General features: G+C 41.3%; 5 protein-coding genes and 1 long non-coding RNA gene across 13 annotated transcripts; 4 read left to right on the top strand and 2 right to left on the bottom strand.

Annotated features, from left to right (window-relative positions):
- Window positions 1-293: 293 nt before the first annotated feature.
- On the bottom strand, window positions 294-10,634 carry LOC124253395. Of its 5 annotated transcripts, none has more exons than XM_046687145.1 (2): window positions 10,305-10,634; window positions 294-3,121 (listed from the first exon to the last, which is right to left on the bottom strand). In XM_046687145.1, exon 2 carries the CDS (start codon window positions 3,119-3,121, stop codon window positions 2,114-2,116), a length of 1,008 nt encoding a protein of 335 aa, XP_046543101.1. In that variant the 5' UTR covers window positions 10,305-10,634; the 3' UTR covers window positions 294-2,113. The 5 variants fall into 5 exon arrangements, with proteins under 5 accessions (XP_046543101.1, XP_046543104.1, XP_046543102.1 ...); XM_046687148.1 differs by lacking the exon at window positions 10,305-10,634 and adding an exon at window positions 10,101-10,119; XM_046687146.1 differs by lacking the exon at window positions 10,305-10,634 and adding an exon at window positions 8,622-8,778.
- A 9,795-nt stretch (window positions 10,635-20,429) lies between these two features.
- Window positions 20,430-57,998, top strand: LOC124253414 (ADAMTS-like protein 5). Its single transcript, XM_046687171.1, has 10 exons — window positions 20,430-20,610; window positions 40,163-40,402; window positions 42,207-42,309; window positions 45,356-45,480; window positions 46,154-46,283; window positions 49,309-49,392; window positions 51,192-51,355; window positions 52,194-52,638; window positions 53,401-53,463; window positions 56,448-57,998. Exons 1-10 carry the CDS (start codon window positions 20,560-20,562, stop codon window positions 56,768-56,770), a joined length of 1,728 nt encoding a protein of 575 aa, XP_046543127.1. The 5' UTR covers window positions 20,430-20,559; the 3' UTR covers window positions 56,771-57,998.
- Window positions 57,999-58,668: 670 nt separating this feature from the next.
- On the top strand, window positions 58,669-134,352 carry LOC124253335. Of its 2 annotated transcripts, XM_046687087.1 has the most exons (12): window positions 58,669-58,753; window positions 77,179-77,228; window positions 94,933-95,136; window positions 116,034-116,201; window positions 121,156-121,320; window positions 123,951-124,069; window positions 125,089-125,270; window positions 127,940-128,093; window positions 129,403-129,459; window positions 129,929-131,450; window positions 132,954-133,045; window positions 134,115-134,352. In XM_046687087.1, exons 2-12 carry the CDS (start codon window positions 77,200-77,202, stop codon window positions 134,231-134,233), a joined length of 2,811 nt encoding a protein of 936 aa, XP_046543043.1. In that variant the 5' UTR covers window positions 58,669-58,753; window positions 77,179-77,199; the 3' UTR covers window positions 134,234-134,352. The 2 variants fall into 2 exon arrangements, with proteins under 2 accessions (XP_046543043.1, XP_046543042.1); XM_046687086.1 differs by lacking the exons at window positions 58,669-58,753; window positions 77,179-77,228 and having other exon boundaries at window positions 94,386-95,136.
- Window positions 134,353-135,367: 1,015 nt separating this feature from the next.
- On the top strand, window positions 135,368-137,177 carry LOC124253337. Its single transcript, XR_006892186.1, has 2 exons — window positions 135,368-136,801; window positions 136,973-137,177. It is a non-coding gene; the product is annotated as an uncharacterized LOC124253337 (long non-coding RNA).
- Window positions 137,178-147,837: 10,660 nt separating this feature from the next.
- Window positions 147,838-170,398, bottom strand: LOC124253336 (serine incorporator 5-like). Of its 3 annotated transcripts, none has more exons than XM_046687090.1 (13): window positions 170,320-170,398; window positions 164,114-164,281; window positions 159,270-159,448; window positions 158,672-158,748; window positions 158,454-158,547; window positions 156,993-157,042; window positions 156,565-156,735; window positions 156,254-156,349; window positions 154,006-154,222; window positions 153,374-153,428; window positions 152,367-152,403; window positions 151,449-151,587; window positions 147,838-149,673 (listed from the first exon to the last, which is right to left on the bottom strand). In XM_046687090.1, exons 2-13 carry the CDS (start codon window positions 164,195-164,197, stop codon window positions 149,172-149,174), a joined length of 1,701 nt encoding a protein of 566 aa, XP_046543046.1. In that variant the 5' UTR covers window positions 164,198-164,281; window positions 170,320-170,398; the 3' UTR covers window positions 147,838-149,171. The 3 variants fall into 3 exon arrangements, with proteins under 3 accessions (XP_046543046.1, XP_046543045.1, XP_046543044.1); XM_046687089.1 differs by lacking the exon at window positions 170,320-170,398 and adding an exon at window positions 169,995-170,120; XM_046687088.1 differs by lacking the exon at window positions 170,320-170,398 and adding an exon at window positions 169,081-169,247.
- A 2,599-nt stretch (window positions 170,399-172,997) lies between these two features.
- Window positions 172,998-202,891, top strand: LOC124253332 (osteoclast-stimulating factor 1-like). Its single transcript, XM_046687083.1, has 8 exons — window positions 172,998-173,106; window positions 182,523-182,569; window positions 184,039-184,153; window positions 185,314-185,405; window positions 185,545-185,605; window positions 199,343-199,480; window positions 200,493-200,582; window positions 202,387-202,891. Exons 1-8 carry the CDS (start codon window positions 173,055-173,057, stop codon window positions 202,443-202,445), a joined length of 654 nt encoding a protein of 217 aa, XP_046543039.1. The 5' UTR covers window positions 172,998-173,054; the 3' UTR covers window positions 202,446-202,891.
- The last annotated feature ends 1,788 nt before the right edge of the window (window positions 202,892-204,679 follow it).

Below are 204,679 nucleotides of genomic sequence, written 5' to 3'. Positions count from 1 at the left end.
AGACTAGTTGTTAGTCTAGGGGAGGGAGAGATGGATGACTTGCGATACCAATGCTGGTGGCGCCAGGCATTCGTGGCTATAGAGGTCAATTGGGTTCGTTCATGTACAAACCAGGTGAAAGCAGGTCGTCACGACAACACATGCGGCGGGATCACGTCTAGTGAGATCTAGATACATTCATAGTACCTCAGTTTTGTGCCTCTCCATGTGGAAAATCGTAGCATATTTCTGAATTATAATTAGTCATACCCTCACTGACCTTACGTACACACACAAAAAAAAAAACAAAGATGTATAGTTGCTCTTTTATTTCAAAAAGAAAAATCTTAACCGGCTGGAATTAATGTGCAGCTCGATAAGCAAAGCATCTGTTCAATAAAAAAAACACGTAATGATTGTGCACTTTAACACAACATGTGGATATCTACAACGTAGGATTGTCAGTCCAACGGTGACATACATCTCTTATCTGGACTAGAATACACATCACAAGATAAATATCCATTTCTGACATGTTACATTGTATAGGTGTGCCCTTATGAAAGTGTCCATTACAAAGGTTCGAAACATTTGACACCATCATAGAAGCCAGTCTAACTTGATCAAATCATTGCTAGAGGCATATAATGGCGTTTTATTTCTTCTAATCTAGCGAGACGAGTTATTTGATTTGACAGATTGAGTACGATATGACCTAGGATCTAGAGCAAACCTACTGGCGGTTTACTGCTGCAAGGTATGCTTATATATATACAGTATTTACATTCCTGACAGTGACGGATGACTCTCCTGTGTAGTTCAATGCACGCAGTTGGCTTCTGCAGCACCAGTTAGACGGCTAGGACAGGCGACTGTCATTTTCCAGCGATTAACATTCTTGCGAAAATATCCCCGCATCAGGCATCAGTTATTCCGGCAAAGCGGCGTAACTGATGTGATGCTAATAACGAGCTGGCGAAAAATGTTCTTACCCTCATGAATAGAAGATATCATAGCCATTTAACCATATGTACTTTCATCATGCAAAATATACTCAAGTCCACTCAAGTATCTCTTCCCATCGGTCGTGTTGGTGTATTACGTTGTATACAACCATGGGAATGATATGTTTGTTTTCTATACTTTTGATTTTCCCGGAGAGACATTTTATTCCGATCTAGTCAGTGCACCAAAGTCACAGAAGCTATAATCAACCTGCTCGGTATCCAAAACGGTTAAACTCGTCTACACTATAGATCTATCAACTATAATACATGTTTCTTTATCTATGCTAATGTTATCAATACACTTCCCCTATGTGATGTACTTCTACACCATCGTGTACAATAATGCTTCTATGACTGACACCCACAGACCTCTGAAAACACAGAGTGTATATTCTAACATCTACCAACAGACTGACTAGATCATAAAAAGGTATATACTGATCTCAGAGCACGAAGGAGGGAAAAGGAAGAGCCGGCCTCTAACTAGAACTATGTGTGTCAAAGGTAAACAAAGGATCACAGGGGCCTTCTTTAGTATGTTGGCCAGTAAGTACTGAAAGACACATCAGTGAGAATTTGCAATAAATGGTCAAGGTTGAATATGTTTTGTGAAATGAAAAGGATGAAATATATTGAATGATATATAGAGAGATAACTGTCTTACATAGACCGTGTCAACATGTACAAAGCAAACACTGGGCAAAATCAGTTCTTGGTCGCTCCATTTCTTCAAAAGAAAAAATAATGTTTAGAAATGTGTACTAGATGAGGAATATCACATGAGCTACTCCCACCTGTGAGAACAAGTGATTGATGGAGGGGAAACGACGTAATGTTAAGCGACATTGAGCAAAGCAGCAACACCTATCCCCAGCTTTAGAAAAGCAGGGCTTCATGCAGTTTGAAATGTCAAGCGTTCTGTCTTGTTATGAAAACAGTGTGACGAAAACGCCCCCATTACAATGTCCTTGTTGTTGGGGGTGGCACTCTGTAAGTGTGTAATGTTCAAATCACTCAATGTTCACAGCAGTGAGAACCAGCTGAAGTCCTATGACCATCAGTTGGTGGACACATGGCGGGTAGTTGTTATTGTACTATCTCGACCTGTGTCGCCATCTTACACCTCTTCACCTGTACCGCAGCAACATGGTATCCTGTTGAGACATATCCGTGGGTTGGTCGTCGGAGACGTCGTCATCTTCATCCACCGCACCGGTTGGCCGACAGATGATGGCGGACTTGATGTCGGTGAACCACAACCAGATGAAGGGGAACACAAGCGCTTTGGCAGCCCTCAGCCACACTGACACCTTGAGTGCCTGGAAGAAGTCGAGGCAGTAGGGCTGGTCGCAGGCCGTTGTGTACCTGAGGAGGCTGATAACGAAGTAGGGTACCTCTGGGAAGATGGTCATGAAGCACACAAGCACAACCACTTTGATTGACTCTCCTTTGAATGATATAGGCTTATCTCGGCAGTCATACATCGATTCCTTGGGTGGTTTCTTCTTCTTGTTCGTGCTGCACAGGCCGGACAGCGTTGCTAGAACGAACAGTGGGATTGAAGGGAGCACAAAGCAAACGACATGGGCGCAGACGATGTTCCAGAGGTTAACCTCCTGCACACAGCCCATCTCTGGGTCTCCCATCTCGAAGGACTTAAAGAACAAAGGAACAGCAAGGATGACACCAATAACCCACGGCGCTATCATCAGCACAACAGCAACAACAATCCTCAGCCACTTAGTCGTGATTGGCTTTTGCATGATGAACAGGAACCGGTCTATGACCAGTGCAATGGCGGTCAGGACGGACAGTGCAGGCTGTAGGTAGTCATTCAGGGCTCTCACTGTCATTCGTAGAATACATTCATCCTCCGAGCTGTCCAGAATGAGGTGGATGACGGTTGGCATGATAAACCCACCCATCATGAGGTTAACCAAGCAGATGTTGACAATCAGGAGGTTCTTGAGCTGTATGCGAAGTGTCCGCTTGGCAAGGATGAGGACGATGAAGAACAGATGACTGCTGATAATCAGCATGGCTAGAGTGAGCCACACGATGTATGTGGCGTGCCATGTTGTCAGACTGCCGGTCTTCTTGTCGGCAATAGCCCGCTCTAGTTCACGCCACTGCATCTGGAACACAACACAAGAAACACTGAACACAATATTCATTAAAAACTCGAAAGTATTCACTTTATAAATTATGTTTACTTTACAACTGACTGACTGAATTTGGTTTTACGCCGCTTTAAGCAATATTCCAGCAACATCACGGCGGGGGACACCAGAAATGGGCTTCACAAATTGTACCCATGTGGGGGTTCGAACCCGGGTCTTGGGCGTGACGAGCAAACGCTTTAACCACTAGGCTACCCCACCGCCCTTTACTTTACAACAAAACCCTATAAGAACTTTCGTTAGATACCTGTTTTGTAATATGTCTATTAACCACATAATAAACTAACTGCCTCCCCCACTCCTCTCTCTCAATGCCTAGAGCAAAGGAAAGGTAACAACAAGCCCCATATATTAACGTATTTTATATTATTGGGACCGGAGATCGAACAACCTCACTCCGGGCAGACACTCTATCCAGTAGACCACGCAACGTCATAAACGAGCGCGCAAATTGCTATTCTATTCGACATCACAATGCTCGCGTTGATAACTAAGTATGGTCAAACTCCATCAAAATGTTAATGAGGAAAGAAACAATGTATGACCCATGACGTGCTAGGAACAGCGTGGACAACCAGTACAAAGCCCCTCGCGTGTTTAGATAACGTACATGCCACGTTGTTATTGTACCAATTTACTGGCGTTTATGTGGAACATGACCACTCACGTCAACCATACACTCTATCGTATATTGGTAAACACTACTCTGGACGGGACCTATATGACACTGGACAAATATAGTATCTTAAAGCTCTGTTCAATAATACCACCACATAAACCATATGGAATCAAGACTGGACCTCAGAGTGTCTATTTCAGAGTTGAAACAGGAATCTGCATTTGTCAACGTGAGTGAAATAAATATAGTATAGTAACATATTCTGTAATATAAACACACCGTCATCTGTAAATATGAGCACATAAAGCAGTCTTGACGTGTGTATATATATATTTAAATCAAGTGTACTTGCTGTCGTACTTACACAACGTGACGTGGTAAACGTTTCGTCACTTAGTTATCAATCATGTTAATTCCTCCAACAACGACTTCACTGTCTTTCACACACACGTAAAAGAAATTTAGATCCTATTAGAGACATACTCAGCAAACTTAGAGGAACTATAGTTCCAACCTCACCAAACAATGACAACGAAACAATGGGAAAGGTACCAGTAAACCTCTACAGTTAACTGGACTGGAACTGAGACAAGCGAACACATTCAGTCACAAAACTTCCACAAAATAACATTTCGCAAGTCAGCATATGTGGTCATATCACACTTGAAAAAACAACAGAAAACATGTGCGAGGTGCATCTCGCGCATCTTACCTGCGCCATCTTTGAAATAATTACTTCAGAAAGAGGCTAAATGTCCAGTGACCTTGTGAACCTGAGAATGAGTACCTTGCCTTTGTTCTCCACCCGGCCCTAGCCGGACCCGATATCAATCAGGGATACTGGACCTATCCGCAAACACGTCTCAGCACCCCAGGCACGAGAACGCGAATGACATAACCCAGCCTAGCAGTGCAATGAGGAAATCTAAACAATTCTTTGTGTAACCTGTACCCTGTGGTCATTACGTAATAACCAAATAGGAAGTTAAAGTTTAGGGCCTGTCGCGAAGTCAGCGCGGAGGTGGCAGACGCTTAGTACACGGCAAGGCTGTGGTCAGACTGCGGTCAGCTGTGATGGATAGTGAGCGTTCTGCCCTCGGGTCATCCACGAACACGCCCAACCCCCACCGTTAGTCAGAAAAAGTCGCCATTACCCTCTTATATGTAAATTACCAACCTTTATAGGGGCAGGTAATCAACAGAGAAGCGCCCCTATCGTGCTTTTGGCCACTGTGGATAAACCGCCAGAGGCTTACTGGGAAGCAAGCTACCTTGGTGGGTTAAGTCCTGAACGAGACAGATAAACTAAGACTATACAGGTTACGGTAACCTAATAAACATACCATTAGTTTAAAAGATAACACTGACACTACCCAAACAAGGATGTGAGAATAAAAACAATGTCACGTGAAGTGACCACATACGTCACTCTGTCCTGTTTCTATGTAGTCAGGGCGCTAGTTGTAAGATACGCCTTGTGCGACTGCAGTCTACTGCCATGGCACATACAGCATGTTGAAAGAGATTAGTTGGAAAAACTAAGTACTGTTTTACGCCGCAATAGCGCTTTCCAGGGTATATCATGACACCCTTTCAATAAGCGAATCTGGACCGGACAATCCAATGATTTCTTTTTCGGGGGACGATAACGCTCAAGTACCCACGTCACCGACCACCTGTTCCAAAATAGTCACCTCTTTCACGTCAAGCTATAACTAAAGTATAAGTGCCATATTCTACCCCGAGTCAAAGTGGGTCTATTTATAGTACATAAAACATAGCTGTATAATTACTAAGAGGCATTACAAAATCCATATTATGCACGATTAATATCTATATATCAACACGACTAGGGTTCCCCTCTCAAGAGCATATACCATATGACGTTATATTTATATCAACCATAACAGTGACATGAGTTCGACCGATCGCCAAGAATGTGTCAAACGTAGGAGACTGTTTGAGGAAATTGTTTTGAAAGGACTGACGGTTAAATGGCGACACATGGTATCGTTTTGGTGACAATCTTTCAAAATACAATGATGTAACGCTTCCATATCTCAGCTGATCCAACCAGCTCCTCACACACGCATGGTAACAAGTCTGTCTACAAGAGAAAGTAACAACAGTAATGAGTCAAGGTTTTACTACTTTGAATGATAGCTTCACAGACCATGGATTTATTCAACCTGACCATGCAGTTTATAAACGCAAAGACGGAATATGTAAACTATTCGTGCCATGTCATATGTAATGATGCATGACGAACCATTGGATGTACACAGCTACCACATACTTGGTGTGTTTATCAGTGTACTTCCTTGCTTCAGTGAGGGAATCAGTGTACTTCCTTACTTCAGTGAGGGAATCAGTGTACTTCCTTACTTCAGTGAGGGAATCAGTGTACTTCCTTACTTCAGTGAGGGAATCAGTGTACTTCCTTACTTCAGTGAGGGAATCAGTGTACTTCCTTACTTCAGTGAGGGAATCAGTGTACTTCCTTACTTCAGTGAGGGAATCAGTGTACTTCCTTACTTCAGTGAGGGAATCAGTGTACTTCCTTACTTCAGTGAGGAATCAGTGTACTTCCTTGCTTCAGTGAGGGAATCAGTGTACTTCCTTGCTTCAGTGAGGGAATCAGTGTACTTCCTTGCTTCAGTGAGGGAATCAGTGTGACTTTCCTTGCTTCAGTGAGGGAATCAGTGTACTTCCTTACTTCAGTGAGGGAATCAGTGTACTTCCTTGCTTCAGTGAGGGAATCAGTGTACTTCCTTGCTTCAGTGAGGGAATCAGTGTACTTCCTTACTTCAGTGAGGGAATCAGTGTACTTCCTTACTTCAGTGAGGGAATCAGTGTACTTCCTTACTTCAGTGAGGGAATCAGTGTACTTCCTTACTTCAGTGAGGGAATCAGTGTACTTCCTTACTTCAGTGAGGGAATCAGTATACTTCCTTACTTCAGTGAGGGAAGTCAGTGTACTTCCTTACTTCAGTGAGGGAATCAGTGTACTTCCTTACTTCAGAATCAGTGTACTTCCTTGCTTCAGTGAGGGATTCAGTGTACTTCCTTACTTCAGTGAGGGAATCAGTGTACTTCCTTACTTCAGTGAGGGAATCAGTGTACTTCCTTACTTCAGTGAGGGAATTCAGTGTACTTCCTTGCTTCAGTGAGGGAATCAGTGTACTTCCTTACTTCAGTGAGGGAATCAGTGTATTTCCTTACTTCAGTGAGGGAATCAGTTTACTTCCTTACTTCAGTGAGGGAATCAGTATACTTCCTTACTTCAGTGAGGGAATCAGTGTACTTCCTTACTTCAGTGAGGGAATCAGTGTACTTCCTTACATCAGTGAGGGAATCAGTGTACTTCCTTACATCAGTGAGGGAATCAGTGTATTTCCTTACTTCAGTGAGGGAATCAGTGTATTTCCTTACTTCAGTGAGGGAATCAGTGTATTTCCTTACTTCAGTGAGGGAATCAGTGTATTTCCTTACTTCAGTGAGGGAATCAGTGTACTTCCTTACTTCAGTGAGGGAATCAGTGTACTTCCTACTTCAGTGAGGGAATCAGTGTACTTCCTTACTTCTGACATACATCTTTCAACTTTCACGTGCTTGTACAACTGTTTTGCACACAAAACGCCCCTCCGTCTGATGCAACCTCGTGCACTATTGACGTCAGTTATCACTGACTGGTTGATGTGGACGTCCACTCACTCACACGTTAATGTTCACCTATCTTATACCATCGTGCATTTGTTATCGGCGCATTATGAAACGCTTTCTGTCCACAATGTGTGGCAGAGATCAACATTTTGGTCCATTTGTTGAACCACGGCAAGTTAAATATAGAACGTCAGAGCAAAAGAATACTGAGATTTTACTCTCCAGCGAAACACAAGCGTTGTGTGTGAATACTCAGTGATACTTTAGACAGCTGTCACGTAAATGTCTGTCGCGAGGAAACCTGTAAGTCTCACCTACTTCAGTCAGTCTCCTAGATTGTGGGAGGCAACATTCGACTATCACCACCGCCAGAATGCTTGGTTTACTGACCAACCATGCAGAACTAGGTACTCTCCCTCTTTCACAAGGTAACAGGTCAAGCACTGCTGCACGACTCCGTATGATTGCCCATTCAGGCGGAGATGCTTTGAACTACAATTACCCTAACAAGCATTTATAACCATCTTGAATTTTATTACAGCCTTTACAGACTTGCAAGGCACAAAAGTGTTGTTCTAGTTTAAATTTCACACAAACAAGGTGTTAATGTAGAAAATATCATTTTTGCGTTTGAATGTAGTAAATAAATTGGTACGTATAGTCACCACCTGTGGACATCGTCATGACAGGCGGATAAAAGCGACTGCAGTGAGGAATGCACAAACACAGGAAATAATGACCTGTGTCCCCTATGTGAAACTGTCTGTCCTAGTTCTGTTGGTAATATTTGTTGTAAGCGGCGCAGCTAACCCTCAATCACCGCCCAGTACTAATGTAAACAAACTGTTTCTGTCAAGCAAACTGCCTTGTCGCTTTCAACACTGGCCACATTCCATTATCGATACCTCAAAATCTGCAGAATAAACCCCACAATCATTACCTTATTGTTTTGTAATCGATTCTGTTATGAGTCCTCCGAGTTCACATTTGAATATTTTATCGCGCTTTTGTATTGTGGTGTGTTTGTTTCGTTGCGGGATGAAACGTGTGCTCGACGAGAAGTAGGGGGACTGCTGTCTGATCTGTTCCAGCCTGAACTAGACAAACACAGCTGAGTATTGACTTCAATTCACACATTGAAGAATATGACAACAGCGTTGCGTTAATACTTACCTTTATGTCTACTGGACAAAAGAGGAGTCAATAACTCCCGTTATTGATTCTTGATGTCGAATAATGAATCACAATGAAGTTTAAACATGACGCGCCACGTCCGTCGTACAGTGAGGTGTTCTTCGGCTCACCTTCAATTTTGCTGCTGACAAAACAAGCGATCTACGGCGGTGTCAGTCTGACATCACAAACCGATGATTGCTACGTTTACCTGGGCGCTGAGGAGGGTCAGGTAGGTGGTTGTCAGGTAAGGGGTATTACTGATTATTACCGTTAGAAGCAACACGCAATCCATATATATCTCGCAGTCACCCGAGACACACGATAAGCTTTACTTATAGCTTAAGGTGCTTTCAGGCAACATAGTTACTATTGATACACATCACGCTGTAATCTGCTGCGTGCTAATGTTTAACGGCCTAAACCGAGTTATAGAACAACTGAACCCAGGGTAGAGGTGAGGTGAAATTGGGTTTTACGTCGTGCTTGAGAATATTTCGCTCACATGACGACGTGCATGCGTGTGTATGTGGATGTGCGGCTGCTTGTACTAGCCCAGAATTAAGCTGGTTTTATAGTGCTAGCCCACTGAGATACCATGCCACAGTGAAGCATGAATATCCCACTCAGACACATTCTACTGACTCCGAGTCGACCAGTCCTTGTTGTACCCATTAATGCCGAGCACCAGGCAGGGACCAACAAGTACCATATTTTAACGTCTTTTGGTATGACGCGGTCGGGGATCAAACCCGCGACCTTCCGCTCTCCGGGCGTACGCTCTAACCACTACACCACGGAGGCGGTCCCAACCCAGGGTAGAAAGGTGAACATACAACATGGAGTCCGTTCTCACAGTGAAGACTATCACAAACACCAATAAACTAAATAATAGGAAGAAACAACAGAAACTAATTTACTGCAATTATGAACAGTAAATACCGACTAATAATGAGGGTTGTTATAAGTGGTATAGCAGATGTATACTGACAGTGATCATGAGGTTTTGAGTTGGGCCAGCTTGGTAGACAATATACGACATGAATATTCTTGACAAATCAGGATAAAAATAATTGTACTTTTATAGGTCTTTACGTGACCTAGCTCACTCCGTGTTGCAGTGACATTGGATGCAGACGTGCCCATCTGACAATCCCATATATTTAAAGTCATGGAAGTCGCTTTAACATTGGATAGTGTTAACGACCTGCAACCGTCTCGTGTTAACTTCCACACCATTTGTCAGTTTAACATTTTTACTCAGTCGACAATGTTATCATGGTGTATTGAATATATAGACCTACGCCCAAAATACAATCCATCTATCAATCTACAGATATTACTATCAAAATATACACTTTTGTCCAATTGTATAAAAGCATAGATCTACGGGTACATACCATACCAGTCTAGTGTACGTACATTTATACTGATGGACTTTGAGACCAGTAGTTGATCCTTGTAATATTATTAACTCACCTTGGCGAGGGTTCAAAACATACAGCTCCGCCATCTTGCTTCTGATAACGCAAGGGGTACAGATAAGTTTCTAAAACTTATTCAAACCTTACTAAAAGCGCAGTGAACGTGGATAAACTAGACTGAAGAAGTGTTTGGATTATTGTCTCTGATGATATGTGAATCTTTGACCGTTTTAGTGAAGGTAACACGAACACAACTTACCGTCACAGGCGGGTGAGAGAGAGTCGTGTGTCAGTCAATTTGTCGTCTGCTTGCCTCGTGACGTCACGGTCGCGCGGACCTCCCGTCAGATAATAGCCTCTCTTTGTTTTACAAATCAATGCGGATCGTGGCTGGAGAGTCGAAGATTCTTGCACGTTATAATGCCCATTGGTAACTCAACGTGTCAACACAGCGATTCGAGGCTTGCGGTTAGAGGCATATATCTCGGACAGGTAAACTCCCCAAGGTGAGGCCGAGGGCAGTCCAAGCTCCTCACAGCGTGTGTGTGTCCTGTATCGCTGCTGCGTGTTGACACACACGGGAATGTACATCTGTGACCTCTGTACCTGCAGCATGTACCCAGACTGGTGAGTGGGTGATACCTGCGAGTGAGTTGCGTATGCCACATGTACGTGCTGCGTTTGAATTTCCTGTAAATAGTTTCATCTGGTAAATAAAATGTGCGTCAATTATAAGAAATGAGACATGTTTTGAATTTTTTTCTGTTAGTGAAGTAACAAAGTATGTTTTTTTTTAATCGATGCTATTATTGGGTGGGAAGTTGTTGATATGGTCAGAGATAGCTGGTTCACTGGATGATTGACTGGGCTGTGCCCTGTGATTCTGATGATGTTTCAACTACATAGGATCGTCCACCTACGTGAGATCTCCATAGTTTCAGTCAGTTTTATTAACAACGACTTGGGTTCTAAGGGTTTGGTGTTGCTTCTGTCGTTGGCTGTTAATGGCATGTGGAGGTGGAGTTAGGTGTCAGTGATGGCTTGTTCTTGAGGAGGAGGAAGATGTAGCTTTTCCCAGGAGAGGGAGGGCAATGCGAAAGGGCGCTGGTTCTGGTAGGTGACCATAGATCTAGAGTGGAGTGGAGTGTAGAGGATATGATTCTTCTCGATTTTTGCCTGGTAAATATCTAGATGTTGAAGACTCAAGAAGCACGAGTGGATACAGGGTCATGTTCTATCACCATTGTATCAATATATAAGTAGAATGGAGATATAATACCCTGGTTTATGGAGGATGCAGAGCTACGACACATACGTGTAAAGCAACATATTAGATAACCCTTGTCAAAGATATATCACCCTGAAATATGACCCTGTATTCTGACGAGTGTTTGAGGTGTGAGGGTCGAGGTCTCGTAAGGGGGCAATAGACTTTATGTCGTAACATACATGAAAGGTACGCAACTACGGCACAAGACATGGCGTCGTGGAAGATAAAACGATTACCTGTACCTATGTGTTCCTTTATGTGTCCTTTATGAACGCAGCCAGGAAGACGTTCTGTATTGTTAGAATTTGTATCAACATGAATGTGTCCACGTGAGTTTATCAGTGTTTTCCTTACAGTGACATAAGCCGATGACTGAGCGTTAAAAAGAGGAATATTACGATGAAGAAAAAAATAGGGTACAGCATATAGATACAACACAAGTGTCGTGGAATATTTAGGAGACGGTTCTCTTTCTCGATATTTTCATTGGCTACACTGACAATATTGTTTTGAAGGAACTGAATGTTTCCTGGGAAAGATCGGTATTCGCAAAAGTGTAGGTACATACATGCATACCGTACATACATACATGCATACAAAGATATATATATATGTATGTATGCATATATATATATATATATATATATATATATATATATATAATAATACATAATATATATATATATATATATATAGGGCTCTTTTCTACAGGTTATGAGGTTTCTTATTTACGGTTATCGGGCCGTTAAGGTGGTGTCCAGGATGTTTTGCGAGATAATAAGCTCAGTTCTCGTACTTACATCCTAAACGTGATAAAGAACCCTCCAAATTACTACTCTGTTTGGGATTTAAGCACATCCCTGAGCGATATTATATTTGCTGAGATTCTAAACATTTTTTACAATGGAGTATAAGTTCCCACCAACTGAACGCAGTTCCAAGTAGTGCAACTAGTACCATGCCCAGCAACTCCAGGTCACTGTGTTCCCCGTGGGCCCCGGGATAGAGTGTATCCACTATACGTTACTAATGTTGAGCGGCTGCTAACGGAGGGACTGGTATATGCAAATTGCTCATGCGTCGTGGATCATTATATCAATCCTTGCTCTACACTCGATAATGTACAGTCTGTCATATCATTTTGAAACAGACGCTGCACCGAGAGCACGGAGAACGATGCGCTCGTATAATATACTTTATTATCCATATGGTGAAACATAACCAGTGTCATATATATCATATGTGCACATGTGCACTTATCACATTTGCCTAGCAACCAGTGTTTCTCTATTTCGTCGTCTTTGACGTCACTTAAACAATTGAACGTGACGTCAATAAACAGGGCAGTCACACTTGTTTACCGTATTTTACTGCACAAATGTTCATGGATAAAATGGATAATAAAGAAATTATTACACTCGCTCTCGCTCGGGCAATACAAAATTTCACACTCGTTTCGTATAAGTCGCATGACACACTTGCTCGTGTAATAATCTCTAATTATGTCACCTGGTCACGTGGTGCGAAACAACCGAAGCAAAGCAGCTCGAACATCCACACTGGCTTCAGCAGTTCAAGGCGACGTTATCGTATATGTATGTATGTATGTATGTATGTATGTATGTATGTATGTATGTATGTATGTATGTATGTATGTATGTATGTATGTATGTATGTATGTATGTATGTATGTATGTATGTATGTATGTATGTATGTATGTATGTGTGTGTGTATGTATGTGTGTATGTATGTATGTATGTATGTATGTATATGTATGTATGTATGTATGTGTGCGTGCGTGCGTGCGTGCGTGCGTGCGTATGTATGTATGTGTGTGTATGAATGTATGTATGTATGTATGTATGTATGTATGTATGTATGCGTGCGTGCGTGCGTGCGTGCGTGCGTGCGTATGTATGTATGTACCTATACTTTTGCGAATACAGATTTTTCCCAGGAAACATTCATATCCTTCAAAACAATATTGTCAGTATCAAATAAATAACCATAATTACTGTTTGGATGGCATGAAGACAGGCCCTTTCGTACTTAGTTTCTCGGATAAAAATCTCGTGAAAGTGTTTTATAACTGATAATGCAAAGCAAAGGGTAAACAAACTACATATTTCCAAACCAGTGCAGAGAGCAGTGTTTGGAGAGCGTCTTACCCCGGAGTGGGCGCCGTGCTGGTCCGCAAGCCATCTCAATTGCTTGGCTTTAGATACAATTGCCGGATTGTTCATCTTAAAACACAGCTATAAAATACATGCCCCTGCTCATATAGACGTACGTGTTCTATCTCGCTATGAGATTACGAGAGGAGCGGAACAAAGGTTGCTTATGATGCTATATGAGTGAGTGAGTGCCGCTAGATGAGTGAGTGAGTGAATCATACTTCCATGTTGCAGCTTTATGCTTCCCATGAAATAACGATTATATTGAGGTACACGTGTCAAATACTCTCGTATTTGTACCTCACGGTTTCTTTCAATACCCCACCCCAACCCACTCCACCACCCCCATCCACACACATACACACAACCCCTTCCACCCACACACTCCCCTACGCATTGTAAGGTTGGGGGCATGTGCATCATACATTTCACACATGAATTGTACCCTTTTTGCAGACTATATGAGATTACAGAAAATGTTCCAGCATATTATATATAATGGATACACCAGGAATATATATATATATATACTACCCATCAAAAGTTTAGACTCACTAGTGTAAATGTAGCCACTTACTTTAGTCAACTGTTCTAAACTAGATTTTGCAAAATATTCCTTAATGTTTAAAGGTACTGCCTAAACATGAACTGATGTATTGTAAATCAAATTCGTAACGTCGAAATGATTATTATCATGAGTTCAATAAATGATGAAACTCTGTGAAAATTGGCGAATTCTTAACAAAGCTTTACACCAAAACACAGCAGCTAACATGCACGATATTTGCACATGCATTTCAGACATTTTATGCATGATCCTCGTGCAGTTCATCTGCATAAGGTTTGCAGTTAGTTCCCCCAAGTTTGTGGAGAAATTCATCTTCGATGTAACCACATATATATACATAACATATAGTGAGTGCTTTAAGTGAGTCTAAACTTTTGATGGGTAGTATATAAACCACCATTCAGGTTCCAAGTCGTGGGCGTGCACACTGAAGGATATCTGGATTCCTTCATATCACAAAAAGTTATCTTTCAAATAGCAATGTATTTATTTGCACCATATAGGACTTATTAAACATGTTTAACAGCGAAACTCCATCAGACTGGACGCCATCAGCCCCCAACGTAATTAAGATCAGATCTTTAACTCGCCAAGATCTAACAAACCCTTCACGAGGGGTCATGTCAGGTGAACCCTTTAATTACCTAATTAGCGTCGAATCTATCTAAAGTCGGCGGTACGCTTTTGGAAGATCACATCTGACTTCTGTGTCTCAAAACGCCGTGTTGTGGACATTTTGTATCCGATCGTCTCACTCTCGTCTTACAATTAACGACGTGAGAATGTTTATAAATTTTACCACACCAAACATTAGTAAACCTGTTTCTACTGTCAGCATTTTAGGCAAACGTTTCGGTTTTACCTCTATTGGATGATTTGTCAGATACAGGGATCAAACTGGATCAAAACATATGATGATCAAATGCATCGTGCAGCTCTGTAACTACTTGCAGTATGTGCAATATGCTGGACTCACGGAGGGGTTGAGGAAAGTAAACAGAATTTGTTTTCCAAACTAATTGAAAACTGAGACATGGGTCTGTCCTTAAATTTGAGTAAGTTTATTTATACTCACGGAACTCATTCCCAAACCAGTCTAAGACACTGTGCTGAATTTGCAACTACGTGAACCGAAATGTAAATTTGTGCCGATAGAAGCAAATTTTATTGATTTTCAAAGAATCAATTTCGATGACGGCCTGTTTTATGCGATTGTTAAACATTTTAAAGTTAAGTTTCAAATTAAACTATGCATTCCAAATATAACCTTGTAGTGGTACTCTTTGTTTGCAAAGTTCAAAGTTATACACATTGCTTACATTTAACATCGTATGTGAATCCGTTCAAATCCACAAATGGTTCCACTGTGGAACAACATTAATAATAATCCCAGTCCATGAATGTAGACTGTGATGGTTGAGTCAGACTTCGGCAACATGGCGTTGATGGTGGCACTGACGGCTGCATGTAACTCAAGCGGACGCAGAAGAGCGGAGACGTCATGGACGTCAGCTTGACTCTATGGTAATTGAGAGGTGTTATGTGTGACGGTAACACCCACGACACACCAGCACATGGAGCTAATTGCTGTTTATTGGCTGATAACTACTAACGAGGTGCCGTGGAACGCCCAACTTTACACCCTGCTCCTTGAGACGCACACGTCGATGCTATTCCGATTACCTTGAAGCTTTGCCATCAACGCCAAACGCTGAAGTGTTTCTGTGTCACCCAACCTGCCTGGTAACCCCACCATGACATGTATACGTGATAATGTATATGCGGTATACGTGATAATGTATATGCAGTGAGATGGGGACTATACATGTCGCTAATGACAGTGTTTGAAATAAGCCAAAAATCGAGCCTGACATCAGGGTTGGTAACTTCAAAATGTTACCAGCCCAAAATTGAACATCTAAAAAATTTACCAGACCATCGGGCTGGCTAGCTGTAAAGTTAGACCGTCCATCAGAATTTTAGCCCGTCTTGGGCGGTCGGACGGGCCTTTATTTCATACACTGCCAATGATGCACTTCAAAATGCATATTCAAATTGTCGTTATATTTGACAATGCGAGTTAATACTTAATACTTACTGTTAAATTCTTTTAAGTGTCCCTGAGGTTAAAGTTGAGTTTATGCTTCATGCTGCGTCAGTGTATAGGTAGGCTTTACTGCATCTCAAGCCACGTGTCATACGTTCACTGAATTGTCAGGCCCAGACATGATTTATACAGATAAAACTTGACTAATGCAGAGTGGCGGTTGGCAACAGTTTGTTGGCTCGGTCATCCTTTTGGAACTATACAGCGGAACACCGTTCATACTACAGTTGTTTCAAACAAAACCGTATCAACTCCTTCCTTTTACTTTCTTTACAAACAACAGAAAGCACAAAAAATGTTATATATACATCCATTCATTTGTCTTAATCCCGATACTCCCCAGGAAATGACTGTAGCTTTGCCTCCTTACCCTGATGTGGTGCGGCTCAAATAAAGAATAACATACAATTAGACATACAGAATGACATAATAACTTATCAAATATAACACATGGAGTCCGAAGGGTGCAGTGAGATCCATGTTTGACAGATCAGTATACAGTACTAGGATGAATGGTTAACAGATCAGTATACAGTACTGAGATCCATGTTTAACAGATCAGTATACAATACTGGGATCCATGTTTAACAGATCAGTATACATACTGGGATCAATGTTTAACAGATCAGCATACAGTACTGAGATCCATGTTTAACAGATCAGCATACAGTACTGAGATCCATGTTTAACAGATCAGTATACAGTACTGAGATCCATGTTTAACAGATCAGTATACAGTACTGAGATCCATGTTTAACAGATCAGTATACAGTACTCGGATCCATGTTTAACAGATCAGTATACAATACTGGGATCCATGTTTAACAGATCAGTATACAGTACTGAGATCCATGTTTAACAGATCAGTATACAGTACTGGGATCCATGTTTAACAGATCAGTATACAGTACTGGGATCCACGTTTAACAGATCAGTATACAGTACTGGGATCCATGTTTAACAGATCAGTATACAGTACTCGGATCCATGTTTAACAGATCAGTATACAGTACTGGGATTCCAGATGCAAATAGGCTCCTGGTTACTGGTTGTAGACATGAAAATAGGCTCCTGGTTACTGGTTGTAGAGATGAAAATAGGCTCCTGGTTACGGGTTGTAGTGATGAAAATCGGCTCCTGGTTACTTGCTGTAGAGATGAAATAGGCTCCTGGTTACTGGTTGTAGAGATGAAAATAGGCTTCTGGTTACTGGTTGTACAGATGGAAATAGGCTCCTAGGTTACAGGTTGTAAAGATGCAAATAGGCTCCTGGTTACGGGTTGTAGAGAGTGAAATAGGCTCCTGGTTACAGGTTGTAGAGATGAAAATAGGCTCCTGGTTAGTGGTTGTAGAGATGAAAATAGGCTCCTGGTTACAGGTTGTAGAGATGAAAATAGGCTCCTGGTTACTGGTTGTAGAGATGAAAATAGGCTCCTGGTTACTGGTCGTAGAGAGTGAAATAGGCCCCTGGTTACTGGTTGTAGAGATGAAAATAGGCTCCTGGTTACTGGTTGTAGAGATGAAAATATGTTCCTGGCTAAGGGTTGTAGAGATGAAAATGGGCTCCTGGTTACAGGTTGTAGAGATGAAAATATGTTCCTGGCTAAGGGTTGTAGAGATGAAAATAGGCTCCTGGTTACTGGTTGTAGAGATGCAAATAGGCTCCTGGTTAGTGGTTGTAGAGATGAAATAGGCTCCTGGTTACAGGTTGTAGAGATGAAAATATGCTCCTGGTTACAGGTTGTAGAGATGCATATAGGCTCCTGGTTACGGGTTGTAGAGATGCAAATAGGCTCCTGGTTACAGGTTGTAGAGATGAAAATAGGCTCCTGGTTAGTGGTTGTAGAGATGAAAATAGGCTCCTGGTTACTGGTTCTAGAGATGAAAATAGGCTCCTGGTTACTGGTCGTAGAGAGTGAAATAGGCCCCTGGTTACTGGTTGTAGAGATGAAAATAGGCTCCTGGTTACAGGTTGTAGAGATGAAAATATGTTCCTGGCTAAGGGTTGTAGAGATGAAAATAGGCTCCTGGTTACGGGTTGTAGAGATGCAAATAGGCTCCTGGTTACGGGTTGTAGAGATGCAAATAGGCCCCTGGTTACTGGCTGTAGAGATGAAAATAGACTCCTGGTTATGGGTTGATGAGATGAAAATAGGCTCCTGGTTACTGGCTGTAGAGATGAAGATAGGCTCCTGGTTACTGGTTGTAGAGATGAAGATAGGCTCCTGGTTAGTGGTTGTAGAGATGCAAAATAGCTTTCCGGTTAACGGTTTTATATATAAACCCCAAGAGACTGCACGTTATGCAGTCGAAACATCTGAGCGGGTTTTAGAGATGAGAATAGCCAGCTGGTATTATTCATGTGACAATACCCTGATGGTAATGGATATGCCATCAACTGGGTGGTTGTCTTGTATAGACATGACAATACCCTGATGGTTATAGATATGACAATACACTGCTTATTGTTGATATGACAATACCCTGCTGGTTATAGATGTGACAATTCACTTCTGGTTGTGGACATGACAATACCCTGCTGGTTGTGGATATGACAATACACTGCTGGTTTTGGATATGACAATACACTGCTGGTTGTGGATATGACAATACACTGCTGGTTTTGGATATGACAATACCCTATTGGTTATAGATGTGACAATACACATCTGGTTGTGGATATGACAATACCCTATTGGTTATAGATGTGACAATACACATCTGGTTGTGGATATGACAATACCCTGCTGGTTGTGGATATGACAATACCCTGCTGGTTGTGGATATGAGTATGCACTTCTGGTTGTGGACATGGCAATACCCTGCTGGTTGTGGATATGATAATACACTGTTGGTTGTGGAGATGACAATACACTGCTGATTGTGGATATGTCAATACTCTGGTGAAATAAATATGACAATACACTGCTGGTTATAGATATGACAAAATCCTCCTGGTTATAGATATGACAATACACTGCCGGTTATAGATATGACAACACCCTGCTGATTGTGGATATGACAATACCCTGCTGGTTATAGATATGACAACATCCTACTGGTTATGGATATGACTAGTGCCTTCGTGTCATGAGGGGAAATGAGTGCATGAGTGAGTGAGGTTAGCTTTATGCCGCTTTTAGCAATATTCCAGCGATATCACGGCGGGGGATACCAGAAATGGGCTTCACACATTATACCCATGTGGGGAATCGAACCCGGGTCTTCGGTGTGACGAGCGAACCGACATAATATTATGGAAGGTTAATATCCCGCGCTTATGGACGCTCGAACAGAACCATAAGCAGCTTTCTTTAAATCTAGAATTTAACGCCACTGATCATGATCTGAACATGCTTTCAATCCTCCGTGTCGTTCTTAGTGAAAAACATTCGTTGAGATCACAGGGAAAACGAATCGTCTAATGGATGCTCTCTGCAGATCATATACACGTTTATCCACAAACACTTCTGTACTTAATAGTCAGCCAAGCGTTGGGACTTCACTGGAACCTGTCTATAACGCATGAAATAACATCGATAGCAAACACTTCCTTAACTCGCTGCACGTTCGGTTGGACAACCACACTCCCGGTTAACGCCAGGAAACCTGCGAGAGTGACGTAGCGGGGATTCGCCTCAGTCCGACTGGGGTAAGACTGGGAGAAGCTTGGTGTTTTATACTAACTGTCTTTTCCCCTTTACCTGTATAATAGTTCCGAGATGCATACATCTTTAAACTATCATTTTTTTAAATGGAAGTCTGTTCCCGATTTGAAAATAGGATCAGCAAGAGGTTATTCTTGCCCTAAATGTGTTAGCAAGGACACATGAAATAACGTCACCATCAAGTGTCCGGGGTAATTGTATAGAGCCGCAACATTTGTGATACTTTGTGTGGAAACCCCCCATTCAAATATAACTTCACAGCTGTAAATCTCATGATTTCATTTCTCGCCAAAAACATGTTCTTTGGATGACGCATGTTGTTATCATAATACTCGTTATCCTTGAATTAAGGAAGGCGACATGAGCTGCGCTGTGATCCAGTGCAATCAGTCTAAGTTCGATTCCCCAATGGGTTGTAAGTAAAGTGATAACATTAAGATCAATGAATCAACACATGCGAACTAAACACAATGTGTGTTACAATGAGTACGCCGCTAGTTCACAATACTGCAGAAAGCGCCGCTTGACTGTCGTGAGCACAGGGCAGCCACGAACACGTGAACATATCGCCAAAACGCAACCCATGTGAAGGATAACCCACGATGCGTGTTTTGCTGTTCTTGAGGTAGCATGGCCAAGTATATCTAAATTACCGACACTTCCAGCCTGTCTACTTCTACCCAGGACGGAGTGGATGTACGGATACGGAACATTCCCCAGCTAACCATGATTCAATTTTGCCAATTGTTTTTGGCCGTGGGACTCGTGTTGATGCAGGTAAGTTGCAATTTTTCCTACGCTTCTATGCTATGTTTGTATTAGGATGAGAACAAATCGTCGTTGTCGTGTTTGGCGCACGTCTCATAATAAAGTTTGTTGTCCTTGGAAAATAGACACACTTGTCAATAACATTAGGTAATATTCCTTTAAAAAAACATTTACTGAATTCCAAACAATCATTGTGAACTAAATATCCTAAAAAAAACAATGGATAAAGTATTCTCGATTTTGCACACATGGCATTGTACATGAATGTTTCAACTAAACATTTGCACATTTGACCGAAGTATTGTTAGACTGAAACTTATTTTAAACTTATGCTTAACTGTAACATTCTAAATTTTAGTATTTATACTTTTCAAGGTCATCGTATCAGAATTGTACGTGTGCACTACTACGTGGGACACAATTTTTGTCATCCTTTTCATAGTCCTAAATCAGACACTAAAATCTACCTACTCACAGAGGCTTACTTATTTTGCCTTTTTTCGTGTCTTTGGTGTGGAAATATAACACGTTAACTCCGCAGTTGTATCCGTTAACATGTGCCAAATTATGTGTTGGTATAATCCAATATATACAGGACATACTATAAGGAGTCTTTGGTCATGTCGAGAAGGATTTTGAACGGTTGAACAGTACCAGCAGAAAACTTCTCATATTGATATCAAGGGTGTGACTCTGAGGGTGTGGGTTCGAATCCCGGATGGGACTCAACCCAAAACAAGGTACTAGAATCTGTACTTTACTGAGAAAGTGTAATCCCAAATATAACATATGTTAGATATCAATAGTGCAGTTGTTAATGAAATACGGGAAATATTTGGTTTCTGAGGAACATTCTGAGGTATTGTTCCGTATGTGTGTCACTTTTGTCCTTTCTTAAAACACTAAAGTATGTGGACGTTCAGGACACACCGGAGCTATATGCTTTATATTCAGTATGGTCTGCTAATGATTCTGATTAAGAATATCTGTAAGCGCATGTAGCCAGTATTGTTTGGATCGGGTCATATGGAAACAATTACCTTCTCCAACTTCTCAGTGCAAAACCTCATAACGAGAAGATTGAAAGACAACGATAACTTTTACGTACGGGAACTATTGGTAAAACTTTGGAGGCAAATATATCTTTTACCACGGCAAGTCTCATTTTCCTAAGTCCGCAAGTCTGGTGGGTCTTGTCCTGGTAGCAATGCCATTTATCACGCTCTAGATTAGACAGGTGGTGAAATCTTGTAACCCATGAACCCCTTCTGATGAGGAAAACTCATTGTAACGGTACAGACCAGATGTGTTAGCGAATCCTCTGATTGCACCGTGGGATGGTGTAACTTCACCTCACAGGGTAATGGACGAATGGTAAACCCGCTAACAGATGGGTAATGCCACTGGACCCTGCTATGGAGCTTTCGCTAGATAATTAGCGCTAACATTACATAGCAGGAATATTTGAAAGGGAAACTATATAATTCTTCTTGCACTCGATGCCCATTTGTTTAACTGCCGTCGGTGAGACGATGAATATATTAATTCCAACATTTCAACAAGACGCCAGATGCACAGTCCCAGTCAAGGAAATGGGAATTTTCATTTTCATAATACGCTGGTTTGAACACAGGTATAGATTGACATTAAAAGTTAGTATTATTACATATTTCAGGTTATTTCAATATGTTCATGTAACAAACAGCCAGGGGTTACTGCTCTACTCATCACAAAGGCAGTGAAACTTTAGAAAAAGTATTAAGAGCGGCTTAAACTTCTACTCACTCTCGCACACCCAACAAAATGCTTTCATGAACGCGTGTGTTTAATGTAACACATTTTCCATTTTGCCATGCCTTTACATTCCTTTCAAAATCTTGCGCATAGTTAAAAAAGTAAACAATTGAAGTCAACATAAAGAGGGGTACAAATCACACACGCTATTGACATCTTCGCTGCTGGAACACTTGCTCCTGTTGTTATTTTATGCTTGCCCAGTTCCGATTTCCTGGATGGAAATGGTATTAATAAATTCCACGTTTAATAGCTACAGTTTAGTACGCCCGAAATCCTCTTTTCTTGGAATGATTGAAGGTCCCGCTAGGGGCGCTGACAGAGCATGCTAGTATCGTCACGACTAATTACAGGGATATTGGCCATCCCAGGACCGAGACTGGGTAAATGATAGGGCACCCAGTAATTACTCAGTTCACGTTGCTGGGAGATGCACAAAGATGTATCTATCCAGTGCCCGACAAAGACGGAGTGTACATCAGTCAGCCAGTCATGATTATACCTTCAGGAATAGGAAAACGGCCCTTAAAACTAAATTGTAGATGTTATGGTGGACTCGGTGACCTTGCTTAATCAAGGAGATAATTTGTGTTTTCAGCAACTCACTTAAGGTTCACACTGTTTATTCACATATAATTAACGTAATTGCAACGGATGTTGCGGCTTCTGTTCCTTATTACGTATAATAGATACATGGAAATCCGACCGACCAGTTGACTCGTTGTCAATCATGCGCGCACAATTTAGCCTTGTAGTGCATATTCCTGCGATAAGAGGAAGCCCCTAAAATAGCGGAGCCTGGTATGTGATGGACGCTATATCTGTTATCCGTCGTCAGTCAAAGTTTTCCTTCGGCTATTTTTTTTCTACCATAAAAGAATGTGTTCTTTTATACCGTCTTGCGTCTATTGACACATTTTCCGGAGATGATCTTAGAAATGGCCTTCAAATATTTACTTTGTACGTCGTTTGGGCCCAGGGGTGAAAGGATCCTTTGTTCTTTGAGACTGATTTTAGCGCATACCTCATAACGGAAAAACAAGAAGGGGTTTTCTTTGTATTTAGGAACGGATTCTAGAGTTGAAACAGAAGAGTGTAATATGAGCCCCTGGGGTATCGAAAGGTTATCGCTATTCACACCACAAACACTGCACCTTTTTTCTGCCTCCGTTTCTTAAAAACACGCTGAAAAAGCCACACATACTGGTGGTTTTACAGCGAGTTGTGTTTTTGATAAGCTTGGTATAGAAAACACATTTGTAAATATTGATTCCTTATGGGGAATCGCTTAGACTCGTTGCGAACAAGGACATTCGATAAATTTGTAACATTTGAGCATATGGCCATTGTCTGCAAGAAGGTTCTCACACGTCTAGCCCGTGCGGGGGTGGGGTTTTGTCATACCACCACGGTCGGGGAGATGGTTATCATACAACCCACGGTGTGTATGGCAGATTTGTTCTTTTGTTTTGACACCTGGTTGTTTATGAAAACCTTAGCTCGTAAATTTAAGAGTGTTCTTACCGTGATTGCTTCCATTCGAAGTTAACTTTTGACTTAAATGGAGTTTGGAGGGTTGAGTATAATTTGAACGGCTGAGTGGTAGTTGAAGAGTTGAGTGTTCGTTGAACGGTGGAATGGTATTTGAACGGTTAGTGGTAGTTGAAAGGCGGAGTGGTAAAAGATTGAGTGCTAAATGAACTGTTGAGTGGGTATTTGAACGGATGAGTGGTATTTGAAGGGTGCAATGGTATTTGAACGGTTGAGTGGTAGTTGAAAGGCGGAGTGGTATTTGAAAGATTGAGTGCTAAATGAACTGTTGAGTGGGTATTTGAACGGATGAGTGGTATTTGAAGGGTTGAGTGAAAGCTGAAGGGTTGGGTGCTGCATGAACGGTTGGGTGCTAGATGAACGGTTGAGTGCTAGTTGAACGGTTTGGTGCTAGATGAACGGTTGAGTGGGAGTTGAACGGTTGAGTGGTATTTCAAGGGTTGAGTGGTATTTGAACGGTTGATTGGTATATTTCAACGTTATTCAACCTTCCATGCACAAAAAATTGTATTAGCGGGTTGTAAATGTCAAATATTCCAAAAATATTATTTGAATGAACTTTACTCAGACAACTGCTTTCAATTGAATCAGGAAGGTCAATACCCACAACCCGCTGTAGACCAAATATACCATGACTTCTTTGAGTGGTATTTAGAAGTTGAAGTCAGATAGACCAAGTATATATGGATGACAACTTCTTTTATTCTCGAGCACGACGTTTCGATACAGGTTCTTGTATCGTTTTCAAGTAAGAAACTAAGAAACTAAGAAATTTCTTACTTGAAAACTAAACAAGAACCTGTATGGAAACGTCGTGCTCGAGAATAAAAGAAGTTGTCATCCATATATACTTGTTCCATCAAATATACCATGGGTTATTGTAGACAGACAATAACTAAATATATCAGGCGTGCACACATATAAAGAATATGTACAGAAACTTTCAAAAATGAAATATGGGAGAAGGCGGAAAAGTCACATTGCCAACATTTACGTGAATATCAAAATGCTTTCTCCGATAGAGTACAAGAAAACATTGTCGATAATATATATTCACGTTAACGGATATTTACGTTAATTTCTAAAAAACAAAAGAATTAAAATCTGGCCATTTATCAACAGGATCTTGTGTTATGTTATATTCCACGTTGGCACAACCCGGTGACAGCTCTGACTGGTCGTGCGGTTTATACCCGGACTGTCGACAACAAGAAATAATCCGTCCAAATTACTTGTCGACAGTCCGGGGAAAGGGAGGTGATGTTCTACATGAGTGACTTCACTCCCAGTGTTCTCGAGATTAACAAACATAGTGTGATATATAGTAGACAATATATTTATTTAGTCAATGAAACAACATGTATGTATCATATGTCACACAATATTACATATTTGTATATATAGTATATATATACTTGTGTGTCTGTTTTATATAAATAAGTGATTTCTGCAGGTGTATAAGTAATAAATATATGAAAGATGAGTCCAGTTATTTCTTCTTGCCAAAACTCCTTTACATCTGCACTAAAGTAATCTGAATGTTCAGCCAAGATGAAGCAACTCTGACACATGGTCTGTGTAGTTCAAGTCAGTAAGTCTGTCGGCAAGAAGGTCGGCCTTCAAGGATCGAATCCTAGCGTCGATGATTCGGTAGCGACGTCTACGGACGGGATCTCTCTGTTGTCCTTGGATCTGCTGAATATTTACTTCAGTAGATGACTGTTCTTTTTGTAGCATTCGCACAACCTCAAATACATTCGGATGTGTCTTCATGGCATACTTCTTGATTTTGTTGTGACAACCTTCCAAATTATTGTTAGTTCTGTGTCCATCATTTTCAAAATGATTCCAATTGGCAGAGTCCATGGACCTTCTACCCAGGTGGTAGTAACGTAATCCATCAGCTGTGTCGCCTTTTCACCTAGTGGTGCATCAAGCCAGACATCTTCAACCTTATCCAGTGGCATAGTCTGTCGTACAGACCCTGAAGTAAATATATCCAAGAAAGCCCACGCAAGTCAAGAAAATGTGGCAAGTCTAGATTTCCTCAGCTTCTGAAAATGAAGAAAGTCCCAGGGCTCCTTTTCATTATATTATATTTTTTTTACTATGAACTTTTTTCAGTAAAATATGTTCATTTCAGAGACTAGTTGTTAGTCTACCAGTGGCACTAAAGGTAGAGCTGCAGTTCTGTTTGGCAAGAGTCCATATATCAGGGGTAGCATGTGTCCCTGGTATATGGTATTCAGCATGGATCGAGTAGATTTGGTCAAACAGTCGAGGTGAAGACGAGAATGTACCATCTGCAAAGATCACATCTGCTGCAGCTCTATATTCTTGCTGGTGAAGAAGAGCAAAATGTTGCCATCATCTAGTAGGTGAAGAAAGTCATCTCCTGCTTCAGTCGTTGTCCACTCATTCTCTAGATTGATGTCTGCAAGGGTCTGTGGGAGCTTAGGGACGGTTTTATGTCTTTGTCGATACATGCTGGTTCTCATGGAGTCAAAGACAGGAGTGTTGGAGAAGGGCGTCCGGAGCAGCTGCTGGATTCTTTCTCAAGTTGCTGACTTCTTCATGGTAGATCTGGGGGATAGGCGTAGTGTTGTCAGTCTTTGCACAATGATGTTCAGTCAGCCCTAACATGTACGCAACAATGGCCATGTCTGGCTGCTCGCCTAGTTCCGTCTTTTATCGACATTGTGGTCCAGACCAGACAGCATAAAAAGGTAGTTTTGTAAAGTAGTGTATCAGTTTGCCGCTCCTCTGCCTCTACCAAGTGTGCTTTATGCTCCCATGGTCATCGTCAAACGAACAGGTGGACGTGACAGAGTGATAGACCACATTCTGCCAGTGCCCGCCGATCTTTACGCCACGACTTTTATTACTTTATGGGAAAAGGTATGTTTTACGACGGCCATACCCTTCAGATTGCTCTGAACCAGTGTTCTGTCGGTTAACCAAGGCGCAGCCTGCTGGTTCCTCAGCTTATAAGTAACATTGGCGCCCTCAGACAACATGAATCCCCGTTTTCAAAATATTTTTTGGGAATAGTTATATAAAGACTGGGACAATACTTTTTTCAGTTGTGCTAGGCCCCGGAAACCTTTTTATATTCCCTGTTGGTATATTATCAATATTGCGTGGTGGTTAAAGCGTTGGCTCGTCACGCCGAAGACCCGGGTTCGAATCCCCACATGGGTACAATGTGTGAAGCCCATTTCTGGTGTCCCCCGTCGTTGTGTTGCTGGAATATTGCTAAAAGCGGCGTAAAACCAAACTCAGTCAGTCAGTCAGTCAGTTTTATCATTATTGTTATTATACATGTATATTCCGCAAATTATCCAGATACCAGCATTTGCTTAGTTTTGGTGTTGGGGAGCGCATGAAGGTTTGAACACCCACCTTACATACCGGGTACCCATTCCCTGCTTTGTGAACAGAGGCACATTTAAACGAAGGAACTTGTCCAGGCTGACACCACAAGTCCGACACTCGTGTTTCGGGTGTATGTCGGGTGTTCGTATTTCTACCGTCTGAAGAGTGTCTTCTGTACGGTACACAGGGTGAATGTACTGTACACCGGGGTTGTGAAATCACTGTGAAGACCAGGGCCCTTATTCTCGGAACGTTCGTAACCCTAAGAATTCGTAACTTTGATCGTAGCCAATATGTTAAGAATGGGCTTAAGAAGTTCGTAGGGCGACGAACGTTTCGAGAATGGATAGCCTGTACTTATTGTTGGTCTTCAGGGTATGTAACAACCCGATCTCTGGCGGGATACCATCTCAGCACCTGGCTCTTGCTGGTCTGATGTTTCAGAACGCTTGCAAACAATGTTTGGACTGTTCCAATAACACTAAGGACATTGTTCATGTCATTCACATGAAACGCCATTGGCAACTGAATTATGTTATTGATAGTATACTACTTCAGAATTTGCAATGAAATCTGAGAAATATTTTTACTCACTTGCGGTTGCACAACCATCGTCTCCTGTAAAATTTATTGTTTTATGTCTAGGTCACCAGTAAAATTCCATTTAGAAAACACCTGCCTCATCAACTGGAAAGGGGGGAATCGATCAGAATATCCATGTATCACAGAGAAAATGCAAGGATACTGACTTACTTTGTTGTAGAACGGATGAACGGCCTTGAGGAGATTGAACTACAAAGGGTCTTAAATTGCTTCATACCCTTTAATTAAACATCGCAAATATTAGTAAACATGACGTTATAGGTAAATGTATGTCATAGATGCTGATTAAGTTGTACCAACTGAGCTTATCCCCATTCTGGCCAAGTGGGCTGACCTACTCACATCAACGGTGTAACTGAGTTTATGCCCACTCTGTCCAGGTGAGGCGACCATCTCCCACCAACGGTGTGACATATTGTGTAGACTATCAGCTAATCAACGTTCGTCATGGGGTCAAGTCTAAAGTCGATGTCCTGACGTTGATGGAGGTGGCTTGTAACACCAACATTGTCTGTTGGTTCCTTTTATAGTTCTGATGTTTCCAGTAGCACACTCTATGGACGCACACTCCTGGGATGATCCAGTAGATATGTAGCCCGAGCAGTATCATAAACGTATCTGGGATTCCAAATATGTCAGCCATTACACCGATGTAAGACTAATATATACTCTCCCAAAAACGAAACGCATATAGGAATTTCAACTGTTTTTTTATGTTTATTTTGAAACATCTTGTAGGCTTTATGAGTCAATGAAATATAGCGAAATTGCACACTGGGAATGCAGACTTATCCGTCTTTGGCACCAACTCGAGGAAAGTCAGTTTGAGTGTCACATGGAGACGTGTGGTGGCACTGAAGTCAATACCTCGTGTGACTACCGTGGGCATCCAGAACGGCATCGCTCCCCACAAGTTTCTATATTTAGTTTGCATGGATGTTGTAAGCACAGCGGATGAACGACCATGTTCTGTTGAAAGACACGTGGACATGACTTAATGTTGTTGAAAGTTCTTCATGTATCTCCGCTGGTGATTTATACAATACAGAACTCATTCCTGTGCCATTGTCGTTCTCATTGTCTCTCGTGAATATGTTGCCATCTCTAACAGCTGAGTGGAAACATATTTACGCTTTATGAGAAAAGGGAAGCTTGTTTAAAATGCTACTGTTACAACTTGGTGTACAGAAAGGGAATTCCACTGTACACAGTGCTACCTGCCCGTGGTACTATCATGATAACATTCTGGGATGCGGGAGGAAAACCCGAATTGATATAGGTCTGAGACGTTTACTACTTTGGCGAAACCCATGATGACGGACATGGTGTTGGCAAACCTGGCTACAAAATTAGGGCAAATCAAAGATTCGAAACCACGATCCTTAACACGCCCAAGGGAGGTAACTGCACACAGCTATCTGCCTCGCCTTAGACGACGTGGCCTTTCTTGAATCACTTCAAGGTGAACATAATAATTGCTTTCTATTTCTGCTCACTATTCATTGTCTATGATTAATGGAACTAATCGGAAATTTAATAAATGTCCTCTAACCTATACAAGATCCCTCCTCGAATACTGGAGGAAAACATGACATTGCCTATTTTTGTTAATATTAACTAATTTTATGTGTATAATATGTGTGAGTTAATCTTGGAGATAATTAAATAGCAGTGGGAACTTTGTCTGTTTTGAAATGATTGCACATGTGCTGTAGATAGCATCTACTGGGGGCACCTGTCGACGCATGTGCCTGTTGCTGTTTAATGGTAACTTAACTTCAAGCAATAAAGGCGAAGAAACTCAAACATTTGCCGACTGTCGTTATTTACGTCAGTGCAGGGATAAAGCAGCATTGACAGAAATAGACGCCAAGTAGGTACTGTCCAGATTGGAAGTAATGTAAGTAGATATGCTGATTTTGATTAATAAATTCTCTGTGTGACACCGTTATGGCTGTCTACAGTTGCTACATCTCTTCATACGCGGCTACAGGATGATTAACGGGTACTCCAATTGTTCGTTCTGGATGTACTAGGTAGATTGTCTCTCGAACACTGGAGAAATGGCAAAATATAATATTTTACATCGAGAAGGTGCGTGCGCGTGCGCGCGCGCCGCCTGTGTATTCACGAGTCTAAACCGTACAGTTGATCCTGCTTCAGCAGATACTTTTAGTATCATGTGGAGAGTTTCACGCTTTTATTTTATGTTCAAAACCAAATATCGTAAACAATTCAATTAATATTTTTCAGACGTCATCAGAAAAAGCGAAAAACGGGTTTTGAGCTGTTCTTAGAAATATTTCAAGATTTATTGCAACCTGGCTTATATTAGCCTAGAAAATTGCTCATAATTGTCTAGCTTATGGTTTATGCCAGCGTGGTTCTGCACGTGTAGTTGATGTAAAACCGCCTGCACGTGCCTCTCCATATCTGCGGGACACAGCCGTGACTAACGACAGAGTCTGGCATCCCAGAACGTTGCATTCAATTAGATGCTTTCCTCATTGTATTCAATTAATATTTTTCAGACGTCATCAGAAAAAAGCGAAAAACGGGTTTTGAGCTGTTCTTAGAAATATTTCAAGATTTATTGCAACCTGGTTTATATAAGCCTAGAAAATTGCTCATAATTGTCTAGCCTATGGTTTATGCCAGCGTGGTTCTGCACGTGTAGTTGATGTAAAACCGCCTGCACGTGCATCTCCATATCTGCGGGGTACAGCCGTGACTAACGACAGAGTCTGGCATCCCAGAACGTTGCATTCAATTAGATGCTTCCCTCATTGTATGCAGAAGAAACTGTTGGAAGTTACCTTATGTTATGATATAACGGTATGATGACATAATCTATATTATTTTTTACACAATGTTTATTTCCCTGCCCCATGTTTCAAATGTTAACTTTACATAAATCGCTGAAATGAAATCAACGCTTTCATCTGGCGTGGTGGAATGGATTTCTCAGACCTCATTTAAATGTGATATGTGTTGATAGGACACACGGTGTTATTGATTATCCTGTAGTCAGACTCCCCACCCCAATCCCCCCACCCCGCAATTGTTCATCCGGGTCATCTTGAAATGCTGCACATGTTAGATGATGTGCCATCATAGCAGGGCAGTGTAGCGCAATGTGTTTAGTGTTACACGGTATTAGATTTGACGGGGAAATGATTGGAAAGTGGGGGCGCTACGATAATGGAATGATTAGCTTAGTTTTGTAGCCGACAAAGAAAAAAGTTATCATGTAGTAATTTGTGTGTGGTTAGTACTATCGGGAAGTTTGTTCCTGTGCAGCTGGTGACAGGTTTATGTCCGAAGGTACATTAATGTTGATCTGTACGCCTATCTCTGCGCGGCACACAACACGTGGATATCTGAATGGAGGTATTCCCACAGGGTAAAAAACAACTACTTCGGTATTAAAACGAAAAACGTGATATGATCGCCATGTCGCTGGTGATCATGTTCAAGAAGGAAAAGATAACTGCTTTGACTTGCCTAGAGCTGAGTATGATATGCGCTGACGTGGCTAGAGTCGAGTATCATATGCACTAACGTGGTTGGAGCCGAACATTACATGCACTGACAATGTTAGAGCCGAACATCTTGTTCACTGACATGCTTAGAGCCGAACATCACATGCACTGGAATGGTTAGAGCCAAACATCACATGCACAGAAATGGTTAGAGCCGAACATCTAGTGCACTTACAAGTTTAGAGCCGAACATCACATGATCAGTGATGATTACAGCCGAACATCACATGCACGGAAATGGTTAGAGCCGAACATCTTGTGCACTGACATGCGTAGAGCCGAACATCACATGATCAGTGATGATTAGAGCCGAACATCACATGCACGGAAATAGTTAGAGCCAGACTTTTTGTGCACTGACATGCGCAGAGCCGAACATCACATGCTCAGTAATGATTAGAGCCGAACATAACATGATCAGTGATGATTAGAGCCGAACATCACATGCACTGGAATGGTTAGAGCCGAACATCACATTCACTGAAATGCGGACTTGCACTAGAGGTGAGCACCGCATGTACACGTCAGCTAATTTGAATATCACACTGAAAGTATGGACATGGAGGTCAGCGTCCTCTTCTTGTGAAATAAGGTAGGCTGGTACTGTGTGACCAGCTAATATCATACAACAATCAGGGAAACACGTGTACAGATCTAGTAACATGTACTCACATATCACTGACATATACATTGAAATAAATAAGGAAGTGCCATTCGTTTATAATCACATGTAGTTTATTTGTAGTTGAACTATTTAGTGATCTAACAAAATGCTCAGATAAAGCTTCTGTATATGGACTTAGTTCAAGGAACACCATTCTAAACAACAGCCAGTGGGTATTTTGTCAACGGTACAGGGGCAGATACAGCTCTTTGAGAAGGGGTGGGTGGGGGGTGCACACTATTGAGAAAAGGAGGGGTGCACACTTCATTTTCACCCGTGTTTCAGTGGTCATGTAATAAACTTTCAGGGCAAGGGGGTGGGGTGGGGGTGCGCACCCCTACACCCCCCTCTGGATCCGCCTATGCGGTATTCAGGAATTGATTAACTACGAGGCACGCGTTTAAAAACATAATATTAAGAGCTTCCTGATTGTCAGGTTTGGGTGTATATGACCCATACGAACGATACTAAGGACACTGAATACACTAGACATGCTTTTGGAATGTTTTCAAAAGAACTCCGTCCCTGTATTAGATTGGCGGCACCACCAGCTACATGTAATTGGATGTTCATCAGATGCAGATGTTGCCCGGATGTATAAACACGCAAGTGCCGTTGCACGTGACCTCAGGTCAGGTCATGACCTCAGTGATCTCACCGGTAGCACATGTCAGGTGACAGGTGCGTGGCAAAGGTTCCTTCATATTGGTCCGTGTTTCCCTGTGAATACAGGTGACAAGAGCCCTGGCTACAAGTAAACTTGTAGAACCGATTTATTAAATCCCCTTTGACACTGAGATATTAATGTTTTATCTGTTTCCAAACCAATGTTCATAAGAACGAATTTCTTGTTGATGTATTAAATTAACTGCATATTTCAATCAGGGCGTTCACCGTCTTCTAATGACATCCAATTTACTGAAGTTGACGAGGTGAAATGTCTGCCGTCTCAGTGACAGTTTCAACGATATTTCGCCATAATATTCCCTCGATAAGCATGTTTCAAAAACTATATGGCCGCTGTGTATGTTAGATATTACGACTAATTATACCCCGTCATATCTGTTATCAGTGATGTTGTCGCTAGGTTGTGATACCCTTGCTTTTAGCACCCCCGTGTTCATAAGTCCTCCTACATCAACAAGCTGCAGCAATAACTGTGTCGACTTCCTTCTCCATCACTTAACACGTACTATATATACATCTGTATCACTTATCGTGACACACCAACACGCAAGATATGCACACACGCCGATCTGTGTAAAACGTTCTTTCAGAAAATAAATTCCGATAAAATCACTATCGTATTGCTTCAGACTGCCGACAAACTGTCGTGAGTCTCAACACCGAACGCCGGCTTAGGCCGTCTTTTTAAACATGCACCTTTATCGTGGAGTGTGCCTAGTTTTGAATTATCTGGGTGTTCCCCTGCCAACATTCATGTTACTGTCAGTTGTGCATGTCGAATAGGTAACAGATAGCCAAGTGGCTGGTGTTGATTCAGACCTGGCTTCATGGAGTGACTGCTCGTCTGGATAATGTTACACTGCAACATCTCACATTTTGTACGTAAATACCAGGTAAACAGGAAGGACCATTAGCTGTACATACTAGCGTTATTCTTCAGACGACTCAATATACCACACCTATCAGATACGGGCTAAAATTGTAGTTCACGGTGTCGGTGTTAGCGTGGAAAGGAATGTTGGTCGCATACAATGTTTGCTTATATTAAGAGGTGTGTGGGTGCGTGCGTGCGCGTGCGTGTGTCCGTACGTCTTATGTCCGTTTGTCACATATTTCTTTCGAATCGTAATGTTACATAAATGTGTATCCTAAGATGGACACGTGAGACGTTTAAAATATGTGATTAGTTTTAAATAAAAGCGACAAAACAAAATTCTTTGTCATAAATACACACCACAAAATCGTGTCAAAATCAGGAATGACAGAGCGCACAATTGTTTCCACTCAACACATATGCTATACAAAAACTTTAAAAGCATTTTGAAAATTTTCTGTAAGAATCATATTGCACTCCTTAAAATCTTTGTAGAATAAGCATTCTCATTCGTACATGAAATGTTGTGAAACGTAGATACCAAAAGCTAAAGCAGCCAGAATATCGCTCAATAGAAACAGAAGGTTGACGTCATTCCTCCAGTCATACAGTCTTTTCAAAAGTCAGTGTTGCCACCCCGAGTAGATCTGAATATGAAACAGATGAGGCGTTTTGACTTGTTTGTGTCAGTTCTTGTTGGAAATTGACTATTTTATCATTGATTACCGATCTTAATGTTAAAGGTTGTTTTAATGTTCTTGGTCAAGTTCATATGCACAGAGAAACAGATCAGCAAGGATGGTAGCGCAGTTGAGTATTCGGATTTCGTGTTTCTTGTCTAAATGTCTTAAAATGCACAAGGATTAGAAGAAGTCCAGCATATCCCGTACAGTTTTCGCAGTAAGCTTCGGATGGCATTGCCTGCATTTCCGAAAAACTGCCACGAGCCTTCCAAGGTACATCTGTAACTATCTCACTGTGTTGCAGGCTGTTTAGAGTAATTCCCATAGATCATGGAATGAAATGATCATTTTGTGTGGAATTGTGCTGCATAGTGTTGGAAACCAATTCTCTTGACAGAACAGTTCTCTTATGAATTGGAAAAGTTAGACAAATCTCTTTTTTTAGCATCCCAAAAAAGTATTACGTCCACATAAATTCATTTTTTGTTTCATAACTTTCTGTGAATATACAGACAATGCTTATTTCATCGTATCGAGGATTATGGATAATCTTTGCGAGAGAGATTTGCTGGTACATTTCTTGAACCCATCAATATGTCTTTAACAACACTGAAGCACCCCTGATTATACAGAGAACAAGTTAGGAGCAGTATGGTGAGTTTTGGCAGACACAAGTTGAAAACCTTACATCGCTGCCAAGTCCACGTTCTGCAACACGTTCCTTGAAACTGAAATATAAACTTGCATGAGGTGGTGTTCGAAGAAAAAGAGTGAAACTGTTGGGGTTTCCTGAAATTTGAAATACTGTCAAACATTTTGAGAATCTGGTATTTGTGTATATATAACTTAAGTTTAGACAGAGACCATACCGGTATATGGCTCTGGCTTAGGGCATCAGTTACCAATTCCAGTGTGCGTAAATTTCACATTCAGGAACATGCTTTCTGTTTCTGAATAAGTAGAACAGTTTCTGGTTTGTCCAAACTGTTTACAGCACCATAAAGAACTATACTTTGAAGTCGATACTGTTTGCACGTTATATTTGTACACCCACGCATCAGCAAACTTTGCTACAGGCCTTTGATTTCTGTCAGCGACTGAGATTATAATCCAGCTATCACTTTCTGCAGCCCCAATGGTTCTCTAAGGAGAGAACATATCATCCACATAATCAACATTATCATTTAGCCTTCGGCCTTCTTTGTTACCATGACTAGAGCGTCGTCTATGGGGTATCTTAATCTCGGAACTGACTCGAAATATTTATGTAACTCTTGATAACATATTTCCACTCCGTATTTCTGTATAAGGTTTTACGTAGAAACGCTAAACAGGATAAACAGTGCACGTGTCTCTAGAATAGTGTACAGTACTCGTGTGTCCAGATTAGGGTTCAATCCACATGTGTTCAGATTAGGGTTCAGTACACGTGTGTCCAGATTAGGGTTCAGTACACGTGTGTCAGATTAGGGTTCACTACACGTGTGTCCAGATTAGGGTTCAGTACACGTTCAGATTAGGGTTCAGTACACGTGTGTTCAGATTAGGTTCAGTACACGTCAGGGTTCACACGTGTGTTCAGATTAGGGTTCAGTACACGTGTGTTCAGATTAGGGTTCAGTACACGTGTGTTCAGATTAGGGTTCAGTACACGTGTGTCCAGATTAGGGTTCAGTACACGTGTGTCCAGATTAGGGTTCAGTACACGTGTGTCCAGATTAGGGTTCAGTACACGTGTGTCCAGATTAGGGTTCAGTACACGTGTGTCCAGATTAGGGTTCAATAACACGTGTGTCCAGATTAGGGTTCAATACACGTGTGTTCAGATTAGGTTCAGTACACGTGTGTTCAGATTAGGGTTCAGTACACGTGTGTCAGATTAGGGTTCATAGTAACAGATTAGGTCACGTGTGTTCAGATTAGGGTTCAATCCACGTGTGTTCAGATTAGGGTTCAGTACACGTGTGTTCAGATTAGAGTTCAATCCACGTGTGTCCAGATAAAGCTCTCACCATGACTGTGCAGTTACACATGTTCCATGCAATATAAGTAAGTATATATGGCAGTTGGGTGCGTTGATTTAAAGCTATTTTGACCAGTGTGTTGAGTTATATGAAGATGTGTAGGTTCCAGATGTTGACCATATTGGCGAAACCCAAGATCGCAGGTATGGTACATACAAACCTAATGACGTAATCAGGGCGATGTTCGAACACACTATCATACGTTTTTGAAGGGACGCAACAAATACTGGCGGATTAGGACCAGCGCCATCGATGTACTTTGGAGGATCCTGAAGAAGAAAGTAACAGGGCGTAAAGTCGTAAATAACACCGACAAAAGGAAATACGAAATCTATGTTAAAAGCTGAGTCAACTGTTGGGTTCCTCTTCTATCAGTGTTCACTTGGGGCGGTGGGGTAGCCTAATGGTTAAAGCGTTGGCTCGTCACGCCGAAGACCCGGGTTCGAATCCCCACATGGTTACAATGTGTGAAGCCCATTTCTGGTGTCCCCCGCCGTGATGTTGCTGGAATATTGCTAAAAGCGGCGTAAAACCAAACTCAGTCAGTCAGTCAGTCAGTGTTCACTTAGATGCATGTGTGAGGATGCCATCAAATCGTTATAACACTTGGATGATAATTCAGTTCAAAAGAACTGTTCTAAGAAAACATTTTAAACATTCATTTTATTCCATTGGCTCAAAATCAGGTTTAAACCGGACATGAACTTACTCGCCTCAATGCCTTATCTCCTTCCTGTAACATCAAATCTGATACCACAAGAGTGACATCCGTTATAGCGTGCAATATGGCGTCAGTTTGGTAACCGACACTCACGATATATCGCACGCTCTGACAACAGATGATGTGTTAGTATTGCACCACGTCTTTCACATACTTTATGAGAAGGTATTGTCAGTCGAATTTCATGTATCTCCTGAAGACTGGCCAATAAACTACATCTTCTCACGACAAACTACCATGTATCGTGTGTGGCACTGCCTAACGCCATCCTCAGTTGACGTGGAAATGATAGTGTAGGAACTCATAGGGTTATCTGTTATAGGGCAACGGCGTCACACAGGCCAGTGCTTGAACTCTTCTTGGGTATTACCGTAACATTCATAGCAGTTATCTTAAAGCTAAAAACAGTAACTAGAATAGTGAATGTGTCTCCTGTGGAGAAAAACGTATTGTGTGATATAGGATTCTATACATACTCTGAAATATGTCTTGCCGGAGCATGCAGGCAGATAAGGTTCTGCAAGAGGGCATGCTGGGGGTTTGGTCGTGCGTCTTCTGTACAATATTTTCAGGGCTTATGGAGAAGTAATATCTCATTTCTGATAAAAATGAATGCATTAATAGAGGGAAAGTATGTGTCCTAGCATATGTTTGATATTATTGTGATTTGTTAGGTCTTATATCAGTAATATGAAACTGGGAAGCAAATAAACGCCGATTAAGCCATCTTAACTACACACATCCAAGTCTGAGCCCATGGCAATTGAAGTCTACAATATAGCATTGCTACTTATACATATTTAATCTAGATGGTCAGTGAGATATGTTAGCTGGTGCTGATGTTCGTGTTGTGTTTGGTCGACCCGTCGCTCCTCAGGCACCACTCCTCAGATACCACTGGATCAGACTCGTGAAGGTCCAGGTTAGAATAAACCTTTATGATCAGTAACCCATGCCTGTCGTAAGAGGCGACTAACGGGGGTTCAGCAATCCATGTGGTCAGGCTCGCAGGGCGACTTCGGTTCGCTGACTTGGTTGACACATGTCATCGGTTCCCAATTACGTAGGTCGATGCTCATGGTGTTGATCACTGTATTGTCTAGTCCAGACTAGATTATTTACAGACCGCCGCTATATAGCTGGAATATTGCTGAGTGCGGCGTAAAACTATACTCACTCACTCCTGTTAAATCAAGGTATAACTCGAATCTTCTATATGTCAGAATTCATAGACCGCTTTATCACCAATACTCTGCCATTTTTATACAAAATGTCAAGAAATGTGTTTCGTGTGTAGGTCATGGTTGGGCCCAACGTGTGTGTTCCGCTTTTTGCGATACTCTATATTTTGGCCTTGACCTGACCTTTGCACTTTTTGCCATTACCCGGACAGTTTTGTTAGTAATATAATTTTTATCTGGGCACTTAGTTGACCTGTGCACTTTGGTCATGCTCGTGCATTAACTCTGACACTGTCAGTATATTCTCCTCTGTAAGCACTGGATCATTAAGGCTGCCACCTCCCGTCAAATGTCCACCTTTATTTCTTCACGAGGTTTGAATCTGACTTTCACAATAGCTATTACGTGGCTACGTTATACAATATAACTGAGTATTTGTTTAGTTTCTGTGGGATTTGATATGTGTTTCGCAAAATCCTTTACATCGTGACCTTTTCTACCATGCTTTTTTCTGTCGCGGCTCATACGTGTCTGACATTGCCAGACTGAAGGAGCTGTTCCTTCTCATGATCTCAAACGTTTTAAAATTGTCAGATTTAATGATAGATTACCTCCGTATTTATGTAGCACATGTTTTAATATCTACGCTGACTCTAACATTTTATAATGTGGCTATTATCGTTGACATTCTGAACTAATCCCAATATAGCGAAGTGAACTACAGTGCCTTGGTAATATTCGTCAGTTATATCCCTCGAATTGGACGTTGTTTCCTTTCAATCGCCTCATAACTCTGAACTGCCAAACATTTACTTATGCTCTAGCATCCAGAATGCACGAGTTATAACGCCTGAAATGACGTAATAGTAATAGTTACCATTGTTACGATTCACCCTCAGTGTGAATCTGTGAACAGACTCCTGACACGGTAAAGGGACACAGCTCTAATGACAGTGTATTGTAGTAACCTGTCAACGTATATTCACATACACTATTTACTTCACCAAATGATGTTTTCCACATGCTTGCTACAAAAGACTTGCAGACAAATTACATTTTAGGGAACAGAAAAAAATAAGACATTTCTCCGTTTTTTATTAATTAGAGAATGTTTTGGCTGATGGAGCAGATTATGTCAGGATTGTTATATGTGTAAATACCCAGGATACCAGACAAGACGCAGCACAGAAGCTCTCTAAACAGTGCCACAATAAAAGACGGTTGTCGTGACATGACGAGGCATGCTTGGCGTATGTTCGGGCTGATAAACGTTATGTAATACACTGAGTGAGTGCCTGTGTACACATATAAGTAATTTTCACTGCTTTGTAATGTTGTTTTACCTACTTCTCAATATTGTGACAGTATTCCCACCAAAAGGTGATGATTTGCTTTTGCCGCCAGATGGCGGTGTCATTAACACCATGCTTAGAAATGTTGCGCATGAGAGAGTAAACCTGCCTTGAACACTGTTTCAACCACAATGATTTGCCTAAAGTGGAAGGAAAGTCATTATTTAGATAATTATGTAGAATACAGCCTCTTTGGTCAAGTCACGAGCAAAGGACAGAAAAAGACAGTTCTAATCCACGAATCTAATCGGAACCTGGCTTAATCAAGGGACGTAACTCCGCTAGCTTCTGACTTGTGCGCCTTAGTCTGTCGAGGATCCGTTTGTCATGTATTCGAACAGGGGATTTGGAGACTTCATTCTACCTTGTTCTTGATTATATTGCATCCATTACCTTAAATAGTTTCTGACATTGTGAAGCTGTCACACCTTCATATATTCTTCAATAAGGCGTTAAACCCAACTCACTCACTCACTTACTCAGTTACATGTTTTCTCTCATTTGCTACAGGCACGAGGTAAGAAGCTGAGTGGCGGTGACCTACCCCCGATCCCCAACGTCCAACCCCGACCCCTGCCCCCGGCCATCTGGGGTCACTGGACGAATTATGGCCCCTGCTCCAGGACATGTGGCCGGGGGGTGAAGATGAGGACACGTGATTGTCTTCAGTGGACGGGTGAACGTTACACCGAGACGCACCTCACCGCTTGTGTCGGCAACAACATCGACTACAGGCTCTGTGAACTTGGGGTAAGACGTATAGACAATTCGATGCCAGACATCATAATTCGTGTAAGCTGATATATAACAAGTCATTATGATTATATTTGCTTCTTATATTTGATGTATATCTATTAGCAGCTGCTGAGAATATATAGATCTCAAGCAGTTGCCACTTAGCGAGATTTCGCGAGATTTCCGGTTCAAAATTACTTCATTGCAGACTGTACATACAGGAATCAAATTAACAACGTTGTTCTCGTAAAGAATTGGTTTCATTATACAGTACAGTTACATTGCTGTTAATCTGACGTACATAAGAAAATAAACACCTGGTGCCTTTCAGTTATTTACAAATAAATAGCGTTGTGTACATGCGGTTAAAATACAATTTCGATGTCGTAGACGATTCGGTCGATGTTGACGGATGTATGACATGTCCCGAAATGGTCGATCTCATCACTGTTTTGTCCTGATATGCCGAGCCAACGATGTTGATGATGATGACGCCACTGTGAACGTCCGTTTATGAAGATAGAGAATATTCAGTTGATGGTCATCTTGCGTGGACACATTCGGTCTTCCAGTTACGGCACGCGTCTCATTACTCTGATGATGGTCTGCCTTGTTCTGGTAATGTGGCTTATCAAAGCCCCCATCTGCGACATTCCAATGGCTCGTCCTCGCTCCGCTGCTGATTAAATCGGCATTTTGACCTGTGACCAATCCCAGTCGACAGTGTATTATATTATGTTCAACAAGATCCCGATTTTCATGATAACCTACGGACAACACTGTAAAGGATAGACTGCAGGTAGACAATGATTGGGCCTTATAGGTCACAGGCAAAACACTTTTCAACATACATACATTGCTTAATGGGATAATATTCCCAAACTACCAGGTGTGTACTTTGTTTTGTACGTCAGTTTATTACCTCTTCTCAAGGTCCATAAGGCCACATAAAAATATGCTTGTTTATCATCACTTTTTAAAAAGAAATATGGGGCGGGCGGATTTTATTTTTACATTTGGTTTTACTTCATGCCCCAACCCCTTGATTTCTGTGGAAATTTACACCCTTAATTTGTTAGATAAAAATCAAAACTTAGAAGTGTGAACAATTCATGCACATTTTGAGAGTCAAAGTTGCATTTTCTCTAGTGTAAAAAAATTAAAATCGGGTAGAATTGTGGGGTCGGGCGGTAATGAGAAACAAGACTATTTTTATATATGGCCTAATAAGTATAGTCCGTTTGGGTTCAAATGAGAACGACAAATGATTAAATAACTCGATAATTGGGATAAGTGCACAAAACATGAATAAGACACATGGCCCTGAAACCTCCGTGACAAACGGATGATGGAACAGCGCCTGACGAGCTGGGGTCATCTCACCTGGCTGTGCTGAGTTGCACCTGAATGTGTGCTGGTACTATTCCACCAGCCGTTTGTCACCCCTCGGTATGAGCGTGAAAATAGCACAATGTTACATGATGGTATCCCGCGATCGATCATAAAACGTCAGATTTCAGATCCTGTTGGGTACGGAGATTTCAGTACCATGTGTCTTATTTATGTTTTGTGCACTTATCCCAATTTCAAACTATTTAATCACTCATCGTTCTCATTTGAACCCAATCGGACTATAGATCTCATTACATTAGGGTTATTGCAAACATCTGATATCTGGAATATCTTCTGAGAAAGAAACTCATTAGAATTTTAGCTGAAGGTAAGTTTCATATGATAGTTCACTCGATGTAGAATTTTGTTTCAATCATACACATGCATGGCCTAGATACAGACACACCTGTGTGTGAATGTGTTACAGAAGTGTCCCCGCGATGAAGACTTCCGGGCCTACCAGTGTCGCGTCCTCAGCAAGACCCGCCATGTGGCAGGCCGCACCCATCAGTGGATACCGTACGATGGAGGTACCGCTCGTTACTATTTGTCTCTCTTACACAGAACTACGTGACCATGTATGTGTCAGCTGTCAGCTTCGCATGTATAATAATTCATCATTATTAACGATTACAATTATTGTGAAATGTTTGTCGAGACATTAAGTGAGCAAGTGAGTGAGTTTAGTTTTACGCCGCACTCAGCAATATTCCAGCTATATAGCGGCGGTCTGTAAATAATCTAGTCTGGACCAGACAATCCAGTGATCAACAGCATCAGCATCGATCTGCGCAATTGGGAACCGATGACATGTGTCAAACAAGTCAGCAAGTCTGACCACCCGATCCCGTTAGTCGCCTCTTACGACATGCATGGGTTACTGAAGGCTCGAGACATTAAGAGACAACAGAGACGATGTTGCTTCCATGAGACACAAGTACTGTCAAGATGGATGGTACACAAATATCGTGAAGATTCATGGAATAATTTCCTCAAATACATAATTCCCATGGCGAATCCAGGCAGACATGCCCTCGGTGCCCCATTCTTATGGAACACAGACAAAGGGGGATCTGCTGGCTGCAATGTTTACCGCGCTGATTTACTGCCATTTTACCGACATAGACCGATGCTCATGTTATCAACCACTATTACTGACTGCGGCGTAATCCAACCTTCTCTCGGTCGATATCCATGCACCTCGGGTACCCTGGATCAGATGGAAAGTTGAAGTTACTCTACTCACAGTCGCTTGTAAATGTCAGTAAATGATTATAGAGAAAGCGCCAATGCATATAGCATGTACAGTAGCGTTATTGCATTGTAGTTATGTAAACGTGGCTGCCTTGCATTGCCCTGTCAGTATGGGGCATGTAGAAGGAGGCAGCCCACAGGCAACAGGCATAGCACACATGCTGGTGAGATACCTTGTAGATCTGAGTGGCTTGCTAGATACAGATGTTGACATAGTACGACGACAGAAGCATACCGAGATTACATTATCTGTAATCTCAATCACTGTATGTGTACTTTCTGTGTAATATAATTGGAAGTAATTAGCGACATTTTCCTCAGAGTAATTAGAATTCCGCTTGGCCTTGGCCTTCTACCATGTACGTTTCTAAACGATAATGTTGCCTGCCACGTTGTCGTTAAAGTCGCACACTGTAAGACTTGTGTCTGCCAGGTTGTCGTTAAAGTCGCACACTGTGGACTTGTGTATGCCATGTTGTCGTTAAAGTCGCACACTGTGAGACTTGTGTATGCCATGTTGTCGTTAAAGTCGCACACTGTGAGACTTGTGTATGCCATGTTGTCGTTAAAGTCGCACACTGTGAGACTTGTGTATGCCAGGTTGTCGTTAAAGTCGCACACTGTGACTTGTGTATGCAAAGCCACTGTGAGACTCTTGTATGCTCAGGTGTTGTCGTTAAAGTTGCACACTGTGTATGTATGCCATCGTTGTCGTTAAAGTCGCACACTGTGAGACTTGTGTATGCCATGTTGTCGTTAAAGTCGCACACTGTGAGACTTGTGTATGCCATGTTGTCGTTAAAGTCGCACACACTTGTGTATGTTTGTCGTTATCGCCAAAAGTCGCACACTGTGAGACTTGTGTATGCCACACTGTGTTGTCGTTAAAGTCGCACACTGTGAGACTTGTGTATGCCATGTTGTCGTTAAAGTCGCACACTGTGAGACTTGTGTATGCCAGGTTGTCGTTAAAGTCGCACACTGTGAGACTTGTGTATGCCATGTTGTCGTTAAAGTCGCACACTGTGAGACTTGTGTATGCCATGTTGTCGTTAAAGTCGCACACTGTGAGACTTGTGTATGCCATGTTGTCGTTAAAGTCGCACACTGTGAGACTTGTGTATGCCAGGTTGTCGTTAAAGTCGCACACTGTGAGACTTGTGTATGCCATGTTGTCGTTAAAGTCGCACACTGTGAGACTTGTGTATGCCATGTTGTCGTTAAAGTCGCACACTGTGAGACTTATGCCATCGTTAAAGTCGCACACTGTGAGACTTGTGTATGCCAGGTTGTCGTTAAAGTCGCACACTGTGAGACTTGTGTATGCCATGTTGTCGTTAAAGTCGCACACTGTGAGACTTGTGTATGCCATGTTGTCGTTAAAGTCGCACACTGTGAGACGTTTGTCGGCCATGTTGTCGTTAAAGTCGCACACTGTGAGACTTGTGTATGCCATGTTGTCGTTAAAGTCGCACACTGTGAGACTTGTGTATGCCATGTTGTCGTTAAAGTCGCACACTGTGAGACGTTTGTCGGCCATGTTGTCGTTAAAGAGTCAGGCTATTGGACTTTCCAGAGGAAGGAGTATTACATGTATTGTCAACACAATCCTCGAGTATCCCAATGGCGTAGATTGATGCTCATAATGCAGATCGCCTTCATTTAGTTGGAGTATTGCTGTGTGCAACAACAAACAAACAAATATACAATCACACAAACACGATAACTCGCTGGTAAATGAGTCGTCATACAGGGCTATGTTAGTGTTTGTGTTTTATAAGACCGAGCTCGGGATTAATATTAACGTCAAGCTATGTGACGTTGAATATAGTCGAGTCCAGATAAACCGATGATTGATATTATAAGCTTCGGCGTATCATGGGGGCGGTGGTGTAGCCCAGTGGTTAAAGCGTTGGCTCGTCACGCCGAAGACCCGGGTTCGATTCCCCACATGGGTACAATTTGTGAAGCCCATTTCTGGTGTCCCCCGCCGTGATGTTGCTGGAATATTGCTAAAAGCGGCGTAAAACCAAATTCAGTCAGTCGGCGTATCATGACCAGGAACCTAACCCGACAACCCATAACACTTCCTCTTGAGATCAGTGTCCGGAATCCCAACTGTGTAGTTATGTTAATGTAATTTGATACCTCAGTTTGACCAATCAGAATCCTGTATCACCTAACATACAAGAGCCATGACAATCCGCCGGGAACAGCAGTGCAGTGGTGATGGAGATCCTTTGTATTTCCTCAGTTATTTCAGACATGCCGGTGAAGCAAGGCGTCCGTCAATGAGTAGTGTCACTACCCCTCCTGTTGCAGGTAAACCATGCGAGCTCAGCTGTAAAGCAGTGGGTCGCTCGTACTATTACACTTTCGGCACTGTTCAGGACGGGACCATGTGCCTCAACAGCAACAATCACGTGTGTGTCCACGGCCAGTGCAAGGTACACTACCATATTCCCCGGGGATGAAACATATCGCTGCACATATTTCCGATATTCTCACAGTTAGCACACATCGCTTGTCAGTTATTCTTGGCGTTTGATTGGCTGATTGTGAACCCTGTCTTTCACAAAACAGCTTTCTCCACATCTATTCGTTCATATTTCGCTCTCAGTAGAACCGTTTTCGCTTACTCTGGGAATGCAATCAAAGGAAAACAAACTGAAGTGATTCAAATTTTTTAATTATTTATCAAATGTTGAAATAGTTTACTGGGCTATCTTATGTCAAGTGTACAAATGCTGCTGATTATGTAGTTCGTTAAATGGACGTGTACGCTGTCAATTCACATGGTTTCAGATAATCTACGGGAAATAGTCGTCCAAATAGTCCCGTACAAAGATTCGATTTATTTATGAATTTCAGCATCAATTTTAAGCAATATTTTCCAGGTGTTTGTGAAGTACCACATACCTGACTTCATTAAATGTCGAGAAACATGATATACATTATCCACACAATATTCTATATTCCATATTTTCACACAACATTAAAAAAATGCATTTAAATTAAACGAAACGTAGAACACAGATCCAATGTTAACAAAAATCGACCAGTGCTGTACCCTGAGGATACCCTGTATAGTTATGTTACATCATTTTCTATGTATGTCAGTTGATTGGCTGCGACGATCACGTGGGCGGCGGAACCCGGATGGACATGTGTGGTGTGTGCAACGGAAAGAATGACACGTGCTCCTTCATCAAGTCTTCATACAGGACTGAGCTGCCTTCAGGGAGGGGAAGTAAGATATTCAGATACATCAATCAACTCTAATACAGTTGTTTTAAAATTAAGATTCTAAAAAGACTCTTAATATATTATAACTATATTTACCTTTCTTTGCATGTGTTTGTGATGGTATTCACTTGTGGAACAGGATCCGCCGACATTTTCCGCGAGCGCCTGGTATCTTCACTATTTGAACACGGGCTTATGACATGGTCGGAATTTACAGTGTTTTTTTCTTGTGATTATCTTTTTTTGTCACTTTTAATTTGAATATTCTCCACAGAATCTAAGATGTGTAGGATGATATTTCGGTCTAATAACCGTCATGCCACATACCAAATGTGTTATCGTCTGGAGTCACAATTACATTCTCTGTAAAGGTTTAAAATGGTTTGCATTATTATATCAAGGAGTCTTCAAAAAGATATTTAATGGACACCAAGATTCCATCGTCGTATCAGATGTACAACATTCTTTAACTGTTTTGTTTATTCTTCAAACAGAACACGATTAATCTTTTTCCCACAAGACTTCAGTCTAAAGAGAAAAAATAACTGGTTGTATACATTCATCAAAGACGGATCTCCTATACATATTAATGTAGTGTGGTATCGTTTTATGTCAGTTATTCCAACAAACAATGGCGTGCTTTGTGAAATGGAACTAGGAAAGTCCACTGACATACTACAGTGTTCCAGCTATACGGTTATCGGTGTGTAAATGTATTTGGCGAGATAACCTCTAGACGGAGGGGCTAAAGGTCAGGTCAGCCGGTCCTGTAAATCCTGAAAATCAGTTAAATCACGAGGGAAAGTTATGGTTTCGTCTTGGTAACAGTGGAAACAAGTTGGTCGTGGAGATAAGGTGGATATTGTTCATGGCAATTTGAAATTGGTGTCGTAGTGTACGAGACCCGACCCGAGCGATGCCCTGATTAATCGACGGACCTTAAGTAGAGCTTGACAAACATCTCAATCTGTTTTCATTAGCTGAATATCTGTTAAGTTTGACACATATTTTCATGTCCCATTAGTCATACTTTCACGACGATAGGGTTGACTTATGGATTAGCACTTGTGTGATACTACCATCAGTACCGAAACATCATATGGAAAAAGAAACTTAATCTCTGGAAATCCAGGTCATGCCGGTCTTTGCTGATACCACAGCTTCGAAAATGCATCCTATACATATCAGGAATTCATTGTATCATCCTATTTCGACCACCGACCCATGATGTTAAATAGGAAAATATCGATAAAAAGGATGATACACATATCAGAGCATATCATTGATGGAGGGTTACGGCCGTTATATGTACTTCAATATACACATACGAATGCCTATGGTATACACTATTGCATGCCATCATAGACTGACACCCTAGGGTTAGACTGGCGAGAAACACGACTCCAGAGGGGTAGACTGGCGAGAAACACGACACCCCAGAGACGGACACGTGAGAAACACGGCACCCCAGAGACGGACACTTGAGAAACACCACACTTTAGGGGTAGACTGGTGAGAAACGTGACACCCGAGGGGTAGACTGGCGAGAAACACGACACCCAAGGGAAATACACCAGATACACTTGGTATTCTAGGTGTAGTTCGCGAAAAACATGATATTGTAGGTGCAGTTGGGGAGAAACATGATATCCTGGATGCAGTTCGCGAGAAACATGATATCCAAGGTGCAGTTCGCGAGAAATATTATATCCTAGGTGCACTTCGCGAGAAAAATGATATCCAAAGTGCAGTTGGGAAGAAACATGATATTCTAGATGCAGTTCGCGAGAAATATGATATCCTAGGCGCAGTTCGCGAGAAACATGATATCCAAGGTGCAATTCGCGAGAAATATTATATACTAGGTGCAGTTTCGCGAGAAACATGATATTCTAGGTGCAGTTGGCGAGAAATATGATACCCTAGGCGCAGTTCGCGAGAAACATGATATTCAAGGTGCAGTTCGCGAGAAATATTATATCCAAGGTGCAGTTGGCGAGAAACATGATATTCTAGGTGCAGTTGGCGAGAAATATGATATCCTAGGCGCAGTTCGCGAGAAACATGATATCCTAGGTGCAGATGGGGAGAAACATGATATCCAAGGTGCACTTCGCGAGAAATATGATATCCAAGGTGCAGTTGGGGAAAAACATGATATCCAAGGTGCAGATGGGGAAAAACATGATATCCAAGGTGCAGTTCGCGAGAAATATGATATCCAAGGTGCAGATGGGGAGAAACATGATATCCAAGGTGCAGATGGGGAGGAACATGATATCCAAGGTGCAGTTCGCGAGAAATATGATATCCAAGGTGCAGTTGGGGAAAAACATGATATCCAAGGTGCAGATGGGGAAAAACATGATATCCAAGGTGCAGTTCGCGAGAAACATGATATCCAAGGTGCAGATGGGGATAAACATGATATACAAGGTGCACTTCGCGAGAAATATGATATCCAAGGTGCAGTTGGGGAAAAACATGCTATCCAAGGTGCAGTTCGCGAGAAATATGATATCCAAGGTGCAGATGGGGAGAAACATGATATCCAAGGTGCAGTTCGCGAGAAACATGATATCCAAGGTGCAGATGGGGAGAAACATGATATCCAAGGTGCACTTCGCGAGAAACATGATATCCAAGGTGCAGTTCGCGAGAAATATTATATCCTAGGTGAAGATGGGGAGAAACATGATATCCAAGGTGCAGTTCGCGAGAAACATGATATCCAAGGTGCAGATGGGGAGAAACATGATATCCAAGGTGCAGTTCGCGAGAAACATGATATCCAAGGTGCACTTCGCGAGAAATATGATATCCAAGGTGCAGTTGGGGAAAAACATGCTATCCAAGGTGCAGTTCGCGAGAAATATTATATCCTAGGTGCAGTTCGCGAAAAGCATGGTGTCCTAGGTGTAGTCCAAATAAACATGATATCCCACGTGACAGGTTCCTTCACCAAATGGGAGGGGCACTGTTTCAATATTGATGAAGACAACCCACTGTATACGGGTTCTTTGTTGCAGAGCACCGGGGTTATAACGAGGTTGTCACCATCCCGAGGGGATCGACCCACTTCAGCGTGAAAGAGTCCAGTCGGAACCACCTAGGTAGCGTAGCTCTTGTGTCCTGTTGTATGTGTACGGTGGACCAGTTGTCATCTACAGTAGCCCTTGTGTCCTGTTGTAATGTGTACGGTGGACCAGTTGCCATCTCCAGCAGCCCCTGTGTCCTGTTGTATGTGTACGGTGGACCTGTTGCCATCTCCAGCAGCCCCTGTGTCCTGTTGTATGTGTACGGTGGACCTGTTGCGATCTCCAGCAGCCCTTGTGTCCTGTTGTGTACGGTGGACCAGTTGCCATCTACAGTATGTCCTGTACGGTGGACCAGTTGTCATCTACAGCAGCCCTTGTGTCCTGTTGTATGTGTACGGTGGACCTGTTGCCATCTACAGTAGCCCTTGTGTCCTGTTGTATGTGTACGGTGGACCAGTTGCCATCTACAGCAGCCCCTGTGTCCTGTTGTATGTGTACGGTGGACCAGTTGCCATCTACAGCAGCCCTTGTGTCCTGTTGTATGTGTACGGTGGACCAGTTGCCATCTACAGTAGCCCCTGTGTCCTGTTGTATGTGTACGGTGGACCAGTTGCCATCTACAGTAGCCCTTGTGTCCTGTTGTATGTGTACGGTGGACCAGTTGTCATCTACAGCAGCCCTTGTGTCCTGTTGTATGTGTACGGTGGATCTCCAGTAGCCCTTGTGTCCTGTTGTACGGTGGACAGTCCATCTACAGCAGCCCTTGTGTCCTGTTGTATGTGTACGGTGGACCTGTTGCCATCTACAGTAGCCCTTGTGTCCTGTTGTATGTGTACGGTGGACCTGTTGCCATCTACAGTAGCCCTTGTGTCCTGTTGTATGTGTACGGTGGACCAGTTGCCATCTAACCAGTTGCCATCTACAGTAGCCCTTGTGTCCTGTTGTATGTGTACGGTGGACCAGTTGCCATCTACAGTAGCCCTTGTGTCCTGTTGTATGTGTACGGTGGACCAGTTGCCATCTACAGTAGCCCTTGTGTCGTGTTGTATGTGTACGGTGGACCTGTTGCCATCTACAGCAGCCCCTGTGTCCTGTTGTATGTGTACGGTGGACCACACCTTACAACTTACAGCATGTAACAGATGTGTCATAAATGCTTTCCACCCATAGCACGTATTTCCTCACTGTGCTGGTTTCTGGAACAAAATGTCCAATAGTGCACTCTACAGTGTTCCCCTGTTAAAAATAAGTACGGTTTGCTGTCGCTTTAAACAATATGTCTGCCATTATGTACACTTGGTGTGCACATTGTTTAAAGTCCCATATATGTGAACCTCCCGACTTCGTTCAGAATCAAGACGAACCCACGATCACTGCTGCGCTTAAGACAACAGGACAACCCATGCCCTTCAACCTGCATTTTAATACCATTCTTGAACATGTTGACAGCATCTTATTTCCTTGACCTGACTTGGCAACTCATCTGTAATATCCTGCTGTATGATGGGCCAATCCATTTCATGAACAGCAGATGTAACTGTTGTGTTACAAAGAGTGTGTTTAGTTTGGTGGTAACAAACACAGTACAGTTTCACAGTTAACTGCGGCGCCTTTGACGACTAGATGAAAATCGTCACTGTGGATGAGGGCCCTTGACTTTCCATTTGCTGTGGACTATTCGTTGCCCCAGTGTGACAGACACACGCATGTGAACGCCGCTAAGGAACTAACGTCTTTGATAGGGTTCAGAGAAACTGGCTGCATACCATAGGGATGAGTTGGCTGAACTGACTTTAAATGTCAACATGGTTCCATTGATCGTGTGTCTATGTATGTGACCAGATCACTGCTATTGTTCTTCTCATGTATTGCAGCGCTTATGAATGCCAACAAGGACTTCGTCCTGAACGGCCAGTACACCATCGCGAACCCCGGCATCTACTCTATTGGTGGCACAGTGGTAACCTACGACCGGGTCAACAGCGGCTACGAGGCTCTGCAAGGCGACGGACCCACATCCGAGGATTTACATGTTATGGTGAATATATTTATGTCCAATAATTAGTTTGTGTTTTAGAATCTCAAAATGATTCCAGAGGGTGCTTGACATTTAATACGTGTACTTTGATGAGACCAAAGAGTACAGTAAGGTCCTGTAGAATCAGACCCGGGTTAGAATTGATCTTCAGTAACCCATGCTTGTCGTAAGAGGCGACTAATGGGATCGGATGATCAGGCTCGCTGACTTGGTTGAAACATGTCATCGTATCCCAATTGCGTAGATCGATGCTCATGCTGTTGTTACTGGATTGTCTGGTCCAGACTCGATTATCTACAGACAGCCGCCATATAGCTGGAATATGGCTGAGTGCGGCGTAAAACTAGACTCACTCACTCCTGTAAAATCAAGGTATAACTGGAAAACCAGTTGATGGGGGTGATAAGGGGCGCAACTCTGCACAGCAAGTTGAACTCGTTTTCGGAGACAACCATATCACCTAGATTTCGAAGTTGGTATTGTAGTATTTATGCTTGTGTAGTACGTTTTCAGGTTTTAAAAAAGAAAAAGCTTGATAATTTATACCTGATATGTTTGAACCTGTATTGAATGTCTCTTACCATCGAAACTATTTCCTGACTTTTTTCGTAAACTAGTCTCTAATGCATTATGTCTTCAAGAATAGCGTGCGAATATGGCGAATCTAGGATTCGAACCTTGATTATAGGTTTCTGGAACGCTCAAGGGACGCAACTCTACATAGCCTTAGACGACGGTGCCACCCGATTACCCTCATTAAAGCATGCATATATTCGATACCTATAAGCTCAAATACATGGTACCAACGTTCATCACCTGTGTAAATATTTTCCTCCAGCTAATGTACAGAGAGAAGAACCGAGGGGTAAACTACGAGTTCTGGGTGCCTGGGATACCATCTCTGGAACTCCTTAACATGACGTACATGAGATTCGACAACGCCATCCCCGTGGACGCGGTGACCCACGTGGAAACAACGACGACGCGCTTCACCGTCCCGCCAAATCCCACGAGGAAGACCACGTTGTCAGATAATCAGATCTGGGATATTGTCATGTCGGAGATCGACTACGACGGGAAGGTGACGAAGCAATACGACATCACCAACGGCGGCAGGGTCACGACACAACAGCACAGCGACAGACTTAAGGGAACACGTGGTAAATCTAAGACGTTGTATAAACGGAAGAACGCTACCAAAGACAAGGTGAAGCAGGATCGGCTGAGAAGGAAGAAGTTGAAGAAGAAGAGTAAGAAGAAGAAGAGAAAGTTTCTAAGCAAAAGTGAGTGTTGTCTGGAGACAATCCCTGAGGTGAAGGTTAACCTTCAAGACAATTACACTCACATTGTGAGTGAGTGAGTTTAGTTTTACACCGCTTTTAGCAATATTCCAGCAATATTATGGCGGGGAATAGCAGATATGGGCTTGTGCCCATGTGGGGAATCGAACCCGGGTCTTCGGTGTGACGTCGCTTTAACCACTAGGCTACCCCACCGCCCTATTCACAGTGTGTGTGTGTGCGTGCGTGCGTGCGTGCGTGCGTGCGTGCGTGCGTGCGTGCGTGTGTGTGTGTGTGTGTGTCTGTCTGTCTGTCTGTCTGTCTGTCCGTCCGGTCTAATGTTGAATCATCATGGTGGTCTATCCCGTGCTACGTAACAACGCCGCTAAATGACGTCAGTTACGTTCCAACAAAACATCACCAAATATTGATTAGCTGTCGCGGCGAATCCCACGTGGTGGGACGTACTAATTCTACTGGCAATAACCTTCTTGGTAGTTACAAAAGAATTTCTGTACTTTGATTCACGGGGGTGCGAGCTATTAATGAAACTAGGGAACGTTCAGAATTTATGGCTAGGGGGGTGATGATGATTTTCACGAAGAAGCATGTACAATGTGAATGTGTATTTACAGCAGTGAAGGGATCGTCGGGCCTGTTATCACCCACATTATACAATCAGGCGGTTGCTGATCACTTAGTCTTCCCTGGTACATGGTAGTGCCAGACCACTGTAACTTGTTATTTATTCTTTCCCCAACATAGGTCAATGTCCAGCCTGCAAAAGAATGAAGAATCGGAGAAAACAGTTCTGTGCTAGTGATTTCGGTAAGTGTGGTAGTAGCTTTGGAGCTGACGGAGTGACTGATTTTATGTGAATCAAATTGCCTATGATCTGTGAAAACATTCACTTACCTGGTGATCAAGATTGTGTTGTAAGGGACCGTTCATAATTTATGGCTAGGGGTGGGGTGGGGGGTGGTGGTGGTGATGGTTTTTATGGAGAAGCATGTACAATGTGAATGCCCCCTAAAATTTATGTACAAAGTAAGTGACCCCTGCATGACATGTACAAAATCAATGACCCCTTCCCCCTTTCCATATTTCTAAAGCATAATTGTTATGTACAAAATTGCTGACACCCCTAGAAACATATGTACAAATTGCTGACCCCCTAACTCCCCAGAATAAAATGGGTGACCCCCTTAAATCATCATCACACGCAACACACACACCACCCACCACCCCCTCTAGCCATAAATTATGAACGGTCCCTAAGTGAGGGTGTTTAGGGACGCGTTTTCGCTTTGATTGCAATATCAACCGAAGCACTCGTAAAATCTACACTACCGCTAAGTGTTGTTTTAAACCATTTTGTTCTGCAGAAAATAATAGGAAGGCTTTTGTGTTCGATACTGGCGCCCAGTACAATGTTTTCGAGGCCACATATTCGCTTCGTCAGTCAGTGAGAACAAAGAAAACAGTTGATGCAAACAATTCATTATAGGTTTCAAGTCATTATATCCTACGTGCCAGTGTTTGACAGGAAGAGATATCATACTTTCCAAATGTTTTTTCAATGATGAATTATGTGCAGTTTGTAAGTAAGAATTGACTTTAGTATGATATTAGCACAAATGAGTTAGTACAAGTGTTTCATTCACAAATGCCTCTTCATAAAAATAATGACCAGCATCAAACAATTGATAATTTACACTCTCGAGTCTCTTTGTTGAATAGCGCCAGCGTAGTAAAAATGACTCTCCCTCACAAAGAACGCTAGAACGTTCTTGTAGGTTCAAATAAGTAACAACATATTTTTAAACTAGGATTGTTAATGGATCCCCTTCCAGTAAACGAAAATAGAAATACGTTGATATACATCAAAGAGTCGCCGGGTACATCGATTAAACAAAATGGCACTTATTCAATATCATTTACATTTCAGTAAACGAGGTACAATGTTAAAAAACGATTTCCGCATGTATTTGTCACTTGTGTTTGCTTTGTTTACCATGTCGACGAATATGGATTTGTTTGACACTGTCGCTGATGCGATGTTACAGCACACCACTAGTGATATAAGGAATATGAATTTACAAAAGAAAACATGATACGAAAAATGTCATCTGTTTAAACGGTGTTTTCCTGGCTTTGTGGATGATCAACAGTGGGGTGCAGTTGATCAGGACGTTGTACAGTGAGGTGTAGTTGATACGGATTGTACAGTGAGGTGTAGTTGATACGGATTGTACAGTGAGGTGTAGTTGATACGGATTGTACAGTGAGGTGTAGTTGATACGGATTGTACAGTGAGGTACGTTGTACAGTGAGGTGTAGTTGATACGGATTGTACAGTGAGGTGTAGTTGATACGGATTGTACAGTGAGGTGTAGTTGATACGGATTGTACAGTGAGGTGTAGTTGATACGGATTGTACAGTGAGGTGTAGTTGATACGGATTGTACAGTGAGGTGTAGTTGATACGGATTGTACAGTGAGGTGTAGTTGATACGGACGTTGTACAGTGAGGTGTAGTTGATGACGACGTTGTACAGTGAGGTATAGTTGATACGGACGTTGTACAGTGATTGTAGTTGATGACGGACGTTGTACAGTGATTATATTGTACATGATGAGGACGTGACAGTGATTACGTTGTACAGTGAGGTGTAGTTGATACGGATTGTACGTGAGGTGTAGTTGATACGGACGTTGTACAGTGAGGTGTAGTTGATACGGATTGTACAGTGAGGTGTAGTTGATACGGATTGTACAGTGAGGTGTAGTTGATACGGATTGTACAGTGAGGTGTAGTTGATACGGATTGTACAGTGAGGTGAAGTTGATACGGATTGTACAGTGAGGTGTAGTTGATACGGATTGTACAGTGAGGTGTAGTTGATACGGATTGTACAGTGAGATGTAGTTGATACGGACGTCGTTCAGTGAGGAAGAGTTGATGAGGACGTTGTACTGTAAGGTGTAGTTGATGAGGACGTTGTACAGTGATTATAATTGATGACAACGTTGTACAGTGATTATAGTTGATGAGGATGTTGTACAGTGATTATAGTTGATGAGGACGTTGTACTGTGAGGTGTAGTTGATGAGGACGTTGTACTGTGAGGTGTAGTTGATGAGGACGTTCTACAGTGAGGTGTAGTTGATGAGTACGATACACTGAATTATGTGCACTGATGAAGACATGTCTGCCTACACTTTCTCTAAACACTTAAAGCTGCCGGTTTCGTGGGTAAACCGTGTTCAAAGTGTGACGAAAGTGTTGGAATTTGAATATTCGTAGTGTTCCGTAGTCTTTCTTGTAAAATCCCGAGTCGCCTGATCCAGACTCAACTGCGCCTGCAGTCTTAATTTGAAGCTGCCCGCTGTCGAAAAACGGCATTGATTTGAAGTTGTAACCCTCAAGTTTTCAGTTTTAAAGAGTTCCACAGAAACTACCTCATCTTCAATGTTTGTATGTGAGAATGAAATATGGCAGCTATCTGAACCATTACTGTATGTTTCTCGATTTTACAATATAAAGAAATGTTCCTGAAAGCATAACTATTTTTATTGTGAAAGAAGACAGACTAACATACTGTTAGCCGTTAAAGCCGCTTACTTTATTTTTACATCAAGCAACGGTTTACCTGATCCCGAAACAATTATTTAATGGTTGTCCTCATATACCTTAGTGCGGCGTAAAACAGCATTTAGACATTCAAGCAGTTATCTGTGGATGTCATTTTTCACCCAGTATCACCGAATGATTCGACTGAAATGCAATGACTTCTTGATTGTTGTTTCAGTGTCCAAAGCACGAGTGAACGGTCTTGAAGTGTTCGGGAACGCTACCCGTTACGACATCAGCATCATGTACACCTACAGGAACATCGTCCCTCTCCTCCACAGAGAGTACATCTGGGTGTACAACATCTGCAAGTGTCCGCGCCTGCGCATAGGGAGAGAGTACATCCTGATGGGGATGATGGAAAAACACGGTCAGCGGGAGATCCGATTGTCAATCTCCCCCGACAGTTACGTCAGGAAGTTTTCATTAAAACAAGACCTCAGAATGGAGAAATTAAAACGGAAAAGATCAAAATGTAAAATAAAGAAAAAAGCATTTTAGGTAGTCTTTATTGTTTTAGATATATGAATACATTTTGTTGGCGACATTTATTGACACATTGACCATTAAATGGCATTTCTAACATATCACGATATATGTTTAATGTTTCCGTCACAATCAGTGGAAATACGTCAGCAGGTCGCCCAAGGCAACGCAACTCGCCGTGAAGAGTTATGCCCCCTTGCTGCTTCACACCGATAGTCTTGGTTCTAATATCACGATCAGTGTGGCTCAGTGGTGTCTGTGACACACCTTTTTAGCTGTGCAGAGTTGCGTTCCCTTGAGCGTGCCACAAAATTATGATCGGGGTTCGAATCCGGGTTTGTTTCTTGGTTGGTAAATACCGTTCACGTGGGTTTCACTGAAGAGGTAAAAATAAAAGATCTGCATCACCTCGGGCTTTCTTCCCACATCACACCGTGACATGGCAGGAATTATCATTCAGGCTGTAACGATTACCATCATTAACTGGCACTGCGATATATAGCGATATCACAAGATAACTAAAAACGCCCCTAAACACAGGGTGATCTTAAACTTCTTGTAAGAAATGTATGGGGACATGTATCAATGTGAGTACATTCACTGCGATACTCTGACAGTGTTCGGAAACCAGTTGCTGTTCTACGCCAGTTCCATTGCTTTGATGAACGTGATATGACACAAGTGTCGACTGTGGTATCGGATCACGGCCCATTGTGATACAACACAACGGGTGTCGTTACAGCCATAGCCAATCGGTTATTAGCTGAAACGCCGTGATACAAACTGAAATACCTTTCAAAGTGGTGTGAAACTCCGAAGCTTTAATGCTATAATTTGTTCATTGCTGTGTCTGTTTTCAAATTTCGCACACAATCCCCTTACCACGTAAAATATTCTCATAACCAGTGGCATCTCGATAACTCGAACTCTTCTTGATTGATTTATCGCTGGTGAAACGTCTTGATTCCGACACGATCCCTGTTACCATAACGATTTGATATCAGCGCTTCGCTTTCCTTGAACCAGGTGAAGGGATGTTTGATGCTTCCAGGTGTTCGAGTTGACGAGGTATATACAAATAATGATATTACACCGTTTTCGTCGAGATGCTCTCACACAACCGAGATAAGAGGAATTGAACATGTCGAGTATCCATCATTATTTATTGTTATACATTTTGTGTACTGATTTGTGTTTTATAGAATTGTGTTTCATTTATAAATATTAAAAGAATTTATTATAACTGTTTTATATCATTATTTGGTTATCTATATCCCCACTAACAGGAATCTGAAGAGTCATTTTGCTACTTAAAAATATTATATATAAAATCTGGAATTGTCAGCAGCGGTATTGTCTGGAAATAGCAGTGCCCGCTATGACGGATGTAGCATCATATTGTGACATTGTGAAGCATTGTATTCTGACAGCTAGGTGGGATTACAAACACCCAGGATAGAGCCGTGAGGAATTGACCAGGACATCTAGTGTTTCTAATTCATTACCTGTCAACATGGTAAGTAGTCTGTACGCCAGGACATATGATCAGCGGTGCTTCTCTTTGTGTGTGAAAGCTGATGGTTCCACCACGTCCTCTGTGAAATGAGGGCTGTTCCGGAAGAACACATCACTGACACGTCATATACGTTTGTGAATGTCCATATTCATCTAACCCGATACACCGAAAAGTGTTTTGATTGTAACTTACAAGTTACTGACATGTCCTTGCAGTCAAACTAACACACATATCCTTTACAGTATTGTCATCACACATGCTTTTTTTTCGCCAACACTATAAAACACAGTCGACTGAGTTAATTAATTGTTAACCTGTTAAAGGCGCACATCAAAATGCCAAGATTATCAGCAGCAGAGCGAGAACGATCCAGATCGTTAGGCTGAGACTGTTATGTCACTTCACTTTTCTATCTGCCGAGGTGACATTTCTAACAAGAGGCGTTGCGTCGGGATTCTACTTCACAAATCCGTTGATTTCAGGTGGGTAGATCAGTTGAAGGAATTGTCTACGTGTTTCGCCAGTTTTGAATATGTCGGATCGTCGACATACATGAAACTTAGATCAAATTCTCTTGTTTTGATGTTGCCAATCCAAGCAGACATTCTGATTCAAACAACCAAGTATATGTATCAAATCAATTTTCTTCTACTGAACCTGTTCTAGAAATCGAGGCCAGTGGAATCGCCTTGTTTAATATTTAGATCTTAGCATTAGGGTTCAGGGTGACTATAACAATACCACAATGCAGTATAACAGAAATCATAGAGTGATTCGGAGACACAGGCTCATGATAGAGCCATGATTGTACAAACGACTCTGCTTTTAGCGGGGATTTCCTATCAATATACAGACGGTTTTGTCGTTTTAATTCTGAATCATCTTCCCAATACTCAACATTGAACGTGTGGGAACTTCCAGTCTCTGGTGTCTGCACATATACCTTGGAGATACAATCGAGCACGATCTTACTACGAAATTGATTTTGAAAAGCGCCATGCGACTCTTGTTCAAAGCTTGCTTGAACAAGGTTACAACATCCATGGCTTAGTAAGGCTTTAAAAAGTTTGATGTGAAGGACATTCGCAAATTTGACGCATTAGTGACGGCAATGATGTGTCCTGAAAACTCCACTTTTATTTCTGACAGACTGTCCAAGATTTTTCTTATAATTAACTATTTGCCCTTGCTGTGTCTCTGACAACGGCACCTACCGGCCAGTATAAACTCACTGTTTCGCTTTAAGTCGAGATTTTTTGCGAAATAAAAATGGTTGTTCACATTCAACTACACAATTCATCATTAAAGGTCACATGCAACGTAAAACACAACTTTACAGATTCTGATACCTTTCGGTATGGACTTACAGCAGCAAATTATCAAAAATGCAAATTCAACTTATATAGTTGAAAAATAACGCGATGAAAAAAACCACGAAATCGGAGATTCACTAAATTCACCCCAGCTGGGGTGAAAAGTGGTTTCAACAGCTGTGCATGCGCAGTGAATAGGTTCGAGCAGCTTGGAAGTGACATTTCAAGACGGAAAACCTTCTATTTGTTTATGATGTATTGTAATTACTCATGAATGTCGATTCATGTTACTTGATATACATTTAATCTGTGACATTTGTCAAAATCCCTAACTTGAAACTCGAACTCCTTACACGAAACATTTCAGTCCCAGGATGCTATACATTATCTGCACGTGATAGCCATAACACCAGACACAATGCAAACACACCAAAGGCATTTGTTAATGATGCATAGAAAATGTCCAAACGCACTTAGACACGTGAGACGTTGAGATTGTATCGCGTAATGGGCTTCAGACAGTAAATGGAACATGAATAATGGTTCTATGCATTATGTGCAGTACCGATATCGGGATTTTGTAAATGAAAAAAAACTATTTTCCGGCCATAAAACAACAGTGGGACTGAAGTATATGTCGTTTATGAAATATTGAGTAGTAGTATATTATAGTGTAGTGTAGTATACCCCTGAAGTATATGGTGTTTATGAGAAGATACAGCGTGCATTCTCGTGTAGTACACCCTGAAGTATATGGTGTTTATGAGAAGATACAGCGTACATTCTCGTGTAGTACACCCCTGAAATATATGGTGTTTATGAGAAGATACAGCGTACATTCTCGTGTAGTATACCCCTGAAATATATGGTGTTTATGAGAAGATACAGCGTACATTCTCGTGTAGTATATCCCTGAAGTATATGGTGTTTATGAGAAGATACAGCGTACATTCTCGTGTAGTATACCCCTGAAGTATATGGTGTTTATGAGAAGATACAGCGTACATTCTCGTGTAGTATACCCCTGAAGTATATGGTGTTTATGAGAAGATACAGCGTACATTCTCGTGTAGTATACCACCCGGACAAAAGCCACCTGGACAAATGCCACCCGGACAAAAGCCACCCGGATAAATGCCACCCGGACAAATGTCACCTAGGACAAAAAATGCCACCCAAATAAATATAAAAAACACCAACACAATATCATGTTTCCCAGATGTATTTGCATGATAATTTGTTTTCATTTACACACTTTCATTATTGCTTTCATTCTCATCTTTTTTTTTCATTAACAATTTTATTAATATTGCTTTCATACTCCTTTCTGCGATGAAACCTATTCAACTTGGTTGTGCATATTGGAAGTGAAATGAGGAGGTTTGGTCCAGATTTCGCTTCCCCGGGCCATAACCAGTTTGTTAGTTATTTGCTTTATTTAACGTCGCACGCACAGCTAAGATATTTCTGCGACGGGGTAGTACACTTATTAAGAAATGAGGGGGAACAAAAAATAGAATTCTTTACACACGTACTGGGGAGGGGGGGCAGCCATTTTGTACATAAAATTATGTTAAAAATTATGCTTAGAAAATATGGGAAGGGGAGGGGTGTCATTGATTTTGTACATGACATGCAGGGGGGCACTTATTTTGTACATAAATTTTAGGGGGAGTCATTCACATTGTACATGCTTCTCTATCAAAATCATCATCAACCCCACACAGACACACACGCGCACGCACGCACGCACGCACACACACACACACACACACACACACACACACACACATACACCAGCTATAAATTATGAACGGTCCCTTACAACGTTATTCCGTGGACTCTCATTTACGTTGTCACAATGTTGTGGCCTTACGTTGTCATTCGTCATTTTCACGTCGCCACAAGGTAGAGTTATTTGATGCTAACGCATTTTACGTTGTCTTAACGTTCTATTTAAAGTTAAGGGTTGTACAGTTTTCCCAGTAGTCAACAGTACATAAGAAACAAAGCAGAAATCCACTTCGATGTTTATTCGTCAATTTTCCTGTTGTTTTGGTCGTGTGTTTTCTGAAGCTCTAGCTGAACAGTAAAGAAAGAGTCTCAAAGTGAAAAGATGTACAGAATACTCTATCGTGACAAGTTATAAGAAACGTTTTTTAATAAAAGTTGGAGGAGCCCATAGTATGACGTTTCCTCAACGTAAATATGCAACGTTGTTATTACGTTGTGACACAACGTTATAAAATGACGTAATACTAACGTTGTGACAACGTTGTGTCATGACGTTACCAATCTGCAACCTTCCCACAACGTTGCGTGTTACTTAGGCTTGTCACTGATGTTATTCCTGAGGACGTCAAGCTCTTCTCATACAGTTGGTCATTATGACAAGTTGTCCCGAACCCTTGAAGATAGAAACAGAACGATATATATGCTGTATGTCTCCCGTTGTTCAAAGAATGAAGTCCTTATATTAGGTTTGATGTAGAGCTTTGGAATCCAGGTCAAAAGAAGAATGGTCATTTTTTCAAGTTAAGAGTGACGCCTAAAGTTGATAGAAATAATGCATCGTGTTAGCGTATACTATCAAGTTTCATTTCAATAATTGATGCAGTTATGCATTCAGATTACATTCATCACACGTCCTTTCTTCTTATCAGTTGATTTACGAATTATTCTCAAAAACCGTGACCGCTGGTAGGAGAGCAATTTATACAACATATGTTAGATATTGCTGAATGACAAACATACCGTCCGATGACCGTTTCTCTTTCTTATTCAATTTCTCTATTTTGATAGAAAGTCTTATTCTTGAAACAAAGCCACACACTGTTTGGAGTACCAATATACGAACGAACATTTGGGGATCTTTGAGCCATTATCACCTGTGTTCTTTACGTGTATATCGTTCTCGGATGTAATTGAAAATATCAAGGTGGAATTATGCTAAACAGTGCCACGCACGACATCATACAGACATATTTCACGGCAGGGCATGGCCAAATGTCGATTATCAGCAACCCTTGTGTTGCATTTTTCAGATTGGTTATTTGTTTAGCACGAGCAAGGGCTCCATATAAATAGAAGCGACAAACCCCTTTCCACATTCCTAAGAAATAGTTGTGACTATATCACGAGCAGATGTTTTTTTCAGCAATTGTACAATTGTATGATGTTGTTTGTGAACAAGTCTAGTCTGGACCAGACAATCCAGTGATTGTTACCGTGCGATACGATGACAGAGCATGTGTTCATGAATCATTATGAAGTAGTGATGATACCAGGTGTTCGCGAAAAGGTGAGCGTATCCTGCCCCACCGGTGGCACCCTTAAACATAAGTCTAGTCATCCCCTTTCACCTGATGAAGGAGTAAGATATACTCCGAAGCGTTGTGTTCTTCATAATAAAGAAGTTGACATCCATTAAAACTCTCTTCCTTATGTCTAGTCAATTGTTCACCTGAAATAATTCGGGAACGTATGGTACAATTCAAAATAGGGAATTGCATCGGACATCATTTTTGTCACTGATGCATCAGATTTCGAAATGTCCTCCACATGACTACCTTAAAACTTTTTGAAAGCTATAAAGAGGCCTGGAATGTTATAAACATGATCAAACAACTTCCAAGTAAGAGCTCTTTGAAATCTTGGTAAAAAGAGCACGCTCGATTGTATCTGAAAAGTTGTGAATTGTAAACACCGAATTGTTGGAATATTGCTAGACATGAAAGGAAAGTTGACTATTGGGAAGTTGAAATCATCCCTTTTGTCATACAGCCTTGTGGAGAGTGTTCTGTCACCGTGAATCTTTATGCATAGATCTAAATATGAAACAATTGAGTCGGTCTCAATTGTCTCCTTAATTTCAGGTTCAGGTGGGTAAGGGGCGGTGGGGGTAGCCTAGTGGTTAAAGCGTTCGCTTGTCACGCCGAAGGCCCGGGTTCGATTCCCCACATGGGTGCAATGTGTGAAGACCGTTTCTGGTGTACCCCGCCGTCATATTGCTGGAATGTTGTTAAAAGCGGTGTAAAACTAGACTCACTCGCTCAGGTGGGTAAATCAGTGGAAGGATATTTGATGGTTATTGAACGGTATTAGATCATCAATGTACCAACTTCTTGGCCAAATTACCTAGTTTTAATGTTGCCAACCCAATTCTGAAGGAGGGGAGTATGACTGGTGCCCATGGGTATGCATACATCTTGTGGGAAATGTTTTACCTCGAAACTGTACAATGGTGTGATCAAAGAGAAAGTCCAGCATTTCACATATTTTTTTTCGGTAAACTTCAAATGACATTTGCTTTCATATTTGACAAATTGTCCTGAATCTCTGAAGAAAGAAGAGCACATTTTGGTATAACTGTTTACAGGCCAACCCTTTCATTTGACCCAAATATTTGAGCTTTCAGATACGTTTACAGGGGGAGCTTGTTTCTATATAGAAAAACAAAACTTGTCCTGATTGTTGGCGTTTGCGATAATTTTCTCAATGTGTTAAGTATCTTCACTCATCTTAAGAACTGTTTCTAAGGATAGTTTATATCCCGTAATGCTCCAAATGAAAATATTTCATCATGTTTGATGGGAAATGCTATTCTGTTAGATGTACGAACTACTGTTATGTATGTTTTCTTAAAAGTAATTTTGACATCCGATGAAACGGTGCTTTTTACATTGTGTTCTTCAAGACTATACCACTCATGATATTTTCATGAATGATTTACAATTAATTCCCAAGGTTCAAATTGGTATTCATGGACTCTATTCATTGTGATTGTTACGGAAACAAACCGCTTCAAATATTCACCAGGTTACTGCGCACATCAGATCGTATTGTGTGTTTGTTTATTCTACAAGCGAGGGATTCCTAAGCACACAGTTTGGCTGGGATTTCTCATTGATTTATTTCACATTGAATCTCTAATTGAATGGAAGTTAAACGAGTGTACCAAACTAGCATTGCTTGTGAGCATGGCATGAATATTCCGAAATCCCCATAGCATCAAATCAATATGTTTACATCTAATTATACAAGTATACGGCTGCATGGAGTCATTACAAGCCTTGTTTCTGTATGACAATAATCATTACTTGTCATGGACTGTGCATGTACAGCGGTAAGCACATCAAAGGGAGTCACTGTTATCAGTGTTGAGTACCATTGGCATGTTACATGTCTATATCCTGAAGCCATCCTGCAGCCTGTATCCACTTAACATTAGTGACTGTGATTGGCTTACCTCTACTCCCACTTCTAATCCTCATCTGACAGATATATAAAATCCCTCCTGCTATACTGAATAGAGGTGACAATCCGGCCACACAGGATGGACAACAAGTTCGGGGTATCTCTACACGTGAGTTGAAGTTTTAATCTATCTCCAAGTGACCGTTTATTTTTATAAGCAAGATTAGTAACCAGTCCGAACACCTTGTATTTGTAGGGGTGCTCTACTTACCTGAGACCATGTTTGTCCATGTGGTTCCAAACCTTTCTAGCGATTGTTGGTATCTTACGCTGGTCCTTAAGTGAGTGAGGAATGTGGTTGTACGCCGCTTTTAACAACAGTCCAGCAATATGACGGCGGGGGACACCAGAAACTGTCTTCATACATTGTACCTATGTGGGGAAACGAATCCGAGTCTTCGGCGTGACCAGCGGACGCTTTAACCACTGGGCTTCCCCACCGCTCTTGGTCCTTACAAGAAGATTGGTATAGAATGTTTAACAAATTCTGCCCGACTCACCCTCTTATACACATTTAAACTAAAAACTGACGAAAACAAAGGAACTTGTTTCGGCAAAGCAACCTGTAAGAATGATGGTATTTCCCATGACGAGATTGTCCCATCAGAGATTGATAAAACGCACTTATCTCTCATGAACTGCCAAACACTTATTTGTTTAGTTTTTAAGTTTTTTTAGTTTTGATAATGACAAACAAAATGGAGTACAGTATGTTACTTTGTATTGGTAACTGATACATTGGGTGATTGTCTCGATGTTTGCGAGCTTGTCTTGGCTGGCCAGAATTCCATATTCCATACATCAGATGTCAGGTGACGTGGGCATCTGGGATTTGATAGCGACTACGAGAGTTTTGCGCGTAAGCAACATGCCCCGCAAGTAGTGCTACAAGTGTGTGTCCGCGTGTGTGTATGTACGTGCGTGCGTGTGTGTGAGTGAGTGTGTGAGCTCATAACGCCCGTAAACTCAGTCACAGTTTACTGACCCCGACGTCAGTAAACTTGGTTGATCGTGTTAATCCTTGGCACCAGTAACATCACCTACTTTCACTGAACGTCTGTTGATAAATAACGGGCTGGGGATCAAACCCCGACCTCTCCACTACACCAGTTTGTGCATCACGATCATGACCTCCAAGTCGATTGCAACAGTTTCCCCTGTATCAGAACTGAAGGTACACTAGGTGTATTGCTCTAGGGTTAGTTGTGAGGAGAATGCCACTGTTTATGTGTAAAACAATATCACGAAAGCAATGCCCACATTCACAAACCTTTTATATATTTATGACAACCATTCTTATAAGAACTGAAATACGAATGACATAATGATATCAAGTGTCTTTTGGAAAAAAATCGTTTCACGTTTATGCGCCATGCACCGTCACAGTGTCAGTTCGGTAGTCTTGCAGGTTTACAATTGAGCAAAAACATTGCATTCAAAGTGTGCTTGGCGGAAGTGACCTTTAACATAAAGGTTGTCTGCCCGCAGCTGCAGTAGGCCACCTAGTTGTTGTCCAGCCATCCCACCAGGCCTCCAGCAGGTTGTGTATAAAATACACTGTCTGCCTCTTTTGATTATTAATATACATGGCATGTGACCACACAATATGGAGGCCCCAGTAAGTAGATACTTCTTTAACTTCATTTCTGATGTAATATTTCATTATTCAAGTGGCTGAATTTTTAAGGCATGTGAAATATCAAGAACATTTTGCTGATAGCAACATTTGTTTGAAATTAACATTTATGATGAGGGGTCGATACAAAAAAGGTTTATAACATATGTTATAAGATAACTGGACGTCATCATTAAGGCTGTTCAAAGTATTACATTGTATCGGCACAGCGAAAGCTTCAACCGGAGATTCTCCATGCAATGGACGCTTCAGCTCGATAAACATATCTCGGTCCTTATATGAAGAAATGTCTTGAAAATATATATACATATTTTAGAGTCTTTGTTTGTGCTTTGAATACAATACTCTCTTAGCTACGATTTATTTCGCTTTAGATAACACTTGCGAGGTGGCCACCGGCACCGGTGGAGTATTGGCTTACAATAAAGGTACGAATGGTGGTGGTTTGTCTGAAATGCACAAACTATAGTCGTCGACGTTTGTAAACCTCCCAATATAAACGAAAGTCCGAATCCATAGTTTATAGTGATAGAGATGAAACAAACAGCTTATTCGATGCTATGTATTTTATAGGGGTATCATATTTGTTTTTTGTAACTTGTTTCGGCAATTGTTTTCAGCTGATTAATGTTGGGATGATGTCGCAATTGTGGGTTAAATCCAGTTTCCAATTACTTCATTGCCCTTACCTTGTTATGGTCAGATGGCATGTTTACCTGCTCAAAAGTTCTGTTATTCACATACCTGTATTAAACTACCCTTTCGTCACTGGAGTGCTACAATTACTCATTTAAAAGCTCGTTGAATATTAACACACTGTTACATAACTGTATTAAACTACCCTTCTGTCACTGGAGTGCTATAATTACTCATTTAAAAGCTCGTGGATATTAACGCACTGTTACATAACTGTATTAAACTACCCTTCTGTCACTGGAGTGTTATAATTACTCATTTAATAGCTCGTTGAATACTAACAAACTGTTACATAGCTGTGGTTGGCGGTAATTGACTTCCGTATGCACTCTTCAATTATTTAGGGAAATACAGAGTGTCTGGCTGCTCATGCTTTTAACCTATCCACTGACATGATATCCACACACAGTAATTACTTATGCACTGATGAATAATTAACAGACTGATAAGAGTAACAGGACACTCAGGTGGCGCGTAGCCACTAATTTACATTCTGGCGGGCAATGTATGCATAAACATACAGTATATAGATAATGCCAGGCTGTTTGATGAACACAGAGTATCACAATTTCATGACGGTAATTGTTTTGACAAAGAAGGTTGTACCTGTTAAACAGTTTTGAATATGCATCTACTCGTATCTCACACAACACCTCACCTTGAATTATGTTTCTGTAATATTGCGGTGAGCATGGACGTATGTGTGTGTCTGTTTATACTCTATTGTCCTTTCGTTCCCCAACACCACCGCGTCGGTAACGTAACACAGTTCCTTCTTCCTATGGTGAGCTTGACTTGTCGTACATGACTTGACTTGACGCGTAGTACCTGTCGTACACGTAGTACCTGTCGTACACGTTGTACTTGCCAAACAATTAATGCCTGTCATACAAGTGGTACCTGTCATACAAGTAGTACCTGTCGTACAGGTAGTACCTGTCATACACGTAGTACTGTCATACACGTAGTACTGTCATACAAGTAGTACCTGTCATACACATAGTACTGTCATATACGTAGTACCTGTCATACACGTAGTACCTGTCATACAAGTAGTACCTATCATACAAGTAGTACCTGTCATAAAAGTAGTACCTGTCATACACGTAGTACCTGTCATACCCGTAGTACCCGTAGTACCTGTCATACGAGTGACACCATTTATGAACTTAATGTATACGTATTTAAGGTATCGAGGTATTTTCGGCCCGACAAGTGAACGGTTTACCACGATTGCCCCTTATGGATGTAGTTACAAAGAGATTCAGGTCAAACATAAGACTTAAAGTGTAGGTGAGGAGAATACTTCAGATGCAGACTACTTATACAGATATTCTAGATAGTTAGGTCAAAGATTTAAATACCATCTGATATGCCTGGTGATATTTGTACATCCTTGAAGATTAATCAGGTTATTACCCGTCAGTCAGTCATCTTGAATCTCTATACAGAAGGTTTAGCCAGATATGTACCGGGTCTACTAACCATGCGCTACAACGATCAGTTTATCGGGAAACTGGCACAAGTAGATAGGGTCTTGGGTCCCCGGTGCCTCGTTAGTATTTTTGTTAGTTCCACCAGAGATGTTAGTGTCTAACCACATCAAGCTGGTAGTCCGTGATACAACGGGACAACTGTCACAAATCACATTATATCCTCGCTGGCCGTTTATGGTTTATGAACACAGGCCTTTTACCAAACTGATCGGGACTCAAGATTTAACTCAGGACTTAGCGATTTATCTTTACTAGAGGAGATATACAGGAAAATGCTAGTAGATGAAGGTTTGTACTTCCACTTCCGGAGGCTAGAGAACTCATCTATTGACACGGGGAACAATGGGATGGGAACAATACTGCGCATTGATATCTTATCTGTCTTGGCATTGATAGCTGTACAGAAAGACCGGTTTCACAAACAACTCGTGTTATCTCAAGATCGAATCTGTCAATACTGCTTAGATGTACACGTGGTTTCTAAGTTTGTTATTGAAGTTTACACGTGCTTTAGGGCTGAGAAATAACACAGAATTATCGACATATTACATTACCTGTCGTCTTTCATTTCCAACAGTATTGAACATTATATGTCCGCTCTCAATATAATAGCATCTGTCTTTCCATGTCTTGAAGTCATTACAGCCTTCAGGGTAATACATTGTTTGAAGTAATCGATATCTGCGTCAATCAAGGTATTTGCAAAGGGGTTGGGGGGGGGGAGGAGCCCCCCTAGGCTCCGCCAATGCAACAATGTTAACTTCAATGTGGACTGTAGTCATTTTCAAAAGAAGGGGTTCGATTTGATTATCCTAATGTATAGCTGTGGTCATCAAGAAGACAGTTTTCATTATGTTATTCACAGTTTGAATTATTGTGATCTTAGTTATTTTTATGTCGAGGACTTTTATATTAAGACCGTGTTGTTTCGAAATATCAATCTACAGGATGATACTAATATTAAACTTATTGTATATGTATATTACTAGGTTGCCCTCTCAGCTTTTTGCATGGCCAAATCATTATTATATTGTACATGTAATATGTTCCAAATTTCGGTTACATGTAATTATCCTTATCATCGGGAATGCTGTTGTCTTAATGATTAATGACGGGGAAGGTCTTTATACATGCTTTATATGAATGTTGACCAATCCCATTTCTCCCAAAACTGTCCTTGCTTGAGAGCGATATCTTTTTGGAACTTACATTTGCAAAATATTCTTTCATTTCTAAGCGTATTTGTATACGTTATATTTGAAAGCAATGTGATCATAGCCATGCGGTCAATATTATATATATATGTGATATATATAATACACACATCAAATCGAAATGTATAGGGACTGTAGACAATATTGATTTTGTTTCGTCAAAAAGCATTCGATATAAATTCAACATTGTCTTAATTGAACAATGGTAGCTATATGTTCGTTTACTGATGTGCACAAACGCAATTGTTTTAAACGCTTGTAGTTTTATGCAGCGTTTTCTAGATGACTTCACGAAAGTCACTGAAAGGTTAAACCTAAATCAACATTTTTCGACTAAATGTTGGCAAATGCAACACCGCCATAGGCCGTCTTGAACTTGGAGTCTGCAGAACTTTGCACGTCATTGCAACGTGGACCAGATCACCATATCAAGTTTAAGGGATCGGTGTACCCGTCTTAATTCAATCAAAAATCGTTCGAGTTGTGGTAGACCAAGAGTTTCTGCATCCGGATCTTCTACCTACGCCATCGACATGTTATTGGCAACGAGACTATATGCTTAGTTTGAGAAGGGTATCCATCAAATGATCAGGAATCGCAAGAGGTGGGGATTAGACCCTGAAGACTGGTGTTCATGCCTGTATTGAGACGTTGCATCCACGACTACGTATGCGATGTAGCAACACCGTCCTGGCATGGACTGTGAGATCATGCGGCGAGTCTGGTTCAGTGACCACTTGGTGCAACAGTGACATCCTTCATAATTGAAACTTCCATGTCTTGCCATGGCCTTCAAGATCTGACACCTGACTGGGATGAACTCGACAGATACGTACGTGAACAGCAAAATGAAGCACAAACACTTGCACCCCTTGCCAGCGTGATAATTACATAAAATTAGAAAACTACAAGATGCTTCTGATTGAGGTAGCATCCAAACCAATGCTATCGTACAAATCGAACTCTAGCTCAACCCCAGGGCAATCCCACGTCGGTCCAGCCTGCTTGTTGTCGCCCTAACACAAGCAGTCGGAGTACCAGACTGACTGACAATGTTATTGTAAACACATATACAACTGGACAATAGTGGACAGAAATAACGATGATGTTGTGCTGTACAATTGGACTTGGCGCAATTACAGACAGAGCCTAGGGCATACTGGATTAAGGCTGTATGAAGAATATGTATAACAGTTAACAATGACAGCGACGGAATGGCACGAGTTGACTGATAGTCAATATACTATACAGTTGTGAACAAGCGAGTTTAGTTTTATGCCGCACTCAGCAATATTCCAGCTATATGGCGGCGGTCTGTAAATAATCGAGTCTGGACCAGACAATCCAGGGATCAACAGCATGAGCATCGATCTGCGCAATTGGGAACCGATGACATGTGTCAACCAAGTCAGTGAGCCTCTTACGACAAGCATGAGTTACTGAAGATCAATGCTAACCCGGATCTTCACGGGTCATACAGTTGTGAGGATTGAATGGAAATTTGCGTCACATAAATAATTAAGTATTACATGTGTTTGCTTCATAGTATTTGGCCTTTGGAATTAACTGTGTATTCGAACAATGGATGCCCTGAATCAATAGTTATGACAATATCATGAGCTTGTGTTTATGAATTATTATGAAATACCAGGTGTTTCAGACGAAATGCGCCCATTCCGCCCCGCTGGAAGCACAATTAGCATACAAAGTGGATGCATTGTATGATTGTAAAACCACATTGGCTACAAGACAAACAGGGGATAGTGGACATAATGTTTTTGTTACTAATGCATAAACTTTGGAAATATTCTCCACATAAATATTTTGAAAAGTGTGGCGGAAATTTGTGACCTTGATCAAACAAATAGTCAGCAAGAGTCGCATGTCAGTCTTTGAAGTCATGGAAGAAAGGCCGTGGTAGGTGAGGCGGTCTCTGTGGACTCCCCCATTCATAGTTCATAGTAGACTCGGTGAAAGGGAGTCCACTGTTCTGCTTCTTCTTTTAAGTGTTACCATTGCTGTAACATGTAACTGGCAATTTCCATTTGAAATAAGGATCAATTTACTGCCATGGTTTACAGTTTAATGCTGTCTAATGTTGTTTATCCTGAATAATTTACAAAAGTGAAATCCTCAAGTGCACCCTGAGTGGGCAAGCTTTACCATTTGATGTATGTCACAATGACTCCCTAATTTAATGGAGGCTGTACGAGATTATGTCACGAGGACCTTTCTCTTGCCTCTGTAGTAAGATCACGTTATCCTCATAGCATCAGATCAATATAGGCTTTGTGCATACACCTACTTCAGTCCGGAGGGAATGTCAATACATGCGCTTATTATTGTCTCCACGGCCGAATCGTTAAACATTCATGGACTTATGGTACTGTACATGTACAGTTGTACGCACAATAAAGGGAGTCACTGTCATCAACACTGAGTACCTTGTCCTATGACACCTATACCGTAAAACCATCCTTCTGCAGCGGAATGGCGTGTCCACTGCACGAGAGAACGCTGTGATTGGCTTACCTTCACTCTCGCTTCTAATCCTCATTAATACGAAATATACATGCCATCCTGTTATTACTGACGAGAGGTGACAATCCGGCCACACAGGATGGACAACAAGTTCGGGGTATCTCTACACGTGAGTTAATGTTTATCTCCTAGCTACTGATTACCCTTAGAAGCAGGTGGCATCATGTAGGAATAGTTGAAGCGGTCAAGAATTATTTACTTTCCAGAACGCTGGTGTCGACAATAGTTACCATTGAAACCCTTTGCTCAGACACGATTGGTATCCAGTCTGAACACCTTGTATTTGTAGGGGCTACGGTGAAAATTGTTTTGGTCACATGACAACGGTCATAATACCACTTATACGAATTGGGAGTTTGTTAGACCTTTAGGCAAACTATTTGCATGAACCATTCTATAAGTTCTACTCTACTCATCCACTGGTAATGAAACCAACAACACACAAATCTAACTGAATATATGACCTAATAATAACTATGTGTAGTGACTTCCATAAGTGACATTTAGAAGCTGGTATGATGAAGATGAACACCATCTATCCATAAAAAGTGTTCCTCTTTATGTGCACTGGGGTGTTCTCTACAATGATTAATTAAATGTTTGACTCCCCCAGGATTACCAATTGTTTACGTTCATATTGACAATACCAACACTGGGGACCAGGAACCGGACTTGGCTGTGCTTGAATTGCTCAATAGCGGACTTGGGAATGTTAGTTTGAACTGATGACTCACACGATGGGTGGCTGTTGAGATGTTTTCCTGCTTGTCTTGGTTGGCCAGAAGTCAATATTAGATATCAGGACAACTAAATCCCCGGTCGATATAAAAAGGACACATGCTTGAGAACAAATTGATTGAGTTTGATGACGAACAGCCTTTTTCTCATCATAAATTCATCAAGTCATGTTGCTTCAAAAAAAAACCTCCCCCCAACACGGATGTCGGCTACACACTCATCGTGAAGCACTCACGTTAGTCATCAGGAACCACACCTTAAGTGTAAAACAAATCACGAAGACACTACCTATGCTTCACGAAGCTTTTGTCTGTGTATGACAACCATTTCTATAAGAACAAAAGTACGAATGGCATAATTATATTAATACCTTTCACGTTTATGCTCCTTGCTCCGTCACATGCGACCAGTGTACGCCTGCCCGTTGGCCCGAGACAGGTACTTGTCGTGTCTGGCTCATAGTTTCAATTTGTATGGGCCATATGGTCTACAGTGAATGTATGTGAGATGTATTTGTCGCAAGGAGCTGTAACATTTTTCAACAAAGGCCTGAAGAGTTTATTTAGGATCTACAGCTGCTAGTGACAACCTGACACATTCCTTTTGTTTTATATTCAATACACTTCATGTAGATATGACCACACAACATGGGAGCCCTGCTTAGTAAATTTATATGTGTGTGACTTCGCATCTGTTATACTGGTCATCGACTAATGTCAACTCTTTAAGACAGGAGACCCGTGAAGGTCCGTGTTAGAATATTGATCTTCAGTAACCCATGCTTGTCGTAAAGAGGCGACTAACGGGATCGGGTGGTCAGGCTTGCTGGCTTGGTTGACACATGTCATCATTTCCCAATTGCGCAGATCGATGCTCAGGATGTTGATCACTGGTTTGTCTGGTCCAGACTCGATTATTTACAGACCGCCGCCATACAGCTGGAATATTGCTGAGTGCGGCGTAAAACTAACTCACTCACTCACTTTAAGACAGGTAATACAACTGCATTTAAGCATTAACACTGTCAATCCAAGCATCATCATACAGTCAGTGTATTTGCATTGTGATCTCTGCAACGGATGATCTGTATTATAACAGACGCTCAGCTCTATCAAAACACGTATACATTACATAAAAAACCAGAGAAACAACCCTGTCCGTACACGTAGCCATAAGCCATGAGACATCTCTGGCTAACGTGGAGTCGGTTGACGATTCCAACATGTAACACGTAACAGCAACATGGCTTTCAATTCAACCAGCAGAAGACCTCACAGATGCCTGCGTAATTCTTCGGTCATCAAACGGGTTCTGATGTGATGGGTTATATGAGCACTCAGTTGTTGCAATCCTCTGCAACAAGTTATTGCCCTCACCGAGATATTTCAATTATTAATTGCTGCATGATCTTTTTCTATAGTTCAGTCTTTAATTGTTGGATGTTCTAAGGCACCAAGACCTGATTCTAGGCACGTTTTGGGTGATATAGGTTCAGGAGTATGAAACGGTAAAGGTGCGAAAGAATTCTTCGAATGTGGATGTTCCCAATGGTAAAGTCTGGGTAGGCAAAGACTACTCGACCTGGTATGTTGCTTCTGACGCCAGAAGGTGGATCCTGACTTGTTGAAGAGGTCTCGGTCTCTCACGGGTCTCTACGCCGAGTGTTTACAACCACAGAAGTCTTTACCTGAGGGTGCATCCCGCCGTGGTGTTACGTTCATAAAAAGCAAAGTATGAAGGAAGGTGTCGTTTGTTTGAATTCACAAGATACGGGTCTTTTCGGGCGTCCGCAGTATCTCATAAGCTAATTAGCGGGTTCCACAAAGAGTTAAACACAAAGCCGAAATTTAACGACAGTTTGCTCCGATGTGGCGTTTAACCAAATAACAGTATTGAATTGAGTTACTCACATGGAAGTAAACCAAGCATCCTATTTCATCTAGATTAAAGGGCAGTATTATTAAGTAACACAATTTACAAACTGAATTATGAGTAATGTTATGCGATAAATGTCAGCTACTCTATTGTAAATAGACGTTAGTGTATGTATTGGTATAACCTTTAGAAAATTTACTCTACTGAGTCCCAAGCCAAAACACATTCGTTGCGCTACGATATTCGTAAGCCTTTGGTAAGCTACAGAGTTACGACAGGTGGTAAAGTTACGAACGTTTTGTGGATCGGGAACCTGGTCAAGCTTTAAATTCACGTTGCTAATAGGTAGACATACTGTCATAGCGGAGTCATGGGGTTCGTCGTTGAGAAGTCTTGACCACATCGAGATCAGACAGAATCTTCTACACACTGCAGTGAAAGACTACCCATGCGGTGATTCAGCGATTAACAAATCGAAGAATTGTACCAGTTGGTGATACATATATTGTGCAACAGAAAATGTTCGAATATTCAATGGGAATAATTGTGTCTTCAAATATTGAATGAAATATAATTTTCATAGGTTTTCAGGATATGTGTTTTTCTTACGATATTAATCATTTGTAATTGCAAACCAATTTCTGCTCAAGTGCTTGTTCGGCAATTATGTGTGATTGAGATACAAACTTATGTTGTCACATCAGTAGTGTTGATTACTCCAAACATAAACCCACATGGAACACATATTGTGCACTAATGCATTGACAAACATTCACGTCGCCAGTCGTAGTTGACACTGTTAGTAACGGCTGAGCGACTGGCAACGTGTCCCAAGCATAGCGCTGAGTCAAAATGTTTAACAATTATACAGGACATATACTTCTGGTCAATAAAACTCCAGCACAACGTCCCATTTGTTTAATCGCAAATGATAAACTATTAAATGGCTTGATTTACTTTACTTTTGAACCCATGCAGCCAAAATGACAATGTCGTTCCTGTACACAACTGATGATGTCCACGTTAATCAAAGAGGCTTATGTCAGTGCTATTTTCACACACTTAATTCGTTATTGATGTGGCATGTTGGCAGAGATAGATGTATTGTCACATACAACTCATCACTGCCTGTAAGTACTCACACGTCCGTGTGTGTGGTCTGATATGCTCACAATGAAAGCAAGGTAATAGCTGACTTGTCGTTATTGTCGCTGCCGTGAGACCCGTTAATCCCCATGGTGCTCTGCCAGGATTAATCGTCGAATTTAAAGGACTTCTGAAATATATTAGAACAATTATCTTGTTTGGAGTTTGCCAATCCATGTAGAAATGTAAACCAAGTGCGTTCGTTAACTACTGTACCAGCACTGCTCGTTCTGGTAGGGGACAATGTTGAACCCGCAACACAAGGAGGAAATGTCTATTCAAGATATAATTGTATAATTTAGTGCTGCTTGGTACAGTTCAATGGTAGTGAATTACGACCGGCAAACACATGGCAGGATGAACCCTTGGCTCTGATTGAAACTAAAACAGTAGGAGTGAATGTAAACCTACACACCGTGAGTGAGTGAGTGGGTGGGTGAGTTGGCGTTAACACCGCATGTAGTTTGATGAATTCAGTGTGTAAGCCAAATGACAACCCTGCATCATGGTGTTGGAGTATGTGTGTTTCCCTGGATCAAACCGGGAGCGGTGGGGTAGCCTAGTGGTTAACGCGTTCGATCTTCACGCCGGAGACCCGGGTTCGATTCCCCACGTGGGTGCAATGTGTTAAGCTTGATGGCTTGGGAATATTGCGTAAAAACACTCACTCGCTCCCTCACTCACTCACTGACTGACTCACTCACCCATCCAGTGATAACACCAGACACTCCTAGCTTGCTGATTTAGCATTAGAAAGGGATTCTGTGATAGAAATGTGAGAAAAACATACTGCAGCAAATACACAGAACGCATGACAATCGATGGAATCGATACATTTAGATAGACACGACGGTCGAGTGTGACATTGCATGCGTCAGTACTAAATATTAAATAGCTTCTGTTCCAGTTCGTAGTTAGCTCTGTGCTTTATGTTCACATAGATTTATAAGAGATAACTTGCATTACGAGTTACTTAAGTGTGGTCGCTATTTTCAGGAGAACAACCGCCTAAGTGCCATGGACAGCAGTTGGCTGAGATATATGCAGTAAGTACGTTTCTATTATATGTCACCATGCTGATTTCTGTGTATGCGGCCATCGTTTATATTAGTGTTTTATTATTAATACTGACTGACTGAGTTTGGTTTTACGCCGCTTTTAGCAATATTCCAGCAACATCACGGCGGGGGACACCAGAAATGGGCTTCACACATTGTACCCATGTGGGGATTCGAACCCGGGTCTTCGGCGTGACGAGCCAACGCTTTAACCACTAGGCTACCCCACCGCCCATTTTATTATTAATAATTTAGGTGTAGTAACTAGGAGCTCAGTGTTCAAGTCTACACGCTGAAACAGATTGTTATATGTGAAGCCAGTCTGAAGTTTATACCAACTAAGTGCAAGTGTACCCATGTTCCATGTAGATCGTCATAGTTCAGCAGGAGGTAAAACCCGCAAACAATTACACATGAATTATTGCGGGGTTGTTTGGGGCGGAGCAAAGACTATTCACATCAAAGAACAATCCATAATGATTCGGCGTGTTGGAAATGTCACAGTGTATGTACAGTTAGGCGTGTACACTCGGCTACTGATACGTGACACGTGCAATACAGATCATTGAGATCGATAATCGCTAACCAAATATGGATTGATTATCGATAAATATCGGAGAAATAACTTTGGGTAAAATGCAAAAATTGTCTAAAAGGAGTGAATATACTTCGAGTAAAAAATGCCAAAATTGTCTAAAAGGAGTGAATATACTTCGAGTAAAAAATGCCAAAATTGTCCGAAAGGAGTGAATATACTTCGAGTAAAAAATGCCAAATTTGTCCGAAAATTGAATATACTTCGAGTAAAAAATGCCGAAAAAGGAGTGAATATACTTCGAGTAAAAAATGCCAAAATAGTCTGAAAGGAGCCAATATACCAAAATCTGAAAGGAGTGAATATACTTCGAATAAAAAATGCCAAAATTGTCTAAAGGAGTGAATATACTTCGAGTAAAAATGCCAAAATTGTCTAAAAGGAGTGAATATACTTCGAGTAAAGGAGTGAATATACTTCGAGTAAAAATGCCAAAATTGTCTGAAAGGAGTGAATATACTTCGAGTAAAAAATGCCAAAATTGTCTGAAAGGAGTGAATATACTTCGAGTAAAAAATGCCAAAATTGTCTGAAAGGAGTGAATATACTTCGAGTAAAAAATGCCAAAATTGTCTGAAAGGAGTGAATATACTTCGAGTAAAAAATGCCAAAATAGTCTGAAAGGAGTGAATATACTTCGAGTAAAAAATGCCAAATTGTCTAAAAGGAGTGAATATACTTCGAGTAAAAAATGCCAAAATTGTCTGAAAGGAGTGAATATACTTCGAGTAAAAAATGCCAAAATTGTCTGAAAGAAGTGAATATACTTCGAGTAAAAAATGCCAAAATTGTCTGAAAGGAGTGAATGTATTTCAGACCACTGATGCGGTGACATTTGTCTGCATGGGTTACTAAGAAAACAGCGTCCTGAACATAATTTAGAAGCTGCCCATGAATAAATATCTAACTTTGAGTATTGTGTGAGTGAATTAAAACTTTACTTTTCACTTTCACAAAAAATTTGCACGATATCATCGATGACACCAATTTCAAATCTACAATCTTTAATAACTTTTCCTATCGACGATATTTCCGATTATCGATTTTTTCAGCCCTACTTTAAGGAGTATGTGAATATGTAATAATTTCTTGTGGAACATTTCTCCATTATTCGTCATTGTCACACCAACAATGTATAGTGGAAACACGGCGATTGGTCAACCATGTGGCTGGAACATAACGTATACAGAGACAACATATGATATACTGTGTATAGCGTGACAAAGCCAAGGCGCGAAATCAGAAACATAATTTTATTAGCTTACGTTCTTACAGCCTTCTCGAAACGTCTACTTAACATTGGGCAGAAACCTGTAAACAAAATCAAACATATTTCACGTATATAGCGACGTTTGCGGTAAATGGGAGACAGAAGCCGGTCGTGATGCTGACTAAGAATAATAACTCAGTTCATCTGCAAGGAATGTATTGTCTATGTTGACGGGCTGGGGAGACAACATTTAAGGAAACAAGCATGGTAGACTGGGTACCTGCTCCTCCAATGTGCTTACCTATGCTCACAGATGGAGAAAGTGATGAATTCAGTCCGGTACAAAGATGCGCGCACCTAACTTTTAAGTTAAAGGTAATATTTTGCATGGTGTGAGTGATTTAAACGGTATCCAATATTGAAGTCATGAAATTTAACCCAAGCCACAAGATGTTTACATCTTTTGTAAATGTATTGATGTTATTGAGATGAGCAAAGTGAGTCGTTATGTGGCTGAGGGCCGTACGTCGATGTAATCTGTGTGATGTTATAAATAGATCAGCGCACCTGCAGAGATCACACTCACCACCTTTGGCACCAGGAGAATCAAGACTCACTCGCCAAGGCTGAAGACGCAACTGTATAAACCAAGGTTCAATGCCGATTACGAAATAATGAGAAATCACTACACATATCTAGAACGGGTTATATAAAGCTGAAGCTTAATGACTGAGGTAATGTACCGGGATTATTCAAAAGCTTATAAAAGTTTGTAAATAAACTCATTAATAAACATGGGAAACATAGAAGTGATGCCTAAAGAACTTTTGTATGAGTACCTAACACGGAAGAAAGTATGAATAATTTATAGCCGTAAACTCAACGTAGTTTAATGACAGTGACACAATTGTTGAAATAGCAGAGCTAGGCATATACCATTCCCAGTGTGATAATTCATATGCAATGCGGTAGACGTGACAGCTGCAGTGATATCATCGATTGTGCAGAAAATGACTATATGACTAACTCTTAGATACATCTAAACAAAAGGGGAGATCCTATGGATCCAAGCTCCTGCAGGCCAATGACCATACTAAGCAGTCGCGGAATACTTTTTATCAGTATTTTGAATGAGAGACTGGATTTCCTCTTGAGAAGGAAGACATATTTTCATTGCCAGTTCAGCCAGGATTCCGACAGCGCTTCTCTTATCTATTATGCATTTACTCACTAAAACATGTTGAGAAAAACTCCATCATCCATGTATGTTGTATGAACGAAAACAGCAAATCTTGTGCTTTAATCAAATGTAAACTTCGGGCATTACCCTCGCAAATTTGGAAAGAGCAAAGAATTTATCATTCTTATTTGCCTAAGCTCTTCTGGATTTTTCTCATTGATATGAAATCTTTCCTGTATAAATAGCAGTGGTGCGAAATAAATGTATGATGCCCTAATGAGGCTGGTTAGCTGCTGTGCCTGCAGTTCTCACGTACGTATGCCTGGTGAATGTAGCCTCACCTCTTGTGGCACTAATTGTATGGAGAAAGTGCATTAAACATTACTTAAGCTTGTCTCTTGGTTACAATCGTCAACCCACAACTTCATGGTACTCGTATATGGTGAACCTGGAATAGAGAGAACCTCAAGAGAATGGCAAAGTACTGGCATAATAGTGTTAAAACATAACTAAAACAATATGAAACGTGTTATACAACGTCATGATGGCCAGCTTGACTGTCTATCTTATTAGCTAAACTGTACACAGTAGTTACTGGATAACTTGGCATGGCCCTGATCCAAGTATTGTACGTACCTCAATGCCTTCCTAACGAATGGATTGCCATAAATGTTGAAATAGTGTCAAACGATATATACTCAAGGGCCAAAGTGACTGTGACACACAAGCAAAAACAAAATTAGTAATATGTTGTTGTTTTTCCTGCAAAAAATCCATAAGAACAGTTATTACGTATCTCAAGGTATAGTACTGATCAACAGTCCATAAGAACAGCTCATCTGGCATATGAAATAAATGAGAGTGGGTTTACAACAAGTTCACCTGGTCATTAGTGACTTTATGCATTTACAACAAGTTCACCTGGTCATTAGCTATAGTGACTTTGATGCAGGCCTGGCACCATCGCCTCATTGAAGCTGCTAAACGTGGAATGAACGTCCTGGGGAAGATCATTCCATATCTGAGGAAGGATGTGCAGGAGTTCCTGTTGGAGAATTCGGATGACGTGTGAACGTGGCTCCATTTCATCCCATATGGGTGACAAATCAGGGGATCTTGCTGGCCTGGGTAGTACATTGTCCTTGTTCAGATACTGCTCTACAACTCGAGCAACGTGTGGTCGCGCGTCACGTTATTGAAGCGTCACTCCAAAGCCGTTCTGTTGCAAAACCGGTCATTAGGGGTGACTGTTGAGGGGGAAACAACTATTGCGATAGCGATAGTCTATCGCGACCAACTATTGCAATATTATTGCTATAGTTTTTCTCTCCTTGAATTGTGTTATTTGAAGTCATTTCCCAAATGAATATATAGTTTAAATGAAATAAAATAAGTTGAAGTAGTGTCAGTCTCTTTTAATAACTGGCAAGAAACCAGATCAGGTCAACAGTTAAAACATAAACTTACTGTTATTCACTATTTCAAACTCCGAGTCGCATGCCGTGTTTGCCGTACACAGGTACCGGGGCGGATAACTCTAAATCAAAGTGAACGAATCTAGTACTTCCTGTATTTTGCACTGCGCATTTACCAACGGAAGTCAATTACTAAACTATCGGTAGTGACACATACTATCGATGCATCGATAGTTCGATTTCTACCATCGATGAAATTGCTATCGGAGACTCAACAGTTGCAATCCATCGATAGTTCGATACATCGTTATAGCCCTACCGGTCATGCGGCCATCAATTTGCAAACAAAATCCTTTCTTGGCACTTTACAGTATTCAAGTCCTTGACGTCCTTGCTGAAGCTGTTATCCCACCCCAAAACGTAACCACCACCACCACCAAGCACCACCACCACCAAGCTGTTATCCCACCCCAAAACGTAACCACCACCACCACCACCACCACCACCAAGCACCTACCGCCCCCGCCCCCAAAGTGAAAGTGTTCTCGTAGATACACCTCTGTTGCCAGGCACCATACGGACTGTAATGGTTGCTGGGTGGAACCTGTGTCGGTGGTACGTGGTTCGAATCCATCCGTCTCGACGTGGGACCTTTACTGATTGGCGGACTCTGCTGAAAATGTCGGTATAAGTGCCAAATGGTTCGAGGTAGCAGGCTGAAGTATACCTATAGCTCTCTCGCTGTCATTTTCCCCGAGACGTGGCATGTCGAAATTGTTCCAAAGTGATTAATAGAGGTTTTTACCTACCTGTGCACTTCTTAAAACTGCATTGAGTGGAAATGCTAAGCGTCAGGTTGTCTGAACATTGCGGGCACTTTTTTTTTGAAAATGTTGCGTTTCTTGCAAATTTCGTGCAGTTACAACAACTTCTTGGTTGCGTTTTTTCCCGACCATTTTAACACACTTTTCTCTAGCTTAAATCGTAAAATTCGTTCACAGGATTACCATTGCGAAAAATCCACGTGGCAATAGCTTTTGCGTCTGAGTATATTTATTTTAAAATGGAGAAGCCATATTTAGCCATTTTGAAAGGTAATCAATATCAATTTGATAAACAATTTCCTTCTCAGCAAATATTTGCTGTGCACATTAGCGATTTAATTCCCTGTTTTACGAGTCTAATAATCAGATCCTTGCCATGGTAACTCAACACCTATTGCCGAGCAATTCCATTACATTTTTCGTTGTGAGGTATTCTAAAACACTAACGGGTGCATTTGCACTTATGATGCAAATATTCTCTCAACAATCCATGTTTAATAATCCAGTTTAAAAATATGAAACCCTTATATGAGTGATTGTCGATTACATGCTTCAAAAAAGATCAACGAAAATAAAGCATATGTATAATAAGTATATGATATATAATGCAATGATGATATATTAGAGAGCAAGTAGGACCCATGATCACGGGAGCCTAGTATAGCTGGTACAGCAACATCACCTTCTGGCTTCATGTTTGCGATAGTAAGTGGCTAAACGTGGTCGGGAAATGTACAAACAGTGGACACTATTATATCAAACAAAAATGCCGGTGGGTTCTGATTATATTGTCTACGCACGTGATTCAGTGTGTGTACCAGCTAGCAGATGAGCAATTACCAAGTACACTGCCAACACACATTCGGGTGGAGCTCAATACATACCTCGCTGGAGAGTATTTGATGAAGTAATGCAGTTCAAACTAATTACCAAAACTATTACAAAAGCACTTTGGACATTTGTATTTTCAAACTCACATTATAGTGTAGTGAGTGAGATGTTCTGTCTAACCAAGATTTGTGCATTACCACTGGAGCTGTTTGATGAGAGTATCCCTAGCCGGGTGTAATGGAATGTTAAGCTACACATCGTCAGTGAAAACATCCCCTACCTTTGTTCAATTAGATAATGTTTGACTTCTTTTAACAACAGTCATGGCTAGTTTGGAAAGTGGCCTTCATCGGCTAGAGAGCAAGTTGTCCACGGCCTATACTGTGTCCATGCTTCATAATGTTGTCTGTAAATTATCAACAGACTATTATGGTATATCCTGTTTGACACAACCTTCAGACATATGTCCATCGAGAGTTACAGCGCCACGGTGAACGTGACCTTTTAACACAGCGGCTGGGGAACTGTCCATGCACTAAGCCGGAATAGAGTGCAACCCCACCTTCAGACACTGGCGGCCTATATTAAAAACGTCAATACCATTAAATCATTTAACTAAAGTTTCTTGTAAGCCCTTTTCAAATTGTCCTCCCGGAGAGACTGGAGTGGTTTCGTAATTTTCAGTTTCATATCACTGTTTTTTTGTCTTGCATACACATCGTCAAAGTTGGAGAATAGAGGAAACAAATATGAATATATATTTTATCTTTGAAAATCAGATGCTTGCTAAAAGGGGAAGCTTATCCTGCTCTACCGGCAGCAACCGCCACTCACACAATTTGCACACGTAACTCTTTGATACAAATACTCTAAATTACGATATGATTCACTGTGTGCAATTAAACCGCAACGCGTTCACCAGCTGTACAAGTATCTGTGTCGCATGTTGGCGTTGACGTGCACGTCGATCGAGTTCACCCTACACACCCTCTATGAGGTTAAGATCCGGAAGGCCATGTCAAAACATTGACGATTGAATTATGAAGTTTGCGTGTTGTAGCGTTGTTATGCTGAAACAACTTCCTCTGTCGGTAGATAATCGGAAGAAGATGACGTCGATAAATTTGGTCGATGTATTGTCAGATTCTCCTGAACTACCACAAGAAAGTCAGATCTCCGTTTGTAGGAGACGGCTCTCCACACCATTATACCTTCGCCTCTGAATCTGTTGTCCTGTCGAACGCCATTCTCTTCCCACAGAGGTTACTTGTCATATCTTCCTTCGAACCTCTGTTCTAATACGACCCTTTCATTGTGCGAGTGTTCAGGATTCGTGATTGGTTGCAATCAGATTTGGTTGTGCAATCAGCGACGTTGTTTCAAAAGTGATCATTCGCAAGGCCTCGGCAATTTCCGTATGCTTCGGAAAAACTAGAACCTCTTCCCCTGCGCGATGCGCAAACGTTTCTTTCAGACAGACCTCAGTCATGTAACGGTGGAGGGGGATATTTGTGGCCCCACATTTGCTTGTGTTAGTCAAGTTGGATCTAAGTCAATGTAACACGTGTTCTGATTGGATAGAAAGAAGGGAGATGATTCGTGTTGCGACTTTTTGCCGCTAGGGGATTTTACGAGAACCGGGAAATATGGCCGTATTAGAACAGAGGTTCGTAGGAAGATATGACAAGTCACCTCTGTGGGAAGAGAATGGTCGAACGCAGGTCGGTTTAAAACTTTCATTTCCACTTCGTGGAGCAAGTCTTCTGTCTAAGCGTTGAAGAAGAAACCTTCATTCGCTACTGACCCAGACTGGCCGCCAGTTTTCAGAGCCTATGCAAGTACCGTGCAGCTCCATCACATACGCTGTCACTGACGCAAACGTCTCAAAACAAATCTTCTGTGTTTAATTCCCACCTCTGGCTGACGACTCTATTCTATTATTTTATTCGATACCCCCTCAAACCAGGCATATGTCTGCAGGTGGTAATAGCATGCCGATGACGTAGATGAATGGCCTGGATGCAGCAATCTCCTGCATTGGTCGTGACTTGCTTTTCCACTACTCTCACGATCTTGTATTGAACAGAGGCAGGTACATTGAATCCATAAACTGGTTATGGTTCTCTGCTGTATGTTCAAGTGACGAACTGCGGACTGGGTCTCTCCCTGTCTCACTGGTTACACTCAGTCTCTCCGTTTTCCCATTTCCAGAAGGTCGACACAACAAATTGTTGACTGACATTTGACCTTTTATAGTCACTGTTTCTGAATGTTCTTACTTGCACAGGCATGCTGCTTTTGATTTGCTTTCCAGGATATTTTTCGTCTGTTTGTCATTTAATAGTGTTGTGTGAGGCTACAAAAGTTTAAAACGGTTGCATTTGAGTACTAAACCATGTGACGAACATAGTTCAATAAAAAAGATATTGCATTTTCATTTGAATGTTGGAATGAACAAAATCAACATTATCATTGTGTCGTGTGCGTGAGAGACACATGTGTTATGTGTTATGTGTTATGAGTGTATGTGTTTGTAGCCTGCCACCGCAAAACGTTACTGTTGCCATGGAGACGACGTCATCTCCATATTGCTTGTAGTTAAATGCCGTATTCAGAAGTGTTCCGAGTCGATAGAGGCGGATAATGTACGGTAAGGTGAAGAGGAGATAAAATCACTCATCTGTTTAATAGACTCTGTGTCTGTGTATTAGAACAAGTGGTGTGGAGCGAAGACACCAGAATGCATTGTGTGGGTTGCGTCGCTTAGGAAGGTCAGAAACCTGTTATCGTGGGTTCGAATCTCACATCGTCCTGTTTCTGATTGCCCGTACCATATCAGTGCTCGCAGGTTTCACTAAACTAGTGAGTGGGTGAGTAAGCAATTTCTTAGCAAAATGTCAGCAATATCACTGCGTGGGGCACGAGAAATGGGCTTTACACATTGTACCCATGTGGGGAATCGAACCCAGGTCTTCGGCATGGCGAGCCAACGCTTTAACCACTAGGTTACCCGACAAAAATATATTATCCAAACAAAAGAAACGCATAGGCCAGAAATCTGTTGCGAAAATGTTGTATTTTCAAACATGTATAACTCGTCCACAAATAGACTTTAGTACAGGAATTTTTACATCAGTTTAAAAAAAGGAAATGCCTATGCAACCAAGTGGATAATTTTAGATAACGGAGGCGTTGAGTTCGATGGTGACGACGTAGCACGGTCCCTGACGTCGGGTCTCCTGGCTCTCAGTCCAATCTTTCTCAATCAGTTCCGTACAGTTTGGCCGGATATCCTCCGACGTTCAGGCACCCTGGCTGCTGTGCTCTCACCCGTTGCAGTACGATCACGCAAATGTAGTACCCGGATGTACCGATCTTGGGCTGCAATGGTGACTCGAGGTCTGCCTGTACGGGGACGGTCATTTGTTATACCTGTTTAGTTGTAACGAGCTGCAAGCCGTGATATCGTACTCAGACTAACATTCAGACGCCTGGCAAGAGAAGATTGGTAATCTCATGTGTGCATTCTTTCAATGGCGGTGTTCCGTGTCGCAGAGTCAAGACGTGGCGTGGTGATTTGGCCTTGAAACTCCCTAAAACGAATGCCGCTTTCCGAAAGTATTCTGGATTTTTATAGCCATACAGTGCATGCTCTTTGCTGCACAATTTCAACTGAATGGTGATTTCGTTGTGGTGATGTCTTTTTAATCCTTGTAAGAAATCTCATCAAAATCAACATTTTCAGGTAAGTCGATTTTTCACTTGTGCAATTGTGTAAAATCACGTTATCAGTACTTTTGTTACATATTTTGACAATTGTTTGAACACAAAAGGTAATTCATATATTTTTATAAATTACAAAATGCCTATGCGTTTCTTTTTGTTGTTGATAGTATAGTAACACGAAGCTGATACATATAATATATATCTGGAATAGTGGCTTTATATTTCTACCCTTATTCCTTTTAAGTTGTGTGTCGGCAGATAATCAAAACTGATTATTCTCTAATTGCAACTGTGATGAACATACTCTTCACAAATAGATATGTCTGTTTAAGGAGTTTATATACTCATATTGTTGCAGAAATTATTAGGGACAATTACTGATAGAAACACATTGATTCTAGTTTACCCTCTTGGCGTTTTCTGAATTAGAACTCTCTTTTAACCTAGAAATCCGTTCACAGAGAATTTGGCGTGAAGCAAACAAACTACAAAGAGATGTTAATCATTAACAATTGTATTATAAAATCAACTTGGTTTACAAATCAATACAAATTACTCCAAAGTGATTACAAGGCTGTACACAGTGTCAGTTAAAACTCCATTCAGAACAATTACAATGACAGAATAAAATCAAATAAAAGTGAGATTAACAATACAGATAGTAGTGGTAATATCCACATGGCAGAAACCGTGGTCAAGCTTGTAGGCTGGATGATCTTCACACAGCCGCCGGCCTTAATGTACTGTTGGATTGGCATTTTATAAGTTGATGAATAATAAGAAAAGTACGATACTCCATGACAGAAACCGTGGTCAAGCTTGTAGGCTGGATGATCTTCACACAGCCGCCGGCCTAGATGTACTGTTTGATTGGCATTTTATAAGTTGATGAATAATGAGAAAAGTACGATACTCCATGACAGAAACCGTGGTCAAGCTTGTAGGCTGGATGATCTTCACACAGCCGCCGGCCTAGATGTACTGTTTGATTGGCATTTTATAAGTTGATGAATAATAAGAAAAGTACGATACTCCATGACAGAAACCGTGGTCAAGCTTGTAGGCTGGATGATCTTCACACAGCCGCCGGCCTAGATGTACTGTTTGATTGGCATTTTATAAGTTGATGAATAATAAGAAAAGTACGATACTCCATGAATAGTAGTCTTGGGAATTGGTTGAAATCTCACAATTGATGATTGTTTCATTACCAACGAACAATCATCGAACAAAATTGGTTAGCGTCATTTTTCAGATTTCCTATCCAGGTTGTTGTTGCAAATATGTATAACATGATGCAACTTGCTACTTTAAAGTGATGACTAATATGTCATGAACATAAACTTCCCGGAGTCTTCAAGAAATATTCAGTCAGTGAAGTGAGTTTTCTAAGAATTAAACACGTTTTCATGCCCTGACAACTTCAAAGATATGTTCCATTGTCAAGTATTTCAAAGACTAAAACAGTAGTTCCAAAATCGTTTATGTTCGATTATGAAAAAATGTGATCGATTGCTGGGTCGTTTAGTCACTGCAACCAATCTTCGATTATTTCAATTAATCGGACCACCACCAATGAATAGTCATAATAAGAAGTTGTTATCCATAAACTATTGTACTTTTCTTATGGCCTTGACGTAATGTGAGATGAAAACGGTTAACACTACTTGCACGGTATATAGTAAAAAAAAAGCTTCCGGAAATAAAGACCATCCTTTCCTTAAACGTCTGAATATAGAAGCTGGAACACCACTTCCGTGTAGTGAATCGAAACTGAAATACACGTTCCAACACATGTACAGTTACCACATTCCTTTACAATAACTCACTCTCCGAGCAAGGCTAAGTAGTTTAGTTTGCTGTGAATGTATATCATTGGCACAGTGACAACCGCTTTTGTAACGATATTAATCACTGAGTGTGAGCGGGTTGGATTTAAAGCCGATTTTCAGTAAACCATGGTTTCTAGTCCCCAGTGGCACAGGCTGTTCACATGTACCGCTGTTGTCAAACTGAAAACAGTGGATATTGTACTTTCTCTACAGACATTTAGAGGTTTCAGGCAGCTGCGCTATCGTAGCCCGCAGCCATTACCACGGGAGCAAAAGCAAGATTTCATACAAATACCCACACAGTACAAAATACCTGCGATGACCGGATTTGCGTGCAGTTCGATGATGTGATGATATGAAAAATAGGTTACATTATGCTTCCTTATTGATTCCTCACAACCCTTGCATTAATGTGACATGAGCCTGGCATGCTATGGGTTATTAAAGTTTCAAACCAGTTGACATTAATGTATGTATACTGACAGTAATTGTAACATATGTCAACCGATCCGTTCACTTGTGACTAAATATGTTTCAGTCAAGAACCGATATAATCATCTTGCCGACGTGACGTTACTCGTGAACGCTCAAAACGGGGTGGGTTCCTGTTGTTCCCCGTCTGTTGGCACTGACCCCAAACTGACTGCATGTTGTTACCGTGAACATCAAAAGTGTTGGGGGGCGGTGGGGTAGTCTAGTGGTTAAAGCGTTGGCTCGTCACGCCGAAGACCCGGGTTCGAATCCCCACATGGGCACATTGTGTGAAGCCCATTTCTGGTGTCCCCCGCCGTGATATTGCTGGAATATTGCTAAAAGCGTCGTAAAACCATACTCACTCACTCACTCACTCACTCAAAAGTGTTGGCAGCGCCATCTAGTGCAAATACGGTGTCAAGCATTCCATCAAGCAACCGCTCATTTCTAGACAGGCGTGTGATAATGTTTACGGGTTTTGACTGTTATTGTTTTCCGAGAATGGCAGCACTTCAGGGGTTTAAGCTGAGTATCAAGTATAGTATGAATGTGTTACGAATTATTAACACCTTGGATTCTATTAATGCAGTGGCCGGATGCACATGGATACATGGCTATCACGACAAGGTTTATTATTCTGAAACAAATCTAAGGACAATTCTATTTTAATGAGATTGTGTCAAGGAATTTGTATTCGATAGTCCTTATCTAATATCAGAAAGTCACGTTGATCACAAAACCGTAGCATAATTAAACACGTTGCACAACATTAATAACGACTTAAGTGTGCAACCTTTCCTGCATGTTAGTCTTCAAACGAATTTACATTTGGCAAAATATGGGATGTTCATATTCACTGAAGGAATGCTAGTGCTCCTGCGTTATATGGTGTCTGTATGGGATGTTCATACTCACTGAAGGAATGCTAGTGCTCCTGCGTTATATAGGTGTCTGTATGGGATGTTCATACTCACTGAAGGAATGCTAGTGCTCCTGCGTTATATGGTGTCTGTATGGGATATGGGATGTTCATACTCACTGAAGGAATGCTAGTGCTCCTGCGTTATATAGTGTCTGTATGGGATGTTCATACTCACTGAAGGAATGCTAGTGCTCCTGCGTTATATGGTGTCTGTATGGGATGTTCATACTCACTGAAGGAATGCTAGTGCTCCTGCGTTATATAGTGTCTGTATGGGATGTTCATATTCACTGAAGGAATGCTAGTGCTCCTGCGTTATATGGTGTCTGTATGGGATGTTCATATTCACTGAAGGAATGCTAGTGCTCCTGCTTTATATGGTGTCTGTATGGGATGTTCATACTCACTGAAGGAATGCTAGTGCTCCTGCGTTATATGGTGTCTGTATGGGATGTTCATACTCACTGAAGGAATGCTAGTGCTCCTGCGTTATATGGTGTCTGTATGGGATGTTCATACTCACTGAAGGAATGCTAGTGCTCCTGCGTTATATAGTGTCTGTATGGGATGTTCATATTCACTGAAGGAATGCTAGTGCTCCTGCGTTATATGGTGTCTGTATGGGATGTTGCGTTATATGGTGTCTGTATGGGATGTTCATATTCACTGAAGGAATGCTAGTGCTCCTGCGTTATATAGTGTCTGTATGGGATGTTCATATTCACTGAAGGAATGCTAGTGCTCCTGCGTTATATAGTGTCTGTATGGGATGTTCATATTCACTGAAGGAATGCTAGTGCTCCTGCGTTATATGGTGTCTGTATGGGATGTTCATATTCACTGAAGGAATGCTAGTGCTCCTGCTTTATATGGTGTCTGTAGTGTGGTCGATATACAGTGAAGCCTCGTTAATCCGGACGGTTGCGTCACAACATCCGATGAAGGATATTCATTAAGGAGTAGTCTCAATTCGACAACGCAATGTCATCTTCATCCACAGAATCTGAATCACCTTCATGAGAAATAATATCCACAGTTGCTAATTGTTTGCGCACTAACTTCGTCCCAACTAGTTTTCACAATGCACTTGCTTCGATATAGAGTGTCGAGATTTGAATCTGTCCCTTATGTGTAATTAAAACAACAACCCTTAACTGACATTTCTCAAAAGTTAACAAGAGTTCATCTTGTCTTGAACACGACTTACAGCCTCCGGACTGTGAAGCAATTTACTGTTTATTTTACTGATTGGTGACAGCTACTTATAAAGTTGTCTTTCTTCGAACGAAATAATTCTATCACCCAAATAAATGACGGAGGAAATGTAGATCCGTGTATACATGCCTATGTCTATTAATCCTAACTACAATATGAACGGTATAAAATGCTCCTCTTTATGTGTCATATACGGCCGCTTGTCCGGGACACTCAACTCTTTCTGGTCATATAATTGGAAATAGAAACTATAAATAATCTATATGGTATAAAGGGAATAATTTGTTACTTCCACTGAAGTAGAGAATGGAACACGGTTGCGGAAATCACCAGTGGGCACAGATGACCCCATTTATCATGAGGCCCACTACCTAGAGTCCATTATCTACAGTTGCTGACATGGAGCGGCATAAATCAGTACCTACGCTTTAATCATACACCTCTCAATAAACTCACACATTTAGTATTCATTAGGCTACTGTTAATCTAACTCATGAGTCATGTACAGTCAGCATTTATCATGAACAACAGCTTACATGTATGGAGGTATCTAATCTGTCATACAGACCCTGAAACAAATAAGTCCAAGAAAGTCTATATCCATGCAAGTCTAGAATATGTGGCAAGTATTGATTTCCACAATTTCCACAATGAAGAAAGTCTCAGGGCTCCTTTTCATAAAATATGTGTATTTATTCATTATGAATTGTTGTTTTTTTCTGTAAAACATGTTCATTTCAGAGACTAGTTGTTAGTCTTACTCTCTTACTCCCCAAATATTTAACTTGCTGGAATACAGCCGTTGTGAATCATAATGATTTTGGTATACATATCTTTTACTTTTCCTATTCTTGTTTTGAAATATCAATGTAAAAATAAATGATGACAGACCACTCTCATTTAACAGTGGTCAGCTCTGTGCATTCCCTGATATTTTAATCGGTTTATGAAAACATAAGCGTACAAGCAATTGTTTTGTAACCAATCAAATGTCCTAGAATCACTGGCGATATATGTATTGACATATCCACTTGTGCAATAGCTACATGTAGAGACGGGTGAACAAGTTTGTTACGAAATTCTACAAATTAAAACGCGTTTTAAAAGTCCTAATTTCGTCAGGTCTGTGTCTATACTTATGGATTAAAACGATTTTACAAAACTACAAAAAGCAGTGGTAACATTAGATAACTACTTGTTCACAGAGATAACAATTGGGCGATGGTCTTATGAAGACAGTTTGAACCAACACTTTGTTATTAAGTGCTACATTGGGATCCTGGCTTCAATGGCTACGATATGCACTAACGGTTTTACGATGCGATAAGTTAAGTTCACTTTTAGTTCAAACACAGGATATGTATGCAATGGAGGATATGAATATAACAGTTTTCTCTAAGGCGAGCAAATCAAGATAATTAGACATTGCTGCCACGGAATGCCAAGCAAGTGGATAAAACGTTTCTACATAAAATCTTTAATAGAACAGTTTTGTAAGTAACGGTAGGATAATTGCGTGCTTGATTGTGACCTAGGGCAACAGCGTGAAAACAAAATGTGTGAAGTTTCTCTGTTTAAGTAAATGTTACAAAGCCGCTCAAGATGACATCTGTCTCACATGAACTAACACGTGTGGCTCCCCAACGTTTTCCCATATGTGAGTGGAATTCAAATGCAGATTTGTTCATGTCAGAAATACAGAACAAATCATACCTAAACATGTGGGCGAGTGTCAAGCGCTGTGCATCTTAACGTTTCCCTTGATATTTCCAATCCTCACATTGTCCTGCCACTATGGCAATGGTGATAGGCCGATAACAATTTAGTCCATGAGTCGTAAAAGTGTGGATTTTCATAGATGCAACGTATATAGGAAACATCAACGGTCTGTTGTTAAGGTCACTGCAGAGAAAGCAATATCTGCTCGGTGAGTGTCAGGAATTACTGAATTACATCATACACTCTATAGAACCCACGAAGGTAATGCAACTCATATATATCACCGTTCCATTGAAATAAAAGCATGTCTTGTTACTGTTGCATTCACCCCTTTACCGATGGTGTTTATGTTGGTCTGTAGATTTCAAGGTTAGATTTCAAGATATTTACCATACACACTGGAAAGATATGCAAGCAATGCCATATGAACCTCAGATTTCACGTGTACGCTACATCATTAACACATTTGAGAAATACAGTTCTTCGTGTGATGTAAAACGATTATCATATGCCTAGTTTATTACCACTAAACTATGACTACAAGTTCCATTAAGTTCTCTAGCAATCTATCTCCAATTAGCGCCATGCAGTTTAATCATAACGCTGAGACTCTATATATCAAGCAATGATCGGCGTTTAACACAGCAGGTGGTCTTGGGCCAGATTAGAGTCGTCGATGTTCTTATATATTTTTAACCTCGGAATCAGAGGTATGTCACATAGTCAACGTCTTCTGCAGTACCGGAGATCAGGTCTTGCATGTATTAAGAGTGAGTGAGTGAGTTTAGTTTTACGCCGCACTCAGCAATATTCCAGCTATATGGCGGTGGTCTGTAAATAATCGAGTCTGGACCAGACAATCCAGTGATCAACAGCATGAGCATCGATCTGCGCAATTGGGAACCGATGACATGTGTCAACCAAGTCAGCGAGCCTGACCACCCGATCCCGTTAGTCGCCTCCTACGAACAGACATAGCTAATGAATATTGTAATACCTTTGTTACAAAAATCTTAACGATTGCGATCGGTGTTTAACTGTAATATCCATAACGTCACACTTAGGTTCAGTGAAGCGTTTGTTTTAATCGACAAGTTTGACAAAGAGCTGCAGTGATCGATGTTTGTAAATTCTGATGAGACTAATTAGTCGCTGCTGTCAGTGGAGAGGTTAGCGGTGATAGTTGTGGTCGCGGTAAACACGGCACTTACATCTTCACCCACAGTTGACTTGGTTTCAACAAACACACGAGGAATTACGGTATATACATATCCATAAGAGACGGCTCTTGCTAACGGGATGACAAATCACTGGAACTACAGCCCGTCACATGTACTGATTTACATATGTATTTGAGTGATTTGATTTGAAGCGCGTTTGACGAAACACTTACAGAAGAACTGTAGTCAGGTGACAAGTCGTTGATAATCCGCTCTCGGTATCATTCAGGAAGCAAGGATCCCTGAGATTTCAACACATTCTTTGACTGGAGTACATTGCCGATCTTGCATAGGTTTGATAACGGCGACTCTATCCGAGTGCTTTCAAAGATATTTCTCGCTGTGTGATTCAAACTGGATATAGCGTAGTTGTAATACAAGTGTGTTTCCATTGATAGCGCGCTTGTCAGATTCGCCTGCGTCGTGAACGGCTGTGGCAGCGTTCTCTGACGAGTAACTCAGAACCAAGGGTACCTCCCCCTCACATGGAGACTATCTTGATGGAGGAACGTTCTTTCTTTCTCGACAGGCCGCAGGACGGGAGGGTGAATGGAATTGGGGAAAAACAGCCAGGGGTGAAGCCAGTTGTGTCTGGGGACCCGCTGAAGACTGAGGTAAAGCCCAGCCCAAACGACCGCCCGTCCCTGAGGGATGTTTTGATGGACTTCTCCCAGTCGACCACACTCCATGGCCTCAGATACATATGCCTTGATGGAGCATTTCTGGCGAGAAGGTAAGTACACATTACTTCATGTGTCCTTTCTACCTTAAAATGGAGATCGGTTGATTTGTGCTTTTTCATTTTGATGTTTATTGTCGGGGTTGTACATTGTAATTGGGTTTGACTATTCTTAAAATAGAAGGTAATATGATAGTGCGGTTCTCTAATAATTGTATTGGAAAAATTCATATAATTGTATATTTCGAGTTTTAATAAATGTGTTATTATTAACATTTCCATCACGTATGCTGTGTTGATATTAGCCATGGCGGTGGTCAAGCTGAAGTAGTGCGGTATGGTTGTATACGTACGCAGTGGAGCGATCCAAACTGATAGTGTCTAAATTGATTGATTTTCCAATCAAATTCGAGTATTTCACGTAGTCATGGTAGAATGAAACTTTATGTAGTAGCTTGGATTTAACTTAACGTTCTGTAGTAGCTAGAATTTAACTTAACGTTAAGTAGTAGCTAGGATTTAACTTAACGTTAAGTAGTAGCTTGGATTTAACTTCACGTTAAGTAGTAGCTTGGATTTAACTTCACGTTAAGTAGTAGCTTGGATTTAACTTAACGTTCTGTAGTAGCTAGGATTTAACTTCACGTTAAGTAGTAGCTTGGATTTAACTTAACGTTCTGTAGTAGCTTGGATTTAACTTAACGTTCTGTAGTAGCTAGGATTTAACTTCACGTTAAGTAGTAGCTTGGATTTAACTTAACGTTCTGTAGTAGCTAGGATTTAACTTAACGTTAAGTAGTAGCTAGGATTTAACTTCACGTTAAGTAGTAGCTAGGATTTAACTTCACGTTAAGTAGTAGCTAGGATTTAACTTAACGTTAAGTAGTAGCTAGGATTTAACTTAACGTTATGTAGTGGCTAGGATTTAACTCAATATAATGTTCAGTCTTCCTGAACTGGGGAATGTGGTTTGCTAACCTTTCTAACACTAGTCTAAACAGTTTCAGAAATGTAAAATTCTCTTGAAGCACAATCAATACATTGTCGTTATACAGCGTCATGCATCAGTCGTCGGGTTGCTACTGATGTCAGGGACGCTGATGACCAAGCTGTTCAACGGGTTACAATTTGTGTAAAGAGTTGTGTCTATCATAGCGTGCCAGAAGCATATGCTTGTTAGTTCACGAACTTGGCATGGAACATTTTTCGGGTTTTGTCAGCAGCAAACCAGTGCCCAGGCGTAATTGATAGAATGATCAGACGTACATTACCCCAATACACCACCCCACACACACACACACACACCGATATGTTAGTGAGACCCTGTACAAAGACGCGTTAGGCCCAACTTGCTCTGACGTTAATCCTAAATTGAACTCCCGTTAAGCGCAACTTGCACACACGTCAAATCCTTATTGAACACGTCATGTTAAGCCCAAATCGGACGCTCGTTAAACCAAAATTGCACAAAAAATTAAACCCAAATGGCACACTCGTTAAACCTACCTCGCACACGTTACGTCTCAACCCGCACGCACCACCATTGTTCAAGGCGAGCAAAATAACTCCAACTTTGTACTCATTGTGTCGAGTGACAGTTTCTTTATGGGACACCTGACAACAAAGTTTGATCTTCCTTCCTGTCTTGAAAACACCAGGTGTCATTCCTGTTACGGTCATAGTAGCTTGGATGTATGGTCCTCGATCACTAAACCCTACAGTTCCTAGGGATCCAACCGTTTCTTGTGAGAGCATGACGTAGAATATGTAAGCATGACCATGACTCTGTTATTTAAAGATTACTGCAGATTATGTCTCTTCCATGATGTCTTTAAGTTGTGTGTAATTTAAACTATAACCAGTCTCATGACTGAGTGTAGTATAGCTTCATTTGGGCACAATATCGGATGATTTCAGACTGCATGAAGCATGATGTTTATTTTCAATACACTTGAATTATGTTATACACGTACACTTAACGTACAACAATATACGTTCCTTAGAGTGTCGTGTTTAAATTGCGATGGAGTGAACTCAAAAGTCACACGGTCTACTAATCCGTAATGCCTATCGTGATATTTACTCATATTGTGTTCAATATCTTCCGTGCCAGGATATGACAGAACATCCATGTTGTCTTACAGCTGTAATTGGCAAAAACACGATCAAAATGCCACCGGTGACAAGACGTAATATCAAACCGAAACATGAGTCTCATTAACCTATTCAGACAATGACCCACTTTTCAGGCGATCCCAATTTTCTCGTGTGAAAGTGAAAAGAGACACCTCAAACAACTATGGTTACACTGAATTCTAATTGCTTGTTGCATAAGACAATGGTATTTACAAGTTAATTTTAATTTTAAAGTTTAATAGCATCGTATTTCTATATTCTATGGCGAGTTTTTTTTTATTTAAACATATTTATTCAAGAGAATGGATTGGGTACAAGTTATGCCAACTTAGTGAAACCCTCTCCTATTTACAGTGCTTACATGCAAAAGTGAAACAAACTATATGTACAGGGATAGAAAGATATATACAAAATGATATATACAATACAATGAATACATGAATTATTTAGATCATACACATTATATCCAATCACTGAACCTTTTGGAATTTGATATATATTTTTGAACTTCTTTAAAAAATGTGAATATTGTCACTATACGGAAGATCTGCACTGCCATTTAATAGTACGTCTAGGTTTGTTGGTGCTTTAATGTTACAAATTCTGCTAATATTTTTAAACATTTCCTGTCTGATAACAGAATACAAAGAACATTCCATAAAATAATGTTGAGAATTTTCACAGGTAAATTTACAATTACATTCTGGGTTCTCTATGAGACCGATCCTATATAGATCACCATTTAATCTACTATTTGAATATCTTAGCTGGGTATGAATTACATTGAGTTTTCTATTACCAAATGAGAAATATCCTGGTGCTTTTGACGAGCTTATATGCGATTAAAAACTTTTAAGGGGAAACTGATTCTCTAACATATAAAGGGAGATTATTCCAAAGTTGTGCAGATGATGGGAAAAATGATTGACTGTAGAGATTTGTGCGGGAATAGTACAGGGAAAGATCACGAATGTTTCTAAGATTATAATTTGTCCTAGATTCAACAGTTTGAGGCATAAGATCACAAAGGTAGGATGGAGCATTTTTGTTGTAGATATTATAGAATAAAGACAGTTTACGATATCTTCTTCTTTCTTTTAACATTTGCCAACCTGTTTCATATATCAGAGTATCTCTAGTAGCATATTTTGGTAAACCAGTAACTATCCTGGCGGCCTCAAACTGAACTTTTTTCAATTTTCAACCGAACAACCATCCCACAATTCACAAGCATATTCAAGATATGGTCTTATGAATACAATATAAATCTTATTAAGAGTGTCTCTGTTTAACATAAACTTTAATTTTGGCGAGGTTGAGGCAGCATGACCTTTACTAAGACGTCACAGACTGCCCCTGTTTGATTAGGTCGTAAAATGAATCATAATCTGGCTCACTGGTTACACATGTTATGTTTTCTTTGCGCTTATTCAGTGTAGTTTTGTAACGGACAATGTGGTTGACATAATATCAAGTCCGTACCAGACCACCAAACCTTTCTAGCGGCAGAGCCTCATTTTGAGATTTCCACGATTTCCAGTTTCCGTTCTTCAGAACACGCTGTACGACAGAGCATGTTGCACGACGTGTTTGCAAGGAGCGTAGTGTTGCAATATACAAGTGGTTAGATGTATCAAATAATACTGATTAATATTTATGTATCCAGTTGAATGAATTTGTCTCAAATTTCTGGACTGGTTATTGTACTAAGTTGCGCAATAGGACGGAACCTAATCAGCAGGAAACGAGACTGTTGTGTTATCAATGTTTTGACTTGGTATTTACCGACATACAGTGTATATATGTTAAATAAGCATGACCCCCTCCGTGACACCCAAGGGACTCAATCATTAAATGTTCACCTGTTCCTTTGCTAAAAAAGTAAATAGGTAGTAGAATAGTAGTATAAGTTTGAATAAGAATTTATAATTTTACATATCAATAAATAATAATTGTAGCTGTATATGTCAGCTGGCGCATGGAGTTGACGATGTCGCAGTGTTCTATGCCTGCAGGTCCGGGGAACAATGTACAGTGAGAGTCATTGTCCCGAAGAGGGCATCCTAGTTCACAACGTCCCAGGACAGCGACATCAGAATACCCCAGCCAAGATAGTCCACTCTATGTCAATAATTTAGTGCACAGTGTCCAACGTTCCACAGCTCGCTGTCTCTAACTATTGGGACTGCAATGCCTCCAGTGATCCAGTTGAAAGAGAATTGTGTATAATTGTCTTGACATTCTACTAGACATACATGTGTACAGGACAATACCTACATAGCTTTACCATTCTTGGCATTTTGTCGTTGTTATTACACGTCGGTTAGTTCGTGCCATCAGCGGTGGTTTCTCCTTGTATATAATTCCACTGGATGCCTGAAATACTTGCCAAACCCAAAATCCTACATGTGAATACATCGGTGGAATTGGAGGTATCAATTCTCAATAACCACCTCTGACTGGACACTGCTAAAGATAATATATATGCTTCTTTCTCTGTAATTGTCGGTGGGCATTTTGAAATACTGTTTTGTCCAAATTTATTCAAAGTTGCGGTATATCTGGCAATATATTTTGTGCAATAAACACGACAAAAGTCGACTTACACTGCCAGGAAGAGAGCTTTACAGTTGGCACTACTCTGTATTTCACACCAAATACACCAAAGGGTTTGCGATTAATTCTATCAGGCCGAATAGAGAGAAGTGGGACCGGTTCCTCAATCAATTTAGCATCCTACAATCTACACGTAGCCTAACTCGAAATGGAAAGCACATTCTCCTAAGGTCATAAGTCATATTTTTATCGATATTGCAAAGTTCAAAAGCCTTCAGATATTCTGATGTACACTCCGTCATTCACACAGGTGAATATATATGTGTATACACTGTAAACAAAAACACAATATTTGTCTCCATGTATAATGTCTTTCAGTGGCATTTAGAAGTTGTACATTGATGTCCAAGATATTTTTTATGGATTAAACTTCTTTTTTAATTTCTCTCACAACGTTTCGAGACCATTCCAGGTCCCTTCATCAGGTGAACTTCATCAGTTCACCTGATGAAGGACCTGGAATGGTCTCTGAAACGTTGTGAGAGAAATTAAAAAAGAAGTTTAATCCATAAAAAATATCTTGGACATCCATGTATAATGACTGTGTGTAATGAGCAACAATACCAGCTGGCATCTAGTGTACTTCCTAGGAGCTACACATCACTGCCGCCTACAGAGAGGCTCTGCTGTTCGCTGGTTATCATCTGTGACCAACATTACTGCACCATGCTGTGTAAGATTATCTCAAACAGGAACCCGTGGGGAGTCAGGGTTACATCAACTAATGCGTGTGACTAGAAGATTGTTGGTCACGCTAGTAGTCTCAAATGTCTCGAGACAATGCTCATAATACCATTCAAAAGTCTAGAAACGATCATTTAGAGGTCCCTGCCATGTATCTGAGATAATACCAGGAATGGTAGACTATCAACTAGTGATATCATTTAGAGGTCCCTGCCATGTATCTGAGATAATACCAGGAATGGTAGACTATCAACTAGTGATATCATTCAGAGATCCCTGCCATGTATCTGAGATAATACCAGGAATGGTAGACTATCAACTAGTGATATGAAATTAACATATTTTACAGAATAAAACAGTTCATAATAAAACAATATATAATGAAAAGGAGCCATGAGAATCTAGTCTTGCAACATATTCTAGACTTGCTTGGTCTGTATGGCAGACTACGAGAATGGCTTCATACAACACACAACTTGAACTCCCATTTTCAGTAATGGTACTGCAGCTAAGGTTAGGGCGTATTTCCAGATATCACAAGCGCGATGCTGCCCACCTGTTTCTTTTCATTAGATAAGCGACCAAATCAAGTGGGGTATGTTCTGCACAATGACGTGTTCTCTCATCTTCACGCATCATGTTGTATCACCAATATCTTCCTGACAGTGGCGGAAGAAATGTATTATGTACATGGGGAAATCAAAGGCTCTGTGTGTGTAGTCCCACTGCCCACGGGGACATCGTGATGCTGGACACGAATGAAGCATACGTCGCTGTTGGTTGTTAATACTTACTATGGAAGACATCATTGATCTTCATACGTAATCAACATAGATCAGTGATCTTCATACGTAGTCAACAAAGATCAGTGATCTTCATACGTAGTCAACATAGATCAGTGATCTTCATACGTAGCCAACATAGATCAGTGATCTTCATACGTAGTCAACATAGATCATTGATCTTCATACGTAGTCAACATAGATCATTGATCTTCATACGTAGTCAACATAGATCATTGATCTTCATATGTAGTCAACATAGATCAGTGATCTACATATGTAGTCAGCATCAGATCAGTGATCTACATATGTAGTCAGCAGCAGCATCAGATCAGTGATCTACATAGGTAGTCAGCAGCAGATCAGTGATCTACATAGGTAGTCAGCATCAGATCAGTGATCTTCATATGTAGTCAGCAGCAGATCAGTGATCTACATATGTAGTCAGCAACAGATCAGTGATCTTCATATGTAGTCAGCATCAGATCAGTGATCTTCATATGTAGTCAGCAGCAGATCAGTGATCTACATAGGTAGTCAGCATCAGATCAGTGATCTTCATATGTAGTCAGCATCAGATCAGTGATCTTCATATGTAGTCAGCAGCAGATCAGTGATCTACATAGGTAGTCAGCATCAGATCAGTGATCTACATATGTAGTCAGCATCAGATCAGTGATCTTCATATGTATCAGCAGCAGATCAGTGATCTAATAGGTAGTCAGCAGCAGATCAGTGATCATGTTCAGTCTAGTCTCTCTCTCTCTCAACTCTCTCTCTCCATATAAATATGATATCTCTCTCTCTCTCTCTCTCTCTCTCTCTCTCTCTCTCTCTCTCTCTCTCTCTCTCTCTCTCTCTGCGCACCTCTTAGTTACGCTGTCTCCGGGCAAAAGTCATGAATAATGTAGTATGGTCAAAGTACACCAACCGTGCTGATCTGTACACTGTTCAGACATACATGTGGAGTGAAGGATAGCAAGTTATTTTGTACATGATTGGGGTTCTTAAGTACACACTATTAAACTCTCCCAGTACAAATTAGTCGTTTGTACTATGATCCCTTCAGAGTCGAAGTCATATGAACCGTTCCATTCAATTATCTACATGATTGTAATCATCAAACGAAATCGATTTTCTTTGTATGGATTAGATTGTGCAACGTAATCGATTAAATATTTTGTTTGCCTGCGATAGCCTAAATGAGAACCAAGCCTTGTTTTCAAACATTCAGAACGCACAATTAAGCGATGGTAAAATATAACTCGGATTTTTATGTTATTCTTAAGTTCAAATTGGAAAAGGGTTGATTCCAGTGTAACTTGACGATCAATAGCCTGTTATCGAGTCCAAGACGGAGATAGCCTATCTTGTAACTATGTACCAGTATACAGCATCAAGCACCACTGGCGTATGTCTGCCAGATACCGGTTGTGATGGGCACACTGGGGAAGGAGATCAAGGGAGGGCTGGATTTACCCATAACCTATCTGTAAATCAAATACACTTGAAGTGTTTGGCGAATGAAGTGATTTTTGTGTCGGTTGGTGTGGTAATGTGGTGTTGGTAATGTATCACTGGCCATTGACACAGGAGGTAACTTCATTATAAGGCTGAATCTATATTGCAGTTTGTAGATTGTACCCAACATTGATACTAAAGACGGTCTAAGACTAACACAGAAAGCGTATCAAAATGTCATGTTACTAGATTCTGTGAATCGATGATATATCATGAATTAATAGAACATCTAACGCCGATCAGATCTGTTTATGAAGTCCTGACTTGGAAATATAGTCATGTGTGTCCATGTATGATATGAAGTCTAAACTGGGTCATTTTGTCATTCTGTAAATGCATTTATTTGAATTTCATTGTAAATACGAATAATGAACTTTAAACGGATAAGCACACAGTTCAAGTATTAACCACAGGTTCAGATATTAGTACAGGCGAGGCATTCAGAAATAGGGCAAACTTGAACAGCAAGAGACACAAATCCTACATAATGTAGTGGTGGTCGTGATGGTAGTAGTGGGGGGTGATGGTGGTGGTGCATGTGTTGTGGCTGATGTTTATGTGGTTATGTAGTAATGGTAGTAGTGGTAGTTGTTTTATAGTGATGATGGTAGTGAAAATATGATGGTGGCAGTGACGGTGACCTTGTCTGTAAACCACACAATCCAGTGATTACCACCATGAGGTGTATTTATGAATCATTATCAACAGACAGAACTGAACTCGGTCCTTTTCTGATAAATTCAGAAATTGAAGCAGAACCTTTGAAAATTTTAGAAATCAAACGGTATTAATTCTGCTTGTCTAAAATACTTAGGTGAATACAGAAAGTCCTTACTTGCTAGTATTAAGGGTAATGGTTAATCTTTGATACAGGAATTTGGTTGTACATTTGCTGGGTCCACCAATATATCTCTCTTTGTGCGGATTTTCATGTATAGCTTTAGAATCGAACACTTTGGAATTTCATTTATTTGTAGTAATATGCATCTAATATTGAATATCGCTTCTTTATATGCTATCATAAATTGTCTTGTCATGCTTTGTACTGAACACATCGATAGTGGAATAACACAAAAAGAAGATGTAAATACAATGCATTTATCCCTATAATCATAAAGATAACTTAAAATATCCTCTTGTTGAACAATAGTTTTATTTAAAGGTCAAATTATAAGTCATATGCGATCGATATCCTCTCTTTCATTGTCGAATTATTGTCTACATTTATCTTAATATATATAAATGTATAGTATATACATTTTGTCCATTCCCCGTTAAAAAGTCAACCCGGCCAGAATGTCTCCTCTGGAATGCCATTCAAAGTGTACTTGTGCCCACAGTGCCTCAAATAGTGGTCGGCTGTTGGTGGACCGCCCATTAAGTACAACAGAGACCCCTGTGATCTGGCTGCCCTCGTGTTATTTATCTGACATGCCATTTATAACACTTGTTACACACCAACAAGCACGCTGTGAGTTTACACGGCTCCGTCAAGTGGCTATCTCCCATGGGGCCTCACCTTTCCTCGTCTACAGGCCACGCGAGTCGTGCAAGTGATTGAAGGTCCCTGGTAGTTGTTGATGTATGTGTCGGCTATACACAGTGGAATGACGTAACCGTGCCCGTGCATCTCGGTGCAGTGTAGCAGCATTAACTTGGTAACCAATGTAAAATACAAAAAACATTTTGCTTTCCGCTATATATACTACTCAAAGTTTGCTGAGGATAACAACTTTAAAAGATATTACGTCAAAATGAAATAGCCAAAGACTCTATTGCATGAAGTCATGTTAATGAACTAAACTTCGTTGTTGTGGGCCAACATCTGACCAGTAATCTGCGAGTTCTTTCGTCAAAAATGAAAGTGTCTGACCTTAACTGAAACGTCAAATTCAAAACAATTTCAATGTAAAACTCAATGGCGCTTATGTTATCCACGTAACGCGATCACAAGCTGACACCATCGTCTCATGCTCCCAATAACAGTTTGGGTGGTTGCCAAGGGAACATTGTTCTCCTCAGTAAGAGCATTGCCGAGTTCTTACAGATATGCGATGGCAAAGGGACGATCTGCAGTTCGTTCCAGTTGTTTTCGATGGAGTTAAGATCTTATGTCTGAGCAGGCCATTTCATTCTTCTTTCCAGAAGGCATATGCGGTTGTTGCAGTCGTCAGGAGCAAATGTTTCTGTGTTCTCTGATAATGGTGTGCACCGATTGCGTTATAATACGCCCAAACACAAGGTTTTCAAGCGCCTCAAGCACGTGGGTCCCATGGCGGTATGCCCATGTTCGTTCATCATGAAAATAAGGTTCCACAAGACTAACCCAATGTAGTGAGATATTTAAATCTTTATTTGTTGGATGCCCTTTTATGTTATCACAGGTTTAACCCCAGCGAACTTTGAGTAGTATGAACACAGTATTGTCTCCCAGCTGTACATCAATCTTTGAGTAACGTCCACGACATTTTCACAATTGAATAGCAACGTGCATATGGCATCCATGTCATTAATATTCCTCTGAGGTAATGAATACTACTGCTGGTCTGAGTGGTGCAGCTCCATAAAGTCAGGGAGGACGTGTATTGTGGACAAGGAATCAATGCGTGAGGAGCGCTTGTCTATTGGGCGTGTTTCGCTTCGTCCACTGAGACATGATGTGCAGATATCAGGGTATTATCGTGGTCATATAATGGGCAAGTAGCAGGATAAATCGACCGGAAAAATACATAAACACAGTATCCGTTGAGGTGATTGGCGATCTAGTCAGATCTAATGATGGGACACCTGGACATATGACCACAATAACTATCAAAATGATAGACAAAAGCTAAGATTCGGAAAATAGGCCTCTAAAGGAGCTGAGACCTCTCGCTTGTGCCGACAACTTTATACAAATTGCAAAGAACATTAGCAAGGACGGTTGTGATGTATTTTCCCAAACCATTACCTGTGCTTATTTACAGCGTAGGGTCTTTTCCCGAATAGAAAGCAGTTGGATTCTACCCGTGTCATTTCGCTAATGTGTGGGATATATAAGGGTACTGTTCTCGGGTAAAATGCATTACTGAAACATTGGGAAATTATAACAATTCCATTATTGAGAGTTGCGGTTATTTCATGATTGCGACAATGCATTATAATATATAAAGGGATCGAGACAGAACACATTGATTGTGGGAAACAGAATACATGAGACCATTAAGGTGGTGTTAGTTCACGCTGAATCAGCCGTGAGTAGTCGTCGGTAATTCTCCGATCATGACGCAAACATGAGGTTAAGATAGATGGGATTTCGAACAATCACAAACTTTGTATGGGGACATGTGACAAAATAAGATACCGCCAACACTAGAAACGTGGTACGGGTTCAAATTCAGCGGATGGAGTGGATCAAAGTCGGCGTATCGAGTCCAGCCTCGGTTGTGTTGTTCCCCATTGTCCAGTCCTGTCTGAGTCGCGTTATGTGAAGAGATGACTGAGTCACAGTACAGCCATGTGAGTACAGAAACTGTGTTCCGTTAATGACTGTATCCAGTACATGAATGATGTGTTGATAGTTAGGAGCATCGACCCTAACTCCGTGCCTCGCACCCATTACAACTACAAGATAATGTCTGACTTAGCCCAGAAAAGGACGGCAATAGGTTAGATAACTGCCTTCGGTTCCCTTGGCGTCTCAACCCCAGTTACTATCGGAAGGAGATGGAGTCCAACCCGACAGTACCTAGTACAGGAGCCATGTTGGAGAACCATGGTATCAGAGACCCTCCTGGGGCAATGCGTCCACGTTATGTTCTGAACACATGCTGTGTTCATACACGATCAAAACAGAGGCGTGTGCATCAGATGTGAGGCAACGTTTAACAACCAGTTTAATAGCTGTTAAGACGAAACAGATTCCCAAGTTTTGTTCCTCCAATTTCCTTCATGTGCCAGTAGTAGTCTGTCTCACAGTCCCGGAACTATATCAGTTTCCTTTCTGCCAAACCCTTTTTGCGATAGCCTTAAATGAAGCACGTCTAGATTTTTCTCTAATGTAAATCTCCCATCTCACTGGGGTTCCTTTTCAGTTCAAATGGACTTGTTTGTGTCCATCAAACTGTATATTCAGAGGCTAGGCCTCAGTCTAGCATTTTTTATCAAGAACTTTGATGTGAAGTACAGCTGTCTCTCCATGGTGCAGGCATGGTTGCTGTATTGCCGTGGTAACCCAGTGGCCGTGTGTGGGTACAGACCCAAACATCCTGTCTGATCTCATCAACTTCATGTCATCAAGATGAGGCTCTAGTCGTGGTAGAGATTCAAGTTAAATGTTGCAGTGATGGTGAAGCAGATGTAGTCATAGTAGTGGTGTAGTAATAGTAGTCTGTGTCAGGTGAATCTCGACGTGTTTAGTAGTACGTTAGTAGTAGTAGTAGTAGTAGTAGTAGTAGTAGTAGTAGTAGTAGTTGTTGTTGTCGCAACAGTAACAGTAGTAGTAACAGTAAAAGTAGTAGTTATTGCAGACATAGTTGTGTCAGCAGCAGTAGCGGCAGTAGCTGCAACAGTAGTATCAGTGGTGGCAGTGGTGGTGGTAGTAGTAGTAGTGGCAGCAGTAGTGTTAGTAGTAGTAGTAATAGTAGTAGTAGTGGCGGTAGTAGTAGTAGTTGTTGTTGTAAGCTTAGGTATAGTTGTTGCTGTTGTTATTTTGCCAGTAATAGTTTTTAAGTGGTAGATGAAGTCGTACGAGTAGTAGTTTTAACAGCCACGTGTGCTTCAGAGAGGAAGCGTTATGGGCTACGTGTGCTTCAGAGAGGAAGCGTTATGGGGCCGGAATAACTCACTAAATATATGGTGGAATATGTGATAGTGAAGCGAGATACACCCAGTGGTACTGCTGCACCTGGTCCCAGGGAGTCACGCCGGTGCTGTAGGAACACCGGCGTCAGGAAGTGATAGAACAGGTAGAACTCACATGTCTCGACAAGCACAACACGCATATACAATTTACATAGTACAAACTTTGACATTCTCTGACATTCAAATGTATACATGAACGCGACTTATACAGCGATATGCCTTTATACCGCAGTGAGTGGTAGCATTAAAATATTACTTCAATGCCCTGCCCTCCCCCCGACCCCCAGTGGTGTCTCACTGATGGGATGGAAATAGAGGAAGTCTCGATTAGAGCGTGTTACAGGCTAGTTATGACATGACGTTGATGGCAGGCGATAAGCGAGGTGGACACTATTTAATCCTGAGACATCAGCACCAAAGTAGTCCAGTATATTTACACTACTGGCCATTATCTTCCTGGTCACACCTCACTGCAAGTGATGTACTGTAAGGCTGCTGTTTGTGTCCTAGTTACTGCGGTCGACTCCGGGGAATACTTTGGTTATCACGGTAATAGGCATTAATGACTTGACGTCGACACGTAGTCTCTCGTACAGACCCTGAAGCAAATATATCCAAGAAAGCCCCCACAAGTCTAGAAAATGTGGCAAGTCTAGATTTCCTCAGCTTCAGGAAATGAAGAAAGTCGCATGGCTCCTTTTCATTATATTTTATATTTTTTTACTATGAACTTTTTTCAGTAAAATATGTTCATTTCAGAGACTAGTTGTTAGTCTAGTCGACACGCTACAGTCAATGTTGTACGAGACGTAAACACTGCTGGCATAGGTGAGTGAGTGAGTTTGGTTTTACGCCGCGTTTAGCAATACTCCAGCAATGTTACGGCGGGGAACACCAGAAATGGGCCTCACACATTGTACCCATGTGGGGAACCGAACCCGGGTCTTCGGTGACGAGCGAACGCTTTAACCACTAGCCTACCCTATGGGCCCTGGCATAGGTACTTGGTCATGTCCGTTTAGACAAAACAGTGTGTATATATTTCAGATAAATTATTTTATATTTTCAGTGCACAATGTGTGTGCACATCTGTTTCTGTTCAAGCTTCTGGGACATAAGACAATGACAGTAACGAGTTCTTGTTACGTTTGGAATCTCTCTTTTGAAGCATAGAAAACAGTTATGTTTGACAGTCATAGGCGTGATATGGATGGTTATCATAAGAAAATCTCCAGCTAAGTATCCCGATGCGAACATTAAGGGTGAAGTATGGTTGGTTAAATGTCGTCAGCGCCGCTCTAGAATATCTGCTTGGAGTAATTTCCCCGCACCATTCGATTCATATGGAATCCTAGAAAGGACATTAGGCATGTGTTTTGTAGAATCGACAAATATTCAAACTAACGACACCATAATGCTACGAATGGTCAAAATGTCGCTTTGTCGCATAGTTACATTGTCGAGCTATGGTTGATTTTGACATGTTTTTGTAAGAGCGACAACGCGGCAATGTCCCTTCTGGGATTCCATAGATTCGTTATAGCTACGTAATGGATGACGTGTTATAACGGGAGTAACCGTTACGGCATTGATTTACATAGATGGTTCGCGGTTGTATATTTAGTGTGGCAATAAAACAACTGCTTCGTGGACGCTGATGCCACACAGTGGTTCATGGATCCAACCTCATGAATATCAACGTATAATTCCGCCTTTCAAAATTCTGCGAACGCGGAGTACGGAGTTCTGAATAAAGGGGAAGATAGGACTCTAGCTGTTATTACAGACGGAACGAAAATGTTAACGGTACGCGATCACAATAACAGTTCGACAAGACAAAGAAAAATGAAATTTGATTTTTTTTCACATACGGTACCAGGTAAATTGATCCAGACTATCCCTCGTGTGAACATTCCCTTTACAGTGGGGGCCAACATTTGTCAATATTGACTGTAAAAGCATACTATCAATTTATGATTGAAGCCAATGGTTCACAGACCAGACGGAACTTGAATGGTTTTCCGCATACAAATACAATTGTCAGGTTGCAATTATAAAACATTAGTTAAACGAAAACATATGATTTAAATGCAGCAGGTATTCCTTTCCTAGTTATATTGGTTAAACGTGATCTCATCACATGATAATTTAAAGCATCCAATAATTCTTATCACGAGCTAGGAGTTAATCACATTGATAGTCGCCTTATCGACCCATAACTCGAACCTAACCCCTCATCAGAGACGAAGAACTGTATTTACTTGGCACAACATCGGCTATCGATGCCAATAATTTGTTTAAGCAGACCACGTGGTGTTCATTACATGGTTCTAGTTACTGCAAGAACCAGGGACGGCATCAGGGTTCTTTTCTGTGCTTTATGCCTGATCATTGAATATTAAATAAAATATAGTTCAGACATGGTCTAAAATATTACTTGTCGATACATCTCCCTTAGTCCTTACTGTGAAGACTGTAAGAGGTTCATCACAGCACCGACTGCTCTTTCAGTAACCTGTTGGTAGTATCCCTGTGATAAACGCCACAAGTTGATTGTATCAACATTCATAACTTCCCGGGGCGGTGGGGTAGTCTAGTGGTTAAAGCGTTGGCTCGTCACGCCGAATCCCCACATGGGTACAATGAGTGAAACCCATTTCTGGTGTTCCCCGCCGTGATATTGCTGGAATATTGCTAAAGCGGCGTAAAACCAAACTCAGTCAGTCAGTCATAACTTCCCCTGGAATACAGACAATATACATCTGAATAGGAGAGAGTGGAGTTGACAAACGATCGCTCTAGATTATACAGCAGAGTTTCATGTAGCTCCAGTGGCTGCAATAGGAACACAGATACCATATATGTGTGTATATGCTGTGTCTGAATACACCATTCAGGTGAAGAGACAAGAATTAGCTCTGAAACGTCGCAAAAAGAATAAAATGAAGTTGTTATCTATAAAACGTGTCATGTATTCATGTTCGCCCAACTTCTAAATGCCTTTCAAGAACTGCATATGCTGCGTCCTCAGCTATCTCAGTTGTATGGCGTGGGAACAGATCAAATTATGATCTTGGTAACTAACAGATATAGGTTCTGTACTCAGCAATCCTGCAAAGGGTTGATTTCCGCCTTGTTCCGACCCTAAACACGTCCCACACCGCTTCATTTCAGCACCCCACCCCACCCGATCAAGGGGCGGTGGGGTAGCCGAATGGTTAATGCGTCCGCTCGTAACGTTGGGTTCGATTCCCCACATGGGTACATTGTGTGAAGCCTATTTCTGGTATCCCCCGCCATGATATTGCTGGAATGTTGCTAAAAGCGGCGTTATACCATACTCACTCACCCGATCAAACAGGTAGTTTGTCCTGAAGTTCCTCGAGTCACGTATCTACACACACAAGTCCATCATGCAAGGCAGAATTTAACTTTGAAATGTTTGTACATAAAACAGTAAAATATCAACAATAATAAACGTAAGATCGTAAAAGGAAAACAGAAAGTTTTGAGTAATGTTCTGAAAACACAATGATAAATAGATATTTCATCACAGTTACGTTTACTTATAAATATAAAGAGTGATGCATGGCAATAAGTGGTATGTTAGAGTTGTTTCACATTACAATAGCTATATCGTATCTGAACAAGGGTTCTCTATTGTTTAATGTCCAAATATTTACACTGAAATTCACCACACTACCTAATATTTCAACACGTTAAGATGACATCGTCATTTCTAAATGGCCCCAAGATACCGCTAGACTTTGATTATTAGTGTTCATTTACACCGGCTCCTCAACCATGCATAATTCATATCTGCTGAGTTATAGCACAAAGGCTACAGGAAGCCTTAGCAATACACTTTTCCAGCCATCGCAAAGGATTTATTTTCTCTATATATTATTCTAGATCTTTTCTTTGTGAAAGAAATGAGGAAAGCGGGGAATTCGGGATCATATGTGAGTTCAGTCAATTTATTGTTGGAATGACGTCGCACAAACATACTGGTGACGTCATGAAAAATGAACAATGCTCTCTAATTATTTGGTTGACAAATCAGTATAAATGACCACAAAGGTATCACTATGCAGTATAAAATAGAGTGGCAGTACAAATTCAGAGGTAATATGATACAAGAGCAGTAATAGTAATAAGAGCAGTGATTGTAATATTCATCTCTCAGGAACAGAAATCAAACTTGCAAACTTGGTCTGGCAGGGTAAAATGATTGTCACACGTAATCCTGGTCTTCTGGTAACTTGAGGGGTCGTTTGAGATGAGCAGCAAGGGTTTACTCCCTTTGTACACCTAAAACGACAACCAGATCTTTCTGTACTGTTATCTGCGTCACTGAATATGCCCATAGGATTGTAGTGCATTCCAAAACTCAAGTATAGCACAAGACTAAATATAGCACACCGCTGGCACTCACGTAATATGACATGTATAATGTATTACACACAGAAAAAGTTACACAATGAATAATACTGCCACATGAAAGGGTCTACTTTTATCAACTTCTCAAGCAAACAGAAAGATTATTAATTAAAGAGCACAAAATCACTGTTGCCCTTAGATAGTTTGATTAGAGTTATAACATCCAAGGCCTTAGTAAAGCCTGTTATGTGAAGAGTTATTGTTGTAAACATGTGGCGGACATGCCCATATGAGCATCAGTGACCAAATGGCGTCCCATGCAATTTGGACTTATAACATATGTGTCCGCGTTAAAAGCAAACAACTGTCTTCTCTTTGCACCTGTTTGTCACAGGTGCCGGTGAGGAGGACATGCTCAACTTCTCAACTGATACCTCTGTATCCACAGTATTTGATGGCGATTGATTCTGGTGATATAGACGGAATCGTACAGTGTAATTGTCGCATTCATTTACATAAGATGTGGTTACATGATTGGTCGTATTCATTTCCAATAGTGCAACATGAAAGGCGAAGGTAATTTTAGGCGAACTTCGTTCATCCCATTATATATTAAACTTTGCATTATTGTCCAAATCCACTGGGAAACTCAATAAATGAAAGGGGCTATAAATCATTCATTTTCCGATGCATGCTGTCGGGGTAAATGCAAAGATCTTCAGAATAACCTAACAGCAGATTTTCCAGAAATTCCTGATGGACAAACGTCCTTTTCATCTGAAGTTCCTGAAGCATTACTTCTTATCCTGGAATGAATAATGAATATGACACAGACAATGATCGTGATTCAATATTCTGTTATGAGATGTTCACGGTAGCTTTCACTTGTTAATAGAATGCTGTTTGAACGTTATTGGATTTCAGTAAATACCTTTCCTAATTATAACGAACAAGTTTTATCTTCATACGATCCAGAGATTTCCGAATGATCGTTAACACCTTAACCTTCGTTTGGTCATTATATCCAGGTGGGCTGTGCTGTGGATGTTTATCAAGAGTATGTCACACTGTCGCTGTAGGCGTATATTTATATGTCTTTCGTCTTTCTATGAAATCTTAATGAATCTAGACAACCACCTGGTTTATCAAAGCACATGTTTTGTATTGCGGTCTGAACATGTTTTGGTAGCGATATCGCAAGGGGTTTGCCGCTTGTATATATTTACAAGTCAACAGCAGCATCGTGCTGCTCTTATGGTAGGACATTACTGCAAAATTGTCAAGTCATTGGGTAATAAGCATGGTGCTGGTGCCTAGTTTAGCTGCTCATAACAGGCTTAGCTGGAACCTAATTGGTTATTCTTCACCAACCCATCTACAGCTGCTTTACAGCCTTGACCCGTTCCCGGGGAGGTTTACGCCAATATTTCCACGAGTCATTAGCTAACGTCACCAAACAGATGTAATCCCTTCTCTGTGGTAAGCTCGGCCAGACAGGTTCAGTCGACCGATGGAAGGGGAGTTTAGGTAACCATTACGTAATGCGAAGGACAACCTTCCGGGTCAACATTGAAATGATGTGCAGTGTTATTTGAAACTTAAATGGATGATGTTCGGTATTAAATCCGTAGAGCAAATGCATATGATGGAAATGTTTCACCGTACAAATGGATTTGGGCTAAATAGCTTCTTAATCAGCCACCTAGTTTGACGGAAGTTGTTTGATCCCAATAAATAAAAGAACGCGCTTTTTGTATGAAAAGTGCACCGAGTCGAGGGAGAGATTGGACGGAATACGCCTATACTATTATACTAAAATTACAACACGATATAGATTCAAACATCCATTCTGTAACTGCTTCACTTTATTGGAATGAACGCCTAGTCTGTAAACTCGAGCTTTAGGGACGTGCTTCTTTGAAATGCGACATTTCCCATTGTTGAACGTTTTAAATATTTATGACAGTTTGTCTGAAAGTTGTGTAAGTGGTGGGAGGTAGCTACTAGCCTATAAAGGCATGTTTTGTATATTGGCCCAAACCTGGTTTTACAGGCACATAATTGTCACCGTTATTATCCCTTTTATTCCATATGGAATTTTGTTTTTTCTTCTTTTTTTCTTCAGATTTATTAGTATCCGGCGATGACGCTGTGTGTTTTTGGGTGGTTCAGACAAGTTTGTCGTTCCCCCTAGCCCGACTAAACACCCAAACAGTTTATTGTGAACAGTACTGCGTCATAAGGGCATCTTTTAATGACATTAAGCCACATTAACAAGTCCCAACAAGAGCACGTTCTCATGGTCTCGGAAATTGTAATTGGCGTGCTTGCAATATTATTTAATTAGTAACGGAATGTAATTACTGGCAAGATTGTTGGTTATGTCAAAGGCCGTAGACAGAACGCAGTGCCACCTTGATCTCACTGTACTTAATCGATTGTTTAAATTAATTTGCGTTCCGTACATAACTTGCAATTAAACTAAATAAATGCATATGTCAGGCCTAATATAGTTATATAAATTATAAGATTTCAAAAGTATATGAATGTACAAATTGAAACTGTAACCCTCATGAGTATTTCACTTGTATACAGACCTAGGAAGATGCTATATCATGACCAAATACGGAAGATAGAGATTCTAATCTAATCACAGAAATTGTTTTATTTTAGCTTCGAACATCTTTGCGTGCTATTCCTTAAGACAGCATTATATATTCATGCTCCGTTAGTTCTACCACTTGTTTTGCCTTGAAATTTGCTTCGACCTAGAATCAGTTAGTTTTCGTATTGTTTTACTATTTGCTTTGTCATGACATGTGCTTCAACCTAGAATCAGCTAGTTTTCGTATAGTTCTACTATTTGCTTTGTCATGAAATGTGCTTCAATCCAGAATCAGTTAGTTTTCATATAGTTCTACTTCTTGCTTTGTCATGAAATGTGCTTCAACCTAGAATCAGCTAGTTTTCATATGGTTCTACTACTTGTTTTGTCTTGAAATGTGCCTCGACCCATAATCAGCTAGTTTTCGTATAGTTCTACTATTTGCTTTGTCATGAAATGTGCTTCAACCCAGAATCAGCTATTTTTCGTATAGCTTTACTACTTGGTTTGTTTTGAAATGTGTTTCAATCCATTAAGCCTGTCATTTCCCGTTTCCAAGTATGGTTCCCTCAAGGCTGTACTACACACACATGATTATTCTTTTATCTGGAATTATACATCTACCAATTCATTGAGCTGTGGTTTATATAGTTAATCCTTGTGTTCCACCAGCCATAATAGCTTTAAAGCACTTCTAATTATATTTCTGTATTTGTCTGTAATCAACGCTGATTCTGCTGATAATTCCTTGTGGAGATTGCGCGTTACAATCGGCTCGTTGTATCTTATGCTCATCGTCAGAATCAAACGGTTGAACAAGCTTGCTTGTATGTTACCGTTTGTTTCCCCACTGTTAGTTATGTAGACAAACATATGGTTAATATCATCTTTTATTTCACACTAAACATTTCTTTAAAACTGCTTGTCCTCAAGCTGAGCTGATTAGTCTCTTTAATTAATCTATTCCACTATCCTGACGCAGGAATACAGTTTTTCCCAGACTCGACTATTTACAATATATGGTCACATAGCTGAACCATTGCTGAACCAGGTGCAAATGAATGCATATCCACATGTATGTTATGGGATAACACTTGAGTTAACAATTTGTGTGGCCTGCAGGGCCGTGTTTGTTGCAGAAAACCTGGCTTTGAAACCATCTGACGTCAGACTTATTTTCAGATGACGTTATGTTATCAGTTTCTGACGTAATGAACAATGGTTTGTGTCAAGTCCTTTTGTTATTAACAATGACACTTACTGACGTCATATCGCTCCACAGAGAATCGGAAAAGGCACAGATACATATTTGTTTTAAGCTCGATCGTTCACATCACATATACTTTGTCAATGTCAATGTTAAGTAAAATGTCAACATGTTTCAGACTGCTCTGGTTGGTGCTGTTCACGGGATGTGCAGGGGTGATGGGGTACCAGATCATTGACCGCATCATATACTACTACAGTTGGCCAGTCACCGTTAACGTCCACGTCAACTTCAACGCTTCCCTGCTGTTCCCGTCTGTGACCCTCTGTAACCAGAACGCCTTCAGGTAATGTAATTAATTATCAAAAATTCAATTGTCACATTAAAGTCTTTAAAAAGTTACATTATTATATTGCTATGTGCATTTTAAAGCTAAATATTTAATCTCAAAGGAAACATGTTCTCCCTCATACACCTCCCTGAGGTCGTCTGTTCAAATCTCAGAATCGTCCTGATTATGATTCATGGTTTCTCAGCACCATTAATGGCAAATGAATGTGACATTCATTACTGGGTACCATCTTCCAATATCGTGTTAACGTAACAAAGTAACCGAATATGTGCGACGACATTTGAGAGGGAGGGTTGACGTTAATGTACTGGTATGATATACATTCATGTTTAAAACATTCTTCCAAAAGAAATCCATACAATAGATGAATTCTTTATTCGAAAACAAATACAGCGTCTAGCACGTTATGTGATTGTCGATCTGTGAATTGATTTGTGAGACTACTTAATTGCACTTAGAGTAATTGATTGTCGAGCTGGTGCCTTATGTTACGTGATGAGTTATACCGTCATGGCGAAACACATTCAGCCGGCACTAAACATCAGTTTGGCATGTGTTACTGAAGATGTCCTTACTTCGTTGAAAACTTCCTTCCTGAACAAGCAATTCGGAATAGTTGAATTTACAAGAAATAGATCTTCGCTTGGCCTTTCTGCATGTTTACGTGATATATGGGTGCCCAATGCCAATATATGGGTACCTAATGCCAGTTGTCAGAAGTTCACAGTAAGACGATAACATCAGTTAGAATCCACACATGTAAAAGGTCTCTTAACAAACCTCATCTTATGCGTGCAAACATGTTCGTGAAGCTATTAGGTATTGATGAATAAAACAGTATGTTGATATTTGTTATTGTAGGTACCTGTTTTGTAGTATTGTACTAATGTTCGGGATGAGCAGTTTGCTAAACTCCATGGAACAAGGGTGAAGGACGTAGAGCATCAGTGTTTCACACCACAGGAGTCCCTGGTGCTCTATTGTACACAGTATAATGTACACAGTTACGTATAATCATCGAGTGTTTGATTCGTCATGCTTCACCGTGACGTTGTTTTGAACAAACTACGTGAAGGACTTAGAGAGGTGCTCATGTGTGTCCTCTCACGGAGTCGATGGTGCTCGGCTATGTGTATAATGTACGAATCTATTTCATCCATGAGTGTTTGTCTCATGCTCCATGACATGTCAGAGTGACCTCTGTAATCAGCAGGTCAAAGCTGATTCAACTTGTTCCCCTAACATAACTGCAGGACAACTAGGTTTTTAAAAGATTGTAAAGGTGATTCACATTTCAAATCCTTGCGGAGAAACCAAAGACACACTCTCGTGCGGGAAGGTGTTATGGTGTTAGGTTGTACCTTATTAGTTAAAGAACAGAGAATCTATTGAAACCCTACAAGGATGTTTTGCGTGTACAGATTGGGACATGTTCTATGATGCAGAACAAACATTAGAAGGAATTTGTGACGTCATTACGGATTATATAAATTTTTGTGTCAACAACATAATACCAGAAAAAGAAATCAGAATTTTCCCAAACAACAAGCCCTGGATCACAAAAGAAAAGAAACGAGCATACATGAAGAAAGATAGAATACAACTCAAATGCATACAGAAGTACATCAGTCTTAAAGCTCGTGAGTGTAAACTAGCGTACAAAGAGAAAGTTGAGAGACAGTTTCAGCAAAGCAATCTGCAACAAGCCTGGCAAGGCGTGAACACGATGATTGGCAAGAGTAGGCGACGACAGACAACCAACGCCGGGGATAATAAAACCTTTGCTGAGGACCTCAACACTTTCTACAGCCGCTTTGATTGTCACGACTTTACCGATGAGAGAGCTCAAGTTAGTGAAGCCGTACAGGATAGTGAAAGTCGTATCCATATATCAGAAGCTGGCGTCGTATCCATATATCAGAAGCTGACGTCATTCAAAGCTTCTCCAGAATTAACATCAGAAAAGCAAAAGGACCTGACAACCTTGACGGCATTGTGTTGAAGGAGTGCAGACTTCAACTGTGTACAGTTTTCACTAGATTTTTTCAATTCTCAGTGAATACACACGTTATTCCTTCGGTCTGGAAAACATCAGAAATTGTACCAGTTCCTAAAAAGACACAACCTAAAGAACTCAACGACTACAGGCCAGTTGCTCTTACATCTATAGCAATGAAGTCGCTGGAACGCATCTTGTTGAGACATCTCCGTCAGGAAGTTGCCGACATACTGGACCCGCTTCAGTTCGCCTACAGGTCAAGGAGAGGAGTTGTTGATGCCACACTGTCACTCCTTAATAATGTCTATAAACATCTAGAGACACCTAAGTCATACATCAGGATCCTCTTCGTTGACTTTTCATCCAGCCACATATCATGATACAGAAACTGTTAGACATGGGCGTTAACTCATACCTCATCAAGTGGATCGAACACTTTCTTGTTGACAGACAGCAGTACGTGAAAGTTAACGGGGTTGTATCGAGTAAACGGACCACCAACACTGGTGCACCACAAGGCTGTGTAACATCTCCTGTTCTTTTCACCCTCTACACTAATGATTGTGCAAGCTGGAATTCAACCTGTTCAACTGTAAAGTTCGCAGATGATGCAGCAATTGTCGGCAAACTGAACGACACTGATTCTGAAGAACTGTATAAAGAGGACATTAATCATTTTACGACTTGGTGTGCAGAAAACCACTTACTCTTAAATGTCACAAAAACAAAGGAGCTGACGATTGACTTTCGGAGTAAACCCACAGAAATGCTTCCAGTGATAATCAACGGTGAATGTGTTGAGACAGTGTCGGAGTATAAGTATCTGGGAACCTTCATTGACTCTAAGCTGAACTGGAACTCTAACACTGAAGCCCTATACAAAAAGTATCAACAACGTCTTCATCCCATGCGAAAACTGAGATCTTTTAATGTTAACCCATCTGGGATGTCATCTTTTTATGTAGCATTTATTCAGAGTATTTTAACATTTTCCTTCCGTTGTTGGTACGGGTCTCTCTCAGTTCATCTCAAATCTAAAATAGACAAAATTGTTAACAGTGCAAGTAAAATCGCTGGAGTCAGATTTGAATGTTTATCATCAATATTTGAGCGGCAAATCGTGAATCAAGCTGTCAAAATCATATCTGACCGTACTCACTACTTAAATTCGGAATACAACCTCCTCCCTTCAGGCCGCCGCTACAAAGTTCCAATTGTGAAAACTAAGAGAGACCGTACTTTATTCCAAGTTCCATATCTCTCTTAAACAAATGTGAAGATACCTAAATCAAAGAATTTATGTAAATATGTTTGGTATCTCTCTAATGTGTCAGTAGCTCTGCTGAAAGGCATTAAAGTCTTATTCTATTCTATTCTATTCTATTCTATTCTATTCTATTCTATTCTATTCTATTCTATAAAGCTTGAAAATAATATCTCGTATATGTTTTTAGAATTATATGGGTACGGTTGGGCCGTAGAACCAAATAATAGCCCGTCGGCGTACCTTAAATACGGGAATACTGTCAGATAATTTGATGTTTAAAGAGCAGATAATATTCTTATCTAGAAAATGAATTATGCCCCTGCGAATTCATTTCAAACAGAAATGTGTTTTCATTCCCATGGGTATATTTGCACACCAATCACTTATGTCATTGGACCGTTAATTGACAGTAATTACGTTGTTGTAATTGTCCTATACAGCAGTCTAAATTTGATAAATGGATCATTCTAAATGGTGGCAATTCAGTTAAATGAAGGAATGTTGTTTAACTCAACAAACATTAATTCAAACATTGACATCATGTCATTCAGCCATAGATAGAGGGACGATGTGACTATTCAGTCATCAGGCACTTAAACACATTGTTAATAGAAGAGCGTGTTTCTTGATTAAGCGTCTGAGCTCGTAATATTCCTGAAATCCAATACATCGTATCCACACTTAACCAGTGTGTCCATGCCAACTGTAATTAATTGTCACATTAATATACACAAAGAACTTAATCAAGCACCCCCTGTATTTTTGCAATGATGGGTTTTAACACGTACATAAAACTTCTCGTGGTGACTCCCACGATTTTTCTGGCCTGTATGATCCTTTGACTCATAAAAACGACAAAATGACTGGAAACCATGTTTTACGATGATAAGTGCTCATTCTAGAAAAAAACAAAATAAATGTTGAATGTATTGTCAATGTCAGTTTACGTGTCTTACACGATTCAACGTCAATACCGAGTGTAACCTCCATGTGACTGTATGACAGCCAGCACTCTCCTCCTCATACCCACTGTCAGCCTCCTGATCCTCTGAAGGGGCAGTCTGCGCATTTCCTCATGTAAAGCAGCTTCCAATTGGGTCAGGTTCTGTACAGGAGGATCCCTTTGTTGCACACGACGACCAATCATGTCGATTGGGGCTCATTTAAACGTGAGATATGTCAGGGGGTGCTTAACTAAGTTCTTTGTGTATAGTTACACTTTCAATCCGATTGACAGCATGCTCTGGTTGTCACGGAGGTTCAGTTACGGCTGACTGTAGTTAGAAAACACTTAACAGAACGCGATCTGGGGTGGTTGTACAGTTTAACGGCATTAATGATCTGTATTCAAGAAATAAACTTAATAGTGTATTATAATGAAAACAGGTACCACAAAAAGAATGAAGTTATCATTGTAACGACCGATGACAAACGTAATACGCCAGGGCCAGATACTCTCTAAACCCCTGAAATTCCGTCGTTTACAACTGAGCCATAGTGTTGAGTTGCCGAGTAGTTAAAGCATTAACGTGCTATGGGTTTGATTCTGCACGTGTGTATACGTTTCCCCAGTCGTAATGCTAGAATATTGTTAAAAGCAGCGTAAAACCAACCACATTTAGAAGTCGCCGCAGTCTCTAGTTGATGAAGTCATTCTGTAACGTGTGGAGTAACGTTTGCAGGGCCACCGCAGCCACAGAGGCCGGAAGGTACCGCCTGATAGAAGCGATGTACACCAAGTCCCATGACTTCAACGCCAGTCAGCTGCTAGCCTACAACGCCACAAACATCACCCTCGACAATCTGTATGAGAGGGCAGCACACAGGAAGGAGGACCTGATCGTAGCGTGAGTGTACTCTTCCATTCCGTATACGTCGAGCCCGAGAATACATACATGGAGAATATATACACAGATAATACACGCATGGACAATATATACATGGAGAATATATACACAGATAATACACGCATGGAGAATACATTCAGAGAGAATACATTCACAGAGAATACACACATGGAGAATACATACACAGGGAATACACGAATGGAGAATACATTTACAGAGAATACACACATGGAGAATATATACACAGAGATACACACATGGTGAATACATACACAGAGAATACACACATGGAGAATACATACACAGAGAATACACACATGGAGAATATATACACAGAGAATACACACATGGAGAATATATACACAGAGAATACACACATGGAGAATATATACACAGAGAATACACACATGGTGAATACATACACAGAGAATACACACATGGAGAATACATACACAGAGAATACACACATGGTGAATACATACACAGAATACACACATGGAGAATATATACACAGAGAATACACACATGGAGAATATATACACAGAGAATACACACATGGAGAATATATACACAGAGAATACACACATGGTGAATATTTACACAGAATACACACATGGAGAATATATACACAGAGAATACACTCATGGAGAATATATACACAAAGAATACACACATGGTGAATACTTACACAGAATACACACATGGAGAATATATACACAGAGAATACACACATGGAGAATATATACACAAAGAATACACACATGGTGAATACATACACAGAATACACAAATGGAGAATATATACACAGAGAATACACACATGGAGAATATATACACAGAGAATACACACATGGTGAAAACATACACAGAGAATACACACATGGTGAATACATACACAGAATACACACATGGAGAATATATACACAGAGAATATATACACAGAGAATACACACATGGAATACACAAGAGAATATATACACAGAGAATACACACATGGTGAATACATACACAGAGAATATACAATATCACTATTATGTCTTCGCCTAAACAGATTCAGTCGTTTTGACTTCCTTTTCAAAGTGTTCATGCTGATAATGATGCCATTTACATGGGCCAGACAAGACACACTTTCTGAATAGCCCAACATGAAACAAATGCATATGCTTTCATCCATGACTTCATCCAAGATGCTAAACCCAAACGAAAGAAGTGAATGACTACTGGTTGACTTTTTCAAACATATTTATAACATCCTTAAGTCCTAATTAGGAGATATTAAGTCCAAATTAGGAGATAGTATCACCTAATTAGGAGATAGCTATGTCCTAATTAGGAGATATTAAGTCCTAATTAGGAGATAAAAAAAATCAGACTGTGGCACTAGGACGCTTCCGTAGGTATTGGACGATTGTTAGACGCAGGTATTCTGTTTGCTTTCTTGTAAGGTGGCATATAATAATGGAAATTACTACACAAAGAATACGGATGTACACGGAATACATACACAGAAAATACACGATCGGTTAGGGAGGCTGCTGACGGGGAGGGACTGCTGATTCTATTAGGCGTCTATCATTCTAAACCTTGGCCTGTATGATATGATTCGATTTCCAGCTTGGACTTAAAAGAATCGATAATGATGGGACCGATCCTTGCACATACAGGAAGATTACATCAAATCAAAATTGATGTACTGCTTGGTCAATGGGTTTATATGCCTCTTAGTTACTAACTGTGCCGATTGTTTAATTTAGAGGTATCGTCCTGTAGTTATAACTATAATTCCTTTGATTGGGGACTGAGTTGATAAGATCACTGCCGGTAGGATTAGGATGCAATCACAACGTACCACTGCTGCATCTCACAGATGCTGATGTCACTGGCCGTTTCTACAGTGATAGGTAGACGATGTATAGCTATCCAGGGACAGTGTGATGAGGTTCGAGAGCATACTATTTACTATGTAGATATGCATGGAACCGTTACCAGCTTCATTATGTTGTCCTTTCTGGGCTGCCCTTCATGAAAACTGTCTGGGGACGGCCCTGGGGTCAGCACAGTTTCAGAAGCCAAAGTGATGTGTCAGAGCATAGTATTGCCGTCAGACTAACAATGACGTTATTCACCCTGGGGTCAACACCGTTTCAGAAGCCAAATGGATGAGTGAGAACACAATATTGCCGTCAGACTGACAATGACGTTATTGACGCGTCATAACGTTGGTTCTGTGGCTAAATATCGATGTAACTGTCATGGCGAAAATTTTAATAAGGCACGACTGACCCAGTTCCTCCAGGACGGGCTAATGGTTGCCTGGTTTCTTCGACGAAATCGTTCATGAAGTTGTTTTCGATTTTTGTTGAATGGTTCGTGAAGCACCAAAAAAGGGTTTCCGCAAAGTATGTATCTTCCATGTAAGAAATGTTGAATGACAGCGCCTTCTCTGGAAATCAAGTTGTATTAATGGCTAGGGTTTACACATGCCTCTCTTCCAGGGCCATGTACAGAATACTGCTTGTCATGCCATCATCTACAGTACACCTCCAGGCAACCACAGTATGAAATACAGAGGTGGTCCAGCTCAGTTATAATGTTGATTTTGGTTTACGTTTGACTCTTGTCTGTTCCCAGCTGTGAATGGCAGGACAAGCCTTGCTCTGCTAAAAACTTTACACAGGTATTCACCGACCACGGCGTCTGCTACTCCTTCAACGCCGCAGACGACGACCCCTTAATGGTCACTTCCACAGGTATGTATGGAAATATCTTCTACATGTATGTCTGTTAGTCACTTCAACATATGGCTATGGTATTCAGTTCAGCATGTATATTTAATAGTCACTACAGAACCAGCAGGTATGTTTATAGTCACTTCCACAGGTATATCTAATAATCACTTCAACAGGTATATCTAATAGTCACTTGAACAGGTATATCTAATAGTCACTTCAACAGGTATATCTAATAGTCACTTCAACAGGTATATCTAATAGTCACTTCAACAGGTATATCTAATAGTCACTTCAACAGGTATATCTAATAGTCACTTCAGCAGATATATCTAATAGTCACTTCAACAGGTATATCTAATAGTCACTTCAGCAGGTATATCTAATAGTCACTTCAACAGGTATATCTAATAGTCACTTCAACAGGTATATCTAATAGTCACTTCAACAGGTATATCTAATAGTCACTTCAACAGGTATATCTAATAGTCACTTCAACAGGTATATCTAATAGTCACTTCAGCAGATATATCTAATAGTCACTTCAACAGGTATATCTAATAGTCACTTCAACAGGTATATCTAATAGTCACTTCAGCAGATATATCTAATAGTCATTTCAACAGGTATATCTAATAGTCACTTCAGCAGGTATATCTAATAGTCACTTCAGCAGGTATATCTAATAGTCACTTCAGCAGGTATATCTAATAGTCACTTCAGCAGGTATATCTAATAGTCACTTCAGCAGGTATATCTAACAGTCACTTCAGCAGGTATGTTTATAGTTACTTCAGCATATAGTTGTGGTATTCATTGTGCTCGTGAAACTGCATCTAACTGCTTCTGGTTCTCCACGTGGGTTCAGTCATGTGATTGTCCCTCGTGTGATTATCCGGGAAAATGTCTAATTGCTGCGTAAGAACAAACTCACAAACACACTCGTTGGAAAAAGACTTCGTGGTGTTCTCGCTGCATACTCTAAATCATAAAGTACAATCATAGCAGTGTATGTTAACAGGAGAGGGTTCTGCCCACAGGTTCCGACTATGGCTTGAAACTGACGTTGAACGTGGAACAGTATGAATACATGCCAGGGCCTCATGACGCAGCTGGTGTAAAATTGCTACTCCACGACAGAAAAGAGTTCCCCAAAGTGCACGAGCTTGGCCTTGCCATTCCTACAGGCTCTCACGCCTTCATCGGTATACAGCTAGTATCGGTATGTGTCTAGGTGTTCCGCCTCTGACACTCAGTGTGGAGTTACTTATCGACAGAAGTAAAGGAAAACACGATTTGTTATTTACTTGAGTATAACCTCTCATGCCATGTCATATTAACTATGACAATATGAAAGAATAGGGCGTTCTGTAACTTCTTTTGAGAGGTATAGTTGCCACTAGTGCGTTAAGAAAGATATAAAGTGGCACTCATCAATTTAAACTATGTATGTGTATTTGACCTTTCATACCTTTGGTAAAACCCCTTTATGACCAAACCTAGCATACTATGGTTCCTTTGGCTTCCAAAATTGCCACTTTGTCGAACTTGATACCACCCTATGTATTCATAGTTATCTGCCATAAGTACTTGCACAAATTGAGTTATTACTGTATGTAAATATAGGCGCTTGTGAACTCGCATATATAGTATGACCAGAAATTATTGCGAATTTTAGGAATATGTTTAATTGGATTTCTAGTTTAAACAACCTCGACCAGCTATCAAGTGCTTGGTTTCATTCAAGAGAGACAACTCCGTTTATCCTTTTTCATTAGTTTGTGAAGAGTTATCCCCCTTTGTTCACTTGCTAGCAGACGACATTTTCAGGGATCCTCAGTATTGATGATTTAGAGAAGAGGAAGTTGATTTTAGAGTATTATAACAAGGACATCAGATTAGCTAAAGTGATTTCAAGTAGAACAGGCATCCCTTTGTCCACTGTTTATCGTGTTTTGAAAAATATTGCAAATGGATATGGCATTGAGCACCAGGGAGGCGCAGGTAGGCCCAGAAAATTGACTGTCGGTGACAGGAGGCAGCTTGGTATTCTTGTTTCTAAAAACAAACGAAGTAGTTTAGAAAACATAAGGCTGGATATGATTGATAGAGGAACTGCGGCTGTCTATAAGGAGACAATTAGAACTGAGCTGCATGCAATGGGTTGGCAGAAAAGTCGAGGAATTCCATCACCGATCATGAAACCTGAACGAAAGGAGCGAAGGTTGAACTGGTGCTTACAGCATAAAATTTTTAACTGGGACAATGTGATTTTCTCAGATGGAAGTTCTGTGTGGCTGTTTCCTAATACACTGAAATTCTGGACCAAACAAACTGAAAAACCTTTGTATCAGCGCCCAAAGTACAGTCCGAAATTTAACGTGTGGGGTGGCATATCTGTGTTAGGGGCAACGCCCCTCTGTGACCTAAATCCAATAGAAAATGTTTGGGGACTTATGAAGGAAAGTGTCAATAAGAAAAATCTGACAAATATTGCTGAAATGAAAGAAGAGGTGGTCCGATATTGAAACAGCATGGACCACGACTTTCTAACTTCTTTGATCAGTAGTATGCCCCGCCGCATTGAAGCCTGCATTGCTGCCTATGGTGACTTGACAAAATGCTAACTGTTCTCCTGTCTTTGAATCTGGAGTTATGTTCTGCTAATATTCACATTTAATACGTGCGTAATGAGTGAAAAAAGATTAATTACACTCTTTAAATTCCCAATAATATCTGGTTGTACTGTACAATAGAATGTTTATCAGACATTTGGTTTGTTTTTGTTTTGTTTTTCTCTTTGTTCTATTTATAACGTATTTAATTATTTAGACCTATCAGTTATGGACATTTTAAATGTATATATGCAAATGGAAAATACTAACTGCAGGTATGAAGTTCAATGAAAACACATTTATTCTTAGATTTAATGATACATGTGTTTTTGTATGAACAGCATACGATGGTTCTTAAGCTGTAAATGTGTATATTTAACCGTAAATAACGCTTCCGGAATGTCACTGCTTGCTCAAAATATACGCTCCGTAGGTATTTTGCAAAACGGAATGGCGCAGAATGAGGCTACCAGGCATTTAAATGTTCATCGAAACACAGTATTATGTCTTTGGTATAAACTCGTGACTTGCACCTAGCCTCAATCCACGTTTGACGTGACGTCAACCAGTCAACCATTTTCAGTTGATGAATCTACAGAATCAATACCAAACTGCATAACATTGTTTTACTGTTATGGCCAGAAGGTTCTCGCTGTCTGGGATAAGATTGATAACGCCTACGACAGGATCAGAAGCAGCCAGTAAAGCTGACTAGGTTGAGTCAAACCCCCTTGCTTAATCAACCACCCCATGTATTCAGTGTGTTCCACTACCTGTATCAACTCAAATACTGACATTGTTAACTGAGTTGTCATACCACATCCCTTTTAGGCGAGTCGCCGCTCTGTCTCACGTAACCGGATAAGGGTTTTGTCAATGAATCTGCTATGATAAAACATTGATCAGACGAATTACACTTCCATTTTTCCACTAGTATTTAATAAAGTTGCGGATGCGATACATATGGGTAATCGTAATCATAGTATATCGACGGTGCCTTGTAGTTAATGTGATCCTTTGGTTGAATCTCGGGTTCAGTAAAAGTTCGGGTACATTTTCTAATGCGTATTTCTCCCAAAGTTTGAGCCGAATTAGTTTCAAAAGTGGCATAAAACACTACTCACTCACATATACCCTTCTGTGGACCAGCAACTGTAGTATAAGAATAAAATACCTTTGCAGTTTGTATAATATTTCACTTTTGAAATAAGCTATAGTGCCTGTGACGTTTTACACACTTGCGTAATGGATGCATATATGTGACGTCCATTAACAGATAAAGAACCTCCCAAAGCCTCACGGAGACTGTGGCGTGGCGGAGTCCGAGTACTACAAGATGTACTCCACGGATGCATGTCAGCTGACGTGTATGACCAAGATCCTGAACGAGGAGTGTGGGTGCCGTCATCACTTCATGCCGAGCGTAGATGGTGAGCTGTGAAAATATAATAAAATCGTTGAATGTGAAAAAGATGGTGAGTTGAGAAATAGTTAGAATCATCTGAATGTGAAACGTCGATGGTGAGTTATCAGATATTTAATACGACATCGTTGATTGTCAAACATATATTTTGAGTTGTACAAATGTTGAATTTGACATCACTGAATAAGAATATCGAGTTATGCAAATACCTGAAGGTCATGTCATCAGCTGTTCGTGAAAGCCAAATCGGTGGTCGGCTTAGCTAGGGGTGAATATGACAGCAGCCTCCATTATAGTTTACCAGGGATGGTGTAATATGAAATACGAGATATAAAGCATCACGATGTTAAAATAGTCCCACCAATGTGTAGATGTCAGATGGGATGTGTAAGGGAGACAAGAGTGTACTATTCCGAGACACCACAGTCCGTTTGAGTCAGAAAGGGACGGATGAATTGCAAATTTTATCATTGTACAAAATTGCCACATAAATATAAATAGTATACATGTTTATCATTTACTAATACCCAACAGCTTTCTTATACTAGTATTTGAAAATTGTCCTGACTCCACCAAAAAAGTTCTTGAAGAAACTATCATTAAAATTTTGACACAGTTGACTATTTGTTACGAGGGAGGAGTGCAGAGAAAGGGACAGCCAGGTGTTAGAGAAGCACGTGCACAAGTGCCCACCAAGTTATTGATTCATTAGCCTGTGCTGTGCCGTCTCCATCCTTTCTTGCACACCTGGCTGTCCCTTTCTCTGCATTCCTCCCTCGTAACAAATAGTCAACTGTGTCAATCTTTTAATGATAGTTTCTTAAAGAACTTTTTTGGTGAAGTCCGGACAATTTTCAAATATAAGAAAGCTGTTGGGTATTAGTAATTGATAAACATGTGTACTATTTATATTTATGTGGCAATTTTGTACAATGATAAGATTTGCAATTCATCGGTCCGTTTCTGACTCAAACGGAATGTAGATGGAAACTATACCTTATAATTGTTGTTGCTAGCATCTTCAGAAGTCAAACATATGTGATAGTTAATGCTATAGTTACCATTAAGCCCACAGCCGATGACTGACAAGATGTGTCACGGATTCGATCCAGCTTTAGGTTACATATAAACTTGGGTATGTAACATATGTTATAAAGGAATTCACTTTCTCAGTTAGTAGAGATCTGACAACTGGTAGTCCAGAGAAAGGGTAATACCAAACATATTACATGTTACATTTGATGACTTTCTGAAAGGCATTATGTCTTCATCTCTGTTATTGTTTGACTGACACGACCTGCTTACTTCCGTTACAGACACACCGCCGATATGCACCCTGGACCAATTTTACTCCTGCTATCATAAAATTATTGGTAAGCATAACGAACTGGCCTAGAAACACATAGTAACTGTGTAGTTATATCAAAAAACGAAACAGAATATTGAACATTCAGTAATCGATAGTTACACTTCATGTAACTTTGTAATTGTGTTTACTCTAATCCTCAGTCTCTACGTCAATTTATGTCAAAAATAGTAATTTCATAACCTGCGTTCGCGATATATTCTTTGTAGTAAATAACGATATCTTGAACTCTAAGGTTATCAAGTCAAAATTGACCAATCAATGTTTTTTTATATTTTCTTATCAGTTGACCAGGGGCCCCTTTCACGAAGCACTAAGGTGATCGTAAGTCATTAAGGTAACCTTAGTGCAATGTTAAAGAGTGGGAATTAAGGTTAACTTTAGTAAAGGTTGTTTCGTGAAAGAAGACCCTGGGTTATTTAGACCCCATTAATTAAGTTATCTTGGTGTGACGCTTGCCATGACGATTGTTACAGGCGATGTGAAGTTGAAGGTCAGAAAAGAATGCGGCTGTCCCATCCCCTGCTTCTTCCTCATCTTCGACCCCACCATCTCCTTCGCCACCACGTCAATGTACGCCACCGACAAACTCCTATCTTCCGGTGTAGAGAACCTCACCACACGCTTCATGGAAGCAAGGGAGACAACCAGTCGCATGGACCGCTCCCAGTTTGACACATTCAAATCTATGGAGAGTAACGCACAGGAAAGATTGAACATCCTGAAGAAAGTGATGTTTGACGAAGTGGAGACTAACATCATAGAACAGGAACAGATCCTCTCCTCCATCTTGAACGACACGTTGGCCTCCTGGAAGACCAAGATGCACCTGTATCGATGGCAAGAATACATTGTCCAGAAAAACTTCATGAGAGTACGCCAAGCAATGGAGGAGAGAACATTCAACTATCTAGCTATGGGTTTTCAAGAATTCTCCTATCAGATTGAATCTAAAATCAAGCAGCTTGCCAACACGTCTATATCATCCCCGGACGTACGCCAGACTCTTCATCTCCTGACGCTGAATGAACTGGGAGGGCGTATAGATCTAGCAGACAGAGCTTATGATAACTACACCCAGCTGTACGGCGCCTACTACAACGCTAGCCCTGTGTTCAGGTACAAGTACCTCCATGAGGACAGGAACGACAACATCTACATCGGTCCCCACGTCCTCCTGCGTCAGTCCCTCCTCTACTCCGCCTACGCCGTCAAGTACAGCGGCAGGGTGGGCAAGGATATTCTCAGATTCAAAAGAGCCTTGCAAGACTATGTTGATATGGCGGACAAAGCCTACTACACCCAAACACTAAATACGACCGAACTTCACCTTGTGAATATTAAGTTTCTGCAACGTGGAAGAACGTATTTCTTCAGTAAAGCAACATTCTACTTCGAGTCTATCGACTACCCTCTTCGTATCCTGCGAGAGCGGATTGCGGCATTTGAGGCCTACCACCGATCTTTTAATACACACGTTAAAGAAATGATGGATAACGCTGCAAGTTTGAGGTTTTCTTTGAATTCGTTAAAATCATCAATTATTGATAACTTGGACGGTGGATTAGGACTCGCCAATAATTATTTTAAATATGGAAACATCAGCAAGTTGGAAGTGGCCCGTGTACTCACTGCTCCTAATATATACGAGGGAATCAGTAGCATGAAAATATTCTTTCAAGAAGTAAGGTCACGTGGTCAGAATGTGTACGATGGTTGGTTAGATTTGATCCAGTCAACAACAGCGATCTGGAGTGCGATCTTAAACGACGAAGATATGCTAAAATATTATGAATTTAAAAATATGACTCGTTTTTTGCAAAATATATCTGATGTAGCTAAAGAAATTGAGACGGCCTACATGGAATACAGAAGTTCCTTCGACTTCCGATTCCTGGTGGGCACAGCTGACAGCACCTTCCTGAAGAGTCTGGAAGATCTCATGGAGCTTATGACGTCATATCTTCTGACCAGTAAAGTCGACACCACGTTCATACAGTAAGTTCATTGTTTCTTCTTCATAATCGTATTATCACGCATCACACATTTAGGTATTATCAGTTTACTGAAGTCACAGTATTATCAAGTATCACACATTTAGGTATCATCAGTTTACTGAAGTCACAGTATTATCAAGTATCACACATTGAGGTATCATCAGTTTATCGATATCACAGTATTATCAAGTATCACATATTTAGGCATTATCAGTATACTGAAGTCACAGTATTATGAAGTATCACACAATTAGGTATTATCAGTTTACCGATATCACAGTGTTATCAAGTATCACACATTGAGGTATTATTAGTTTACTGAAGTCACAGTGTTATCAAGTATCACACATTTAGGTATTATCAGTTTACTGAAGTCACAGTATTATCAAGTATCACACATTTAGGTAGTATTAGTTTACTGAAGACACAGTATTATCAAGTATCACACATTTAGGTATCATCAGTTTATCGATATCACAGTATTACCAAATATCACACATTTAGGTATTATCAGTTTACTGAAGTCACAGTATTATCAAGTACCACACATATAGGTATTATCAGTTTACTGAAGTCACAGTATTATCAAGTATCACACATTGAGGTATCATCAGTTTACCGATATCACATATTACCAAGTATCACACATTTAGGTATTATTAGTTTACTGAAGTCACAGTATTATCAAGTATCACACATTTAGGTATCATCAGGTTATCGATGTCACAGTATTACCAAATATCACACATTTAGGTATTATCAGTTTACTAAGTCACAGTCATCAGTATTATCTCAGTTTACTGAAGTATATTATCTAAGTATCACACATTGAGGTATCATCAGTTTACCGATATCACATATTACCAAGTATCACACATTTAGGTATTATCAGTTTACTATCACATATTTAAGACACAGTATTATCATCAGTATCAGACACATTTAGGGTATCATCATTTATTCTGAAGTCACATTATTACATTATTATCAAGTATCACACATTTAGGTATAATCAGTTCACTGAAGACACAGTGTTATTTAGTATCACACATTTAGGTATCATCAGTTTACCGATATCACAGTATTATCAAGTATCACACATTGAGGTATCATCAGTATACTGGAGTCACAGTATTATCAAGTATCACACATTTAGTCATTATTAGTTTACTGAAGTCACAGTATTATCAAGTATCACACATTTAGGTATTATTAGTTTACTGAAGTCACAGTATTATCAAGTATCACACATTTAGGTATCATCAGTTTACCGATATCACAGTATTATCAAGTACCACACATTTCGGTACTATCAGTTTATTGAAGTCTCAGTATTATCAAGTATCACACATGTATGCATTATCAGTTTACCGATATCACAGTGTTATCAAGTATCACACATTTAGATATTATCAGTTTCTTGAAGTCACATTATTATCAAGTACCACACATTTAGGTACCATCAGTATACTGAAGTCACAGTATTCACTTTGTATTTTTTCAGAGAAAACTTTTTGCAGTTGGATATATTTTACCGCGAGAGAAGTTATGAGCAAATCACCCAACAGGTTGCATACGACATGTTTGCCTTGTTGTGTAAGTATGACAGTGTGTCGACATGTTTGCCTTGTTGTGTAAGTATGACAGTGTGTCGACATGTTTGCCTTGTTGTGTAAGTATGACAGTGTGTCGACATGTATGCCTTGACAGTGTGTATGACGACATGTTTGCCTTGTTGTGTAAGTATGACAGTGTGTCGACATGTTTGCCTTGTTGTGTAAGTATGACAGTGTGTCGACATGTTTGCCTTGTTGTGTAAGTATGGCAGTGTGTCGACATATTTGCCTTGTTGTGTAAGTATGACAGTGTGTCGACATGTTTGCCTTGTTGTGTAAGTATGACACACACTGTGTGACACATGATTGGTTAGTAAGTGAGCTAGTAAGTGAGTTTCCTTCATTATCAGCTTGAGTGAGATGCCGCTTTTAACAATGATTCAGGTATATTACAGTGTGTGGGCTAAATGTGCGGAGAAAGCCCGACGTGATACAGGTCTCATACGGAGAAAATACGAGCAAAGGTATAGCGCTGACTAACCTCACTACCAAAATCAGCCGAATCACAGGTTTCTGGCACATCTAAGGGGCGCAACTCTGTGATCCTTACACTGACCCCATTGCGAACAATCACCACACAAGAGATTCGCATCTCTTTGTTATTACATCCCAGAGTAAAAAACTCGCACAGGGGATCAGATGGGCAAACTGGCTCTTGGGTGTTCCATAGCCATCTCCCTGGTATTGCTTGCTGGGTTAGTGTGCCATCGCACCCAGGTATTGTGCTCACCCAGATTAAATAGTGAAGCACCCATGCAGATCCGGGTTAGAATTGGTCTTCAGCAAATCATGCCTGTTGTAAGAGACAACTACGTAATCAGGTTGTCAAGCTCTCTGGCTTTGGTTGATGCATGTCATCGAATCCTAGCTGTAAAGATAATTGTTAACGGTGTCAATAACTGCATTGTCTGGTCCAGACTCGATTATTGACATACCGCAGTCAAATAGCTGGAATATTGCTGAGTGCGGCGTTAAACAGCAAGGGAATAAATCACAGTGAAGCCGTACACGTTTATGCATTTCATGATTTTAATGGATTTTCTTTACAGGTGACATTGGCGGGTCCATGGGTTTATTTGTTGGCGCCAGTGTATTGACAATGTTCGAACTAGTGGATCTGTTGTTTGACCAGACTGTTTTCAGACTGAGCAACAGACGAATATCATAGTTGTTTGCAGACCTGATGAAGACATACAGATGAAGACATACAGATCCAGACTGGACGTCATTGCTGATGAAGGGCGCCCGTGATGTGTTGAGAAGGGTCCTTTGTTATACTACTCAAAGATCGCTTCTGTTGAAATAACCAAAGACAATTTTGCCTGAAGACTTGTCAGTTGAACTACTCACGGTGGCAACAGTCAACACGACCAATAATCACTCACCCGTCAAACCACACGAAACTGAAATGTCAATAAACCACGAAAACAAATTCCTAGAGCAAAACAACCCAACTCCCAAGAAATGTCAGGATGGTTGCCAAAGGAAGATCGTTCCAATCTTTAGTGCGAGCACTGCACTGCTTTGTGAGAAGGCGATCTGCAGCCCGTTCCATACCTGTTCGCTCACGCCATGTGGACAGTGGCCTCCAGCTCTAAGCTGGCATCAACCAACCCAAAACGATAAGGTCGTGCGTTATCGCCCATGCCGATGAGTTTTGGTCCGATAGCATTAGCATGTGGTCTCCCATATACAGTATACTGCACAGATTGTAATCCCTTTAGCACACACCTGTCCTCGTGTCTGCTATTGGACATGAAGATAAGTCCTTCTACCTCAACTCATACCATCCCAACTGATATCATCCCAACTGATATCATCCCAACTGATATCATCCCAACTGATATCATCCCAGCTGATATCATCCCAAATCCTGAGACCACTTCTACAGCGTTCGTGTTCATCTACGTGTGAATCCTGAAATCCTGAAGTCAAGATAGTATCTCGATTCCAAAGTGAAAGCAGTATATGGTATCTGGTGAAAGCAACCATCTTCACGGAGATGCATGCCAGTACATCTGTCTAATTCGTCGGTCGCCAAACGCTGAGGAGGCACAAGTGCATTCATTTTTTTGCAATCCTCAGAAGCAAACGTTTTCGTGCTCACTTGTAATGAATGGGGCGCATGTCTCCTTCGCATTACATCCAAACACCGGACATCAAGTTCCTCATCGTGCCGATGACTGCATGCCTCTTCCCGTTCATCATGACATCGAGGTCCTCCCAGGATAACTCAGTCATTGTGTACCTAGACATTTCCGTTTTTGTTTGTTTTGTTAAGTGATTAAAACTTAATCGGCAAATATTCTAATGTCAGTCCAAATAAACAGATGCTATATTCGCTGTACAACGAGGTAAACCAGGAGGCCAGGTAAGGTAGCTTCACACGGTTGATGATTAAACTGATGGAGAGCAGTATCACAAAGGTAACACACTGTACCACATCGGTAACATTGTCTCATATGGATAACATACACGATAACACGGGTAACATTGTATGACAAAGGGTATATTCTGCATCATAATGGTGATAGATTGTATGACATAGGTAACATTCTGTTACATGGGTAACATATTCATATCAAAACCTTAACATCCTATATCACATGGGTGACATATTAAGTTACACACATACCATGGTGTTACCACAGGGTAAGGTCCTTTGACATGGGTAGTACATTGTATCACATGGGTAGTACATTGTATCACATGGGTAGTACATTGTATCACATGGGTAGTACATTGTATCACATGGGTAGTACTGTATCACATGGGTAGTACATTGTATCTTATGGGTAGTACATTGTATCACATGGGTAGTACATTGTATCACATGGGTAGTACATTGTATCACATGGGTAGTACATTGTATCGTAGTACATTGTATCACATGGGTAGTACATTGTATCACATGGGTAGTACATTGTATCACATGGGTAGTACATTGTATCACATGGGTAGTACATTGTATCACATGGGAAACATGTTGTATCACACAGGTAACATATTGTATCAAATCGGTAGCATACTGTAATACAGTGTGTCACATGGATAACCTTCTGACACGTGTCTGACATTGTATCAGTCCTAATGTGTACATAAACATTTCTGTCTGGTGTGACACTGTATGAGATCATGCATGTACAAATACGCTCTTGTCTGGTGTTAATATGTCAGTCAGTTCTTGTATGTACATGTACACAAACTGTCTAGTGTAACACTGTAGTAGACGGTCAATGGATGTACATATACACAACCTGTCTAGTGTTACACTGTAGTAGACGGTCAATGGATGTACATATACACAACCTGTCTAGTGTTGCACTGTAGTAGACGGTCAATGGATGTACATATACACAACCTGTCTAGTGTTACACTGTAGTAGACGGTCAATGGATATACATATACACAACCTGTCTAGTGTTGCACTGTAGTAGACGGTCAATGGATGTACATATACACAGCCTGTCTAGTGTTACACTGTAGTAGACGGTCAATGGATGAACATATACACAACCTGTCTAGTGTTACACTGTAGTAGACGGTCAATGGATGTACTTTTACACTGTCAATATACCGGAACCAGTTCCACTTGCATCCAGGCCAGATAATGCAGGACTTTTGCACATTGCACATGATTCATTTTGTCAAGAAGAATTACATAGTGACAAGCTAAACTTAGGATTTTTCAGTTGCTTGCAATGCTAGATGTAACTTGGAACCAGTTTAAGGGGCGGTGGGGTAGCCTAGAGGTTAAAGCGTTGGCTCGTCACGCCGAAGACCCGGGTTCGAATCCCCACATGGGTACAATGTGTGAAGCCCATTTCTGGTGTCCCCCGCCGTGATGTTGCTGGAATATTGCTAAAAGCGGCGTAAAACCAAACTCAGTCAGTGGAACCAGTTAAAGACAAGTCACCATACATCTGTTCAGACACATGGCAGAGATACACTAACTCATGTTTATATGTTTTTGTTATATATTTATTACTTTACAAACCTTTATGTGGAGAATGAATGTTCATTATGTAATTATGTAAATGCTGAGAAATGGAAGATGTATGATTATTCAATTTTGAAAAATAAATTCCAATTACAATATTATTGATCAGCAATGATTATTGTGTTATTTTGTTGTATCTTCTACTGTTATCTTGCACACACCTGCTGTTGTTGTCTTGTAGCCCCAAACATTCACTAACAGACTAGTGTCAATATTATATACCACAGTTGATGGTGTTTTTGTAAATCTGTCACAGGCGGAAAAAACAACTGACATTTCATCTTTGTTTGCTGTTGAGCTATGTTTTGTGGATTCATTGCATATATGTATCCGTTCCACTGTGAAGCTAGTCCATGAGGGAATTACTGCATTGATTTTTGTCAAAACAAGTTATCAAAGTGGAGAAACTGCCACAACAGTGACTGTGCTGGACAGAATGGGTATAGGAATATCCCCCACACAGTGTACCCATGTAGAGAATCAACCCTGGATCTACAGCCAGATGCTTGAAGCACTGGATTACTCCACCACTACCTGTGTGTTGTGTGGTGAATCCAGGTTAGAACTGATGTCCTGCAGCCTCTTTTGGCCAGGAGGGGATTCTATGGATTGGATGATCAGTCTCCGTAATTTGGTTCATTACTGTTAACTGAGTGAGTGAGTGAGTATAGTTTTACGCCACACTCAGCAATATTCCAGCTATATGGCGGCGGTCTGTAAATAATCCAGGGACCAACAGCATGAACATCGATCTACGCAATTGGGATACGATGACATGTGTTGACCCAGTCAGCGAGCCTGACCACCTGATCCCGTTAGTCACCTCTTACGACCATCATGAGTTACTGAACCTCTAACTCGGACCTTCACGGGTTACTGGGTGGGATGTTGCTCATGATATCAATCACTGGTTTTGGTCTGATCTGAGGTCACCATCATTTGGAAGATAGCTGAGTATGGCCATAACATCACATGATGTCAAGCATGTGTACAAAATAACGAAAAAGAAAACTTTTGGCAAATGGTTTATTGACATAATCTGGATGCTAGAGAAATGCACAACAGACACAACAAGTGATCCTCAGAACCTGGGAACAAGTCCATGTCCCGCATGAGAGTACAATACTCACAGATCTCAGACACATACATGTCTTAGCTGCATTGGTTGTAAAAAATAAAGTTGTATAAGCATCACAACAAGATAAGGTCAAGATATGTGGAAATATAGATGTGAAACTTCTTACTATGTTATACATTGTCTATTCCTAAATAGATATGTTGGATGAGTTTCCAGAGTTTATAAAGTCTTGCTGAGATTGCCAAAACGTTGGGTCAGGTTAGGTTGTGTTTTACACCTCTATTAAAGACATACTTTCATAATAAGCCATCCACATTTTCTTGAACACAATTACACTCTGCCACTAGAATGAATTTTACATCTCATGTTGATTTGCAATTATTATCAGGCAAAACGCCTTACCTTAAAATGTCATCAGTCATAAATCACAAAGAGTTCACAAAATACACACTAGTCTAATTGTCACAACAGTGTACTACATGAAACAGTTACAGAGTTAAACTGTTGGTTAGGAATGGATTCCCTGGTGTTCAAGGGGAATGTTGTCAGTGGCTCATGGTGGTTGACCGTGGACAGTGTGTGTACATTCACCCACAGATCGACTGGGTACAACCACAACACAGAGAAATAGTTAAATACCATAAAAATACACTATCATCACAAGTGTCTCACACATAGCAACGTGCCATAAGGCTCTGTAGCTCACCTGACATTTGGGACACAATATATATACTGAAGGAAACAAATAAGGCAACATAACTTCATGGCAGTGTTCCTTTGTTTATTCCCAGACTTCCTCCCACAGCGCAATTCAAAGCTGGTGGTGAAAACTGGAACATATTAAAGGAACACTTGAAATTGCCTGTGTTCCTTTATTTGTTTTTCTCAGTATATATACATACACACCGTGACATATTGCCCAGTGCAACATGGATATATGGCTGTGTATTCCACACTGTTAAATCAGTGAATGATTCTGGGGGGTGTTTGGAGACACAGGGTGGTTTTAGATGATCCTGCCACAACATACCAAGGATCAGGCTAAAGGACAAAGTGCCGTTGCATCAGGTCACATGAACCTTTGGCTCAGATGAGCTGAAAATATGAAAAAGTCCAGCAGTATTAATGTAAAGGTTTCACAAACGTTGAAAATATTTCATTTCTCCAAAGGCATATTCAAGAGAGGCATTTATTTAAAAATCAAGGCAGAACTGTGATCAAATTTCATACAAAATATATAACTATAAAAAAACATTGATTAATTTGTCCTAACAAATGGCAAGGTGGGAATACTCTTGTGCTGTACTGATCCCACCATGTTCTGGTGTAACACTGCACCTGTCCTGGCAAGGACACCATCAAACACAACAGGCAAGTGCCAAGTCACTAACCAGACTATTCCATATACAGAGATGCCAACCCCAAAGTGTTGCAAATAGTAGTTTCAAGGATCAAAATTAGTAGTTTGACCATAAAATTAGTAGTCAACTAAATACTTAAAATCATGATGGACTCTGAGAAAGATAATATGACACTATGTCACATACCTCAAGAGCAGAAACTTTACATACCTCCAACAACAGATTTCACATACCTCCAACTGCAGATTTCCAAATTATCATCATTACATTTCTTCTTGTCTCTTTTTGTTGGAAATGTATTTAATCAACGAAAATATATGTTTTTGTCTATATATACAAATTTTAATGAATTTTCTTCAAATTTAGTAGAATTTCGAGTGCAATTGTATTGGCGTAGTTTGAGGTTAAAATTTGTAGCGACTATGATAAAACCGTAGAGGTTGGCATCTCTGCATACACAATGCCTACACAGACACCAGAACTGTGATGGAGGACTTCCCATGTGAGCACTTAATCATCTTCCTGTGGCAAGAAAGACCATAAGCCGTTCAACCATGCTGTTTCAAGCCCACATCTCTATAATCTCTGTGGCAAAATATGAGAGGATATTTGTTGTGTTCAGAAAATTGCTGTTATGGCTACAGTAACTGCATTTGAATTTGTTCCGATATTCCAAACATATATTGTGATTACAAATATTTTCATAGTGATTCAAAGTTTTCAATCAACTTGTCCAAGTACTTGTATAAGTACAGATTTCATTGTTTTATTGACCAGAATGACTGAACACTTCCCACAGAGACTGCAATCAAGACTAGTTTAAGGCAACCCCTGCTACATGTTACAGTGTTGTGCGTCTGTATGCCTCCATTATTGTGTCTATTAAGAGAGAAATGTGTCAGTAATATACCCATAAGTATCATCACTGTGGTAACCTGTCAGTTTGTATGTCTGACAGGAATAACATCTTTTATCTTTTCATTTTCTGATTGATAAGGTCGTGTGTTAGTCATCTATGTGAAGTCATTCAACATTAGAACAGTGATCTGATGTTGCCATTTCACAAGGGACTAGTGTTCTACACTGTGGGGCAACAATAGAAAATGTAGGCTTGAAATGGCATGGATAGAAACTAAACATTAATATAGGTCAGTGGATGGTCTTGGTTTTGGGAGATGGTATTTAATGAATAAATGAAAAAAATGACTCGAAAAATCAGTGTTTCACATATTATTTCATCTATTGAAAATATGAATGGTTGTCCTGAATTTTTGCATAAATATATACAAGTAAATGAATAATGTCATTCACTGAAAGAAATATTGTTAAAAAATATCAACACCTAGGTTAAGATCTCCGACTAGACTTCCCACCAAGGGAGTCTGAAAACACAACCCAATGACAATATGTTGGTAAAAAAATAACTATTCTGCAACATTGGTGGTGCTGTAGCTTGTGAACTATATGACATGATGACCACCCCTCCCCCACCTTGTCCCCCACCTTCTGTCCCCCACTACCACACTCTTGTGTCTTCTGTATCCTGGGCACAGTGCTGACCAGATTACACTGAGTTCTGTGTTCAAGTCCTGCACACAGTGAAACCTGAAAGATGTTCTGACTTAAATTGTCAGGATTAACAAATTAACATGGCTAATGTAAATATAAGAATTGAAGACTAAATAAATGAGAGGTTTTAAATGTTATATGCATAATGCATTGTGTAATATATATTTTGTTCTTGCATGTATAATGATTCCAAAACAATGACTCAGACAGAGGAATGTTTAAAGAAGAACTTCTGTAGTGATGTTGCCGTCAAAACTCTCAATATGAGGGAGTTGTTGCAGCGTAAACCTCAGACAGTCCAATCAGAATTGAGACTTTCCTAATTTCATGGTAAAATTAGTGATTGTCCTTAGTGAACATGTAGACATTACCAAACGTCATTGTGCAGGAGAGGGTGTCTGGACAATCAGGCAACACCACAAGTTTCACTGTGTAGCATCAGACAAATAACATATGATGAGGTCGTCAGCCTTGAAGTGCTTCGTAAACAAATATGTGAAGGATGAGGGTGGAAATACCTGTTCCAGGTCAAGGACCAGTTGTACAAGATAATCACAGCACTATAGAATGGTCCTCAAGAAAGACAATACAATACAATGGTGATGCTACAGATACCTTGTGCAGGTGCCCCATGGAAAGGACCACGGATGTGGCAGCAGTGATAGTCAAACAGCTCTTATTGTTCCCAGTGTATTTATAACATCACTCTCTTGACCAAGATATTTTATGGATTTAAGTTTCTTTATTCTTTCCAACACAACGTTTCACGATCATTACAGATCCCTTCATCAGGTGAAGTGCCAGTTGACACAATGACACCGAAACGTGTGTGAAAGAATAAAAATGCTTAAATCCATAAAATATCTTGGTCATCTATCACAACTTCTAAATGCCTCTAAAAGACATCACCATCTTGTTTCTGACCTTACCAATAGATCAGAGATCTAATCAGGTGACAAGCAGGACCTGACAACATGTGTAACATCATAATACAACACCCTACAAAACGCCAGCACAACATGCTCACACACACATCTTCTATGGCACAAGTGTATGTATAGTTTCCAGATATTTCAATTACATGGTTCCAGTGACAACAAATAACAGTTTGCTTATCATCTGATCTGCAACAACTACCTGTACAGCTCTCACATATCACAGAAGGACTTTGTCATCCGGGTGTTTGTGATGTGACAGGTAGAATATCATTACAACCAACACCACTGACAGCATATGGATAAACTGAAACAATGGGTATGAGATATAAAAGATAACATGCAAATGCCCATTACAACAAAGAATCTAATATAAAAAGCAAAAAATGAATTGCATAAAGATGTTAAAAAACACAAGTCGCATACATAATTTGAGCAATACCATTACAAGAAAGACATAACTGTATGCCATTATATAACCTTTCCAAACCTGAGTGATTTCAAGCTGTTGGTTCTGGTTTGTGGTGGGAACTAGACAATAAATAAACAAGCACAACAACATGACAAAAATATCATCACTATGAAAAAAAGTATTTTTAGTCACTTACTACTGATAAATACACTGATGATAAAAGAATGACCGGAAAGAAAGGGCCCACAACAGAGAAACTAATGTCAACAGGCTTCAACAACATGTTCCTAGATGACACCTTCACTAAGGTTGAAGAGTTTTCTGACCTCACCCTGCTGCTGACCTATCATCTCACCCACAGCTACACAACACAGGCAGATCATATACTCCTGCCTTTCCCCAGGGGAATTCAAGGTTAAAATGATTCCAAGCAACCAATGTTGGTCTCCCTGGGAATTCTGGATTAAAACAGCTGCCTTACAACAATGTTGGTCTCTCCTTGGGCATTCCAGGTTAGAACAGCTGCCTAGCAACCAATGTTGGTCTCTCTTTGTGCATTCCAGGTTAGAACAGCTGCCTAGCAACCAATGCTGGTCTCTCCTTGGGCATTCCAGGTTAGAACAGCTGCCTAGCAACCAATGTTGGTCTCTCCTTGGGCATTCCAGGTTAGAAAAGCTGCCTAACAACCAATGCTGGTCTGTCCATGGGGGGTTCTAGATTAGACCAGAGCCCAATGCTGAAAATACTAATGCTAGAACAAAATGGTATCCCAGGGCTTTCAGTTATATACCAATAGAGAAACAGATGAGTTGAAAAATATTCCTGAGGGGACTGTAACCTTAGACCAACAATCTGCTGAAGCTGCTGTAACAGAAAGTCTCAGACAGACATGTTCAGGGCACCTGTCTCACACACACTCTACCTCCTCCACTGATATAAAGGCAACAATAGCCACACTGTGGCAGTAACCAACAATCAGATACATTGTCAACGGATCCTAAATGTCAAACATCTACAGATTTCAACAAAGTGCTCAGCTGGTAGCAATGTTTTCACCAAAACATATTCTACAACTAGCAATGGAAGACAGAACCTCTCCAGGCATGGCATTTCAGGTGGCATGTCATGCCACCCATAGTTCTCTAGTGTCTCATATATACAGTGGGGATGTATAATGTAGAATCAATAAACTGCATGCAAGTACACATTGTTAGGGTGAGTGAGGGGGTTAGTTGGGTTCAAATTACTTAAAATCATCACTAACAGCTTGTTAGCTTAAAACGTACAGGTACCACTTTGGTAAAACAAACAAGCTTGGCTTTTTGCTGATGAAACAAGGATTCCTAGGAGAATCAAACTACAATCACAGAACCTGACATTGATCATGGAAGCCACTCAAACCAGGGCAGTGCCCCCAGACGATTGGTCCACCTGTGCCCCACCTGGGTTCCAAATATGAACACAGAATGAAAACAGTACCCGAACATCAAACAAGATAACGACAACAATTGTCAAGGTATTCAAGCTGTCACAGTCAGGTTCCACAAATTACATGCATGAAACTACTCAAATATTTACATATTCACAAGGTCAAGGACTGTTGTAACAGGAAGTAGCTTTATCAGTTCTCAGTCTCATTTCAAATGTTCTTCTTTACAAAACTTACTAAATAAATTCTGTTCTTTGTAACACAAAGACAACTTCTCTTTGAACCCTTTAGGCAAAAAAACACACATTTTGTCATGCACCATGTGAACTATGAACACGATAAATGAAAGCACTAATTTGCGTTCAGCCATGATCCACATGGTCTCTGATGAGAGAGTTTAGAAGCAAGTTATTGCACATGTAAAATTCTAAGTATCAGTATAATTTCAGCACTAGAACAGCTACACTGACATGTTTACAAGAAGTATGAAAATATAAATATGTACGTAAACAATGGAAACAACACTGAATGGTACAAAGGTCAGGGTCAAAGGTCAAGGTCAGTGTAGTTGAAGGAATGTCAGTATCTTGGTGTCTGGAGCCCCACTACACACAGGGGCAAGGATATAGGACCAGGAAGTAGGTAAGAATTTTAAGGACATTTAGCAGTAAAACAATATGGAATGGGCTTAAAACAATGTGGAAAATGTTTACTGTGTCTACAGTGAAGTCACAGTTTGAGGCCAGTGAATGTTCTCATCTGGATAGAAACATAACAAACTAGAATTGCAAAGACACCCCTAAACAGATTCCGTTGCTCATATTTCCTTCTGGCAGGCTTCAGTTGCCAGGTGAAATGTTCCTATTACTCCTGGAGTAATCTTACAATTCTTCTCTCACTGAATTAATTCAAGTCAGATGTTTGGAAGTCAGTAACTATTACAGAACCATGCATGAATGTCCAGATGAACATATTCCAGGTTTGAAAAGATATTCCACATTCTCACAGACAGACATAAGATCACACCAGTGTGCATATTGATATGTGACATCCATTCTTTTAGAAACATTGGAAAGTCATGTACAGAATTCTAACAACATGCATCAAGTTGGTGTTTGACATACCTTCTGCCATGCATGCATGTGGACCATAAGGAATGTCTACTTTGTAGGTTACAACAGCTGCCTAGCAACCAATGTTCCCTTGGGATTCCAGGTTCTGTGAATCTGCCTAGTGATAATGTATTACCAGATTCTTCATCACACAAGATATAAATTTAGAAATATCTTTATACAGATCAATTATCAATGTGGAAAAATGGTAGCTTTACCTTGGGCACAGCAACATGTATCTCAAAGTCAGAGTTACATAACCTCCAAAGTCAATCATACATTCCATATCAGTGACATTGTCAAGTATCAGTTATCAATATCATTCATCTTAAGATATGTAGTAACATTATCTTCACCCAGAATCACAGAAACTTTATCCAACACCTTCATCCCAACAGTAACTTTGTCATACACGTTAATCCATATGGTAACTTTGTCATACACCTTAGTCCCTACAGTAACGTTGTCATATGCCTTAATCCCTACAGTAACTTTGTCATACACCTTAATCCTGATAGTAACTTTGTCATACACATTAATCCCTACAGTAACTTTGTCATACATATTAATCCCTACAGTAACTTTGTCATACACCTTAATCCTGATAGTAACTTTGTCATACACCTTCATCCCTACAGTAACTTTGTCATACACATTAATCCGTACACTTAACCCTCGACAGTAACTTTGTCATACACGTTAATCCCTACGGTAACTTTGTCATACACCTTCATCTTTAGTAACTTGGCCATACACCATAACCCCTACAGTAACCTTGTCATACACCTCAATAATTATAGCAGCAATTTCAATCTTCTTTCCCAAACATACTTGATAGCCCAACATGAATGAATTACCTAGCAACTGATATGCTTCAACATGTGTAAACTTCATAATGTTCTTGTATCACTATTACAAACCCAATACAGTGTATTTCACCAGTCACATAATCAATTCCATACCAGCAAACTAATCACCATAACAACATGATCTGTAAAGATACAATCAAGAGCTTGGTACAGTAGACAACACACATAAAAGGAAGTTTACTCTATGTTTTAGAGGGAAATTAAACTCACAATTCATGTTGTTTGGGGACAAATGATCAAAATGTTAACATGGTTAATTGTGTGAACAGTGTTCATGTTGTATGGGGAAATATACTCACAGTGTTCATGTTGTATGGGGATATATACTCACAGTGTTCATGTTGTATGGGGAAATATACTCACAGTGTTCATGTTGTATGGGGAAATATACGTACAGTGTTCAGGGTTGTATGGGGAAATATACTCACAGTGTTCATGTTGTATGGGGAAATATACTCACAGTGTTCATGTTGTATGGGGAAATATACGCACAGTGTTCAGGGTTGTATGGGGAAATATACTCACAGTATTCATGTTGTATGGGGAAATATACTCAGAGTGTTCATGTTGTATGGGGAAATATACTCACAGTGTTCAGGTTGTATGGGGATATATACTCACAGTGTTCATGTTGTATGGGGAAATATACTCACAGTGTTCATGTTGTATGGGGAAATATACGTACAGTGTTCAGGGTTGTATGGGGAAATATACTCAGTGTTCATGTTGTATGGGGATATATACTCACAGTGTTCATGTTGTATGGGGAAATATACTCACAGTGTTCATGTTGTATGGGGATATATACTCACAGTGTTCATGTTGTATGGGGAAATATACTCACAGTGTTCATGTTGTATGGGGAAATATACGTACAGTGTTCAGGGTTGTATGGGGAAATATACTCACAGTGTTCATGTTGTATGGGGAAATATACTCACAGTGTTCATGTTGTATGGGGAAATATACGCACAGTGTTCAGGGTTGTATGGGGAAATATACTCACAGTATTCATGTTGTATGGGGAAATATACTCAGAGTGTTCATGTTGTATGGGGAAATATACTCACAGTGTTCAGGTTGTATGGGGATATATACTCACAGTGTTCATGTTGTATGGGGAAATATACTCACAGTGTTCAGATTGTATGGGGCAATATACGCACAGTGTTCATGTTGTATGGGAAAATATACTCACAGTGTTCATGTTGTATGGGGAAATATACAGTAAAATATGATTAACAGTGTTCAGGAAATATACTTAACAGTGTTCATGTTGTATGGGGAAATATACTCATAGTGTTCATGTTGTATGGGGAAATATACTCACAGTGTTCATGTTGTATGGGGAAATATACTCACAGTGTTCATGTAGTATGGGGAAATATACTAACAGTGTTCATGTTGTATGGGGAAATATACTCATAGTGTTCATGTTGTATGGGGAAATATACTCACAGTGTTCATGTTGTATGGGGAAATATACGCACAGTGTTCAGGTTGTATGGGGAAATATACTCACAGTGTTCATGTTGTATGGGGAAATATACTCAGTGTTCATGTTGTGGAAATATACTCACAGTGTTCATGTTGTATGGGGATATATACTCACAGTGTTCATGTTGTATGGGGATATATACTCACAGTGTTCATGTTGTATGGGGATATATACTCACAGTGTTCATGTTGTATGGGGAAATATACCCACAGTGTTCATGTTGTATGGGGATATATACTCACAGTGTTCATGTTGTATGGCGAAATATACTCACAGTGTTCATGTTGTACGGGGAAATATACTCACAGTGTTCATGTTGTATGGGGAAATATACTCACAGTGTTCATGTTGTATTGGGAAATATACTCACAGTGTTCATGTTGTATGGGGAAATATACTCACAGTGTTCATGTTGTATGGGGAAATATACTCACAGTGTTCATGTTGTATGGGGAAATATACTCACAGTGTTCATGTTGTATGGGGATATATATTCACAGTGTTCATGTTGTACAGGGAAATATACTAACAGTGTATATGTTGTATGGGGAAATATACACACAGTGTTCATGTTGTATGGGGAAATATACTCACAGTGTTCATGTTGTATGGGGAAATATACTCACAGTGTTCATGTTGTACGGGGAAATATACAACCACATATAAGATTTCTATTCTACACAATGCTAGAAAATGTCAATGCCAGAAATAAGGCAATAATTTGGGTTGCTTCTTTCTCTGTCCACATAATAGATTCCTATACATAGAATCCTATACACAGATTCCTATATATAGATTCCTATACTTAAAATACTATACAGATTCCTTTATATACATTCCTATACACAGAATCCTATACAGATTCCTATACACAGAATCCTATACATAGATTTCTATATATAGATTCCTATACATAGATTCCTATATATAGATTCCTATACATAGATTCCTATACACAGATTTCTACACATAGATTTCCATATATAGATTCCTATACACACTGAGATTCAGTTCTGGAACAACAATTGTCGTGTTTCAATAATTATGATTTTAACCACAAAAGGGTTGCCAAATCAAGAGACAATACTTCTTGAACAAATCTTTGAACTCCTAAAAAGTTCTTGAGTGAACAGTTAATAAAATCTCAATTACCAAATTCAACCACCAAAAAATCTTAATACTTTTCCTCACTTTTGATGACTTTACAGATTCTGCAAGACACCGAACTGATATAACTCTATACATGAAAAACAAGAAGTTCTCGAATCAGCCATTGGTGAATTAGCAAGATAGGGATTAACATTATTTCACTATGTTCAATAGCTACTTAAACATGGTTAAAGAAACTTTTTACAAGTTGCCATGGTTACCATTACCAAACATATAATGACAATTACTAATTCAAATAATAATGTTTCTGCAAGGCTTGACCATGTTATACTTGGGGGTTCAAACTGCCAGTTCTTATTCGTTATCTTTCAGGTAACATGAGCTAGTTGACAACAGAATGTTTCACACAAACCGTACAAACACGTGTGAATACCTGAATATTCATATACAATAGCCATTTGTAGAGAACCTGAAGTCTGAGCATCAAAAGGAATTCTTCTAGGACACAGGAGTCAGCTAGAAATTGAGGTACATTAGCATGATAAGTGAAATACTAGAAAAAACGAACAAATATGGACATTTGTGTCATCAATAGTCACATATCATAACACCTTGCACACTTGTGTCAGTCTCTACTGCCTCTTGGTAACTGTAATCTTGACCTTCTTGATGACCTTGAACTTTGTCCTTATAGTCACATATCACAACACCTTGGGACACACATGAAATACGCTCATACTGAACTCTGTCTGTCTCTATCTTTTTTGGGTGAACGTGATCTTGACCTTCTAGCTGACCTTGAACTTGGTCGGTCCTCGATGGGAGTCCTTGCTGGAGATCTGTATCTGTCCTTTGACTTTGCAGCTGCAGATGATCTGGAGCTAGGTCGCTCCTCAATAGGAGTCCGTGCAGGGGACTGTCTGTTTAGTTTGTCACGGGAAGCAGACTTTGATCTGGACATCCTGGATCCTGGACGAGGATCCTCATCGACTGTTCTTGAAGATATATTTGATGACCTAGACCCAGATCTTGGCATATCATGGAGACATTCCTCTTCAAGCCTACCATCAACCGAATCTTGGCGTGGTCTGGGAAAGGACAGGTTCCGTCCTGGGCAGCACTTGGGGATGAAGAGAGTCCAGGTGTATATGGCCACACATACCCAGCTGGAGGCCATCTTCACCCACACTGCAGACCAATTCAGCCCAAACTTGTCTATGTTTGTCTCCTCGGGTCTGAAATAGAAAATACAGGAAAGGATCTAAGATTACTTGTGTACTCGCCATTAACTAAATTCCTATCGCACATACCTGTAACTCCCAGATACCTTTACCCCTAGCCAACTTATATGGAACCCCCATATAGCTCCTCCCCATCCCCACATACCTGTAACTCCCAGATACCTTTACCCCTAGCCAACTTATATGTAACCCCCATCCACATACATAAACCACCCACATACCTCCACCCATTCCCAATGTAACTGTAATCCCAACATTGCGCACCCTTACCCCACAAACATGCAACCCCCCACATACCCCTAGCCTAACCCACAAACATGCAACCCCCCACATACCCCTAGCCTAACCCACAAACATGCAACCCCCAGATACCCCTAGCCTAACCCACAAACATGCAACCCCCATACATACCCTAGCCTAACCCACAAACATGCAACCCCCCTAGCCTACATACCCCCCACATACCCCTAGCCTAACCCACATACATGTAACTCCCACATACCTGTACCCCTACCCCAAGTACCTCTAACACCCACATACCTCCACCCCTATTGCATGTACATGTAACACCCCCACATACCCCTAGCCTAACCCACATACATGTAACTCCCACATACCTGTACCCCTACCCCAAGTACCTCTAACACCCACATACCTCCACCCCTATTGCATGTACATGTAACACCCCCACATACCCCTAGCCTAACCCACATACATGTAACTCCCACATACCTGTACCCCTACCCCAAGTACCTCTAACACCCACATACTTCAACCCCTATTGCATGTACATGCAACACCCATACTCCTAGCCTAACCCACATACATGTGACTTACATATACCTCTACCCCTATCTAACGTACCTGTAACAGCCCCATACCTCCACCCCAAACCCACCTTTTCTCCAAACTCACATACCAGTACCCCAGCCAAATACATGTTGCCCTACACATACCTGTACCCTACCCTCCCATACTACATTCCCTCCCCTGTACTTCCTCCTCCCTCCCCATGTACCTGTACCCAACCACAGGTAACTGTACCCTCCCCTCTTATGCACCAGTACCCTCCCCTCCCATGCACCTGTACCCTCCCTCTCATGCACCTGTACCCTCCCTCTCATGCACCTGTACCCTCCCTCTCATGCACCTGTACCCTCCCTCTCATGCACCTGTACCCTCCCTCTCATGGACCTGTACCCTCTCCTCTCATGCACCTGTACCCTCCCTCTCATGCACCTGTACCCTCCCTCCTCATGCACCTGTACCTCCCTCTCTGTGTACCTCCTCCCATGCACCTGTACCTCCCCTCTCATGCACCTGTACCCTCCCTCTCATGCACCTCCCTCGCATGCACCTGTACCCTCCCTCTCATGCACCTGTACCCTCCCTCTGTACCCTCCCTCCCATGCACCTGTACCCTCCCTCTCATGCACCTGTACCCTCCCTCCCATGCACCTGTACCCTCCCTCTCATGCACCTGTACCCTCCCTCTCATGGACCTGTACCTCCCTCTCATGCACCTGTACCCTCCTCCATGCACCTGTACCCTCCCTCTCATGCACCTGTACCCTCCCTCTCATGCACCTGTACCCTCCCTCTCATGCACCTGTACCCTCCCTCTCATGCACCTGTACCCTCCCCTCTCATGCACCTGTACCCTCCCCTCTCATGCACCTGTACCCTCCCTCTCATGCACCTGTACCCTTCCACTCTCATGCACCTGTACCCTCCCCTCTCATGCACCTGTACCCTCCAACTGTACATACCTGTACCAGTTAGTCAGCTGCATCATGATGTAAAGCCCAGCCAGACAGAACACAAAGTGGAAGAAAGAGTAGGAGTAGATAACTCCGTCTGCCTCATTCTGCACGACCTCCTGGCCGCCATGAATTGATGGATTATCTCCTGTAATGACACATCATGTGTTATCAAACAACAATAGACAGTTTTAGACGACTGACAACATGTCATGACGTAACCCCCCTGACTGTCAGACAGACACACAGACGACTGACAACATGTCATGACGTAACCCCCCTGACTGTCAGACAGACACACAGATGACTGACAACAGACAGTCATGACGTGACTGACCCCATGACTGTCAGACAGACAGACAGACACACAGATGACTGACAACATGTCATGACGCACTCTGACTGTCAGATAGACACACAGGCCGACTGACAACATGTCATGACGTACACAGCCGACTGACAACATGTCATGACGTAACCCCCCTGACTGTCAGACAGACACACACAGATGACTGACAACATGTCATGACGTAACCCCCCTGACTGTCAGACAGACACACAGACGACTGACAACATGTCATGACGTAACCCCCCTGACTGTCAGACAGACACACAGCCGACTGACAACATGTCATGACGTACCCCCATGAATGTCAGACAGCAGTGAGTTAAAGGTAGATCTCTTTATATTCTGATCTCACAACCTCAGCTTGTACCAATCTTGACCTACATATTCATTCCATGGCCTTCAATAATCACCTGTTTCTAAACCCTGCAGATCATAACCTTTAATAAACACTTGATTCTGAAATACACAGCGCGCATGTCCCACAATAAACATCTGTTCTGGAAACCAGTAGGATATCTCCTGCAATAAATGACATGTTCCTACTGTACTGGAACAGATGTGTGGAACAGATTACTCACGTTTATACATGAGACAGCAACACCACGTCTTGCCTCCCTGAAGAGAAATCAAGTAGTAGTGTTCAGACATATTGTACATATTAGTGAGTGAGTGAGTTTGTTTTTACGCCGCTTTTAGCAATATTCCAAGAATATCAGGGCGGGGGACACCAGAAATGGGCTTAACACATTGTACCCATGTGGGGAATCGAACCCAGGTCTTCGGTGTGATGAGCGAACGCTTTAACCACTAGGCTACCCCACCGCCCATGTTGTACATATTAGCATGTCATGACAACAGTATAAGGATCAGCTGGTATATATAAGGAACAACTGGTATATATAAGGATCAGCTGGTATATATAAGGAACAGCTGGTATATATAAGGATCAGCTGGTATATAAAAGCATCAGCTGGTATATATGAGGAACAGCTGGTATATATAAGGATCAGCTTGTACACATAAGGAACAGCTGGTACATATAAGGATCAGGTGGTATATATACGGATCTGCTGGTACACATAAGGAACAGCTAGTATATATAAGGATCAACTAGTATAGATAAGGAACAGCAGGTATATATGAGGAACAGCTGGTATATATAATGTTCAGCTGGTACACATAGGGAACAGCTGGTATACATATAAGGATCAGCTGCTACACATAAGGATCAGCTGGTGTATATAAGGATAAGCTGGTATATATGAGGATCAGCTGGTAGGTATGAGAATCAGCTAATATATGTGGATCAGCTGGTGACAATGTGGTGCTTCACAGATGGCATGTCTTTGTACCCTGGTGGAATGTCATTACAGTCTGATGGTGAGGATAGTTGTCACAGATGCACAACTAGTTACAGAATGAGAGGAGAGCTTGAGATGTGAAGGTCGTAGATATATAACCACTATTATGAAACCCATGAACATGAGTCTGGTCCTGACCAGCCACGAAACGCAATCAGGACATGCCTACACTGAGAAGAAGCTACCCTTACAGACATCTCAGTAGGTAAACTGGGCCCACTCACCGCTGCTGATCCCCGGCGGATGCCCAGTTTGTGTGACTGGTTGGACGTCCGGACACTGAAACATGGCAACATGAAATGGTTGGTACAGCACAACATTGCTCAAGGCCATCACATCCCCCAAACTTCATACCACTATCACGGAATACTTTGGAAGACTTCTTCAAACTACACCGACAGGCAGCTTCTAGCCATCACAGTTTATATCCATATCCGATACTGCTACCAAAGCCATGCAGTATTGCTGGGGACAATAGAACATTGTTGTATGTGAAGATCCTACATACTCTTGTATCCATATCAGATACTGCTACCAAAGCCATGCAGTATTGCTGGGGACAATAGAACATTGTTGTATGTGAAGATCCTACATACTCTTGTATCCATATCAGATACTGCTACCAAAGCCATGCAGTATTGCTGGGGACAATAGAACATTGTTGTATGTGAAGATCCTACATACTCTTAGGAAAGGGAGATGAAACGTTCAACACATACTATTGGTGGCTGAGTATTGTTAGTGAGAATATTTGTTTGTCAGTAGTTCATATTTGGAAGGAAATTGTTGACACAGCTGACAATGATGCTGACAGTTCATCACCTCAAAGATGTCCATGAAAGCATTGCCCACCTACCTGGAGTATACAGCCATGATAAACGTGATGAGGAGTCCGGCATAAGCGGAGATGAGATCAGCTTCTGGGAAAGATGGATCTGGTCGACACTGATACAAAGATGACATGTTGGCCTCCCGGTGGAAGTGCTGGCCCACCTGACCTATCTTCACGGCATGTGCATCCTTCTGCTGGGAGAGGCGCTGAGTCTTCGTGGCAAAGGTCTCCAAGATGTTCACTGGAATACAAGCCCTAAGGTCAGAATTTTCCCAAATTCAGTACCTGTAAATTTGACACTTTGAAGGTGACCAGCATGTTTGGGTTCACTCATCTAAATCAGCACTTGACCAAAAGCTCCAACTGTCAGATGATTATCTATTTCAATGTGAATGAATATCTTCAGGATATTTATGAAATATGAAAAATATTGAAAAATGTAAGTTTCATGAATACAGTTACAACCAGCACCAGACAGCAGAGCATTGTGCCTCACTACAGTTCATCTGTGTAGGAGTTTAGGTATGTATAGCGGTACAGGTTATGGCAATCTTCTGACAATATAGCAGTTATGCAGACTGTCTTTACACTGTCAAAGGTAGATCAGTGACATCTAATTCAAGAACAACTTCATGTCAGTGTGACAGTGTCATCTTACCCCAAGGGTGGCAACATCGTACCCCTAAGGGTGACATCAACTGTCACTAAGGGAGGCAACAACTGTCCCTCAAGTGTGTAACAAGTGACCCGTAAAGATGGCAAAACCTGACCACTAAAGGTATCAAGAACTGACCCCTAAAGATGACAACAACTGACCCCTAAAGCTATCAACAACTGACCCTAAGGATGGCAACAAGTGACCCCTAAAGGTATCAACAACTGACCCCTAAATGTATCAACAACTGACACCCTAAGGATGGCAACAACTGACCCCTAAAGGTATCAACAACTGACCCTAAGGATGGCAACAACTGACAACAACTGACCCCTAAAGGTATCAACAACTGACCCTAAAGATGGCAACAACTGACCCCTAAAGATGGCAACAACTGAAGGGTAAGCTGACCCCTAAAGGTAAACAACTGACACCCTACCCTGACCCTAAAGGTATCAAAGATGGCAACTGACCCTAAGGATGACAACTGACTCCCCCTAAAGGATGGCAACAACTGACCCCCTAAGGATGGCAACAACTGACCCCTAAAGGTATCAACAACAACTGACCCCTAAGGATGATGACAATAACTGACCCCTAAGGATGGCAACAACTGACACCCTAAAGATGGCAACCCCCCCTAAAGATGGCAACAACTGACCCCTAAAGATAACAACTGCAACAACTGACCCCTAAGGATGGCAACAACTGACCCCTAAAGATAGCAACAACTGACTCCCCTAAGGATGGCAACAACTGACTGACCCCTAAGGGTGGCAACAACTGACCCCTAAAGATGGCAACAACTGACCCCTAAAGATGGCAACAACTGACCCCTAAAGGTATCAACAACTGACCCTAAGGATGGCAACAACTGACCCCTAAAGGTATCAACAACTGACCCCTAAGGATGGCAACAACTGACCCCTAAAGATGGCAACAACTGACCCTAAGGATGGCAACAACTGACCCCTAAAGGTATCAACAACTGACCCCAACAACTAAGGACCCCTAAAGCAACAAGTGACCCCCTAAAGGTATCAACAACTGACCCCTAAATGTAACTGACAACAACTGACTGACCCCTAAGGATGGCAACAACTGACCCCTAAAGATGGCAACAACTGACCCCTAAGGATGGCAACAACTGACCCCTAAGGATGACAACAACTGACCCCTAAGGATGGCAACAACTGACACCCTAAGGATGGCAACAACTGACCCCTAAAGATAGCAACAACTGACCCCTGACTGACCCCTAAGGATGGCTACAACTGACCCCTAAAGATAGCAACAACTGACTCCCTAAGGATGGCAACAACTGACACCCTAAGGGTGGCAACAACTGACCCCTAAAGATGGCAACAACTGACCCCCCTAAAGATGGCAACAACTGACACCTAAAGGTATCAACAACTGACTCCCTAAAGATGGCAACAACTGACCCCTAAAGATGGCAACAACTGACCCCTAAAGATGGCAACAACTGACCCCTAAAGATGGCAACAAATGACCCTAAGGATTGCAACAAATGACATCTGACTGACCCCATAAAGATGGCAACAACTGTCCCCCTTAGGGTGGCAACAACTGTCCCCCTAAGGGTGGTAGACTCACCTTCCTCTGGGGGTTCACTGGTGAGAGCTGACCAGGTGAGGTACAGGACATACAAGCTGATCACAGAAGCTTGCAGCATGCCAGCATTGGGGTTAACTGCAGACAAACAGCAGAACAATGGCAGAACACAGAGAGCATGGCATGCAGAACAAGAGTGGAATACACAGTGTATACACATAGTTTCAGATGGCAGTTTCTATCATGACATGTTGATTTAGTATACATGTAAGTATCATTTATATCAAACAGTTAAGTTGTAGACTGTTATGTCTGAGTGTAACCACACATCACAAGCCAAGGCATCCACTTACACTTCTCTGTACATGGCAGCAGGGTGATGATGGAGATGGTGACGCAGAGGCCAGTGTTGATGCCGATGAAGATCTTGTTGGTGTTGCAGTCATTCGGTGCATAGTAGACAAACAGCATCACAACGCCCAGCACACCGATAATGAAGAATATCACAGCAATCATCAGGGTGCCTGTCGTGAAGATACACAGGCAGTTCATCAACATATAACAGTAAACAATGTTCGGGTGAGCAGCTACAAGGTATCAAGTAACTTCTTAACCCTGATAAGCCTAAATAAGTTGACTCCACATGCAAAGACATGGCTCAAACAGAGGATAACCAACATGGCCAGCTAGGATTCAATCCACTACAAACTGATCAACAAGGGAGGCAACTCTACACAGCTGCAGGCATGAGAATGCCAGGTTGTGAGACCATCATCCTTACCTGCATACCCACAGTTGTTCCTGGAGCCAGTGCCAGACTTCCTGCCCACCCTACAAGCAGAAACTAACATGGTCACTATATATTTATCATCCTCATCATGCAAAATCACAAAATGCAAGAGACAGGCTGTTAACAAAGTTGTGTTATTCAGGAAAAACCTCCGCGATGTAAGGCTAAGAAACATCTCTGAAGATATGCTGAGGATATACAGGACATTGTCCACTGTTCAGGACCAATGGAAAACACCCACACAAATGTGGTAGGCATGAACTGAAAACATTTCAATACAGACTACACAGATACATAGACTCATTTTGCTATCTACACAATGACAATGTATTGCAAATTACTTGTATTTTTTAACACAATACTGACTTCAATCATTATTTTTATCACTTCTTATATGGAGTATTCATTCACAGAATAAATGAATACATGCACTACTGCTCACAACCCTCCATGAAACAGGCAGCCACTGTACTACTGCCCACCACCCTCCATGAACCAGTCAGTCACTGTACTACTGCCCACCACCCTCCATGAACCAGTCAGCCACTGTACTACTGCCTACCACCCTCCATGAACCAGGCAGCCACTGCACTACTGCTCACCACCCTCTATGCACCAGTCAGCCACTGTACTACTGCCCACCACCCTCCATGAACCAGTCAGCCACTGTACTACTGCCCACCACCCTCCATGAACCAGGCAGCCACTGTACTACTGCCCACCACCCTCCATGAACCAGTCAGTCACTGTACTACTGCCCACCACCCTCCATGCACCAGTCAGCCACTGTACTACTGCCCACCACCCTCCATGAACCAGGCAGCCACTGTACTACTGCCCACCACCCTCCATGAACCAGTCAGCCACTGTACTACTGCCCACCACCCTCCATGAACCAGGCAGCCACTGTACTACTGCCCACCACCCTCCATGAACCAGTCAGCCACTGTACTACTGCCCACCACCCTCCATGAACCAGTCAGTCACTGTACTACTGCCCACCACCCTCCATGAACCAGGCAGTCACTGTACTACTGCCCACCACCCTCCATGAACCAGGCAGTCATTGTACTACTGCCCACCACCCTCCATGAACCAGTCAGCACTGTACTACTGCCCACCACCCTCCATGAACCAGTGCCACTGTACTACTGCCCACCACCCTCCTACTGACCAGTGCCACTGTACCACTGCCCACCACCCTCCATGAACCAGGCAGTCACTGTACTACTGCCCACCACCCTCCATGAACCAGGCAGCCACTGTACTACTGCCCACCACCCTCCATGAACCAGTCAGTCACTGTACTACTGCCCACCACCCTCCATGAACCAGTCAGCCACTGTACTACTGCTCACCACCCTCCATGAACCAGTCAGTCACTGTACTACTGCCCACCACCCTCCATGAACCAGGCAGCCACTGTACTACTGATCACCACCCTCAACCTACCAGGCTGCATTCCAGGAGTGAGTGAAGTCCACCAAGAGTATCAGCTGCAAGATGATGAAAAGAAATCCCCCAGCCATGCCAATGTACATCCAGTCTGGAAACAACACCAAATATCCCTAGTAACCAGATACTTAAATAATCATTATTACTAACATAAACAATGATATTATTACAACTAACAAAAGAGTTGAAAAAATATATCAATATTTCATCCTTACAGAGACTGTACGTTGAGGGGATGAAGAATGCCCCAGCACAGAGTCCACACAGAACCAGAAACTTGAAGATCCAGTACCTGTAGAGAGAAACATGCGGATCTAGAAGACACACTCCATGAGAAGACTATTGTGTCCCTTATTATAGCAAGATAACAAGGCTTCTCACACAGTACCTAAGCTGGGAATCAAATTCAGGTGGATAATGTAACCAGTGAGCTACTCCATTGCCCTCCATGCATAAAGTGTCACATATAAGTAGTGTCTGTATATAACTGTCAGAGGGGCGGTGGGGTAGCCTAGTGGTTAAAGTGTTGGCTCGCCACGCCAAAGACCCGAGTTCGAATCCCCACATGGGTACATTGTGTGAAGCCCATTTCTGGTGTCCCCCGCCATGATGTTGCTGGAATATTGCTAAAAGCGGCGTAAAACCAAACTCAGTCAGTCAGTATAACTGTCAGAAATATCTTATCTTCTATCTATAACCACACCCAACCATTAGACACTCTTCCTCATCTTTCTATTTAAGCCATGTAACGTGACATCAAATAAAACAAGAAACTTAAAACCCAGCAAACCCCCGAGTAACTGCACGGCCTACCCATTGTGTACTGACGCACGCCAGTGGTTGCTGCTCGGCACGAAGGGTGTCAGCAACATCAGCAGGAAGTGGAAGATGACCACGCCCAGACACAGGCGATATACGGCCTTATACCCCATCAAGCGGCTGCAGTTGGGGCCTACATTCAACATGACACATGTGTCGTTGAATGCTGGCACCTGAATAACAAAAAACAGTGTTGATTGTAATCTGACTCTCTCAATATTCAGTCTATATGATGGAAGCTTGTCATTAATCATATCTGGACCACACAATGCAGTCACTGATATTACGATCAGCAAACCATTGAGGTACCATTCATCAACATTGTCATTAATCTACTGGTTTTATTTTTCTGGGGCCAAACTGTTTGGTTCAGGTTTTGGTTTAATACCAATTTCCAAGCAGTATCATATCATGCGATTGAAACAATAAATTATACTGGCAACATGGTCAACAGAAAATGATTGATTTGCATATATCTTGTAAACCAGTGAGAAGGGAGCAACCACTTGTTTTTTAGTGGTTGGGGAGGGGTTTGTTGAAAACACTAAATCAGGCCCTGTTTAACTGAAAAAAATACATTTGCCTGGCATCGTTTGAAAATATTCAAGTGCCCTTTCCTCGCAGACAGTATTTATTGAATTAATGAGAAGTCCATATCAATTCACATGATGAAAATGACAATTAAGCACAAGCTTATGTTGGAAAAAAAATCAAAGTTCTAAACATTAAACAAGGAAATGTTGATCTCAGACCAAACTTGCCGTTCCTTCCACTTCCCTCCCATATGGCTACTCTTTCTTCTGTTAGAACACTAAACCTTTAATGGTTTGCAAAAAGTGAATTACTACTTTGCACAAGAATTTATTAGGGAAGAACTGACTGACTAACACCATACAACATCCATGACGGACATGGGCACCGGGTTCCCACATGGGCACATTGTGTGAAGCCCATTTCTGGTGTCCCCCGCCGTGATGTTGCTGGAATATTGCTAAAAGCGGCGTAAAACCAAACTCAGTCAGTCAAGATCCATGACAACACCATAAGCTCTGCCTCAATGTATGAACAGGGTAGACGAAAATTCAACTTGTGTCAAATAAGCCAGGCCAATTGTCTCAAATCTCAGAAGACCTGATGCATGCATTCCATGAATGATGTGAACATTTTTAGATTCACCTCATGAATGATGTGAACATTTTTTTAGATTCAGTAATCATAATTACATAATTACATCCAGCACAACAGCTGACTACAACCTTGGCCAATATTAGCTAAAGTAATTAATAAAAGCCATTCAAAGACTTTAACAAAAAGGGGCCTGAGAAATGTAACACACAAGTGTATTAAATGCACACAAAACGTTTGTCCATATATTCTGTGACCCTCCAATGGAAAAAATGAGCCACAAAGTCACAAACGTTCGATGATTACACAACTGTTTATAGTTTAATAGCAAAACAACAGTCCATTTTTTCATGACTCTTGTCCAAATTGTGTACTGAATGCTCCCTACAAACATAACAAAGTAAGTGATTTCAGCCTGCTTTCCCAGTGTTGCCATCCCCACAAACCACTATATCACAAGGCCCTGATTTTAGTGAAACACAATGAAAAAGTAAAATGGGACCTGTTGTGGCTAACAATCCCCGCCATGTAACATGTTGAGCTCCAGTGTGTTTTGTTTGTTATAGATTTACACCTGGCAGAATCAAGGGAAGGCAGTCTTTGGATCACAAGTAACATCACAAACATGGCCGCGGAGTTTCTACACTCTCAAATATTGGGCCAGCAAACAGCCAGCCGAAATATGTCACAAATACACAGGTGCCACGGTTTCATTCTACCAGGTTCTTACCTGCTTGGAATATAATCAATACAGGTCGGACAAAACTGGCTTCCTATCATGATGGGGGATTAACTTCCAACATTAACTTGAATTACAGGAAAGCAGGTTGAAAATACCAGTCACTCATCACATGTAATAAAATTATCATGGAACAAGCTTAAACTGTTTAAATTATCTTAAATGAGAATATATTACAGTGGTTATGGTTTATGAAAACCTTCCAACACTTGTAATGTATGTTATATGTGGGATAACACTTTCTCAGTAAAGTGCAGATTCTAGTACTTTTTGGGATTGAGTCCCATCCGGGATTCGAACCCACACCCTCAGAGTCAGGCACCTAATCGAAGTCAGCACAAAGAGTAGTTTAGACTGCAGTCAGACCGCTTCAGCCATCGTGGTCTTCCACAAATGGAAGCTGGACAACTAGGTAGTCTTGACTGCGGACTTCGAATCCCAGATGTGACGCAACCCCCAAAAAGTGCTAGAATCTGTACTTTACTGAGAAAGTGTAATCCCAAATATAACATACGTTACATTTGACTACTTTCTAAAATGGCAGTGTGTATTTCTTCCAACACTTCACATTATCTTGCATTGTAGCATGGATGCAGTGTTGTTTCCTTTGATATCTCTACAACCACCCCCGATACTGCATCAAAGGATGCAGCAGCAGAAGCTGTGCCAAGGGGCATGTCTGCTGCATACCTCACAGTGACAGAAGGTGGGCTGACTGAACGTGACAGAAGCCACTGCAGCCAAGCCACTGCTGACAGACCCACGGATTGAACCCATAACCTGCATTAACCTTGGAACAAATATTAAAACCTCACTACTGACTGAGCCGCAATGGCCTTGATTTGACGTGCTCATTTGAAACACTTTATAGGCAAGTCATGTTTAGGTTGGGTTGTCACAGGCTGATGCAAATGTTGCAAATGCATATCAGCAAACAGTTTACTTTTGCATCTTGACATTGTCAGTTCTTTATTTTGATGCATTAAGACTTTGATTTTATATGTAGGTATGTTAATTGGATATCCAGCCAAGGGGATGTTCATCAAAACAGGAAGGGTTGGATTATGATTATGGAGTTATAATGAGGGGACGGAAGGGAAACTATGAAACTGGGACTTTATCTGCATGAGAGCACATGAATGAGAATATGATTAATTCAGCTTAATATCTTAATATAAAAAGAAATCTTAACTATGCATAAGTCATATCTGTCCCACAATACACACAGGTCATGTCTGGAGTGCTGCTGCACACAACCTACTGCACACACACACACACACACACACACACACACACACACACACACACACACACACACACACACACACACACAGAGCTCATGTCTGACCACGTAAACCACACACACCTGGTACAATCTCTCTCTCTCACGACGCGAAAATCATCACACACAATGAGAGGTCATGTCAGGAGCACACAAAACCCTCACACACCTACAACAATGTCTCACACACAGGTCATGTCTGGATCACACATACAACACACACCTGGTACAATGTCTCACACACAATGTCACACACACACACACACACACACACAAGGTCATGGCTGCATCACACACACACACAGTCCAATGTCTGTTTTTCTCTCTCTCACACACACACACACGCATGCATGCACACACACACACACACACACACACACACACACACACACACACACACACACAGACAGACAGAGACAGTGGTCATGTCTGGAGCGCACAACCCACACACACCTGGTACAATGTCTCTCTCACTCTCTCACACACACACACACAGGTCATGTCTGGAGTACATAACCCCCACACATGGTACATGACACACACACACACACACACACAGAGAGCTCATGTCTGGACCACGTAAACCACACACACCTGGTACAATCTCTCTCTCTCTCACGCACGCACACACACAATGAGAGGTCATGTCAGGAGCACACAAACCTCACACACCTACAACAATGTCTCACACACAGGTCATGTCTGGATCACACATACCACACACACCTGGTACAATGTCACACACACACACACACACACACACACACACACACACACACACACACACACACACAAGGTCATGGCTGCATCACACACACACCCAGTCCAATGTCTGTTTTTCTCTCTCTCACACACACACACACATGCATGCACACACACACACACACACACAGAGAGACAGAGACAGTGGTCATGTCTGGAGCGCACAACCCACACACACCTGGTACAATGTCTCTCTCACTCTCTCACACACACACACACAGGTCATGTCTGGAGTACACAACCCCCACACATGGTACATGACACACACACACACACACACACGCATGCATGCACGCACGTGTGCGCGCGCACACACAGAGGTCATGGAGCACACAAACCTCACACACCTGGTACAATGTCTCACACACACACACAGAAGTCATGTCTGGAGCACACAAACCACACACACCTGGTACAATGTCTTCCCCACACACACACAGGTCACGTCTGGAGCACACACACCACACACACCTGGTACAATGTCTTCCCCCCCCACCCCACAGGTCATGTCTGGAGCACACACACCACACACAGAGGTCACGTCTGGAGCACACACACCACACACACCTGGTACAATGTCTCTCACACACAGGTCATATCTGGAGCACACACACCACACACAGAGGTCACGTCTGGAGCACACACACCTGGTACAATGTCACACACACAGGTCATGTCTGGAGCACACACACCACACACACCTAGTACAATGTTAGACACACACAGGTCATGTCTGGAGCACACACACCTGGTACAATGTCAAACACACACAGGTCACGTCTGGAGCACACACACCTGGTACAATGTCTCTCTCTCACACACACACACACACACACACACACACACACACACACACACACACACACACACACACAGAGGTCATGTCTGGAGCACACACACCTGGTACAATGTTAACAGAATGCTACTCACCCTCTCCCTGAAGACTTCCTCCAGCTGTGGAGAGAGCATGAGGCAGGCCACCACAAACACCAGTATGAAGAAGATGGTGTACATGATCCTCGACCCGGTGGACTCGTTGATCTTCGGCAGACATTTGCAACACAGAGCACATGATGCTGGACCACAGCAGCAGGCCACCTGTTAACATGAGTAAAACAACATTCGTATTTGGATATCTGTAAACTTATGCCTGCTATATATTGTTTGTAGTTCACCACCTCACTCTGAGATGCAACAATGAAAGGTAACTTGGGACCACATCTAACCCAGACATGCAGTGGAGATAACCCATTAATAGTGTTGTATGAGAGCATAACAGTTACAATACAGATATAGAACGTCTTACTAGTGCATTTGGATGTTTTGTATTGAACTCGAGGATGTCATGGGAGCAGAAAAACAATGAGTTTGAAGAACGAGTTGTTTCTCTGCTCCAATGACATCTTCGAGTTCAATACAAAACATCCAAATGCAGTAATAATACTAATCTGACATTCTATATTTATTATATACCCTCTCATGATCTTGCATTAATCTGTTACTTAATAAAACAAAACATAGCGTAGCGGTACATATGTTCACGCCCCTCGATTCTTCCGCATTCCGGTTAGTTTGACATTAAGTATCACTCAGCACGTGGGTGGATCATGCAACTGACCTCGATCATACATTCCTCCGCATGACATCATGAATCAAGTCCCACTTTCACAACTTACCATAGGCAAAATAATGACACCATTCTAATGAAATTCATTCATATTTTAATACATACAAACTTGTATGAAGGAACAAACAAGTGGTAGATAATCCCGGAAAGTGCTGAGCTTTAGAAAGAAGAACCAGCAGGGATTCAATACGAAATATTGGGTGCAATACGGAATTTGATATTACTATCCTAAGTTTACATGGGTATATAATGTATATCATGATGTGTCAGCTGGATATAGGAAGAAAACCGTGATGCAGGTCTCATGGTGAAACTGGTGGTGCTGACAAACCTAGACACATAACCAGGACTAGTGCTGTAACGTACATCGAACTATCGATAGATTGCTATTGTTGAGTCTCCACAGCAATTAATCGATGGTAGCGACGAAAAAAAGTCAATAGTTTAGTAATTGACTTCCGCTGATAAATGCGCAGCGCAAAATGCAGGATGTTTAGTACCAGATTCATTCACATTGATTTAGAGTTATCCGCTCCTGTTACCTCTTAAACAAACATGGCAGCAAACACGGCTTGTGACTCGGAGTTTGAAATTGTGAATAACAATAAGTTTATGTTTACTTATCTGGGTTTCAAGTTTCTTGTCATTATTAAAAGAGACTGAAACTATACTGAACAACATTAGAAATGCACCAGCCATATAATACGAAATATCCCCGTCAGACTGAAATGTACCCATGATATCAGAGCATCTTCGGTGCATTTTAGTGTGGTGCATTTCTAATGTTCAGTATACTTGAACTCGTGACTCAAACCCATGATATCTGGTTTCTTGTATACCCAAGGGATGAAACTCCACACAACACATTGTAGTTGATGGGGCTACCTGAGCTCCCATATACATCTAACATCATACAGTGATGTAACATCATACAGTGATGTACACATACCTATCCAGGGTTCGAAATACCCCATGTATTAGTGTGCCCTTATAGCACGCCTAAGACATAACACACCTTTAGTCACTTAATAGCCAAACAAAACACTTATGCAAATGACAACCAAGTAAAAACATTTATTGACTTTATCGCCCAGGAAATCACTGGAATTATGATGGTTCATGTAAAGAAATCTGGTTGTTTTTTCATTTAGAGTGTTGGGAGTACTGATAGTTCAGTTATTGAAGAGGAAATTGTGTATGTTAGATAGATTGAAAAAGTGGACCTCTCACACAATTCTTAGCTATTAAAGGTGCTGGGAAAGCAGAACAAAAGAAACATAAGAAAGCCATCTTAAACAGAAGACATATCAGTGATAACAGAAAACTGGTTACATTTGTTGTTTTCTGACAATAAATTTCAAAAGATCATCATCTTTGCTACAGTCATTTATTCTAAAAACGTGTGCACACCTGATTTCTGAAAGGCACACCTAAAATATTTACCTGGTGCCCTAAGGCACACTTAGAAAAAAAAGTATTTCTATCCCTGCTATCAAATCACTGCAGTGTTGTTGTTTTACAAAGCAGTCACAGGTTATCAGCTCTCTCCTGCTTATGAAATCAGTTCAATATCACTACAGAGAGAGATAGTTAGACTATAGTTGCTTGCTAATAGATGCTGAAATATAATAACCGTACTTCATGATTGACAAGTCAGTATCACTGATATTTAAACATGACAAAACCATGGTAACCAGAGATTGAGGAACTAAAGCCGTGTAAAGGCATGTGCTTAAAAATAACCTGCACTAAGTAATCCCCCCAGTTTGGACCTGCAGCATAAGAACTAACCTCTCTCCAATGCCAACGTACCATGCTAACATTCCTAATTAAGTAATTATGATAATGACAGTGATTACACTACGCTGGAGCAGAGAGGGGAGCATGACTTCAACAACACTAGATATCATTACAGCCATGGTGTAGCGGCATTCATCATGTTCAGCATCATGATGATCATCGCCATGGTCATACACAGGGTCTTCGTGGTGATAACCATGGAAACAATATTATGATTATGTAAGGAAAACACAAAAGAATGACTTAGCAATATTAAAGGTCACATGCAACCAAAAAAATCAAACATAATTAAAACACAATTATCACTTATTCATGACATATAATATACATTGCTGGTTATGAAAAAACATATGAACAAAATTATAAGCGTACAATCGCAAATCAAAAGTGCAATATTGGGTACTTGGGTTAGCTTCCCAAGAAACGAAGCAGCCGGGATACCGAACCCAGTCACAGCGGGTGGGTGTGCACTCAAGTGTAACGGGTGGTTCGAAAACTATTTCACTGCGCATGTGCTATGAGCGCAGCCCAGCTGTTGAAACCACTTGAATTCCCCCAAGCGCTGGGGGAAAATTAGTGAATCGTTTGAACTACGATTTCGTGCATTTTTTTTTCATCGCGTTATTTTTCAAGTCCATACCGAACGGTATCAGAATCTGCAATGTTGTGTTTTACGTTGCATGTGACCTTTAAGGAACACATTATCATGTTGTAACTGCAGTTGATCATGTGATACAGAAGAGCTTTATCATTGAGTGAGTGAGTGAGTAAGTTGGGTTTTACGCCGCTTATATCAATATTCTAACAACATCACGGCGGGGGACACCAGAAATGGGCTTCACACATTGTGTCCATGTGGGGAATCGAACGCAGGTCTTCGGCGTGACGAGCCAACGCCTTAATCACTAGGCTACCCCACTGCCCGCTTTATCGTTGTTAAGCTGAGACATTGGTCAAGTTTTAATAATGCAACATGAAGCTATACAGTCATGTGATACTGGAATTATGATCCAAACACATTGATATGTATGATAAAGATAAAAGAGCTGTTTGACACTTCCTGGTATTAGTGGTAAGCCTATCAGCTTCCACAAGTTGTCAGCTAAATGATCATGCAGCTGTGTGTACTGAGACCCTACTGTCTGGAACATGTGGAAGAACAAGGGAAATATATAGGCACATATACCATTGATATACATATCTTGACACTGATTAAACAACATACTAAGAGAGAATTTTATACACACACACTGTTGTACACCTCAGAGGACATTAACTGTTAAATGAAACCTTTCAAATGGAATTGTAAAAAATATCAAGCTATATGTTTATGAACAACCGTCGTGCTTCAGAGTACAATGCCTCATCAGTTGGGGGTGAGGTGGGCGAACTGTCTAAAGCGCCAGGCTAGTGATCCAGCGAGCTTGAGGTGACGGGATCGAGCCCAACTGTGACCGGGTGTAAAAACCTTGGAGTCAACTTTGTGTGCAGACTCTTTCAGTGTTGTCACAGCCCTTAGTGTACAGTACACAACCCTGTGCACAGTACACAACCCTGTGCACTTAAAAGAACCCACGAATCCATTGGTATATGACTAGATGGTTTCCACATGAATATGTGCAAACACCTAGTTGCGGGTACAGCAAGCGTGCGGTGAACTTGGACAAAGTACTGTGACTATGGGTCCCAGTCAACCCAGCTGTGAATGGGTACATTGTAAGGATGGGAAAGCCACACTAACTCGGTGCGCCTAGCGGCTGCAAGAGTTGTATGATCCCAGGGAGTTGAGATTGACATCCAGTGAACGAGGGAAAAAACTAAGCGCCTTTGAGCAGCTGAGCTGAGCTGGATATCGGAGTTAGAGATATGTTAGTATGTAATGTATAAGGCTCTTGTATTACAGTATTTTTCACAACTGTGGAGCCTCTAATACAGCTAGCCTTACTACAAATCTGCATGACACTCAATCTTCAAGTCTGGGGTAAGCATAGTTTCCTCAACAATATAAGTTTCTACCATATGTACTTCTGTATAACATTCTAAAAACCTATTAAACTGATAATTCTCTTCCTTTATTTTTTTCTAAAGATTGCATGTAAAACCTCCTCAGACGTGTCATGTAATTTCAAACATTACTGATCCCTGACATATGTGTATGCAATAGCTAAAAACGTCTGTCCAAGACTATTTCACAGATTATGAAATATTATGCTTCAGACCTGCTTAGGCTACCTTTAAACAGTGAGAGTGCCATCAACATATGATATAGCGATAAATGTAGTTAGCCACTGATTCAGTGAAGCCTGAGTCAGTTAGAGCGATGACAATCAACTGCACCCTGCAGACAATTCTCTTGCCAAATCTAAAATGGAATATTGTCAACGAAAGTCAAGTTTGTAACAATGTGGAGAACTATCAGCTGTTTTCTGTCATATCGAAATGTGAACCTTTTTCACGTTCGTTCACTCACCTGCGAGGCACAACAGCCAAACATTTTCAACTGATGTTGTGGATATAAGTATTTCAACTGCCTATTGTACAGATCATCATCAATTTGAATCCATCTTTATATGTCAGTATCACACATGACAATGTAAACATTCGAACGGTGGCACACGGAATACAAAGCTGTTGATGTTTTCTTGCGCATGCGCATATGAGGAAAAATGTACAGCCATTACTTTCTCCTCCCCATTAGTCGTGCGAATAATCAGTTATAAGAACGCACTGCCTTTCCTGTTTCCTGGTATAGATTAGCGACAAGGCCTGGGTTTAGAACGATAAATAAATATGAAACTTCAATAAAGACATAGATTATGTTAACAGATAAAATCATGTTTTGATGTTATAATACATCAAAATAGATGTCAACAACCATGTAACAGTTTGGTCCTTAAACGAAACCGAAAGCTTTGATTTCCTTATCTTTCATTTATCCTAAAGCCATTTTCATACTATAATTTCGGTGGTAACTTTTAATGTGTTTCAATCCATCGGCGCACTGTTATTCAATAAATGACTGAATGAGTAATAATTATATAATATATAGGTGTCACCAAAAATATATTTATATCTACATTTTATCCTAACAAGGTTTGTACTGTAGAAACTACACAAAGTATGACAATTAGCAGTAACTGACGTTACTATCAAACCAGTGCTAAATATAAAAATATTTCTGGGATATTAAGTTGGCAGACACCTTCATTCGAACGGGGCGGTGAGGTAGCCCAGTGGTTGAAGCGTTCGCTCGTCACGCCCCAAACCTGGGTTCGATCCCCACATGGGTACAATGAAGCCCATTTCTGGTGTCCCCCGCCGTGATATTGCTGGACTATTGCTAAAAGCGGCGTAAACCTAAACTCACTCCCTTCATTCGAACACCTGTGTGTAGGCTACATGTGCTTTTAGTCGGTGCAGACCCTTTCAGTCTTCTCCTTTTTATGAATACTCCTGTCTGGCAGCATATTGTTATCATGAGAGGCCACACGTAAGCTGAACTGTTTGACAAGCATATAATATGTTGATCAGTAACAGTAAAGGCAAGATATTTTATTGATGGAGACGTCTTCCTTCTGTTCTGATGCTTTGTTTCGGTATAATGATCTATGCGGCAACATTGCATTGTGATAAAATAAAGAAGTTGTCATCCATAAAATACTTTGCCTTTACTATTACAAATAGGTCTTCTGAATTTGTAGGTACTTACCCTGTGTCATAGTCTCCGCGCGACTGTGTGATTCTATCAGTAAGAAAATCGTGACGTGTGTTTGAGCAGTGAGCCCTTCACAGAACGTTCGGTGTGATACAGGGAAACGCATACTTCCTGATATTTATCACTACTTCTCTACGGGTTCAATAATAAGCAAAAGAATGACGTCACGTACTGAAACTCCGAAATAACCGATGTTTGGGGACCCTGCGAGTAACTTAGTTGATGTGGTACTTTACAAAAACGTCCACCATGTCAATGTCTGGGGACAAATTTGTTACTGAAACAGTTTGAAATGCGTATATGTTTGTTGTTTAATGCCACAAGTAAATATTCCACATGTATCGGTTTGTAAATGAAGTCTTGTACAGACAAACCTTGCATGTGGCTGATATTATGAGCAGTGTCTCAGGATACGATCAGGCGCAACCACCCAAGTATGTACATAGGCGGATCCAGAGGGGGCCTCAAGGGTGCCCCCCCCCCCCCTTTGTCCTGAAAGTTTATTAAATGACCATTGAAACTCATGAAAACGGGTGAAAATGAACTGTGCATCACCCTTTTCTCAAAAGGCTGTATCCGCCCCTGATGTTCAAAGCATGTGACACCCCCCTTCATACGTTTTGCATATTTTCATGTACAAAATGGTTGACCTCCACACACCCACCCCGTACATGTGTACGAAATTGGTGACAGCCCCACTCAAAATCAAACACACCTTCCCAACCCCAACCCCCTGCCCCTAAACAATATAAATTATGAAATAACTAGACGACTTTGCACTATACCAAGGTGTGCTCGCCTGGAGTACGAGTGGTGTACATTTGTATGGACTCTCCCCAAGACCAGTAACTGTTCTTTTTGTATTGTCCATTGTTCTGCATTCAGGAACACGAAGCGGAATGTTTACTACATCCAGTACCACATATTCGTTGTAAAAAGCAGCATCCTCTTGAAATGGTTGTAATTTGATTCAATAATAAGACCCCTAGTGACAACAGCATACATTTTATACAAACATTTGTAGATTCAATAGTTGGCCTACTCAGTAGATTCTATATGGGGCCTATTTAGGCCATGAGCCAGAGGTTGTTTTGGTACCACTCAGAGGGACCAAACACTTTTTATGTTGTTTGAAGTGGTTATGGTCTCAACATATCGAAAATGTGTGATGGTCATGCCGGTCTGGTAGCTCAAACTCAGAGCGAGGCAAAATCCAAGATGGCCATCCAAAAAACCACCAACAATTTAAAAAATTGTCAATTCCAAGCTTTAAACATGAGTAAAGTTCAGCAAATGGGTTGGAAATGCAAAAAGGGAGGTAAATTGGTGCTAACATGATCAAAAAGATTTAATCAATATAAAGTTGTGCTGTTTGATACCTTTAAATCATATATTTCCTGATTTTGTAAGAGTCAAAACTGTATGTTCAAAGAGCTTTTTCGAAACTCATCATTTCATTTATTCTGAAGACAGCTCTTTAATTTGAAAGAAAGAGTGAGAGCGCCTTCACGTTTCTTAAACTGTGTAGAGATAGACACTGTTCCGCGACCCGTGAAGGTCCGGGTTCAGTAACCCATGCTTGTTGTAAGAGGCGACTAACGGAATCGGGTGGTCAGGGTCGCTGAACTGGTTGACACATGTCATCGGCTCCCAATTGCGCAGATCGATGCTCATGCTGTTGATCACTGGATTATCTGATCCAGACTCGATTATTTACAGACCGCCGCCATATAGCTGGAATATTGCTGAGTGCGGCGTAAAATTAAACTCACTCACTCACTCACTGTTCCGCATCATAAACATCAGCTTCATTATCAGTGTCACTCTCCGGCATGTCATGGTCCTCGCATACCATGTGTCACAAGTCTGGTTCGGACACATCACGATGCATTTCAGTCCATTGGTAAGGCATTGACAACGTGGCAGTTTACAGACTGTTCTGCACTTGCAAGAAATGAACTCAAGAACAGCATCTGGAGCAAGAGATCCCGTCATCCAGTAAATCTCTATATGATCATTTTCTTCCACCCATCCACGACCATCTGTTACCCGTGGAGTTGGATATTCAGCTTCCAGACAGTTGTTCCATATTGCAGTTTGATAGTTTGCTCTCAAGATGTGCATAGATAGACATTCAAAGCAGGGTGGCAGTTGTCCCTTTTTTCACTTCAAATAAGTGGTAGCGCAATTGATTGACATCCCTTATTGAAGAACCTGAGGCATAGAGGCGGAATGTGAATGCTTCGAGTGAGTCGATCAAATCTGGTGGCACAGTCCACCCATCCCCAAGTTGTTGGAAAGCCTCTTGATATTCCTTGCTGTTGACAAGAAGTTTGAATGCATTGACCTTCCTTCTGCCTCCAAAAGAACTGACAATTTCACATACAGTGTATGCGTGTAGTCCTGGGCCCCGTTCCTCAAAGCAATCGTAACCATAAGACGATCGTATCTCCTATACTTTAACATAGACTTACGACAGCTCGTAGCAGTACGATCGTTAATTAGTTAAAGTTAATGACCACCTTTTACCCACTCACAGCTATGTTTTCCCGTATACGCACTCTCAATCACATGGCTATATACTGACACAGGTAGAATTTACATTTCGCGTTATAATTATTTAAATTTTCCCGCGTTACGATTTATCACCTTTTGCCTAGTGCGCATGTCTAGAACCTGTTGCATATCCTTCCTGTTTACAGTTGTCAGAGTGAGCGACTACCTCAAAGATGTCTAGCGCCCCTCGCCCATCCCGGCCTCCCCCGCCGGTGCCAAAGCCAGGTAAGGATTAGAATCGGCAAGGGCGTTCTTGTCATATGTCAGCTCTTTACAACAAGGACGCGTAATCAAGCTGCAAATATCGAATACCTCCACAACTATAACTTCCTGGTTTTCAATTCCTGTGCACACGATGGATGCATGATACAGTTCAACTTGTCATAGAAAGTCACAGTATTTTCTGACTGCCCATATTGATATCTGACTATCAACATCACACAACAGATTTAAAGAGAAAAAATATAATTTAATGGTTGTTGTATCATCGAATTTAACTAATTTGCAAAAAAGTGTTCCCCTGTTAGTTCACCTGTCGACGTAAATTCAGTGTTATACTGATTTTACTACAGACCAAATATGAATACAGGTTTTTGAAACGTGGGCATATAAGATGTAAAATGCTGTTTAGAGAAATAAAGCATACAAATTTATGGACAACAACTTCTTGTGTTTTGTTATCCATAAGGGCGGTGGGGTAGCCTAGTGGTTATAAAGCGTTGGCTCGTCACGCCTAAGACCTGGGTTCGAATCCCCACATGGGTACAATGTGTGAAGCCCATTTCTGGTGTCCCCCGCCGTGATGTTGCTGGAATATTACTAAAAGCGGCGTAAAACTAAAATCAGTCAGTCAGTCAGTTATCCATAAAGTTGTATGCTTTATTTTTGACTCCCCGACTTCTAGGGCGGTGGGGTAGCCTAGTAGTTAAAGCGTTCACTCATCATGCCAAAGACCAGGGTTCGATTCCCCACATGGGTACAATTTGTGAAGCCCATTTCTGGTGTCCCCTGCCATGATATTGCTGGAGTATTGCTAAAAACGGCGTAAAACCATACTCAGTCAGTCAGTCAGTCTGGGGCGGTGGGGTAGCCTAGTGGTTACAGCGTTCACTCATCATGCCAAAGACCAGGGTTCAATTCCCCACATGGGTACAATTTCTGAAGCCCATTTCTGATGTCCACCACTGTATTGGAATATTACTAAAAAGCGGCATGAAACCAAACTCACTCACTCACCGACTTCTAGAAAGGCAATCAAACAGTTGGTTAGATATAATTAATTTGTGACACAATTTGTGTTTGTGGTTACAGTTGTGGAAATAACCTATTGCCCAACATCCCAGTCCACTGTTTTTTTCTGTCGGGCAAGCAAATTTGTATATCATGCTGTACCAGTGTCCAGTTGACTTTCCAATGTTAATTATGTTGTTTATTTAAAAAATGAACAAGAAAATCGGCCAGTATAGTGGAAAAATTATCAGGGCAAGTGATTTTAGATGTTCCACTGTACCGCCCACCAGTACACTAGCAATTTTAAAGTTATTTCCATCCCTGGGTTAATACACAAAGTGTATTACCAAATGCTTTTGTTTATGTATTATTATTATCATTATTACACCTCTTTGTTGTGACCACCATCATCAGTTCTTGAGATATGTTCCCAGATGGAGCACAGTTGTGGCTAAGTGCATGTGTAACAGGTGTAAGGCATGAAGGTGGGGTTTGAAGGTGGAGTCAGAGCCCCATACACCTGTCATTCAACAAGGCCACAAGTCATAGTTAGTTTGTGGATATTGGGATGATGAAGGGAGTTTATAATCTCTGTCAATGTTATCACACATGTAACGCAATGTGCAATGCTTGTGTGACTGTCCCGGTCTACTGGACCATGGAGGTGTCCTCAATGTGGATGGCTATTTGTACCATGTTGCAGCCTGTCATACTGGCTACATGGAGGTGTCCTCAATGTGGATAGATCAGCTGTCTACTGGACCATGGAGGTGTCCTCAATGTGGATGGCAGTCTTTTGTCAGAAATACTTGGTTTCCCAACCATTACGAAGGCACATACAGAGACAGCATACTGTGTGTTGTTCTGTAAGGAACTTCAGTGGATTTGCTCTGTAGCCTTCACCCCTATTTTGGGTAATACATCCTGAAATATCTTTCCGAAATGTAAGGTATGAGGCGTGTCCTTTCCTTCGACACTTACTTCCAAATGTGAATATATTTCAATGAAAGTGAACTTTGAATAAGGTTTCCAATCGTGTTTACAAAGTGCCCATAATTTTGTCTACCTGGGCCTCCTTTCACAAAGCACGAAGGTGATCATAAGTCACTAAGGTAACCTTAGTGCAATGTTAAAGGATGGGAGTTAAGGTTAACCTTAGTAAAGGTTGCTTCCTGAAAGGAGCCACTGCTTCTATACTGTTTTCATTCCTTTGTGAAAAACTGTTCTAAATTATGTACACAGTTGGACACAGTTTGTTACAGTTAGTTAAAGCTTGTTGTCTTTGCAATATACATAGTAACACAGTGTTGAATAGAACCAGTTGTCAGAACCAGTTGTACAGTGTTGAATGAAGAGTTTATACATGGTAAACCCAGGACATACTAAGTTATATACCACATTGCTGTTTAGTGATGTAGTAGTGGCATGTATCTAACCTGTGGAAACTGAATGAGCTGTGCCTGTGCCTAAACTGTGTTATCTTGCCTCACACATAAATGTCGTTTTCTGATTGGCTGAGCGCGCTTCTATTATTTTCAATGTTCCCCGCTTACAAGTGAGTAACATTTTCTATGTACCCTGCCGAGAACTCATTTGGTGCTTTGTAGTAGTAATTCTAATTGATGAGTTATGTCCCCTGAGAGAGCGGTTGTGCGAAACATCGGTCCGAGCATTCCATGTTTATAATTCACCAATAAGTACGTTCGACCCGGAATATATATCTGTTTCTGCAACGAAATTTAATAAACCACTGAATCTGAGAATATGGGTATCTCGATCGAACTCTGGAGATCTAGAATTGGGACTTTTTATCACCGACCCAAGCTCAGTTCCCGTCGAAGTGACAGCCATGACAGTGACCACTACACACCGACCAGCCGATGGTCACCGGGATGGACACAAGCTACCGGATTGTTAGTGTGGCATTTGTGATCTTCTGTATTGTCATGGTAGGCTGTACACTCACACAGCTCTATCGGGGATATTGAGATTAACTTTCACAATGGATGTTCATGGAGGATTTCACATCTCGCATCTAACGACGAAAAGGTTAACACTACTCTTACTCTGATATACCGGGTGCTCTTCTCATACTATCTGGTGACATCAAACTTAACCCAGGACCTGTTGATAATGTTGTTTCATTTCGTGAAGAAATACTATCAGCATTTAAAAGCGATGAAACAGGATATCACCTCGAAATCAGAGACCTGAAGGTAGATATGGGGAAGATGAGTAACACGCTAGATAACATAAGCTCTGAGCTGGCAGATCTAAGATGCAGACAGGAAATTCTACGTGCTGATGTTGACGAAGTTGCAGATAGGTTAGATCGCCTAGAGATGTCTCCAAGCAAAGCGACAATATAACCATGGTTACTGACAAAATAGACAGTATAGAGGATATGCTGGAGAAACAAGAACAATACAGTAGACGCTGCAGCGTCATTCTGTATGGTCTACCTGAAAAAGCACGAGAGACGGTCTCTGTGTGTAAGAAATATGTATGTGACACTTTAAATGGACATAACACAGGCGGTGATAATGATATCACTAGCGACTGTATCGTTGCCGCACACAGGTTAAAGGGGAAGCCAGGCCAGCCAAGACCCATGATAGTCAAATTTCTCTACCCAGAGAGGATAAAGTGTGGGCCTTAAAACTGAGAGACAGACTTAAAGAGGACAGATCTGGGATTTCCTCAGACCTCACTAAAAACCAACGGCGGAAGCTCAACGATTTGAAAGCTGAGAACAAACTTGGCTATTTCAAAATGGTAAACTGTTTGTGACCGAGGAGGCAGAATACAGATACCACCCCCACTCCAGCCAGATCGTGGAAGTCTGCTACCATGCCCGACCCAGAGCCCCTACATCAAGCAACAAGAAGCCTGGACCCAATCTACGCTCTAGAGACAAGCAGGAGAGGAGGAGATAGGGATGTGGCCAGAGCCCAGATGTTAGTGTCCATACCATCAATAATCACTCATTTTATTTTGGAATGTCAGCGGACTCACTTCTAAATCATGGGATGCTGACTTTGTGAGCTATGCTGAAACATTCGATGTAATTGGCATGTGTGAGGCGTGGAATACCAAAGAAGACCATGATATGTTCTCGGATGAGTTCATGTGCTACAGTCTAGATGCAGTTGAATCTCTGCTCATGGCAGATCATCAGGGGAATATTAGTGCTTGTAAAGAAGCCATTAGTACAGTGCGTTAAAATGTCTAAGATTACTCCAAATTGTGTATTCCTGCTGTTCGACAAAGTGTTTTTAATTCAGAAAAAGATGTGTTATTTGGTTCTGTATATATTCACCTCACAAGAGACATCTTCATGGCACGCTCATAATAGCGTTACATTGTGGTATATCCTTGCTACAAGACTCACTAATTGATCTTCTACAAGAGCTGGGTAACATCTCACTTCTGATTGGTGGTGACTTCAAGCAAGAACCGGCACTAACCCGGACTATGTAGAGGACGATATAATATCTACTCTAAAGATGGACTATTAAATTTCTTACGATAATATTCAACATAGGCGGTACTCATGTGACAATTTTGTTTCAAACTATGGTAAAAATTATTAGAATTATCATAAAGTTTGAATATCTCAATTTTAGCGGCAGAACTGGAAATGATAAATTAATTGGCGATTCCGTATATCTCATCAAAAGCGGAACAAGTGTGATAGATGTTATCGGGAACCCAGTGACTTGTTTACATTTTGCAGCGGGATTCGATATCCAGGATGTAGACCAGAGTCTCCACATCTGCCAATCACTTGTGCATTTCAGTCAATGGTGACATTGACAACCCAAAAGGAAGCACATACTTGCACTCGATTCACACTCTGGACAGAACCTCAGGTTCAAGTGGACTGATGACTGTGTAAGCGAACTCCGTGCTAATCTGCTTTCACCTGATGTAACAAAGACTCTGAAGCGATTGTGCTTGCCAAGCTATCTATGATGTAAATCAATCAGTTGAATTGTTTACTAATGCCTTACTCAAGGCTGCTGACTTTACAAAGAAACGCTGCAACAACTATACTAAATCTAACCAGCCATGGTTTGATTATGAATGTAACTTCCTTAGATTTTAGAAACCCAAAGATTGTTAAAAAATATTCAGAAGGGTTAAATCTGACATATCCGACAATCATATATGCGATTGCAGAAACAAGTACAATGATACTTTCTGAAACAAGAAAAGACTCTACAATATGTCAATAAAGGACAAATTACTACAGAATATATATAATGCAAAAAATATTCTGGAATAAACTTAAAACATATACAGCCCCCAGAGCGAAAATGAGCAATGTTGATATTCATGTATGGTTTTCCTATTTTAAGAACTTGTATCAAGACAAAAGCACTGTGTCTGATCATGCCGAGCCCCATATTAGTGAATGTTATTTTGATTATGACGTTGATGACATAACATGTACTATATTAGATTCACCCATTACTAGGGACGAAATATCTGAGGCTATTCTTAAAGGTCACATGGAACCAAAAAATCAAACTTAATTAAAACACAATTATCACTTCTTCATGACATATAATATGCATTGCTGATTATGAAAAACCAAATAAACAAAATTATAAGCGTATAATCGCCAAATCAAAAGTGTAATATTTTGTACTTGGATTTACCTCCCTCGAAGCAAGCAGCGGGATACGAACCCAGTCAAATGGGGTGGGTGTGCACTCAAGTGTAGCGCTGGTTCATTAGCAGATGCTGCCTTCCGCGGCTCATTGTTTGTGTATAATATAGAGATGTTGGGTTTTGTAAATACATGCTCATTTTTGTGTATAACATTTGCAATCAACAGACATCATAACATGTCATGTGTTCAAGTATCACACCTGCCTGTCTGTGTAATTACATAATGTGACAGAGACCGAACTTCGAGGGCCATAAATCAATCGCGTTTTGTTTATGGTGTATAGCCTGATTGGTGTTAAGTTCAAATTGCATGGTGGTCAGTTGTGTATTGAATATTGTCATTAGCAGACAGACAGGCAGACACACAGGTGTCAATAAAACAAAGACGGGCTGGGAGTGCATGGTGTGGCATGGCAGTCAAATGGTGGGAGACATCATGCAGTGACAAAATATGCTGGCGTTTGTGGATAGACAGGGTTTAGGATGCTGATAAATTGAATGATATTCATCCATCGATATCTGAAGTTCATGTTTGTGGTTCAAATCAATGATGAATATGCTTCCTCATCGGGTTCATTCAATGATATTGGATCATCGATCATTCGATCATTCGATTGAATAATCGATTAATGAATAATTCGATAAAATATCAATGATGATTATTAATATTCGATGATAAATGGAATCTTCGTTATTCGATATAATTCGATTCTATGAATTCGTCAAATAAATGGATATCGAATGAATCATTATGATTTCGATTTCGAAATCGATAGAACAAATAAATTAAAATATTATACGTAAAATAATGAATGATTCGATGGAATAAATATTCATGGGCTAAAATCATTTAAGCCTTTCACGGTATTCACCAGACATTTCGATCCCAAGTTCGCGCTGAACCTATTTCCACTCGCCCGTGCTATGAAGCGCAGCCAATGAAACCGGTATTCCCCAGAAAAGTCTGGGGAGAAAATTAGTGGCGTTTGCGAATGAACAGTCCGATTCAGCCGGTTTTCATCGGCGTTATTTTCCACATTATAAAGTTGAATTTGAATTTTTGGCCCGGCTTTGTTGTTTGGTAAAGTCCATACGCAAGAAGCTATCATGGAATCACAAAGTTATTAACTGCGTTGCATTCGCCTTTAAGCTTAAATCTTCAAAGTCGCATGGTAGAGATAATTTATTGCCGGAGTTTTTAAGCATTCAATGGATATTTATTACCGTGTTATATGGACCGATTCAACGATTTCCAATATTATGTTTGAGTCCGATGAATGGTGGATTACGGCAATTGGTGTACCATTGTTTAGAAGGGTGATCTTAATGATTGAGCCGATTACAGGGGAATATCCTTCTTAGTACTATAAATCAAAATATATACATCACTATAGCAATGGAGAATAACATTTTATGGGCAAATACATACGAAAGGTTATTGGAATCTGGCAAGGGTTTAGGGAAAGGTTATAATTACAATTGATAATATTTTTATTCTACAATCTGTTATCCAACGTTATCTATGTAAGAAAAGGGGAAGTTCACAATACTACCTTTGTCGGTTTCAAAAGGCTTTTGATTTTGTAAACAGGGATAAACTGCCATTCTCAAATATAGAGGCGTTTCACCTAAGATATATTTAAAAGCCTTAGCGCTTCTATCTATAAGTGTGTTAAGGGACAGGTGCGTGATATTTCTCTCTCTCCAGTTGTTTAATTGCCCACAGGGTTCGACAAAGATTGTGTTTTGAAGCCGTATTGTTCTCGGTATATTGAATTAAGCTCCTAGAAATTGAATCCACATGTTGCAGATTATTTTAACTTCACCCTGATATTTGTACAAATGTTCCTCTACTAGCTGCGATGATATTGTACTTTTGCAGACTCTGTATTTGGTTTACAGAAATATATAGCGTATTTTTAGAAAGTTTCATAAAGATAAATTAACTGTTAACTTGGAAAAATGAAACCAAAGTTATTTGTATTTAAAATGGTTTATGAACTTATCAAAATATGAAAAATGGCAATTCAATGGAATTCTTTGGAAACAGTTTCATCTTACAAATATTTGGGTATTTTTATTTGCACGTTCTCTTGTTGAACCTCCCCCATGTGAATAACGCTGCTTTAAGCTATGAAAATGGCATACAGAATTCTAAGATCTCTTTATCGTTTTGATACAACCTTATGATTTATTTTTTTAAGATATTTGATCCAAAATTCGATGGAACTATTTATATGGAGCTGAAATATGGGAGTTATTAACTTTAAAGTGTCGAGAAGTTGTATATGTTTTGTTGTAAGCGTTTAAATGTCAAGCGGTGGAAGCTTCCAGACCATGTAGTTAAGGGAGGAATATTGAGTACCGTTATCCAATGTATGTATGGAGATATAATAATAATAATAATATCATATTTGTAATGCACATATATCCATGCTTATGCTATTTGTGCAATGTAATGTGACAGCTCAGCGGTTGTAATATGGCACTTGCTGGTTCATTTCTCACTGGTCAGAAGTAGTGGAAAGTCTGTAAATCAAGCCTATTGATTTATGATGGCGGAACATAAAGTGTACAAAACTATGAAGCATTGAGGATACAACAGTTCATGGATGACATATGCCTGAATTCGGTGGTACACTATGAACAAGAAATGCTTGTATTTTTTGTGGAAGTTGAAACATTTTAAAATCGACCAAACTATCATGATGTTATTTTACAAAACCTTTATTCAGAGTGTCATAACCTTTAATTTCTTGAGTTGGTTCGGGAACCTATCTGTCCAGAAAAAAAACAAACTCTCAAAAATCGTAAACACTGCGTCTAAAATTATTGGGCTTCCTATCGAAAGTATCGGCAGTTGTTATGAGCAGCAAATTTTAAAAAGAGCAAACAAAATTTTAAGTGATCCTACTCACATACTCTTTTCGGAATATTCATCATTACCTTCTGGACGCAGGTTGCGTATGCCGACTTTTAGAACAAACAGGGTTCGCCACTCATTTGTTCCAGCTAGTATAAGATGCATTAACAACAAATTCAGTGAATGACTTGTCTTTTAATTGTCCAAATTTTATTCAATATCTATGTTTTTGTACTAAATTGATGTATTTATATCATGATTATTTCATGATTACCAATTGCAATGTTATGTATGGCTGCTTTATGAAAGAAAAACTGGAGAACGTATGATGCAAAACAAATTTCCCTTGGGACAATAAAGAATTATCTTATCTTATCTTATCTTATCCACGAAGTAAAGCTGCACAGCATTTCAGTCAAGCTATCAACCCCAGCTTGAATAAGTGCAGGGCTCCAGATATTTTTTCAACATCAGGAGTACATACTCCTTATTTTTTCAATATAGGAGTACTGGAAAAACTTAAGAGTACATTTAGAGTACTGAATGGAAATTAGTAATCTGTATTCTTGTGTTTCGTTTTGTATATGCACCACAACATTGCTACTCTTGTGTAAACAGGTCAATAAACAATAAAACAAAATACTTTTTCATATAAATACGTCTGTAAATGATTCGCAGTACCGCATTGCTGTAGTCGCGATCACCACTGCTACGCTTTCAAAATTATTTCCTACCGTATCGTGCATATTTTTTATCCGTATATACGTCGATACGGCCCTTATCTGGAGCCCTGTAAGTGAATGGATATGTGATTAAGTATATGATAGTGATGCCATACCTTGTGTCTCACTGAGGTAGTGTGATGTTTCAGGTCAGGTGAAGGTGGTCCGTGCAATGTACAGATATGAAGCACAACAGGTTTGTATGATAGCTGCACAGGGTTCGACACTCATGCTTGTCCGCTTGCCCGTGGCAAGTACTAATTAATCAGGGCAAGTAAAATTGCTAAAAGGCTTGCCCGAGTGGCAAGTACATATTTTTTCAACTTCTAACCTCAATTCACTCATTAAAACTCTTCACTTGCTGTGTTTTGTTTGTCTAGTTCTTTCTATACCATAAGTAACATGGGGCAAGTAGTATCTGTGATGGGCAAGTAGTTTAACTTTTCTACTTGGCCTCTTGGCAAGTGGGAGAAATCAGTGAGTGTCAAACCCTGCTGCAGTAGGAGGCCTGCATTACATTATCAGCCAAAACATGTTAGGGACTCAACTGTTTAACAGCTAAACATTTGCCAATATAATGAAGCAAACAATTTTTAGAAGTAATCTAGTGGTTGAAATGTTTTCACGTCATGCTCATCTTACCTTAGGCCCCCCCAAAATAATGTTGTGGTTCCGATTTCCTACATTTCAGAACTAGGGTAGGTAGGTAGTTAGTTTTTTTCTGGTTTTTTTTTGCAAAATATTTTTTACATTATTCATGTGTCAGAAAATAAATATAATTTATTATGTGGTGAGTAAAATTGTTAGGCTCGGTGGGAATATTTAGGGTCGGTCGGGAAATCAGAATCAACGCTTTTTTTTTTTAGGCCTTATTAACTCAGAGATAGACACAGCCTCTTGTTTGTTTGTTTGTCTGTGACTTGTTAACATCTAGGAGGACCAGCTGTTTTGTTCTCAAATCTTGTTATTTGACATGATTGACTGGTCTCAGATGTCCTGTAGACTACATGAGATGACCAATTGTGTCGACCCCTTGACAGGGCTACATGAGATGACCAATTGTGTCGACCCCTTGACAGGGCTACATGAGATGACCAATTGTGTCGACCCCTTGACAGGGCTACATGAGATGACCAATTGTGTCGACCCCTTCACAGGGCTACATGAGATGACCAATTGTGTCGACCCCTTTACAGGGTTAGTGATGCAGCCTAGCGGACACAGCCAAAACCCTGGTTCGATTCCCTGCAGGGGTACAATGTGTGAAGTCCATTTCTGGTGTCCCCTGCTGTGATATTGCTGGAATATTGCTAAAAGTGGTATAAAACCCTACACACTCACTCACTGCTCCTGTACATTATCAGTGTATGAAATAAGGCCCGTCCGACCGTCTGAGACGGTCTAGATTTCTGGTAGACGGTCTAAATTTACAGCTAGCCAGTCCGATGGTCTGGTAAAATTTTTAGATGTTCCATACATCTGAGTAAATTCACCATATTTGGTCTGGTTAAATCCATTTCGGGCTGGTAACATTTTGAAGTTACCAGCTGGATTTTTGGCTTATTTCATACACTGACATTATAGATGGGGGTAGCAGAACACATGTACTGTTAACTACATCTGTGTATGACACAAAGCATGAAAGGTCAATTCACTATTCTACAGAATGATGAACTGACATTTGACGAGGGAGACTTGTTGTACATCATTGACAAGACAGACTCAAGTTGGTGGAAGGCCAAGTGTGGAGGCAAGGTTGGACTCATACCCAGCAACTATGGTCAGTTCACAAGGAACATCCACAACACACATGGACGTATTGTCCAGATACAGAACTATACGGATAACATTTTGGGTCATTGAGATATGTACTAGCTTGTGTTCATCTCAACTGGGTACCCTAATTTTCCTAAATTGTACTCACCTCACTCAAACTCAATTGGGTATTTTGACATTTTCCATTAATTTTAAAAATATAATAAAGTGTAAATGTTAGTGTTTGTTATTTATATTTGATCTGTAATATGAGAAATGATAAGAAAGCCTGCAAGTTGCCAAGTTCATGTCCTGAAATAGAACCTCTCAATATTCCTCAGTTATTTTATCTATCCCCTTAATCAAGCTAAGATTTGACATTTTTGTGTGTACGCATGTAAGATCAAAGTTAGTGGGTATTTACAAAAATTCAAGAGTACTTGTACGCAATAGACTTAATAGGAATTGAGTTTTCACATAAATATTTGCGTAATTTACGCAGATACGTATGTTATCTGTACCTCAGCAGATATCACCATAACCAATGAATAATGCTTAATTAGTGGTGTCTCTCATGTATTAATAATAAGAGGGAGCGATGCTGGGTGTGTCCACGAGTTATACTATTTCTTCTCAGGCAATGGTAGCCATGAAGTCAAACGTGAAAGGTGTCACAATTCAACTTTCGTAACATGTAAACAATTCATGGCCATTATGCCATTAGACACCACCCAGCAATAGTTCCGACACAACTGATTCTTCAAGTCTTTCGTTATATCTGTTGTTTCTTGTTTTTAAAAGCCGAAGACCCTGGTTCGATTCCCCACATGGGTACAATGTGTGAAGCCAATTTCTGGTGTTCCCAGCTGTGATATTGCTGGAATATTGCTAAAAGCGGCGTAAAACTAAACTCACTCTTGTTTGTAAAATCTTATATACTGAAGACAAACACTGGTTTACTGAATCACAGCCTAGTTATGCTACTGGCATAAAATATCATACAAGTGGGAAACACACGTCTGTCTCTTTAGGCTTGTGGATATATTTTTAACCATTTCCAATGATGAGAGCTCTTTGACTGTCATCTGGTCATTGGTGACTAGAAATCATTTTGCGTGACATTAGTAGGAAAGACAGCTCCTGGTCCTTCAAGATATTCATGTATTTCCTCCACTGTTTCCTCAGTGGAAGACAACACAGAATCTGTAGACTACCCGCTGCATGAAGCTGCCAAGCGAGGAAACATCGACTTCATGACCGAGTGTATTAGTAACAGGGTAAGTGTTCCTAATTTCATGTTTCTGTAAGTGAATTTATGATAACACTGGAAACATGCCCTATCCTCTGGCAACTCCAGTATTAAACATACAAGTTGTCTTGGTCTTAATGTTTATATGAGATTATTTTCTATGTTAGGTGTCGGTGAATGGCTTAGACAAGGCTGGATCAACTCCCCTGCACTGGGCTGCCCACGGGGATTTATCAAATTTTTAACTTACCTTACCATAGGTCTTATGCATATTACCTCAAGCTCCGCTTAAAAGAGATCAGACAGTCGTTGATTCGCCATTTCTAGAATGGCTGCCTCAAGTATCGACGAGTGTACAGGAACGGAAGTGACGTGATCTCCCCTCTCCGCGCAAGCGTGGTCTATCCAAAAATCACTTTTACTTCAAGCGTACTGTGTGTCAGACGTTTTTTGATTTCGCTAGTTCGCTACTTACTGATTCTTTCAGATATTAAAGTTCTTGTTTGTTTTCGGTATGTATGCTTTTTATATCCTATATTCTTCTCTGTGTGGGTGAAGAACATAATTAAAGCAAACTTCACTTACCTGGCTGCCTCGTGTTTCTCACTTCAGTGTGGGGTGTGTTCCCACGTCGCGAGTGTCGCTCCACTGGGCATGTTTGGTGTTTTGCATTCTCCTATGTCTTTTTCACCATAATGTTCATGCTTGGTCTTGTATTTCTTGATATTGTTGCCTAATTTGTGCTTGTTTTTCACTCTTTTTGGCTCTGTGGGGGCAGCCATCTTGGTTGTTTACTCTGCTGCCGACTGCTTGGCTTGCCCATTCTTGCTGCAGGGGTGTTTCCATTTTCTCTGCAGGGTTTTTTTTCTGTGTGTTCACATAGTTTTTACGTTTCACTTTTTTTGGTGTGTTACAGCCTTTGTGTGCATGACCCGGCAGTTTTGCTGTATCTGCAAGGTGCAGAAGTCTGCCAAGGATCCCCACCCTTGGTGTCCAGACTGCACTACTGTAGCCTGTTCTCTTGCTGAGCGCTGTCATTTTTTGTACGCCGTTATCCGTCGCCGATTTCAAGGCTTACACTGCCGCCAAGAAGAAACATTTGTCGCAGCATAAGAGGAAGATGTCTTCACCTGCTTCGTCGTTGGGCTCCAGATCTTCTCTTCTACACCGGACAGACGCTCCTCTCCTTTAACTGAACAGACGTCTACACCTGCGCCGAGTAGGCTGACACCTGGCCCCTTAGCCCGTCTGACGCGTCTGGGCGCCTTTTGTGGACTTATCTCAGCCGGGCGCCTTATCTCATCCGGTACAGAAGCTTCTAAGGACGCTCCTTTTGCCTGCAGCAGTTGAAGCACAAGCCAGCGCCGTTCCAGCGCCGAGCGCTGTCCCAACACCAACTTCTGAGTTGCCTAGTGCAGTTCCAGCGCCGACGGCCGTGGCACCTAGTTCTGATGTTGCTGGATTGGTGCGTCAACCAGCCAGCCTCCACCAACGCTGCCGTTAAGGCCAACGCGTTGTTAGACTACCGTATCCCCAGGAAGGCTCCTGTGTCTCGTTGTCGTTGTCTTCAGCGTCAGTTATTGGAAGAGCGTTCCTGACGCCAGGAAGCCGAGCGCTCCCGTCGTTCTAAGCGGTCTCACTCTAGGTCTCCTCGACAGCGCCATCGTTCTTGAAGTCCCCGGCATAGTTCTGATACTAGTCATCGCTGTCGCCGGTCTGATTCAGGTCTCGCTCTCCCAGGCGTCCCAATGATAGGGAGCGTTCAAGGTCGCCAACTTCGTGGGAAGCTACCGTCGGTCCGTTCAAAGGTCGCCTCCTTTTAAGCGCTTCGCCCAGCGGCGACCATGTTCCCCTACAGTTACCTTTAGTGCTGTTTCTCAACTGTCATCTGGCCCCGGCGCCTGCTGCTTCTGGCCAGCGGTATAATGCTACTACCGTGTCCTGGGAGGACGCTGAGGAGCACTATTTTCTCCCGATTATAATGAAGAGATGTTACAAGAGGAAGATGATGGGGGTACTTATCTCCCCTATCTGCTGTATTTGACTGGATTGCCGACAGACTGCGGATTGTCCTTCTCCCTCTTCTTCAGGCTATGGACAACCGAGAGCTAACGACTCCTCCGCCTCACCCGATGGTGGCCGATCATGGTGGCCTCTTTGGATGCCGACTTTGCTAAACTGTCTCTCAAATCTACTATTAAGGCTCTAAATTAAGCAAAGGGACTACAAGATACATAGCCTGGATTTCGCTGATGGAGGCGCGGCTCATGATGAATCCCTCAAACGTTTATCGGGTTCTCCACAGTCTTCTTACCGAGTGCAGGACTCTAAGATGTTGGCTATTGACACAGAGCTCAAGAGGATGTTGAAGCCTGTTTCGGCGTTGGCCTCTGCAACTTCGGCTGCAGCTTGGGACTTAACTGAAGATAATGCGTCGAGGACAGAGCACCTTACCACCCTGTTCCAATGGCAGGGTAAGGTGTTACATGATATACTGGCACACCTTCGGACGGCGTTGGCCATGACGACTGTTGTTCAGCGGATGGGTTTCCTTGAGCCTTGCTCTTGGCAGGAGGAGTTCAAAAGAAAGCTGTTGAGAGCCCCTTTCAAGTCCCGCTTCCTCTTTGATGACAGGATTCGAGAGGTTTATAAGGAACATGCGGAGCTTACTAATACGGAGGTGTCCCTGTCTACTTTCGAAGCTCTGAGTTCGGCCTTTTGTGGAAAATCGTCTACAAGGGGTAGAGGGAAGCGCCGTTACGTCCCAAGAAGAGACTCTGTTCGTGCAGGGCGAAGGGCGTGGCGTGGCAGGTCCGACCCGACTTTCAGCGCCGTCAGCAGGACCGTCCCGGGAGCCTCGCCGGCGCCCGGCAGGGGTAGGGGAAGCCCCCTACTCAGGTCGCTGAAGCTTGGAACCAACACGACTGGGACCTCCCACCCCAGCCGTGCCGGTTCATCCTACTCCAGTAGGCGGGAGACTGGGGATCTTCTGGCCCAATTGGACAGTCCTAGAAGATCCGTTTGTGACCAACATTCTCAGGACCGGTTACAAGCTGCCAATCGCCATGTCGCCGCCTCTGACTACTACGCCCCAGTCACGCGTGTATGCTCCAGGCCAACAGTCACTGCTAGCAGACAACATTCAGACTCTGTTAGACAAAGAAGCTATAGAGACAGTGCTAGACCCCCAACAGTCCCCGGGGTTCTACTCACCCATCTTCCTGGTTCCCAAGAAAGACTCAGCGAAGATGTGCATGATTCACAACATGGCAGTTTTCAACCACCTTTACCTTTCGGAGCCGCCTCACTTCCGGATGGTGTCCCTGGAACAGCTTCGTGCCAAGCTTTGCGCCCAGGGTCTGGCTGGCCAGCCTCGACCTTCAGGATGCCTACCTGCATGTGCCCATTTACCATCGTCACAGAAAGTACCTGAGGTTTATTTTCAATGGGTCCCACTACCAGTGGAAAGTGCTTCCGTTTGGAATTTCCACGGCGCCGTGGCTTTTTACTCGGATAACTTCACTGATCACCCGGTTTCTCCATCTCAGGGGCATCGATTCAACTCTTATATAGATGACTGTCTCATGAACCACCTCAACCCTCAGTTGCCTCGCAAACAGATGGACTTTGCCATTCGTCTCCTAGAGCAACTGGGGTGGATGATCAACTCAGACAAGTCCCACCTGGAGCCGTCCGAGGAACTGACGTTTATAGGAGGCTTGTTCCTGACTCACTGCGACCTTGTCAGGATTCCACAGGATCGCTGGAGGAAAATTGTCAGTTTCACCAGCCGAGGTCTGTCCCAGACGCTCACGCTCAGGGGGTGGCAGTCCCTCTTAGGTCTCCTCACTTCAGCCCAGGACTTGACGCTCAGAGGTCGTCTGATGCTCCGGACGTTACAGCACTTCCTCTTGCCTTACATCTAAGCACACAATCTCCTTCGAGGTTCCTTCTGCCACTGCATCTCCACGCTTACCTCCGCTGGTGGACTGTAGAGTAGAACGTCTGCGTAGGAGTCTCCTTGACAGAGTTTGTTCACGATCACGGACTTTTTGCAGACATGTCTCTTCAGGGTTGGGGTGCACACCTCAACGACCAGACCTCCTTGGGGCTGTGGTCCGACGCCGAGCTAGGCTGGCATATTAACAACTTGGAGCTCTAAGCAGTCATTCTAGCGGTTCGACACTGGGCGCCTCTGCTGCGGAACACCAGGCTCCTGATAGCGTCGGACAATTCTGCGTGTGGTGTGGTTGATTAAGCAACCAGGGAGCGACCAGGTCAAGCAGTTGTTGGAGCAGACCTTCCTGTTGGCCAGTCTCCTGGACAACAATGGCATCACAGCCAGAGCCCGGCACATCCCAGGGTGCAAGAGCGTCCTAGCAGGCGGCTCTCAAGGCCAGGCAAGCCGTTAAGCCAACAGAGTGGATGCTACATCCAGAAGCTTTCAACCTTCTATGTCACAGTCGGCCACCCTCTGATCGACCTGTTTGCGACTTGGTTCAACAAACAGCTTCCGTTATGCGTGTCTCCGATTCCAGATCCGGCGGCATGGGCAGTCGATGCCATGTCCTTGTCGTGGGAGGTCTGGGCGCATCGCCATTCCACCACCAGTTCTGCTGCCAGCAGTGATAGCAAAGATCAAGCAGACAGAGGCGATTCATCTGCTTTTGGTGGCACCTTGGTGGCCAACCAGAACCTGGTTCCCAGATCTGCGCCGTCTTGCCGAAGGAAGTCCGCAACAGTTACCAGAGTGGCCTCACCTGCTCAGGCATCCGCACAGTCCACAGCTGCATCCTGATCCGACTCGATTTCATCTGTATGGCTGGATCATCTGCAAAAGGCACTGAAGGCCAAGGGCTTCTCCGCGGGTGTAGCCAAGGTTATTGCTTGTGCTCATCATCAGTCTCCACTAGATCACTCTATGATGATAAGTGGACTTCCTTTGAAAGTTTTGTGCACAGAAGTCCAGGACCCGTTGAAAGCTTCTCCTCAGTTTATAGCAGAGTTCCTTCTTTTCCTTCAGAAGTCCCGGCGTCTCAAGGGCAACACTATCAGGACTTATTTATCGGCTCTTAACTGTGTTTTGGCGGTCAAGACGGCAAAAAGATTTCCAAGGTGCCATCTCATCGCTTGTACTCAAAGCCTTCAAGCTGGAGGACCAGAAGGCAAAGTTTAGTCCTCCTGCTTGGGACCTTAACATCGTTCTATGGCATCTGAGAGATCCACCTTACGAGCCTTTGGACACTGCTTCATTCGAGAACCTCTCCAGGAAGACAGCTTTTCTCTTGGCTTTGGCCACGGCAGCTAGAGTCAGAGAGATCCACGCTTTGGATGTCACCAGGGTGCGTTTTGAGCAGTCACTGCATGGGCTTGTTCATTTGGGACTTCTTTGGGATTTTGTGGCTAAGAACCAGCTGCCAGGACAACCGGACAGAATGTTCTCCATTCCTCCATTGTCTTCCATTTTAGGACCCCACGACGCTGAGGAACAGCTGCTTTGTCCTGTGAGGGCCCTTAAGATGTATATTGCCAAATCATCATCCAGGAGGCAGTCTTGCAAGAGACTGTTCATCCCGTTTTCCTCTGCGGCAAAAGATGAAGTTAATAGGAATACTATTGCACTCTGGCTACGTACGACCATCCTGGCTGCCTACGATGCACTAGATCTGCCTCATCCTACAGCCAATAACCCGCACGAGATTAGGGCCCTGCCGTCCACCATGGCTCTCCATAGGCACTGCACCATTCCAGCCATCATGGAGGGATGCTTCTGGAAGTCCTCTACTGTCTTCGCGAGCCACTACCTGCAGGATTTGGCCGTCGAGGATGTTGAAGGTCTGCAATCCTTTGGTGCACTGGTGGTTACCCAGCAACTCACCCGACCTACCGCCCATTAGGTAACTACTTCTCCTTACCTTCTGGTCTTAAGGATAACTTACGCCCTTGGTGTATTGTTTTCCTTAGGGTTTCCTTGGGTCACTGTCCGTTTCTTGTTCCAGGCGGTTCCTGCAACGTTCTGCCGATTCAGTTAGTTTCCTTGGTTTCCCTTGGCATGTGGTCTTGTTTTTCTTCATGGGACGGTCCTCTGGAGCCCGACACTGCCGTCCTACTGTCGAATCCATATGCATAAGACCTATGGTAAGGTAAGTTAAAAATTTATTAAAATCTAAATATTTTAGATATTTAAATACTTACTTTGCCATAGGGCGGTAACTCCCTCCCAACGCTGGATGCTCCTCCCCTCTCTGGGCTCTTCGGACCTGGTCAGTAAAAGTGATTTTTGGACAGACCACGCTTGCGCAGAGAGGGGAGATCACGTCACTTCCGTTCCTGTACACGCGTTGATACTTATGGCCAATCAATCAACGACTGTCTGATCTCTTTTAAGTGGAGCTTGAGGTAATATGCATAAAACCTATGGTAAGGTAAGTATTTAAATATCTAAAATATTTAGATTTTAATAAATTCTCCTTGTTATGTTTGTTAATGCACAAAAAACATGTAGTTCTTTCGGCCTTTTTTTTGTGCAAATTGCACAAAATGCATGTACAAATTTTACACCTTAAAGGATGATCAGTTTGTTAGGAACATAAATTTCCTCGAGTTTTGAAGATAAATTCAATCATGACTTGAAACGAGCTTGTAGTGCTTATGAAATGTAACAGACAAAACCAACCCCTCGAAAAATGTTGTTAATGCAAACAAGTGTTCCAAAATTGTTTGTGTTTGATTATGAGAAAACATGATCGATTGCTTGGTCGTTTAGTCTTTGCGACCAATCTTCAATTATTTCAATTAATCGGAACACCACTAGTGTACATGATTCTAGTGTCGGACTTGTCATTGTTTATTGATGTTATTCGATTAATGTAGGACTTAATTACAGACTATAAATGTCATTTTATGTCATGCTTGCACATGATCATTTTCTGTTTTCAACTTTGACTTAAAGCTTTGGAATAATGGTCCAACCAGTAATGATACCACTGTCTGATAAAATGGTTCTTTATCTGTTATTAGGCAGCAAGATTATTTCATTTCTGTAAAGACTATATTTTTCTTATCCTGACTCATGCTTATTTGCTTGTCTTCTTCTTCTGGCGAACCTAGTGGAACACTTGTATCTCCCAATTGAAGTTCCTTCAATAAAAATCACTCATTAGTACTCACCACGAGTTACCTCCCTTCTGCAAGCTGCGGGAGCAGTAGCCACCCAAGCCCATGTGCCTCACTCTCTCCTTCTTAGCCCAGTGAGGCTGGGCGTGAGAGCCCTGTGTCTCCCAACACACTATATCCTTTATTTATATTTAGTTAGTTCCTCTTATCGTTAGTATAGAGGTATTACTAATATATTTATTCAATTTGCATTGATTATTAATTGTGTTTCTGCTGTTTATTCAGCCGCGTGATTGTTCAGTAGGCTACATTAATGAAAATTTGCACAGATTGTAAACTCGTTATTCTGATACCGATCCACATTTAAAATGCCCTAGTTGCATTACTCCATGTTCCTTTGATTCTCGTTGTAAATTGTGTATCAATTTACCAATCTCTACCTTTGACAAATATTTATGTTCCGTTTATAGGCGGAAGGCAGATAAATCTAAGTAAACAGATTTCAAACATGGCTAATAGATCGCAAATTAATGTTCCTTGTCAACTGTTGATTGAGGACCGCCACCGGCTGGTGGCATGCCTGAGTTTCCCTCGGCGGATATAAGCGTGGGGCCTTGATCCGCTATGTCCAAGAAGCGACCTGCATCTCAAGAGCTGCCGTCTTCTCAGTCCAAGTCGAGGAAACCAGCCGTATCATCTCGTACACTGCGTACACCAAGATCTACACCTTCATCTAAAGGGAAGTCAACAAAATCTAATAATTTTGCCTCTGATATCTTACCAGTTACAGAATTAGCATTATATGATGATGATATGCCAATTATCATTCAGAAGTTAAGTCACAAGAAGCGGCCCGTTTCTGCGACTGTCACCTCAAGCGCCAGATGAACACACAACCCGGACATGCCGACACTATCACCAGAAATTTTATCTGAGGGTCCGTCACCTCTGCAGAGAGACATCCCTCATCAAAACAGACCGCTTCAGGCGACTTGATCAACCAGATAATCAGGGTGATGGAAGATGCGCTCACGGCTTACAGAGGCCTCAGAGCCCGCGGGCCTCAGAGCCCACCCCATATTAAGTCATACAGGGCCTCAGAGCCCGCCTTGGCTTCAGCGTAGGGCCTCTGAGCCCATAGGCAGCGCCTCAGCGAAGGGCAACCCTGCCGGAGGTGAGCTCTTTGCATAAGGTATCCCAGGCGCCTCCAGCGAAGAGCTAGAGCCTCACCTTTTGCAAGAGGCTTGGGAGAAGGGCTTCGCCGAGCACGCACCTTGTCATGCATGCGAAGAAGGCGTTAAGCAAAGCAAGCGCTCATATGTCGGATCGGACACTGACTCCAGACATTAGCGTGGGGCCAGAAAGGCTAAGTGGTTCTACATCGCCTAGAAGGCGTTGGCGTAGCCCTCAGCGTTCGAGAAGTCCAGAAGCGTCTGCGAAGCCATCACCGTTCCGCGAAGCCCACAGTCTCCAGAAGGATGTCTTCTCCAAGGTCTACATACACTAGCCACTTTCGTCAGTCCGTTCTCCTCAGTCCTCACATAGATCTTCTTACAGATCGAGGACTCCGACATCTGACCATCGTCAGAGGAGGGGCGATGGTATCATTTTCTCAGAGGCTGAGATAAGGTATTGGATGGTAAACGAATTACAACTGGCCTCCCCTTCTAAGAACGAGGATGCAGCCCAAACTTACCTGATGAAAGATGATGATGTAGATCATATCACCGTGCCTCCTATGGATCCTATCGCAGCCGTTCCTGCTAAACTGGATACAGCCTACTCCAAATCTACTAAAACCCATCCTACCCATTTACCGTTCTTCAATGCCAAGAGTTTTTATGGACATAATATGGAGCCCTTTTTCAAGACTCAGGAGATTGATGAAAACTTTAAACTTATCAGTGATTCCAAGTCCAGAAGTTATAGGGTGAGGCGATCACAAGATGGCCCAGTTAGATACCATTTCCAGAAGGATGTTCTTCGGACTTAATAGATCTAGGACTATTAACGAGACTCTCATCACTAAGTTCAAGAACTCTACGGATGAGGAGGACAGGATGATCTATTCAGCTCTACTTATGCAGAGAAAAGATCAACAATTCCTTACAGACCATCTTTCAGCACTTACTGAAACTACTACCATGACACGTCGGCAAGGATTACTAGCCTCCTGCTCTTGGAATAAACAATTCACAGAGCCCCTGTACACAGCTCCATGGTCTTCACCTTTACTGTTTGGTGGCAACATTAACAAGGTTTCCAAGGAAGTATCTAAAGATTCTAGAGAAGTACTCATGATTAGATCGATGGATACGTTAGCGAGCGTCTTTAAACAATCAGCACAGAGGTACTTTCGGGTAAGTCTAAGTTTTCAGGGCTACAGAGAGCGCGGGATAAGAAATTAGCGGCCGCTAATAATCCCAAGGATTCTTTTAAATTAAGCCCGTACAACAAGTTCAGAGGAGGATCAGCTAGAGGCAGATCATCCAGAGGTGCCGATGGATTTAAGCGATGAAAGTCAGGTTGAGCGACTGGAGTCTTCCACCCCAGTCGTCCCAGTACAACCTTCTCAAGTGGGTGGGCGTCTACAACTACACTGGGAAAACTGGGGAATACTTCAAGATCCGTATGTATCCAACATCCTTCGAGTGCGGATATCGTCTACAACTCAAGGCCAAGCCACGTTAACAGTCAACCCACCAGGGTTCAAGCGTTCATCTGGCACAACTACCGATGTTAAGAGAAACAGTTCAGTCTCTACTAAACAAACAGGCCTTAGAAGTTCTCGATCAGCGAAACATCATACCAGGTTTCTACTCCCCAGTTTTCCTAGTGCGAAAAAAGAATTCCAAAGAGAAGTATCGTCTCATTTACAACATGAGCACATTCAACAGAGAATTTCTATGCAAACCACCAGCGTTTCGCATGATACATTTACCTCAACTCCGTCATCTGATTCGTCCACTAGATTACATGGTAAGTATAGATCTGCAGGGCGCATACCTACACATTCGATTCATCCCAGTTCAAGGAAATATCTGAGGTTTATGCTAGGCGGCATACACTACCAATGGAAAGTACTTCCCTTGAATCACTTGACCCCATGGGTATTCACAAGAGTAACCAAGCCTATTGTCTCATACCTACATCGTCAAGGACTGCGGAATGCATTTTACCTGAGGCGGCGGTATACAGGTGGATCTAGATCCACAGCGTCTCAGACTACAGCTGAACTTTACAATCAAGCTACTAGCGCCCAGTTAGGCTGGTTAAAAATCTACTCAAGTCGGACCTAGAGCCCGCGCCCAGGATCTGCAGTTTCTAGGTATCACGATTCCTTACAGCTCAGAATCGTATGGTAGTCCCGGAGGACAGATGGATCAAGATACAACAACTGATCCCCAAGCCCTACTCTCTCCGTTACCACTCGACAGTGGCAGAGTCTACTGGGACTACTCACATCAGCTCAAGACTTGACACTCAGAGGCAAGCTTCAATTGCGTCCATTACAAGTCCTCATCAATGCCCATCTCGAGGACCCTCTACGTTCAGTCTACCAGATTACGTCAAACCACATCTACTCTGGTGGACCAAGAGATTGAATGTTTGCGCGAAGCGTCTCCTTAGTAGAGCGGAATCGAAAACACATCTCGTGGGGCGTCACTAAAAGGTTGGGGAGCCCACCTTACCCGGCAGGACAGCGTCAGGCCTATGGAGCATTCAAGAGAGCTTATGTCACATAAATCTGCTAGAGATGCAAGCAGTCATAAGCGCCATAGGTCACTGGAGCAACCTGTTACAGAGCGGCTCAGTTAATGATTCACACAGACAACTCAACAGTGGCGTTTTATGTGAACAAACAAGGGTCAACAAGATCACTGAATCTACTCACTTTCGATGTTTCAGACTGTTGAATTAGTCGACAGTCTAAACATGCACGTATCAAAGCCTGCCACATTCCAGGAGCAAAGAATGTGTTAGCAGGCGGCTCTCTCGGCCCGCACCAACCGTCGCCCGACAGAATGGATGCTCCACACAGAGATATTCAATCAGATAATCATGGAAATAGGATCTCCTCTGATAGACCTATTTGCCACCCGATTCAACAATCAACTGACAACCTTACATATCGCCAGTGCCAGATCCATTAGCCTGGGCAGCGGGCGCACTAAGCATATCGTGGGAGGGACTAAGCGGCGTCGGCTTTCCGCCTCCTGCGTTAATCCCACAAGTCTTGCTAAAAATCAGTCAAGCGAAGAGCCTCGATCTCATTTTGGTCTGCATTACTGGCCAGCGAGAGCGTGGTTTCCAGACCTCATACTAGGAATCGGAAAACCAGTACTTCAGCTCCCACTACGGCTCAATCTACTGATACATCCGCACACCAAACAAGTGCACAAAACACCAGAAGCATTCCGACTTCACGTGTGGATTGTATCAAGGCATGTTTGAATAAGAGAGGTTATTCCACCAGAAGGCGGTCAAGCTTGCACTCGTAACTCTACTGTAACGTGGCAATGCGATGACAAATGGCTCAGATTTGTCAATTATGCTGCTAAGAAAGGATTTTCAGCCAGATTTGCTACACATCCTCAAGTGGCAGATTTCTTATGTTTCCTCGTCAAACTAAGAATCTAAAAGGATCTACACTGTCCACTTATCTTGCAGCCATAAGTTCAGTCATAACTATGAGAGCGGGCGTCAAATTGACTAAAACACTGGAGTTACTTTCGCTTTGTTACGTGCCTTTCGATTGGAAGACCAGAAGCGGAAGTTTCAAAGCCCAGCCTGGGATCTAAATGTTGTACTTCAACACCTCACAAGTGAGGCTTCACGAGCCATTGTTATCTCGTCATTTCAATCATTGACCCACAAAACCTTATTCCTGCTAGCGTTAACCACTGCGCCAGGATGTCTGAAATTCAGCTTTGGATTACGAGAGAACACGATTTGATGATATTCATAACATGGCTCATCTGGGACTTCGCTGGGATTTTATAGCGAAAAATCAACTACCAGGTCAACCAGACAGGTTGTTCCATGTCCCAGCTCTCTCATCCATACTTGGACCGCGGGATCGATGGACTTATCACTTTGCCCTGTGCGTGCACTGAAAATATATCTCCAAAGATCCAAGCAAAGTGAGGGAAATTCAAAGATTGTTTATCCCTATATCTACCGCCTCACAGACAGAAGTGTAAGCGCACTACCATTTCTATCTGGATCCGAACTGTCATACTAAGAGCCTACAAGGCAGCTGGACTGGACCCTCCAAGTGCTGCTAATCCTCACGAAATTAGAGCACTAGCTTCAACTTTGGCTTTACATGGAAATTGCTCATTGAATACCATTATGGAGGGATGTTTTTGGAGATCCGATATGGTGTTTGCCAACCACTATCTGAGAGATATCACCACCTAGGACGTCTCAGGTATCCATCATTTCGGTCCCATGGTCCTCGCTCAACAGTTGACAGTTCGGAGAAGATAAGTCTATCTTGTTGATTTTATACTTATCTGATAACAGTACTAATAGCTACATGCTATCTATATATATTTGCTTAAGTTGAAATATTATCTTAAGCTCAGTACTATGATTCTATATCATAATATATATATACCTACAACTCTTACGAGTTTCTACTATTATATATATGTTCAGCTTAAGGTTCTATCCTTAAGCTCGGTCATATGTTCATTTCATAACATGTATTAGTATCAAACTCTCAGTAGTTGGTTACTATTATACAGCTTAAGTTATCATTATACCTTAAGCACAATTATGTTATAGCTTATATATATCCATATTGTAAGCTTACTACTTTGGTTCTTATAAAAGTATTCATTATAAACTATCAACAGTTTATACTATCACATTAATGGCTTTAAGCTTAATTAATGTTCTATATACTTTATTATATTCAGTAAATTGTAATAACCTTCTTTAAAAGGCAGCTGTTAAATTAACAGCAGGAATTCAGTTCAGTGCCTTCATGAAGTTCCCATAGGGTTTTACAATCATCTCAGTTCAAATCACTAATTAGTTAAAATCCAAAGTATATATAATCCCACCTCCTAATCCGTTAGGATTCTACAAACAAATAAGCATGAGTCAGGATAAGAAAAATATGAAATTTTTAGAGTAAAATTAATATTTTTATACTTATCCTGACTCATGAGGTAAGCTCCTCCCGTCCTCCCCACTTAACACTTTGGATTTCTCGGGAAAAATAAAGTGTTGGGCTCAAAACAAAAAAGGAGAGAGTGAGGCACATGGGCTTGGGTGGCGCCCTCGTTCCCGCGCTTGCAGAAGGGAGGTAACTCGTGGTGAGTACTAATGAGTGATTTTGTATTGAAGGGAACTTCAATTGGGAGATACAAGTGTTCCACTAGGTTCGCCAGAAGAAGAAGACAAGCAAATAAGCATGAGTCAGGATAAGTATAAAAATATTAATTTTACTCTAAAAATTTCATTTTCATAACAACAGACAGTATATCAAACCGTATTCCTATGTTGGCTGGACCGTGAAGGTCCGGGTTAAAATATTGATCTTCAGTAAACCATGCTTGTCGTAAGAGGCGACTAACGGGATCGGGTGGTCAGGCTCGTTGACTTGGTTGACACGTCATCGGTTCCCAATTGCACAGATCGATGGTCATGGTGTTGATCACTGGATTGTCTGGTCCAGACTCGCTTATTTACAGACTGCCGCCATATAGCTGGAATATTGCTGAGTGTGGCGTAAAACTAAACTCACTCACTCACTCACTCCTCTGTTGGCTGGGGTCACATGGCCACACTTTTGTGCATCATACAATATTGATCTGTCAGCTTGGGGCACACAACCACACAGAGGGTACATCAAGCTATATTATATAGAAACATTGATGTGCGTTTTTGTTCAGAACAAGCTGGGAGACACTCCACTTCATTCTGCAGCCTGGAAGAACCACTCAGAAGCTGTCAAGATGTTGTTAAATAAAGGTAGGGAATTACCTGTCAAGATGTTGTTAGCTAAATGTAGGGAAAGATAGTCCAGACGTTGTTAGTTAAGAGAAGTTAATAAACTGTAGAGATGTTGTTTACGAAGGTAGGGAATCTCCTGTCAATATGTTGTCTGATACAAAAGTAGGGAATCTCCTGTCAAGATGTTGTCTGATACAGAAGTAGGGAATCTCCTTTCAAGATGTTGTCTGATACAAAAGTAGGGAATCTCCTTTCAAGATGTTGTCTGATACAAAAGTAGGGAATCTCCTTTCAAGATGTTGTCTGATACAAAGTAGGGAATCTCCTTTCAAGATGTTGTCTGATACAAAAGTAGGGAATCTCCTGTCAAGATGTTGTCTGATACAAAACCAGGGAATCTCCTGTCAAGATGTTGTCTGATACAAAAGTAGGGAATCTCCTTTCAAGATGTTGTCTGATACAAAAGTAGGGAATCTCCTGTCAAGATGTTGTCTGATACAAAAGTAGGGAATCTCCTGTCAAGATGTTGTCTGATACAGAAGTAGGGAATCTCCTGTCAAGATGTTGTCTGATACAAAAGTAGGGAATCTCCTGTCAAGATGTTGTCTGATACAGAAGTAGGGAATCTCCTGTCAAGATGTTGTCTGATACAGAAGTAGGGATCTCCTTTCAAGATGTTGTCTGATACAGAAGTAGGGAATATGCTGTCAGCATATGTTTGGGATATAAACTGTCCATATATCGTTATAAAGAGAATTAGCTGTCCAGACATGAAGGAATATATTGTCAATATGTTATGTCCTGAGCTGAATTGTCAAGGTGGTTTTAGATATGAAAGTAGGGAGTATTGTTAAGATGTCTGATAGAGATAGTCGATATCATATTTCGTTCTACACATTGTGGTTACTGTCAATGTTTCCCAATAAATGGAGCAGTCGTTACATTTCACTCATTATCAACATAAGTCCTGCATTGTAGTATACTTACCTCATCCACCCTGCCAGTTGACTTCCATTGGTTGTTGATGTAGGTGCTAGGGCGAACGTCACCAACAACGAGAAGAAGCTACCATTAGACCTTGCGAAGGACCCTGCAACAGCAGCAGCGTTAAAAGAAGCAAGTGAGTTCATGTTTCCTTTCCGTCATATGTATGCATGCTCCAAGAAAATTGTTTGTGTGATGTTAAGTTAAACAAAGTTTAGCGTCATATTCCAGATTATTGCACATATAGCACTTTGTGTGTCTTGAGTGTGTGTGCATGCATGCGTGTGTGGTGTGTGTGTCTTGTTTGTGTGTGTTTGTATCTTATCCAGTTGCGTTCTACTATCCCACTGACTGTTCATGGATGCCTCTGTGAGACACATTGTGGTGGCTCAGTGTCACCCCTAGATGCTGAGTGCCATCCAGGGTTACAACATAAAAAATTTGTTGGTATGGTACAACATTACCAGACCAGGGAGGGGGTCCAGTGCCCACCAGTCCTTGTGTTAACCCTAGACACTGATTGCCATCCAGGGTTACAACAACAAACTCTGTTGGTATGGTACAACATTACCAGACCAGGGAGGGGGTCCAGTACCCACCAGTCCTTGTGTTTACCCCTAGACACTGAGTGTCATCCAGGGTTACAACAACAAACTCTGTTGGTATGGTACAACATTACCAGACCAGGGAGGGGGTCCAGTACCCACCAGTCCTTGTGTTTACCCTAGACACTGAGTGTCATCCAGGGTTACAACAACAAACTCTGTTGGTATGGTACAACATTACCAGACCAGGGAGGGGGTCCAGTGCCCACCAGTCCTTGTGTTAACCCTAGACACTGAGTGCCATCCAGGGTTACAACAACAAACTGTGTTGGTATGGCACAACATTACCAGACCAGGGAGGGGGTCCAGTGCCCACCAGTCCTTGTGTTAACCCTAGACACTGAGTGACATCCAGGGTTACAACAACAAACTCTGTTGGTATGGTACAACATTACCAGGCCTGGGAGGGGGCTCAGTGCCCACCAGTCCTTGTGTTACTCCTAGACACTGATTGCCATCCAGGGTTACAACAACAAACTCTGTTGGTATGGTACAACATTACCAGGCCTGGGAGGGGGCTCAGTGCCCACCAGTCCTTGTGTTACTCCTAGACACTGAGTGCCATCCAGGGTTACAACAACAAACTCTGTTGGTATGGTACAACATTACCAGGGTTACAACAACCAGACCAGGGAGGGGGTCCAGTGCCCAACAGTCCTTGTGTTACCCCTAGACACTGAGTGCCATCCAGGGTTACAACAACAAACTGTGTTGGTATGGTACAACATTACCAGACCAGGGAGGGGGTCCAGTGCCCACCAGTCCTTGTGTTACCCCTAGACACGGGGTTTCATCCAGGGTTACAACAACAAACTCTGTTGGTATGGTACAACATTACCAGACCAGGGAGGGGGCTCAGTGCCCACCAGTCCTTGTGTTACTCCTAGACACTGAGTGTCGTCCAGGGTTACAACAACAAACTCTGTTGGTATGGTACAACATTACCAGACCAGGGAGGGGGTCCAGTGCTTATGTGCAGGTTAAGATGGAATACCTACCGGAGAGTGGGATGGGTTCAACTCCACTACACCAGTGTTTCAGTGATGTCCAGTGTGAGAGGACAGGCCGAAATGTAGGTCGTAGATATGTACTGCCTTGGTGAAACCTACAAGCATGGATGAAACAGGCAGGCCAAACAGCACAGTCAGAGTGAATCCTTGTTTCTGCCATGTCACATCAATGCATATAGGCTAAGCAGGTGCTCCCCAGGTACAGTGGTCTGTGTTTGTGAAGAAGTGCTACCAGATAGTGATACTGTTTAGCAGCCATGAAATACGTGAAGATGATGATGATGATGATGATGAAGTTGTCTGTACATTGTTGTTGATGTTGCAGTGGGATCAACATCATCTCGCTACCTCGAGGACTATGGTGACGAGGAGGATTCAGACTGAAGAAGACAGGTGTGTCATGTGACCAGGTTGAGGAGGTGCAGTTAGTCATGTGACCAGGTTGAGGGGGTGATGTGTGTCATGTGACCAATCATATCATTGTACATGGACAGTCATGAGTGCATTTCCTTCAAAGCAGGTTACTGTTATTGACATGTTTTTGTTATGTTTGTGCTCCAGTATCAGTTTGAGTGGGTCATGGGAATTGTGGGGACGAGTTGAGGGGTAAGAAGACTGGGTTGGGGATGAACATGAGGGGAGAGAGGCAGGGATGATGCCATGAGACTGGGTGGTCCTGAGCTGAAAGTGGGTGGAAGGGGTGTGGGTAGGGAATGGGATAGTTTGAGTGTGACTTACGATAGGGAAGAGCTTGTTTCTTTGACAATATGGTTCATCTCTGGTGGCCCCCGCCATGATGTTGCTGGAATATTGCTAAAAGCGGCGTAAAACTCAAGTCAGTCACAATATGCTGGAATATTGCTAAAAGCGGCGTAAAACTCAGTCAGTCAGTCACAATATGGTTCATTATCACGTCAGACAAACATCTGTATAAAACTTCTAACTGTAATGGATTCAGTATCTTGTGGTGTTCAGATTCGATGAAGTGCTGCATGATTGTGAAGTTTATTGGTTGTCAACATGGGTACAATCAGGCGTGGTTACAGTGACAGTACAAAACATCACCTCCTGGTGGTACCTACACTGGACAATGGATCCACAGTAGGACAACTCCTTGACAACTCTTGCTACTTTGTACACCTGATTGTATACCCTGTACATTTTCATTCCCAACTGGTCTGATGGCATTATGTACAGTTCATCTGTAGTTGTGTACACTGTACTCTATGTCTCAAAGTATGCAAGTAATTGTCCACCTTCAAGTCATTAGTGTGTTATTTTGGCATTCAGTTAGCATGAAGACTCTGGACCCATTCACCATTCTACCTTTCTCTCAGAAGTGTCAACCTGTCTCCATCTTTCTTTAAGTCATGGCGATGGCGGGGTAGCTTAGTGGTGAAAGCGAAGACCTGGGTTCGATTCCCCACATGTGTACAATATGTAAAGCCCATTTCTGGTGTCCCCCACTATGATATTGCTGGAATATTGCTAAAAGCGGTTTAAAACTTATCTCACTCACTCACTCACTCACTGTAACTATAGTTTGTTTGCAGTGGCGAACGCATCATGAATTTCATCTATCACTAAAGTTTAAGATTATAATCCTCATAATTTTACCTTGCCAATGTAAATCTAATATTTTATTCAAATGAAAAAGTTGTTTAACAAACGCGATCATAGATTAAACCTATTACTTTTGTATTACAAGGGGAGTAAGCAGTTGGAACAGTGGAAACCAATTGGCAAGGTACTTTCTCTTTATTTGAAAGTGACATTCATCGGAGCAGTTCATCTGCCTCTTCCTTGAACACAATATTAAACCCTTTCTCACCTCTGGAGCAGTTCATTTGTCTCTTCCCGACGCTGTAGTGGTGAATGTACCCAGGTTGTTTATCATGTCTCAGAAGGAAGCAGTGCACACTATATACCAAGATGCATTACAGCAGGCCACTAGAGGCTGGTGTCAGTGTGTTTTTGTCTTAGTCAGTATTACAACTAAGTATATATGTGTACATTTGTAAGTTGAATCAGCTTCAAAAACCTGCAGTGTTTACAGTCTGTGATCACAACTGTGTGACACGGGGAAGTAAACTTCTCTTGTGTTTGTTCTCCATGAATTTGATGTCTGTCAGTGCCTATGATCTGTTGTAGATAGCAGTTGGAAGGGGTGACATTACCACTTTGGTGATGCATCATTTTATCCAAGCACATCACCGATATACATCACCGATACAAAAACAGTTAGGCCATGCATGCTGCCTCATGCAAGCACATCACCGATATACATCACCGATATAAATACAATTATGCATGTCTGCTATATAAACTGTATAAACCATTTTTAGACAAGATACAAATACTTTCAAGCTCTACATAGAGCCGTATCTTGGCATGTTACAGACATTAAAACTGTATTGCCCAGTTATCTTCTTGGCTCAGCTGATTTTGACCAGCTGTACTATCATGTGGAACCACCACTGTAATATGTTCACACTCATATTCCTGGCTCTCACATTACATCCTAGATCTTGTAGTGTTATTGATGTGATTTAATTAGACGCAATCAAACTAGCAAACAATCAACAGAAAAATCATTTGTCATCAGCAAGTAACATGTA

Source organism: Haliotis rubra, unplaced genomic scaffold, assembly GCF_003918875.1.
Source record: "Haliotis rubra isolate DU_JTF1 unplaced genomic scaffold, ASM391887v1 Scf54, whole genome shotgun sequence".
NCBI classification, from domain to species: domain Eukaryota; kingdom Metazoa; phylum Mollusca; class Gastropoda; order Lepetellida; family Haliotidae; genus Haliotis; species Haliotis rubra.
This window is presented reverse-complemented; position numbering and strand designations above follow the sequence as displayed.

What these genes read in the sequence shown, in the direction of transcription:
- LOC124253336 (XM_046687088.1), bottom strand. Translation starts at nt 169,104, where the DNA reads ATGTTTGGCTGTTGTGCCTCGCAG. An exon ending in CGTGCGTCAGTACACAATGG is followed by an intron (nt 158,749 to 159,269) that starts GTAGGCCGTGCA and finishes TTCTCTCTACAG; the next exon opens with GTACTGGATCTTCAAGTTTC. An exon ending in CAGTGAACCCCCAGAGGAAG is followed by an intron (nt 154,223 to 156,253) that starts GTGAGTCTACCA and finishes CTTGTATTCCAG; the next exon opens with TGAACATCTTGGAGACCTTT.
- LOC124253335 (XM_046687086.1), top strand. Translation starts at nt 94,889, where the DNA reads ATGGAGACTATCTTGATGGAGGAACGTTCTTTCTTTCTCGACAGGCCG. An exon ending in CTTCATGCCGAGCGTAGATG is followed by an intron (nt 128,094 to 129,402) that starts GTGAGCTGTGAA and finishes CTTCCGTTACAG; the next exon opens with ACACACCGCCGATATGCACC. An exon ending in CTGCTATCATAAAATTATTG is followed by an intron (nt 129,460 to 129,928) that starts GTAAGCATAACG and finishes CGATTGTTACAG; the next exon opens with GCGATGTGAAGTTGAAGGTC.
- LOC124253332 (XM_046687083.1), top strand. Translation starts at nt 173,055, where the DNA reads ATGTCTAGCGCCCCTCGCCCATCCCGGCCTCCCCCGCCGGTGCCAAAG. An exon ending in CAAGATGTTGTTAAATAAAG is followed by an intron (nt 199,481 to 200,492) that starts GTAGGGAATTAC and finishes TTGTTGATGTAG; the next exon opens with GTGCTAGGGCGAACGTCACC. An exon ending in AGCAGCGTTAAAAGAAGCAA is followed by an intron (nt 200,583 to 202,386) that starts GTGAGTTCATGT and finishes TTGATGTTGCAG; the next exon opens with TGGGATCAACATCATCTCGC.
- LOC124253414 (XM_046687171.1), top strand. Translation starts at nt 20,560, where the DNA reads ATGATTCAATTTTGCCAATTGTTTTTGGCCGTGGGACTCGTGTTGATG. An exon ending in ACAGGCTCTGTGAACTTGGG is followed by an intron (nt 40,403 to 42,206) that starts GTAAGACGTATA and finishes AATGTGTTACAG; the next exon opens with AAGTGTCCCCGCGATGAAGA. An exon ending in GTGTCCACGGCCAGTGCAAG is followed by an intron (nt 45,481 to 46,153) that starts GTACACTACCAT and finishes TATGTATGTCAG; the next exon opens with TTGATTGGCTGCGACGATCA.